Here is a 268,492-nt window from a genome sequence, read left to right on the forward strand (position 1 = left end):
GTCGACTAATCGTGGCAGCCCTATTTTCAGCACAGCAGGTTACCTGGTGTAATGTTTTTCAGTTAAAAAGAAACATGGTCTGACTCCTACCTAACTATATAAAGAGTAACTGAAAGTTAAATGCAGCTAATATGTCCTGTTTTAAGCCAGGCACTTCCACCTCTGCTCCACTGCGTCTCAGCCACCATCACTCTGGCAGCAACGGCGCTAGAGGGAGTAGGAGAGAGCCGAGCTGGAACAAACCATTTTGGGAGGGGGGGAGGGGTTATCTATACTTTTGTTGTTAAAATGTTCCATCTCAATTAAGTACTGTATGCTTTTTATACTTTTAGTAGTGTGTCCCACAAACAGCAAATATTTTCAAAAAAAGTAAGACATCTTTGGGGGTGCTTTGATTCATTTTGGGGGTGCTGAAGCACCTCCAAAACTGGGCTAAAATCGCCCCTGGTGTCAATACTTGAACTGGGTGTCCGATATATGCAACTTATTATAACATTTCTCTTTTTTTCATTCATGATCTCAATAGTCAAACATTCCAAAATTCCATCAATAGCCATAGACATAGTTGTTACAACATTATATTTTATAGAGTTATGAACATATATAGCAACCCCGCCGCCCGCCTTATTTAATCTACTCATGTATTTTAAATCATATCCATTCAAACAGAAATCTATTCCTTTATCGACATTGAACCAAGTTTCAGTGATGGCTATAACACTGAAGGGGCGAGAAAATTGTTGCAAGTAGTCCTTAATGAAATTAAAATTAGAGTACATACTTCTGCTGTTAAAGTGAATTAATGAGAGCTTCCCATCTAGGTTGATTTTTTTTTCATATTGTTCCTGTGTGAAATAATTACAATTTTTAACAAAAGAAGAAAGAAAATTACTTTCAGAATCTGAATATGACCATCTTTATTCTGGAACTCTACTTTTCAATCTCCAAAAGTTGATTCTGTTCATCTGGACGTAGCGTTTTGTGGGAGAAACGTTTCGTCACTCATCCAAGTGACTTCTTCAGTCTCAGCTGACTGCAGGTTTCCCCAATCTTATAAACAGTACATTTGCATAATGACTGAAGCCAGCCCACTGAAGGAACAATGGGCTCTGAGGTCAGTTCCTTAATCATAATTATGCAAATTCTCATGACCATTGATCAACAACCACTGACCAAAACCCACTGATCAAAGACCACTGATCAAAACTACTTTGAAACTACTTTTCAATGTTTAGAATTTCATCAGCTCATCAAGATTCCTCACACCACGGGCTGAACCATGACAGAGCCTCCACCCTGTTTTATAGATGGCTGTAGACACTCACTGTCGTACCGCTCTCCTGAGCTCCACTCACTAGAAACAAAAACCCCAAATTTGGAAGAATTACTCCATAAGACCTGTAGCAACTGATTTTTAGTCCAGGTCTTGTGTAATTTGCTATACATAAACCTTTTCTTCAGATTTCCGTAAGAATGGCATCCTGACACCTTTGATTGAGATCATTTCTGATGAGGTTTCGGTAGTGCTAGCAGTAGATGATCAACTACAATTAAGAAAAAAACAAATACAAACAACTCCCTGGTTTGGTCACATGATATATTAAAAGGGAGGCATAATAATAAAAACTCAATTTGCTACTGCAGCAATAGGTGAAGTCTTTGACATGAACAGAGGAAGAAAAAAAACGACGGGATTGGTCCATTAAAATGTGGTGGTTTGGTTAATGTGTTCAGATTTTCAGGCTTGTGATGGTTCTACATTTCTGAAAGTGAAAACACATATTTAATTTTTTAATGTTTATTGAGTTGGACATGTATTCATAAAACAGAGAAACTAAAATGTAATTTTGTGTTGAAGTCCATTTGTCAAGTGTTCTGAGTTGTTTCAGCTGATTTCAGATACGTCACAGTCTCATTACAGGAAGTCTACAGCAGTGCTCGTTTGTCCTTAGTGAATGCATCCATCACCATCTGTTATTTCTTCTGGAAAAATCCCATTATGGAAGCTTGTTTGGTTCCCTTATTTGAGTTTGCTGATGCTTTCTTTTGAGTTTTCTTCTCATCCTCTTTGCTACTTGATGGTTTTGCTTTAATGGGATCTCTTGACGCTTGTTTGGAGGGTTTAAAATCATCTTCGGATTCAGAGTAAGATTCACTCACGTAGCCTTTTTCTGTCACTGTGGATGAGAAACAACCTGGAGTTACGAATTCATACAAAACTAATCAATCTACTGTGGACAAGCGGACACTGCCAGATTCAGCCTAGATTGCTGCGTTTCTCTTGGTAAGACTGATGGAACAGCAGCAGCGAACAGGATGCTGTCAAAGAGCAAAGACACGTTGCCGTAAAAAGAGTTCAGGTGGAGTGAAGGACAAAAAGTGATCCTTGCACTTGCTCTGATCTACCACCTTCCACAAAATAAAACACAGCTCTCTGTATGCAGAAATTATACTAAACTATAATCTTAGGCTACGTTCACACTGCAGGTCTTAATGCTCAATTCCGATTTTTTGATCAAATCTGATTTTTTTGTCTGCTTTTTCACACTACAAATAAAATGCGACAGCAAACACGCTCTAGTGTGAACGCTCAAAGCGGCCCGCATGCGCAAAAGAAGATGTCACACACAACGCGCTCTGTTTAGACCCAGAGCAACAATATTGTTTGACTGATGGCCGTTAATATAAAGACTTCGGACTTTACGTTTCCCAATTTTTGCTTTAAGTTATTTTGTTATTTACATAATAATATAGATAACCTAATAATGATCCTTATTGCTCTTTTAGAGAGGAGTGGTGCTTCAAAGGATAGTTGCAGATTTCTGTCAGAATCTGCAGATTATACAGTACAAATTAAATGTTCACGTTCCTCCAATGTTGTCTTCCCAGCTGTTTCACCAGATGGCCAGGAAGCGTTCGCGATGTCTTATCGGGCGCTTCTCCGGCGCTGATAATTGGTGTCTGTCTTGTGTCAGTGACGTAAAAGACAGATTTAATGCGACTTGACCATTCACACAGCAGTCGCTTTCTAAAACATTGGATATGTATCGAATTCAGTACCACATACAAAAGTGACCCAGATCGGATTTGAAAATATCGGATTTGTGCCGTTCACACTGTCAGACCATGATCGGGTATGGGTCGCACAGGGTCAAAAAAATCGGATTTGATGCGCTTTCGCCTGCAGTGTGAACGTAGCCTTAGTTTGCTATGATTTTAAATTGCGCCGCTTGCTGCAGGTTGACAACCGTCATCTCACTTAGTGTTGAACTGAAGCCATGTATTGATGAGTTAATGTAATGGATGGGGTGCACTCAAATAGATTTACCTAAAAGATTTAGTAACTTAGCTAGCATATTTAGATTAATATTAAATATAATTAAATCATATTGAATATAATAGTTAGATTAGATTTTATTATAATAATAAAAGTCAGACCTGTAAAAATATAAAAGCAGCTATTAAATCTCTCAGAGAAAAAACATTAAGTTGAGCACTGGCTAATGCATTTTTAGAAAGTACACATTTCTCACAGAATATTCCTGCTCTTCCCTGGATGCATAGATTCCTCATAAACAAGTATGAACAAGTGAAGCGACTGTGTGCCTGAGTGTAAGCATATAAGGAACATCTCTTCTCCATAATAACAGACAGGACTAACAACAGCAGCAGAAATCTCCCAGCCCTGAGCTTTTGTCTCATATCGATTACTTGTACAGACCCTGACCTCTTTATTTAAAAACAGTCACATATACTGTAGCACTATATATAAATACATTAAACGTGTTTGATTATGATCTGCACTGGTTGGATTTTCACTGTTGTACGTTTTTCATACCCATGCATCCATCATCATCCAGAAAGGTATGAGACTTCATGACTCGTCTTCTCTTCCTTATTTTCATTTCAGAACTGCTCGGCTGTAGAATAACAAGACGCATGCTCCGAGTTAAATACATTAAAAAATACATTAAAAATGAATAAAAGACTACCAAAGTTTCCAGTTATATCAAAACTAGAGTATCAAACACTTACATGAGAATGTCTGTCGGGTTCAACCTCCTTTTTAGGACTTGGTGATGATGGTTCTCTTGTCACGACTGGCTGTGGAGAGTCTGGAATAACTGGAAGGGGGAAAACAGATTATCTTATCAATTTTGAAATGTCTTCTGAAAAGTCCTTCTTTTCCCAAAGACTGAAATGAACTGAAATAAAAGTTTTGTCCTCACAAGCTGTTTGCTAATCCAATTAATTACAATGTTTGGAATTGCTTTTAGTGTGCCTACAGCAGCAAAACTAATACAAAATATACATTTATATCTTTAATCCAATTATATCACTGTTTGTTCACTTTTAAAATTAATAGGTTTTCAAAATAGAAAATATCAGAATAAGAGAATAATATAAAATAAAAGTATAACCATCTTCATCACTGCTGTCTGGCTCGGGTTTCTTAATCCTCCTCCTCTTTTTCTTCTCCATCTTCTCCTCTTCACCGTCAGAATCTTCTAGCCGCTTAGTTTTGCTATTAAAAAAAAAAAAGGAATTAAAGAATTTAGATTAGATTAAAGCCAGAAATAAACACCCTTTATAACTTTTGAAATTACATTTCTAAGTAACAATTAGAGACAGGGAAGTGGATTCTTTTCATGATTAGAAAACGATTTCCTCATGTACTGAAAGGAATATTTAATTCAATTTGTCACATTTCCCACATGAATACCAGCACACACCTTCTGGAGTCTTTCTTTGTGTCTTTTTGTGGCTCCACTGGAGCAACAGCTTCTTGATTTTCCTCTGGTTTTGACCTTTCATGCTGCTGCGCTGCTCTGGAAGATGACTGAGGTGCTTCCTCCTCCTTCACAGGTTTCTCTGGCTTCTCTGAAGTAGTGAAAAGAACAATTATTCAGTAAACACATTCAAATCAAATAATTACTGCTCATCTTTCTGGGTTACTTTTGTATGTCGCAAAACAGCATGCACATCGATAAACGTGGAAACTTGATTTAAAATTCAAACTCAATTACTCACAACAAAACACTGAAAACATCAGATCATGGCAGCAAAAAAAGTTGGGACATGGCATCCATGTTTTCCAAATAAAATGTAACATTTTGATTTCTAACCAGAAAGGTTTTCCACTTTGCCTCGGACTATTTTAAATGAGCTTTGGCGGAGAAGATGGCAGGGTTTCTGGATCGTGTTCACAAGTGGCTTCTGCTTTACAGCCTCTACATTCAAAACCTTACACTCCATGCAAGACAAAACTGGTTTTGCCAATTACAACCTGCAGCACTTTGGTACTTTTTTAAAAACTTGTTGCCTCACTCGCTGATTATTTTTCACCATGGCGAGGAACACATTCAATTATGATGCTTTTAACTAGGTTTATGTGAAATAAGAACATGACAAAGACAACATTTATTTATATAATGATGTGATTTGTACAACTGCTCTGAAAGGCAGATTGTGTCAAAGAGCAAAATAGTACTACTACTACTACTACTAATAATAATAAAAACAAACTATGAGCACAACAGTTTCAAGGTTAAAATAGAAACCCTAAAACAAAATAACAGCAGTCTAAATGGAACATATGAATTTTAACCCCCCTTTTAATAAAGTACACCAGGCACACAATACTTTAATTATTACTCACTTGATGTTTGAGTCCCAAAGAAGTTTGCCACTGGATTGGCTTTTGCGACTGGTTTGCTTTTGGGTGCTTCGATCTAAAATACAAAAAACACACTTATAAACAAACAGAGCAAAAACTCGAGTAACTGACTGCAGCACAAGGACAAAGTCGTACATCCTCTTTCTTTTCAGGCTTCATCTCTTTGGTGTTATCCTGACTCTTAAGAGCAGATTTGTTAGCAAACATTCCCATGATGCCTTTTGGAGGCTTGGCGGATGATTTTAAAACTGGGCTGGTGTCTCCATTCATGCCAGCCTTTTTGTTTTCAGGCTCAGGCGTAGGAGCTTGCTGGACTTCCCTCGCCTGCTGCAGCTCCACAGAAGACATGGGCACTGCGCTGGCACAGCGTATCGCGCTGTACCTGAAACGCAAAAGCAAAATAACTATTAAATAATATAAATAAGATTAATTATGTTTTCATTCTAATAGTGGCTAAACTAATCTTTACACAGATGGTGTAAAAATGCTGATTACTGGTCACTGCAAATCAAAAAACACCATGATTAGCGTACCTGCTGCAGTTTTTAAGATTGTCTTTTACAGCGTCGTAGTCCACAGCGTAAAGTGGGCCGCTGTCTCTAAGCAACGCTCTCTGGACGCTGTAGACGTGCACGCTGACTACCAAGCTCATCTTGGCTTTGAAATCTGCAGAAGAAAACGGCAAACGTGACTCACTGCTGCTTCATTTACAACAAATATGTCATTAAAAAAAAAAAAATACAAAGAAAATCAAGACTCACTGACATAAAAGCGTACTATTTAGTGATGGTGATGATTATGAACTGAGGATATTACTTTCGAAATTAGAATCAAACAACGAGCCAACCTTGCTGTTACAGAGCAACACAACCGAATGATGTCATGTGAATTAATATTTACACACCTTCCAGCTGGTCCTCTCTCACAACAGACACCTTGTGACTCTGAAAAGCAAACACAGTGTAAAAAAATCATTAAAGCTGCAGCTTTGGGCATGTAGAAAAAATAAAATAAAATCACAAAAATGCTACAACAGGTCTCACCGTTTGACCATTGTCCACAAATTTCCCTGACACAAGGTAGGTGGCATGCAGCTGAGCTGAACTCTCCTTCCTCTTGTGATCCAGGTAATGGTAGAGCATTCTGAACACAAGACACAACTTAAATGTATTTCCCACACCCTGAGCCTTTACCTGGGCCACCTAGGTAAATCTGTGTTTATGGCATTTATGTATTTATCAGCCAATGACACAAAGTGTTAATGATCTTTTTCTTTTTTTTTAAAGAAAACACACAGCACCTTTTTTTGCATGCACACACATGCCAAAACATGCAAACATGTGCATGTCTTCATCTCACTACCACAACAAAAACGGTGCAACTCAAGTGCAGAAAAACTCGAGAAACATTCAACTGGACTGTTACTGTCAAATGTAGTGCTTCAGTAAACCCTAATTAATTTCAATTTGCGATTGTTGCTTGGACAAAAAAGACCATTTGAAGATGGAATTTTTTTTTTATCATACAATATTTTATTAGTTCCTGGCATGTCAAAGTAACCACTTACTGTTTTGCTGTGTTGACATGAACTCCAAGAGTGAGACTCAGCCATTTATAGGTTACCTGGTGTAGAGAAAGCACAAAGGACACTTGTATTTACACAGAGACTATATGACGGATAATAAATATTATCCAAATATTGTCTTTGTTCTTTAAGGTACCGATTATTGTTGCTTTCCATTAAGCTACATGAGCTGGGAAATATCTAATACTTATCAGATATAAATAAATATCGACTTCATGTCAGTGTTTGAAATGTCTTTACTACAGCAGTGTTTGTCACGCACTTGGCGGTTTCCAGCAGCAACTGAAATTGGTCAACTGAAAATAAGCTTTTCTTCAATTCAACTGCCATTTACTACATCATAGCAGAGCCGAATTAACACGGAGACCCCTGAACATCCCTAAAACTGACAAAAATGCCCCTGGATACACATAAATTGTCGTGAAAACCAGACAAAGATAAAACGGCAGGTTTTTTGAGCGGAGTTCAGCAGCCAATCATGTCGAAGCCAGAGCTAATTCACGCTCTAGTTCAGCCTGAAAACCTCATCGCACAAAATGAAATACCGCGAATTAAGAAGGCACTTACTATTTTATTATGGTCATTGACGTATTCGTCAATATTATCCAAATAAAGCTCATCCATTTTGTTTTATTCTCCTTGAAAGCAGACGACTTGCTGTTCCAATTTAACTGCGCGGGAAAGCAGTTTATTTACTTCCTGTTGCATGTCACGTGTCCGCCCGTTCTTCCTGTGAGGCGAAAGGCTTAATGCTGCCCTCTGCAGGCCAGACGGGGCTGTGAGTCACTCCCTGGATCAAATGAATGATAGAAGTAAAAAAACAAAACAAAAACAAACAAACAAACAAAAAAAAAAAAACAGGAGCTTCATTCATTTATTTTTTACTATATTCCACATACATTATCACTATTAATACGTTTTTTTGTACCCCAAAACCAACACGGGACAGTTAAAAATCAGTGCAAACTGTCTGAAACAGCAAAATCCACAATGTGAATGCAGTGGAGCTGAGAGAGCATCAGTTCATTATAGGCACTATAATGCACCTATGTATGTGGAAAACAATAATGATGATGGGTCTCCAGGGGCCACTTTAATGCTATCTCTTATTATAGTAGCCCAACAATGTGCTTCAGTTTTACCTCACCGTCTATGCGGGAGGCAAAGGAACAGTTTGTAGAAAATAAAGCAACCTTCTTACACCGCCATCATATCAAAGAGCAATAACTACAACAGCAGCAGCCTCAGATTGTTCAGTAGAGAAGTCCATTCTTTCCTCACGGGGAGTCTGCTTGATATTTCTAACTCAGGCAACAATAAACTCTTTTGAAAATGACAGAACAAAAATGGTTTGCCCAGCGTATCTTCAGCTTTCAGGCAACTTTCTCAGGTCACAAGAAAAAAGGTATGGTGCTCAAAACATAGGATTCTATGATGTGATAACATCATATGTTAAATGACCGGTAGGACGTTAGGAAATAAAGTAATCTTTCTTCCTTACTGTACATCACCTGTATATGGTGATGTACAGTCCAACTTACTGTTGGGCTGCACATCAGGGTATCTGTGGTTGAGGACCACTTCCATCTCAGTGCTCCTTATAGTTTTTGGTGTTGATTGGCTCCCTCTCCCACCCCTAGTGTACTCTACAATGGTTTTTGTGACATTATGATGAAGAGGTCAGAAACTGTTCCTCTATTCTCTTCGTGCTCAACTGCTGTGTCATCAAAAAGTTTCAGCAACAAAGTGTCACTGTTGTGCTGATGTCTGAAGCCTGCCATAGACATGGTACATGGTACACTCAGGACTGTGCTAGAGACACTTTTCTGCAGATGCACATATTGTGGTCGGCAGGAGAGATACTCCAAAAACACAAGACCATTGAAGGATTGTAGTAAAGGCACTGGAGGAATTAAAAAAATATGAATCTCACAAATGCATCGACCAGATATATATGTGGCCTCTGGATCGACACAGCATTGGTGTGCTTCATTTCTGTTGCATCAAATCTGAAAGAGTAGGTTCAAAAAGTTTAAAGTTATTTATTTCCTTTAATCAAAATGAAGTTTACTGACTCTCCCATGTTGATGGGGAAAAAACGAGACTTTTTGTCTCTCATGGATCAATCAAGAAAGTTAAGAAGCTGAATAAATAAATAAATAATGTACCAGAGGAACATTTTTAACCCTGAACAAATGTGCTAAACAAGTAGATAAATAAGAATGGTTTTAAACAAGTGAACCCATATTATTATCTGACCATTTCGATTTCAACTCTAGCACATGCAAACCTATTGGTCCAAAAAGCCTTGTTAATGAGATGTAGCTGTCAAATCTGAGTGACACGCTGTATATATGATTATCTGAGGTGTGTTCTCAGAGTCTATCTGATGTAATATTTAGATTGAAGTAGCTCCGAGTCAGCCTGCACGGTAACTTCTAATAGAAATGTCAAACAGAAGGGCAGCGACGTGCAGCAGAGGAGGGAAAAATATTCCCATAATGATGACAAAGTACAAGAATAATTGTCTCACCTTGAAGACAGAGAGCAACACTGAAATCCTCAGGTGGATCAGATTTGGTTTAAATGAAGAAACATTGTGATCCTCTTTGTCTTTCTTCTCATTGTGCTGCACACAAGCACATTTACCTTTTTGGCTTTTTTGTGGACTCCTTTGCTATGGTACGAGTGCAAAAACGTAAACAATATATGAAAAACTGAAATTAAAATCCCCTTAAAGATGATGGAATCTACACTCATATTTGGACAAAGACCTTTTTTGCAGTTTTGCCAATGTGCAGCACCACAGATTTTAAATCAAAGAATCAATAAGCAGTTGAAGTCCAGATTTTTAGCTTTAATTTAAGTTGAACAAAAGTATTGCAGTAGCTATTTAGGATTTTTAGCCAGTTTTATACATAGTCCTCCAGTTTCAGAGACTAATAATAGTAATTTGAAAATTGAGTCATAAAAAGTTTATGTGAGGTCTGTTCCCTTGTTAGTCCATGATAACATTAAACAGATAAAAGACCTTCTGTTTATTCCAGGTTGACATTTTCACTGGAATTCTCAGAATTCCAAAGGCAGAAGTTCAAAGGCAACTGATGTTAACGCAACAGACCAGGCTTTTTAGTTAGTGAAGACAAAGCTTAAGGCGCAAACATGCAGCAGCTGAAAATGGCTTGAGTAAAGGCCTGAGTGAAGGCAAGAAGATACAATACAGCATTTGTTAATTTCCATGAGCTTCTAGATTTCAGTCATTTATTACCGTATTTTCATTCTAGTATTATATTTTGTACAAACAAATTTCATCGTCTGAAAATTGAAGATATATATGTATATATATTTCAAAAATAGACCAAAAATAGACAAAATGTGCTTTTACATAAAAATCCTAATCTATGAAGGTATACACACTTGGATGTCAAATCATAAATCAATCCACTATATTTCAAAGAAAGATGTATTTATTTTTTTAAATAGATGTATAATACCAGTCAAGTACAATTTTACAAAATCAGGTCACTAAACCAGGTGGGGTTAAACAAGGTTTGTTGTTTTAATGAAAGGATTCAGATTCAGTCAGCAGATCTGATTCACTGTAAGCAAAATCAGTGAATTGATATCAAACCGCAGCCCTCCTCTTGTACCACCAGAATGTCACTTGAGTGTCCCAGTGCCCCCCTCTGGTTGGCTCAAGTGCCTCTCTGCTATGAACTAATGGGTCAAAAGTAAACCTCTGTAATCCAGCCCTGCACGTGAAAGAAAATATAGATCTTCTTTGGTTGCACCTCTAAAAGCCAATGCTCATCACAGCTGCTTTCAGAATCGGGGTAATGTTTGATACAGTGTTATTGCTCCTTTTGCTGAAGCGTTTACGATACTTTTTATATTGCATTTGTTTCTGTTCACTCCCCGATTACATCAACACCGTGACTGGCTGTATTTGTGTGGATCAAGAGGTTTAGTATTAGTTTTATTTTACACTTTGTTTGCAAAACAAACAATATTGGACGTGTCACTCTAGATAAGAAATTCAGTCCAAAGTTTTACATTACAGATGCAATCTCTTTGTGATGCAGTGGCTGTGCCATATTTAACTTGCTGGTTCACGTGGACAGAAAAATACGTTTATGCTTGTAACACCTGGAAATGTTGATAAGTGTCGGCAGTACCTGCAGGTGTCTGACACTCTGTGGCTGCCTCCTGTGCTGCCAAAACATCTCTGATCCATCAGGGCGTGCACGAGGTACCGCTGAGGGTGGTCTGTGATGTCTGGCACCAGGAAGTGGATGTTGGCTTTGGGTCCTGTGGTGGCGCTTCCTTAACTGAGGTTGTTCAGGCGTGTCCTGAATGCTCAGCAGGATTCACGTGTGGTAGGTTTAAAATCTGGATCAGGGCCTTTGGCCATTTTGTTAAGTTCTTTGAACAATTCATGAACATTCTGTGCCGTGTGGTGCATTGTCTTATATGGGGAAATGATTGCTATCAGGGAGTGACTTTGACGTTAGATACACTTGACCTGCAACAGTGGCATCAGTGTAGATGCTACCCTGACATGTAGTGCTCCACATCATTGCAGAAACTCATGCAGAACATTAGATGGTATCAAATCTTTCTTGTTTCTTACACCTTTCAGTGGTTTTAATGTTGTGGCTGAACAGTTTATTTGTGCGGTGTTGTGCAATCACACAAGTTTTGTTTTGTCACTGATGTGACTGTGATCTTCATAACATTCCTCTATGACATACTACAGGCTTCTATGATTTTAACTTTTTAATGATCCTCAGAACTTTTAAATATTGAAAGAAAACAGAGTAGAACTTTTGATTGCAGCAAGAAAGAAGGATGGTAAACCAGGATGATTTTCCAGACACCGGAGGAGAAATACGGTGGCCCTGAGAGGCCAAACGGACTGCAACTTCAGAAAACACTTGCAAAAAAAAAAGTGCTGCAAAAAGAAAAACGCTGCACTGCAACTTCAAGAAAAATGCTGCTCTGCAACTTCAGAAAACACCTGCAAAAAGAAAAACGCTGCAAAAAGAAAAATGCTGCAAAAACACACAAAACACAACGGAAATAGGAAAAAACACAATGGAAATGTTTCTGGGGAGACAATAACCCGACAGACCAGTGAAGTTGAGTTTGGCCTCTCAGGGCCACCGTAGAGAAAGGATAAAATATCAAACTAGCCTCACCATTACTGGGATGCTCTTTTTGGCCGTCTCCTCCCACCACTCTCACAGCATTTCAGTGTATGAAAAACCAAGCCCATCCTGACCTCCCTGCCATGCCCCCCAAAATGTAATTAAATTAATTTTTTTCTAGTTCCTGTGATATAATTTGATTTGCTGGTCCGCTTTTGTCACGAATCCGACTCCTATTGGGTCCTACCAGGTGACTGAACAGCTTTCAAAATAAAAGAATGCAAATAAAAAAATAAAAATGAGCAAATACAAAACAATAAAATGTACATCTACCAATCTACAAAGAAAGACCACACCGAATAAAAGAAAGTGAAAAACTAAAATTGCTTTCACATCATCACAGTCGTATCAGTTTATCTTAACTTTGACTGGCCTAGTGTTTATTTTGGAAAACTAAAAGTACACAGTATCTGCACGATGCGTTAACACACAGAGGTCACAGTTTCTTTTTTATGTATATATATTTATATTTATGGAACACCTGAACAAGAACCTTGAACAGGATCACACCACACATACCACATTACACATCCACAAAATCTGAACCACCAATGCAGTTCAGTGTATTTGCAGATCTGCACAAAATCAACAGAAAAGTTACTCTAAGATGAGTAATTTATTCATCCATTAATCAAACTGTGGGGCGGACTGTATGCGGATTGGGGAAAAGAGATTAAAACATAATTCACTGTAAATTTACTAAAGTTTGACTTGAATCCTTTTTCAGTGTTAATCATGGGAAAATTTTGGTGTGCAACGAGTGAAGTTTTTTTGGCTTCTGAAATGGGGCATGCCAGAAAAAGTCTGAGAACTGGATTAACCCTTTAAGACCTACCATAGAACCAAGTCCGCCAGAGCTTATATTATTTTTTTACATGTTGTAGTGCCATTTTTGGGAGCATTTCAAGTTGCTATACATCAATACAACTGTTATAATATGTATGCATTAGGTCCATAGTAACTACATTAATTGCAAAAAAAGTGCAATAAACTACAAAAAAATTGAAAATCGTTTTTGAGAACCTTCACAGACGAAAATCGTTTTTTGTTTTTTTTTTACATATATTTCTACTTGGAGAAATTTAAGAAGTTTATCCCTCAAAACTTTAAATACAAAAAAGTTGCAAAAAATAGTTTACAACAACAGGAAATTTATTTTGAGTGTCTTCATAGTTTCATTTTGGAGATATAGCAATATTTATATATACTGCAGAAAAAACGAAAAACAATCCTATAATGCAAATTTGCAAAGAAAACAGCATGTGCATCAAAATAAACTATTTAAAGCAGTGCAATTCGAGTTCTAAGCATCCCAGCAACTATTCAGAAAAGTATGAAGTCAAACATGACTTATAAAAACACCAGTATTGGCTTTTAAGGTCTACAAGTAAAAAACTAAATTTTCCGCGAAAATGACGTCATTTCCGGTTTCAGGCAGGAAATGGCGGACATGCGATAGTTCGCGTTGACGTGGTGTTCAATGTGGGAAGTGTTAGGAACAGCTGATCAGATCGGCAAAGCGTGTTTCTGGAATATTATGTTTTTGTTCCTGCAAGCGCTTTTTATGCAATTTTTGCAAAGCTATATGTGGAAGGAAACTGTGACCGAGGACAAGCTGATGGCATAAGATGTAAGTACAACTCCTCTGGTTTCATATGCAAAAAAACTATTGTGCTAGCTTACGCGGTTCCGGTTCTACAGGGATTTAAAAATAGTTACACAAAACTGAGCATGCTGCTCTGACCGGCTTTAAAGGGTTAACTATTCAAATGTGACCTGAAAACCCGCAGTCATGCCTCAACATTGTATTTTTTATTTTAATGTCCAATGGTTCTAGTTCTACTTGAAAAAACCCCATAATTAAACACATTTTGGTCTTCCCATTATCACTGTTTTTTCTTCTTTGAGTCTCTGTGAAGCAGAGAGGGAATGATCTTTCTAATAGTTTGCAGACAGATCTCTGCAGTGCTCTGCAGCGGCAACACGATCCATTAGTCTCAGCACACTCAGATACTCAAAGGGACGTGTAAAATATTTGACTTGCGTGCGTGTGCTTAAAGAGCCCATGCTTTGGTATGGTTCTTGGATCTGATCAAATCTAAAATCTAAAGACCCAGTTCAGACAAACATCAAAAGGCAGAAAATAAACACAATTTTCAAAAGGAGAATTACAACAAAAAACCAAAATCAAAACACATCGTATCAAAGCACAAAGTCCTTTTTTTATGTTTGGACAGTAAAATGGCAGCTTTAGAAATCAATCTGATGAGATCTTCTCTGTCTGGCCAAAGTTAAACCTTGATAATGGATTCTTTTATTAGCAATATCCTGGTATAAGAAGGAATCTTTTATTCAGCTCTAAGAAATATCTTACATACATTTCAAAGGATGGTAACATTTCTGATTTTTTTTCTGCTGCTGTTTTCATGCCCTCAGATAACACATTCTGACTCCTCTGTTCCTTCAGATCAACAGGGAAGATATCTGTTCTCAGAAATGCATAATGAATGTATTAGATATCTATCATGCTGCCCGCAGGCTCATTTTTGAGGCCTTTCCTCTACACGAGGTTTTAGGTTTCACTCAACACAAATCCTAGATTGGTTTTAGGATCTAAAATCGATTACTGATTGCTCAGAGGAGAAGATATCTCTGCAGATGCATAGACGCCGACGCCTCCTCAGAGTTTTTGACAGTGGTCACACACCCCATTGCAACTGTCAGGGAAGAAGATGTGTGTGAAACAACATGTAGAGATCAGACAGATTTCCACACATCAACAGCAAACAAGTGACACACTGTGCAGCCTCCTACGGGTGCCTGGTTCAAAAGCTTCGACTGCTTGTCATGTCAGGAACCCCACGCTTATGTGTTATGTTATGTTTTCCTCACAGCCACCTACAGAGAGGATTGTAGTCATTAGATAAGACGTTAAGTCTGAATTCTAATCGTCTTCGCTGCAGGTGGGGAGGTACTGTAACAGTGGGAGTGATGACATTTATCAACAAAACATGCTTTATACATTCACCCAGCATGCTGCTCAGAAACATCACAATAATAATAGTGGACTGTAGCTTGAGAAGAAACCTCTTAAGCACATGCCACTTTAGTCGTACAGTAAATGGTCCATAACAAAGGGTGGCTGCTGAATTTCATTCATTCATTCCCAGTTTACAAAACTGTAAGCTGACTTAACCAAAAGCAGGTTTAGCGAGTTTTTAGCTGCTTTTTAAAAGACACCACTGAGTCCACAGTTCTCAATCTCAGTAGGGGAGAGTCTGGGAGCCACTGCTGCAAAAGCTCTGTCGCCTTTCATTTTCAGCCTTGTATCGTGCACAGCCAGTAGCCCTTGATCACATGACCTCAGGGAACTCACTGGCGATGCTTGGATGTAAAAGTTCTGTGATATATGTTGGTGCTTGTCCATGCAAAGCTGTACAGGTCAAAACCACAATCTTCTGAAAGTGGAGTCTGAAGTTAATGGGGTGGCACTGCAACAGAATTAGCAACGGTGTGACGTGCGAGAAGCATCGCAGCAGATCAAACTGCAGGTGATCCGAAGAGGTTTTGTTTAGACAAGTGAATAATGGAGGAATGAAGGCATGAAAAATAATCTTGGAACAATGTATCAGAGATTTCACATGAACATCCAAAGTCAAAGCCGAATCAGTGATCACCTTAAGGTCCCAGATAAATAATTTAGCAAGATTTCAATTATATTAGGGACATATCTCATCAGAGGGCACAAGAGGGACCTGTTTATCGCACTGTTGAAAAAAGCTGACAGATATCTACCTTTTAATGGTCAAAACATATTCGCAAGACCCTTAACTTCTTTACTCTTTAAAGATCTAAGAGCTTTAAAGAGTAAATTTTTCTTTTTCAAATGTGCTGTAAAGAGAGCAGGTATAACAGAAAAAATAAAGACGCCAAAACAGAGCATTGTGAAGTGCAAGAAGACCTGACCTTTTTCAAGCAGACACAAAAAAGGAACATTCTTTATGTGGTTTGTCTACAGTCTTTTTGAAAAGCTTAGCAATAAACAGCAATGGAGGCCAAATTGTCTGCAGATTGCAGACCCAAATGCTGGACTCGGGAAGCAAAAAGTAAACTAAAAACCAGTCACAAGAATGTGAAAAGATCAAAATATTTGCAGAGCAGGAACTTAAAATATAGTCTTTTGGGGAACCCCACCCCACCACCGCCACACACATACACACACACAACTGTGATGGATAACATGACAAGGGACAACTCAGACAAAGTATACAGGCACACACCAGATGATGAGGGCAGAGGTGACAAGTGAAAACATAGCTGAACTAGAATTGAATTGAACACAAAATTGAACAAAGTAAATACTGACTAAACAAGATATATAGAGACCTCTGAAAGATAAAAATGTTACAAAGGAAATAACCAACAAAGGAAGAAACAGCTCCATCTTCAACCTTTGGTTAGTATATCCACAATCCCTTCTCTGCACACATCCAAACTATCTCAGCCTTGCCTCTCTAACTTTGTCTCCAAAATGCTTAACCTGAGCTTCCCTCTCATGTATTCAATTCTAATCTTGTCTTTTGTGAAGGCTTTAACATCTCCAACTCTGCCACCTCCAGCTCACCCTCCTGTCTTTTAATTAGTGCCAGAGTCTTCATAGCAGGTCTCACTACCATATTGTAAACGATTCCTCTCGCTCACGCTGCTATCCTTCTGTCAGAAATCAATAAGTAATTATTATTAATAATTTTTTCTCAGTATGAAAATATAATCCTTCCAGCCAGCGTGGGTTTTCTCCTCTGGTTTCGTCACACAGCCCAAAAATATGCGAGACGTAGGTGTGGATTTGAGCGAGAGCAGTTGCCTCCCTGTATTAGTCCTGTGGCGGACTGGCATCTAGAGTGTACCGTACCTCTTTCCCAACATCAGTTTGCTCTGAGGCTGCAAGCAAACTGAGTTAGACAAACAGTTTATAAAACCAGAAACTGGTATTTATGAGATTTTATTTAAATAAAATTAGAACTGTTTAAATGCTTCAGAATTTCTATGTGTAATACACATTAAATATATTGCACATTATCTGTGCACTACAGTGTTGGGGAGTAATGGAATACATGTACCGCCGTTACGTATTTAAAATACAAAATATGAGTAACTGTATTCCGTTACAGTTACCGTTTAAAAAGGTGGTATTTAGAATACAGTTACTTTGTTGAAATAAATGGATTACACGGCGGTACTTCCCTGTTTCATGTTGTGGCGGGTCAGGCCTGTTTGGGTTTTGTTTGACAGCTACGTTCTGTTGTTCCAGGTGGCAGCGTTACGGTTGCCATGGTTACAGGGTGACGCTCTCTCTCTGCGTGTTTTCTGGGTGAGAGAGGCCTTTTTGTTGTTGTGCTAAGCTAATAGGCAGAATGCTACCGGTATAGCTCTAAAGAATGTAGCATCATAGGCAGTGTAGTCCGTGCTGCAGGGAGAATGGACTGTCATACCCGTTATGTGTCTGTGAGCGAGGGAGGGAGAAAAAGGAAAAGTACGAGCTGTCATGAGCAAAAACAGGAGCTGGAAGCATGTAAATATAATAATAACCACTGCAGCCAAGAAGAGTGCCTGACGAGCCCAGTTGTAAGTAAGCTATTAAGACTCGACTGTACACCGTGTTCGTGTTTTCCTCCAAAAACAATAAGTTCCGTTGGAGCAGCCTTTCAACGCCTCTCTCTGTCTCTCACTAGCAAAGTTGACCCAGACAACAAAGTAAAGCTATTTTTCGGCTACAAGCCCGACACAGAACCCACCGTATTAGTCAGAGGTCCCTTTACTACGGTTCGGAGCCGCGGACCTTCAGTAACAGTAATAAATCACAGCAATAGTACATTCATGTAGTTGTAAACAGCATGATAATATATTAAGTAATCCAAAGTATTCAGAATACGTTACTCTCATTGAGTAACGTAACGGAATACGTTACAGAATACATTTTGGGGCATGTATTCTGTAATCTGTAATGGAATACATTTTAAAAGTAACCTTCCCAACACTGGTGCACTACTACTAAAGACCTTACACGGATGCCCTGATTATGTTGCATATAGCAATGAAAAGAGAGAGAAAACAAAATGAAATCGACATGAGACGTGTGGTAGTGTTAAACATAGACATGAGTTTGAAATATACATGCAGAAACAGACTTGTATTTTTTTAATCACATCTAACTGTAGCTTATAAATGTCTAATAATGTTGAGGCTCATATTCATGTGATACAGACAGTTTTGCATAATGAGCATTTTATTTCAAATTACTGCATAAACATGTTTGGGTAAACCCCCCCCAAAATAAATACAGTATCACCAATTTGAATTTTTTTCACTGGGGATATTTCATTACTACAGAATAGCTGGGATTTCAGCCAGATTTAGCACAAAAAGAAATGCTTACTGACTGCTACAAATATTATACTAAACAAGGTTCAAGGTTCTTTATTCGTCACATGCATAGTTATACAAGTATAACACACAGTGAAATGTAACCTGACACGAGAGGAAGAACATTATATATAATATATACATTAGGTGAATGTGCAGTAGTAGCATGTCTGCAGCAAGCAGGTGAATTCTGTACATTAAGTGAATTAAATAAGAATAGACAATCTGCCTATTTTACAAAATAGACAATATGAACATATTTAAAATTAAAGGAATTTGAAATGTACATTGTGCCGGTGGGTTTAGAGTTTCTAGAAGAGAGTCCTGTCTCAGTCACTTATGGATGATGTGAGAGGGTGTGTGTGTGTGTGTGTGAAGATAACAAGAAGTTGACATTATGATGACATTATTAAAACAGCAGTCCTTCACAAAAAAAGATATATGGCACTTACAGTGTCCTCATTACTGTACACAGTTCTGATGAAGGTAATTGATCATTTTGTTTCCCTTTAGTGTCTGTTTAAGTCACATGCATGACTTGACACAAAGTCCATGTCATTTTATCTGTATCAAGGTTTTGTTTCCCAGCGTTGCAAAGTCTAAAAAACGTCTTTGCAATGTTTTCTGCTTTCTGCTTTCTGTGCACAATGAAAAAAAGTAGATGAAAATGTGCTTGAAGTTCTTACAGCTGTCACTGCAGGTGCAGAAAAAAAAAACATAGCACTTTAAATCCGGCAACAAACCGTGTAGGTTAATCCAGCCTTCAACAAAGTGCCTCTTACTTAGGAGCTAAAGTCTCCTGAATTCAGCCAAATTTACACTTTTTGTACATTTTTGTGGTAAAAAAAAAAGCTGCTGTGACATGCAGAGAGTGAAAAACATGGAAGAGAAATACAAAATAATGAGAGGGTTTTAAAGGTTATAGACTCTAATGGTCTCTGTTGAAGACAAAGATCAAAAGGTCAGGACCAACAAGACAGAAACGAGGAGCTGCATTTGTGGAGGTTTAGGCCAAAAATATCATATCATACAGAGTTCAGCTGGAGAAACAGACTGGTGCATATAAAGACCTGCCAGACTCCACACCAAAACAGTTGATGACACTTGGTGACAGGAAGTTTATCACTTTTAAAAGTTAGCAAAAACTGTCATTCATATGAGAAGAACCACTATGAATGTCTTTAAGCATATATTTGGTAAGGTTGGTACATATTGTATAAAAATCAATAGTCACCATTTGTATAATGTAAAATTATGAAGTTTGAGCTATTTATAAGCACATTTGAAAACAGCAAGCACCACAACAGTAAAAGGAATACAGCAACAACATCACCATTAAAGGAGGAGTGAACCTCGGCAGGTCTGAATAGCATCAACTGTGTTTTTTGATTATTCAGGTTCAAGAAGTTTAAAGTCATCTATGATTTTATGTTAGTGAGACAGACCAGCAACATTTTCTAAGGGAGGTGTAATATGATAATTTTTGGTAATTTTTTTTAACGCTGAAAAAAAAAGCAGAGTCATGTAATAAAATCTGTAATGCTCAGAATAATCTTTCATAATGTTACCATTGACAGGGTTAGCTTTGATTATTTTCTTCATCATTCAAGATAGTCATAAATGAATATAATTACTGTGTAATTGTTACTTGCTGTCTGATTTTAATCCCTTTCTGATTCATCTCCAGACCTCTATAGAATGCTGACCCTGTGGGTTTAACCCCCTTTAAAACAGTTTCAAGAGGAAGGAGACGGTTTATTAGGGACTGAGCAGCTTTCTTTGCTTTGATGACTGACCCAGCTTTCTTGGATCAGTCCATCTTGCAAACAGTCAAACCAAGCTAATCATATAACCTCCATGGCAGGGAAAAATACGAGAAGCAACCAAAAAATGAGTTCATATATTCAAAACATGCCCAAAACACTCGGATATAGACATAAACACGGTGGAACATAATGGCACAACACTTACAGAAAACCCAGCCAGTTGGGAAGGATGTACTTGCAGAATATGCAGAGGAAGCCAAGTGGGGCCACAGCTAAGCTGACTGGGAGGACTGGCAACCTATCAGGTGGTTGTGTGCAGACAGGTGATTGGGAAGACTGGAGATATCTGGTGTTGATGGGGTGAAACGCAGGAAACAAAAGCAGGACTGGATGGTGGTGACAGGATAGTTAATTTAGCTTTGGAAGGTGCCTAACACAGTGACAGGACCCAGGAAAGGAAGGAAAATAAGAGCTGGTCAAATTCTCCAAATGTTAAAGAAATGCACTTTAAGAAATGATGTGTCATCCTTTAAATAAGGAAAGGAAATAGTGATCACACAATTCACTGTGATGTCCACAAAGGGGTGACTGGATAGTGTAAATTATTGCTTGCATGACCATACCAAACAATAACCTGCTGATATGTTTTAAACAGTTTGCTAAACCCACAGGTGAACTCTGAATGCACCTCTATTTTATTTAGTAATTTATTTATTCTATCTATTTTATCCTGTTATAATGTTGTTTTCTAGTTTGAGGGTTTAGATGTGTGGGTTGGTCAGTCAGTCAGTTTGCATTGCTTATGTCCTTATTTGGTACATTAGGTGTTATTAGTGTTTGGTCACCAGTTCCATCCTTTGGTAATAAAGGGATATTTTTCAACAGGTTGTGTATGTTGGTTCAGCCAGCATAAAACATCACAGTAATAGCAGATGGTGCAAATAATCTAGGATGAACTTTTGGTAGGTCATTTTCAGGCCAGTGTAGTTTCACTACAGTAGACCCATAGCAGCAACGTCTGATACTGTATTATTAAGGAGCCTTCTGAAAGTGATGTTTGGTTCTGTTTTCCAAAGTCCTTATGAATTCTCCTGCTCATATTTCCTTGACTTCATTGAGTTCAAGGAAAACTGATAAACCCCCCCCAAACAAATAGGAAGGACGTTTTCAGGTATTTGACGGCAACCTCAGAGAAAAACTGCACATATTTAAACTCACGTTCAATATGAAGCAGTAGAAATAATTCATGTCTGCATCTCATAGCTCCCCCATTCAATCTGATCCAGTGACCTTGTAGTTATTAATCTTGTTTTCCAAACAACCAGCTGCTTCAACTCTGAATTATAATTAACCATTCTGATGTCACAGATTTTATGTACCCGGGATTTTCTTGATGAGATTTTGCTGCTAACATTGAAATTACACAGTAGCTGTCCCTGGCGGTTCCTCCGCAGAGAGGCTGTTGTGGCTGCGCCCCAGGCCCAGTGTCAGGCTCTGTCAACGGGGACAATCATTAGCTGCCTCCCCGAGGAGCTTTGTTTCCCTTCTCAGCATCCGCTCCACTTCACCCTCAGCCCTTTGTGGTGCCTGCTGATAAGGCCAAGCTAATATCTGCTCGGCCGCTCGCTGCATAGAAAATGATAAACGCGGGCTGAGCTGCCGTCCACAACATCAGGACAATAGACAGCGGATTCTAGCCCCTAGGCTATTGTTATTCTCGCAGAGGATGGCGTATGCACAGCCAAAACCCTGGCCAGGTGGTTTACACAAAACATGAGTTGGTGAAAGGGTGACAGATAGACTCAGCACTTACAATGGCTGTGTCAAAAACAAAATGTCACGATTTCAGCCCGGTGTCCACAATCTCAACAGGGCCCTGAGAATCATAGTATAGCCACTTCATAACAGCATATGTATATTCTAAAGTGTGTTTTGGCTTGCCCAAATGTAAACAGGAGGTTTCAAAAATAAATTGATAAAATAAACCTGCATACATAAACAGGCGAACATAGCTATAGAGAATAAAACCTTCTGTAGCAGCAAGGCACTGGAGAGTCCGTGTCAAGTGGCCATTAGAGGAAAGGCAATTTCCACAGAGGGGTAGTGCTAACATGGAGTGCTTTTGCTTGTAATGAGAATGTGTTAACTCCTTTAGTATGAATCCCCAATTTGTGGCACTTCCACACTGACTTAATTTTTATTTAAGCCAAACATTGTATTTTCGTTAGTCAATATATGTCTATGTGTCTTTTAGTAGCAAGCTGAAAAATGGTCCAGCTTGGGTTTAAGTCCAGGTCATTCTGTGTGGATTTTGAATGTTTTCCCATTGCTTTTGTGGGTTATTTCTTGGCTAGGTTAAGCTGTGATTCTAAAGAGTGACTGGGTGTCTGTCTATCTTAGCCCTGTAACATACTGGTGGTTTTTACTTTGCCTCTTGCCCTGAGACAGCTGGGATAAGCTCTAAGTCCCAGTGATACTGAACTGGGTAAGTGGAAGAAAATGGATGTATGTAAATGTATGTACACTCGTATAGCTTCCTATTTTGTGGTAAATTTAACAAAGGGTAACTTTGGACAATATCAAGATCACAGTGTGTTCTGGCGTTCTTGTGTTAATTATTTTCCTTGTAACCCTTAAAATGAAGCATTCGAAGATCCACTTATCCATCCATCAGTTTTCTTACAGTCATGTAGTTCAGGGTCACTGGAGCCTATCCCAACTTCTATAGGGCAATAGTCTGGGTACATCCTGGATGGGTTGCCAGTTTGTTAAGGCTAACACAACCATTCACACTCATATTCACAACTACATGACACATGAGCAATTTAGAACCACCAGTTAACTTAGCCCACTAACTGTATGTTTTTAGATTGAGAGAGGAAGCTGGAGTATCTTTAGAGAACCCGTGTAGAAAGGCTCCAGCCAGATGGTGAATTCAAGCACAGGGACGCAGTGCTAACCACCTCACCACTGAACTTCCTGATCAGCTTGAAAACAGACTTTAAAAATATCCCCAAAATACGAGTAAATCTTTCGTCTCCTGGTATGTGTTTTAACCTCCCAACATATCTCTAAATGATGACTTCATTGCTTTTTTGAAGTGGAACACTTATATTGGTGGTTTCAGACTGTAGGAAGTAAAAAACTGATACGATCATGTGATTAGAAGACTTGCTACCGTTAAATCTCCCACATAAAGACGGCTTTATGATTTGGGGGATTTTTACCCCTTGCCCTGCCTGTGATGTCCTTTTGCTATTATCGATGCAAAAATGGCAACAAAAGGAACAATAACCATAACTCGACACAGATGACCTCAGTTTTATCTTGATAAAATCAGAGGAAAAAAATCACTTGGAAAATAATCCTACAGCTACAGGTGATCAGATATTTCTGGCTAAGAAAGGGCTTTAGGGTGAGGGGGTGCTGAGGAAGGAAGAGGCAGAATAAGATACAAGGATTTGTTGTTGTTGTTATTGCATTGTTGCATTCATCAGTGCAGGAGTTCTGAAATTGCTTTTCATATTTGTACAAACAACTCATTACCATTTTAGCAAGAATGGTGCAATTTCCAAACAAGATGGGGCATATCATTCAGAAAAATAATTTGTGTTAGCTCTGATAAGACAGTTTTGCCTCTTTGCAAAGAATTAAAAAACCTTGTGAATTATTTCCTCTCTCATTTAGCAAACACCAAAAACAAAGTCTTGTTTTGTCATTTTAATTATCTGGATGTGAATGTAAGTGATTCCTTGTCTCTCCAAATTCTTGGAACAGTGGTGGCCTACAGACATGCCTCCAACTCAATGTCTCGTCTATTATTACATATACAGCTTGATGAAGTCCTTTTACATCTAGCATAAATCTTACACAGCACTTAATTAAAAGGATATCTTACCAACAGTCAAACATGGTGGTGGTAATGTGATGGTCTGGGATGACTTGCCATAATTGATGGAACTATGAAGTCTGCTTCTGGGCCATCAGTTCACACCCTGAAACTTAGTGTTTCTAAGTCTTTCCTGTAACCGAAGTCTGGATTAAAATCCATCTGAGATGCTGTGGCATGAACTTATACAGGCTGTTCATGCTTGAATGCCCTCCAGTGTGACTGAAGTAAAACAACACTACAAAGAAGATTGACAAGAGTAAGCGAAAGAGAAGTAAGAGAAGAGTAACACAACCAATTATAAGGTTTAGAGGGCAGTGACTCTTTCACGCAGGGTCAGGTAGGTCTAGATAGCATTGTGCCTTTAATAAATGAAATCATCATTTAAAAAACTGTTATCTTTGCATAATATTCTAATTTGTTTGAAACATATAAGCATAACAAATAGAAAATTCCCAACAGGGCCAAATACTTTTTCCACATCACTGTAAAAACACAAATTGGTGGAAGATATGTAGAGTATGTATTTATGAACAGAAACAGAAATAAACAGAAATAAATCTCACATTAGTAAATAATTTACTTACTGAATCTAAAAAATAACAAACAAAACAATATTGTTATTGTAGGACTAAATCCCTTAAAATCAGTGTTACAATTAGAAGCTAATTTTTGAACTGACATGTAAGTTTCTGTTGAGTACGTTTTAAATTTTAAGGATTCCAGACACGTGTTTAAAGTTAGTGTTTGAATTTCAATGTTTGAAGAGTCTGAAGCTCACAGGAAATAATTACATTGGCCAACCTTATTATTTGGAGCACCAGCCATGTCTACAATGAGCTTTCAGCACTTTGACAGGTCAACTTTAAACTACATTTAAGGGATGAAAAACCCTGCAGTGTGAATAACACACGTTTCTTTGTCCCACTGGTTGCACTTTGAAATTAAATAAAGAAAAAATAAATTTTTGGAATCACACTTGATTAGATTTAAATATTTGTGAGAAATTAAAGAGTCCCCCAACGATTTGTTTACAGCTAAAAAGGGTCATAATTGGTAGATCTCTGGCAGATATTTTCTTCATGTCATTACCTCTGATTCCTCCAACCATGAAGGTTCAGTCTCCAGCTCCACTGACTCGCACAAAGTCATTATTAACATCTCCTCTTCTATGAATGCTAATAGTTTCTTCTAATGAAGTTGGCCGTCTGTCAGTCTGCTCAACTTTAATAGAAATATTTCCGCATTTGTTTGGTTTTCATTAAGCGGCTGAGTGCAGAAATCTTCAAACAGAGGAGCGCACATATAATTTTAATAGTGGACAGGAAACACAGACTTCTCAGGTCTGTGGATATGTTCTCACCCACTCAGGAGCTGCCCCACAGCCACACGACCTCTTCCCTGACTCTGGTTACTAGGTCTGCATGGTAATCACACACTCTTAGAGCCCAACAGGCTTCTTTGCGGATTTCTGCAGCCAGATCTGCATGACGATTATCCTCCTCAGAGTGAGCTGCATATCAACTCTCTGCATGTCGTCGTGTGGCTCACTCATCCAGAAACCACATCAAATGAAAAACTGAGAATCTGATGCTTAGATCTGTCTGCACAGGGCACAGGGTGGCTTTAACTACTTCCACTGCACTGTGGGGGGTGGGAGGAGGCTGCGCAGCATAAATCTGTCATCTGTGCTCTTTTCTGTGTTTATGGAGCTCTTTTGTGGCATTTACATCTGTGAGGTAAGCTAATGATGAATAAGATCTCAGAGTTAAACCTTCATATGTTAATGCCAGCCAGCAACTTCAAATGTCAAATTCAAATGTTTGCAGTGTATAAGTGGCAATTATAATTTTTAATTACCAACAAAGATATTCTGAACACTAAGAAAAAAACACTAAGAAAAACAAAACAAAACAGTTGAGCTAACCTCAAAAAGGCCACTGGAATTATGTATATATAATCCCAACCCTAACCCTATCTATCTATATATATATATACATATATTTATATATATATATATATAAATAAATATATATATATGTTAGTCCTGTCAGTGTTAATCTCGTTAGAATGACGTTAACGTCATAACCGCATTATTGCGGCAAATCTCCGTTTGCAAGTTATTGCAGATCGTGGGGCTGGACGGTGCTAACGTGTTAACAAGCTAACCACGTTAACACATTGACACCGTGCAGCCCCACGCACGGGGCGGTCTGTGCCAACTCGCCAACGGAGATTTGCTGCGTCATTTAAATGAGATTAACACTGACAGCACTTATATATATATATTAGGGGTGCAACGATACAAAAAATTCACGGTTCGGTTCGATACTTTGGTGTCATGGTTCGATATTTTTTCGATACAAAAAAATGTTCATGCTTTTTTAATTTGTCATTTATTAAAATTATAAATATATATATTAACTCAAAAGTACAGTCTTAAATTTAATGTTGCTGAAACAAAGTAATAAAAAAATAAATCTATCTGATCGAGAAATCACTCATCTTTGGAAAAGAGAGTTTATTACAGAGAAATGGCTCTTTCCAAAATAAAAGCTATACTATACGCTTCTTCTGGGCTATATTCTCAGCAGCATAATAAACATATCAGGTCCCCATAAGGAGAATCATGTGCTAACGGCTGTCTAAATGACTCGGGTAAAGTTTGTAGCATGCCTGCTTGTTGTTTTTGTCTGCTTCCACTTGTCTTTGCACTAGGATGATGTCGGAGTAAATGTGCAGTCATATTCGTTGTGTTCCCACTAGTGCTGTCAGCGTTAATCTCGTTGAAATGACGTTAACGCCACAACACGGCAAATCTCCGTTAACGAGCTACCGCGGATCGCCCTGTGCGTAGGGCTGGACGGCGTCAACACGTTAACAAGCTAACTGCGCTAACGCACTAGTTCCTACCCATGTAATTGAGCATTGCTGGCACATCCAACATACTGTTTTACTTTTGTCCATGACACGCTTACCTTCAGGGTCATGCTCACATGAAAACCAAAATAGTTCCAAACGCTAGATCTGAATGAGGGTGGGGGAGGTTCAATTTGCCATGTTGCAAGGAGAGCTTAACTTCTGTCTTGCTAGCTTGTGCTGCGCTCAGTGGATCTGCGCTCGACAGTGCAGCCTAGGCGGAGTAGTCGAACGCAGATCCACTGAGCGCTCAACACAGACAGCATCGTCAGAAGAAAAGTTGATAAAATAAATTAAAAATTTTGTATTGTTCGATACATATGCGTACCGAACCGAAAGCACTGTATCGAACGGTTCAATATCGATACGAGTATCGTTGCACACCCCTACTATATATATTATAGTTAAAGAACAAAGTGACCTTCCCAAAAAATGTGGATGCGGTGAGCTGACCTAGCTGCTTATAAGCCGACACAAAGTGCCAGTGTTGGGACAGCTCTTTTCTAAGTTTAAAAAGATGTTGCTAAATTTCAATAAGCTCCCTGCTGTCTGACATGTTGAGCTGATTGCTTTCAGTCCCTTCCATTTAACAACTCAATACATGGCCACAAGCTATTCAGAAATTACCTAGATTTTGTGAACTGGTGCTGTAAAAATAAAACTGAATTGAACTGACTTCTTTCTCATAAAATCTGTGCCGGGTTGAAGAAGAAGGCTCATGTCTCGATAGGGAAACTGGTGTTACTTATTAAGGCTCTGAATACCAAGCTGTGCTTAAGACCAAGCATCAGCATGGCTTTTATTTTTAAACCTTCCGGTGATTGCAGCTTATTGACAGCTCTGTGGTCCTTTTCTCCAAGAGGAAAACACTTCAGTGTAGCACACTTTTACATATAATCTTTTAGAGTTTAGGTAGGTACCTTTGCAACTCTTTTAATGCAGAGTTTACTGAAGATTATTAATTGATTGTTGCTTATACTTTATACCCTTTCTCTTGTAACAGAGTGGTAAAAGGGGAAGGCACTTTTCCCATTAACCCCTAAGGAAATTATGTGGTTACAGTTGCTCCAAGACAATATTCAATAATACAATATATTACAAAGTTACAAAATATAAGAAATAACTCTAATAGATACAAATAGCTCAATTATGAATATCCAGAATATTACAGGGGCTGAATATTTACGATTGACTCAAAATGAAAGAGAAAGTATCCGTTAATAAAATCCCAGAAATCTCTACTGACTCTCGCTCTCAGACTGATTGAGGAGAAATTTTATTTTCTTCTGCCAGTTTGTTGCTAAACTAACTGCGTAGCCATTCAGTTAAGTAATCCGAAACTGTGTTACTATTCACAGAAAGGATCACAAACTATACAAGAAGTATACATGTACTATAACCAGGGAAAGTAAACGAGGAGGATGGCTGCAAGGCTTGACTGCATTAGGTAACAAGACAATCTAGCAGGTGACAGAAAGAAACACAGGAGCCGGAATAACGCCTGGATAATTGAACACGTGCGAGACAAATTCAACACTGGTGGAACAAATGAGGGTGGGACCGAAAATGAAAAAGGAGGAAAAATTGGTGACAACAGGAAGTCAAATTCACAGTAGTGCTAAGTGACTTGAAAGTACAAAATAAACAAGAAATGATTTTAAATAGGAACTCAAAACCACGATAAACTGACTGAAAGCTGAAGGAAATGTAACCTCCTGATTGATTGTTGGGTTTCAGCTCACTCTAACTGGGTCATTGTACATGTGCGCTGGATGTTTAAGAAATAAATGTTCCTTGGAAGTCTCAGTTGACTTCCTGCCTACACATTTCACATTTTATTAGCTACGAGTCAATTTCAAAAGGAGTTGGTTGACTCCTCAACCAGTTCTGATGATTCAGGAGCATTTCACATCCAACAAAGCCTCAAATTACTCTACTTTTCATTTGTCTAACAATCTCAAAATTTACTTAAGTATCCCTTAACGTCCTGCAATGTTTATAGCTGATGACAGGTGTAGTTTTCTTACCAGAAGAGTATGATGCTTTTATGTTTTAAAGTGAGATGGGCATTTTTGGAAGTAAAGAAGATTTTGAAGAATCACAGGAATGGGTTGGCCCACTGTCTGCAGAAAATACATACAAGAAGTCTAATATGCTAAATGTTTCTCAGGGAATTTGGGCCAGGTTGACAGGTCTGCTGTGCTTCGATTATTCTCACAAAGAACTTGGTATTAGAGGTATTTAACTTAAATGCAGTTTGCCTGTTTGAATATTCATTTTCTGAAGGGATTAATGAAAACTAAATTGACCCTGACTAAAGTGACCCAGAGTGTTTGAAATTCATGGTCTCAATTCACTCGTTAATGAATGGAAATTTAATGCTCAGTGTAGCTCCGCTCTCCCATCTTTGCTAACTGAACTTACTTCACCGTGAAATCCGGTGACCTCTGATTCATTAGCGGAATTACCATTTGTGTGTGTGTGTCAATGCTCTTGGTAGTAACTTTTGTTTTCAGAAGGATTTGCTTCCAGGAATAGAGGGCTAATCACAGAAAAAAAAAAGTCAGGAAAGTCTATTAACTCCTTCACCTTAAATCTTTCCTTTTAATTCCTTTTAAAACTAAGAAACATTTTCCCTTTTGTGACATTTAACCACCTTTAGATGCATTTACACTGATTCTTTGAATTAAATTATCAGATACACAACATGACCCTTCAGTAGAGTGGCATGAATTTAACAGGATCCAGCTGTGAACTGTTATCACACAAGAGTTCTGGAAAATGTTAGGAATAGTTCTCACATGTAGCAATTGAGAGAGAGTTTTTCTCAGCAATATTCTCAATATTGGAGTAAAACCTTTACCTCCTTGAGTGTAATATAATGCAGTTTTGTAAAATGCCTTGTGCATCTCCCCGTTGCACACAAATTTCCCCTCAGGTTTGGGTTCCTTGATGCACAGTGCTGAGAGAGAGAACAATCCAATCCAAAATTGGATGTTTGTGGGGGGCAGTCAAGACTGTGCTTCTTATCCTGTATACTGTATGTAGTAGAGTCAGACACACATTTAAGGCATTTATTTAAAACAAAAGTGAAAGGTGAAAGAAGAGAGACCAGCAGGCGAATGGTAGAGAGTGGGCAGACAGGCAAGTATGGTGGGCGAAAATGGGCAAATTGGCCAGGATGTCAATCGGGGACTATTCCAGGCAGGTCTCGCACCTGAGTGGTGTACTTTGAAGCAAGATTAATGGGTTAGTGAACTACGTTGAACTTAGAGTAAGAGCTTTCATTGTGACAAGCTTGTAAAGTTAGCAGTGCAAGTATTATCACTGGAACGTGCATCTAATCTGTTCATGTGGTGATGCAGAAAATATAGAAATGTTGTTACAATTGATTACAATCTGCTGCTAAGTCTCTTTTGTAGCTACTGGACACTGAACCGACACCAGGAATACCTTTTCCATCAGTAAATGAATTGATTTCACTTCAATCTGCAGTAAACTAAAGCAATTTCCACATCTCCTTGAATAGGCTACGGAAACTACCATTTGATGTTTAAATGTATTCAATTTAAAGTTTCAGAGCTCCAATGTGCAGCTCTCACCTTAGAAATACAGCACCAAGGGTGTGTGCTCGGCATTATAATAATTAACATTAATTAAAATGTTTATTTTACAGCCTCGTGTGTTAAATTGCAAGATTAATGATTTTCTGCAGTATTAAAGCTACAGAACATAAAATATCACCTCTGTCAGTAGATTGCAGATTGGATTCAACTATATTATGTTTTTTTTCACCTCTCCCAATTCAAAGAATCCTGTGAGTGTAGCCTGCCATTTATCTCAGTTGATGTCCATCTCTATTTATTCTTGAGGAGACAGTAAACCTCTGTAAAATGAGCCTGATACCAGTGTAGGAGTAAGTGAAAACTCACTTCTGTCCAGTGATATTGATCCTGAGGGGAGTCGTAATTACAACAATAAATAAATATAAAAGCATGTTTATGCACTTTTTTGTGTTAGAGCCCTGACTTCTGTGCAGGAGATGAGGCTTAAGGTGATGATGACATAGAAAAGGGGGAAGAGAACATGCTCTGGTGGAGGAGGAGTACTAGTCGTTTTACATATGTGGCCGGTCTCTAGTCACATATATAAAATGGGACTAGGTGAAATGACGATGTCCATCTTGGCTACTATATTCAAGATGCTGGGGCAATATGGCAGTTTCCACAAACTGGAAATGTTTTTAATGAATTAATTCAACGTTTTTGAGAATGTATCAGTTTGTTGGAAAAAATAATTGGATACTAATCAGTATATATTTATTAGTATATTTGTTTATCTATTACAAAAAATACTTACTGTACCACTCGTATCACTCATCTTGTTTGCACCAACGAGGAGAAGAAAGAGGTAAGGTAGGAGGAGGAAGGCTAGATGTGACCAGCACCATGACATCTTTGTGTTTTGCTTTTTCCCCCACTTGCTTTTTACTTTTGCCTTCACTGGCATTTGATTTAAACAAACAAACAAACAAACAAACAAACAAACAAACAAACAAACAAACAAACAAACAAACAAACAAACAAACAAACAAACATCCTTTTGCATCAGTAACCCTTGCAAAAAACAAGAAGACTGGAGAGTGACAGATCCATCTCACTAACAGCGTAACCTGGCACAGATGCCAGATTGTGTGTATAAATTTGCAGCATCGCTGGCTTTGACAAAATGACAGAGAGTGATGGCCTAGTTATTAAGTTGCCTGATCTTATTTATACATTTATTTGTTTGTATTGCCTTTGTCTTTCCCTGGCTTGGTTCTGTTCAGTAATCTAATACACAGAAAATAAAGAGACATCAGTCTCAAGTTTTTACACCTGATGCTTAAATCCACAAGCACACCACCTGTTCTCTCGTTTCATGATACACACTGATACTCCTGCCTTTCATTATTCAGAATGACAGATGAATAAATCATAGAAATAAAAACAGAGTTTGTGTTTTATAATAAATAATCACCTATCATCTAACCTAGGTGTCTTATATAGATACTGCAGCTTTATATGCACCATACTGCACTTGAGGTTTTGTGGATTGATGTCCAGTTAATTTTTCACTTCAAAAAAAAAAAAAAAAAAGAACAAAAACAAGCCAAATAAAAAAAGAATAAGAAATTGCACATGACCTGCTTATCTCCAGACAGCAGACTGACAGTCAGTAATGAACTGGTAAACACAGAAAATTTGGTTATGACAAAGAAAGATATTTTGTTCGACAGACCAAAAACAGAGACAGGTTTTTAGTGATCCTGGACCTGGTTGGGGCCAACAGATTGACTAGAATTACCACTGTGTGTTTGTACAGTTCAATCAACCAGCAAAAATAGGAATACTTTACACACGTCACCCAATCAAAATCACAATCAAAAACCAAGCCAAAAAGAAAAGTAATCACAATCCCAATGTTATGCTGTTAAATAATGCTTTGCAAAACATGACTTCAATGTGACATGATGCAATAGTGTCATATAAATGTTTTAGAGCTTACTGCAAAGATTATTAAAAAAGGAAAACTTGAAGCCTAATCTGAAGTAATGTGTGCTGAACACAAAACTAAGAGTTGGTTCACAGGAGGAGCCTGAGAGCCTGAAGGCTCTGAGGTCCAATATGAGCATTAAATGCTCTTACTGGAGCCACTGTCTGAACAATATCACGTTCAGGTAGCGGCATTCCATTGAGGCAAGCAGTGCTTGTCCAGTGAAATCTAAAATTTAAGCAATTAAAACATCAGCTCAAGATTACAAAAGTTAAAGTGTTCCCTCTATTTGGATCTCAAACAGAATTCTGTAAATTAGTGCCATCTTGTGGTCGCACTTGGCTATTGTCTCTGAAAGCAGGTTTGACTCTGCTTGACTCCGATTCCATTGAAAGCTGTAGGATCTGACTTCTTTTTGTCGCTTAACAAACAGTTGCTCTGTAAAAGTCAGTGCCTGTCACTGGATAAAGGACAGATGGAAGTCACTGAGACATCCTAGGTCACCCCCTGTGTTAGAAGATGTTCACTGTTGACACTCTGTGGTATTCTGCACCTTTTGTGCAATAACTTGACATAAAAGGGAAAAAAATCAAGCTACAGTTTAAACACTGATAGAAACCCCAGAAACTATCAATGAGACCATCTCTAGTACCAAACTATTTTGTAGTTTTGGATGACAGAGCTCATAAATGTAGCGTTGAAACACAGATCAGTAATAGAAGGCACAATATCAGATCAGTGCTAGCATTTCTTCAGCTTGCCTGAGGGTGCAGCTGTCTCCATCAAGGACGAATGGAGGCAAATAACGGAGCAAAATTTGTATAAAGTGTCAGGCTGAGCTCAGGGATTTGTTGCCACACAACTCCTGCACACTCTTTGCAGTATATTTAGATATTCTGTGCATAAAATAACACAAGGAAAAACTCATCCTGAAACTTGCTTCAAGGTTGAATGTGCTGTTTTCTTTTTGTTGTTATTTTTTAAGACACTGGGAGCAGATAACCCTCCATTTGAATTTATTCGTTACTAAAACCTGTGGATTGTGGCAACATCTGTGAACACAGCATGCTTGAGCTTCCTGCTCCACAGGGACACTGTTGCACAAAAGCTGGACGAATGCCGTGTTGCGATTTTACATGCTCAGTTAGGTTTGTCCACCGTGTCAGCTTTGAGCTTTTCTGCTATGCCTGATTACTTTCAACAAGTTCCACTTCTCCAGTCATTTGATGTTGACAAGTTCCAGTGGAAAACATCACATGCTTTGATTTCTCGATTGATTTGCATAATAGCTGCCCTCTCTGTCACTTTTCTCTTTACTGTAATTTCTGAGGCCCTCAGACTTAGTGAAATGGAAGCCATTTTTTTCCGCACTATAAGACACACTTAAAATCCTTTTCAATTTTCTCAAAAATCAGCAGTGCGCCTTATGTGTGAATTCTGGTTGTGCTTACTGACCTTGAACCGATTTTCTGTGCTACACGGCGCTCAAAAATCTGTCAAAAAATGTTTTAGTACGACTTTGGTAAGCTACGAAGCTGCACCGCTTGATGGATTGTTGGAGCATTACGGCTATTGTAGTCAGGAGCCTCGCGGAGTAATCTGGGTCCAAAACTGCGTCCGTCTCAAAGTCAAACAAACACTGCGGCATCACTGAGAGTTAAAAACTGTCTAAATTCTTTCATCTTTAATAAAATGATCAGTGTTGCTGCTTTACCAGGTGCAACAATTAAGTTTAGTTTAACATCCAGGCATCCATGAAAACAGAATTTATTAAATTTAACAGAGTTAGAAGATAGCAGGAAGTTAGCTTGCTAGTTTCCACCTAAACATGATATAGCATGTTCTGACTGAGAGACTTCTGAAAAACTTAAAACGTACAGCTCTGCTATCACTTCCAACATAAATGAAGACAGAAAACTAAACTGCAGTGACTTTTGTAGAGTTACTGAAATTGGACTAGCAGGTATATAATGATGTGCTACGTGATCGCTAGCAACACAGCTATGTTAGCATAACATAAACGCAGTGAAGCTGCTAACTTTGTTCCACTGGATAAAAGTTAACCTGAGGGCTCAAATGCAATCACATGGCAGGATGCTGTAAGCGGACCAAACTTCAGTCAGGAGAACAACTAAGATAATCCACCCACAATACGAGGTTAGTCATTAATATACTACAACAAAATGGGAATAGAGCAGCTGCAAGAGAATTCAACATAAATGAATAAATGGTACGGAAGTGCAGGAAGCAAGAAGAATGAGTTAGTCAAACTTTCGCTTAATGCACCTTATGTATGAAAACAGACCCGTTCATCGACAGTGCACCTTATGGTCCGAAAAATATGATAATGAGAAATCCAGTGTGAAACCTGTTGCCTGTGAGGAGAGAGGAGGTGTGCTGGCAGGGACAGGAAATGTTTGTGTTGAGCTTCTTTGGAAGGAGAGAAAAATGTGTCTTCATGTTTGCGCCAATAATTATTGCTTGACTCAAACCTGCAACAAAAAAAAATCAAAAGACCTGGAAATCACTTCAGTGTGAGTTACCGTGATAAAAGTAACAGGAACAATAATGCAAGTTAACAGGTTTCACTGAAGCTGGGAACAGCTGCAGGATTCCAAGAGAGAAAAATAAAAAGCCGAGATGTAGAATGAGAGAGACAGGCTTTCACTCTGAGTTCTATAAATTTCCAGAAGTCCTTTCCAGTAATCGTTTCCATTGTAGATTGTGGTGTAACTGTGCTGCTGTTTACTGCTGATAAACCTTTGGAAGAGTCCAGTCTCCACTGGATTCTATCGAGGGCTGTCAGACAGAAAGTGTTGGCTGCACCAGGCAGCACAGGGCGTTTGTTTTGGGTAGCAGTCGCTTTTACTCTTTGTCTCAGCAACAGGAAAATGATGCAGCATGTAAAGAGAAAACAGAAGCAGCAGACGGAGATGAACATCGACACCTCCGTGTCATCATATGCACATGCAGCTCGCTGGACGCTCTTATCTGCTGCAGCTGGCGGTGCTGAGAGTGCACAGCCTCTCACTTTGAATGGTCCCAGTGGAAATAAAACCACTGACTGTGGAGCAGCTTCTCCACTCGATGAACTTCGCAGGACTTCTGTTTGTGTTTCTCTGCTGTCCGTAGCCACGTCAAAAACTTTTTTGACAGCTTGCCCAGCAGTCACTCATCAACACTGAGGAGATAGAAGAGGCAAAGTTGGGACAAAATTTAAATGTATTTATTATATATGAAACTATAATAACTAACAATTCATTGAAATTCTTCTCATTATTAGCTATTTCATGACAAAAACTCTAATAAACTGAAATGTGTACATATAAGCTGGATATTTCCCTCAGCAATGGCATAAAGTGACAGGTGACCATTCAAACTCACATTTACACCTTTAAATCAATTAAATTAATCCGATGTATGTCTTTGGACTACGTGCGAAAGGCAGATTACCTGGAGAGATGTGAATTCTGATGTTGCTCTATATCCGTTTGATGTCTTACAAGCATTTTCCAGAATGTTTTGCCATCAACTTTGTAAAATTTGCCAGTTTTATAAAACTTGTTGCATTGCTCCCTGTAGGAAAAAACAAAACAAATCTTATAACTTTTATGCAACATCATGCGCACATTGCTCAAGAGTTGTATGCTATATTTGATGTAATGCAACTAGTGAGTGACAATGCCAGCTCCTACTAACAACTAAGACAGAGGTTAAGATCAAAGGTCACATCACTTAGATTCATGCCAGCCATTACAAGAGGAAAAAAAAGTTGACACTGAGGGTGACAACAAAGGTGTACGACGTGCTCTGTCCTTTCAACCTACAGCTGCGTTGGAACGGAAGAGTGAGGGTGAAAAAGCACCCTCCTCCAACAACAGCGTGCCAAGCCTCGACTAAGTGACGGCAGAGTGAGGCTCTGTGTCACCCACGAGGAATCAAAGATGAAACGCAGACATCAGCCAGTCTGGTGTGTGCTTGTTTTGTCAAAATGGCCTTCATTGCCTGTTTGTGTGTATGTTAGTAGGCTGATTAATCCCCTCTGTCTGTGTGTCTTGTCCTTTTACCTCTTCTCGACCTCCGCCCTGAGTCAGACAGCCTCAGTTTTCTGCTTTTTCAGGACAATCATTACTCAGTGTTCTGTGTCCTAAACCAGCGGTCCCACCTTTTTTGCGCCACGGACCGGTTTGTGCCCGACAATATTTTCACGGACCGGCCTTTAAGGTGTCGCGGATAAATACAACAAAATAAAACTAGTACCGGTACCGAAAAAAAGAAGATTTATTCATAACACACGTGAAAAGACCCAGGAAAACCGAGTTAACGGAAAAAAAAAAAAAACGATAACAAAATAACGCTAAAAACCGATAAAAACCCTGAAAACCATACATGTCACACCCGAGTCTCACTCTCGCGTGAGTACCAAATGACTCACGGACCGGTACCGGCTTCAGTTTTGTCTGTTATTTTCCGAGCGTGGAAGCCTTTTCACTGCCCTTTCTTGAAGTTGAACTTCCAAGTTTGGTGATTTGAGAGGCATCTCCTCATCCATGCTTTGACTCTATTTTCTATCAGACAGTTTAAATAGTCCATGTCTGTCTCATTTTCCTATTCCACACAGGTAGACACAGTCCCAGTCTGGGATATCAATGTCAAGGCAGGAAGCGTCTTGTGCAGGCTGGAGGAGGTTGCTTGATGAAGCATTTTTTTCAGGGTCAGAGTAGGGTGAAGGTGAAGCTTTGTAATATTTAGCCAATACTGGCCCTGGATATAGGGCTGATGATTTTGATAGTGTTAGGCACTTTGCTCAGACCTCTGTGCTCATGCAGGCTGTTGTTCTACCTGCTTTTGACACACTGAGAAATTTGATTAGTGTCACTTTTCATCCCTTCCTGTCAACATTTTCTTTTTCTTTACACATTAATTTCTCTTATAAATACAGAAATACACACTTTTTTGGAAATATAAGTTAATTTATTCACAGATTTTAAGGCTGCTATGTTTTTCAAATAAACTGGACATTTTGACTTTTTTAGATCGTTAATTTTAAACGGCTTTCTGTTTTGGACTTGACCTCCTCATATTAGTTCCTGCTGGTAACGACGTTTAATCTCAGAGACCCAATTTCTAATATTCTCGCTGACAACCAATGTGTATTTGTGAATTCAGACTCAGTAAGTCATCACGTATGTAACCCACAATAACCTGTGTCTGCCTGTGGCGATCAGTCTAAACTAACTGTCTTAATTTGTGTCTGCCGGTGGCGATCAGCTCCAGTTAACAGTGCTGATTTGCGCCTGCCTTCTGGCTGTCAGTCCAAACCAACTGTGCTCACAGAAATTTTCTGAGAATGGTGAAAACAGAATTATTTCAAATTCCTAAAACGTGTCCCTAAAAATATACAATACAATTAGAAATTCACGTTGGTCTTAGCTGCTCTCCATTCAGGGCTCTTTATTAATCTGGATTTCAGCTGTGAATCTATCTGCTCTCAGTTGTCAGGCACTTGTCTCTTCAATAATTTGCTTGTAGGTAAGCACTCTTTCAGACTCTACCTGCAGGTTTTCCTGAATCAACATGAACGCAGAGAAGAAATAACTTGAGAAAACCCATCCTCGCCCCCACGATTGTTGTGGAAAAATAAACCAAGCATCGAAACCAAACAGATTTTCTGAGATTTATTGAAAGAAACCTTTGAAATGGGATCAATACAGCACGAAGAGCATCTGTACAAGCATTGACAAATAGCAGCTTCTTTATACCCATTATGTGGATACAACCTTTGTCCACTCAGCGGTCGGGAGTTTGGGAGAAACTCTCACCAATGAAGTTCATCTGTGAGAACTGCAGTTTTAAATCATTTTTTATATAGCAGCTGTCCACAGATTCACGAGTCCAGAGCTCCAAATAATAATATTTTATGGAAAAGTTTAATTAATTTACAAAAGTTAGAAAAACAAAAATGTCTTTGTATGTTTACTTATTGAATAATTTTCCTGTTTCAATTTAAAATGAGTATTTGCATATTGCATCATCATGTTCTGTGCATGGATGTTTTCCATCACTATCGTTACTTCTGCAATATTTTATTTAAATACAGTAGCCTTATTTCCAGTATATTTATGTAAGTAAGTATGTGTTTTTGGAATCTAAGGAGGCATGCCAATGAAAACACATTTATTTGTCTGCCAACGAACATTATTTTTTTTAAGTGTCATTAAACTCGACAATCACGCCTGAAATTTGCCAAGCGAGAGACAAAATGATGACTGCTGCTTTGTCACCGGTTATGATTTTAGTTTAAGTGGTCCCTTTTGCCCCCACGCAGTGATCATAGGTGAAGGTGAGCCTTACATCATTATGACCTAATTGGAGAATTTATCATATACAACGAAGAACAATGTGACATTTAAAGTGGACTACTGAGGCAGTTTCAGTCCATGCAGAGTCCTTAAAGTTTGGCCATCTGGTCTTCTAAAAAGTGACCTGCCATCATTGTGTTTACAAAATGTAAATGTTACAAATATATATATTTAGAAATGCTTATGAATCCTTATTTATTCTTACAGTGTCGTTCTGGAACATTTTAGATGATACGATAAATGAAATATATAAACAAAACAATAAATCCTTAAAGTTCACATGGTTGAAATCTCAGGTGGATGCAACGTTGATGATTTCTTATCCCAGTGTCAACCATGGGCAGTATGTTTATGGACTGAGACCATAACAACCATAATAATCTGCTAATAAAGCTACCTAACGTTTGGCTCCCAAATGTGTCAAAATCTGGACTAATAATTATGTTGTATAGGTTGTTTAACATTAGTAAAACATGCATGTAGTGAAAAAGTGTATTTTTAAGTTATTAAAAGGAAGTGCCAATTATACCTGCAGTGATAACAGAAGGTAAATCTTGTAATTCATGATGCAAATCTTGAGTGGAGCCAACCAAGTGGAACCAAAGTACTCTAAAGTGTTGCACCTGGACTTCTTAAGGTGAAGGACCCTGCCCTCCCCTCAGATGAAATTTGGGAAGCAACATGTGGTTCATGTCTTCTGTTTCATCTGTGTTTTCAGGTTAGTACACTATGAAACTACACAAAAACCTATCAGTGTATGCTAAACTTTTAGCACCACTATTTCAGTTTCACTTTTATGGACCTGATTGTTTATTTTAGTTTAGTTTTGGCATCATAATGGGAAACACTGTGTTATGAACGATGCATTTTTTTTCCCTAGGCTTTGAAATGTGCCAGTGCTGAGGCCCAATGTTTAACATGTGATTCAGATCTTTGTAATGTCTTAATTCAAAAACAGTCTTTTTGTGATGTGGTTAATAATCTCTGATTAGAAAAGTAATAGGTGACCAAAATATCTCCAGTTTGCGAGGGTGTGATTTATGCCTTTAAGTGAGATAAATAATTTCTAACTGGCTGAATTGCTTTGTGTGACTGAAGCCATGATACCTAAAAGTTTTGACACCTGAATTGATGTCAATGATCATTTAATTCATACAGTTTGAAACTGAAGAAAACCTGTCATTGACGTACAGCAAGTGAAAACACAGGGAATATTTGTGCATTCATTTAGTTTTTATGAGTCTTTGTAATAAGAGGAAATTTTACTGTGATACAACCAGTTTTGGGACCCGGAACATGAGCAAGTGGTAAAAAAGCAAAACAAAGTAAAAAAACACAAAGGTCTCGACAGGATAGAGACTGTGGTCTCCAAGATAACAAACCTGCAACCTCCAACCGTTTAACCACAGCCAGTGCGTCTTATGAAAGAGAAGTGCCCCATGATAACAACAGGTTGGCTATTGAAAGCATTCTGAACTGGAGAACATTGACAACCTGACCAAAACACACAATGCCATAACCAGAGTTGACTTGGAATAGCGCCCGTCGCTGGTACATGTCTTTGTCAAAGGTCTTTATAACTAAAGAATTTGGTTTCTCTGTTTAAGGGAAAATCAGAAAGCCCAGCTCCAGCTAAGTGCTTCAGGCTGCGTTCTGCCATCGTTGCTTTCACTAATGTAGAAGGTGTTTCTTTTGTTCTTGTTACATGTACATATGTAGTATATATGGAAGCAAGGCCAAATGTTCACATCGAGGGACTTGCATGCTCTAATGTGCATAATAAACCTAGCTCAAACAAATTGAAAACGTTAATGAAAGAAAGTTAATTAACCTGTATTTAATTCACACTGAACAGTGAACCACAGCATCCTCAGAGTCTCCTCTTCAGTCATTTCTTTAATCCAACATGCTTTAATCAGTGGTTTTAAAAGAAAATCCTCCTGACCAAATAAGTCCGGTTTACTCAGGCATTGTGCAGAGGACCATGTACTTTGATGACTTGGTGGCGTTAAGCCATTTCCAGATGAATACTTATAATTACTCCAAAGGACCAAAGAGATTTCAAAGGCTCCTAATTACACAATGAAATAACGTTTTCAGAAATATGATCTAAGAGGATTTGCTCACGGTATTTAAAGTTGATGCAGTTCAATGAGACAAAACAGAGAATTAGTCTATACACAAATACATGGAAAGAATGAATCACACATTAACTACCCAAAGGCAGTTTTATGTGGTCTACATAATGTATAAGCAAGCATTTAAAATACAAATTAAACTAAAAACAACATTCAGATTTAAGAAGAAGAAATGAGATCCAAAACGAGGCAGAGGTAGATGCCTAAAAGTTGCCTCAGGCTCTAAAGGAGAAGGCTCGATGTTTAATGAGATTTTCTTTTCTTTTTGCCATTTTGTGTCTTTACAGTCATAGTGTATCAATTTGATGTTTCCTCCAAAACTCTCAAGAAACTCAAAAGGCATCCATGTATAATACTAATCTGAATAAAGATATGCTCCATGTGTTGCAGAGCCACTCCTCATTTTCTGCAGGAATACATCCACAGAAACATAAATGTGCAGATTTCAGACCCCACGTGGAGAAGCTTAGAAACTTCTCAGCCGGGGAGAGTCAGTGAATCACTTCAGAGGACAGACAGAAGTTATTATCCAACACAGAGAGACTATTAGCAACCCACCCAGTTGGGTGTGAGTATAGGCTGATTGGATCAAAGCTGCCACTCCCGCAGTGTAGAGGCTAAAATAATATGAGCTCATTAAGAGTGGAATTTAGGATAATTAATGGCAACTAATAAACTCTCTCTGATCCTCAAGTAAATCAGTTTTACACTTTTTATCTCACTCTACAGTCACAGTCACTCTGGGCAATCAAAGTGAGAGCGTGCTGAACAAGCTCTGCAGGTATTTTTTGACAAATATTTGTGATTTCAGGTTCGCAGCTTTTGAGGGTTGAACCTGTAAGGATTCTTGATGGTGGCCTTTCAAAGTGGCTTCAAGAAATATGTTTTACAATACCCTATAAAATGACAGTGTAACGATGTTGTGTGAAGACACCTACAGGCGTAATTATTACCTAAATCTGCTCGTCTCCACGTTTCAGCTGTGTGGAAACGCAACAGTTTTTGCTCATGTCGTATTGCTGCCCCAGCAGGCAGCTGCTTTTAGAGTAAAAGCCCTAAAATACAACCTGCTCAGTATCAAATGTCAGACAGACACTATCAGGTGCCAACTGGCGAATAAAAGCCATTATAGAGACACATTTCTCACATGGGTAGAGACCAAACAAAGTGTTAAAAGGGAGGGTTTAAAGGTTTAGGGCTTACATATGTCAGCTGGATAGAAAGACAACAAACAAATAAAAAAGGAAGACCAGAAAGCTTTTCATTTCCCGCCAGCAGCTCTTAGAATGCTGTTTCTAACTGTATTAAGGTCAAAGGTCAACTAGAGTGCATGTATGGCTAACTCAGGAAACTTTTGGAAACATGGTAGAGCACTAACTGGAAGATTGGTGGTTCGATCCCAGGCTGTGGTATTATTAATCTGTGGGTGACATCAAATACAATGGTAATACAGTCATGTAATAGTGATATAATAAAAGTTGTGTTTTTTTTTGTAGCACAAAAAGTATGAGTCTAGGATGCAGGCAGCAATAGGTGGCAGTTATGCAAGGCAAATGGATGAAGGTGAAGCCAGGATGAAATAATTCCAAAGGCCCTGGCCATAAAGGGATGTGATAAAACATGGTGTCGAAAGGTTGTCATGGAAAGTGGTGGGTCAGAAGATGAAACTGTTGACTGACCTGAGCCAAATCGTTTTGAATAAATTGGAAAATTTAGCAGTATTAGTTTATCATCTTTTTGAGCATTTAAATATTTGTGTCCAGCACGCGGTGACTTGGGGAGCTGTATTGTACAAAGCTTTGCTTAAAGTGATGCTACATATGGGCATTGCTAATAATTAAAACTGTACAACAGTAGAGTGGACAGGATGCTAAAGCGTTTAAGATTCATGCCTATTCAACAAATAAGGGACAATGCACTGCTGGCTGTTACAAAGGCAACAGTCTGAACCCCCCCTTTCATAGTCTTTTTTTGTAAAATACCTAAACTTTACAGTATTATACCAGAAAATGGTCTTCTGTGTATGTTTTTGCATGCTTTCCTTTTTCGATTTCATTCCAAACTCTATGTAAATTCCCAGGATGAAACTGCATATAGTTTAATATAGTTTAACTCCGCCATTGTCACTTTCACATACTCTGGGGGTTGTGAGTCCAAGCAGATTTCTGAGACGCTTCAGCACCATGGACAGAGACAGAGCTGACACCATTATTAACTATCACCTGCCTCCCATTATCTGTTAAGCTGATAATGATGTCGTTAGGGAGCATGATTGGCAGCTAATGGAGCAGCTGTTTCACCCAAGTACTAAACACCACACCTGCATCTCAAAAGTTAAAGCTGAAAAAGACGGTGGATGTCGGGCTCTCTGAGGAGTCTTTGCTACACCTGAATGTTGACAGCAAGCATTAAAAAGCTTTGTTTCCAATTCTCCATGCACTGAAAGTCCAAGGTCATTTGCCACTCGGAGCAATAAGAACAACAGGGGTTGTTTTTGTCCTGAGGGAGTTAGACTTGTACTGCGACTGGAGCTTGTTGGAGCGGACGGATGTCCTTGGCTAAACTCTAGCTTCACTGTCTGAGCAAACAGGATGCACTCTGATAAAAGCCAAGCTGGCTGAATTTAAAAGTCAGTTAACGTTCATATGTGCACTAAGAAAAAAGTATTCTGAACACAAGATCACTTTAATCTTTATTCAGTGCATTTTTAGAACTTTAGTTGCAGACCAAAGTCTTTTTGCTGCAAAGTGAAACTGATTCTGCAGCCCCGGAGAACAGACGGAGGATGGTAACATATCCCAGACCTGCTGTCTGCCTAGAGGAAGCCAGAGGCATGTTTCTGTTTACTGCAGGGCAAAGTCATTATTTCATAATTACTTAATGTGTAAAAATGTGTCAACCGCTACTGTGATCTAAAATAAAGAAGGAGAAAAAAAGACTTACAGAAAAGGCTAACCGTGTGAAATTAAAAACCACAAAGTGCTGCAATTTCAGGTTTGAATTAAACATCACTTAGATTGGAGAGTGGGTGGAAAGGGTTCAGCTTTTGGGGGGAGTGCTCAAAGGAAAGATGAGGAGGTTATTGTAGGGTTGAGAGGAAGCTGCAGCAGTAGCAGTGTGCTGAGCAATGGTGAATTTAGATTATGCAGGTCTAGTTAAACTCAGAATATCTCAAAAACGTCTGAACGAGTTGTCTTAGCAGACATTTGTAGTCTCAGAGGAAGAATCCTCACTGACTTTGGTGATATTGTGACTTTTCTCTAGTGCCGTAGTTAATATAAGCAGTCATGCATGTTCAACATGTAAACAAAATGTGACAGAATACAAGCAAAACAAAGCTGCAAATAATAAAGTCAGCATATGTACAAATAATCACTATGAGCCAAAAGCTCAGGCTTCAGAGCTGCAAGTGAGAGCAATAGTTGACTTCTAATTAGTTTCTCTTTTTGTAAGCTGTATCAAGTTATAGATGAAATTTTTAAAAGTAACATTTTGATTATTATAGCCAATAAACCGTAATACCATTATCAGATGTGCTTTTTCAGACTTTTGTAATTGATTTAAAATGAACTGACTACAGAAATTTAAATGGCCTGGCCTGTATTTGTATAGTGCTTTACTCAGTCCCTAAGGACCCCAAAGCGCTTTACACTACATTCAGTCATTCACCCATTCACACACACATTCACACACTAGCAATGGCAAGCTACATTGTAGCCACAGCTGCCCTGGGGCGCACTGACAGAGGCGAGGCTGCCGGACACTGGCGCCACCAGTGTAGGCAAACATGGGGTTAGTATCTTGCCCAAGGATATTTGGTATGCAGCCAGGAGGCAGCCTGATTAGTGGCTGACCTGCTCTGCCACCTGAGCTACAGCCACCCCCCCACCCCCCCAAAACATCCACAAAAGTATTCTTCACCTTATTTTGGTGATTTGCAATTTGGCAACAATTACAACTTTGAGTCTTCTTTGATAAGTCTCTTAAAGCTTTGCATAACTGGATTCTGGCACTTTGTCCCATTTTTCCTGGCAGATCCTGTGTAGCTTCGTCAGATTACATAGGAACCATCTGTGAACTGACATCTTCTGGTCTCTCCACATTTCTTCTTGAAGGTTTAAGTCTGGACTTTGGCAGGTACACTGAAGGACAATCTGACTTTCCTTGAAGCCACTTCAGTCGAGGTCTTTCCTGTGCAACTTTCTCAGCTCGGAGTGACGCAAATAATAAAATATACTGTATTATTTTTAATACATTCGCAGCATTTGTATAAACTAATGTGAACGAAGGGGAAAATTGTGTTTTTATTGCGAAATGAACAATATTACATGTACACAAATGAAAACAGTCTGAACACTCTTTGAAGTCAGCTTACCTTGAATATGAATTACATTTCTGCTAACTTTGATTGATCTATGATAGGTTTCTGTTGAAGGAGTGACATTGTTTTTCTCTTTCTCTCTATCTGTTCAACATGTCTGCATCCCCTGAACTTATAGAAGTATATCTGCAATCTCCAGCTGCACATGTACTTGCAATCTTGACATTTTGGCCTTTAGTTTGGTTTTTTTATAACAGCATTAAGAAAAGATTTTTATTTATCCGTAAATAGAAATCTCAGAAACACAACGAGATGGTGGTGAGGTGTGTGTTGTAGGAGTGACAGATGGGTTCAAGGTGGGGGTAGGATTACATCAGGGATCAGCTCTGAACCCCTTCTTGTTTCTGATGGTGATGGATGGCTGACAGATGAGGTTAGGTGGGAGTCTCCGTGGACTATGATGTTTGCAGTAGCAGAAGTAGTGAAGGTAGAAGAGTTTAAATACCAGGGGTCAACAATCCAAGGCAATGGACAGCACACGAGAGAAATGAGGAAGAGATTGCAGGCAGGGTGAGTGGGTGGAGACACGTGTCAAGGTCTACAAAATGGTAGCGTGAATCACAGTGATGTATGGTTTGGAGACGGCGGCATTGATAAACAGACAGGAGGTGAGCTGGAGGGGGCAAAGGTGAAGACAATCAGAGGCACAGCTCATTGTTACGGATGACTCGTTGGTTGTGATCTGTTCCTGAGTTCACAGGGGTCACCCTCTGATGATAGACGCAGGACATGTGTGAAGTATAGGGGGTGTGGCCTCCTCCATACCCCTGCCTCTCTCCGTTGGCCTCACTTCTCTGCCCAGCCTTTGTGCTTGGTCTTTTTTGGTTGCATGTTTTCTTCCTTTTGTTAATAAATGACATTTATCAGAGAGTAAACAGCTCTTATATTCCTCCTTGTGTTGCGACCTTATGAACCAGCTGTAACAGGTTGACAGGTTTGAAGACAAATTTCGTGAAGCATGGCCGATATGGTTTGGACATGGAGAAGTGGGCAAATGTTGGCCAAAGGATGCTGAATATGGAGCTGGCAGGCAGGAGGAAAAAGGGAAGACCTGAGAGGAGGTTTATGAATGTAGTTAAGGAGGACTTGAAGAGGATTGGTTAGTGACATGAAAAGAAGAGGATGCTGAGAATATGGTGAGATGGAGATCCATGTGTAAGAGCCATCTATTAATCGGTTTTGAGATCCCTTCCCAGGTGCCTTAACGCCCACTCACATCTTGGGTCATTTGATCTCAGTCACATGATAGTGTGGGGCAAGTTTTCACAATGGGTAAAAATGGCTGATTGTGACCCACACACGTTTTCACACCTTGGCTCGTGTGATGAGGCAGAGGATCAATAGGGGGTTCATGACCCTCTTAGGGACACTCCCAATAATGCTTAAAATCTGCGACTCTCCATCAAATGCTCTTAGAAGTGAAGAAGCTTCTCGGTTGAGAGGTGAGACATCTTCAAGAAACTTAAAGAAGTCCAGACGCTTTTCTTTCCGAGCTCCATAGACTACGATGATCCACTGTGGAGACTGCTAAAGGGAGCAGTCAGAAGAAGAAGATATCCGAAACAATCCAGTGCCTGGACAGCTATGGCCTCTTTTTACTTCCAGTAACTCCTTTGGTCTCGGCTCAGCCTCAGCTGACTACCACTACAACTTACATCTTTTTGTTGTTGCTGCAGCTTTTCTCTCACACCTGGTCAGACCCACTTCTGACAACAAAGCCACTGGGTTAGAGTGAGTCACTCACACAGGTGTAGTTATGTTGTTGCATTGCTGCGTGCAGTGCTAGAAGGAGGTGAAGTGCTGAATGCTTAATTGTATGCTTTTAAACTGCAGTGCTGTCTCCAGTGCCTTGACTCACAGGTGTTTTAGAGTTCGTGGTGGCCTTTTCAGGCTTGCAGTTACTGTACATACATTACTGCATAAACAACTGCATTAGAGAAGGGTCATGCTAAACATTTCTTTTATTTGTTTGTAAAATGCTTTCAGCTGTTAATATTACTGAAGTATATAATGAAGTCATGCAAAATTGTACCTTACTGTAATACTGTTAAAATGTTCTGAATTACAGACCCTCACACTTTTTAATCTGTATGCTTTCTAGCATTTTCTTTAACTCTGATAAATTCATTAGTGCAGGAGAAGATGGGATTTTCAAGACTGAAAATCACATTTAGGGTCCATTAAAAGCTGCAACCAAATCAATTTACAATCATTCCAAGTTTTTGTTCAGGACAACTTTTTCTCTAAGAAACTTTGAACATCACTATGATAGGATATATAATACCTTTAATAACAAAACTCCACAAACTTAATGTCTATGACGTAAAGTTAAACAACAAAACAGCAAAACACAAAACAAAACCATGAAATCTTTTATCTGTGTTTTATCTGTTTTCTATAAAAGGAATCACTGGAGAAAACTTTCAATTCAACCACATTCTGTTTGGACCCTTACGGTCACATCACCATGTGGGAAAGGTGGCTGATCAAATTTTTTTTAACCAACGTTTGAATTTTTACATGAATAATTTGACAAGAGTGAACATGTCAATAAGAAAAAAACATTCCAAAACCCCAACTCTAGAAGAAGACAGTAAGGGAAAACTTAATAATCAAGTTATCTGAATAAACAAGTAACATAAATAATGGAATGATATTTTGTAATGATTGTGAAGGCTCATGTTTGAAATGTTTGAAATAAAAATGAACTGAATTAAATAATAACTAAAATAAATAGGACCAAATACTCTCCACTGCCAGCCTCTAAAACTTGTCAGATGATCCTTTCAAAGTTGATCTCTTTATCTCCAAGTGTACGAACTGCATTAGGTCTCTGATCCATCAGTGTAGCAAAGGCCATCTGAGACCTCGGCTCATTTTTAAGACATGAGTCATTTTCTAACATAGTCATATTTTAACGCTTGCCAATTTGTTAAATATGAGATTCTATTTACTTAACCTCCTAAGACCCAAACTCTTCCATGGCATGCATTTTTAATTTCTCTTTGATATCTGGGCATATTGGGACCTGATGAATGTAAAAACAAAGAATTACCAGATTTTTTTTTTTTTTTTTTACTTGATTTTTGTTTCTAAGAAAAATGAGAGCCACATATGAGGATATTTGTTTAAAATTTCGATAGAACAGTAGCAGTATAATGTCCTCGTAAGTGGATATCAGGCCATTGTTGAGCAAAATCTAGTATTTTGGTCTAAATAACCCAAAATGTGATGTCCACATATGTGGACGGCAGGTCCTAGGAGGTTAAAGAACAAAAGTCCCCAAAATACTGAGTAAGTGAGCACTATAAAAGGTAGACAAAGGCACTCACTGATTTTTCACTGAGTGAGCTGCTGGTGATGTTTATTTATCCTGGTTTAGCCAAGTGATAGCACTCCTGCTATATTTTTTGTCCCATGTTATTTTGGCCTGTTCAACCATCACTTCAAAAAGAGTCACAGAAAACAGCTAAATGGTCATTCACAGGAAAATGAGCGATACATGCTCTTGTCATATTAACACAGCAGTCGTGGAAAAACATTAAATGTAACTGGTTCAATATAAGTGCTGGGACCTGAATTTTGGGCCTATTTTATACCTCTCTGAAAATAAATAAATAAATAAATAAATCAGCGCTAAGCCCTCTGATGTTGACTGATAAGGACTGAATCAGCTAGCCAGACGCACAGGAAACAAACACTCAGGACGAGGAGGAAGATTAACATTGATGGTGGAGCTGCTGATGAAGAGCTAAGTGCGCTGCTGAGCTGATGTGAGTTAAATGCAGTTCTTTGTTGCCGCTTTAATCTCTAAGTAACTGAGACTTTGATTTTAGACAGTGGATAATTAAAGAGGAAAAAGATTCTGACTTTGATTGGATTAAAGCTCACCTGGGATTTTTTTAAAATACTGTGACATCTCAGAATCAGTTGAGTTTATAACGTGAGGGGTTTCTTTCAATCTGTTGAAATTACAGCATTGTGCAAAAGTCCTGAGCCGATCCTCATTCTTTATTTTTTGCTTCCAAGAAGTCAAACTTTCTTGTAACTTTTATGGTGGTCTTGAACAACAGTTCCCCAGGCTTTCTGGAGGTTTTCTGGAGGTATCACACATTTTTCTTCCCAGTCTTATACCTGAATATCTTCAGGTTTTTGTTTTTTAAGCCACTTAATGCTGACACGTGAATCTTTTCAAGCATGAAAACTGCCTGAGTCAAGGGATAAACCAGTGTCGTCTACAGAAAGTAGACAACTTGGCAAAAATCACTTTTAAACGGTATCTTTAGGCAGCCTGTCTGAAAAACACGTGATTTTTTTTTTTAGTTAACCTGGAGCTATTAGTTAACACAGGTTGACACATATAAAATAGTATTTTTGCACCAACAAGATAATTCCCAAAGAATTATAATCCATGCATACAGTACTATGAAAAAATACTTCTCATACTATAATGTCTCAATGTTTAACCATATCAGTGTAAGCATCCCTAGAGTCTAGACCAGGGATGGGCAACTCCAGGCCTCGAAAATGAATTGTTAAAGTGTTTTGTGCCTTATATACTGTATTTCCATGTATGTTTGCACGTTTCAAAAAATAATTTCAAATTTTCCCAGAAAACAGAGAAAAGAGGTGGCTCAAGACTTTTGCACAGTATTGAAACATTTCATTAAATACTAGATGTAAATGTCTCAGTTTTCCTCTAGCTTGTCTAGTACGTTAAGGTTTGAAGCTTGGAGTGATACGTCCTAACGGCTTTGCGGGTTACAAACTGAACCTTAACTTGAATGCAGTGCGTCTGGTGTGTGTACCAGCAGGCTTATATCTGCTTGTTTCACTAGTTCCCTGCTGAATATTTGGCAGTGTTACTAAACCTTCCACCTGACAGGGAGATGCTATCATTATGTGTTGGAGGTATGAACATTTCACCCCAGAAATTTCTAACTTCACTTTTCCCACTGCATTCTGTGAGGTTTTATCTTATCAAATGTTTCTTATTCTGGGATTTTGGGTGGGTCACTCTTGTCTGATTTACCATGTTCGCTGCTAAACCTCAGTTATTGGCTCGCTCTGTTTCCATGGGAACCATGAATGGACAGGAGCACGGCCAGAGGACCTTTCCTTCTTCTCCTCCTTTCTTTTGTGGTGGCAGATTATTTTTATCACGTTATGGGCTCACCAATCTCATCTCAACTAATAAATAAATCAGCGTTTATATTTTATATATATATATGTGTTGAACATTGCACTTCTTCCCTCTGTATCATCCTTTTTCTCGTGCTTTGAAGTTTAAAGCCAAGACAAGCGACCACATACTACGTGAATTAGATATGCCCCCATTTAGCCTACAGCCTGAGTTTCCACCCACATTTTCTTTAACCACGTTTTCCCACTGGGGCTGCAGATCTCTTTCATCTGCCATCAACATAAGCGGGAAGGTGACACATGTGCAGCATGCAGCAAATCACCACAGGCAATCCAAAAAAATTCATATTCAGTACTTAGTAATTTAGCATTTGAAAATAAGTTTGACCAGCCAAGTGGTAGAATCAGTGGTACAATCTTCTGTCTTTTATTTCCCCTTTGTGATGTTGAACATGACAAAAACAAGTCTTGTTTCCTTGTTTTACACATTTTAGTCCCGCATCTGCTTCACGTTTAATATGATGACTCAGCTGAGAGCCGGCAGGAAAGAGCTGAAACGCTGCCTGTGATTAAAGCAGTTTATTTCAGGTCTCACAACTATTAGACAGTTGCTTAGAGGAGTAAAACAGTTGATGTTAAATGATTATGCCCTGCACGTGAGAGGTTTTGGAGATTTGATCAGTCAGTTTTAAACATGCTGGTGAAGTATTCTTGGTGTTGGGTGTTGCAAATACCAAAGCTGTTGTTATGGATAACACTATGACCTTTTCATTGCAAACAGGAAAATTTGAAAAAAAAGAAGAAAAACTGCTGTTAAAGATGTTTCAGAAGCTTTGTAGATAAATGTTTTCTGTACATGTAGGGTCAAGCAAGAGGTATACACTTCCAGGATAAGAATTTTATTGTCACTGGAATTACTTACAGAAAAGCAGGATGCAGGGGACAGTGACTGATAAGAGCACAAATGTCTTTGGCACCTTGAGAGTTATTATTCTTCCAAAGGAGATGTAAGAGGTGAAAGAAGAAAGAAAAACAGCAACACAAAATGTACGCCAGCAAACTAGATCAAGCAGAGGGAACGTGGCCGGCAATGCGTGTGCCGCCAACACAGTCTTGTATCCAAATGTAAGAGCTACATGACTCTGAAGTTTTCTTTCGTTGCAAAAAGAAAGTGAGCAACAGATTTCACATGATGAGTAATTGAGGCAAAAAGTGTGGGACCATTATTTTTTATAATTTCTTAGATTTGGTTTTGATTTCTGCATAGCGTGTATAAAACCTTGATGTAACACCCACTGAAGTCACCCACTGGTTTTGGTCTCAGCATTTTGAACCAACCTTAGTGGTTCGGCTGCACGAGTGGTGGAGTGCTCAGCTAAAGCTATGGAGCTTGGTTAGCAAGTTACATCCATAAACTGTGTGGGACAATGCACAGAGAAACACACCGGCTAATTAACTGAAAAGCATAAACTTCTTGGATGGTCTGCACCTCAAAAACAACCGACAGTATGGCCCAGCAGGTACTAATCAGCAGACTATGTTGGAAAACCAGTAACCCGCCTTTTACATTGACTTCGTTTGTCACCTCTGCTTGGTATTCAGTAACTCTTTAGTTAGGCACAAAGATTTTACCAAGAAAAGGGAATGAATGGACCAACCTTAGTTTTCCACCCCAACTATATGCCCAGAACAAAAGCTGTGTCGCACATCTATTCAACCATTTCTGTTTCCACCATTGGCAAATAACCATTAGGCCTGAGATACACTGCTTTCCTCGTATATGAGTGACATTCAGGCCTCATGCTTTTTATTTCAGCATCCATGTGCACAATCTTTATTGAGCAGGACGATGACGCTTCACCACATGTAATTAAAATCTTTATTTTAACCTGTAGTGCCAGTAGGATATTTCATCTACCCTAACACTGGAAACAATGGTAGAAACAGACGCACAGCAGCATGTCATTATTTGTCTCACATCTCAGTGATCAAAGGGAGTTTTCATTCTCGATCCTGCAGCATAAATGACCAGGACATAGGCTAAAAATGTCCTTCACACCTTCTCATCTTAATGCTCTTCAGTTTTGTAGGTCATTAAAAAGTTTTTCGATGTGTGTAATTTCGTAATTTGTGCCCACCACTCGGTTAACACGGGCTTACAAGTGAACTATATGAAACTTTTTTTTTTTTTTTTACTTTTGCACAGAAAGGAAATGTCATGGTTTGCATATAGCTGGAGTAAATCTCATTAGGGTGCATTGAAGTGGCTTCACTACACTATTCTCATACAAAAAAAGCATTGGATACTACACAGTAACACCTTCGCTGAAGTAAGAAAGCTTTGACGATCAAAGGAATGGATTTTATTTCCATCTACAATAGCAAAGGTAGTAGTGGCTTGATAACAGGGTAGTTCTTCCAATCTCAAATCTGATCTTCTCCTACTTAAGTCATAAATTTGGCCAAAAAAGACAAAACAAAATTATCCTACTGCGAGATGAGGCGCACACTGAGGGCAGTGAACCCCAGGAAGGCCGCCGGACCAGATGGGGTAACCGCAAAGGTCCTAAAAGAGTGTGCAGACCAGCTGGCTGGGGTCTTCACTAAGATCTTCAACACTTCACTGTCCCAGTCTTGCATCCCGCCGTGCCTAAAGTCAGCCACAATTGTCCCACTGCCAAAGCGTACTAACATTAGCAGCCTCAACGACTACCGACCAGTTGCTCTAACACCTGTTATAATGAAGTGCTTTGAGAAACTGGTCCGACGTCACATCATGTCCTGGCTGCCACCCACACTCGACCCGCTCCAGTTTGCATACAGAGCTAACAGATCAACTGAAGATGCCATTGCTACAACGCTCCACACCACCATCTCTCACCTGGAAGTGCAGGGCCGTTACGCCAGGCTGCTCTTTGTTGACTTTAGCTCTGCTTTCAACACGATACTCCCGGACGGACTAATAGTTAAACTGCTGGAAATCGGACTTCCTTCTACCACCGGCCGCTGGATCGGAGACTTCCTCTCAGACCGTGTACAGAGAGTTAGAGTGGGGCCTCATCTTTCCTCAGCCCTCAGCCTCAACACCGGCTCTCCACAAGGCTGTGTACTGAGTCCCCTACTGTACACTCTGTACACACATGACTGTGTTAGTACCCACCCAGACAACACAGTCATCAAGTTTGCAGATGATACCACCGTGGTGGGGCTCATCTCAGGGGGAGATGAGACGGCGTACAGAGCTGAAGTTCAGAGGCTGTCAGATTGGTGTGTAGATAACAACCTGGACCTCAATACCACCAAGATAAAAGAACTGGTAGTTGACTTCAGAAGGAGGAAGTCCGAGCTGCAGCCTGTCAGCATCAACGGGGAGTGCGTGGAAAGGGTCTCCAGTTTCAAGTTTCTGGGTGTGCACATAGACACAGACCTCCAATGGAGCTCTAACACCTCTGCGGTCTTAAAGAAGGCCCAACAGCGTCTCCACTTTCTGAGAATCCTCAGAAAAATGGACCTGAAGAAGGAGCTGCTGACCGTCTTCTACCGCTGCTCCATTGAAAGTGTGCTGACATATTGCATCGGTGTGTGGTTCTCCAGCTGCACCACAGCACACAGAAAGGCACTCCAGAGGGTCATCAATATGGCCCAAAAAAATCATTGGACATCCTCTTCCCTCACTAAAGGACCTGTACAGCACTCGCTGTCTCAAGAGGGCACGCAGCATCCTACAGGACTGCACACGCCCAGGACACCAGGTGTTTAAGCTGCTGCCGTCCGGCAGGAGGTTCAGGCTGCTGAGGTCCCGAACAAATAGACTCAAGGACAGCTTTTACAACAGGGCAATGGCCCCGATCAATGCAAATAGCTGACCTGATTGGCTACCTCCCTGGACTTTTTTAGGGGGGAGGTAACAATGTTTAAAACAATAACAATAATAATATTTATATTTATAACAAGGTGCAATAATAATTAATGTGCAATAATAACAGTGTGCAATACAAATACACTTATTCTTCTTTTTTATTACTAAGTTATTATACTGTGTTGTGTTGTTTGTGTTGCGTTGTGATGTGTTATATGTAGTGCCGACGTAGGACAGTTTTCCAATTTCATTGTACTCCTGTACTATGTATGACTGTGCAATGACAATAAAGAGTTACCTTATCTTATGAAAAGCAGATTTTCTCTGCCAACATGTCCTGATGATTGACGTGTCAGATTTGAAATTGTGTCATTCTAGAAGAAATGGACAAACAGAGTTTCTTGTTCAATATAAACGGCTTGTTTGCAGGAAAGTGGCAGAAACAAGTTGGCATGAAGGTATCAGCAGAGGGGTGGTGCTAATTTTTAAGTTATGAAGGTGTCTCTATACACCTGCACCAGAAGGATAGTTTCATGAATAACAAAATGAGAAAAGAAAAAAGGTGGGGGGGACGGCGGAGTTAGGCTGAAAATAAAAGACCAGATAGGAGAAGAAAGAACAAAACGGCAACGACTGAGTAGGACGAGTGCACAGTGGGAGGTGATGAGGAGAGCAGAAGCAGCATGTTGACTCCAACCCTCTCATTATAAAGGTCATTAGTGGTTCCACTGCTCCGGGTGGTGATTTATAACATAATTTAGATCAAAAGGCCGCTTAACTGAAAACCTCTGAATTATAGTTTAGAGAAAATAAGGTCATCAGAGAGCAAAGCAGAGAGTTATGAGGCAGTTCTTTCCCTGCAGTGAGCATAGCTTTCTACTCTTGAATTTAAAAAAAGCTTTTATCTTCAAACAGTCAGATTTCCAAATGTCTGAAGCTACATAATTACAAAACTATGGACTGTGTTTAATCAGTTGGAGCCTTTGTAAAACCCAGACACTTAAAACGAAAAACAATTGTTTTTCACAAAAAGAAATCAGCCAACTGCTCTTAACTACACTAAACATAAAGAGAAATTTTCTTTGTGTTCTCATCTCTTTGTATCCATCACCTCTGCTGTCTGATCTGGAACCAGCCATTGATGAAGAGAAATTGAAATTCATAAAGTGTCAGGCCAATTCCCACCTCTCTTCAGTGTGATTATTTATTCAGTCCCACCTCTTGGTCATGCTTTCTGTCTAACTTCATAAACTTGGCAACACATTTGACTCTTTCCCTCATTCAGCAGTTCACCTGCCTCACTTTAAATTTTAATTTCTCCTCTTGGCAGCGTTCATTATGTGTGTAATTGTCCTGTTTCTTTATTGACTGACTTTGCCTGCAGCTCAGAGAGCAGAACGGAGCTGCAGTGGAGTTGTTAATGACAGCAGAGAAGAGCCACACGACTGAAGGTTCAGTAGGCTCGCTGATAAACTGCTGTTAGCTAGCGCACTGATGTAATCAGCCGTAATAGATCCAGATGTTTCAGCACACTTTTTCATGCTGCACTCCTCAATGCATGAACCTTTATTCCCATTATCCTCTTCTGCTTCAACCACAGCTTTTACACATTAGAGCAATTCTTTGTAGAAAAAAGAAATGTGGCATTTCTGACACAAGATTCAAGAAAACTTTCCAGGTGATAAGCAAAATATAAGCCAGCGAATTAGGGTTTTGTTTGTTTCTTTTTGCAACATAAAGTCAGTTAAACCCATTAAAAGTTTTGATATAGAATATGTAAAGATGGAAAAAAAAGAGATGAAACAAATGAAACGCAGCAGCCAAAAGGCAACGTACCGTTTGCTGATCATATGTGAGGCTTGAATTATGCAAACTGAATAATTTATATTATTCAGACAACAAGAGAAAACAATAAAAAAAATTCTGTTTTTTTTCAGTGTGATTAATAAATGCACAATATTTTACCACACTGTGTGATTTCATCTTTCGAGTTCATGACAAATCACACTATGACATGGATTTAACAACCACGAGTGGGACATCTAATCTGATGTACGTACACTGTTTGATGATAATACCCAGTGAAAACCAAGACGCACAACTGTTCTTTCTTTGCCACTTGTTTTCATGCCACTTCCTCGTGTCAGCTCGTGGACATATTGCCATGGCCCCTCCTGACCTCCAGGTGCAGCACCTACCTACCTGCTGTTTCTCTCTCCTGTCTGTGAGTGTGGGCGTGACTGGAAACTAACCAGTCTCTTTTGGTGGTTAGCGTGGTCTTGAGAAACCCTCAAGCCTGCACACTTCATCATCCACAGTCTCCTGCCAGATTGGTAATCAAACAAAGATGTTTGAATTAGTACATTCCAGAAAAAGTGAGGAAAAACAGGATTTGTTTTGGTCTTATCTATTGGTAGCAATACAGCGTAATATGTGGTTTTGTGTGTGTGTGTGTGCTTAAAACAACAGTGGAACGGGACGGGCGTGGAGGCTTGGGGGTCTGGGGATGCTCCGCCCCCAGGCTGGGGCTCTGGCTGGGCCTTGGGGCCTTGGGTCCTGGTTGTTGTGTCACCGGGGTTGTGGGCGGGTGGGTGCATGGGGGCTCAGCCTCGGTGCGGGGGACCTCTGGTGCATCGGCCCAACTGGAGGGCTCGCTAACTGGTGGGGAGGCTGTTGGGATGCGGGGCCTCCCTGCTACTGCAGATAAGGAGGCGGTCTGCTTTCCTCCACCCCAGAGAGAAGGGTTACATACTCTATATCTGGGATATAGAGTATGTTTGGGGAGTGTGAATGTGTGTACAGTGTCCATTTGTGTCTGTCTCTACGTCGGGTGAGTGCTGAGTATTTGTTTGTGTATATGGGGGTGGGAATGCACGTTTGTGTCTGCGTGCACCTGTTCGTCTGTGTCTATATGTCAGCTTGGGTCTTAGACTCCACCTCTCTGGGAACATCTCAGGCTCTCCGAGGTATAGAGGCCTATCTCACCTCACCACACTCCCTGCCAGTGGCTGATGCCCTCAGACGTTGGTGTGTTGGTGGTTTTTGGTGTCTGGAGCTGGGCGTCCTGGTACCCACCATGTATATACCGACTCATTCCTGGTGGCCGATTGGCGGGGCCTGGCGCCTGTGGCCCGGCTGGGCCCCTTCCGGGGGGTGGGGTGCCCTCAGGCCTCTGGGCCTGTTTTGCTTTACTTACCTGCTTCTTTGAATCTTCATGAGACTTGTACTTACTCCTCCTTCTTCTCAGGAAACCCACTGGATAGTCTGTCTCATGGTTACCTGCATACCTGCTTGACTGCTGAATAACTTATCTGCTCACAAACTAAAGACCCTAGGAAACAGAGGAAAACTGTAACTGCATCCAAGTTAACCCCATTACCTGGAAAATTACTTATCCACGTATCTGTGAAACCAGGCCCGGATCCCGACAATTTCTGAACTGAAGGCTAACTGTAAAGAATACTTACCTGATCTGAATCCCTGTTGTTGTGCTACCTGATAATTTTCCTTGCCAGTGTTCATCAAAGATGTGTATCAAAACTACATTAGAGTATTTCAGGCGAATCTTGACACATTTATTACAAACAAGCTTTTGGTGCCACACCTCACCTAGAGTTTTTTCTCAGAACTCCAAACGACTTGACGAGCACACCATTTTAATGTTGCATTCACAGCAGTGCCAAAGCTTTAATTTACTGAGCATGTTGCAAGACAATTACAACAACCGACTTTAATCCCCTCTCACTGTGTGATGTAGAACTGCCATGTTGATTGCCAGTTATATAGTCATATCTCATCGAAGTTAAAGCAAAACTGCTAGTGTACAGCCAACATTAGGGGGTCGAGTGGTTCAGCTTTTTTCCTTATGTTGTTCAGCATAAAAACAGTTGGGTTATAGTAAAGGACATGTCCTTTGTTTAGTTGCCAATCAGTAAGCTGTAGTGTAGTGTTCAGATTTTTCTTCTCTTTCTTGTTTCTCCTAAGTTATTTCATTTATTTATTCATTCATTTATTTTTGGAGCTGAGCATGTGTTCTTAGAGTTTGAAAGCCGTGAAAAGTTTAAAAGTGCTTAATGGGATCACAAAAAAAGCCTGACTTGATGTGGAATTGAAGAAAAAAGAGAAACAGCATGTGTTGGAGCAGGTGCAGTGAAACGCTTCATATTCAACACATCATATTAGCAGCGAGTTTGGCTCTGCTTTCACTCCTCATCTCGAATTCTCGCCTTTCCCCGCATACCGTTTAACGCCTCAACAGTTATGAAATCATTAATTAAGCCTGCATCAAATCGACTCCCACAGAGCCCAGGCTGTGTGTGAGTGCTTGTGTGTACGGACTCATGTGTTCTCATTTGTGGCTGTGTGCTCGGCCCTGCAGCTGTGAACATACAGAAAGTTCTCCATGTTGAGATCTGGTGTTCAAAGCTCATTGACACAAAGCTTGACTCCTCTGAGGGGCAAATGCAATTAAATTGTTTTATACTATGAGCTGAATTAAACATGACAAGGAGCTTTTTCTGACTAAATGACAACAAACACATAAATCACTTCTTTGTACTGACAAGCAGGAGATCAAACAGACCTTTATGATGGCAAAATATGACCTTACCTTCAAAGCTGCTTCACGTTCAGACAAATCACTAGACTCCCTGTAGATTTATGTTGGCCTTTTTTGGCTTAAACCAGACCAGGCCTCAATCCAAATAGGTCATCTGTCAGAGAAATTGGCTAACATGATACCACAAGCTAAAGAGACACTCGGAAACCCAATCTACCTCTAACAGAGTGCTGAATCTGGATCAGCGGTAGGGAGACAGTTTGTTGGACTGTGTGGGAAGTGTCTAATGAGTCAATAGCAGAAAGTTGGTGCTTTAAAAAAACAAAAACAAAAAAAAGTGCGTTGTGCTAGATCCCACAAATGGTAAAAAAACAAAAACATCAATCAAACATTTTATGATACATCAGATTATAAGTACAGCAAATTTGTGCAGATATGAATGCAGTTGTGGACAGTATTAAACCATTTATTACGTATTTTGTATAGATGTTCATTATTTTCACACCAGCCCAACTGCTTTTGGGCCAGATGATTAGCAGGTCTTAATGCTCAATTCCGATTTTTTGATCAAATCCGATTTTTTTGTCTGCTTGTTCACACTACAAATAAAATGAGACAGCAAACGCTCTCTAGTGTGAACGCTCAAAGCGCGAAAGAAGACGTCACACACAACGTGCTCTGTTTAGACCCAGAGCAAACAATATTGTTTGACTAATGGCCCTTAATATAAAGACTTCGGACTTTACGTTTCCCAATTTTTGCTTTAAGTTATTTTGTTATTTACATAATAATGTAAATAACCTAATAATTATCGTTATTGCTGTTTTAGAGGAGCGGTGCTTCAAAGGATAGTTGCAGATTTCTGTCAGAATCTGCAGATTAAACAGTACAAATAAAATGTTCACGTTTCTCCAACGTTGTCTTCCCAACAGTTTCACTGACATCTACACTGGATGGCCAGGAAGCGTTCACCATGTCTTCTCTGGCGCTAATAATTGGCGTCTGTCTTGTGTCAGTGACGTAAAAGACGGATTTAATGCGATATGACCGTTCAAACAGCAGTCGCTTTCTGAAACATCGGATATGTATCGGATTCAGTACCACATACGAAAGGGACCCAGATCGGATTTGAAAATATCGGATTTGTGCCGTTCACACTGTCATAGCATGATCGGATATGGGTCACATAGGGTCAAAAATATCGGATTTGATGCGCTTTCGCCTGCAGTGTGAACGTAGCCTCAGTGTCTAGGGGTTATCTGCCATGAAACATCCAAAACATTTGTTTTGGACTATTTATCTTAACATGATGCAGCTCTATTACCTTTGTATTTTGTATTGTGAGTTCAGCACTATGAAGCATTGAGATGTAGTCATTAACTCTGCAGATTTAAAGAAAAAATCATGGAAATTATTACAAAAAAAAACCCCACTTCCAATTGCTTTGATTAAGGTTTTGCCACCTTGTTGTTAAGTCAGTGATTCATTCAAACTTAAGGGGATTAACTGAAAAAGAACCATATTCCCCAAAACCACAAACATTCATCTGTCAGCATAATAATTAATTGGAAAGTAAAGAGCAACAGTATTCGGACCATTTCAGATTACAGCTCTGTAAGAGAGCTGTTTCAGTAGGAAATGTGTTTCTCCTCGCTGCCTCACAGATGCTACACGCAGAAAGTGTCATGCTTCAACAGACCACGCAGACATTCTGTCAACATGCTGGTAAGCAGTGCTCAAACTGAAAACATCTGTCAACACGGCAATAAACAAACTCACTGATTCACTTTTAGCCTGAATCTCTGTCATCTGACTGGATGTAGTAAGATGCTAAAGTGGAAGATAATTATGAGCTTTGGTGTAATGATGGATATATATAATCTCCAGCTGCTTATGTCCTCCATTCCTGTGCAACAACATTTATGTAATAGAGGGTATATAGAGAGGGTAAATCATATGCAGTTTTTACACCATTGTTTATTTGTGCTTGCAATTGAGCTTTTATGTGATTCTTTTCCCCCTGACTCTTACATCACAGCAGTTTAAGAGATAATCAGGAAAGTTTGGGGATAAATAGTAACCCTAACAAGCAGCTATCAGGATCAAAGAGTTAAAGAGATTAAAAAGAAAAATGTTGGCTTTAGCTATGAGCTAACAGAGGTTACACAAAAGCAAGTGCAAGTTTTGTTTTTATTAAAACCCTGAATGTGTCAGCTTGCCACAGCATGAAGATTATTTGCAGTGAGCTTGTCTCACTAGCTGTCAGTTAACTCAGTATTAAAAAAAAGGATGTTTTTACTTTAAAAAATCCTTTCCAGGCTTTTTGTTTCCTGACTTAAACAAATATCGTGCTCGGTATACGAAATTCACAGACACTAAAAGAGCTGTCATATCCTGCAGATTGCCCTCAGATTCGCCATGTTTTATTAAAATAAAGGAGGCTGAACTTATTTTTGTATGATATTGTTTTTTGTTTTCAATAAAATCCATTTAATTTTTACACTTTTTTGCAAGTAAACTCTCTTTCAGTTTAACTTAAGGACACAAGATGTCATAAAGTAAAGTGATGCCGTAGCTTGAAGTGAAAACAGCCGTGTATACTGTATAACCTGTAATATCATGTATTTTGCATGTAACAGTAAATAAAATCTATGTGTGTGGGGAAGGCTTAATGTCAAACAGGGTGGTAAAGCTGGTGCAGGTGTCAGAATTTAACACTAGAATGCAAAATTTTTATATGGTGCAGATAAATCTGTCTTCGAACCACATGCAAAATTATGGTGCTCGTTTCATTGGATAATAATAATTTGCAGAACAGTTAAATTCATATTAGATTCAAGCTATTTTTATCTTTCAAAAACTTTTAATTAAGAATTAATTTAATTAATTTAATTAATTTAATTAATTTAATTAATTTAATTAAGAATCAAACCCAAGTTGGCTTAGTTATAACTTGTTAATGTAAAATCTATCTGAACTGGTCTTGTAGTTTAATATCTGATCCCATCACGATATCCCTTTTCTCAACCATAACTATAGCGACCACATAACCACAGCTTTGCATGCACATTTATTGTAAAAGTGTAACAATGGTCGACTGTAGTGGACCTGTTCCCATTAATAATTAATGGTGTTAGTTGTGTAACAATTTAAACCGTCAGCCCAAGAGGGCAGTGAAACCCTTCTTTCAATATTACTACCATCTACATATCAAAGTGACACATTTTACTGTTGATACGCAGCAATATGATAACACTCTGCCTTAAAGAAGGAAAGCTCAAAAGATGATGCTTTGAAAGAAATAAGACCAGACTGACTAAAAGTTCCCATCAAGCTTAGGATTATGCTGATTATCTTGGCTTTCCAATAATGCAAATCAGCATCTCTGAAACTTTGCCTGGATGGTGAATACCCATGCCATTAAAATTCAATTTGCAAAGGTTTGTAGACTTTAAAATTAAACCTGAGAGAATCTTGATGACAGCATCAAGGTTATTTTTCAGGCTGAGTGGCGATCCCAATCACGGGTTAACCGAACTGCTTGTCTGTAATCGGTGGAGGGTCCTAAGAATCTAACAAGAGATGACGAAGATGATGAAAGAAAGTTTTAGCAATCAGAGAATCTAAAAATACTTAAATCTACAATAGAATCACAAGCACAACTCAGAGCAGCTTCTTTTTCAGTAGCACACACTGCAGATTTTTTTTTTTCTAAAATGTAATCAGAGCTCTTTGATTGAGCCAAACCTCTAAACTGACACAGAGCCTCTTCTGTCTCAGAGGACAGAAACTGAATGTTAAACTGCCAAACAAAAGGATGGCAGCAACCATTCAACACAAAGGGGCAAGGACAAAGAAGGGTATGATCTCAGGAACAGGTGGAAAAAGATTTTTTTGCATCTGAAAATATTTTTAAATATTTAAATAAATATTTAAATATTTTAAATGGATTAAACGAGATCCGAGAAAATCTGTTAGGACTCTGTCATCACATCCTAAAGTGAGGAAATGGACACAAATGGTCCAGTGGGAGCTTTTTGCGTAAGCTTTGGCCATTTCCCAGTGAATGAAGAGTGAAAAGTGTAGAAAGCATTTGCGTGTTTCTCCAGGTTCACCCTGAATGAAGCCATCATAAGGATTCCTAGTCAACAGGGAGCCCTTGAAAGAGGCTTTCCTGTCTAAATTCCTGTTATTGTTGGAGTGAGCCCTTCTGTGATGGTTCCCTTGAGTCTAATCCCAACAAGCTTTTACTTGGATTCTGTATTTCAATAGAGCATGCTTATTTTATTCAATTTATTTGCATTTCATTAAGGAGCAATCTTGAATTTTGAAGCTATTATGTGTCCCAGAGAAGGCATTTGATTAACACAAATAGGACTATAGAAGTTGTCAGGTATCAGACGATGTTGGTTGCGAGTTGTCACTGTCCTTGTCATTCTTACACACTGTCTGTCTCTACGTGCTAGCTCGGAGATAGCCTGCTTACCTGTCCAGAGCATCCCCTGTCTCCTGCTAAGATAGACTCCAGCCTCACCGGGACCTTTAAATGGATAAGCAATTAACAAAACTGAAAGATGGACATTGCTGCACATTTATGTAAATAAATCAGACACATCATCCGATCCTCTTTTTTAAAGCTCTTGTAGATTATTTCGTGTTAATGGTGAGTCAGATTTCACTGAAAGGCTATCTCATGTAACTGCAGTCGGTAATGTGTTTACAGTAAAAGTGTTTATAGCAGCAGACTGTCTAGACTCGGTGAGATCTCAGGTCTTTTCACTCCAACACAATCACTGCCTTGCTTCTGGGTTCATGGGGAGCTCATCAGAGGATTAGATGACTGAGATGTGACCTTGATAAACGTGAGAGAGAAAGAGAATAAATGTGTGTGTGATCTCCCCGTGGAACTCCATTCACCAGCTGAACACACAGCTCCAGTGTCCTGTCTCACTTCATTGACCTCCTGCCAACAGATGAAATCTGCTCAGTCTTTTATTTCCACACAGGCACCTTGAAGGCTGATGTGTTGCACAAAAACAACCTTTATTCCTCTCCTTCTGTCTCTTCTGCGTTTCTGTGACTCTTTCATCCTGTTCATGTTGTAATATATTAAAGGAAAGTTGGCTGAATGTTGTCCTTTTGGTGTCTATTTCTTTCTCTTATTACCTGAAATCTGTGCTTTATCCCTTTCTTTCTCTACCTTTCCTCCGGTTGGAAATCCATTATTATACCTCAAAGCAGTAGGAGTGTGATAGAGTTGTGGGGCCATGGCTGTTATAACCCACATTAGACACACATGTTAAAAAAAAACATGTGTGAATCTGCTAAAATGTCTTAAAGTATACCTCGCTAGAGTTTGGCAACAATGTTACATGTCCCACTCAAATTAGCCAATTTTCAGCAGATTTTATTTTATTTTATTTTTAATGATGAATTAACTTCTTTTGTATTCTTGAACAATGAAAAGGAAAATGACACATATATACTGCAACATGGAGTACTACATCATAATTTGACACCAGTATTAAGTTATTTAAAATTATATCACACTGCAGTGACTGAATAATATAATGACCAGAAGTGTAGGGTACAGTTGATCTTCTTTCCAGTGAAAAAACAAAGTTGTTTGATAAAATGCCAAATAAATACAGGCTCCAAAATACAGCCTCAACAAAACCCCCTAAGTACACTCATGGGACATCTGTTATTAGCTATTTGTTAACACAAAATTCTAAGCAGCTAATCAGACATATTGCAGCAGCTCGGTGCATTCATGGATGTAGACATGCTCAAGGCAACCTGCTGAAGCTGAAACCAGGAAACAGGCTGGTAAAGAAAGTTGATTTTAGCCTGGTTGTTGGTGCCACAAAGGTTGATCTGAGTATTTCATAACTGCTGATGAGCAGTTTCTCTGTTAACTCTAATCCACCTCTAGGGTTTACAGAGAACGGTCCTAAAAACAAGAAAATATCCACTGAGCAGCATTTTTGTGAGAAAGAATAAGTTGTTGATGCCAAAGATCAGAGGAATACCTTCCAGACTATCTAAAGCTGATAGGAAGATAACAATAACTCAAATAACTACTTACTCCAATGGAGGCATACAGAAGATGAACTTGGAATGCCAATCTGGACCGGTAAGAACAGGCTCACTAAAATTAAAGAATAAAACATTACCTGGTCTGATGAGTTTCAATTTGTGCTGCATTCGGAGGGCAGGTTCAGCATTTTGGTGTAAAGAACAAGGGAGCATTGATCCCTCTCACTGTATCAGCTGTTCACGCTGCTGGTGGTGCAATGCTGTGAGGGATATTTCTGACCCCGTAGGTAGGTTGTGGCATTTAAATGATGCTCAGTTGGAACTGAGTATTGTTGCTGACCATGTCCATCCTTTTGTGACCACACTGTGGTCACCTTCTGATGGCTGCTTCCAGCAGAATAACGCTCAAAGCTCAAATCACCTCAAATCATCTCAAATCATCTCAAATCAAATGGCCTCCACAGTCAGCAGATCTAAAGGCCCCTCTGTGATGTGGTGGAGCGGGAGATTCATATGATGAATGTGCAGCCGTCAAATCTGCAGCAACTGTGTAAAGAGGAATATTTCCATCACCTTGTTGAATCTATGCCAGCAGTCCCCAACCCCCGGGCCACGGACCGGTACTGGTCCGTGAGTTGTTTGGTACCGGGCCGGGGGAGTTGAGGCTGGGTTTTAGGGATTTTATCGTTAACTCTGTTTCCCTGGGTCTTTTCTCGTGTTGTAGTTGTTTGTCTTATTTTGAAAGAAATATTCACAGGTTACCACAGCAACCAGAGAGCATTAAGGGTCGGAAAGGATGTTTGTTGGCACATTTCAGGAGGACGCTGCTGATAAAGTTACACAATTACACAGTGAATTCACCTTAATGGCTGGTCCGTGAAAATGGACATGAAAAAATGTGCAAAAAATGTTGGGGACCGCTGATCTATGCGATGAAGAAGTAAGTGTAGATTTTAAAACAGCATCACTGCTTTTCTGTGATTGCTGCAGTGTGTTTGGGATCAGAGCAAGTCTTTCACATGCCAAGCATCTTCAGACTGGAAGCCTGTTCTTTCAGTATTTGGGTAAACAAACTTGTATTCACAGTACTATGTATTTATTAATGTCATCTCACCAACACCCCATTTACTCAGACAGGCTCGCATGTGCACACACTCCCGCTTCAAGATGATGCGACTGCGGTGGTCACAGCCGGGTCCGTGCCATCACTGAACCCCATTTCATGCTAGATTTTTGTTTCCTCTGTCCAAACATAGCGCTGTCAGTATTCATCAGGCTTCTTTTCATGTTTTCCAGTTCATATTGCACTTTTGTGACCAGTGTTTTTCTTCTTTGACATTATCTGCAGACCTTGTCCTTGTAGCTTGTCATTCACAATGACCAACCAATAAAACCCAAGTTTCCACTGATTGCCACAGTATTTGTGGCAACAAAGAGCACTTACAAGTTTTTTAAATCCCAAAGGTTCATAGACGGCACAATGCACAATGTTTTCAGAGTGGTAAATCTAAATTCTAATCTTGGAGATATGGCTCTTCTTGCAGAACCACTGCTGCAGCTCTGTTTTAGCTTATGTTTGAAAGCCCTGTCATTCTCAGACAGCCTGTCCCATCTATATCAAGTATCTCACTCTGGTTTAAATCTTGTTCAGGAAGTTCCTTAACATGATGAATTACGCTCCTTTAAAGGCAACATTAAGTTCTTTTATAGCCTTGCTCGTGCATTCATTCTTAATTGCAATCATCTGTTTTGACCCTGTGGTGTTGCATTTGTGGGTAAATATTTTATAGCTGTTTATCTATAGTTTCTAGCAAGATGGCGACGCGCTCGGGTGCAGCAGCTCTTAGCGCTCCAGTTTGGTGCTTGTTTTTACTTTTACTGTGTATATTTTTGAATGTTTGCAACGCCGCCATCTCTTACAGTCGCCAGAACCTAATGGACCTAGGTTTCAAATATAGTTTGTCTGTCTCTGGCGACTATCAACGAACACACAACATCCCGGGGGAGATAACGAGATCGCCAGGGTCACCGTGGATGGTCTGCCTGCCCAGCAAGCGTAGGAGGCGACGAAGGGAGAGAAAGCAAAAGAGAGGATGCCGGTCGGGCCCAGATGCTAGGCTACGTAAACAACCATACCGGCCAGCTCTTCCGAGCCTCTTCCTATCGAACGCCAGATCCATCACCCACAAATTGGACGAACTGGAGCTACAGATAGCCACCACGAGCTTTGCACGTAACTGCAGCATTATTCTTATCACGGAGTCGTGGCTTCATCCGCTGATTCCCGACGCTGCAGTTGAGTTAGCAGGCCGCACGCTACACCGGCATGACAGAAACAGCAACTCAGGTAAAAGCAGAGGAGGGGGGCTATGTGTTTACGTGCATAACGAATGGTGTTGTAACAGCAGGATCATTCACACACACTGTTCTCCTGATTTGGAGGTTCTGGCAGTCTCGTGCAGACCTTTTTATATCCCGAGGGAGTTTACAGTAGTTATTGTGATAGCTGTTTATATACCACCGGATGCTAACGTGGGCATGGCTCTCAGCCTCTTGCTCAACACCATAAATAAACAACAGCTTGCCCACCCCAATGGGGTTTTTATTGTCGCCGGCGACTTCAACAAAGCGTGCCTAAAGACTGTGCTTCCCAAATTTGTCCAGTTTGTGGACTTTGCTACGAGAGGAGAAAACACTTTGGACCATGTCTATTCAAACATCAGGCATGCCTTCAGAGCGACACCCCTCCCCCATCTGGCTGGATCTGACCACCTCTGCATGTCTCTCACCCCCACCTACACCCCCCTGCTGAGAAAAACAAAGCCCCAGACAAAGATAATAAAAACCTGGCCTGAAGGAGCCCTCTCTCAACTGCAGGACTGCTTCTCAACAGCTGTATGGGATTTATTCTCCGGCCTCAACCTCCAGGAGTACACGGACACTGTACTCTCGTACATCAGGAACTGTGTTGACAATGTCACCGTTAACAGAAGGGTCAGGGTGTTTCCAAATCAAAAACCCTGGATGAATAGCGAAGTGCAATCCCTCCTAAAAAACCGTAACACTGCCTTCAAGTCAGGGGACAGGGCTGCGTATAGGGCGGCCAGGGCAGACCTGAGTAGAGGCATCAAGAAAGCCAAGGCTGCCTATAGGAGGAGGATTGAAGATCACTTTGCTGTCGACAACGACCCCAGAAAAATGTGGCAGGGGATCAATCACATTACCAACTACAGAAGAAACAACCAGGCGATATCTAGGACTGATGCCTCGCTGGCTGAGGATCTAAACCGTTTCTTCGCCCGCTTTGAGACGACCAGGCCCTCAGCTGTTACACCACTTCCACCCGCCTCTAGCACCGGCACACTAACATTTGGAGAGCATCAAGTGAGGCGTGTTCTAAGGTCAGTGAATCCCAGGAAGGCGGCAGGTCCTGATGGAATACATGGAAAGGTTCTCAGAGCATGTGCTGACGAACTGACCGGAGTCTTCACTAAAATCTTCAACCTTTCCTTGTCATTAAACACCGTCCCACCCTGCCTCAAAACCTCAATCATCATCCCCATCGCTAAGAAGACGGCTGTGGACAGCCCAAATGACTACAGGCCTGTTGCACTTACGCCTGTAGTGATGAAGTGCTTTGAGAGACTGGTCTGTCAGCACATCAGGGCCGGTCTGCCTTCCACTCTGGACCCCCACCAATTTGCCTATAGGACAAATCGATCCACCGAGGACGTCATCACCATAGCGCTCCACACTGCGCTGAGTCACCTGGAGCACCGAGGAAACTATGTGAGAATGCTCTTCCTGGACTTCAGCTCAGCATTCAATCACATCATCCCGGAGATCCTGGTCGAGAAACTGTCTAACCTGGGACTCTCCACCTCCATCTGTCTCTGGATCAAGGACTTCCTGACAAATAGACCACAGTCTGTCAGACTCGGCCCCCACTTGTCCAGCACCATCACACTCAGTACCGGGTCTCCACAAGGATGTGTTCTGAGTCCCCTCTTGTTTACGCTCTACACATCCGACTGCTCCCCTACCCATCTCTCAAACACCATCATAAAGTTCGCGGATGACACCACAGTGGTTGGACTCATCTCAAGGGGGGATGAGTCGGACTACAGAGATGAGGTTAACAGATTGACTGAGTGGTGTTCAGCTAACAACCTCCAACTGAACACCACGAAAACTAAAGAACTTATTTTGGACTTCAGGAAGGGCAGAGCAGACCCGGCCCCACTCTACATTCACGGGAACTGTGTGGAGAGGGTACACTCCATGAGGTTTCTGGGCGTGCAGATCTCTGTTGATCTCTCCTGGACTGCAAATACCACGGCGTTGGTAAAAAAGGCCCAGCAGCGTCTCCATTTTTTGAGAGTGCTCAGGAGGAACAACCTGGAGGAGAGGCTGCTGGTGACATTCTATAGAGCCACCATAGAGAGCATCCTAACGTACGGCATAACAACGTGGTATGCAGGGTGCTCAGTTGCAGACAGGAAAGGACTGCAGAGGGTCATCAACACAGCCCAGAAGATCACTGGCTGCTCTCTGCCCAGCCTGGAGGCCATTGCGAATTCCCGATACCTCAGCAGAGCTGGCAATATCATTAAGGACTACTCTCACCCCAGTAATCAACTGTTTGAACTATTACCGTCAGGCCGACGGTACAGGTCACATAAAACCAGGACAAACAGATTCAGGGATAGCTTCTTTCCCAGAGCTATCACCATAGTAAATAAGCACAAAACAATTGAACCTGCTTAACTATACTTGCCATTGTCACTATACTATGCTGCTATTCATACTATCATTATATTATGCTGCTATCCTGTATATATTGTACTTATTTATTGCCTGAGTACTACAGTTGTTTTATTGTACTTTTTATATTTTACATTTATATTTATTTTGCATTTTGCACCAAGGGAGTGGCACTCCAATTTCGTTGTACTTTGTACAATGACAATAAAGGCTATTCTATTCTATTCTATTCTATTCTATTCTACTCTACATTTAAGATCAAACATCCCATACTTCAGCTTATAAATAATACAATTGTAAGATGATTCAATTTTGAAGATGATGTTGGTATTTTAGGGGGAAAAAATCTAGTATTGTTGTTTATGCGGTATTATGTTTTTTTTACCAAAGCAATTTACAACAACTTCCATATGTTTTTATGCCAGAACTGTTTCACTCTAGAGTTAAGTGAAGCTCCTCATCTCAGGCTTAACAAAACCAAATAATGTCATTTAAAATGTATTTCCATTTTTCTAAGTTTCTGTTATACAAATATTCAGCATGGCCCAGTGTTTCAAACAATGAGATCTTTTTATGTACTAAAAGCCTGGGATCGAAGCTGCTCTAAATGCTCTGTCTGCAGCTTGTTTGTCTACTCTGTGTGTGATGTCACTGAGAAAAGATATCTGCCATGGGCTCAGTGTCGTGTTTTGTTTTGTTCTACTTTTTTATGGCCCAAACTGCTGGACAATGCTCCAACGTTCTACACAGAAAAATGTAGTGAAATGTTGTGCAGTACTTCCAGATTTGATGGCTTCTGTTTTAAAACTTAAGTTTTGAGGGGTAGTCAGTTAGATGAAAGTTGTTTTAAGGGTGCCTGTAAAGGAAGAAGTGCTACAATCGCTCATTTAAGATGATCTGAGGGGCTACACCAACGCCTAGTGTAATGGCGTTTGCAATAGGAGTTTTTCTACTCTGGTCCAAATCAGATGATGAGTTTTTAATCTTGTTGTTTTTCCCTCTCATTTGGTTTCTTTTCACACAGAGAAAATTCAAAGAATATTCAGTTCGCTTATTGGCCGGATGAGTCTTTGGTGGGAGCAACAAAAGCCCACAAAGGGGGAAAACAAACCGGAATTCGATTTAAACGGACTAAACACTACAGGTGTGAAAACACTCTTAAGATAAATATGAAGCAGTGTATGATGCAAAGCTAATCCAGTAGAGTTCCAAAATAAATATATGGGTCCACAATAAGTCCACTTTAAGAAGCTAAATCTCAATTTGCAAGTAAAAAATCATAAACTCTTTGTTTTGCTATCAAAGAAGGGGCTGAGTTTTGTAAGAAAGTACAGAAAAAGCACCAGCATCAAATGTATATTCCCTTATCCTGTACTTATTCACAACTATTAAACTCTGCACAGGAGATAGAAAAACAAAGAAAGCCACCTTTACAATGGCTTCAATTTGATTCTCCACTCTTTGCCCGGTCTGTTTCCTGCCCCTCTTCACATGTGGAAAACTTCTCAGATTTAATCGCTTCTGCCTTCAGACAGATGGTTGGACAGAGAGACAGTGCTGTGTAGGCTGGAGCTTGGTGTATAAAGGTCATGGTTGAGATGAAGATGTAATGATTTTGTTTTGCTTCTGTACCACATTGTGCTTGTCTGGGATTTATTTTAATTCCTCACACAGTATTAGCTGTCTGTCTTTTCAGCACTGCTGCAAACTCTTCTGCGCTTTAATTGGAAAGAGACAGACATTTGTCTGGCTTAAAGTCTGTTCAATCCTGGCATAATCTCTTCTTATAATTTTAATTGTGCTTCAGTGTGTGTGTCTACATCATCTGTTTGCATTCAATTTAATTTGGCAGTTAGGTTTTTGGACTTTCTAAAATTTATTTGGTTCTTTTCCCCTTAAATTTAGTCCCTCAGCATCTGAAGTGTTGCATAATCGCTTGTTTATTCTTGTCAGCTCAGTGCTGATGTGCAAGGCAGGTGAATGTGTTTATGTCAAAACTGGGGTGTATTTATGTCCATTGGTTGGATGTGCTTACTGTATACTGAATCCTGTAGAATTTATATCAGCGCACACTTAACATCTCTCTGTGAGGCTGTTCTGAGCACAGATCAGTCTGAAACCACACAACTGACAGTGTAAACAACAATAAGCAGCCAAAGTGTCAGCAACTCTAACAGCTCTGCCAATATGGCCCGGGATGAATGTCATTTATTTTCCATAAACATTAAAGCATAATAAACAGTGTGGGCTGTGTGTGAAACAAGAAGTCTGTGTTTCCAGCCTCAAAAGTGTTTGAATTACATGACAGGAAATATAGGCCTGAGCTCCCCTAGAAAGCCCTTTTTAGTCCCTGTGTGAATGGCATAGCCACTCCTACACTTAAGACTACCATAGTGAAATGAAAATCACAACTCTTACCATCATATCCAGGATGAACAGTTTCCTTCTCTGTGTTTTCATTTATTCTGTTTCTTGTGACAGTTTTCTTGTTGGGGGTTTTGTCATGGTTCCTCCACCTCCTGGTGCTTGCCTGCAATCACTCTGTCCTCGTTTTGCTGGATCCTTGACCCAGCGTTTTGTGTACTTTTAGAATAGAATAGAATTCAACTTTATTGTCATTGCACATGTCACAGGTACAAGGCAACGAAATGCAGTTTGCATCCATCCAGAAGTGCTTTAGCCATGATATAGATATATTACAATATAAATTAGCAATAATATAGATATGTGAGTATATTACAGAAATGGGTCTATTATGGTATATTATAATGTACACAGTATGAAGTATGTTATGAATATGCTATAACTATAAGTATGTACAGGCTGTAGTGAGTACAAGCTATGTACAGGCTATGAACAGGATATAAATATGAAAAACTATACAGAATATGAGATATACAGTTATACAGAAATGTGAACTATGCAGGTTATAAACAGTTTTAGAATTAAAAATTATCGTATGTACAGAATGATTATTTACACAGAGCTATACAGTAGTGCAGTTAAGATAAGTGAGATATGTGGATAATTTCTACAGAGGTATATAAAGTGCTAGTGGTTGTGAGTGGTGGTTCAGTCCATGTTATTATTGTGTGTAGTTGTCCAGTTGTCCATTGTGTGTGTAGGTGGTTGTGGGTGTGTGTATGTTCAGTCCATGAGTTTAACGTGGGTCAGATGTCAGGAGGCAGAGTTCAGGAGTCTGACAGCTGTGGGGAAGAAGCTGTTCCGGTACCTGGTGGTCTTAGTCCGGAGGCTCTTGTAGCGCCTCCCAGAGGGCAGGTGGGTGAAGAGTCCATGTGATGGGTGACTGGGGTCTTTGATGATTTTCCCAGCCCTTCTCAGACACCGCTTCCTGTAGATGTCATTTATGGCAGGAAGTGGTGCTCCGGAGATGCGTTGGGCAGTTTTCACAACCCTGTGCAACGCCTTCCGGTCCGAGGCAAAGCAGTTCCTGTACCAGACTGTTATACAGTTGGTCAGGATGCTCTCGATGGTGCAGCGATAGAAGTTCACCAGGATGTCTGAGGACAGGTGGTTCTTCCTCAGAGTTCTCAAGAAGAAGAGGCGCTGGTGAGCCTTCTTGACCAGCTTGGAGCAGTTGGTCGTCCAGATGAGATCCTCGGAGATGTGGACTCCCAGGAACTTGAACTGGCCTCATCCCTGTGTTAGGTGTTATGTTTTTGTCTCAGTTTTTGTATTCAGTTACTTTCCTCTAATCTTGTTTGCCCAATTATTTACACTTGTGTTTCCTGCATCACCTTCTCTGAGTGTCTCTGGATGTATAGTACTCTTCGTTTGCCTCTGCTTGTTGTAGCTTCATAGAGTTTCTAGTATTTCCCCTAGTGTTTCCTTTGATTAACCATGGACTTTAAGTGCTCATCTGGAGTTTATAAATTTGGCTCACACCATCTTGACTTGCTATGTAAACTTCACCTTGCTTTGTTACCATTTCTTACCTTTGCTTGTTAGTGTGCCATAGGAAACCTACATGCCACACCAGTCTGTCTGCCTTTCTGCCTTCCGCCTTGCCCGACTTACCTTTGCTCCCTGCCGAAGAGCACACTTGCTGGAAACAAATCTGTGTAGTGATTTTGGAAATTTGCCCACCTTTGGGTCTGTGGAATCAAAATGAAGAAAAAAGAAACAAACAAGAACGTAACTGATCAATTCATTTGCTGAAAATATATTGTAAAATATTGACCTGTTGTGCTTGTCTCTTTAAACCTGTTGGAACAGGTTTTCTCTTCAGTAACAAGTTTACATTTACCACATAATAGACACTCCTATTTTTTCCAGCTAATGAATAGATGTGGGACCAGCTCAGTATCAAAAACAGGTCAGAAAATGAAGGACAATAACAACAGTATCCCTATGGTTTAAAACCTTTAGTCTAGTTCTAATTCTTTTGTTTTTAAATATTTGATAGCAAATTTACGCTAAGGTACAAAATTTAACAATCTCAGATTTTTTTCTGCATTATTGTAAACAAAATGTGATGGTCCAGCTGAAGTACCTTCAAGGCCCATGAGTTTATGAATCGTGTCCTTAGCATTTTTAGTACAAATGAATGCTAAACAAGGTGAAACAACACCTATCTCAGTGAAAGTGGATACACCTTAACCATATGTAACTTTAGCTCCTTTTTTCCATCCTCCTTTTTTGTGTTAGGCTTCAAGCATGTTAATTTCTGCAGTAAAGTTGAGTTTTTAAAACAGAATTTATTGGGATTGAGTGACTTTTGGAGCCAACCTCACGCACCCACTCTGGGAACTGTAGTTTTTGTCACTCATATAAGCTTTGGGGCCTGCTGCTTGACTTTTGATGTGGCTCTGTCTCAGTCACTGCACGACTTTATCTGCAGTCGATGATGCCTATAACATGATTGATTAGTACATGTACAGCATGTTGATGGCTTGCTGGCTGCTTTCATGGACTGTTCTCTGCAGCTATGCATAATTATTGTTCATTGATTTTGGTGTCAGCAATTTTTAAGGAGTACACCTCCCGTCTGTGCATCTGGTTCATCTTATCAGCTCCCCCAATTCCCACCTATGGCATTTTTTTCATATGTTACAAAATGAATCATGAAAGTAATTAGTTATGAAACTTGAAATATGTCCTTTCTTCTCAGGAGTAATATCTGATATTAGAGACAGGAATAACCTAATAAACTTTCTACCCTCCTGAGGCATTTAACTGATAACTGAAGTGCTGAAAGCATTAATAATACTACTAAAATTAAATTATCTCAATCATTTTAAATTTAGAAATGATGTGAATGGTTCTATACTACAGCTGTAAAACATATAATAACAAGATATGATACTTTAAGTATTGTATGAAGTATTGCGACAAGCTGCTTATTAAAAAGTTTCCAGCTTGCCTTCTGTGCCAGTGCAGCTCAGACAGCTGATAGTAGCAGCTAGTTTCACAGTTTGATGTGTGTTAGTGCAGTATTTTTTTTTAAATATCTAGTTTACAGTCATGATTAAAGGGGACATTTTCTCACTAGTACATGTCCATGCTACAGTATTGATTAGCATGTTTGTTCTGTTTGGTATTGATATACTTATTCACAATGAGAAAAGTAAAATATTACTGTTGGTAAACCTTGTTTACATTAACAAGATAGAAGATGAATATCAGAGTGCTCACCTTAAAGCACTTGTTGCAGGGCTGCTGAGTTTGCATCTTTTGCTATGAAGTCCAGCCAGACTTTGACCGCTTCGCCTTGGGCATTTTAAATCTGTAGCTCTGCTCTAAAAGAACGTACGTACCTGGGCCCGCCTACTACACTTGCAAAGGTGAAATGATTGGCTAGAATCCAAAGTGTATGACATCTCAGTAAAAAATAAAGCACCGAAATGTGCGCTGCTTTTCGTTCTGGTTACTACAGTTTATGTCAGAACCGGTGCCATGACCGATACCCATCCCTAATCATAACAGTTCAAATAAAACCTAAGCCAAACAGCTTATTCTACTCCTGACTCTTGTTTGGTGTTGTTTATTGGATTGGATGTTTGAAATAAAAAGAAACAAGACATTTAGCAGTTTATTTATTTAACAAACAGGGGCTTCGGTGGCATGTGGAAGAACCATATGCATGGCACCAAGTCCTCATGCTGGTCGCCAGCTTGGTCACACACCATTATTGAAAGGCATGCCATTCTTCAAACAGCATTTGTCATCAGTCAGCCATTGTGGTTGTGTTGGTGACTCTGGCACAAACATCACACTCAAGCTGATCCCACAAGTGTTATGTTGGGTCGAGGTCAGGAATGGATGCAGGCCATTCCATCCTCTCCATTCACGAATTATGGAGGTAGACTCTTAGTTTGGGCCCAGGCTGGAATTTAGTTTGTTGCTTTTTGTGTTTCGACCTTGTTTCACTTTCTGTCTTCTCTCTGGTTATTTTTCAGCTTTTCCTTGTGTCTGTCATCATGTGTAGTCTTCATGCATCGTATTCTGGTGTCATGTTTAGTATTTGGTCTTGTCTGTGTTTGCCATCTTTAGTTAGTTCCTATATTTACTTTGTGCACTTCAGTTCTTGATGTGGGTAGTTTTACTAACTTTGGTTGTTCTCCTTGTTTATGTCCCATCCCACCCATTTCCTCAACCGTTCATTATTTGTTTCACTCTCCCATTCTTTATTGTTTTGTTATCCCTCATAGCCATGTGTGTCCCCTGCAATCTCTGAGAGTATGTACTTCCCAGCAATTTCAGTTTTTTGATTTTCTGCTGTAATAATAACCTGTTTTATAATTCTCAGCTATTCTTACTAATCATCAGTCAGGAATGAGAAACTACTTTCTAAGCGTGATAGATAAAGTTTGTGTGAAACAGCTTTGACTGTTTGTACCACAGCAAAAACAAATCCACAGCCATGAGTCTGTAACCTAAAACTGAAGTGCCATGTGGCTCAGCTTGGCATTATCATAACGCAGCTGGTCCTGTTGGTGGGAGGCTAGTGAGGAATGATGTCCTGGGTTTTGCGAGTGTTGCAGTTATTATGTTACATAACAGTCATTACGTTGGGAGTTTTTGCAGTGATGCATGTGTCATTAACTAATGAGAAAACTTGCATATGAAATTTGTTACTGGAATCTATCATTCAGCATCTGCTTAGTCAAAGCAAATAAACCTTTGTTTTTCAGCAGGTTCCCAATACAGGTTTTTTTGTTTTGTTTTCTTTGTTAGGAGTGGTTACTCTTCATTACACAAACCACAGCACACAGCAGCATGTTGATTCTTCCACCATGCGTGTGCTTTTTTTCTGTGTTTTTTTTGATTGCCGGCCAAATGAACTTGAGACATGGCATCCTTCTAATTTTCATTCTCTGAAATAGAAGCTTCTGAGGTCCAATTAGCCAGCAGGGCCATTAGCCTGCCAGTCCGGCCTTGACGAGGCAGCGGGGGCCTTCCGCTGTTTTTCACTGCAGGGCCTAATGATGCTTGTCAGAATCAGCTGATCTTGGAAATACATTATTTCTTAAAACTACAGTCAGAGCTGACAAAGAAAAAATAAAAAAGACACGGTTTTAGACGGCGAGGGTTATTAATCTTTCTGAAAATACCAGTGATACACATTATTCTGATACGTTTTTCAACCTTTACCGCCAAAACAGCCACAGCAATTAACACGCTTCCCTTCAGCTACTTTAAAAGCAATTTGGTTTCTTTTGTCTGGTATGAGCATTTAGAAGAAGCTGAAACCAAAAGATTTCTTTTACAAGGCTGTCTTTGTGGGTTTTGGATTAGCATATTTTACGAAGGTCAAGGCTAAAGAGGATGTTTGAAAGGCCTGATTTCTACTTTGGCTTGTCAAAGGTCAGCATGTGACGACAAAGTGCTTGTAGCTGACCTCTGATATGTGGGAAACAGATTCCCGTGAGACACAACACACACAAATCATTAAGCTCTTATTAGCTGCATCACTAAAAGCTTTTCACATCAATAGCAGGTCTGGGCTTTGTGCCACACAGCCTCTCCAAACCTGCAAGACTGCCTGGTATTTAGGATTTACAGCAGGGATTCAACTCTCAAAGGAAGTAAATGACCAGCTTGAAGATGGACAGAAGCAAAGTGGCCACAAATGAGATAATTGCTGTGTGTTAGAGAAGGCTCGGTGAGGACAATGATGGGAGTCGAGGCGTTGATAATTCTTTCAGGTATAAGGCTCCGGTTCACTGTGATCTCTGTATTTTTATCTTCCTCATTCACATTCCAGACGTGATGCTCAGACTGTGTCAAATGGGTAATAATTGCACAGAGCGGAGAGAGTCCCACAGCCGATGTGATGTGACTGAGCCCTGTCCAGCACTAAGGATGGGAGGAGTAGTAGAATACCAACAGTATGCAAACCATAGCTATGTTTCATTGCAGCAACAGACTGCCATTGGGTGATTTCAAATGAAGGTGAGACTCATGTTTTGTGATATTTTCTGTGTAGCTTAACATTTATAAAAAATACACAGCCAGTCAAAAGCTACTGATTGTGGGGGGAAAAAAACAATAGCTTTTAATTACAGTATGAGCTCAGTTCTGGTCTAAAGTTCAGTATAAACTGGCTGAAATTTATTTTTGCACTACTGGTAGCAGCAAAGAAAAATATATTTCTGTAAGCAAAGCAAATGCCACAGTTAGTTATTTTGAAAAAGGTCTGTGATTTGCACATCCAGCACAGCAGTGGGATCTACTGGTAGTATTTGTTTATGATGCTTGTACTGAAACTCTTTTCCTTTTACCCAAGTGTGTGGACTCCATTAATTCCTGGGCAAAACATTTTGCTCTTTGGCTGTTAAATGCTCAGCTAACTTGTCTTCAACTGTGTCTGTCTGCCTTTTGGTACTGATGAGGTGGAGGATTTATCTGAACCTGTTTTGCTCAAAGCAGGTGCCTGGAATTGACCCTGATGAGCGAGGTCAGAGTAAACCAAAACGCTACATTTGTGAGTAGAAAAAGCAAAGTAATGAGTTCAAATATGCCAAAAGCTTACCACTGAACTTCAAAGAGCTGCTGAGTTATATTTGAGACGTGTTATTTTAGAAATACTCATAGAAAATGGGAGTTTAATGCATGATGTTCAAAAACGCAACAACTTTTTTCTAGTTCCAGCAAATATAGTGTGTTTTGCATCATTAATTTAAACATTATAAACTTTTAATTAAGGCTGGACGTACCACATCACAGCACTCCAGGTCAACAAAGCCAAAAAAGGTGAGGTAAAAAAGATGCAGAAAATTAAAGAAAATAGTTAAATAAATGGCACCCCTGTGTACTTTTAAATAAACTTCAAAATCTCCATAATGTATTTGAATTACCATACCATGAATACCATGATCTTTTCACTCAATTTACAAGTGATAACATCAGTGCAGTTTCCAATTATTATCATTCATGCAGCTGCTAGCAGTCCCTTAAATTCAACATACATCTGTACGTAGTACTATCACGCAAGGTTCTGGGATGATAAAGTCCTGGAGTGGGGCATACAAAAACACACTGCAGCACTGCAGCATAAGTCATTGCCACATCTGCAACAGGGAGAAACTTGTATATTCTCTGAGGTTAAGGCAGTAAGCTGATTTACTGTAGAAGAAAGAGCTCTGATAAAACTAGAAGTATCTATGTGGCAGTACTAGAGTTTTTGTTGCCTAAATTAGACAACAACAACATGTACGTGCCCAAGCTTTTCTGTTAACAACTTTTCAAACATTTTCAGTTAAAAAGCACTAATAAAATCTACATTAGGAGGCAGGTTGGGGATAGAAAGGTTTCTCACTTTTAACACAGAGACCGGAGTCACATTGGGAAATACTTTCAATTTTCTGCAGCTGTGTTACTAGGCAGTAGCATAAGCAGAAGGACCTTTCCCCAGCTACCTCCTCCAGCTCATTCAGGAGAACAACAAGGTGTCTCAAGGCTAGCATGGTCCCTCCAGCATCTCTTGGAGCTACCCCAGGCCTCCTCCTCGTGGACATGTTTATTAGTCTCACCCAAGAATAATGAGATCAGAGCAACTTCAAACAGCTTCTTTAGATGTAAAGGAGGGAAAAGAGGGAGGGAAAATTGTACAGCTTCACTTGCAGATTCAGCACCAATCCATCTGTCAGTCTCCTTCTCCGCTCACCCCTCACTCGTGAACAAGATTCCTAAACTCCTCCACTTTGGGCAGCAACTTCCTCAACCGGATTGAGCACTCCATCCTTTTCTGGATGAGAAATATGGCCTCAGCCTCAGAGGTGCTGAGTTACTGCTGGTTTGCACTTGACAGAAAACAACTCCAATGAAGCCACCAGAGCAATGTCCTCCACAAAAAGCAGTGATGAGATCTTGAGTTTCCTTAATTTAGCTCCACCAAGCAGTGCTGTACATTGTAAATGTATTTTAGCGTTTAAGGACTGTAGTCTGGGTGAACTGACCCTTCAATATTTCTTTAAGCTTGCTCCATAAAGCCTTGAGCTCGCAAGAGTTCATTCCAAAATCACTTAAATGAGTTCTTAATTGTTGAACACAGCAGTCATTCAATCACAATTAGATTCTGATCTGCTCAACGTCAACATAATAGTCCCAGCTTTCATTTCAATATTTATTCATTACCGAAAGAAACAGATGATGTGGTGAAGGATTTTTTTCCTCTTCAGTTGGGTCAGGGCAGCAATTAATTCTACTGTGACAAAAAGTGAATATTAAGCAGCTAATTAGTCTTTGCAGAGCATAAATGAGTGTAGCTGTGATTAAACGACTTGCTGAATCTCAGATGTTATTCAACACCTTATAGGAGACTGAAACGGAGGAAACTTAAGATAATATTTTAAAGAGAAGATGTAGACAAGATATAAGACTTTCTCATGGTTTTGTCTGTGAACTCTCTCATTTCCTTGGTCTTCAGCACATGATTTTCCTCCCTGGATCCATAGAAGAAACAATCCTTTAACACTGAACCTGTAGCTACTGAAGCACTAACAGCTTCGCTCTAATTCAATATAGTCCTTAGTGTCTCTATTAATTCAGCATTAATTAGTTCAGTTGCTGCAGACCACAATTCATATGACCCGCGGACTAAACAAGCAGGTCGGCAGTTACTGCCAAGGATCATTACAGCAAAATAATTTACTTCTTCTAAACGTTGGGCTTGGAAGGAAAGTCACAATTCAAATACAGCAGTGCAGGTAAAATATCATGATGCTGAATCAACAGAGGAACGGTGACATTTTGATGCTGTGGCCTGGGACAGACCAGAGGGCTGAAAAATGGTGCAGATTGCCCATAAAACTGCTGAATTTCTCTATGATTGTTTGACCTTTTGTGGGAAAGTGCTGATGGAAAATGAGGTGTTTAACTTATTCTCTGTCAGTCTGAACATTAGTGTCAGCATAGATTGAGTCTGACCTTTGGCGGGCCTGAGCTGCAAAATGACAGAGACCTGACAGTTTTACAGTGTTATCATTTTAAAAGCATCACATTCTTCTTCAAAGAAACTGCAGTGCAAGGTGTCATTACCCAAGGCTTCAGTAAAACCTTGGGCTTAGTGAGATCCTACGTACAACAAAGATGTAAATGTTTTAGATGAATTGGCAATGACAGCATAGAATAAGGAGGAGCAGATAATCACAACAGTTTTCAGAGTTTGAGGCCATCAGTAAAGCAACAGATATTTTTCTCACAGTCTTAATCTTATTTCTAGCAGCAAACTCGAGTCTTTTGGCTGTAGAAACATGTGTAGTTTGGCATCAAACTAGCTTTAAAGTTACTCTAATCAATATTTGATATTCAAAAAGAGTTAAGTTTCCCATGTCAATTGCGTTACTTGTTAATTTCATAGTGAAACAACACATCTATGGACTATTTTAGCATTTATCATCGCACTATTTAACTGGAAAGCAGCAAATAATACCATTACGTTCAATACACACTGATTTCTCATAGATACGCATAAGATGTGCTCCTCCGTTTACGACAACGGTGAAGTGGGTTTCTCTCACTCCTGTCTCTTTACATGTGATTCTTTTAAAATACCCCCTATAATATATATTTAATTGCACTGGGAAACTGTAATGTCTAAGTAGTTTTCCAAAACATCCAGTTTGTAGCCAAACACACGACTTACCTCAGTTTTTCAGTCTTCTGGTGTCACCAGCTCCCATGCTGTTCTTCCAGGATACCACAGCAAAGTGCATTGTGCTCACTACAGCTGACCAGCTGTGGTTCAGTCTACAGTAGGGCTGCCACAAACGATTATTTTGATAGTTGACTAGTCACCGACTATTTTTGCGATTAGTCGACTAATCAGATCATGCATCCATTGGACGTAAAACGTACAGCTTATTGCTCCAACATGCATCTGCTCTTATATAACTATCATTAGCTTACAGCTTTAAGTGTTTAAGGTATGTGCTAACTAAAAATAAAGACAAGATGATAGTTTATTAAATTTTAAGGAAATTTGCCAATTGTCTCGGTAGAGTTGAATAAACTCAGCCGTCTGCTCTTTGCTCCCGAAAATTTAACAGGACATTGGAGTAAAATCTCTGCCATCTCACATCTCTGTTTAATCAGTTTTCTATCTGACGTTTAATCAGCTGTGTAAAACTATAACTTTAATCTCAGCCAAACCGATTTACTCAGGAACAAATAAAACATTAAAAATAGCCAAACAATAACATTTTTAAGTTATCCAAGTGACTTATATATCATGTTTAACCTGAGCAGCGAAAGATCGCGGGGGGTTTGAAATACTTTTTGCTGGGAGTCCGCTGTTCTCGCCGGATCTAGTGAGCCTTGAACCCCGGCTAGCTATCGAGCTGGTGGGTAACAGACGTCTCCGAAAACGTCGGAGCTCTGCAAATATGTGATGTCTTGACACAGTCTTGACATGTCTTTACACAGCTACATTCTCGCCTGAAAATCTGTTAAAAGTTTATTTAGTGACCCAGAAAGAGTAATAAGAATAATATAAAAACTTAGTAGCGGCCGCCATTGTTGGAAACTGGAAATTGGCTGGGCTGCGCTATGAATCCTGGGATAGGTTGGGCCACGCTGGGGAAATGAAGGACGCATTTGTCGACCGCATTTGGAGGCGTCTTCAAATTTGGACAGCCTTCGTCCCGTCGCTGTAACGTAATCGGCCTACAAATGCGGCCTCCGAAGGATGCAGCCCCTGAATTTGTACACAGCTACCGGAGACAGCTGCTTCTTCTGTGGGTTTAACAGCAGCTGGCATCCTTGTACATGCAGTGCTGCCACCTTCTGTTTCAGTCCGTTATTACACTCTTAAATCCTACTGCTTATTCCTGCGTCTTTCGAGATCTTACAAAGCTTCAAACAACGTGTCGCTATTAAATTTGTCGTTGACGATTTTGATAGTCAACGTAATCGTGACTAGTCGACGAATCGTGGCAGCCCTAGTGTACAGTTTTCTTTGTTTATTTGTTTTTAAATGTAGTAATGTAGAATTATCTGCATGATGGCCAGATGGAAGAACAAAAACATCAAGTGTCCCTTTTTACTTCATGCCATCAGGAGAATCAGCTGATTTCAGTTTGTATGCAGAGATGGGAAATCTTTAGGAATTAGAGCCTGCTCATCGCTTCCCTCGCTGTTGGTTTTCATGTCCTGCATAACGCTGACAACCAGGTACTTGTACTCCACCACCACATCAACATCCTGCCCCAGGATACAACACGCACAATACTCAATCTATCCTAATATAAATGACAGACCAGCAGATGTGTCTCTGTTGCTCTAATAACTTTATTGTTTCGGTTGTTATACAGTATTTTCTAGTTATCTTGTCATCTCTTGCCTTTTCTTTTGCTGCTGCTGTGTGTGTTGCCTCTGTAGGCAATGACTAATGCTAAGAATTTTGATAATGGGAGCAGAAACCTTCTCACCTGCTGTGGAATTGAGGTCAAAGCTTTCAAGATTTCATGAGATGTGTTTTGTGGAGTACACCTGAAATCACATCAGCAGTGCATGGACACCTTTTGACATCGTACATCCCCCAGTTCACCCCAACCCCCTCCTTTCTCGGTGGTCAGTAATGGATGTTTACACGGAAGAAGGAATGGTTTGCTCAGATCATCTCTATTACTGTCAGTAGAGAAGATTGGTGAAGGTGAGACAAGTGTCTGCTGTGACAGCAAGAAGCCCGACCGAGAAAAATGACAGACAGGAAGACAGGAAAAGGAGGAGTGAGGGAAAGAAGAAAAATGAGCTGATGTGAGAGAGACAGAAAGACAGTAAAGAGACAGTGTAGATGGTGTAACAGGAGGAGAGGCACAAGAGGAAATTACATATGCAAAGCAGAAATTTAATCTGAATGGATAATGTAGCCTAAGGCAGTGCAAAATGCATTAAGAGTTAGTGAAGAGCTGGACATCATGTTAATACCAAAGAGTCTGAAGCAGGTTATTAGAATGAGTAGCTGTCAAAGTGTGTATGTGGGCAATTTCCCTTTCATAGGTTTGAGGCCTGAAACCAGTCTGCCAGTACTCCAGCTTTATAAAATAACTCCAACCACCCTGTCATGCAACACCTTCTGAACAGTTTGACTACAGGACTCTTCCAGCCAACACTTAACATTCGAAACAGCTTTTCTAATTATAATTTGTAGCATGGTTAAACTACAACAGCAGTCAAGAGCAGTTTGTGACTTCACATCATGAATGGAAAGTGCCGGGATCGGGTCTGCGAATCCACAATAATCTAAGTAAGTAACACTGCTAGGTAAGTGACAAATCAAACCAATCATATAGCCCTCTTGGCAGAGGTGGCACGCATGCCTTAGGTGAACGCTATTACGATGAACCTCTATAGAAGTCAATGATATAAAACCTTTGGGTGCCGTGCTTGTGTTTACTCCATTTTAGCTATTTTTAACACATCAGTGAGACCATTTCAATGAATCAAGCACTATTCTGTTTATCTGTAGTCTTCTTCACACGTTCAACCATATTTTAATCAAATACTATAACTCTTCACCTCACCCTTGCTGTCACTAATGGCCCAGCAGCAATATATGCAGTTACTACTAAGAATACATTGAACAATCAGCAATCCATACCTTCAGAATGAAAGTATTCCCTTCCTCTCTATTATGTTAAGTGCATGTGTTTTGTTGGTGAACAGAGGCTAAGGTTGAGACTCTACAGACCTATTGCTACACTAAATAAGCCAAGTGATATGTGGATTTTTTTCTTGCTCACTTGGCAGAGCTGGGAGAATTTCTATCAGACTACTAGAAATTAGAGGTTTGAATGCCACTTACTTAATTTGAGTGGAGCCAGCAATTTACTTTGCACAGACAAAGAACCTTAGTACAGTGGTCCAGTGTTGACATTTCAGGTGTTTTAGATAAATAGCAAGACAGGACGCGCATTATTTATTCATGTGCAGGATTAATGTTGTTAAGGCATATTTTGACCCAAACCACAAGTTTTTCCTAAGCCTAACTAAGTAGATTTTGGTGCCCTAAACTTAATGAAAGTAGTAATGTAATAAATAGCTACTTTCAGGTGCTTTTTACTATAGAAAAGGAAGAAAAAAAGGATGCAGAAGTAGGACACCATGGACACAGTAAAGGTTCAGTAAAGAGCACTATAGGAAGGTTTCAGGAAAGAGGAAAACAAAAACTACCAAGGCAAAGAGGAGACCAACGAAAGAGCAAAAAAGAACTTGTGGTCAATAACATGGAAAAGATAATTGGAAAGCCAGGGCTATTTATACATATGGGGGGTGACTGGAACCAGGTGGAAAAAATGACAGTGGGACAGACAGTTAAAAAGGTAGGAAACAAGACAAAAGGAGGGAGCAAGAACAAAGACACAAGGTTAGTAATATAAATATATTTCTAACTTAGTGCATATGTACCTTGTGTTTATGTATCAGAATAAAATAGGAAAGCAAAGGATAATAAATTCTAATTATTTCCCAAATGGAAAACTAACCATGGCCTCCTGAGAGACAACCTTGAGATTTACTCCACCAACAGACCTTCAGTCTCCAAATACAGATTTTATTGCTCTTTAAAAGATGAATGCTGTCACAATATTGCTTCAGCTGTTGCTTAAAGGCAGTTACGCACCCTTTCAACCATTCAGAAAAAAACAGTAAGGCCTGTGTTGAAGAAACCTGTGACATTAGTTGTGTCCCACAAGCAAGTTTCTTGTCCTTACCCCCATCCAGTGACAACTGAAGTTTTCTCTCTTATCAGCTTGTGGGAGCAAATCTTTTTGTAGCCATAACTTGACTTGAAAGTATTCGCTACATCAAAAACCACTGTTCCACTTCCACTTCTGTCGTTCTGTGGACACTGTCCTCTTAGCGGGTTTATAGCCTGGTCTTGACCAAATCCACCAGTCTTTTCAGGGTGCTCAATAACCTGTGGACAATCACTTTCCTAATAGCAGGTTTGGTCCACTCACCAACTTCTTGTCCTTTCACACTTTCTGGGCAGCTTCTCTCTTTTAGCAGAGTTTTGTTTCAGATGAGAGCAACCGCCAGTCACAGCTGACAGGCTGGAGATGCTCAGAGGTTGTTAGGACTCTGAAGCCTCCTGCTGCGAACCTCAGGGTCTAATATCACGCTTCACAACACTCAACAGGCGCCCCAGCTGGATACAAACCTCAAAAATCAGTCAGTCAAACAGGCAGTCACCCGCTCAGTCATTCACTCAGCCCTGCAGTGAAGCTCAGGGCTAATGTCATGCTCCACAACACTCTCAGCATCCTGCTGCCATGAAAATAGCCAGTTATTTCATTCATCAGTCAGTAAAACAATGATATTAAGTCAAGCTGGTGAACTATCATCCTAAAGCACTGAAAATAGCTTTTCCCAATTCAAAAAGCAAAATATGGACTGTAATTTACACAGGGAAAAGACCATTTATTTTCATAGAAGATAAAGATAAAATGACTTCTTTATATAGGATAGTTTATAATTGTATATATATTTCATAGATAGAGATCTTTCAACACATGAAAGAGTTTCTAAACTACACTTGTTTTCTTACCTACTGCTCCATGAATCCATCTCAGCACGAATCCATCTTAACTACTATTTTAGGTCAGGAAGACCTGCTTTAAATGTGAAATGTTTGTTAGTACCAAATAGGCTGCTCTGAATCTTTTAGAAACTGCTGATCTACTGTGGTTTTCCCACAACTTTCTCAAAAAAAAAAGAGAAAATGTCCAGTGAGCAGCAGTTCTTTGGGTGAAATTGCCTTGTTGTGAGAGGTCAGAGTTCTTTGAGCTAATAGAAAGGCAACAATAACTCTAATAACCTCTCATTACAACTAAGAAATGTGGTAGAGCCTTGTAGCAGATGGGTTACACCATCAAAAGACCATACGGATGCCAGTCTGGACAGATAAGAATGGAAAACAGAGGCTACAACTCACATAGGCTCATCAAAAAATAAGAATAAGATACAACTGAAACCATTGCCTGGTCTAAGTCTCTATTTCTGTTGTAACATTTGGATGATCTGGTCCGAATTTGGCATAAAAACATGAAAGTAGGACCCATCCTTCTTGTATTACTAGTTTTGGCTAGTGGTGGTGGTGTACTGGTGTCTTAGCACACTTCGGACCCCTTAGTCCAAACGAGCATTAGTCTACAGTCTATTAGCAACAGTCTACCAATCTTGTGATGGATAAGACACCATGTCACAAAGCTCAAATAATCTCAAACTGGTTTCTGACAATGACGATGAGTGCACTGTACTCAGATGGCCTCCACCGTTACCAGATCTGAGTTCAATAGAGCACATTCGGGGTGTGGAGGAATCAGAGATTCAGCCGATAAATCTGCAGAAACTGCAACAACGACATAAATAAGCCAGTTCTGAAGGCTAAATGGGGTCCAAGCCAGGACTATCAAGCTGTGCCTAACCAAATGGTAAATGGTAAATGGTAAATGGCCTGTATTTGTATAGCGCTTTTACTAGTCCCGCCTAGGGACCCCAAAGCGCTTTACATGTCCAGTCATCCACCCATTCACTCTCACATTCACACACTGGTGGAGGCAAGCTACAGTTGTAGCCACAGCTGCCCTGGGGCAGACTGACAGAAGCGAGGCTGCCATATCGCGCCATCGGCCCTTCTGGCCAACACCAGTAGGCGGTAGGTGAAGTGTCTTGCCCAAGGACACAACGACCGAGACTGTCCGAGCCGGGGCTCGAACCGGCAACCTTCCGATTACAAGGCGAACTCCCAACTCTTGAGCCACGATCGCCCCTCCATAGCCGCCATGGCTAGTGAGAGTATAAATTCAGAAAACGTTGGCTTCATTCCAGAGAAAAGATAAGTGGAAATACATTTGTCTGTCCTCAATACACATTTTAATTTATCTGATCTCATTGTCCCCCACAAGCTCTTTAAATAGACAGGCCTAGTTAATGGTAAATGATTGGATTTATCTAGTGCTTTTATCCAAAATGCTTTACAATTTGCTTCGTATTCACTCACACTCACACAGCTCAATATGCTTAAATGACTATTGGGTGCAGTCTGTGGTGCAGTGTCTTGCCCAAGGACACTTTGACAAGTGGATGAAAGGAACTCGCGATCGAACCTCCAACCTTGAGCTATAACAGACCATCCGCCCGCTGAATATAGATCAGTTAGTTTTTCAAGCAACAATTAGTCTTTGCAGGACTTCCTGTTTAAGATAAAATAATTTTTTAGTCCTAATAGATTCAGACTAAATCTGCATGTAAAAAAAGCACCTATATGCCCATGTGCCCCTGCTTGTAATCAATTCCTGAATGCTTAAGAAGGTAAAGAATGTGTTTAGTATTTCAAGCACACTTGCACGAACATTGGTACACAAACAAGCTTAACCTGATTTATTCATGCAGCTTAGTTATTCAAAGAGAACGCATACTGAAACTGTAAGAGCAGTGATGCACTTTTGTTTATCTCACGATACTCGTGGAAAGCATATGATAGTTTGTTCTGGTACTGTATGAAGAAGTGAAGCGTGGCAGAGAAGTATGTGAAGGTGGTGCAGGACATGTACTGTATGAGGAGAGTGAGACAGTGGTGAGGTGTGCGGTAGGAGTGAAAAATGGGTTCAAGGTGGGGGTGGGCTTAAATCCGGGATCAGCTCTGAGCCCCGTGTTTGAAGAGTTGATGGACAGGCTGACAGATAAGGTCAGGCAGGAGTCTCCGTGTATTGAAAGTGTGAGTAGGGATCAGATGGGGGAGTGCCTGGAGAGGTGGAGGTATGCTGAAATATAAGAAAAGAAAGAAAAAAAATAATGTGTGTGTGAATGAGATGAAGGTGTCAAGAAGTAGAGAGCATTCAGTCAGGGTGGAGTGGATGGAGATGGTTGTCAGGAGTGATTTGTGATGAAAAGCAGCAAGAGTGAAAGGGGAAATTTGCTGGAAGGTAGTGAGACCTGCAATAATACCTGGTTTGAAGACAATAGCGCTAACAAAACGACAGGAGGTGGAGTTGGCAGAGCTTGAGATGTTGGGAAAAGATGGAGTGAAAGGGAAAGGTAAGATGGAGGAATATGATCTACTGTGGTGCCCGTAAAGGAAGTGGCCGAAAGAAGATTTCATGCTGATCATCATGCCTCTTCTCTGCCTAGCTAGAAACAGCTTATCAGCGGTTAAATCTCTACCACTCACTCTCCCACTACCAACACACTCATGAGAAATTCTGTAAAACTATTGCAACATCTTATTTTCTCTGTGGAAAACATCAAAATGCACCTTACCAACTCCATATCCGTTTTTATCTTTTTCTGCCCTGAATGTCTCAGGCAAAAAGCATTCAGCTTAAAAGAGAGTTTAATCCAAACAGCTAAATATAAAAGTACAAGGATAATAAAAATGGAAAAAATAGATGACGCTGTTGTGGCTGCAGATACACATGTTAATGCTGACTCCTTTAAACCTCAATTCAGGATGCCAGTCCCCTTTACATCAAGAGAAATGAAAGTATTTTGCACGCCGTGAGATAAGCTTTGAATCAACATGACATTTCAGCCAAGCACCAGAAACTCTGTCACATTACCTGATCTCAGACAACAAGAAAAGTAATTGTATATCCTTCATATAGTTGAGAAAGCTTAGAGAGCTTTGCTGTCTCTTATCTTGAAAGAGCTGTTAGTGTGTCATGCAAGATAAACCAAACACTGCTTCTTACTGTAAGTCAATGCGCACCATTCTCATGTATATTTTTGCACCTCTGGACAGTGGATGATTAAATCTGATATGATTGAAGATCTGAACCACAGCTTTAACAAATAAAAGAGCATTTCCATGTCTGAAGCCTTTCAGATTAAATCAGATACGTTTGTAGACCTGCAGCCATTTTTTGACATTTCCCTGTTTAGACTGTTTGAATAAATTCAATAGATACTAATAGTCTTCAGAAAATAGTTTTTAATAGTATACAAAAGGAATGATAACTTTTTAGACAAACAGGAAAACATGTCTAGTATCGATATAACAGAGGTCATCTCAGCGGCAAAAAAATAATAATTTAGAAATACTTAAATAGTCCTTTTCACCTTCCCTGAGTCTGCTGGATTACATCCTGTTTGGGTAATAAGCTAATGAATGGTTTGCAAGCTGCATTGGTAATTCATTCAGATATTAACAGGGATGCTAATTTTAATGAGCAACAGACATACTTAAAAACTACTCTACTGAATCCTTTAAGCAGCCACAGCCTTAAAATCTAATAACTTTAAAGGGTTGAGATACAAATTAAATAACTACATGCAATGCACAATTTTCAGTCACATAGCGACTCACTACCTTGGCGGGCAAATCATTACTCCATCATGATGGCCAGTAGTGGACATTTGGTAGTACTCTTCTTCTCACTTGTGGAGCCGAGACTACTTGAATCATCTATCCGTGGAGGAAAAACAAATACATGAAGAGAAACTACAAATTTTGTGGAGTTATGCTCTACATTCTGCCACAAAAGCTTTATTTAAATCCCTTAAAGTGGTTACATCTCTCCCAGTTCAGTAGTTACTATGTATTTTCATCTTGTAGAGAATCTCTCTTCTTATACTGCATCCAAAAGGAAAGCTTTCAAAGTACAGACAGCTACATGTATTTCCTATTTGGATGGGTAAACAATGCTGCCGTGTGAGAGGTGAAGAACAACAAATTGTTCATGATTAAAGCAAAGGTAAGCGCTATACGGCTAGCTTAAGCAAACTACCACAAATAAATCTTTAAAAATTTTGTTGACTTGGGCTCATAAGAAGCAGTGTTATGTTCACTGGGGTTGTAAAAAGCAGGGATGGACTTGACTTTAACCTCTTAAGCCCCAAGCCTAACTGATCTCCTCCTGCCTTTTGCCCCCGTATCAGGGGGCGTTGGGGATTAAGAGGTTAAAGTGATTTAAGGGGGATTTATGCTGCTGTGTTAAATTTACACCATAGGTATAACTTAACCACAAATTCTTCTGAAATCTACGCCTTACCTTTCTGGGTAACCTGGTGAACTTCCCTAGAAATACTGAAATTACAATGACTGTGGCCCCTTCAGTACCTTTCTTTCCCTGTATTTCTGGTTACTTCTTCTGCAATCATTTTTCAAATTGAGTGTAACAAAAAAAAAACACAACATAACAAAATTTCAGAGCAACAAACAAACATGAATGTTGGTAACGGCCTCAGTTACCTCAAATGGGTACATCAGGCTCTACATAGATTCAGCACAGAAGTACAAATTATGCTCAGTACTCACCTTAACTGCACCTGGACCCGTAAACATGGACAAACGCTGTTTCAGCAGTGTGGTATATTGGAGACATGACTTGAAGAAGAAAGCCTCCTGTAGGAGCAACTGTGGGACAAACACGCATGAATTCCTAAGCCCATGCATGCGTACTGTGTGTCTGGTTTGCTGTGCATCTGTCTCCTATTCTGTCTGGTAACAGTATTTTTTTCCTTGCAATAATCCACTGTACATGTCGACTGATGATAAGATTGTGGCAGAAATGAATTGAATTCCTGCAGAATAATTTCATCCATTCCCGGCTCTGCTGGCTGCCCACCCATACAGCTCTCAGTCTATCTGGCTTCTTTTCAGTCCTCCTGCATGTCTGCTCCCCATGTTAACCAGCCAATATTCTGGGTAATTGAGCTATTTTGGATAAATGTTTTTTCTTCTCTGCAATATGGCATAGCTGTACTGATAGTGAGGGGGAACTGTAAAGTAGCAGCAGTGACTGTAACGAGGAACAACATCAACAGTTTAAAAAGCATCATGCAATTAAAAGTTAATCCATATTTAATGTATGCAACATTAGACACACTCACTTCTTTTCCTGCATTGAATGTTGAGACACAGAGAGGGAGATTACAGCCAACATTCAGGTGGATCTGCATGGGTAATTCCTTACCAATGTTAAGCTGTTGCTCTCAATAATGGATGATTTGTTCTCAGATTTTTAATGAAGATGGTAAATTGAAATGCTATTTTGGGGTTAGTGAAAACCTATTTCCCTCCTTTTCTCAAATGAGGTCATTAATGAATAAAAATAGCGAGACGCAGGTGGAATCAAAGTAGGCTACAACCTAATGATTTATATCTCCTGTATTAGAATATATTACATTAACTGCATGCTGCTGTGAAGGTATTATAGGAAAGGAGAAAAGTACGTATATAAGGTTATGAGAAATTGTAATATTCAATATTTATAATGATGCAGAGCTTACTGAAAAATCACAAGATGATAAAAGTTATATTTTTTATGTAATTCTCCTGAAGAGAAGCTGTGTCACTTTGTGTTCATACAGTGCATTGGCAAAGTATTCAGTCTTTCACATTTTGTCATGTCACAGCCTTATTCTAAAATAAATTAAATACATTTTCCCCCTTTAAAAATATAAACAATACCCCACAATGCCAAAGTCAAACATGTTTGCTTGAAATTCTTGCAAATGTATTAAAACATGCAATAAAATATAACATGTACATAAGTATTCTCTGCCTCTGCTCAATAATGTGTTCAGTCTTTTTGAGTACAATCTACAAGATTGGCACACTTATTTTTGAGAAGTTCCTCCCAATCTTTAAACTCCAGGTTGGGCGGAGAGTGTTGGTGTCATAGACATGTTCAAATCTCTCCAGAGAGGTTTAGTCGGGTTCAAGTCTGGGCTGTGGTTGAATCACTCGAGGAAATTTGCAGGGTGGCTTAAAAGCCACTCCTTTGTTATCCTGACTGTGTTCTCAGGGCCTGTTGTCCGGTTGGTAAATGAACCTTCACCCATTTCCAGGTCCTCTGGAGTCCTCTGGAGCACGTTATCGTCAAGGATGTCTTTGTATATTGTTGCATTCATCTTTCCCTTGACCCTGACTGAACAAAACCTTTTTTAAATTTTACTAACTTAAATTATACTTCTGTCACCATCTCTCATATTTCAGTTGAGGATTCTTCAAATGCCATGTATTTTTCCTTCAAGGTTGATGGCAACACATATTTGTAAAAATAACCTTAATTGTAAGTAATATTCAAGTACATACATATGTTTTTATATACAACATAGCAAGCCAGCTGACAATGCATACAGGGTGAGTGAGCACACCAGAGAGTTTAGTGGAGAAAGGGATGAGCAAAGACGTAAAAGTATATCAGAATTGCTTGTGGGAATGAGCTACACACAATAAAAAGCACAGGCAGGTGCTAGAATACACAGAAGAAATAGAAAATACTGAAGATGGCCTGAGAGCAATAGACAAACACTATGGGTAACATAGTCTGGCAAAAAGTGGCTGGAAAAGCTGGGGTAGAAAAGAACTGTAGGAGCAGGAAATACAAGCAAAGACACACAATGATAAAACGTTTGTGTGGGAGACAGAGAGAAAAAACACACAATATTATGACAATAAATCATACTTTTGGTCATTTAGCTCCCTTTTGTCTCTGTCAGAAACAAAGGATGACATTTTGTATTTATTTATTTATTGAAACAATAAATAAACAAACCAACTGGATTAACATTATTGTATTAACTAAGAGAAAACTATCAACAAATTATTCTATTAAATTCCAGCATCATAAAGAATTAATTCTGCTTTGCTCAGTCTTTCTGCTTTGTAATTTTGATATTTGTTTGTTTAGGATTACAAATGCATGGATTAGACTGTGACATGTTGGCTTTATTACAATGTGAGACGTTTGTACTCTGTGATGTGTAAGAGCTGTTGTCTGTTGCTGTGTAATCCATCAGTAAGCAATGTTAATTCCTGGAAGAGATGAACTGCGGTGAACCAACCAAAACCTCAACTGTCAGATGTTTCTCGGAGGTTGCTGCCAATCACATCAGCTTTGTTTCGAAAACAACAAAATCCACCTCAAACGCTCGGAAAGACAAACCAACAGGATTAGCGAAGCTGCCGTCTGCAGCTGGCTAATATCAGTGTTTCGAGGATAAAACAGAGGAATGTTATACCAAGATCACTTCTAATGCCTTTTGGATCTCCTGTCTTTTGTGGCCTGGTTTCGTAAATCCGGGCTTACAAAACACCTTCAGGCTGTTTTTAATAATATCATGTTAAAGCAATATACATATTTATAGCAGCAGCCAGGAGCAGTTGTACAAGGTGAGGGAAGGTCAGGGAAGATAGTGCAGTCATGTTTAGTGATATGGTCAGCCTCACCTCCAACAATCACAGAGCTACTTCAGTTTCATATATGAGGAAACGTTTTGTTTGTAAAATATTTATTGTTTTTTTTTTTCAGTTGAGTATTACCTTTGCTTAGGTTGTGTTTTTCCTAGTCCGCGTGTCTATTAGGTCTCCCACGTTTTTTGTCAGTTCGGTCTGTCAAGTTTGTGCCGTAGTGTCCCAGTGTTTAAGCTTCCTCTTTTATTTTGATAGTCTCTTGCCTCGTCTATTATTATCAATTTTGCTTCCCTTCTTACACATTAATTGCTCAGCTCCCCTCTTGCTCAGTTTTCCTTAGTTATTTGTTGCATCATCCTGTTTGTTTCCCTGAGTGTTTTCGCCGTGTATTACATCTTCAGCCAACTGGAGTTGCTGCCTCACTTAAATAAAAGTCGGTTTTGTTCATTAATACCTATCTTGGAGTCTGCATTTTTTGGGTCCAGATTTTCCATAACCATAACGTGCTAGTGCAATGCAAAAAGTGCAAAAGATGGGAATTTTATTCATTATTTACATATGTTTTTATCAACAATGGAGCCCCTGTCATGGTCTGGGTGTGTGGCTGTAAAATTCCATTGAAGGTTTGGACCTCCCTGGTATCCACCCATGGGCAGGGCCTACAGCCCCCCTCACCTGAAGCTGATTGAGGCAATCAGGTTGGAGATTTAAGCTGCTTGCTGACACTGCTTCCTTGCCAGTTCGTACTAGGGATGCACCGATACCACTTTTTTGGAAACGAGTACGAGTACTTGCATTTCAGTACTCGCCGATACCGAGTACTTAATAAAAACATGATTTAAATTTACAGGAACAGCTTTAGTCCTATAATTTAACAAAAAACAAACAAACAAGGGACTAGTTTGGAATTAAGAACATTTATTTAAAATGAAAAGCATGTTGTATGCAACATATTACAGAATAAATAATTATAAAAAAACAAAATTTAATTTTAAATTTGTTCGTCTGTTTCTCTGTTTAGAAGTCTCACTAGCACAGTCACAGCTGGGATGACATCAGAGGCTAGTGCGTCGTAGCTGCTCACTTTTTTAGTTAGTTCCTCAAAGGGGGCGAGGATGGCAACAGTCGTCTCCATAAGAGCCCATTGGTGAGCGGTGAGAGGTCAGGGAGTTCGTGCTCGGACACATACACTCCCAGCCCTCGCTTTTGCTCAATGAGGGACTGGAGCATGTAATACCTGCTGTTCTGTCGCGTCTGTACGTCCTGCTGCAGTCTCTTTATTGGCTGGTTGAGCTGTCCCTGAATGTCCTCGAGGCGGGAGTAGGCTAAGGGGGAATGTTTAAAATGCCCAACTATTTTCCGTCCCACTGCTTTAGCATCAGCTATGCTCCTCTGTGCTAATAAGCGTGGGTAAACTCTTTGTACTCGTTGTCGTGTTGGGATTTTAGGTGCTTGATTAAATTGCTTGTGTTAAATGCGCTACCTTTAGAGCCTCCTCTGGACAATTTAGCTGAGCACAATTTGCAGTCCGCCTTTGTTTTTGCGTCTTCGTTCACTTTGAAATAGTTCCACACAGCTGACTTGTCTCGCCTCGCCTTCTCCCCGCTCTGAGCTGCAGCCGGGGCCTGGGGGCGGGCACTCGGCGCCTGTGATTAACCCCTTACATGCTGCTCAAACATAGACAGGTCTCAGACCGTGGTATCTGTCCCCGGTATCGGGGGACTTTTAACGAGTACGAGTACTTTAAAAAATGTGGTATCGAGGCCGATACCGGTATCGGTATTGGTGCATCCCTAGTTCGTACCCTATGTTGGTAACCAGGCCTCACGCTTCATGTTCATGAATCTCAAGTGCTCTACAAACCTTGTAATCTCATGTTCTAGTTACTCCAGGAAAACTCCATCACACTGAACCACTCATCTTGGAAATCTGGTTAACCCGCCAGCTCTCGGAATCATCTCCTTGCCTCACCTGCCTGCCCTCCTGCCCTTACACCACCTCGGGACCTTTACCACTCAGGACAGCTGCCGCACACCACCTAACCCACCTGGACCGCACCACCTCTCCCTCAACGCTTCCATCTCCCACCTGCACAGTAAGACGAAGATTTTCATAGCTTCCACTCTCTCCAGAACTCCTCATTGGCTACCGCTCGAACACTGCTCTCCTCTCTTCCAGTACATACCTAATCACCAGCCAGCTGCCGTTGCTTTCTTGGACCCGTCCCCTTGCTTGTCCCTCTCCCCTGGCCAAGACCCTCACGCCCCATATATCAAGCCTTAAATCAAGTACTAACGTGAACGTCATTTTGGTGTTAGTTAATAAACCTTTGTTAAACCCTTTACTCTGCCTCCGCCTTGGGTTTCCTGCACGTGGGTTTGATCTTTGGTGCTCGGCCTCCGGCCATTTTGTGACAGCTCCAGTGATAGTAGTAGGGTTAACTGATAATAAAGTTCAATACAATTCATAGTAAAGTGTATCTGCTAAATTTCATAATAATTTGCCAAATTGTTGTTGACCTAATTCCTTTAAAATCACAAACTTTTGTCTCATGGTGGGTCTAAGAAAGAATCCATCCTGAAAACATCCATAAAATCATCCCATGGCAAGTAATTAAAGCTGTTTGGGTCTTTAGCAAAGCTTTATGTTCTTATTTATAATAAAATTCACAAAAGACATGAAAGGCACAAACTGGAACATGATTATTCTTGGGAAACCCATATTAAAGCTGTTCACTGCTGACATTTAGGTTGGATGTATTGAACTTAATCTTCTTGTTTGGTGAGCATAAATGAGTAATACCATGTGTCAGGATCCTTGTCATTATTGCTCTGCTATTTACTCTGCAAAGTAAATAAACTCAAATTTCATGCTCAGCAAGCATCTGACATTTAAAAGCAAAGTCTGGAGCAAACCGGAGCTTTGCACCATATTTTCTTTCAGAAATTGGTTGGAGACAGGGAGCCACTTTTCATCATATATTGTTGATATGCCTCTTTGTACTTTGGAATATAGTGTTAAAAGACCATCAAATCCAGATGCCCTATTTATAGGAAAATATTGTTGGTACCAAGAAAAGAAAAATGGTTTCATTGTTATGTGGGAGGTTTGGGAGAACTTAAAAGGCAAAAATAAAGTCATTATCCCTATCATAATAATAGGGATGTACATAATATCAGTACTGAAAAATGACTATGAAAGTTTATGGAGTTACAGTTACACCTCTGTTATATCCTTATAAAACACAAAACTAGGGAAGCATGTTACATCGATAAATATATTTCCTTGGCATTATAATTAAATAATAAATTTTAGATAGTTGTTAAAAATGTAAAATCTTTCATGTGAAATATTATAAATATATTTGTTATAAAGTATTGAACTCAGTGTTAAAGTCCACCACACCTTTATCATCTCTTAGTCATTATACAACATCTACCGATGCCGAAGCATGTGCTCCCGGTGCTCTCTAACTACCCCTACACCGTCACATAAAAAGATGTGAGCAGAATAGAAATACAAGATCACAGTTGTTTTGTCTGTGTCTGTAGATGAAGCATCAAGTTCCCCAGACAAACTGGAATAATGATCGCTGGCTTGTTGTTTGGGTTAGTAATACATCCCCTTAAAGGTGTTCACTCTGCAGGCTTGCAAAGATTTCACATATGACTTTCTAAAGAGATTAGATTTTCCCCAGACTCCTTCCACATTCAACCTCCCACTCAAGCTCGAGGCAGCCAGGTGCCCCAGAAGTCATAGGTGCGGTGAAATCTTTTGGTGATTGGATTAGCTGCAGATTTGCTGGGGCATTATCAACCAGTATGCCAGACTATACTAGATAAACACACAGTATGAAAAGTAAATGTTAGGCTGCCACTGCAGAAGTAACAATGCGTACACGCTTAAATAGTGTCCAAATAGCCATTGCTGTAGTGTCCACATTACATTTCTACACCAACCACTAAAAAACATTGTCCACACCAACAAATTCAATAAAATGTGGATTTTTCTGTCAGAATCTACTTTTCTTGTTTTCCTATAGGAAGGTTCATTGTGTTAGCAGTGTGCAGAGGCAAGAAACAGTTGTTCATCCTACACTGTGTGTAGCAAAATGAACAAGAGTGTTCAATCATGACGCTGAAGCTAATCACAGGTTATAAAGTGCTTTGAGGCACTACAAATCACAAGTTATCATTAAGCAGTAAGTGTTAATAAGGCCTGCCATATGTTGCCTTTCACACCATTTTTTTTAAATATATGTCTCACATGACATTTTACCCCCCTGTGCTTGAATTCTGCTTCATTAAATTGTGGGAACTTATTGAGTTCACATTAATGAGCTTGCAACCTGTACTGGGAGGTCAAGTTTCTGATCTATGAACCTGTTAAAGTAATCTACTTTAAGGTCCCCTGCTGCGTAAAATACAGTTTTACAGACAAGTGCTTTTTTATTTTAATTATTATTTTGATTTACTGCACTTTGTATATAATTCACCATTCATGGAATATATTTCTGAAAGAATCCTTAGTTTGCTTTCAATAACTAAAAGTTTTGCATAGTACTGAATTTCTAGCCAGGAAAAAAAAGACAGAAATGATTACATCAAAGTGTGTTGGCAGCCAACACTGTGACTCTTGGGCAATTGCCAGTTGGAAACTTTTTGTACTGTTCTGCCAAAGTAAAATCTGTAACATGAATAAATTAATTATCTCTTGGTAAAACTGGAACAAGGCTGCCTGAAGATTCACAAATGCACTGTAATGCTTGGAAACTGAATGACTGAGTGAAAATAATAATAATAATTAAAAGAAAAAAAAGGGGGGTGGGGGCATTTAAATCACACGTTGGACTTTTGTGAATGAAATATTCAAGTTCTTCACTAACATAAACTACACAATTTGTTGAGAACAAAATGATGAATCAGGCTTCACTTAGAACCAAATTACACACAAAATCAAGGTTGAGATGACTTTTATGTCATGTGTAGGTCATGTCTTTATCTCTTTTTAAGTCTAGGACGGTTTGGAGTTGTTTTCAGCTCTGTTTCAGGTGGAGTCTCGGTCTCCCTTTTGTCAGCTGTCACACCTGTGTGTCATTGGTCTCATCATCTGCCGATATTTAAGGAAAAGCTTCACCACCCAGTCTCTGCCAGAGACAGTACTCCACAGCAGACTGGTAATTGGGCTCTTTCATAGTTCTTGTACAATTGTGCAGCCAAAGGACAAACTACCTGCAACTCCTACTCACCTGTCCCTGCTGAGCTAATCCATACCTTCTGGAAGTCCTTGGCTAAAGACACACATCACCAGCTTACTTGCCTGTCCACCCACCAACGATTCCAGCAACCCACAGAGATTTGACCAGTGGCTCTCTGCACCACCTTCTCCTCCCTCTACCCAAGTAAGCACCATCACTAGTACTCATAAACACGAGCTGGAACCTTTTATAAGTGCCTCATCTCTAGATTCAGTGAGGACCGACACTCTTCTCTCCCGGAGTAACCCCTCTGAGTTGTTGTCTTTGTTCCTCTGGACCCTCCCTGTTGCACAATTCTTCTGTTGTGACAAAACAGTCACACCACTATACTTGTAGGGTCTAATTGTAGAAAGTAATCACAGATTTAGTTGCATGTTGTGAGCAGTTCAAACATTGGCTTTATACGGTATTTCACATGAGAGAAATAAAATTAAAGAAAAAAAAAGCCAAAAAATATATAGAATTTTTTTTTCCATGTCCTATACATTTTTATTTAGAAAAATAAATTTTTCTCATGGGCCTCGATTTGGAGTTTGTGGATTTGTTAAAAAAAAAAAAAAAATTAATATTCTTTATTTGACTCCATGTTCATTTACATCTTCATGTCCCTTAGCATTTTCTAGTTTCTAGTTCTTAGTTTCACATGGTTTGTATTGGAGTTAAGTCTATGCCAGGGGTGGCATAGAGTAAACTCGAGGGCCGGTGTCCCTGCAGGTTTTAGATGTGTCCTTGAACCAACACAGCTGATTTAAATGGCTAAATTAGCTCCTGCAGTTCTCCAGAGGCCTGGTAACGAACTAATCATGTCATTCAGGTGTGTTGACCTAAGGTGAAATCTAAAACCTGCAGGGACACCGGCCCTCGAGGCCTGGAATTGCCCACCCCTGGCCTATGCCTTTTCCCCATGTTAATTTTCCTTTTGTCTGTGAGTTTCCCTGTGAAGTTATTGTTACTTACTTCCTGCTTTACTTTGCTGCCAGTTTGTTGTCCGTGTCTTCCTCCTCTGTGATTATGTTGATTATGTGCACCTTGTTTCCTCCTTGCTGTGTCTAATCCCTATTAACCCTCTTTGAATATATATAGTATATTTAATCATATAGCTGTGAGTGTATTGCAGGTTCAAACAAAGAACTATGTTCTTACTGCAAGGAGACAGTGGGAAATAGACTAATTAAAACCTTAAAATTATAGGTTGCCTTGATGGAACTAGACAAAAAGAAAGAACCAACACAAAAGAGTGAAGCATAAATATGCACTAAATTTCCAGCATTGTGTAGCATATGCATTATTGGTGAGGCAGCAGTTCTATGACATGACCTTCGTGTGACGGAAAACTTGAAGGAAATTTTCAGCCCCTTTCCGCTAGTACCTTTTATGGCTCGGCTCAGCTCCACTCAGTTTTTACGGTTTACTTAGTAAGGACATAGTAGGGCTACATCCAGATGACCAGAATCAACTTTTTGGGACTACTTGGCCTGGGTTCAAGTGATCTGAAGAGATTGAAAAATGTGATGTGAACAGACTGCATGCTACCGATTGGCCAGTCAGTGGCCGAACACACAGAACAGCAGATATACCACAACAACTCAATGTCCTCCGTTGTTATGTTGTGTTTGTGTCAAATACAAATTACAGGGATTTCTGGACTTGCTTTAATGACCCCATGCACATGTACTCGGTTGTTTGGAAAATGACCAAACCTGTTTCACATCTGACTGCGCTTTTGTATCGCCAACAATTCAAAGTGTGTTTGGCTGTATTTGTCACTTCACTGTCATGGCTAAAACCACCTCCCAGTGCCTGACATGCATCTATCTGGTACTTTTTAAAGCAGCCTTGTATTGTTTTCCTAGGAGGTTTAACATGTCACTGCTGCCCTCACACTGCTATATGTTTGATAGCCTGCAGTTAGCATCACTTTGTACCTCCTGCATTTAGGAAATCTGTCATGAAATCGACTCTGGCAGGCCATTACGTAATTACAGGTCTAAGCTTCCAACACAAGTAGAAAAGCCTTAAAGGATGTCAGTGTACAAAGGAACACTGGTCACAATAACTGTGGCTTGAGTTGTTGTGGGTTTACGTATTCTATAACAATATGGGACATGGCGTATTTATTCATACAAGTGTTGGGATGTTAAAATGTAAATACAAACAGAATGCAGTGATTTGCATACTATAACACAAACTATCAAATATTTGAATGAGACAGCTGACTACTTTACAAAATGTGATCAAAAGATTGCAGGGATGGGATTGGCCTATGAAGATCTTCTAAAGATGATCAACAATTCAGGATCATCATCTTATGCCACTCTTAAACATTTGCATGGTTAATATTTTGAGGTCTGTAGAAGTCCCATTCTGTTCCCTTACACTTTCCTCCAATATGTCAAAACAGTGACCCATCAAATCAGAAATACATTTTCTGGTTGTGTAAAAATACTCAAATACAGCACAAGCCATTTCCACCAAATATTCTCCTTGGGAAATTTCATCAGAATCCTCCATTTACAGTCTCATCCTGGGAGATCCATTCATTTACTTAGTGACAAGACTTACTTCTAAGTGGACTTTGGAGATAAGGCAAATATCCATTCATAAAATGCAAAGGTTTACAGTAAAGACTTGAATTTTCTCTGAAGCTTGCTCCTCTTTTCTAGTGCACAGTAGCTCAATCTTAGCCTCAGTCTGAAAGAAACTCTGAGTGTCTCTTGTTGTTGTTGTTGTTCCAGCCAACTGGCCGGCCGGTCAGGCAGCAGGCCTCCAACAGGCTGCAGCTGCTGCTGTGAATATAAAGCAAAGTCAGAGTGCATTGATCACCAGCTTGTTCCATCTGGTTCTCAACATAAATACAAGTGTGGGAAGAACAATGAAGCAGGAGTTCAGCAATAACTTACATCATTCAGCAGTAAACTGACTCATGTCAGAGTGACTTTTGAGTCTAAAACCTAATAGCTTTTCTCTGAGCTTACAGTGGATTTGGACTGCCAACACTTCATTCTGGTGGCTTTCTAAGTTAGAGGTTTTAAAAGTACTTTTGCAAACCCAGTTGGAAAAATGCAAAACAGTTAAATCTATTAAAAAAATAAATACTCTTCATTGGGTGCAAATGTGATTATAAATGGTAAATGGCCTGCATTTGTATAGCGCTTTATTCAGTCCCTAAGGACCCCAAAGCACTTTACACTACATCTAGTCATTCACCCATTCACACACACATTCACACACTGGCAATGGAAAGCTACGTTGTAGCCACAGCTGCCCTGGGGCGCACTGACAGAGGCGCCCCAGGGCATTATAGATATGATTACTGACATATTTGAGATCAATCAGGATACCGTAGCAAAATTAAAACCTTATGTTTGTTATTAATAAAAATTCAGCGAATCACACGTAATTTCTAATAGCCTAATAAATTCTAAGTAAGGATTTTCTCAAGCATTTACACTTCATGAATAGTCAGCTTTCTCACTATCGATCAAAAGTATTCCCAAATCACACAGATCAAAACCATCATTATATGACTCAGTCAAACTTTGTTGCTCCCCATATTTCCATTTGGCACTCTGCTCAGTTCAGCATGTTTTGAACTCTAAGAAGTCCCAAGCTAACATGCCCCCTTGGGGTCTGCATGGGGACACTGTGGGTAGAAGCAGATAGCCCTCAGTGAGCCCATGGTGGAAAAGAAAAAAGAAGTACTTTTAGCTGCTCCCTTACTTGCAAGGGGTTACCATAGTAGGTAGCACCACCTATTTGATTTAGCTAAAAAATGTTTTACAACAGATACCCATCCTTTGTGGGTTTTCTATATAGGAGTCCCAAAGAATAAAACTGATGTGGCCCCTTTGGAGGCACATCTACTTGAGCATATATGGGATAGATTGCCCACCTCATACAGCCCCACAGTTCACCCACACCTATCTGCTGTGGGCCTGCATGGACATGTTTGCTGGGTCAGTTGCTGATTAAGTGTTAAATGAGATAAATGGTGGGAATACTTTATTTAATCTAGGAGTCTTTTACTCGTTTAGTTTGGTTCATTTGGCAAAGTGAGAGTGAAGTCGTTTTACTGCAGGGGCAGCAATTAACAGATACACCTGCAAATTCAATTTAATTTCCTCTTTTAAGAGAATTGCTGTGTAGTTTGACAAACATGAGAACTAAAGAGACAAGTAATGATATTTTACAGCTAGCAAGCTTAGATATCTCACTAGGAGTTTACCACATTTACTGGGATCTCATTGGTGTATTCGAACTGTTGGCTAAATCGCAGAGTAAATTTGTAGAGTCAGGACTAATAGACACACTGTCCTAAGCGGATATATGATTTGACAAGTCCTGCTTGGAGACATAAGCATTCGAGTCAGTCTATACTACCATTTCCAATATATCCAGGCAGCTACTGAGAGATTTCCAGATGACAGAAAGGGAGACTGTTGCAACAGCTGAAAGGATGAGGTGTTCTACAATAAACTCTGAAACTCTGGAATCACTGCCATTTCATCTATTTCATTTTCTTCATATACTAGCATTGATGCTAACACTGTCTTTTTTTTCATCTTAAACAAAGACTGCAGCATGCCTTAAGTGTTAACATTAATAGTTTTGAGGTTGTGTTGACATCACAGCTCCCACAAACAATGGCCAGAATGTCAACCAAGCAGCTTAATGTAACCATAACATTTGACACACACATGTATGTCACATAATGTTAGGATACATTCTAATTGTTTAGGATTTTTTTATTTGAGTTTTAAATTCAAAATAATTCTTATTTATTTATTCTTACTTATACTAGGTTTTGCTGCAGTCCTTCAGTTCAATCCAGTTCAGGTCTTTAAAGCCATTTTCAGCTGTACTAGTTTAATACAGATAGGTTATGCGTAATAAAACTTTATCGCAAAAGCATGAGGAAATGAACTTTAAGCAGCTAAGCTCGTAAATGAAGCAACATCATAGATTTGAGTTACAAATCAAAGTAAGCGACGGAGACTGGAACCCTGGAGCACAGATGTTGCGGTGGTGATGCAGAATAAGAAGAATGATGAAAACTAAGGATGAGCCAAATGAGATGGTGGAGGGACAATAGATGGTCTGAAAGTTCCAGTAAAGACTACAATAAATATAAAGAACAGTAAGTAATATTGTAATCAATAAGCATATGTAGACAAGAGTGGTGTTATTTTGACAGGGAGAACTGATGTGACTGAGAGAAAAAAAGAACATCAAGAACAGGTCATATAACCAACAGAAACTCTAAACTTACCCATTAAATTCACACAATTACTCATGGTGACAAGATAAATTAACATGGCAAACTTGGTAAAAATCATAGTTGTTAAACAAATGTTTTCCTTCAATTTAGTGTTGTTGTTGTTTTTAAATCATTTATTAACAGAAGAAAAGGCACCACATTGACGTGGTGCATGTCAACATGTAAACTTTTGTATTATTAACCTTAGTCACACTTTACATTTTTCACCCAGTTTTAAAACAACTGTCTTAAATGATTCTTGCTGATATGTCCTGTTAAATTCATTTATATTACAAGCATATGAGTATATATGATATAACTAGCTTATCACTTTAGCAAAGGAAAGATAATGTAATGTTATACCCACGTTTGTCACTAAAATATTTTATATTATCCAGCTGTTTCCTGACAAACATAGCTTCAACATGAAAATGTGATTTTCCTCCTTCAAGTTAAAAAAGAAGCCTCCAACGAGAGTGATTTGAGTCCTCAAAGCATTCATTTCTGCAATTTGGCTTTTAGGCTGTGCTAACAGAAAAATAACAAACTAAAACTAAATGAGCCAGAAACCATCTTGCGAGGGGATGACACCAGCTGTGAAGCCGATGAGCCTTCATTTTGATGTCAGCTACACACCTGTCACGTTTTGCAACTGCAGGTTGCAAGGATGTGACAAAATCTGTCTACACACACATAAACACCTGCCAAAATAGTCAAAACTGCCTTTGTGCTTGTTCCAATCACATTATGTGTCTCCAGGACCATATTTTGCCATGATGGCAGAAAAAATAAATGTGCATGCACTCAGATGGTGATAACAATTATATTGATGCTACTGCGATTACTTCTGCATACGGAGAGTTGCAGTAAAAGTTCAAAAGAAAGTTGGGTAGGGGCGTGAAGCATGGGGCTAATAGTCTCTTGGCCCTCTGATTTTAGTCCCATTTACTGTGTGAAGTACTAATGAGTCACATCCATCTTCAGGCATATAAAATTCTTCCAAAGCACACAAAACCACCTTTGTGGTAGTTGCTGTTCCAGTAAGTGGAAAACACATGCACACGCACGCATGTACGCGCACAAGACAGAGACAGACAGAGAGAGAGAGATAAAGAGATTCAGATGATTCTGATTTAAACACAACCAGCTGGTAATAAAGAGAAATAAAGAATCTTCACCTGGACTTGTTTGAGTCTATTTAAAGCGTTACACAAAAAGTGCATGCTGACTTTAGTAAATGATAGTTGAGTGAAAGGAATCCACAGGAACTGGAGGATGTTGGCCTCTGACCTGTGGCTGTCAGACTGGAACCATAAGCTCCAAAGACAGATGATATGTGAAAATGGGAAAGAGACATAGAATACAATGTAACTAACTACTAGTGTAACACTGGACATAACATAGCAGTTGTACTCTGAGGTAAAAATCCTGTACTATTCTCATAACATGCACTATGTTCAGTTATTGAAACCCAGACCACCAAAAAGCTATTATAGGATCCACCAACGGTGTTTCAAGTATTGTGTTCCCAAGACAAACCAACCAAAGCACACCTGCATTCATATCTGTGCAAAACAGCATATATGGAAAGGTTGTCAGCTCTTTTGAGTGTGTTGTCAGACGAAGGCACTTTTAATCATCTAGACCTAAAGTGGCAACTGCTACTTTTTTTTGGTTTTCTACAAGTTCCACAAATATACAGCATTAGATACTTCATTAGATACCTGTGAAGAAACTTACAATCTTCATTGTCATTCTGTGGCCCATTTGGCCTCATTCAGTTTTGACTGATTCTGCTAACAGTCTGAATGTGGCTGCTACAAGTCAGCCAAAGGTCTAACATACATCGTCAGTTGTGTTATGATATTTAGTCATGGCCAATCATTTGGCCAGCCCTGCAACTGAGCCATAAATTGTAAATATTCCCAGATTGGGCACAGATGGTGTCTAGGAAGATTGGCAGCTCTTCACAATAGTTTCTACTGATTTTTTTCCCCGTTCTTTAGGTTTTGGGTCATACTTGTATTTAGCTGTGGTTAACGGTTTACTAAAAACAGAGGTTCCACCACACGGATATATAGACATCCTCTTTCATAACAATCAGCGTCTATGACATGTCATGCTGCAGTAACTCTCATCATGTGGCAATAAGACAAACATCTCTTTTATAAAAGGTTTTTAAACCAATTTTCTGCAATTTGCTTCTGTTTTGTAACTGAACATCAACAAAATACAAGTGTAGGATTATTTTTATTATTTTTTCTGCAGTTGTATATATTCCAGTAATGATGTATGTGTGGCATAAAATCCTGAGGCACAAGTGAACTTGCCTCAAAGCATTTATCACATAAAATAAAAAGTAGATTTGGTGTTCGCGAGGTAACCGGCTCAATGCTTGACTTCACCAGGCTCTTACATCTTCTGGAGCCCTTATCTGTTAGGATATTCAAAACCTTAACTGGCACTTTGTAAATCACAGCACTCTCCTCAGGCTTTGCTCCCTATCGACCTTAGTGCACCAACAAGACTGACATTCTTGATCCATCTATCAAGCTTCTACTTTGTGAATAGGCTTGCAAGAAAATTAAACTCCTTAACTTACTAATCCAACCCCTTTTTTTCTGCAGAGAGTCATAGCCTCACAGTTTTGGAGTTGCAAATAAACTTCTCCTCGAATGACAAATTTCTGAGAATCCATTAACAAAGTCATTACCCGAGGCTTAATGGTGACAAAAATCCTAAAGTCTTTTGGTCCTGATGTCATTTTGCACGCGTTTCCATGAAACCACAGCTCAGGCGGCTACGATGTAAAGGACGTTTTTCTTTGAAATGAAACAAATTGCTTTTCCCACATTCCTCATTGTGGCTCAGTCGCACACAAGACAGATACGCCAACAACTAATCTTTCCCTAACAAAACAGAAACAGCTCATTCTGGGGTTTTTTTCTAAGCTAAAGATTGTGAAATGATTTTTCAACACTAAAAGACGAGAAGAAGTAAACAAAAACTGACATCGCCTTGTTCTGCTACAGACATCAGCTTCAGACAATAAAAGTGACAGAACCATTAAATAGCTTGTGGCATATCTCACATTCAAATCATTTAAAAATCTCTTATTCGCCTGATGTGAGCATTAAAAAGCCAGATGGTTTCTCCGTATGAGACGTGTCCACGGGCCAACCAGGGGTCAGACACTCATGTTGAGTGTTGTCCACATGCAAGGTGTGGTCCTCTCTCTCTCTCTGTCTCTTTCTCCCTCCCTCAGACACTGACTTCAGTGTTATTTGATTCCCCTGATGTCTTGCTGTTTTCTCTCAACAGGTTTTTTATCATCTGACTCCCCTGCTGTCTACGCTCTCAGTAGGTTTTCATTATCAGATTCCCCTGCCGACAATCTCTGCATGCCTTCCCCTCTCGTCTTTGTTTTCAGGGCTCTTTCTTATGTACAAATCCCAGTGAATGCAACCAAGAGCTCCTCTCCCGTGTAGGTTCTCAGTTACCCCTCTTGTCCACTGAAAGGGGTGTGCATCTGAGCTAACACAGAGCTGTTTTATTCAAGGTTTTCACGGCCATCTCCGTGAGCTGCATGAAAATTGGGGTGCATTTTGTCTTTTTTTTTTTTTTTTTTTTTTTTTTTACACAGGACTATCACTCCATTTGCATTATTCCTAATGCTGCTACATGCTGTGCTTATTTTGCTGGAATACATGTGCAATTCTGTGAGATGTTGGTCCAGATACATACAATTTTAACATAATTATTTTCAAAATGACATGAAGAAAATAATAGGCTCAAAGCAGTAAAGAAGAATAGTGTTTACCCCCCGGCCAGTTGTTATATTTCATAACAGAAGCCTTTAGAGTTATATACAATGTATTCTGGAGTTTGAGCTGCAACTATTTTTAAGCTTGCAGTACAATTGTGGCTATGTTGCTACCAACAATTCAACAGTCATCTCCTGCAGGCTGGATAAAGCTAGTAATTTGCAGACTACTTGCTGACTTCAGCCTTTGCAGAGAGTATCTAATCCACATTTTCTATGCTTATTGTCAACAATGTCCTCACAATAAACATAGCCTAAGTTTTCAATAGTGAGCCAAAGGCTGTGATCCATAAGCGCAGGCTTCAGATTGTTCTAAACATTTAGTTTCAATCATTTTTTTTTTTTAAATCTTTGCTGTGTATGATGTCACTGGGAGCAGCTATTGATAATTTTGTCATCTCAGGCACTCTGCTCTGGCTGTCAGCACAGCAGCACCACCCACCTGCTGTTAAAACTTTCTGTTCACAATGTGCAGCCAGGCAAAAGAACATTTTCTTAAAGGGAACTTAATGGAAGAGGAGTTCAATGATTTTGTTGCAGATTGCAGGTGAACTCTGGGGCTGGAGATGTTAATCATCCAAAGTTCTTATTGTCCAAAAACATTTTAAAAAATGAATCTGCAATGATCCATAAATTATCCTAATATGTCTGCATATTCAGCCCTCACGGTTTGGAATCAAGTGGTGTGAAAGGTTTCTGTGGTTCTTTTGTGATGACCAATCTTTAAATATACAAAACCCAACTGAATTTAAATTGAGCAAAACCACTTCACTCTTTCAGTGTTACTCAGCAGGAAGTGGTGAATAATTATGACCACAATAAGGTCTTCATTGGCATTCATTTCATTTACGTTCTTAATCTGTAAGGAATCTGATTCTTGTAGAAGAGAATATCTGCATAAAGTTGCCACTATCAGGCCGTGACAAATGATAGAGATTGACACTTGATTTCATCTGCCAGCAAAATCCAACCCTTCCCTTCATGACATATAACTGCTCGATTTATTTAGCACAGTTGGTTTTATATTGAACCCATCTTCCTTTGTTTCTGCTGTTTCTGATCAGAGAACTGGAATCTCTCACGACCTGAATATGACAATACAAATCTTCTCATTTCGATTCGAGGTTGGTTATTTCCTGAGAAGTCTGTATGATCAGCCTCCCACTCACTGTCACGCTCACTGCCTGCTATTGTCTTTCACACTGCTGTACATGCTGTACATGTCACACTCAGCCTGGGGTTATACAGTCATGTACTTCCTCTGTTATCTCTTCTGAAACACAGTCCTCAGTGTCCCTGCTGCTCCCATTGTATCTAGTTTGCACTAAATGCATCGTAGGTTATTGCTTGTGGGTATTATTCACTTTCATAAGACACCAAACTGCTACACAACTCTGTATGAATACGTGTTCTTTATATAATTTATTTTAGCTGTTTTGGGCTAACTGGTTCATATACAGCAACATTCAAAAGGGTTTAGCCATATCTCATTTCTTTATATTTTGGATTTAAGGGGCCAGATTTTCTTTAAATCTTTAAAATTGGTGCTGGGCAATAGTTCTCCAGATTTTCTAAATGTCTTCAGAAACCACAGGAGTGTGTTTTTTGTGTGTGTGGATTCAAATTGGACTCAGGATACAGAAGTTCATTGTGTTGATAAAGGATACTTAAACATGCAGACTGGAGAAGCTGACCACCAAAGATCTGATTGGTTAACAATCTGCTCTACCTCCTGAGCCATAGTCAAGAAAAATCACTCTTACAGTGGGCAGCTAAACATAAATGACAATGACTATTTTAGCATGGTGATATTAGCATATAGCTAAAAAAAAAAAAAAAAACACTCTTTAAACATGGTCCCACACGAATTCCTTGCTTATTTTTCATCTTGTAGCTACCCCTGTTAATGTTTTTATTCATTTATTTCTTTTGTAAGTCCATTATTATTCATGGTGTAACAAGAGTAAGCCTAATTTCTCCCTCTGTGGGGGCTAAAGGTTCCGAATAGCCAGGTCTGCATCTGTGACCTGTTTGTTTATAGGCTATGCCTAAAACCTGAGAACAATTATCTTTGACTGAAACATCCAGAAATATTTAAGCTCTGATAAATTGGACGGGACTGCACAACACACTTCAGCCACCTCTCTCCCTCTCTTATTTTCTCTCTGCCCCGTCCTCCTCCTCCTCGCTTGCCTCGCGCTTGAGGAGATCTCTCTTGTAGCTGGAGAGGAGAGGTCGACCGTCTCTCCTCCAGCAGCCGCCGGGCTTCTCTGCAGCCTCCTGCCGCTTCATCATGGATCTTGGGACTAAAAGAGTCGCTTGGATTATCGCTCACGTCGCCCTGCTTCTCTCCATCTCTTACGGGACAACCGGAGAAGGTGAGCCGGCTGTGTGCGTCTTACTTTTCCCGCAGGATATGCGGGGAGTGCGGGCAGCGCAGACCGCACAGAGTAGTGTTTAATTTCTTTTTGGAAAATCAAAGTTTCTTGTCTCAGTACTGTGTGCAAATGTGTTGAGTCTGTTTGGTGAACTTGTTGTGATGATGAGGAAAATGTGGTGCTGCTCTGAGAATTGGCGCGCCTCTGTTGCGCATCACTGTACCGAAGTGGTTCGCTGTAGTAAGAGGGATCAGAGCTCCTCTTGTTTACTGAAACTCTATCAGCATCAATATTACACACATAAAGTGAAGTCGACCTTATTCACAATGCAGATTTTCACCTTTCCGATATTAAATATTTAATCCTCACATTTTATTCATGGTAAAATATTTCCTCTGATGGAGCTTGGCCACGTAAACAGGGACGGTGCTGCTCTGGAGGGGTATCAACATATGTATTTTAATCTAAGCTGAAGACGGCAGTTAATTTGCTTTGTGCATGCTGTAAAATCACATTGTTACTTCATAGTTAATTTGGTGTTAAGTACACCGTGACGATCATCCTGGAACTGAGCCACGTCTGTTCGTACACACACGCACATCTGACAGGAGCCAGGTGTGGGAGAGAGAAAAATGTGGAACGTAGATCGGAGAGACAATTTGATTCCGCAACTTCTTTATCTAACTGAGCAGTTATTTTATAGCTCAGGTCATCTGTAAACGTGGAGGCAGCTCTGAGATCGTCCACATTTCGCCGGAGTTCACGAAAAAAGAGGAAAATGGAGACGAATTGATGTGAATCTTTATGTGTAATAAGACATTGCAATTTTTAACTGAAACACATGTAAAAGTTCTCTCCGTGGTTTTATTCTCCTTTTCCACACCTCCCTGATATGAGACCAGATGCTCTATTTGTTCATTCTTTTCATGTCTTCTTTTTCATTCTCTTCCTTGACTTTTCTTTGCTGAAGAACCAACACCATCGTCTTTGTCCATTTTCAGTATTTCATTCTTGCAGTCTGCATCCTTGTAGCCCTCTCTGTGACACTTTGTGACACATCTTTATGATAATGTGGCACATTACCATAAAAGTGACAAGGGAAGCAATCTGCACCGTTATTTGTGGTTCTGCTGCAGTTTGATGGAAAGATTGTCAGCTGAAAGACAGTAAAGAGAGTGAGTTGCAGACAGATTCTTTCTTTCTTCTGTAGCTGGATGGATGAGGGGGCGCAGGTGATGTCAAGTTATCAGATCCACTATACACTACAGCTTCACCAAAATAGCTTAATTTCCTCAGCTGTTCCACCGTATCATATCCTTTCTGCTCCTTTTCCTCCCGCTGCGCCTCTCTTCTCTTGCTTAAATGCACTCATGTCTCTGCTCATTTCTGTTCTCTCTCTCTCTTTGTCCTCCTGTTTGCGGTCAGCTTCGTCTCTATACAGCAGATTTCCTTTTTTCGTCTTCTCGCTCCACTTCTCTCTATAATGCCATCTCGCTGTGCTCCCCATTACCTGGGTCTTTGCTCTGCAGCTGCATCTGAATAGAACGGCTGCTTGTATCGTGTGACTTCCTTCCTCTTTTGATTTCCCCAACTGCTTATTTTGTCAGCGTCATGGCCACATCACTTTATTTTGCTCACTATTTGTACTCTTTCTCCTGACACACTCCTTTTTTGGGTCATTTCTGAAAACTCATTCCTTGCGCTTTTGTTCCTCCCACTACCATTTCTCTCATGTTGTAAAAAAAAACAGCCTTTTTACAGCATTTCTCTTATCAGTAGATAGAAATATATCAATTTTCTGTTGGTCCAGCTTTAAATTGTTTTGGCCCCACTTTCTCTTTCTCTGCCTGTCTCTCTCGGTTTGTGTCGCACAGCCTGACCCAGCAGCACACTCATCATGCATGGACCATAAACCACAGCAGCGTAATAAGTTAAGACTGCAGGGGTGGAGGGGGGGAGAGAGAACACCAGCTGCAGGTTTTAGACTTAGCCTTATATCTACATCTCCACCAGCCCCGGAGACGGTTCACTGTTCATTATGGCTGAGGTACTAAATGACAACAAAGTAGAAATACATATTTTAACAGCCACAGATGGTGCTCCAATGACTTGTTAGCCGGAGGAGTGGAGCGCTGGGTTTTGCGTGATGAGATTCAAGAAAGTGAGTGTGTGAAACAGCAGGGCCGCAAAGTCACTGCGCATTTAATCACCTTTTGATATTAACAGCGTGACAGAGTTCTGTGTGTTTTGAAAAACCTCGTTTGTGAAAGTACAGCAGTGACGGGCAGGTCGGTGCAGTCTCAGCAGAGACCAAACGTATTATTAAAAGGTTTCATTCAAACCACAAAATCTGTCTCGCATAACAACATCAGGCGCTGAAACTTCTTCATTACTTTTGATTTCGTATGATTCCAAACCAATAAATTGATTCTTGGTACCAAAATTGTTTTTAAAAATATTTTTTATATTTTCGCTATATTGGCTTCTCTTCATTCGCTTGCTGTCAAATCTAGAATTGAATTGAGAATTCTGCTCCTTACATTTAAGGTCTCGAATAATCAGGCCCCATCTTATCTTAAAGAACTCATACTGCCATATCATCCCCACAGAGCACTTCGCTCTCAGACTGCAGGGTTACCTGTGCTTCCCAGGATATTTAAAAGAAGCATGGGAGTCAGTTTTCAGGCCTCTTCTGTGGAACCAGCTCCCAGCTTGGATTTGGAAGATAGGCACCCTCTCTACTTTTAAGATTAGGCTTCAAACTTTCCTTTGTGACAAAGCTTATAGTTATGGCTGGATCAGGTGACCCTGAATCTACCCTAAGTTATGCTGCAATAGACCTAGGCTGCTGGGGGCTCCCCATGGTGCACTGAGCATTTCTCCTTTTCTGACCTCTTTTCACTCACCATGTGTTTATACATCGCTCTGCACTTAATTATGAGTAATTATTAATCTCTGGCTCTCTACCGCAGCATGTCTTTTGTCCTGTCTCCTTCCCCTCACCCCCAGCCGGTCACGGCAGATGGCCGCCGCTCTCTGAGCCCTGTTCTGTCAGAAGTTTCTTCCTGTTAAAAGAGAGTTTTTCCTTCTCACTATCGCCATAGTGAATCAAATCTCAAAGGTAAACAACTGAAACACTATTACTTTTAATCATATCTGGATGAGTCTGTGAGGTACTTAGATAAATTTGAGCTGTAGTCCCTGATTAACTGACACAGTTACTGCAAACAATTTCCACAGCTGTTTCTACAGCTGTCTTTTATTCTGTAATTTGACAGTTCTTCTTTTAGCTTCTTCCTTTAGGACTTGCCACAGCAGATCATCTGCCTCCACCTCACCCGGTCCCTTACATTTTTCTCTGTCACATCAGCCTTCTGCATATTGTTGTGGAAGTTTTCCATTTAAATAAAGCCTGCAGACGAGCGGTGAGCGGTAGCTAACATTCTTTAATCCAAACACACAAAGAACAGAAAACCAAGCTTGTGGAGAGCCTACATGACCGCGGGACAGACGGTCAGCAGAGTCTCACTGAGCCTAGCATGGCTCTCAGTTAAATACCTTCTTCAGGAACAAAAGGCAGTACACAGCTGTTTCACACCTTAAGGTTCACACTCCCTTGCTCCCTCCCAGAGTCCTCGAAGAGACAAAAGACTCTTCCTGTGGAGTGGAGATTTGTTAAAATCCAGTGGCACCAAGGCATTATACAATAAAATAATGTGATTAATACATAAGTAAAAGAAATTCCTATACAATCCCACCCTTTGATTCTTAAATCAAGAATCACATTAATACCAGAATTTCTTTCCTGACATTCTGTTTATCACATCAACATTATTGTACACTTAAAGGAGTTTCACACTGTGTATCCTCACTTCACTGTTCTCCCACCACCCTTTGTTCATCTTTAATCTTCCCCACAATCTAAGCTCTCACATGCAAATGACAACAACAATGATACAGAGGAAAGGTCTTCTCCAGAGTGTCAAAGTACTTTGCATGGCAAAGTGAAGCAGCATTAGGTGGTCATTCTCAGTCACGGTCATGGCTCCTGCTGTCTGTGCCATTTATAGAGTCATAATTCCAACGCTGATCTTCCTTGCGCTCTCACCTTTGGAGCTTGGCACACTCTCTTCATCCCACAGTTTCTGTTCCAACGCGGCTGTAGATTTAAGGCAGAGCACGTCGTACACCTTAGTTGTCTCCTCAACGTCAACATCGAAACTCTTTCATTTTATTTTAAGATTTTGCTGTTCAAAATCTCCTCGTGACAATCCTTTGGAAGCCCAGTGGTGCAGCCCACTGTCGTTTGTCAGCTGTCCTGGAGATGGTCCCTGCTTCTCACTGGTCCTCTTGAAGCCTTTCTCTCCTGGTCATGGTCTACATTTGCACCTCAGTCTCTCCTTCCATATCCCTCATGTCACAGTCTCTGCAATTTAAAAATGAAAACTTCCCCGGAAAACCCTCTTTTGCCCTCTGTCAGCTTAGCACAATTAGACATGCACAATAAAGTTGTGCACTGTCTCTTAAAAGTTCCCAGGGCTTCTCCCCTGGAGTAGTTTCACTCCAGGCCCTGTCGTAAGAAAAAAACATTAGCCAGTGGTGTGTCCTGCTGTAAATCATGTGATTAGATCCCACGATTAACCCTCTGCTGTGGAAAAAGTGATGTAGATGTTAGCGCAGCGCATCTGTATGCACACTTTCTCACAGTGACCTCTGCACTGTAAACAATACAAGGTCATGAATAACACACTGCTGATAAATTCACAAAAACACAGAAAGTGGCAATTAAAAGGTTAAGTCAGCACGGCCCAAAAGCCCATGCAACCTGCTGCTGTCATCCTTCTGTAAAAAGAAACATACATACATCCACCCTTTTGTCACTCTGGGTGGAGGTGCAATCTTGCATACTGGTGTCAAGTCAGTCAAGCTTTTGTCCGTCCAGTCAGTCCCCATTTTTTATTTGCTGACAGTAGAACCTCTTGTGACGCAATAAGTTTCTACTGCCAGCAATGACGTCATTTCAAAAAAGAAAAAAGAATTTAGACTGGATTACCTCGCTGAATCCTTTTTGACAGGGACTTGTTTTCTGATTGTCCCAAATAAGTGGCTTTCTCCTGAGCCCATTTTAATTTTGGAGAAGCTCACTTGCGATTGTTCAACATGTCTTGTAGCGCTTTCGATCCCGATCTTGCAGGCCTGCTTGAAAAAGAGAAAAAATTGGCAAACAAAAAATCTCAGTGCACTGTTAAAAATCAAAAAATATGAAGGCCTCTTTTTAGAAGTTTTCTAAGCATACTCTCTTAGAATGATAGATCAACACAACTAATTGGCAGGTTCAAAGTGGTACCAAAAGAAAATGCATCAGTAAATCCCCAAAACTTTCATCCCCCAGTCACACACCTCACGCAACAGCAATATTCTATTAGATATGATAAGACCTCCCCCACACATCAGAAACAAGAAACTCAATAATCTACTCGTCTCCACTCATCTGACCCTCCTGCATCATTCTGTTCACCCCTGCAATGATTCAATCATCCTTCCCCAAAAATAATACTAGTTCACTAGTCTATGTATCACTTCTTAACCTACTAAGTGAACCGGACAAGATGAAGGTAACAGAAATGCATGCTGAAAATACTATTTGGTCTTCATGAGCTTCATTGCATGTGTGTTTGTGTTAGTAGGATTAATGCATTTTTCTGTTCGTGTAATTTTTGTGTACCTCTCCTCTTTGCGGTGCTCCAGACACTTTTCAATTCTCCACGCAAGGCAGTCGTTTTTTTTCTTCCCAGTTTCCTAAACCCAAATTTTTACCATCTGTTATCTCCAGTGCCAGTGGCTTTTGAGAAACTCACAATACTAAAACAAATGTCATCGTGTTTTTGGAATCGTTCTCTTCAGTTTTGTTTCCATCAATGGCCAGGTGACAATTAATGCTATTTTTGGCACTTGTTTATGTCAAAGCAGTAGACAGCAGGTTTATCAGAGTGGTGAAATTGAAACAAAACAGCAAAATTGTTGTTTATTAGTCACTGTTTGAGTTTCGTCTTTCCTTGCAAATATTTTATTTATAACAAATATCGAGCCAAGCAATAATGTGAGTTTGTTATCAAGAGAGTTTCTCATTCTGTGAGTGAACTTGAACTGCAGTTGGCACAATTGCCCTTGCTCTGTTTTGCAGCCTTGTTTGGGTCAACATACTGTAGTGGCCCATGAATGAACTCCACCTCCTGCAGGTTGGAGTTAGAGTGGCCCTTGAATTTGCTGCAAACTACTGTCAGCTATTTTGACCAAAGTGGCTGAAAAATGCTGTAAAAAAGAGATTCCCAATCCCACAATTATACATGTCCTTGAAGAACATTATCAATAACAGAGTAGGTACTCTGGCACGGACCGCTCTCTTTATCTCTTTGATCTAATTGTACCTTTAGAAAGTTTTCATGTTTCACTTTGTTCAGTTTTATTTTGTGTGTCCTTAAGCACAATGCAGGAAGCATGGCACAGCCCTGAATATATTTCTAGATTAATTAGAGGCTTGTTTAATTAATTTTGATGTTTTATTGGGACATAATAACTTGCCAGTGTTTGAAAAAAAACCCTCAGATTTCTTGGACTATTGCGTTTTGTGGATAACAGTTTTTTTTTTATCAGAGCAAAGCTTTGGTACATGTCAGATATATCCAGTTTGGTTATTTAATTACATGGTGCATCTGTTACTGTTAGCAGCTGTGAACAACACAACTAAACAGTGTTGTACCCATATCCAGAGATTTATTAGCAGCTTGCCAACTGAGGAATGTATACAACTGTGGTAAACTCTGTTATTGATCCGCTGGCCTTGATTTCCCCATGGCTGTTGTGTACTAATAATGAAACACAAAAGCCTGTATTATTCAAAGCTGGGTGTGGTTTAAGCAGATGCAGTACAAGCCATCTGTAATTAGTAAATAAATTCCACCGGATACTGTTCAGTGTCTAATGTCCAGTCAACCAAAAGCAGTTATTATAAGGATCAGGTTCAAAATTCAGGCAAACTACTTAAGTAGTTTATTTTCTGATGGGATAAAATCTAAAAAAAGTTGGTTTTCAAACATCTGGTAAACATATTTCAATTTAAGCACGGATATTTAACCTTAACAAGGAGCTTGGTGGTTCTGTGTGATGTTCTTCCTGGGTACTCTGGTTTCCATCTACCCCAAAGACATGGCCGGCGTTGGATTAATTGGTTATTCTAAATTAGCTGTAGCGTGAATGTGTCTCTGACACTGTTTGACTGCATAGCACTGTAACAGAACTATAATGTAGAAACATGAAATTTGTGATATTTAACTTACCTGGAAAGTGATGTGTAAGACTAAGGGGGCTGAAGGGTGTTTTCCCTTTAGACATCTATACAACGTGACTTTTTGTCTTATACGTAATGAAGTGGCTTGTTACCTAAATCTAACAAACAGCCAAATATCTGTGAAGGTTCACAGTCATCCAGGTCATCGTAGACAAAGGAGCTTGCAAAGAAAAGCGTCTGGAATTCTTTAAGTTGCTTGAAGATGTTTCACCTCTCATTCGAGAAGCTTCTTCAGTTCTAAGGTCAAATGGTGGAGAGTCCCAGATTTAAACCTAGTGGGAGTATCCCCCCGCAGAGGGACAAAAGGACCCCCTGATGATCCTCTAATCGCCTGAGCCAAGGTGTGAAACTCCCCACCATTTGACCTTAGAACTGAAGAAACTTCTCGGATGAGAGGTGAAACGTCTTCAAGCAACTTAAAGAAGTCCAGACGCGTTTCTTTGCAAGCTCCTTTGAAAACAGCGAAATGGAAGAACTATAACCCAGTTCAATAAACATGACTCGTTATATGAAAGTTTTGATCAGTTGGCAAACTGCTTTGAGTCTACTACAACAGCTAATAAATATCCATTACAAAAGCATAATTTTAGAGTCAGAGACATTTCTACACGAACACACTCATAACAACCTTTTATCATCTAGTGCTGTGCGCTGAACAGGTTGCAGACCCAAATGGAGAGTTTGAGAAGCCAGGTGTGAACTCACATAATAGCGTTAATGCTGCAGCTTCAAAAACACATAATATAAATTAAAGGGATCACTAGGTGGAGAAACAGGTGGGGAACACAACTGGAAATTATAAACATGATGAGGCGAGGAAGTAAATGACATGAGTCACAGGAAGCACTGGTCAGCACAGTAAAGCTGGAAGACACAACTGAACAGGAAACACGAGCTAACATAGAGGAGAACAGGAAGACTAGATAGGGGAACATGGAAAGACAATGGGACAAAGATGAGACGGGGATGCAAAGGAACACATAAGGACGCAAATCAGGATTAATGAGAGAGGGGAGGCAAAACTCTCAATACCAAGCACAAGACCATCAAAATTAATCAGGAAATTACTAAACACAGAATCAAAGACAGGCGAAAACTAGACAAGGCATGGGAACACAAGGGAAGAATGGCAGGTCAAAGAAGGAATACGAAACAACCTTAACTGATTAAAAAGAACACAGATGAGAAAACAAGAACAAAGAACAAGACACTGAGGAATAACGCCTAACTCGGCACAAAGGATTACAACACAAAAACACAAACGGAGCTAGACCAGACATGGGAACAAAAGGAATTCAAGGAACACAAAATAAACTAAAACCCAGAAGTAAATTAGATGTGAAACAAACCTTTAGACTATCAATAAACAGAGAAACTAAGGCTACGTTCACACTGCAGGTCTTAATGCTCAATTCCGATTTTTTGATCAAATCCGATTTTTTTTTTGTCTGCTCGTTCACACTACAAATAAAATACGACAGCAAACGCGCTCTAGTGTGAACGCTCAAAGCGGCCCGCATGCGCAAAAGCAGACGTCACACACAACGCGCTCTGTTTAGACCCAGAGCAAACAGTATTGTTTGACTAATGGCCCTTAATATAAAGACTTCAGACTTTACGTTTCCCAATTTTTGCTTTAAGTTATTTTGTTATTTACATAATAATGTAAATAACCTAATAATGATCCTTATTGCTGATTTAGAGGAGCGGTGCTTCAAAGGATGGTTGCAGATTTCTGTCAAAATCTGCAAATTATACAGTACAAATAAAATGTTCACGTTCCTCCAATGCTGTCTTTCCAACAGTTTCACTGGATGGCCAGGAAGCGTTCGTGATGTCTTCTCCAGCGCTGATAATTAGCGTCTGTCTTGTGTCAGTGACGTAAAAGACAAATTTAATGCGACACGGCCGTTCAAACAGCAGTCGCTTTCTAAAACATCGGATATGTATCGGATTCAGTACCACATACAAAAGGGACCCAGATCGGATTTGAAAATATCGGATTTGTGCCGTTCACACTGTCATACCATGATCGGATATGGGTCGCATAGGGTCAAAAAAATCAGATTTGGTGCGCTTTCGCCTGCAGTGTGAACGTAGCCTTAGAAATGCAAAACTTAAAACTCAAAACACCCAGGTATTGTAACACTTTTGCATGTTTCCATTCTGAAAAAGAGATCAATTTATCTGTTGCACTTCCTGGAAATTCTTCTTTATCCAAACTATGACTGAAATAAAGCAACCAAGATATTCAGATGTTAATTCTTGCTTTGGCTCATTTCAGAAATTATACAACTATAGACCACATAAAGTTTACCTTCCACAGAACGGCAACCAAACTAAACATCTTGAGTAAGGTCGCTGGTGTGACCTTTAAAGACAGTTTCAATCTGCTATTTCCTGTGATGACCATGGTGTAGTCCATCTGGTTGATGAGTGTTTCAGTGAGTAGGTGCATATAATAATTTATGCATGTTTCTCTTCTCGGGGTAGGTTTAAATTAATTATATTGGCCCGAGGTGTTTTAAGCAAACATGAGGTTAAGGTTTATGTAAGCACATTAATATGAAGATGTAGCTGCCTGAAGTGAAGGAGACACTTCTGACCTTCTGCTAAATGCGCTAATGTTTCTCCTAGGATAAGAGGACACTCCCTGCCTTTGCTTCCTCGAGCTGAGGCTTAAGATTACGGTGTATTCACGGTCTAAATGCTTGCTAAATGGCTGCTTAAGTGCAGAATTAGTTAGAAAGCAGAGGATATAATAAACCTTAAAATTCCTCAATATGTATTTATACAACCGGATTAGAGGGTGAATATGTAGATACGAGCTGGGCTGTTTGGAATATTATACAACAGACTCAAACTCGTACAAAATGATTGAATGAGCAAGGTGAACAAATGAAAGAAAGCAAACAGTTTTCCAAGAAGGAAGAGAACAGCTAAAAATATAAGTAATGATTTTAAAGGCTATCTAAATCTACTGTCAAAGTTGATTCCCTGTAAATGGATTAAGAGCCACAACCAGAGGCGAAAAAAACAGCCCATGGCTTTCTCAGTCCAGTAGCCCAAGTTGTCCTTCAGCCTTTTATTCCCTAGAGATTCCCCACTATTGTTCATCATTCATCTAATAATTGTCCATGACTTCACTCCACAAGTCATTCGTTTCAGTGCCACGGGCAAGGTCTGGCTGAATCTGTTTATCACGGTAAATTGAAAGGCAATATCGTATTTACTGAGGGTTTCTGATGTTTTGTTCTTTCTTCACTATAGCTACCATCTTTCAGTTTATGCATATTTTTTTTTAAAAATAGTGTGATTATTGATAATAAACTAAATCTTAATATGTGCTTATTTACTGAGTGTTAGATAATTTATCTGGTACTATATCTTAGACTTGCTGCAGATTGGTCATTTGTAATTCAATTCAATTTTATTTACACAGCGCCAAATCACAACAACAGTCACCTCAAGGCGCTTTATATCATAAGGTAGACCCCACAATAACACAAACAGAGAAAATCCCAACAATCATATGACCCCCTATGAGCAAGCACTTTGGCAACAGTGGGAAAGAAAAACTCCTTTTTTACAGGAAGAAACCTCCGGCAGAACCAGGCTCAGGGACCCCGACCGTTGGGGTGAGAGAAGGATGGCAGGACAAAAGACATGTGGGGTAAATGTGTCACGTTTGGTCACATTGTATTAAATAAGGCTTGAAAATGGTGACTGAGGACATAACATTGTAGAAACTTTCGAAAAATGAGTTGGATGAAACAAAGTATCTACTCAGGCCAAAAAAAAAAAAAAAAAAAAGAAGGGTGCATTTCCGTGCTAAATTAATTTCTTTATAAATAGGGAACTAAAATGTAACTAACTCCAAAACATTCAACATGATACTTTTGTTAAAACACTTGAATTAAAAGGTCTTCATTTTAGTCACATTCTGGCTGTTGGATTCTACACACCACTGTGGTGGTGTGTATTAATTTGCTGTGGTGGTGTGTAGAGGCAAAATAATGAAAGTCGGGTCACTGTCCAAATACTCATGGACAAGTTGGTCCCATTTGACTGTGGGTCTTATCATTTTAGGCAGTGTAACATTATGAATGGAAACATATTGTAGCTTGTAGTCACAGCTGGGAGTTGTAAACATAATTGCACTCTTCCTCATCTCTGGACTTTCAGCTCTGGATCATGTAGGTGGTGTGGGAACAGTGGGAAGAAATATGGAGTCAGCTTTCGATCAATAGATGGGTCAGCTATGATAACACACACCCTATTATTTATTAACGTGACACTATCTTTCTTAGCCGCCTCTGAAATAGTTTTTTCTTATCTAGTCAGTCATTAATCATATTACTCATCATCCACACATGAAAGACTGATGATTGCTCTCACTTTCCCAGCTATCATCTTCAGGTATGTTCCCAGTCTTGTGCTTGCCTTCTACTTCTCAGTCTCATCAGTCTTTCTTGAGGTATTTATCTCCCCGCAGAGCTGATTTAGAGCCACTGGAGTGTGCGCTATAATCATAGCCTAATGACAGATAATCTCAAGAACACTAAATGACTTTAATCCTAGCCTAATGACAGATAATACCACCACACTCCTACTTTACGTGTGTGTGTGTGCGCGCGCTCATTTGCATTTTTCCTTGGCATTTAAGTGATGGTGACTCACTGGTTTCTCTGTGTCCTCAAGGAGAGAAGTTTTCAACCTGAAGCTGTTATTAGCTGTCAGTTTACTTTCTGCCTGCTGAGAGAAGGAAAGGTGTCCTCTCCTGTCGTAGCTTCAAAGTCAGTTTGAAAAGCTATTTGGGAGTCAGACGTTTTGTCGTGAAGCAGACTCCTGGGAAAGTGGAGGTAATGTTCATTCATATTCAATCTTTATTTTTATTTTTTTACCACCTGCTGCCATTCTGTGCATTGATCATGCTAAACTGAGGTAGACACCAAAAAAGAGTCTATTATGCTTTAGCTATCTTGGCACTAGTGTTGTTGCTAATTACATCAAATTAAAGACAGCATGGTGTGGTAATTTTTGCAGATAAGTACTCAGATATTGAATGCTGATTGGTAGATTAAATTAATGAAAGACTTTCAAAAAAAAAAGGGGGTAATTTAGGCTGTGGAGGCTCTAGGGGAATATTAGGGAGTTGTAAATGTAAAAGTATGCCGTATCTCTTTTAGTATTAATACGATAATGAAATTGCAGAGGATGGTGTAGACTCAGCAGCATATTTCAGGTGTGTCACAGTCTTGTCTCAAGGGAATTTACTGCTTCTCAATGAGCTGCTTGTTTGCACAGAGAAGAACATAAACATATGAATATTGAAAAAAGTGGCTGAGAATTGTCATGGATTCTTAATGGTCATTTATGGAAATTTGTGCAATATAGAGTCATGAATGGGGTATGATGGAGTCAAGGTTACAGAGGAAGCGAGAAACCACCAGCCATGAATCTGGATTTAATATCATAAGAACCAGTAAGTGAGGACCTGACAGAGGATTAAAGTGCAGTCATTTGACATTAGGACATGGTGGATGGGTTTATTTTTTATTCCAAGGCCACCCATAAGAAGAAACCTGGCTCCCAAAAACAATGAAACCATTTATCTTGTGAGGTAATCATCATCCCAGAGAACTTGTTGTCACTTTAATAGTCTTCTGGAAGTGCTACTTCTACTGAGGTCTGTCCTTCTGCCACGGCGGTGCAGACATTTTCCCTTCATTCTTTCGCTTTGGTTTTCGCTGTCAGGTAACTTTTCATAAAGTTCTGAAAATGTTTGCATACGTTTAAAAAAACATCTATTTATGCATGTAAAAACACAGAGACCTAAATGCAAGCATGACCAACAGTATAACCAACGTGCGTTGGTGATGCTTAGAGCAACAACAATACAACCATACTATTAAATAATAGTTTACATCTACAGTTATTTCCAAAATCTTGTGCCACTCTTCATTTTTTTTTACATTTTGCTCCCAAGGAGCCAGACTTTCTCGTCATTTTATTAAGTGGTCTTATGGAATACTTCTCCCACATTATCCGGGAATTTTTTTTTGTGCTTTTACACTAATATTTATTTTTATTTTTTATTGTTTTCAGAGGATTTGTTTTTCTTGTTAAGCCACTTAACACTGACCTATGAAACATTCAAGAATCAGAAAGGCCAGGGATGAAGCAGAGAACCACTGTATACACAAAACAGACATCTTGGCAAAGAACCAGTTTTAAATATCTTTAGGAACATTGTTACCAGGGGTCTGTTGCAAGAGCACAATATTTGTATTTTTGCACAAAAAAGGTGATTCCCAAAGAGCTTTTGCATATGTCAGCACTGTGTGCAGTGTGTCCTTGAAACATTTGGGGAAACTGGACAAGATGAGAACAAAAGAAGAAGTAGCCGGCCTACAAAACTACCTACAGCAGCTGAACCCAGCTCAGGTCCTGTGCCAGCAAAGACCGGACACAGGACCTTAGATGTACGTGGTGCTTCAGTCGATCCATCTACTATTTGCCAAAGCCTCAATAAAAATGGTCTCGGTGGAAGGTTCGCTATTAAAAAGCCAAGGAATGGAAACAGTGTGAAAAGGCTTTTAAGGCCAAATGTGACTCAGTGTGAATTAATTATTGTTATATTCCTAGAAATTAATACTTACAACTTATGAAAACTATAAATGTCCTTATGGACCCAATAATAAGAATGCATAAAATAAATTTGTCTAGTGTACTAGAGTAACAACATATACAGAAGCTTCTCTAGACATTTCAAAGTATTGTTCTATGATTAGTTATTGTCATCATTTATGTCAACCCTCCGCTACTAGCAAGCTAGAAAATGAACAACTACTCTGTGACAGTTGTGTCATTGCCTTTACCCTTACTTGAGCCCAGTAAAAAAATGATGATGAAAAACTGGCTCAACATCGAGTCGCAGAAGGAGACAGGTGGTGTCACTGAGCTCTGGAGACACAGACCGCTATGAGAATTTTTAATGTCACATTTTCATATGTCTTTCCCTTTGCAGAACAGGTTTCACCTTGAATTCCAGCGTGTTGGTCCGTTAAAATGGTACTTATGACTTCTGCATTATTCTCCACTTTTGCAAGGCTAATTAGCGAATGTGTGTTCAGCGTCATTACATATAGTAACTTCATGCCTCGCGCTCCTAATTCGCCCTCGTTCCAAAAATAGATGCTGATCACAGCTTAATGCTGCCACTGCTGTGTATTTTTTATGAAGTCAGTACTGCATGACCACAGCTCTGCAGCCTGCTCCTCTGATATTCTGCAGCGACTGCTGATGAGAAGAAGCACGGCCAGTCAGTTTGTATTAGAGAGGAGGACGGAGCTGAGTCAGTGGCCATTAAAGACAGAAGGGTGAGGCTGAATTTCAACACAATAAGACAGCGGTAAATTAGAACTAAGCACTTTGAGGTGAAACAGAAGAGGACAAAATGAAGAGATGGGCAGTGAGAAAGAGGGGGAATGAGAAGTGGGGAGAGCTTTATAAAGTGTGGAAGGATAAACTTTAGGGGTCAGAGTCTGCAGGCTGTCTGGATGGAGTATTCCCTCTGTGTTTCTCACAACTGCAGTGACATTTTCCTCTGCCTTTCCCATTTTATCCCTCACTGATTTTGCTGTATGTGTGTATGTGTCACCATCTGCTTTCTGGATGCACCCCCTCACTTCAATAAGATGAGCTGACTTGACTTCAGGAGTCGAAGGAGGAGGACAATGACAGGGAGGATAGCAGCAGTTATGACAGAAACTAAGGAAGGAGGGTCAAGATATGTAGAAAAGGGGAGAAGAGCAAGGAAAAAGAAAAAAAATAAGTATAACATCAGGTGGGAAGTAGGAGGGTCAAGAGAGGTGAAGTAAAGAACACGGAGGTGAAAAAGAAGACATTGGTAGAATGAGAGGATAGCTTTGCTCAGACCTTAGTACATTCCTGTCTCTCTGTAGTCATATTGTCAAATGTCTCTATAATTTAATCCCCTGCTGGCTTTTAGTAGAGTGTGCCTGGGTTTTCATGTTCAGCTCTGTTTTTGCAGACCCCTGCAACTTTGTGTGTGTTTGCCAAGACTGCACTGGTATAAATATTAATGCCTGGACATAAAAAAGTAGATCCAGCCATATAAGTTATCTGAAGACTGAACCGCTTTCAGACTGAGAATATTACTGTTTCTCTCTGTATCTTCTTTCTAATGAGGTCACCAAAGAATACTGCATTTCAAGTAAAGACCAGGTTGTGCTGCAGTAGAAGGTAGTTAATGGTTTCTCCCTTCACCGCCTCTTCGGGATCTAGTTAGTTTCACATTCTGGGCTAGTCTACTCAAAGTATTATAATACCCCCAAGCTTAGCGTTAGCAACCTATTCAACACATGTCAAGTAATACTTTTGGGGTGACCACCTTCAAGTGCTTCTGGACAGCTTACCTGATCTTAATAAATATAACTTTAATAGAATATAATATTTATAATACAATTTATTTCTAAATATAACCAACAGAAGAGGTGAATGATGGATGAATCCAGAGTTTCTGCAAGTGTATTACAAACCCTAGGACCACCAGGCTGCTAATGAGGGTTGTTTTCCATTAACACAGCCTTGTGAAGTAGGTCTGTAGACAACCTGAGATTTTTTTAGCTGGCAAAAGTCCATCTAGTACTTGTCACAGCTAACTGCCAGATGCAGACGATTTGTTTCTGCATCTGCCTCAGTGTGTGGAGTATACTTTACCTGTTAACCATCTGAGCCCAAATTAAAATAGCACTATATAAGAACCAGTCCATTTACCATTTACACTATTTAATAGGTAGACAGATCTATTATTTGGAAAAAATGAAATCACTTTTTTACGTAAGACATTGTGCCATTTTAATTTAAGGAGGAGAAGTCATATCCATCTCGGTTTTGGTTGAGCAGCTGCTGCAGATACTTGAGCTGGTAAAGACATGGCATGTATATGTTGTTAAGCAACTATTATACAAAACATAATAAAATATACAAATGGTAAGATTTATATTTTGTATATTTTATATCACATGAGAAATATTTCACGTAGAGGTACTAACATAATTGTATTATTCTCCACTTATTACGTTGACATGATTGGAATCTATTATCTTGCTGCAGTAATACAGTAAAAGTCGTAGTAGAAGTAGCGCGTTGTAACATTTTGAAATACTGAAATGCCCCAAATTTGCAGCATGTTAAGCCAATTTTAAAAGTAGCTTGGCCACATCGACGTCAGATATCAGCTTGGCTTCCTCGTGACTTACAAAACTGCCTATACGCTGCCTACGATTAAGCCAGACTCACTGACAGATGTTTTTTGACTATAGCCATAACATTCACAAATGTGATAGTCACACAAGAGAAAACAGTGGTTAGAGCCTGTGACATTAACAAAATTACTGTGAACAATGAAATTTCAATGAACTTGCAGTCTTGTTGCCTTTGAAATGTTTGCTTTGAAGATGGAGAATATGTCTGCTGTTGTGGTCAAAGTAACATTGGTGCATTAAGACAGCAATAAGGCTGCTAACACTTTGCATTTAAATAGGGTCAAGTTGGCTGTTAAATTGTGATAATAACTGTGGTAAATTGTCAGAAATCACTTTTTTTTTTGCTTTCAAAATACACAGATGTACCCACTAAAATAGAAACTCACATTAACTACTTACATTCAGAGTCCAGCCAGAACCTCACTTGCTTTTATATAGGAATATAACTACACTACAACTAGTTGGCAACCAGCTGAGTCAAGTCCCTTGCTGCAAAGAAGCACATCACAGATGAGTTGTACTCATTTGTGCAGACTGATTACAATGTGTTGGCAATCTGTCTGCATTTATAATTTAAATGGGAATTCTTTTCAAACCTTCGCCAATCTGTGTAAGACTGACTGCAGTTTGTTCAAGTCAGGCCATGATTGTTTGGAGGTTGCCTATTCAGTGCAATTACCATGTGACCACCAATTTTTACTGTTTGTGAAGAGTTTTCAGTCTTATTTTTACTCTAACGTGACAAAGCCATAAGTGAGCAATAAGTGATTAGACGTCATTATTTAGAGTGGACAACCATTGTGTCACTAAACCTAACAGCTACATTTTGTGCCTCAGTATTTCTGCAGGATTTTATGGTTTCCTGAAAAGAATTAGAACTTTTATACAAGCAGATTTTTGGACCGACAGTGGAGTCTGTTATTTCTCTCAGTCTTCAGGGAGTTGAGAGTAGCTGCAGGAAGTTTTCAAGTCTTGATCGCTCATATTGCAGCTGTGTGATAAATTTCATTCAGACATACCAGGAAACAAAAAATTCTGTTTCGGTGAAACGCATTATCAACACAAAGATAAAACACTTCAAGCTGGAGTGAAAGATTAAATCTAAGGCAGGCACAGAACAAATGTGCGTAGTACTGCTCTTGAGTGATGCCATCTACAGCCCTCTGCTCCGTAATTACAATCATCATCACCTGGATGAGCATTTTTCTGAGGAGGAACTCGAGTGCTTATTTGGTGTCAAATGGGTGGTTTAACATTTTATGTGTGTGCTTCTCTGAGTTTTTGATTTTTCAGCTTGCTATAGATTCAAAAAGCAATCGTGGTCTCTCAGTTATTTATTATTTCTGAGCAGTGGTGAACTTGAGTCTGTCTGCCTTTGGATCCTCTGCTGCACACACTTACATTGTCCTATAAAGTCTGAAAGCTCTGCTGCACTGGTCACAACTTTGGACCAAATCTCTTCCCTAGTCAAAGAAATCAAAGTATTCTCTTTTTCCCCAAGCTGTTGAAAAAGCTGAGTGCTCGAGAGGCAGAGGACATTTGAGAACATCAAATTATCTGCAAAGAAGTTTTTTTGAAGAGCACTTGCTGTTCTAACGACTCCCCGGGGGGGATGGCTGTAAAGTAAAACAGAAGAGATGCTGTGACTGCAGCTCTTTCTGTGTTTTAGTTGAGGTATGAAGAGGTATGAAGAGGCAGAGAAAACATAGCTGTTGTGCACCTTATATAAAACTCTGACATTAGCAATAAGTAGAACATTGTCTGAGGTCATTTTTTTTCCTTTTTTGTGTTGCACTGGCCGCTGGAGTTTTGGTCACGAAGAGATAAGAGTCTTGTTCTGACTAGTGGCAAAGTGTGCACAGAAAGGCAGGGTGGCTGTGTAGTAAATATCAAGTTTCTCAGCTTGGAGAATGCATTCTTTGCCCTGTTTGCTTTTTGATTAGATCACTTTTTCCCCACCTGAGGATTCTTCCTCTTGCTGTCAGGATCAGATATGTGTGTGTGTGTGTGTGTGTGTGTGTGTGTGTGTGTGTGTGTGTGTGAGAGAGAGAGAGAAAAAGCAAGCCTTTATTTGGGCTGATGAGAAGAGTGCAAAACAAAACATTAACAGTGGCAAGGGCTAAACTGGAAATACTAAAAATGACTATGACGACTATGAACACGATTTTGCGCAGGAGCATTGTGATGGCCAAACCTGGGGCCACACTCAGTAACTCTTCATTTCTTCATTTGAACATATTGAAAACTAAAGTGTGTTACTAAATGTATTGATTGGTTTGGATACATTTTTTCTATTTGTAAGCACGCACAATGTATTCATACCACTTCATTACTTTGATTTTTTACTAACCTTTTTCTTTTTAGTTCTTACCTGCCATCATCCTTGGGAGTTGCTGGACAAATGATGGTAGCCAGGGTTTGAAACCATTAAATGCAAAGAGGGATAATTGGACCACACCACCACTTCCTACTGAAGGGGAGAATGTGTGTTTTCTTTAATTTAAAAACAAAGTATTTGTATTTAATTAAATTGAGTTCAGGGTTTAATGGGTTTTGATGTTCTTCTTTAGTGTTTAGTTTATTAACAAACTAGATTGTGTTGCATTATTCTGTGATTTATGATTGTGTTTTGTTTAGTTACCCCTTGTGTGTCACAATGGTCTGATCAACCATTATATAAACCCTTGTATGTCATTTCATGGAGGTCAGTTATGTTTGTGCGGGCAGTCATTTGGTTTGTTAAGTTTGCAGTTCTTTGCCTGAGTTCAGTTTTGTTTCTTTGACCTCTTTTATGAGCTCAACATTTACTACTTTTGTAAATATAATTTTTGGGGGTTAAATATTAGAAGACAAGAACAGACTCACACAAGTGGACATGGGGGGACTCACAAAAATCCTAAATGATAATAGCAACATCAGAACTTAACATATTTTCAATATAATATAGGAAAACAAAAATACAAAATGCTGGATCACAGACCCAGCCCCTGACTGTGCTGCAGTGGTAAAAATAATGCACGTAACCATGTAGTGCGACTTTACAAACATTTGTGGAAAAAAACAGGTCATTCTAAAGAATTTACTGAATTCAAGCAAAGTAATGTAATAGGATAAAACTCTAAGTGATATTCCTCTCCAACAAACCACAATTTTTGTTATTACACTGTCACTTAAAATGTTTATTTTATATCACTTTTTTAAAAATGTGATGATCTAAGATGCATCGGAGTTCAGTAAAATGAAGATTAGAAAGATTTTTATTCGTGCTTAAATTTAAATAAAAAATAATAATAAAGTGCAGAAATTTGTCTTTGGTTGAAGTTTATAGGTTTAGGTTTATATAAACTAGAAGTTTATATTAAAAATGTGCATGTACATGCTACCTCAGGGCAACCGCAATCTCGTTCTTTCGGTCACTACCCACAGCTCGTGGCCATAGGTGAGGGAAGGGACGTAGATCGACCGGTAAATTGAGAGCTTCGCTTTTACACTCAGCTCTCTCTTCACCACGACGGACCGGTGCAGCATCCGCATCACTGCGGCCGCAGCACCAATCCCTCTGTCGATCTCCGGCTGCCTTCTCCCATCACTCGCGAACAAGACCCTGAGACTTGAACTCCTCCACTTGGGGCAGGAACTCATCTCCGACCCGGAGTGGGGATCATTTCTTGGGGCAATAATGCTAAAGCAGTGCTTCTAAACTCAGGTCCTTGAGACCATTTGTTTTAGACTTTTAGGTGCTTCCCTGCAAAAGGACACTTATTCAAATAATCATCTTGTTATCAAGAAGCTGGGATATTTACTACCCAGTTGATCTTTTGAATCAGGTGCATTTGAGCGGGGATCAGGATCTTCAGGACAACCTCTGTGTTTGGGGGTGGCTGTTGTGTAGGAGGTAGAGCAGGTCACCTACTAATTGCAATTGTGGTAGTTCAAGTCCTGGCTGCTCCAGTCTGTATGCCACTTATCCTAGGGGCAAGATACTAATTGCACTGGAGTGTGAATGTTAAATAGAAAGCACTAGCATGTGCAAATAACTAGGAAATGAGTATGCTAGAACATAGATAAGAAAATGAGTATGAGAATGACGCATGTTGTATAAAGTGCTTTGAGTGCTTCAGTAGAGTAGAAAAGTGGTGTGTGTGTGTGTGTGTGTGTGTGTGTGTGTGTGTGTGTGTGTGTGTGTGTATGTGTACTCTTGTACAGTTAAGGTCATCCCCTCACTGAGGACAGTGAACTTTATGGGAGTGACAGTAGGTAAGAGTGGAACCCAGAAACCGGTTCGAGGAACATAATGATGATGCATGTGTATCATTGACACACAGACAAAGTTATAAAGTTGTTGGATTAAGTGCTTATAAGAAAAATAACTTGATGTTTGCTAAAATAAAAATGAGATTGTGTAATAAATAGTTTTGTTTTCCCTTAATTTTATTCAATTCAATTCAGCTTTTATTTATATAACACCAAATCCCAATATCAGTGCTTTTAAGACACTGTACAGGTGTTGGTCCTTTTTTTTTTCCAGCGCATTTTGTTCTGCGTCCTGATCGGCTGCAGACCACTGTCAGTCAATCTCGTGCCGTGTCTCCTGTACAGTACAGGATGCGTTCAGCTTGTCATATTTACATAACTCTTTGATCGCTAGCAGTGTGGCTCTGCTAGCAGTGTGGCAGAGCGGCTCTGCTAGCAGTGTGACTGTATGTTTGTAAGTTTTCTCCCCAACAAACACAACACTGTCGACGAAACGTTTTGCACCCTCAAAGACACCTGCGGTAGCACCCAAAGGGCAAAGGAAGATGCTAACCATCGCACAAACAGTTGGACTTCTGGACATGCTTCTACCTTCTGGAAGGTAGAAGTTACCGTATTTTTCGGACCATAAGACACACCGGATTATAAGACGCATTAGGCGAAACAAAACAGTCAGATAAGTCAAACGTTACTGAACTCATTCTTCTTGCTTCCTGTACTTCCATACCATTGATTCATTAATGTTAAATTGTCTTGCATCTGCTCTATTCCCATGTTAAGGACGTGAAAACAGGGTTTGATCTTTGGTTTCATTCTATAAATCTGGGTACTTTGCAGATTTCACCTATTGTGGGTTATTTTTAAAACCCACAATAAACCGCGATAAACGAGGGACCACTGTATATACAGAAAACTGTGACATTTTGGTACCCTCATAGCATTAAAAAAATCATGCCATAGAGGGGCTTTATTGTAAAGTGGAAGCATTTAGGAACCATAGCAACTCAGCCTTGAAGTGGCATACCACCTAATAACAAAATCTGTATGCAGGAAGTTTCGTGACATTGATTCCATGGCTAAGGAGCTTCGGTACATGGCCAAGTACTTTCCAACATATACAGTAATCAACTGCCTCTACACTGAGTTTCCTGCTGAAGTGATGGACTACTTCACTGTCTTGGATTGTAGCTGAGGACTGTAATCCCCATTCTGGTCCTTATTTTGTTAAACTGCCCGTCCTATCGAAGTCCAATGCAGGAAAAGAAATGTCATCCAAGCTGCAGTCCAAGACAACGTTAGTGTGTCCAACCACAAAAGAGACCACTAAATGACCTAGAGCACAGCCACAACAACAACCTAATAGGCCTGCAGGGAGGGAAACTTGAGATGCCGAACTTTCAAAATTTGAGAGAGAAGTCTAAACTGGCAAATCGATTTTTTCTCCTCTTAGATATGTGGAAAACACTGGTGATGCAATTTGTGGAAAACTAACTGTCAGTACTTGTTGACCTGTTTAGAGAGTTTAGTTGAGTGATACAGCAGAAATACTTTTTACAATATTGAGTGAAACTACACCCTTTATGGTAAGGGTTAAAAGGGAAATTATATCTATTGTATAAAAGTGAATCCTAAAGGTCATTTACCTCAGTTCCTAGTACAGTCCAGGAGTTTGCATCCTGTCTGTCATCAGGTTGTTTTAATCTTGAGTACAGTTGGTGGATTAACTGTTTCTTAAGTATACTTGGGCTTTATGTGGTTAGAGTTTTAGCATAATGGACAACACTATAGATCAGTGGCCTGTGCTGAGTATGTTCTTTAAGCATCATTAAATCTAATGAGAAAATTGCTTTTTCATTTTTCCTTTTAAATCCAGAGTGTGTCATTCAGTTTAATGTCTCACTTTTAAAATAAGATGCCTCGGTGATACAAATATCTGGGATCCTTTTGCCTGAATGCTAGAGACAAATTAAATTTTTCTTTCTCTGAAGATGTGTTGATGTTTTCAATTAAGAGTCAAATATATTCAAATCATTTACTTACTGCAGCTGACGGATTAGTAGATTTTTTATTATACACATTTCCCCCCGGAGCCATCAGTACAAGTGATTTTGCCTGCAGCATTCCCTCTAAATCTGCATAATTCTGGCATTATGATTCACAGTGAGTGAATGCTTTGGGTTTCAGCTGCGGTTGATCTGAACCCTCGAGAAAATCCCGTTTCTCAGCAGTGTCTTTCAACTCTTCTGTGCAGTAGTTCAAGTACAATAAACCCTGCTATTTAAAGATGAATATATTTTAAATGTTGCTTTGTCATTGTGGCCGCTTCATTTGGTTGAATCCTGTATCCCGGAATCATGTCATTATTCATTGTGGCATGACTTCTTTGAAAGGCAGTGATATGTTATAATGCAGACTGCCTGTGGGCAGTTTGTGTGGGCTGTATTATGATGTTGACACGTCTGTTGACACCAAAGGAGAAGGCCATTACGGGGCTTATACTTATGATTTAAGCTGATCAGACCAGGAAAAAGATCTAAAATTAGCATAGTGTTTATTGGTTAATGAGAAGTTTAGCAGTTTTAGCCTGAATGCACCCCTTGCATGCATATGAATAAATACATTCAAAGACAAATGATCACCTCATGCCACTTTTCAGTATCTAACCACTACTTTAACAAGACTCTGGAGTGTTCACCGTGATGTTACATGGTACTTTTAAGGAAGTCCGAAGGGTGGAATTTCAACCGTATCCAAAACAAGAAAAATATTCAATATGTCAAGTTTCAATAAGGCTTCCATATGTTCTTTCAGATAGTACAGAGGGATGGCTGAAGTGGTTGTTTGTATGGAGGGCTTGTTGACTGGTGTACATGTTGTTATGCAAAGGAATGGTATGTCATCTGGGAATATGATTTGACTGAAATCAGCTACCAGCTTTATCCAGAACTGGCCAACAAAGCCTGCAAAACACCTGTAAAACTCACTCAAGAGTTGTTCGCAGGTATATTTTGTTGCTCTTGGACAGAGCTAGCCTAGCCATTTCCTTGAAGTCTTCATGCTAAGCTAAGCTAGTGCATCCTTATACTGGGTAACCTCTACTGTACGAAAGCACGTTTGACCCCCAAAGCTACCTTTTTTGACTGCTGCCATCTGGCATTTTGTTGTGAAGCACTTTGTGATCTTTGTCTTGAAAAGTGCTACATAAATAAAATGTTACTATATTTACTGCGTGCCGTAACTGTAGTGTGATGGGTAAGGGATGGGAATTGATAAGAAATAAGTGATTCCGATTCCATTATCGATACTGTCATATCGCTTATCGTTTCAATTCCTTAGTGATTCCCATTGGCTCCATTTTGAGAGTCACCACCATCTCTAAGCAGTGTATCAAAGACATTACATTCATGCAAATTAATTACATGCTGCATGGTTGAATGTTTGGAGGTATTTAACGTCTTTGTTGTGATCAGTGTTGGGGTTATTACTCAAAAAAGTAATGTAAAAAAGTTTTCACTTTTCTTAGTAGTAACGCAGTACATTACTTATTTACACCCAGAATAAAGACATTCATCCTGGGTGTAAATACTACTCATTAAGTGAATTTCATGTTACTCTGTAAAATTAATTGAAACACAATATAATAAACACAATATAAACCTGAGGTTACAACCCCACACACCAACACAAATCCCTATCATGATGACACACGTGATCTTTCTCTTAGCATTTAAGTATGAACACAAAGCCGAGAGCACAAATCAAAGATGAAAACCAGCACAAAGACACTTTAAAGCAATTGCCACAGTGATTCTACTTTTTAAAAGGTAGACTGCTGACTGCCTGAATGCTTATCAGTTTATTACCTGTTGAAGTTTAGCAGCAGCTAGCTTCTTCCACAAATGGAGGCTCACTTTATCACAGTGGTGGGCGGGGATAAGCATTCACTCAGGCTTAACATTACTCTGTGTTTTATGGCTGTTTCGGCATTAGCATGCTGTCTCTGCAGGTGCGTGCGAAGAGCCGAAGTTGTGTTAACAGTATGATTCACTTGGTTTTGTCCTGGATCAATCTCCATTTTACCATCCCGCCCTCATCCTTTTGTGCAATAAAAATAAAAGTAATGCCCATATCCATGCTGTAAACTGCGCCACTATTTCCCTACTCTGACACATGAACTGAAATCAGCTGATCATAGCGAGAGTGCAAGAACCGATAATCGGGATCGATAGGCAGGCAGACTAACGATTCCAAGGAATTGGACTACTCGATTCTCGATTCCCATCCCGAATGATTGGTAATGGTGCTTAAGCATGACTCTCCATCACTGTGTCAGTTAATAAATTAATACAGTGCATCACCATTTTCAAAAATTACCACAGTTAAGCAATAAAATACATATTACAAACTCATTCAGCTCTGCAAATAAGAGCACTTTTAAAAGGTGAACAATAGAGAGTGGAAGCACAAGAGTGAGGAGCTGAAACTCTGAGACAAACTGAAGCACACTTTGGCCCAAATCATTAAGCACAGTGTGAGAGTGGACCAGCCGAGGAGTGGGGAGGGGGTCATTCATGCTCAGGAGTAGTACAAGGCAACAGAAGCCATTGTGAGTACACCACTAATCCGCTGCCAGCCTCATATACAGTACAGAGATGTTATTGATCTTCTCTTAGCCAAAAGCAATCTTGTTTACAAGAACTGCCTCTAGATTATGCAATGCTATACGAAATGTTTTTGACCTAATAGGTTTTATTTTCGGTCATATGATACAAATACCAACTTCCTGTCATCGTTAAAATTTGTTGTCATTTATTTTTAACATTTACGTCTGTAATTCAGACTGTGGACATCGTGGGACGAACATTTTAAGTAGCTGGACAAAAATGAGAACCATACCATGAAAGAGAGCCTTGTGTTGTGAATGAGTGTGTTCAGCATTTCTACTGATTCTGCTTCATTCTTGCTGCAGAGAATAGAGTCCATTCCCCCCCCCCTCATTTCCATCTTATCGGTATTTTGTTTTATTTCTTTGTCTTTCCTGCTCCTTGCAGAATAAGTAAAAAAGACTGTGTCTGGTTCCCTTGTGGTGCAGGGCAGGTTATCAAAGTCTGCTTTCCCATCCACTGTGCTGTACTGTCATTTTTTTTTTTTTTACTATAATCTGCATAAAAATTCTGTCTTCCTGGTTCCTGGTGTGTCTGTCAGCATAAATGTAATACTGTAATTTGTAGAAGCTATGGTAGAATGCAGTACCCCAAATTATGTAAAATCCTACAGAACACTTGTGCAAACTGCACTGAATTACTTATTTTGGGCATTTGTAGCTACAGTGCGGCTGTACTGTAGGTGGCACGGTAGGTGCCATATGCTGGTCTAAAGCCTGATCAGCTTCTCTCATCTTGTGCTATTAATTATGTGTCAAAGCAATGCTAATTAAACCAGGAGAGGAGCGCTCCTGCCATGTCCTTACCTTCAGGGTATTAGTTAGCACACTACACTGCTCTGCATTTCAATTAATCAATTAACAAGTCGGGCCACAGGCAGCTTTAGAACAGATATTGGCTGCTGTTGAATAATTCAACAGTTTTAATCAGCTTGTTCTGTCGATCAAGGCCGGAATATGAATCTTACATAATGTGTAAAAAGAAAAGAACTGTTAGTGTATTTTTCGTTTACTGTTCATCTTTAGGGCATATGTAAGCTGTCACCGTTTTTTTTTTATTTTTTTAATGAAATCATTATTTTGTTTTTCTCCATTTTCCGGTCTAGTTGCTACAGTAGCCATGTCTGCCTTTCATTTATTTAAGTGAACATTATCTCTTTATTTTAAGAATACGGAATCAATTGAAACAAAAAAAATGAGATGCTCCTATTTAACATGATTAAATTTGCATTTGGAATTTTTTTTAATTGTTTTTTTTTTTTTTACAAGCAAACATAGAAGAAAACATTTTGAAGACTTATTTACCCCAGAAAACATGCACAATTCAGTTTGTTTCTTTAAACTGCCATCAGTGGATTTAGTAAAAAGATTAGACATTCATGAGATTCAAAGAAACTGAGGAGCTGTAGAGTCAAAAATATAGAGAAGTATCATTTGCCTGCTTCAAATGTCATTCTATTAGCTCATTAAAAGGCCCTTATTTGTCATGTTGGGAGGTCACTCAGCAAGGCAAACAAATGAGGGAAATGGTGCAAAAAAGCAATGCAATACACAACAAGAACTAGACTAGGAAGTAGGAATACAAGCGAGAGAAGAAACTGAGGCAGAGATAAGAAAATGAGCAACCTTAGCTAGGAAGATGAAATGGGAAATACAACTTTGAACAGCTGGAACACTTAACTGTGGAAAGTATCAAGACAGCCTGGCAAGTGACAGGGAAACAAAGTGTATACTGAGGAGACTGAGAACAGTGTGAAGAGACCTGAATTTATACATTTAAATCGGAAACTGTTTGAATCTAAACATAATTCTAAACTATCAAACGGACATTTGGGTTTTTACTTCATTTTAATTTGGATTCACTTTCATTTTACTTGGATTTTTGAGTTGTAGTTTTTATTTGTTAACATTAACAATAGGTGGACTAGAGAGACAACAATGAGGAATGTTTGTTGAGTCTCTCAGCACAGTCTCAAGAGCATGGAGGAGATTCCAAGTGGCAGGTGGTTACTCTCGAAGGGCTGGACAGGGCTGCAGAAGATCCTTAACACATCAAGAGGACCAGTGTCTGGTCCTTTGTGCAAAGACAGACAGGATGACCAATGTTGAAGTCCTACAAAATGATCTCCAGCAGGCCACTGGTGTGAATATCTCTGACCACGCAATCAGAATCAGACTTTATGAGGGTGGCCTCAGGGCCCGATGTCTACTGGGTCCTTGCTCACTGCCTGGCACCTTGGAACCTGAGTGACATTTGCCATAGAATACCAGAAGTGTCAGGTCCACCACTTTTTCACAGATGAGAGCAGGTTCACCCTGAGCCCACAGGACAGATAGGAAAAGTTCTAGAGATGCTATGGAGAATGTTTTGGTGCCTGGAACTTCAAGCAACTGTTTTGGTGGTGAGGTCAGTCATGCTATTTGGAGGCATATCCGTGGAGGAACATATAGACATCTGCAGATTAGACAATGGCACCCTGACGGCCGTTACGTATCACAATGAAGTCCTTGGACCCATTGTCAGATTCTATGCTGGTGCAGTCCTGGGTTCCTCCTGGTACAGCACAGTGCCCAGCCTCATGTGGCAAGAGTATGCAGGCAGATCCTGGAGGATTAAGGAAGTGATACTACAGACTGATCCTGACACCTCATGTTTTTCAAAACTTCCAGCTTGCACCTCAAACTGTCCAGGAGCTCAGTGATGCTCTGGTCCAGATCTGTGAAGAAATGTATAACCCCAACAAAACAATGTCCTACAGCTGTTTTGGTGAGAAAAAAAAATCATAAAAGCTCATGTGCAGCCTAACTCACAAGTGCACAGACATGAAATACATTCAGTGATGATTCCAAATACTCTGTTATTTGGAAGACATGCATATATATATTTTTTATTTCAGTGATGCAAAAAGCTGTAAAGCTAGCTGTAAAAATAAGAAACAACTTCGTGGACCCACAGGGTGAACTGGGAACTAGACAGGCAAATAGTTGAGCAAGGCTTTGTTAAAGATTGAGGAAGAAGAGCTGGAGAGGCTGGAGAAAAGGCTGGCAGGCTATGGCAGACTGGGTAAACTAAACAGAGGGAGGGATGGCATGGAGCTGGTGAGGCTGGCAGGGAAAAGCAAACAGGAGAGCAACAACAAGAGACAGACGGGAAGGGGTAAAATAGCAGAAACAATAGCAATTAGTCAAAGGTGGTGCCAGTAGTATAGTCAATGAATTTGTCAATCCATAATCAGAGGTAGTGATTTCTCAAGAAAGCAAATTTGGGGCTAATTTCTTTTACATTGAAGAAAATGGTTTGTCTTTGGGATGTTAACTGTTTATTGGGCAACGAAAGCGAATGCATGGATGTGTTCTGCTGTGTAGAATAGTGCAGCTAAACTGGAATGCAGTTTACTCTGACCCTTCTAGTAGTGTTTTTGCTCTTTTCTCAGGTCAGTTCTGTGATTTTATTGTCTCTTCTTGTTTTATTAGTTTCCCACAAAGTAGTGTTGAGTCAAAAGGAAAAAGGTAAACTTGAATACGCATCATTTTTTATTTCACCGCTACACCCAGGTTCAGCCTCTTTGGGTCGAGCTCGAGGCAGAAGTAGTGCAGATTAGTAAAATAAACATTGACGTTTTCTGCTTGAGGATGATTGTTAGCGCTCTGGAGCAAAAACAGCCATCGCTGGAGCCTCATTATCCTGCTTACTGCTACGTGCTTTGAACGGCTAAATAAGTTGGCTCCGCTCATACTGACAGGCACTGAACTTTGGGTTTGTGGGGCTTATAGAGCTCTGAAGTGCAGCACCTTCTGTTTGCTGAGGTGATGGATGGAGCTCATCGGTATTCAAGGTCCTCAGCTTTGTCACGATGTGGGCACTTTCTATTCAGTAAAACAGTAAAGAAGTGGACAATGCAGGTGAATGAGCCGTGATCTCCCTCCTTGTCTCTTCAGTGCCAAGTATTAGTGTGCCTGTCAGTCAGTGGTGATTAATTGTGCTTGGCAACGCCGAGGCCTTGGCACTCCAGAGAATTTTTTTAATCTTTTGAGACTTTTTACTGCTGTCAGATTCACAGTTTATTCACCCTGAATAATAAAACTGACGCTGTGGATGAATGGACAGGCGGAGTTTAACTCTCATACTCCTAAATCTAACTCAGGTACCAGAAATGATTAAACTTTCGGATGATGGAAGGATATTTTATTGAGATGAAACTTATTGTCCCATCACTCAAGTGTCAACATAATAGTTTTTTTTTGTCAGTGGAGTTCTGCATTACAGTGGGAGCTTTCCTCCTTTTATTATTGTCACCTCAGGCAAAAAGAGCTGCTTTTCTCATCTGTGTTAGTGAATTGTGTTATTTTCCACCTTGATATTTTCTCCTATAATTCCTATATATTTTTATAGGCTAAAAAGGCAAATATCTGCAACCTGGATCACTCTCGTTTCCCTGGTGTTGTTCGCCATAATAGGCCATCTAATGTCATAAAAATGTGTTCAGCTATTTCCTGTTGAGTGTTTTATGGCTCACACACCTTTAACTCCACACTCCTGGAAGTCTAAAATGTAAATGTCAGGGAAGGTGTGTTATTATGCGAGTCTACCCTCAATTAAATGTTGAGGCTAACACCAAGACAGGAGGTGTACTTGTTTTCAGGAAGGTGCAGCAGTTTAATATTCAGAAAGGCTCTCTGTCCAACACAGCCAGGGTCAGTGTTAAGGTTCGTTGGCTGCAGAGGCCAGCAGGTATTCAACATTTAGCTCCATTTTCCTCTGAGCTGTCTTTGTTTGTGCTCTACTGGTCACACTGTCAAGGATGTCGGCTCTTAAATGCCACAGCGCCGCTGAAGAAAACTGGCCAAGTGTTTTTAAACTCCCTCTTGAGAGTCTCCCTCTTGAGTGTTACTTCAGCGAGGCTGTGCTCTCACCACACATTATCTCCTCGGGGATCGCAGCACTCCGCGTTGTAGAGCCGTTCCTCTCATCTAACCTCTTCAGACTACTGTAATTCACCTGCTTTTCATACTGAGAGCTCTCCCAACACCCACAAGTGTGTGCCAGTGCCAGATCTGGATGAGTAAGACAAAAAGGGAAAACTTCAGAGGACAAAAGAGACATCTTCTAATGATTGTTGAATAGCTGGGTGGTATAAATATGTATGAATGTTCAATCAAATCAGATACTGTCCACAGAATTATGAAAATAACTGTGTGTAAAACAGGAAATTGCAAACTCTGAGGTCAGTACTTTGCAATTCATGTCTTATGAGCTCAAGGCTGCATGTTAAACCCAGTTGTCATTCATTTTTTTTTATTAAATCTTTGATCTGTATTTCGACAAAGAGAGGTGATGTGCTTATTCTGGTCATCTCAGGTGACATCCATCTGTGAGCTCAGCAGCCCAACAAGCTGCTCAGACCTTCTGTTTATGAGTGGCAGCCATTAAGGAAAAAGCTGGCTTTTAAAACGAGGGGATCTTTGTCAAACAGTGGATTAACCCAAGACTAACATAAAAAAACATTTTACAAAGCTGGCCTAATATAGTTCAAAGATTAAAAAAAATATATAGAATTCGAAATGAGCAGAATATAGTTTTTTCACAGCACTAATTATTACTATACTCGTTACTATGACTGACTGAGAAAGCAGCAGAAAACATTCAGAAAATGTCAGGCCAACTGGCTTCAGGCATACTTAGACTCGTTTCTACAATGAAAGCAGATCCCTGCTAATTTGGCAAAAGAGCTTGTTTGCGAAGTTTTTCCTCAAACCAAAATTTCACTGAGAAAACCAGTTCACTCAGACACCGGCTACAGGAGCAGTCAGGGTTAAATGACACATTAATTTTAAAAGCTACCCCCAGATAATTGAGTGTTGTTAAATGTACTACCAGCCATATTATGTTTCAAGCACCAAAGTCCTATATTTTGTTATTAATTTGGTCCACTTATTGTAATGGATTATTATGAAAAGAAAAAGAACCTCTTACTTTCAAAACAGCCATTCAATAAGTTAAGACATGTGCCTTTTTAAAAATTTTCTACAATATGTCATTTACTAAATCTACCTGCCAGTGTTCATTTTGACGGCAAATATTGATTTAGTTTGAGTCATAGGCTTTTATTCTAGTTTTAGTCAACTAAGTCCCAAGATTGTAGAAGACTAAATCTAAAGTTGATTCAGTTGACTAATATATGAAGTGTAGAAGTTTTATCCGTTCAACACGGTTTACAAGGTATCTTATTTTCGTCTTGATGCACGCTCAATCATCCAGGTAAGTAAATCTCCAAAAGTTGATTCTGTTCATCTGGACGTAGCGTTTTGTGGGAGAAATGTTTCGTCACTCATCCAAGTGACTTCTTCAGTCTCAGCCGAGTCCAGGTTTTCCCAATTTTATGAACACGTGAAAAGGGAAAGACCATCTCTGAATCGAGGAGGGGGCCTAAGGGTACATCTTTCGCCATCTTACAATGCTGTGATTGCAGCCATTCCCCAACTCTGTGAATGGTACTCATGGCCAATGATCAACGGGTTTTGGTCAGTGTCTGTTGATCAATGGTCACGAGACTTTGCATAATTAAGATTAAGGAACTGACCTCCCAGCCCATTGTCCCTTCAGTGGGCTGGTTTCAGTCATTATGCAAATGTACTGTTTATAAGATTGGGGAAACCTGCAGTCAGCTGAGACTGAAGAAGTCACTTGGATGTGTGATGAAACGTTTCTCCCACTGAAATTGCAGACAGAATCAACTTTTGGGGTATTTTCATTGACATCAAATGAAACACATTTCCCTTCTGTCACATTTTCCCGAGAAACAGGGAGCATGGGAGTTAGCTGCACTCCCCGTCCCACCCTGTTTGTCTGCAGCAGATCAGATGTGTGTGTCTAACCTTACTGCACAAGGAAATTACTTGTAATTAGCTACTTTCCAAACTCGTCCCACCTTTCTACATAACTAGTTCTGATTTAACCCTTTAAAACCGGTCGGAGCGGGCACGCTCTGTTTTGCGTAACTATTTTTAAATCCCGGTAGCTCTGCAACCACGTGAGCTAGCGCAATAATTTTTTTTGCATATGCATGTAGTTTTTTACCGTCCGGGCCTCAATGAGCCTATACTGGTGTTTTTAAAAGTTATGTTTGACTTTATGACTTTCTGTGTCGTTTCTGGGATGCTTAGGACTCATATTGCACTGCTGGAAATAGTTTATTTTGATGCATATGCTGCTTTTTTGCAAATTTGCATCATAATATTTATTTTCGTTTTTCCTGCAGTGTATAAAAATTGGTGTATTTCAAAAATAAAACTATGAAGGCACTCAAAATAAATTTCCTGTGGTGGGAAACTATTTTGTGCAACTTTTTTGTATTTACAGTTTTGAGGGATAAGCCTCTTAAATTTCTCTAACTAGAAATATATGTTAAAAAAACAAAAACGATTTTCAATTTTTTTGTAGTTTATTGCACTTTTTTGCAATTTATGTAATCACTATGCACTTAATTCATACATATTATTAAAATCTAGGCTGTAATGGTTGTATTGATGTATAGCAACTTGAAATGCTCCCAAAAATGGCACTACAGCATGTAAAAATATAAAGTAAGCTCTGGCGGACTTGGTTCTATGGTAGGTCTTAAAGGGTTAAACTTGCAGAATAAATTTCATTTTCCTTTTTATTTGTGACAAAAATCTCAATACATTTTGTCATAGTCTTTGTCCTTCTTTTTTAGTTTTCATTCAATTATCAACTTGTTTTCTTTAGAAAAGGCCGCTGATGAAAATTATGATAAAAATTAACTGGTTTATTAAATTGACATTGCTACCTACAAAGTGAAATATATTGTATGGACACTTGTTGTTTTGATGTTAATGCCAGAGCAGGCTTGGACCTATTCAGTTACTGAGTCGGCAGACAGCACAACTTTCTGCTGTTTAGTGGCGGTTCCTAAACACACCAGTTTGCAATAATGTCTCGTACGGTTAATCGTGGAATATCTAGGGGGGAAGAAATTTTACAGATTGACTAGTTGTAACGATGGGATCCTATCACAGTACCATGCTTGAACTCGGTGAGCTCTTTCGAATAGCCCATTCTTTCACGAATATTTGTAAACGCATACTTTACGTACCCATTTTTTTGTCCATATAGAGTCTGGTGAATATGGATATTATGAAATCTGTGTCACTCACTCATTTAAATGGTGTGGTATTTCTCATCAACAAGTTAAAAGCACTGGGCCTTGGTGAATATTGGGAGGGCGGATGAAGACCTTGTGTTGTTGAGATGAAGTGCGCTGATGTTGACAGAGTAATCGAAACTAAAGCCTTGTTGTCAGAGTTGTGGGCCCAGATTGGACTGCTGCGTGAATCATAGTAATTGGCTCTTGTCTCAGTGGTGGAGAACAACATCCATTAACAGAGAGGATTTAGAGGGAGGAGGTGTTAGTTTGGCTTTAGCTTATGTTTGCAGCTTGAGAGGAAAACGATGAATATTTATGGGGCTGAATCTGTGTGTATGTCTGTGAGATACGATTACGCCGTGCAGACCAACGACAATCTCGTAAAACTAAAATTTCATTTGTATTGTGTGTTGATTTCTTGGTTAGTAAATTGTTACTCCATATATTCAGTTTTACTGCCTTTAATCTGGGGTAGGCTCTGGGCTGTTTTCAGGCTTTAGACAGGTCCATGAAGGGAGACTTTAGCTAGCCACTGTTTTCTCCAGACCACATGAGATGACCAGCATAAAGAGTAAGAAAGTATCGGGTGTTGCAAAGAGTTAAGTAGAAGATTTTACTTGGGCCAGCAGGGTTTAAATTCAGGGTGAAACCAACATCGGGACTAGCTTAATTTTAGCACAAAGCCTCCTACTTGTTTGGCGGGAGAGGCTGAGAACAGGAGAGCTGCAGAAGATGGAAAGCTGTCTGTTTTCCAAATTCTGGCTTTTTTGTTTGTTTGTTTGTTTTGTTTTGTTTTTTCTGCTCATCTTAGCTTCAATTAACTGTCAGAATTAAGTCTGTAAAAATTCATTATCTACAAATAATGAGATGAAATAATATGTGCATAAACAAGCAAACAATCAAATGATCTTCTTCATCATTAATGATGTGATGTTTTGATTGCAGGACATCATCTGTAAACCAAGGTTTCTTTTGACAACACCGATTCATCCACATCAGTATCCAGCCTGTAATGAGTGACTCAGGATGCCATTCATCTCCACAAGGCGACATGATTGCAACATTCATTTATCTATTGAGGCAGAATTACACCATTTACTCATCCAACTGGACATTATTAGACTGTTCATTCATCTAATATGAGGCCATTACAGCTGAAAGACCTGTTTCAACCCAGGGAACATTAAACCTGCTTCTCAATGATTAGACTCCACTCTGCCACTCATGTTTTTATACTCTGAGTCGATAGGATTGATGAATAGCTGTCGTATGAAACACTCATTAGATGTTAGCCTTTCAATTTTAAGGACTGTTTGCTTCTCCAAGTGTTGTCTGAAGGCATTAAAAGCCCCTCAGCCATACCGGATAAATCAAAATGCATAGCAATCAAGTTGAGAGCAACACAGCATGTCTTTGATCCTGAAAAGGCGATCATTTGAAGCTCCTCTCCTGCTGTTTATAACAATTCAGTGGTTTTCACACATGCTAAGAGATGTAGGCTGATCCATCTCCAATTGCACCTGATACTGTGATATCCTCAGCATGGTTTCTGTTGTTTATCTCTCTTATATGAATCACTCTGACGCGTCTTTGACCCCGAAGATGAGCTTAGAGACTGTAATCCAATCTCTTTTAAGATTTTGATTGGTTCAGTGAGAGACTGGAGATGAATGTGACAGGCATGTTCTGAAGTTAAACTTACAACTGATAACACCTCCAAGCACTCTGTGGTATCTTAATGAGACAAAGAAAAAAAAAAGTTTGCTTTAGCGAATAGTTACAAAATTTGTGGAGCTCATGTCTGGGCGGCATGATGCACTGTTCAGACTAAAGGCAATCTCAAAACAAACATTCATTACACACATTGTCTTTTATTGTATAGTATGTTAGTTTATAATTCAGTGGGGGAAATGATTATTAGTTTATCTGTTTGTGAGTTTGCTCTCTTACAGAAAAATGAAGAGTCAGCAGTATATATTGTCATGCGGTGTAGTAGGACTCAGGCGCAGAGCAGAGTTCAGGAGAAAGCAACGTTTATTTACACAACCACCAGGTGCAGATATATACAGTGAGGGGAACGGGGGTCCTAGGTCCGAAAGGGAGGTCCGGGATTGGAGTCACAAACACGCTGGCTCTTCTTCTTTACAGCAGTAGAAATAACAGGTTAGTCACGGGTCTGGGGAAAACTGTGCACAGGAGAAAATAAAGCTACACGGAGATCGCAGCAAGTCTACAAAGCTTAAAGATTCGAGGCAGAGGTTCACTAACGTGTCTAGCATAATCATCCAGCGGTGAGGCTGTCGGCATCCCGGCCTTAAGAGTCCAACCTGTAATCAGAGCCTGACGAGATGCAGGTGTGTGCCAAGGGCGGGAGCCTGCAGTGAGCTCCGCCCTGGCAGGGGAGAATGTACACAAACCAGATGTGGCCTTGTGGAGCTGGCCGGGCAGACACGGGGACCATGACATTTATGGTAGTTTAATTTTAACCGAGAGAGACAAAATATCAACCAAAAATCCAGCAAAAAGTTATACATTGACTTGCATAAATAAATATTTGATCTCCTGCAACCGAGTCTGAATTCTGACTCCTACAGATGAACGTCTAAATGACTCAGAAAAGTCTTGTAAGAAAGTGATGTGCTGTGATGAAACCAAAATTGAGCCCTTTGGCATCAACTCAACCCGCTGTACTTGGAGGAAGAGAAGTGCTGAGTATGACCTAAAAATTGTTATTCTTACATGCAAGCACACCAGAAAACAGAAAGCATAATGTTTCCAAGCGTACAGAATGACTTCACTGCATTGAGGGGACAACTTGCATCGTAAAATCTTCCCGCAGCCAGATCACTTAAGATGTGTCTTTAATAGGACATCCAGCATAATCATGATCCAAAATGAATACTTCCAAGTCAATGAAGGAGTGGCTAAAGAAGACGCACATTAAGCTCATGAAGTGGCCTAGCACCTGTCTAGCTCACAATCCTATAGAAAATCTGCAGAGTGAGCTGGAGCTTCAAGTTTCCAAGCAGCAGCCAAGAACCCCAAAGGATTTAGAGTTTCTGAGAGACTGGTCAAAACCCATTCTGATGTCCAATTATCAGAAGTTAAATCAGAAAAATAATCAGTAGTTAATGTGAGATTCTCTAAGGGCAAATTTAAACCATAGGAAACCAGAAAAATCCCAAGAAGCTGAAAAGAAAAGCATAACATTAGTGTCAGTCCCAAAAAGTTGATTCTGTTCATCTGGACCTAACATTTTTAGTGGGAGAAGCATTTCATCACCCATCAGTGTATTTAGAAAAGCCGATGATACTCCGCGTTCTTCAGTTGGTCCAGAATCAGACCTGTTTACATTACCAAAACCGTGTTACAAAGATGATTACAACAGCTACACAGTATTAGATTATTTTGAGGAAACACATGTAAATGTAAAGGAATACAAACATTAATTTTAAGTTAATATTTATTTCATCTAGGACTAACAACACATATGCCAACAAAAGTGCAGTGAACTGAGAGTAATCATTCATTTGCTACATGATTTAGAAATACGATTTAAAGATACGTGATAGGTCACATATCGGTCATGATGCACACCTCTTCATAGTTTCCTTCATTTCCATTTCGTCTGTAGTGCAGAAGATTTTGAAAGCACAAACATACAACCTCTTCTGAATCTTTTTGACTACTTTGAACTTTTCACAATATTTTGTATGAAGTTCTAACCTTGCATGTTTTTTCTGCTCTTTTTTTTTTTTTATCGGTGACAGAGGTGTGTGACAGCCCACTGGTCTCCAGCCTGCCTCCATCATCCTTCAGGAGCTCTTCACAGCTTTCCACCAGCCATGCGCCAGGCTTTGCCAAACTCAACAGAAGAGACGGTGAGGTTTTACTGTTGTTGGGGAGTGGGTCATTCACAGATACCTGTTGTGTTTAATGAGTAGGACTTTGGCTGTGGATTTGAATGCAGTGTTCAAAGTGCTGTAGGTTCAAAATAATTGTGTTTCATGACCCAATTCTTGTATTTCACATGCTTTGTCAAAAACGTTTCCTTACGTATAGATAAATGGTAAATGAACCCCGATGGGTTTTTTTGCTGTCTTGAAGATATGATGGGGCCCGATTATTCAAGATTTTGTGTTGAAGGAGAGTGGTCAGATTAGAGATTAAATCTGTTAAATCTTCTATGCAGTCAGGAGATGGAGAGAGCATGAAAAATGATGAAGGGCTCATTTACATTTTGAGAAAAGCTAATTGAGTCTATTAATAAATAAAGTAAATACAATGAAGTTGTTCTTTTCAACATCTACATGCCTGTTTAAATTGCCCCCACTATAGTTAATATACCTGAACTGAGAAAGGCAGGATCGGCTGTGGAACAGCCTGGCTGTGTAGTGCAAGGCAGTGCAGGAGGCCATGGAGAAGCTCAAGAAGTTTGGTTTCTTTGTAAAGTTGGGGGACCGGCCAGTGGAGATGCAGGTTTCTTTTGGGAGCCTGGCTCAGTTGAATTTCCTGGAATGGTGCGATGGTGAGTGGAGTCCTGTTCATCCAGGATGCTGAATTTGTTGGGGCTCATTTCGACCACAACAACCAAACAGTTAAAACAGCAAAGGATTAAAGAGCAGGTAAACAGATTCACACGACAGTACGTACGCACACATGCCGGCAGGTACTGAAAGCCGACATCTCACAGATTCTAAAACTGCAGGTTTCGTTACTCTCCGACCAAAATTCACTGAACCAGCAGCATAAGAAGATCAAATCTACGCTTCACGTTTGGAAAAACATTGTCATGAATTTCCTGTTACTTTGGCTATTTTGCTTCCAACACAATAAAATCCCACTTCCTGCACAGCTCTGTGTACTTCAAGAACAGTTTCCCATCAAAAATCCCTATTCTGCATTATTTGCTTGCTTATTGTGCACCAGTCAAATGTTTGTACAGTGTTGTTGGGTGCTGGTTTTTTTTTTTTTTTTTTTTTTAATAACCTCCAACAAGAAAGCAAATTTCCTAGCCAGGAAAATCTCCTTCATATTTTTCAGTGTTTTATCCTCAGTCACACTGACACAAAGGCATCTGCTGTGACGCTTGCACCTCTGATGACGTCTCACAAGTGTCAGCTTTGTTTTTATACCAAGTTTACACTGAATATGTCATTGCAGAGAAATATTCAAATACGTTTGAATTAAATATTTTTAATATACAAGGTGTGAAGGGTTTTTTTGACACTACATATCCAAGACAAATTATCATAATTATAATATTTCTGAGTCAAAATTAAATTGAATTGAATTAAATCAGGACCTTGTGAATCAGTATTGAATCAGTTGTAGAAATGATACCCAGCTCTACTGATAACCTACTAATAATCTCACTAGAGATGAATACTGGCCAGGTTTTTCTAATCCTTATTATTTATTTTATTCAAGCATGTTTAAATATAGTGTGTACAACAATATTTTTTATATACACACAGTAGTAGAAACTTGCTTGAGAGACAGAGAGTTAAATGTGCTTTAAAAACACAACATTTCTTAAATGTAAATGCAATGATGCAAATGATCTTGTGGATCTGTTTGTTGGTGTGATGCTTCTTGAGTGGGGAATAGCATTTTAAAACAGAGGCGTTGCTCTGCAGCAGTGGAGATCAGCTGAAGAAATACTTTTGTGAAGTTCTGGCCTCAAAGCACAAAACACCAAACAGGATTTTTTTCCTTACTTGATTTACCTAGACAAACAGACAGCTCACTGGTGACTAGTTTAGAGGTAGACAGAGGATCAGAATAATTTATAAGACGAGACAAAACGGAATACGCACCAGTTGCTTTGCCTTTATTCTCTATTGATGCCATTTGTATTGGATGCTGATACTAGAAGGATTGCTGTGTGGTGTTTGTTTGTCCAGCATGAAAACCCAGCAGGGAATCTTGTGTTGGATGCTGATGTGAAGCTTTGACAAAATGAAGATTGTGGTTTGTTGTGGAGCGTTCTGCAGGGAGCAGGCTTCAGTGTTTTATCCTGACATCAAAGCTCTAAATCAGCTGGGAGGGTGAGATGGGTTTAATCTGGATCTGAATGATTTCAACCACCTGGGAAACAAAGAATCCGAGCAATGAAAAAATTGTGCTACAGCCGAGGCTGTTGCCAATTTGTTCTCCTGTCTTACAAGTCAACAACTTTGCTCTGAAATGTTGCTTAATTTTAGGTTAATGACAAATCAAGTTCTCTTTTCATTGTATTGCATAAATGATAGTTTGAAAAGTGTAGAGATTTTGGCAAGTCATAGAGAAAAGGTGACAAGAAGTTAAAATGAGGGAACAAATGCAGACACCCCGACAGTCTGGAAAATCAGCTGGAGATAGTGTTAATAAAATTTACTGGAGAACAAAGTGAAAAACTTAACGGTTTTAAAATCAAATCCAAATGGTAACACAACTCAAAAGAAGAAACATAAAGGCAACCACGGATGGTTGAGCAGGTTGACAGCAAGGCTGACAGAGAAATAAAGGATAGAAGCAATCAGGATATCACAGGTGTGAGTGGATAAAGGCATGAAGAGTCAAGAATTACTTTCAAAATAAAATTCCTAATAAAAATTAGTACGGTTAGAACTGTTGCCTCACAGCAAGAAGGTCCTAAGTTTGACACCACCACCACCACTCCTTTCTGTGTGGAGTTTGCGTGTTCTCCCTGTCTTTGCGTGGGTTCTGTCCGGGTCCACTCAGTAACTATTGGATCTAAACTGGCGATATGTGTGAATGTGAGTGTGAATGGTCTATCTCTCTGTATTAGCCCTGTGTCGGATTGGCGAAATGTCCAGGGTATACACTGCAGTGTTCAAGATCACAGGCAGAAAAAGTAAAATAGGAACTAGAAACAGTGACTCTCAAGATGAAAGACAATCTAGAATGGAAAAAAAGATCTACCACCTTATATTTTTTTATTTTCCTCAATGTGATTAAGTATATCAGTTTACCATTACCATAAAAAGACCAAATTTAAATTAGTAATGGATACCATTTACTTGCTACAGTTTGCCAAGTCTGCTATTGTGCTTTTTGGCACACTGTCACACTGCTACGACTTACTGGCATCCTTACATAGAGCATAACTTTGGTTAATGAACTGCCTGTGCTTTTCCTGTTATTGGCATGTTCTGAAAAAGACCTTTTTCCCCACTATGTTGTTCTTATTGGTGGTAGTGGAAGTGATGTCACTGACTTTTGACTGATTTGTGAAAAAAGACTGCAGGAGGTAAACAGCAATCAAAGGACTTTTTTCCGTTTTTGTGGCCGGAGCTATTTGTGAGTTTATTCTGGGATGAAACCAGGGTGTAATTTGACCGGGTCTACACGTCCCTGCTTCTTCTAAAGGATTTTTTAAGCCCGGTGGGGATAAAAATGTATCCCCCTCTGATTTTAACATCCTGAAACAGACTGCAGTACAAAGACATTGACTTTCACTTCCAGAACTTGTGATCCTGTGACTGCAAACAGGACACTGTTGGAGGGGATGATCTGTTTCCTATTCCATTCAATCTTTGATTATGTCACCATTATACCACTGCTGTTTCAATGTGAAAACTACCACTAACTAAATAAGAGAAAAACTTAAAGAATTTTGTATATCAGATTTTACAACAGACTCACAAAAAAAATCCATCCGTTCATTCGCTTCCGCTTATCCTTTTCAGGGTCGCGGGGGGCGCTAGAGCCTATCCCAGCTGTCATAGGGCGAGAGGCGGGGTACACCCTGGACAGGTCACCAGTCTATTGCAGGGCTAACACAGAGACAGACAACCAGTCACACTCACATTCACTCCCGCATTCATACCTATGGGCAATTTAGATTGTTCAATTAACCTATCCCAACAAAAAAAATCCAAAACACAAAATAAAAACTTGAATGACTAGCGAGAACCAACCACATATTTGATTATATAGACTATATCAGCTTCCCTACCGCCTTTTATTTCAACTTGTTAAATTGCAGTGCAATTTAACAGCAGTAAGGGTGCTGTTTGCAACAGCCTGCTTTTTATGAAGGACATCTCTGAAGAAGTGTTAAGGACTTGGTTTGTTGGCTTTTCAAGTGATGAAGCAGCAGCTGTAACGAGCCAATAGAGAGAAACACCCACATTTCTGTGTGGGGAATTCATCACTGCGTCATTCATAGTTAGAACCTGTGGCCCATGATGCTGTAAAACACAGAGTTGATATGATCTGTACCTTAATGTAACCAAGTAGTTTTTTTTTTGCACAAACCTAACCAAATAAGAACTCTACATAGTTCATGTCCTGTTTCATTCAATGTGGCGCCTTCTCCAGGGTCACAGCCTTGGTAATTATGCCAATAACTCCACGTCATCAATTTTAATCTATAATAGACATATATTTAATATTTACACTAACTCTTTAATGTTTAAAACTTCATTTTAGAATTTAAAGCTAAAGTACTTTCAGGACATGAGTGCGTACTCGTTCAGTGCCAAAATGCAGACAGATTAACTTAACGATTTGTTTTGAGCACGGCTTAGAATTTAGGCAAGGAAAAGCCACTCTACATGCTAATAATTTATCAGTATTGCTCCCTCAAGCGGCCAGATTCTTGATTAATTAAAAATGCTAATTAATGACAAATTCAGTGCCATGAACGTCAGGTCATACACAATATTCGCGGATCATAACTGTAAAAAATAATCAGCAAAAATCACGTCAAGCTGCAAAAACGTAGACATTAGGAGTAGGAGTGTAATGAATGGCCACTGTGCTGCTGATGGCATCATAAATCAGGTTCGGCTGTCATTCCACTACTGCATTTTTCAAATCGAGTTGTAGTGGCAGATCAGGAGAGCCGTGTGTGTCACATTTCCTTCCCAGCTGTATTAACGGTGCAAAGCCCACACGATCCCGGCTGTTTGCTGAGGAAATCGATGAATTAATGAACGCCTCCGTCTCATTTTGAGCTCCTACTGCTGCTTCTGCGGCTGCTGATGCTGCAAAAACTCTGCCTGCTGTAGCTGTTCTCAGAGGAGCAGCTTCCCTTTCAGTTCATTTACTCACTAAATGAACAGAGATTATCAAAGCCCTGAAATACCTTTTGCATATAAATGCATGTATTATTAAATTTGGACTTTAATTTCAAAGATTTTTTGTTATTAGAGATGGCTGTAGCTCAGCAGGTATAGAGCAGGTGCTCTACTGCTTGACTACATCATTGATTTGCTTGGCTTGCTTGACTCCAGCAATGACAACAGTGGTTGCTAATGCTTAACTTTAAAACCTAGCCATAAATTGTAAAACAGCTTGGAGACATTGTTGCTTGAGCATATATCCAAAATGTACTGTGTAGAGTTGTTTGTGGCCAGTGGTTTATGAAACTATTTCAGTGCACTGTTACATTTTTCTGTTTCTTCAGAGAATAAAAATCTAATGTATAACTTATTACACGAACTTTCCATTTTCAAACAATGTCAGGCCTTTGTGTTCAAACGGGCAGAAATATATGAGATATGAAATACACGGGAACACATAGGTACATTTAAAATTTCTGTCTCTGCTCATTAAAAAAAAAACAACTGAAAAAAATAGCTGATATAAATTTAAATGACGTCCCCTTTGTCTCTTTGTGAAACACGTGGTGTTCAAGCACTCTTGGCTTCTTGCACATGCTCGCTCTCTGAACAGGTTTGAGTTCATGATGAAATCAATGTGCAAATGCAGGACGAGCATATGCGTTACTGGATTCAGCCATTTTTTTGCCACTTTGTGGGACTCGGTTGAGACGTGAAGTGTGCTTGGCAGACTTGCTGAACAAATAAAAACCACGTCTGAAATGACGATGTTATTGTTTGCCACATAGTTTTATCACACAAAAAGCTCAGCTAAGCAGTGATAAATGTGTTTATATGTTGTGTATTGCTTCAGAGCGATATACACATTCTCGTTTTTATATAGATGGCAGATTCTTTTGAAAGGTGGCGCGCTCAATATTTTTTGCAGTCACTGTATTTTTACATCTGGGTGCAGAAAAGCCTAAAAAGCTCTGGCAAGAGGCTCGTTGAAGATAAATGTCTGTCTTACCAAAACCTGTGGGATGAATCACTCACTATTCTGGGCTCCCCACCTCTCTGTTTAGATCTTCCTTCATTTTGATTTCCCGTTCTTATAGTTTATCGCTCATTTCTCACATAAGCCTCTTTTTTATCCTTGTACAATTTTTCCCCCCTTTCCCATCCATCTGCTTTCCGTGTTTTAAATGAGCTTCTTAGAAGTTGTCTCCTTTTCTTTGCAGTCTGTTTTCTGGTGTAGTCATTAGTTTCACTCCGTCTGCAGCCACATTTTCATCAGTAAAAACTAATTTCGTCGGCCACATCTTCTTGCCAAATGTTAATAGCAGTGTTCGTGTTCTTTTCTCGGGCAGCGCTGACAATTATCAGTAAAGCTGCTGCAATTATGCTGGAATAGACGTTAAGACTTATTGTGCCACTGTAATCACTTTCTCAGTGAATTTGATTTAAAATGCGAATTTAACTTTAATTGGAAACCTGTTGTGTTTACGAATTGCCAACTAATCAAGTACTGATTTACGCCTGTCTCTGTGTGAGTGTGTGTGTGTGTGTGTTCATTGTTCAAAGTTCTAGTATTACACTTGAAGCTTGAGGGGAAATAGGCTGGAGTTTCCCTGCAGGAGATATCCAATGTTTCCCAGCCTGCTGCTGCTACATCGAGCCCATTAGCCCTTCTGTTCGTCTGACATGTCATCAGGCTGCTGAAATTACCATCCAGGCTTGCTATTCTCATGTAAATGATTAACCTTCATTCCAGGCCTGTCTTTCCCATTCAGCTCCCTGTCTGTCTGTAGTGTTGTCTGTTCACTGTGCTGCCTGTCTCTTAAGGTAACAGCTTGCCTCTTCCTGTCTCTCCTTTCAACTTTTGACTTTTCATTTTGCTCATGTCTATCTCCGTATGTTCCTGTCTGTCTTCTGTACCTGTCAGGTGGAATTTCGGTGCATTATTAATGATTCAGTGGTCCTTTCTTTGCTTATCCATCTATCTGCTTCTTGTAGCTGTGCTTCTGTCCGCAGTGGCTTCATGTCAAGCTTGGTCTCCCTTCAGCAGTAAAGCAGAAGGGCAACTGCGCAGCCTGAGCAGCTTTTCTCTTCACCTATTACATACACTCCTTAATGCTCTAGTAACGGGACAAATTGAGTTGGTTTCAGGTGTCAGTCCTTACAGGTTAACTGGATCACTTTAGTATCAGGGATTAAGTGAGAGGACAAACCTGTCTCACATTAGTTTGCATTAAGTCTTTGTGGAGAAGAATTTTCCAGAAAAAAACAAAGTACGACTTATACTATATATGATTATTCGGGGACTTTCTGGGGAAAATTAGGATAAAGTTTTCTGGAAACCCATTTTCAATTTAATTTGCAGCCAATTAGAGAGAATAAAGATAATGGTCAGTTAGTTCAGCTGCTTTTAATGAACCCCAATTAACTGGTAGCATAACCCAGAAAGTTTTTAGTCAGTATACATTACGCTAACAGAAAGCACAAAAGATGAGTTAATTCACCAAGCAATTAATTGGAATTGCCTGTGCAATATAATACAATCCCTTACAACAGTGCCACGAATTCTACCTATAAATGGAGCCTGTATATTTGGCTTTTTTGACATTGTCCAAAAGCTGATAATTCTGTAATCGAGTTTGCGGTGGGTGGTGGTTTGTATTTCTTTTCACTGGTATAATGCACTCTATTCAATAGGAGTCTCTCACCGTCTGAAATGGGGGCAAAAATATTCAGCTGGTGTTGTTCGTAACATGTAAATGACTTTTGACAGCTGCACAATTTAATCATCTGCCTTTCATGCAAGTCTTTCATCCTGTGGATGAGCGGAAACTGGCGATGGATGACAATATATCTCTCGCTTAGGTTCCAATGTAGGCTTGGGTAACATTCATTGTCTTCTTCCTAAGGCAGTGTTGTTGTCACAACACTATCCAGCTGTAATTGGCATTTTTGGCACAGCATCAGAAATCTCTGTCCAGAAGAGTGAAGCCTCAGCCTCAGAGGCCTCAGGTAGGGAAAGGCTGGAGTGCCCATTGGGAATGAGTTACAGCCCCATGTGGAGAATTTTACACGTCTAGGGGTATTGTTTATGAGGTGCGAAGCTAGGAGAGGGTTATTAACAAATGGACTAGTGTAGCACCTGCACTAATGTTGGTGAGCTGTAGCTGTTGATTTACCAGTTGATCTGCATTCCTATCCTAACTTATGGTGACAACCTGTGGGTAGTGACTAAAGGATGCTTGTGGAAGACTGTGCCAGACACTTGTGGTGGAATTTATTAGGAGAGCTTAGTCATTTAAGAAGAGGTCAAAATAGTGGCTACTCTTCCATGTCAAAAGGAGCGGTTTCGGTTTGGACATCATCTAGGTGAGGAGTTTTGAGTATATGCACCCAGGACAGCCTGGAAACACCTCAGTGTACACCTTGAAGACCAAAGCATGTGGCAATTAAGCAGGACAGCCACCGACACATCACTTAATAGCTGTACCTAGGGATGGGTATCGTTTAGGTTTTATCCGATACCGGTGCCAAACCGGTACTTTTGAAACGGTGCTGGTGCTTAAACGGTGCTCTAACCAGTGCTTAAAGAATGGAGAACACAAAATTGGTCCAAAAACCTCTCATGTTCAGCTGTTTTTTTGTAAAAAGATAACAATGTTAGCATTTCTGCAGCTATGGGGCATATATGGTATCACTCTTGGCTGGAAGCAGTGCTTAAACAATGGAAAAAACACCAACTTTGTCCAAAAACCTCACATGTTTAACTGTTTTCCACTTTTTATTTGGTCATTTTTGCCTTTTTGGCCAGGGTGAAGGGAGCATCTGCCATCAAACAAGAAGACAGCCGCATTTAGCTATGATGATGTTTGCTAGTTCACCTTACATACATTAATGTAATAACGTGGTTAGCCTACTCAACGTAAATTACACACGAACAACATTAAGCTACTCAAGCAGAGAAGAACGGCTGCTGCTGCATCATCATCCGTCATCATTTCTGTTACACTGGCAGGGCTAGGGGCCAGGACTCTCCTCTTCGGATTTTTGGGTGTTTTTGGATGTTGCAAACTCCGGGTCCGATAACAGGCACCACACCCGCAGTAGATGTGCTCGGTGTGAGGTATTGCAGCAAGCTATCAAATACGGCGCATTTTTCGGCTTTTAAAAAAAACGCTATGCGTCGCCAGGTGTTTCATCGGATTTGAGGTGTTACTTCCTTTGACAGTATCACAGTATCAGCTTAAAGCACTTGTTGCAGGCTGCTGAGTTTGCATATTTTGCTGTGAAATACAGCCAGACTTTGACCTCTTCGCCTTGGGCATTTTTAATCTGTAGCTCTGCTCTAAAAGAACGTACGTACCTGGACCCGCCTACTATCCTCGGAAACGTAAAATGATTGGCTAGAATTCAAAGTGTATCACAGCTCAGGAAAAAAAAGCACCGAAATAAAGCACCGAAATGTGCGCTGCTTTTCGGTCTGGTTACTACCGTTTATGTCAGAACCGGTGCCATCATGGCACCGGACACCGGTACCCATCCCTAGCTGTACCTTTTGTCTATTAAAACATAATAAAATAATAATAAAAAGTAAGAATTTTCAGTTTGAATGGGTAGTAAACTGTGGTTTTTTTTCACCTAAACTTAACCAAAGAGTTACAAAAGAACAATGTAAGCAAAAAATAAAAATCTCATATGACTGAGACTCTTGTCTTCTGATTTATAGCATCTTCTGACCATCAACTTGTGGCAGAGCTGTTGTTTTGTGGGGAAGTGCAAAGTGCAAGTTCTCTGGTGTCCATTTGATTAAATGAGTATTCCTAACAAGTACTTGTGAAGTGTATAAATGTGCAAAACGGAAAAATGTAAGATTCAATTCAATGTGTTGATTTTCTAGGACAGCAACTGTTGTGCTACAGCTGGTTTTACACTTTAGGTCAAGCTGTATCTTTGTATGATTGTTTCTTTAGGTGTTGGAACTGATTTATAATTCATGACTACATGAATACATAGAAGTGAAGAACATTCCAGTGCTTTGAATCTCTGTTGGTTTGAATCAAGTTGAAAATAAGTACATATTTAAAAACATATCCTGGTGTTGTTATGCTAGTTTTACCAATGGTTTGTGTTCTGTTTGTACAGTTTACAGTGCTCCATCTTTTATGGAGATGGGGTTGTTTTATCTGACAGGACATAGTAAATCTTTGCAGCGTCTCTTTGTCTCAGTTTTGTCTCTGATCTCTTTCTCTTTGCCTCCACAGCATTATCAACACCAGTAAAGGTCAGGAGTGTCTGCCCCTCACAGTTCTGCTGTCACTGGACATGTCTGAGTCAAGTGCTTATTAGCTTTGGCCTTTAGCTCTTTTAAAATCAGCTTCCAGCAGCCACGATACTAGTTCTTTTAGATTTCTGCTGGGCCTGGTGCCACACACATTTGGTTCTTTTTGAACATATTAAAACCAAAATGATGAATGGTGGCACTAATGTTTACAACTGCCACGTGTCTACAGTTGTACACTTGTAGGTTTCCCCCCTTGACTCTTCATTTATCATGTATTTATTTATTTTCTTACATTTAGTATATTTTTAATTTACTTTTGAATGTAATGTAAAATGGCATGGGCTTGAATCACATGTGACGTGTCTTGTGGAGATCTGGAAGTATGGTGAGTCTATAAAGCACATTTATTTAGAAATGACACTGCTCAGTGTCCTGGAAAAGCTTAGCAATGCCTGCATACTGGAAGAAAGGCTTCAGTTGACTGATGAATGCAAATTCTGTCTCAGTTCTGGGAAAATTCTTGACAATTCAGTCAAACTGTTGGGCCATGAAAGTCTGCACACCCAAGCTAACTATCCTTTGTAGACTGTCAAGATGGCTTATGACCATTTTGTTGCTGGTACTATGGGAATTTGGGCGGCCCAGACTGTAAATCCCAACTCACTGACTCTGCCTAGCAGTTCGATGGAAACAGCTTGTTTAGCTCAGTAAAGTAATGTGACAATTTGGAGTACCAAATGCATAATTGCACATAATTATCATCAGTCAGTAGAATCAAACTTTTCAATCACACAGTCGTCTTAAAAATAAAGAAGTTGTCTGTCTCTTGAGCTTAAGTAATGCAAAGTAATGAGTAACTATGGTTAAACATGTTTCCAAACATGTTTAGGGTCAATTACAATAATCTTTGTTTTGTCTGATTTTTGAAGGAGGTCATCCAGGTCTTTATGTTATTTGGACAAGACAGTTTCTCTAATTGATTTCTGCCAGCTGCCTTTGTACACAAGTGTAAGTGGGTGTAAATGTGCACCCAAATGCAGAAGGTCAGAGTTCAGAATACAAATAAAGACATTTATCAAGGATGATTAAATTCTAAGGGAAACAAAAAAAAGTACACAAAGATTACAAGGATCACTAGAAGTCCAAGGAATGCACTACAGGAACAAACAAGAAACAAATGCGCAGGCTACACAATGCAACAAAGCAAAGAATAGATGCAAACTGAGGGCTTAAATACAAAATAGGTAATCAGGAAGATGGGACACAGAAGGATAATTAGACTCCACTGAAACTAATCAAGGATGACAAAAAAGGAACCCAGGAAAAAGACACAGAAAATAACAGCTACTGTGTACCAGTAAAACAGGAAGTAACTTAACAGGACAACATCTGGCACAGAGACACAGAGAAACAGGAAAACTCAAGGAATTAAATATAAACTATAAATCTGACCATAAACAGAAATGTAATGACAAAAACTACAATTTAAAGACTAAACAGAGAATGTAATCATGAGGAAACTAGCCAGGGAATACCAGCTGCATAAAAAGAAAACAAAACTCAAAAAGAAGTCAAAACAGCAAAAAAAGAAAACAAAGTCCAAGTATTAATATAAGAACTCAAAACTCTTACACATGGCATCCAACTGTGATTACTACCTCTACACCATCAAATGTGCAGTATTTCCTCAATTTTCTTTATAGTATTAGTGGTTGTGTACATTTAAAGCATCTCGTCATGTGGGACACCTGTTTACCTGCTCACATTGTGCGGATCTTTTCTGCTTAGCTGCAGAAATTTGGTCCACACAATCAAATAAATAAATAATGAAACAATTAGATTTAAAGTGAGATACTGTTTATGGTAACTGTGATTAGTGTTACAATAATTCCATAGGAAATAAATGCGCATCATGACAAAGACCTCTGAAGTGATGAAAAGTGCGTGTGTGTGTGTGCTCAGTGGGGCTCGGGTCAGCACTCTCCACTTTCAGAATTGACCATCTGGTGTTTGAGCTCTGAGGCATCTCTTTGGCCTGACACAGCACTTTTGCACACTCGCACACAAACACAGATTCTGGCTTCTTCTTTCTCTCCTAACTGTTGTCACTGCATCACAAAACACACATTTAATTACAATAAGCTGGTGTATTGCCAATCAATAGCTTGCACCACCACCACTTACAGTGACAGTGTTTTGGAGTGAGACACAGTGCTGCTAGCCAAATGAAGAACAAAACTAAATGTATATAATGTTTGAATAAAATAACTTTTTCAAAGCTCTGCCTTTTTTTTGGTTTGCTTTTCCTTTTTCAACCTATTGATCTAGAAAACATCTAATCAATATGCTACCACACCGCTCTTTATTGGTGATGTGTAATACGGAAAAGGAACCTGCACAGCTGCTGTAAAACTAATCAATGCTTGGCACCACAACCCTTTATTGATGATATTTTATATAGCAACGGATGCAGTCTTGCAGGCAAACTTAAAAACGAATCAATAGCTCACACCACAGCTTCTTAGCACTGCAATATTTGGGGACAGGATACAAATGGTCTGGCAACTCATCAGTGTATAGAACTGCATCCTCTTATTGGCGATGCTTTTTCTGAGAAATGATAATAGAGACTTCACAGCAATGTGCGGTTGTCTGTAAAGGGCAAAATATCGTAGCAGTGAGGTTAAAAAAGACGCAAGACATTTTGAAGCTTGGATTATACCCCCTATTGCGTGTGCAGCTGCCGAGAAGACATTTAAAGACAGTGCTACACAAAGAGTAGTGGATGATAAGCCTGTTGGATTTGATTGATTTGATTCAGACAAAATATCTCAACCTCTGCATTGGTTACCACTGGATTTTGTTAAGACAAACTGCATTAACTATCACTTAAAGTGATAACGTCACTGTCACAGCCCTAGCAGGGCCTCCTCTTGATATTGGTTTTGTGTGGGTGTGGTGTTCTCTCCCTGTCTCCGCCTCTCTTGCTCCTCCCACCCCTCTGTCCCTCTTTCACTCTGCCCTCTCTCCACGACGCACCTGCTGTTCATTACCCTCGTTTGGCACCTGGACCCAGCCAGCAATCACCTCTCAGAGATTATATGGGCTGGGGATGAACTGTGTGTGGGGTGGTTTTCCCTTGTGGCTCTACACCGTCTTTCTAGGTGTTGGAAAGGTCCCACTGCATATTTGTCCTGCCCGTGGTTTTATGTTGAGTGAGTAGACGGGCCTGTGGGCCCCAGGAGTGTCTCCCCGTGGTGAGGAGTTAAGTGAGAAGTGGGAAGTGCCTCCTTTATTTGTTTGGTAGTTTTTTCCTTCGTTGCTGCGACTGCTTCCTTTGCTTCTTTGGCATTATTGGTAAAACGGCTTTGCCAGCTCTTTAGGTTAAGATTATTTGTAATAAAGCCATATGTGCTGAACACCTCTGTCTGGTTTCCTTCTCATTCCGTTCCGTTCCCATTTGTTACCAGTCCCCACACTCACACCCCTAGACCATGAATATACATACTATAGGTTCATTAACATATGACGTCTACATACAAACAAAGAGTACCTTGCCTGTGCGTTGTGTAAGTGTGTGTGTGTGTGTGTGTGTGTGTGTGTGGTCGGTCAGAGTGTGACCCCATAAATGACTTCCTTAACCCTGCTGGTCTGGAAGTCCAGCAGTTCATCTAAACAAAAGGCACTTAGACTAAAACAGATATAGCTACGTTTATCCTACCGTAAAACAATAAGACAAGGTACGTCCTCTCCCATGCTCCCAGAGTGCTCTGGAATGCACACAAAGTTTGCAGACTATTAAGGATCAAACCTCTACCAATCTAAAACTAATTATAAAACTCTAAGCATATATAAGTAGATATTTCTAAGCATAAATGACAATAAACAATACAAATCTAACAGTCACAGTCACAAAATTTTGTAGTAATAATGATAATAACTACGGTAATAGTAGCATAATTGAGTTGAGTAGCCTGCTAATGTTATTATTAGGTAATCAGCTTAAATTATTTAAGTGGTGCACTAAATTGCAAGTATTATTTGAAATTATGTTATTTGCATAATGCTTTTTGTGAATTGTTTATTGCCCAAATCTTAATGCCTTTCTTATTAAGTCAGGGTGAAGCAATGACAGCAGCTGCATTAGTCGTCATTTTCTATGTGTAAAGGTATGAGAAGTAATAATTAGTGTTACATTCACATTTGCAAAGGTTAATATAAGCTTCTAACATAGCTCCTGCAGGTTTGCGTTCATTAAAGTGTTTCTTTGTTTGTTTGGTTTAGTTTGAAGCAGCAAGTTTTCAGTTCAAGACGACACAATCACAATTTCCTCCTACGGGAGACAATAAAGTAACATAACATAACATTCTATATCTATTCAGATATCCGGTACAGTTATACTGTGTGTACGACAATAGAGTACCACATTGCACTCCATCTGTTATCGTACAATATTAGAAATGGGGAGTCGTGATTTATGGTTTACTTGCATGTGTGTGTGAGTGTGTGTACGGTAAGAAAGTAAGTGTGAAGGTAAGGATATCTGCAAAACAACTCAACCAAGGACAAACGAGAGACACAAATGAAAAACTTTAAAGTCTGAAAGTGAAAGTTTGTAACTAAAATTGTTTAGGCTTTGTTTTTACTCTTCTTTTGATTTATGAAGACCAAAGAGACTTGTGATGAAATTCCAACATGTATTGAGTTTAAATGGCTATGAGGAAACATTCTCTGTAATAAAGGAGCAGCAGTCTGAGGTCCTTGACCCATTTAAATGACATTTTCTGCAATGAAAAAGTTATCTGTTTGAGTAAAATAAGTTAAGAACAACCTAGAAACAGTGTGTTCAGCCACTGCACAGAAATTAGTTTTAAACTGCTGACAGTATTTTTTACAATGCATTTGTGCGTCTGGAACAACTAAACATGACTTAAAGGTCAAGCTATTCTTTAATCTGTCATGTTCTCACACACTGACACACAAACACAGATGTATATACACAAACACAGATGTATACACACACACACACACACACACACACACACACACACACACACACACACACACACACACACACACAGAAGAAAGTTTATTACTTTCTACACCTCAAAGGTTGAAATGTAATAAATTTCTTTCAATCTTTTGTTTTTATCATTTTTGTGTCTCTGCAGGAGCTGGAGGTTGGTCGCCTATTATTTCAGACCGATATCAGTGGCTCGAGGTTGACTTGGGTGAGCGGACCAAGATCACAGCTGTCGCCACACAGGGCCGGTATGGCAGCTCTGATTGGCTAACGTCTTACCTGCTGATGTTCAGTGACACGGGGCACAACTGGAGGCAGTACAGACAGGAGGACAGTATTGGGGTGAGTCTACAGAGCAATAGTAGTCCCAAACAACAAACTGAAGTCTATAGAAATGTTTTTAATGATTTTAATAATTTAAACAGGTATAACGAAAGCTTATATGGCAAAAATACCTTTAAAACTACACAAGTAGAAATGTACAAGCGTCATTACACTGAAAAAATAATCATATTAATTGCAGCTAATTTTCCTGGACCACTACAGTCATATTTAGAGACGATTTGGTGTTTCGTAGAGCTGATTTGCACGAATCAGTCAGTCCTGCAGAGATAATCACAGTCATCAGAAGCCCTTTGACTCTTCATTAATAATGGATGAACCAATGAAAGGGCTCTGCTGACTATGCTGACCTGTTGCCAAAACACTTAAGCTGCTGTTGACGGACACAAGTGAGACAAGGAGACTGAGGCTGTGCAATTTAATCTAAAGGCTTTCTGAATGCTAAACTGAAGAAAACTACAACTTTGTTTTAAATTCAATTCAAGGACGCCTTTATATATGCACATATTCAGTCTCACCTGTCCTTTCACTTGATGTACGGTATGGACATGAGGGTGACTTTAAAAACTTCAAAGGATGTTATAATAGTTTTGATAATGTAATTTTATTTTTTAATAACTTAACACTATGGATTGTTTTCTGTATTTGATTTTTGAATAGAAATTACATTTTTGTGATACTTGCACACTACAAACATCACACAGTTTTTAGCTTCCTTCAGTCTCCATTATAAGCTAAGTAACTCAATACTGGCTATAATTTTATACTTTACTTTTTAACTTCTTTCTACAAGGTTCAGAAGCTGCGTCTCTTGCCTGACTGCTTTGAACATTAAATAAAATACTGCAGTCTTTGGGATAAATAAATCCCAGCTATAGGAATGGTAATGCTACATAAATCACACATTGTGTCTTAGTTTAAATCTTGACTGCCAGCGAGTCAGTTGCTTCTTTAGGACTGAAGAAGCAGTGAGGCATTCCCTCATAGCACATTGCTTTGATGTTTTCCCTTTGCAAGTGTCTTGTCAGACTTGCAGTTGCACTTGAAAATATGGATCAGTATTAGAGGGATACTCAGTAGTTTTCAGTTTTTGTCATCTGTAAAAACACAGGAAAAAAATCCTGTAAGAACAGTGAGCCCATTGTAAATATGTCTCCAGTGGCTTTAATGTCAAATCCAGTAGTCTAGTACACATGCAAAATATGGTATATGCTCCACTGTGAGCATGACCATTTATCCGGGGTGAAGCCGCATTTGTTACAGTGCTGCAGAGAGAAGCTTTCGATTAGGAGTTGAGCCGTGGCAATTTCCTCCTGTGAAAAGAATTGAGTTAATCTCGGCGCTGAGGATCTTCTGTGAGAGAGAGCAGAGGACAGCTCTTCACAGCTTAAAAACATGTTGATCTGATGCTCTACATAAACTCTGCACAATCCCAGTCACATTTCAAAGTGTTTCTGAACTTTTGTGAGTTAGTCAGCCGGGCTTAGAGAGCTTGTCAGAGAAAAAGTTGATGACAACCACACCACTTTTTGGTGCTGCTTTTTCTGGCAGGGTTGTATCTTTCTTTCCACAAGAAAGGGAAACTAAGGGGAAGATATTAAAATTGTATCATTGTTCCCGGAGGCACATGGGGTAAGCACGGCAAGTAACTCTACAAAGTATGACAGTGGGTACTCAAAAAGAGAGACAAGGAAAAAAGCAGAAGAAAACCCAGAAGACAAAGAGAAGAAATTAGACTTGGACCCAAATGAGAACTAAACAGCCCATTATCATTCCCAACGCATATCATTGTCACACCCCTAGGCATCTCATAGTGATGCAAAAGGTAGATACCCTTCCTCGTCTGTTTGAAACATTCTGGGTTCTCAATTGACTCCAATATAAACCCGCTCGCGGCGGTAAGAGATGCTAAGAGCACAGGATCCAGCTGTCCATTCCAACACAAACGCATCAAAGTATTTCTGATAATTCAACAATAAAATAGCTTCGTGTTGGGGCCATCACGTAGTGTTTTCCAAACTGATTCAGGATCTGAATGTGAACAGATTAAACATACATAATGCTTTGTTAGGTTTATTATTTTCATTTCACAAGTAAAACACATTTATAGATTCATTCCAACTCGCTCTCATTCCCAACAGGTTAAATACAGTGGGGCGATCATGGCTCAAAGAGTTGGCAGTTCGTCATGTAACCGGAAGGTTGCCGGTTTGAGCCCCGGCTCAGACAGTCTCGGTCGTTGTGTCCTTGGGCAAGACACTTCACCTACCGCCAACTGGTGATGGCCAGAGGGGCCGATGGCGATATGGCAGCATCGCCTCTGTCAGTCTGCCCCAGGGCAGCTGTGGCTACAACTGTAGCTTGCCTCCACCAGTGTGTGAATGTGAGAGTGAATGAATAGTGGAATTGTACAGTGCTTTGAGGGCCCCGAAAAGCGTTATATAAATGCAATCTGTTATTATTATTATTACAGACGACTGTGGCAAATCCTCTATATTTTACCTGTTGGGATGAGAACGTGTTAGATACTCGAGAGACAATGACAATCACCTTCCTTTGGCAGCTTTCTCTCTCTTGTCTTGGCTCTTTTGTATAAATAAAATTATATGAATCAAGAGTTTTAAGCTGTCTTGAGTAAATGATAGAATGCCCATTCATATAAGTTAATAATAATAATAATTAATAATAATATATAATTGTACACCTAACAGATATTTACAGTTGCCTAACATAGGGGCAGTCTTAGTGCACCTGTCCGTGTCAAGTGAATGAACAATGCAAGAGAGAAAACTGAGTGTTTGTGTTCAAGGACTCTTCCAGGGATTTCTCTTCTCTGACTGTTAAAGTAAATGAGATGCTGCTCTATCCGCGAAGTCTGGGCTTTGCTGGGCTGAATGCTCTTCTGGTTCATCAGCTGAGATGAAGAACTGTGTTCAGCTGCTTGGTCTAAAAATAAGGCCTCCTCATAACCCAAGCATGCACGGCTCCTAGGGTCCACGGTACAGTACTGTCAGTTCACATATGCTGCTAATTTTATATACCATAATATGTTGGTGTGCTTGCTGGAATTGTGTATCTCTCTGTGTGTGTGTGTGTGTGTGTGTGTGTGTGTGTGTGTGTGTGCGTGTGGCACTGCAGCCAATTTGTTCCTTTTAGCGGAAACAACAGATGAAGCTTTTATTTTAAAAACATGAGCAGTATCCAGGCACAAACATACAGATATATACACTATTAAAGTTACACATCATTCTTCTTTTCACCACATAAGCACATCCAACTCTCCTAAGTTAATGAGTTAATTATGTGTATAAGCTTTTTTTTCAGTAGTGCGGGAGCCAGTTAACCTGCGTGTCAACTTCACAGGATGCATGTAATTATGATAGATTGCCAGATGGAATGGCTGTAAAAAAAAATAAAATAAATAGAATAAACCAAATTAAGCCATTTGTCACCCAGCCCGGAGTAAGAAGGAAACAATTTTCTGTTCACATTTTTAAAGGCAGGCTGTTTATTGTTAATCCAAAGCAACATCAGAGCAAAATACCATTAACTTTTTTTATTTGTTCATTTCCTCAGTTTTGTGTGAAAAATCCAATCATCATCTGAGTGATTGAAATTAAATTTTATACAGACAGTTGTGGTTATGAAAGTGATGAACTATTATGGAAATTTTGATGAGACAAGTGTCATCATTGCACAAAGACGATGCAAGTTCTCAGACTCAGATGTTCCAGAAACATTTATTGGGTCTTGGCACCAAAAAAACACAAAAGTTGCCTACATACAATACAATACAGTTTTTACAGGTTATATTTTCACTGCAGTTCTAAGGATCTCTTCAACACTATGCATTTTTGTACTTAAATCAGATACCCGATGCTTAATGTGGTGTGTCTTTTAGTTATATACAGCCCAGCTTTATAACCTTTATACTCGGTGAAATGCTCTGAAGTCAATGGGAGACAGGGTACAGGGAAGAGACCCTGGATTTAAATTCCCCCTAAATTCCACCAAATTTGATCTTGCCTGAGCTGTCAGGTGGACTGGAGGTTAGGATTCATACTGTGTGGGTGATTTCTGTCTTGATTTCTAACTATACCTATTAAAACTTCAGGCCAAAAACATATCTTAAAGAAATACTTGAATCTCACTTTGTTCAATGCATCTGTTGCACCTAGAAGTTTTGTCATTATGATAGATATTATGTCATTTGTCACCGTAAGCATGTTAGCATGCTGATGTTAGCCTTTTGTTCATGGTCACAATTGTGTCAGCAGAGGAGGCTGTTGACTTAGTCTTGTTAAAATGATTGATATTCACTGTATTTGCACACCTGTATTATTATATGCTAATGCTCTTTGGTGATGATGGATGCAGATATACCCAGAGGTGCACTGCAAATGTTGCATACCAGATTTAAAACAGTAAAAGTAGTCACCGGTAGGGTTTTTATCGGTTTTCAGCGTTATTTTGTTATCATTTTTATGGTTAACTCGGTTTTCCTTGGTCTTTTCACGTGTGTTATGAATAAATCTTCTTTTTTTCGGTACCGGTACTAGTTTTATTTAGTTGTATTTATCCGCGACACCTTAAAGGCATAAACTGATCTGTGGCGCAAAAAAGGTTGGGGACCGCTGGTCTATATAACAAAGTAAAGTGGGAGCTGACTCCCAATCGCACAAAGCAATTCAAAATCCAAACCATTGTAAGAGTGTTTACACAGCAGACTGATACACAGGAAGAGAGAAGAGAGTCCCTGTGGCGAACCAAGCAGCAAAGATGCAGTCTAGAATTCCATTTCATTAAAAACTATGCAATAAAAGACGTAACTCAGAGTTAGGAGTTGGGTAATATGTATATGTATAATTTTTATATATGTATATATATGTGCAGAAAGTTAATAGTTAATGCTGCAAAAATCTGCTGTGAAAATGAACAAAAAGGATAAGCCAAACTGAAGGGGATGTAAACAGAAACCACAGAGACCAATCAATCTATATGCTGAAAAGTAAATTGCAGCTTTTTCGTGTAAGGACCGTGCAGCACATGATCTTTTCTCTGTGATTTTAGTCTTTTCCAGGCAACAGTAACGCAGACAGTGTGGTCCACTACAAGCTGCAGCAGCCGGCAATCGCCCGCTTTATCCGTCTCATTCCTCTGGACTGGAATCCAAACGGTCGGATTGGACTCCGGTTGGAGACCTATGGATGTCCTTACAGTAAGTCGTATATTCTTTACTAGACAAATGAAAATCTTTACAGATTTGTAAGAGAGATGTAAAAGAGAGATCAAATCAGATTCAGATCAAATAACTTTATTCATTCATTTTAATACTTTCTTTCTTAATTGTATTAAAGAATTGAAGCTTTCTAAGACGACATAACAAAACTACACAGGTCCAAAATATTTAACTCAAATAACCAAGTAAGTGAAATGAGTAAGTGTACAAAGCAGAAATATAAAACTAATGTAATTAGAATTGTAAGAATAGGGATCATTTATAAAACACTAGCAGAGCCACTTAGCATTATTAGATTCTTGATATATTCTAAGCTATTTATTCACTGTGTGTTAAAGCTATGTTTAATCATATCCAAGGGCTATAAATTTATCACAGTTATTAAAAGAAACTGAAGTAAAAGTAACAAAGATAAATTAGTGGAATGACTGAAAAGTCTGGAGAGAAGGTTTTCAAAAGAAATGAAATGCAAAGTTTTTTCTAGCCTCTAATTAACAAGAAATATTGTGGCGTTTTTAATAATGTATCTTGAATTAAAAGAAATTCTGTGTTTACAGAAAAAAAATTATATTTGGCTTCAAAAGGTTTTTTCACCATTACTCTAAGTATGTGTTGTTCTGTATCCTCTGAATACTTCAACTTTTCTTGTTTTCCAAGTTTCACACTTCATTATGTCGCGTCGAGTTCTTGGTTTTTATTGTTTTTACAACCAAGACGTTAGCACATCAATTATCACCCTTCTTGATATTGTAACATTTTGTTGTGTGTGTGTGTTTTTTAAATACACCATGACGCCTAAAGCCTGCCAGCTATTGTTTCCCTCGCTCACGTTTTTAATTTTCACCTCTGCAATCAACCTCGACAACCATCCATTTCACGCGTTCCTCACATAAGCCAGAAAACATACTGTGATAACAATTTAGTTGGCTCTACTTTTCGTTTTGCAGATTTCACAGATTAACTGAATTAATTAAAGTGATAGCAAGCCCACATCACAAAATTTAGTTTTCAGCCATGCGTGTCAACTTTTGCAGCTTCACATTTCAAAACACAGATTTTTTTCTCTGAATAAACATCAGGTATCTCACAGTTTCTTTAGTGGATCTATCCGCTGTTTGCATTGAAAACAAAAATTACCACATGTCACTTCTGCTTTCACAGCTTAACTACTTTAGTCATGCTGACAGTTAAATGTGTAGAGTATACAAACCTTTTGGGAGAAAGGCTGTTTTATACATCTGTTTTTAAAAAAATACAAGGTGGTGAATTTTCTTGTAAGTTATCTTGCTACAAAGTAGTTGCATTCAGCCTTTTTTTTACATGTCAGCAAGCAGTGATACACTTGCATTTTTGTGTTACCCTCGTAAGATTGTGTGTAATGCGTACATTTAAAACACATCATTTCTTATTGGCTAGTAAAATGTGAGGGCTATATTCCTTAACAGTGAAAGAACAATCACAGTTTGAGCTGGTCAAGTCAGGTGCATGATTATAGTTGAGCTTATGTCTCGATCTGATTGCTCCCTTCCTTTATAGCACAGACTTCTGAATATAAAGTTCTGAGTTCTCTACTGATGTTTTCTTTCATTTTCAGCCTCTGATGTGGTTAGCTTTGATGGTGGCAGCAGCGGTCTGTTGTACTGGTTGACTTCTGGGCTTAAGCGGACATCCAGAGATGTTGTCACTCTGAAGTTTAAAGCCCTGAGGAATTCTGGGACACTGCTGCAGGCAGAGGGACAGGAAGGACTCAGCCTCAGTCTGGAGTTAGAGAGAGGAAAGCTACTACTGCTGCTGAGACAAGGTAAACACACAGATCTATTAACTGATATCAAGAACATTTACATCCGTTAATAATATACTTGGGTATGGCTGAGATTTCAGTATGAATACTTTTTTCATTAGCTGAAAAGTTGATAGAAAATAATACTGTAAAGTCTTTAAAATAAGAAGCACGTTGAGATGAGTTGTTAACCAGATCTACAGAAATATAACTGAATTGGAAGTATCAAAACCAAGAACACCTTTATTATATGAAAAGTTTACTGGCTTATATTGTTATGTCTCACGTTTAAATTTCTTTAAATTTAAAATATGTTCCAATCTGACAGCTTATTGTACTTGTTATGTCTAAACAACGATTTAATAAGATAGAAAGTATTTTTGTATTTGTAAGTCACTTGTTTGTGTTAGTGCAGAACATCTGTTTAAAGGTTGAGGACAATATAAAAACCTCTAAAATGACTAAGATTGGCTTTCGGTGGATCAGATCGATGGCATGTATGCTGGCATCTGATTGGTTTAAATCTTGGCTCCAAATTCTGCTTTTGCGTCTCTGTCTAGTTACAGCCATGATGGATGGCTCCCGTTCAGTGTAGCATGTGTTAGGGCTGGACTCTGCGAGAGTTGATGCACGGCAGGTGTGTGTGTGTGTGTGTGTGTGTGTGTGTGTAAAAATGGGGTTAAAGCAGAGTTTGTCTGGCTGCCATGCTGAATCATCACCATATGGCACATCTCTCATCGGGAAGCCCATCTGGTTGCTGAAGTACGTTATCCATCTATCAGTTTTCTGTCTCTTGCTCCATTTCACGAACCTCTGAACACCTTTCCCTTTTCCATTAGCAGCTAAATACACCTTTGTGTGCATGAGCTTATCCTTAAATATGTCAGTGCTTTTTTAACAGACAAAAGGAATAACCTTGCAGCCAATTAAATTAAAAACTAGCATAATTTCAAAACCGTGTACTCACATTTCTTGCATACACAAGTGTAATCCATAGTGATAAGACAGTAATTCTTAATCTCACCTATTGGCAATTTAGAATCATCATAACCTAACCCTACTAAGTGCATGTCTTTGGACTATGAGTTAAAAAAAAACCCCACAAGAGTACTCAGAGTGAAACCACACAAACGCAGAGAGACCCCAGCCAGGTGGATTCAAACTTGCTGTGAGGCAAGAGTTTTAACCACTGCACCACCATGCTGCCCTGGTGTTTGGAGTCCTTTAATTATCTAAGGTAATAAAGTAGACGTGTGATGGACTTTCCTCACTGCGGTGTTAATGACAGGTCCTGGGAGAACACCAAGCTATATAAAGTTATCCAGCCCCTCCACCTGGGCTCCAGTTTTGCTATGACAATGGAAGCGTTTCTCCTGTTTCCTGATATTTCTCACAATGATCACCTTGGCCTACAAGTGTTCAGCTCAAGATTGTTCTTCTTACACCAGAAAGGCAGGTGGTTGATCTCATCCCACTAGGCAGATTCATCATTACTTGAGATCAGGCCCACTACCGCTGTGCTGTCAGCATACTTGGCTGTGATATTGGACTATGAGGTAAATGGTAAATGGCCTGTATTTGTATAGAGCTTTACTAGTCCCAAAGGACCCCAAAGTGCTTTACATATTCAGTCATCCACCCATTCACACACTCACACTGGTGATGGCAAGCTACACTGTAGCCACAGCCACCCTGGGGCACACTGACAGAGGCGAGGCTTCCGGACACTGGCGCCACCGGGCCCTCTGACCACTACCAGTAGGTAACGGGTGAAGTGTCTTGCCCCAGGACACAACGACCGAGATTGTCAGAGCTTGGGCTCGAACCGGCAACCTTCCGATTACAAGACGAATGGCCAACTCTTGAGCCACGATCGCCCCACAGTGACTACACTGTCATAAGTGTTATGGGTGTATTCTGAGTAGCGCTGGGGATTCAGGTAAAACGGGTTCCACTGCGTCATGAGTGGGAGTTTCTCCCAGTAAGGAGCGCTGTAAATTGTTTTGGGAGTTCAGGTTCAAGTCTGTACGTTGGAATTTAGAGGCAGCACAAAGATCTCTCATCTCTAATCACAGACTCCAAAAGTTATTGAATACCTAAGTGGGACTTCATAGACTGTAATCAACCATTAATTGCCAGTAATCACAGATGTATGTGGGCGTCCATGGTGAAAATAAGATTTTTCACGCTATGTTATACATGCTCAAACAGCAGCTTCACTGTAACTTCAGAAGTTATATCAGCAACTGTCCTTTTCAAAAAGGAAAAAAAATACTTTTATCATAAAGAGAGATGAGAGCTGAATGAAATCAAAGCCAATTTGCTAAAATGACAGGGTTTCTTGTCTTTATTCTTTCTTTTTTCTGCTTTTGCCAGTTTCTAAATATTTTCTGTTTTCTTTTTGATTACTGTTTATCTCCCTAGATCTCCTGCTCCTTACATTTCCGACATCACAAGAGGCTATCTGCCTCTAAAAACTGTTATCTTTGTGTCTCATATATTCTGTTCCCCCCTCACAACAATACTGTGTATACAATATATAATGTTTTTGTTTTTTTTGGTTGAGTGCCCTTCATCTTTCTGTCTCATTATATCTGTCTCGCCCATCAATTTTCTGTTTTTCTTCCTTGTCCTTGCCCAGTTTAGCCCTACATATGCTTTTTGGGTTACATATTGTGTAATTTAGTTCATCTGCTGTGTGTAGTGACCCTGAGCTCACACACAGTCTGCTTTAGTATACTATGACTAACACATCCAGGTCTGATCCCCTCCTGGAGCAGAGGCAGTTTTACTTTATGAGGCAAAACTAAGTAACAGCCGACACAGGAAACAGTAACACTGTTCTGGAAAACAGAAGGGAAATTTGTGCCATAACCAGTGTTGGTCAGTTACTTGAAAATAGTAATTAGTTACTAATTACTTCTCCAAGAAAGTAATCCTGTTACTTTACTGATTACTTATTTTCAAAAGTAATTAGTTCATGACTTTGTTACTTTTTAAAAACATGATACACAACCTGAATACTTAATAAAGCAATAGATCCTTCACCCCATGCTATTTTTTCTGCATATTTCATGATTTAAAATGAATTACCGTAATTGTCGGGCTATAAGCCGCTACTTTTTGCACAAGCTTTGAACCCTGCGGCTTTTAGTCAGGTGCGGCTTTTTTGTCATATCGTAAGACGATTTGTTTTGTTTGTTCGCTGTTGTACGGCACTACGTTGCCTGGCGGAAGGGCATGTGATTAGACCCACAGTATCAGGGTTCAAGAGTGGTATGTTGGTCACATGTCCATCCGCCAGGCAACATAGTGCCGTACAAGTAGCGCGAAAAACAAACTTCAAAGTAGCGCTATGCGTTCAGCGGGAGGCGTGGATGACGAGCGGCGATAAACTTGCGAAAAGCAAGTTATGCTCAACTCCACCGGTGGAATCTGACAGCGTGGAAAAGTGTGAAAACATCCACGATCACCAACGGATTTCGAAGGGCTGGACTGCTGCATGATGGAGAGCAGGACACCGCCATGGCCCTTCAGAGGGTGTTCGACTCTGACACTGACAACGAGGATTTCTTTGGTTTTGAAAGTGACAACGAAGGAGAGAAGCTGAGAGTGGATGACGAAGCCATCCTGAGGCTGTTCGTATCCGACACTGGAGAAGAGGACTTTGGTGGTTTTAGTGCACAGGAAGAAGAGAAAGATGACTGACGTTTCTTCTTGTTAAAGCCGTGTCACTGCACCTGAGCCTAAAAGGTAGTCCGAATCTATTTTTCTGGTGTGCTGTAGGTTATTGTTATGTACTACATTTGTTACTCATTTATGAAGCACAGTACATGTTTCGTACTTGTAATTACCACTACTTGTACATATACCTAAAAAGTTATGCAAATATGTACCCATAACTTGTTTTTCAAAATATTAATAAAAGGGGTGTGTCTCCAAACAGCCATCTCTTTCCTGACAATTCCCTTTGTGCATATTCTCTTACATATGATAAGTCAACATTGAAACACCTGCGGCTTTTAGTCAGGTGCGGCTAATGTATGTACAAAACTGGATTTCCCCCTGATTTTAGCTTGTGCGGCTAATATTCAGGTGCGCTTTGTAGTCCGGGAAATACGGTAATGAATTAATGAAAAAGTCTGTCTTTAAAAAACAGACTTTTTATGTCTTAAACAGACTTAAAAACATTAAATCAAAATACTACTATTATTCTAGATATTAGGCCATGTTGACGTAAAAAATACAAAAGAAACAGATTTCCCCAGATTCTCTCCCACTTTACTCAGATCAGCTTGTTGTTGTGTTTGTGACAGTCCAAACATGTTTGCCAAATGGGAAGTACTCTCTGGCAGGCCAGCGATGCAACTGCAACACCGATAACAAGGTTGAACGGTGTTTACCTTGTCTCTTCTTCACAGTTTTAATTTTCATCTATAAATACCACACCGATATACGGAGATGTTTTCAGCCTCTAGTTATAAATTCAGTCTAGGAGTCAGTTTACAGGCATTTGAAAGATTATTTTAACATTTGTGACTGCTGTTCACGATTTATTATTACTGCTGCTTTATATTTATCTACTATAAACCTGTAAATACCATATAAAGGTGTGGCTTTGACTGAACTCGGTTCAGTCTTTGTCTCTTACCTTTGTCAGTTTAGGAAAACAAACATAGTGATTGTTCTTTTTTCAAGCTCCAGTACATGATGTAAGCCATAAGACATCTTTTTAACATGTTTGGATACTTGTTTACCCCTTTAACGCAGAAGGACAGATTCGCAGAAACTCCAAAATACTGCCAGCAGGTGACGTTAGAATATGTATGGACCATTTGCACCCTGTAATGACTGGTCAAGTCCTCTCTACTCACTTTTAAACCCCATGAGAGTTTCCTAATACCTTACCAGGCTGATAACTATTTGGTATCCCAAAGTTTGCAAAATATGTTTCGAGTCGAATACATTGACAGCTGCTCCTGAAGAAAAACATCTTCCTGCATAATAAGGTACAGTCAACAACACATCATATAGACTTAGTCTGCAGCAAGTGTTCAGCAAATGCTGTGAAAAAGAGGTAAACACATCCTGTCTGACCCTCTTTGTCATTAATAAAATATGCCATAGTCATTGTCATTTTTTTCAGTTATTTATCCAAAAATTTTCCTTGCTCTTATTCATCACCACAGCCTGATTTTCTGGGCTTCATGTTGATATGTCACACAATAAAACATAATGCGTATAGTGACGTTTACTTTTTTTTAAGACTCCATGACCTTTCTTCTTTGCCTCCATCACCCTAAACTTTGAATTTTTTATATCTGGTGACCTGGTCCTTGTTAATATTTGCTGTGTGCATTCTTGCTCCCATCAGGAAGTAACCTATTGATTTCTGATGACCCCTGCATCACAATTTAAATAAAAATGGAGCTCAAAACATTTAAGAATAGCATAGAATTTTGCAGCATGATTTTTCTTACTTTCTTCAAAAATTCAACGCATTGGTAGTCATCATCTAATTCTTTTTGCTGCTTTAGAAAAAAAAATATCTTATTTTGTTCCCCCTTATGAGCTCTGTACTGCTAAAAAGGGAGATGAGATAAGGATGGGATGGGAGTCACAGTGAAAAGAGAAGAAAAAGTAACAAATAATGGAAGAGAGGGCAAGACCGTATTTATTAATATTCCTTTATTTTCTCTTTGTTTGTCCTTTCATCTTTCATAGTGATGCCAGTTTTCTCTTGTTATTCAAGCTTCAATCAAATCATCTGTCACACTCTATCATAAGGTCCAGTTCCTCTCTTTCCTGCTGCTCACCACATAATAAGGGCTGCATTAATCAATGCCTATAAAGAGAACCTATTTGTCTTTAAGCCGTGCCATCCGTCCTCTTATATTGATTGAGCTGTCTCTTTCTATTTGTCCAGACTGTAATAAAAAGACTCATTCCAATAGTTGCATTAACAGGACAGACAAAGCATCAGAGCTTGTCTTCTTTTTTTCTGTTGGCTCAAAGACACGTTTGTCCATCATTCTCCAAACTTTGTGTTTCTCTCTCTGAAGTTGGAATTGTCTGTCTCTAAACGGTTTCTTATACATTTTTAATGACTGACCATGTTCAGCTCTTTCTAACGTTTCTCCTCTCGGCAGAAAGTTTCTCTCGCAGTTCTTTGGGGGATGCAAAAATCTAATTAAGACCTGGTGGTGCTCTTCTATGATTAATTTATTTCTCGCCATGTTTCCACTGTAGTTTTTCAGATTAGGCCATATTATGAGTTTGGCATTAGATGCTAGTATGCAGATATATTCAGTAGACATCATGGAGAATAGAGGTTCATACAGACCTTTGTATGAACCTCTCAGTGGGATCCTGAGTAAAACGGTCAAATCAGAAATAATCCTTGTCCTGCTAAGTGCTGTTTTTTTTCCTTGACCCCTTTTACAGGCAGGACTTCATCCACTGAACCCCAGCGCCTTGTTTCCCTTGGCAGCCTGTTGGATGATCAGCACTGGCATCATGTAGCAGTGGAGCGGCGTGGCTCTCACCTAAACCTCACTGTGGACAAACACACAGAGAGGGTTCAAATCCCTGCAGACCTCAGCCACTGGAGCATTGAACAGGTCTTTTCAAATACAGAAAGGGTTAAATTTAACTTCTACCTTTTGTGCAAACAAAAGTGCAGAAGATGTGTTGCAGATATTATGTTTCCTTCTTTTAAAATAATCAGTTTATTTGTGTATCATTGTTTTCATACAGCTGAGTTTGGGGGCGGTTCAGAGTGAAGTCTCTCACAAACCAGTAACCTCCAAGAAGAACTTCAACGGGTGCCTGGAAAATCTGTTGTATAATGGCCACAACCTGATAGAACTAGCTAAAAACAAAAAACAACAAGTTACTATTTCGGTAAGTAATTTTAACCTGTGTAACAGGTTAAACACAACCTGACTTTTTTAATGATTTGGGGGGCTTTTTCTCCTTCATTACAGTAGATGGTTCAGTGAAAACTGTATTTTGTTTTTAAGAAAAGGACTTTAAGAAAGGGGGAAAACTGAAAACATGCATGTTGGCTTCTCCCCATAAAAGCAAGGAATAGGTTTTTACAGTAAAAACATTTGAAGAGCCCATGGTAGAGTGTGCATTGTGTAGTAAATCAAAAAAGGTGCTCACCTGCAGAAAAACTGTAAGAAAACTGAAAGAAAAGGAAATGTAAAAAATGTTGTCCCCCAAAAAACATTTCGGTCTGTTGTTTTTCACCAATTTCATACAGGCACACTGCAGACTGGGGCCTGCAAAATTTGCATGTATGTTAAATGATCCTTTAAGGCGTTTGTTTTTATACATGTGGTGAACACCAGGTTTCTGTTTTTGGGGCCATTTTAATGGCTTTATTCAACTGTAGAGACAAATATCAAAGATAAAAGTAAGGACATTACATCAACCGTTCTACCAACTCTAAAGTCTTCAAACTGAAGACTTTAGAGCATTTGCATCAGTCTGCACCATAACCAGCTGACGTTAGTCCAAGTCTTTAACAGTGAGCTATGCATAGAACTATGGACCCTGCATGACAGCTCCCTTCCCAGCAGCTGTGGCTTTCACATAGGTTCAGCCCACTAGTGTTGCTTCTGCCAGCCAAGTAAGAATCAGAGCACACCTGAAAAAAGCTACCCTTGACCTAATTTTGTCTTTCTTTAAACTATGAATAATTTAAACCTGCTGAAATGTTTAAAGAAATAGAATCGTTTTATTATCTTTTTAATACATTGATATAATCATATTTCATTGAAACTAAGGTGAAAAGTGTCAGTTATCATGTCATTATGACCATCCAAATACCATTTTACTGTTTATTTTCAAACTATACCTCAAAGTGAAGTGTGTTCAGCAGATTCATTTCTGCTGTTAAAATGATGAAAGGCTTTATACACAGCTCTCTTAAGCTCGCACCACAACATTTTAGTCAGGTTGAGGTCATTGTGTTCTCAGGTTCATTTTCTTGGTGCATGACCAGAAAGCAGAGTTCATGGTTGACTTTATGATCCAACAAGCCCAAATCATCACCTTCCACCACCATGCTTGACAGGTGGTATGAAGTGTTTGTGCTGATATGCTTTGTTGTGTCTTTGCAAAATGTGCATTATGGCCACACATCTCCCCTTTGGTCCCCTTTGATGATGATTAATTAATTCATTAATTTGATTAGGACCTGGCTGCAATCTATGGTTATGGAACTTCTAACGACATATTCCTGCATTTTGAATTTTTGTTAAATAAATACTGACATGTTGCAATATGCGGGACACTGTTCATCTGAGGTTGTCTTCACGTGATTTTGAGACTTTTGAGATTTTTAAAATATGTCCTGATATGTAAACCTTTAGAATTAAAAAGGGTTTATTTTCTTTTTTTCCATAACTGTAAATATAGGTTATCTTTAAATTTTCAAGCTTTGTAAGCTGTGCTGGTTGAACTACTGAGCTGGTTAATGAAGACTCACTTATGCCTCGTCATTGTGGGAGTTATGGCCTTTAGAGTTTTTTGCATTTGCAATGAGTGGATCAAGCTCATCTGGGAGCTGTGAAGCGCTTGTGATGAAGTAATATGTGCTCTGTCATTACAGTATAGGGCCAAACAGCAGAAAGAAACATGAATTCTTGGTAAACAGGTTCAAAGATTTACACGCATGGCTGAAGATTTGAGTGGTCCTAGAGCTGGGCGATATATCGAGTTTTTAAAAAATATCGATATATTTTTATACGAGATATAAGATGTGACAATATCCTTTATATCGATATAGTCTATGTTACGTTATAACTATACTTGTGGAGCCGCAAGTTTGCCTCTCTTTCGTCCACTTTTGTCTTTACGCAACATTACTCGGCCTCACCCCTCCTTCACTGAACACAACTCCCCCTCCTCCCCCATCGCTTCACCTGCAGGAAGCGACAAGATGGACACGGCAAATCTCCGTTAACGAGTTACTGCGCATCGCCCCGTGCGTGGGGCTGGACGCCGTCAACGTGTTAGCTAGCTAACCACGCTAACAAGCTAACCACGCTAACGCCATGCAGCCCAGAGGCGCTGCACAGCCTAAAATCCTTTCATTTTCTCAAAAGTTGACAGCGCGCCTTATGTATGAATTCTGGTTGTGCTTGATGGCCGCGAAGCGATTTTATGTGGTACACAGCGCTCAGCAATCTGTCAAAAAATGTTTTAGTACGACTTTGGTAAGCTACGGTGCTGCACCGGTTGATGGATTGTCAGAGCATTACGGCTACCGAGGAGCCTCGCGGAGTGATACGTACTGTGCTTCAACATAATATTACCCTACTGTGTATAAGGACCATAAATGGCACCTGTTAAGAGACGTGGTTACGAAGAGGATTTCAAACTCAATGCTGTCAGTCACACAGTAGAAGTTGGGAACAGAGCAGCTGTGAAATCTGTCTTTGTTACTATGCTCTGCATCTTTTAGTTTACATTTTGACTGCACAATTGTGAGCTTTTTGTTGTGCACAAAAACAACATTGTTTTCTTTTATTTATGGAGCATTATTATTTGCATTATTAAATGCTCATAATTTATTTTTGAGTAAATTTTATGTACATCTATGCTCTATGTTAATAAAAGTGCCCGTGTGACATCTGGGACACAGCTTTGACTAAGAACTCTCTTTTTGTTCTTACTTTATGGCTTAAAAAAATATCGAGATATATATCTTATATCGCCGTCCAGGTAAAATATATCGAGATATGAATTTTGGGTCATATCGCCCAGCCCTAAGTGGTCCTGCAGCTCTTAAGGTACTAACTGCAAAGCTGTGGTCTAATCTGCTATAGGCACTAAATGGGTCTTCTTACAGCTCTTTGAGGAGACAATAATAAGAAGAAAATAAGAGTGCAAATGGAGGAAGAATGGTGTGCCGATGCTGAAGGCTTTTGAGGGTTTTTAAGGTAACTTTACTTTGTGTTGTGCAGCAGCAAAGCCCACTCCAACATGAATAATTGTACATCACTTTAACTGCACCACAAAGGGCTTTTAGATGTCATCTGTGTTTCCAGAGCATTGTAAAGATAGCAGACTGAAATTCCCAGCAGAGAGTCAGGACTATAATAAATTACTGCCGCAGCTTGAGCGGTGAACCCCGCGTCATTACCACTACTCAAAACAATGGACTGTAACAGAGATATCAGATATTGCAGTACTGGCCATGCTCTATGCTCTCTTCATTTTATTTCCATTTTTTTTTATCTCTTTTACCTCCACACTAGGTGACTTTGGCATTTTAGAGTTTGCTTTTCTAATCTTATCCTAAGCTCTGCTGTTATCATTATGGTAATACCAATGTCCTCTTTAAGGAGACTTGCTGATGAGATCACGGAGACATGAGGTCAGATCAGCACGCCCTCTGTAGCTGATTAATATTCATGTTTTATGTTGTTTTATCTCTATAGTATCTTTTTTTCTGTCACACCTCCTCTTTCTCTCCATTCTGCATGTTTTCCTCTCAGGGCAATGTCACCTTTTCGTGTGCTGAGCCAGTTTCTGTTGCGGTGACGTTCACTGGGCCTGAGAGCTTCCTTCAGTTACCGGGGACTACAATGTCTTCATCAGGGGGCATATCTATAGGCTTTCAGTTCAGGACTTGGAATAAGAAGGGGCTTCTGCTTAGTTTTGAACTCCCTGAACAAGGAGGCGTGGCCTGGTTGTACCTGAGTGAGGCCAGACTCCATCTACAGATCCATAAAAGCGGCAGGGCGCTGCTGGAGCTCAGTGCAGGTCAGTCTAAAGCAAATCCCAAGCACCTTCAGATCCACAGATCAACAGTAAAGTTACTAGAACTGCTCACACGAATGTCAAATCATTATTTTTCCACACTCACTGCACTTTGAAGAACAGCGAGCTATGACTTCTGTCCATCTAATTTCAAGTATTTACACTTAAACTTCATATCACTAAAAAGACATGAAATGACCAGATACCTTGAGGAATAATAATAATCCCTACCCAGTTCTAGCACAATAAATTTAACAATCATTGTTTTTCACACTGATTTATTTATTTATTTTTGTTATATCCTGTAGTAATGGTAGGTAATTGTGATCAGTGGGCGATGCATGGCTGGCATGTAGTTTCTAGGGTGACAAATGTGCAGTGTGATCAACACAAGGACACAACTGTAGCAGAATGTCTCCAGACACTACTTAGCTGTATTTATCTTGTTCATTACTAGTCACACAAAACAAGTTACCGGGAAAAAGGAAACAATGTGAACAGAAGGTGAGTCGCATTGATCAGACGTCAGTGTCGATATACAAATATTTGCTGTTTTAATTTAAGTTTTGGAAAAGCAACTAAGACAGACAAAATCCTTCAGCAGCCTGACCTATTAATGGCACATGGAGAAAAAAGATCATCTCAGTTCATGTAGAAACATAAGCCAATCTTTTTCTGACAAATATTTTTGCATTTCATGCTTTGAAATGTTTAGATGTAATATTTATGCTCTGCATTGTCCTAATTTTTAAACCTCTGGTCACTCAGCAATGTTACAAACAGCAAATGGCTTTGTAGGATGATTAGGATGTCTTCTTGAGCAAAGAAGTGCAAGTAAGGAAAACAGTGGAGATAATGAGATATTGATTTATTCCCTTAACTCCTAATAACATACAGATCCACAGGGCTGGCACAGTGCCGCCTGTACTTGATACAAGTCAATCACTCAAAGGATGTAGGAAGTGGGAAGCTCACTTGCTGCAATCAATGTGTTAGATGTGGCCCTTCCCCTCTGTGGCACATGTGAAGTGATGAGCTGGTATCTTCAAGGAAACAATCAGTTTATAACATTATCTTTTATAAAAAGAAATGATTTACAAGCTGTTTCCAAGAAGAAAAGTGGTATATATGTAAATTAGGTGTATTTGTGTAGTAGACAGTGTATGATAGGATATATAATTTGGTCTTTGCTACCCACGCTTGGTTTCCATGTGGGGAAAAAAAGTGTTCCCAACATCTGTCTCAGGTTTTAATGGCTCGATGTGCAACCATGGCACACGGGAAAGATTTTATTTTTAGCGGTGTGTTAATGGATGTTTGCTTTCCAGGTGCTTCTCTGAATGACGGTCAGTGGCATTCAGTGGAGCTGAATTCCAGACGAGGTCGTCTAACCATCACAGTGGATAAAGAGGAAAGAGACAGCTCTCAAGCCAGCCCATCGTTTCCTGTCACTATAGAAAGTCACCTCTTCTTCGGCGGTAAGACACAGTTCAGCTGTGTCATTCCATGCAATTATACCCACTCAAGCATCAGTGAGCATAAAATGTAGAAACTTTGTAATAAACCAAAAAAATATATAGAATTATCTTTCCACAGTGCATTAGTTAGTCAGTTACAGTCACAGTCTGCATCACAATACATCAATGTTTTAGGGGGGTTTTCCACATACAATACACATCTCAGTTCATCTCTACAAATCTGTTGTATTTGTTTTTTAGTGCACTTTTATTTTATTAACTCTTGCCATCTGCTGTGATTCTCTTCTGTTCAGGTTGTCCTGTTGAAGATGGCAGTCAGAAGTGCAGAGACCTGTTTGATGTCTTCCAGGGCTGCATGCGTTTGTTTACTGTGGACAATCAAAACCTGGATCTGATTAAGGTGCAGGAAAAGCAACTTGGAAACTACAGCAACCTGCAGATTGACATTTGTGGAATCATTGACAGGTCAGTTTTCAAAAACTCTGCTGTTTGTTAAGGCACATTAGTGTTTTCTCTTAGCTCTGACGCAGCCCTCTGGTATTTATTAGAGATATGAAAAATGATAATCTGGAAATATTTCTGTCAGAATGCAGTCTGTTACAAGTACAGCAGTTATTCATAGAATAAATCACAGTGAAGCTTTGGTGTACAAATTGCAGTGCTGACTGTGACATTTTCTGGTAGGAATAGGGACCAAAATGTTTTATTTCAAAATAATTCTGTCTGATTTTACCCCACAAAGATTGTTGTTCATTGCATCTTAACTGTGTTGCCTTCATAACCACTTTCCTGGCAAGAATATCAGGTAAAAGCCAACCATGGAAAGTTTTAGTAGTTTGGTAAAAATGTATTTTAAAACCATAATACTGTCTCTTTTTTTACAACCACTGTGGCATGACACATTGTTCTTTTAAATTCCACTTCAAGGGTATTATGTACTTACATACTTGCATGATTAGAAGAAAAAATACCAAGACTGCACGTTTGACTCAAACCTTTTCCTTAGCAGTTTGTTTAGCTGAGATAGGCTCAAAGAATTGGAATCTGTATTACTATAATATGGGTACCACTGGCCTATTTAAATCTTAGGAACACGTTATGTTTTCTATACCACATATAAGTATAACTGGATGAGATTTTGTACTTATACCAGAGGTGTGATTTGAACCCTCAAGGTCTTATGTCATTTGCTTCTTGAGTCAGTTAAGTCTGTGAGGATTAAGTGATTAGACCTTAGTGATTAGACTTTAGGTGGAGATGGGACTGGGCCAGTGTTTGGTTGGAATTTAGGAGCAACTGAGCAACACTGAGATTAAATATGCCAAGACAGATTGCACAAAGAATTGTGTGTTTTGTTAATGCATGATGTGTTCACTTCACTAAGAAGAAGAGTGGACAGTTATAAGCCTGATTTAATCTAAAACATGAATCAGAAACATGACTGTTGTAGGAGGGCATCCTAATCACTTGAAAAGCTCTTTCAATAGCATCTGATTTGTCTGAGAAGTGCTATGTAAACAAGGGCTAATTGATTACATGTTGATTTGATTTATATCTGCCCCCAAAAATCATCTATACCAATATAGCATTTAAACCCATGAGGACTATGCATCACACGGTACATTTGATAATGAGAACACACAGAAGTGGGGTTCGAACCCACGAGGCTATTGCGCCTTAATCACTCAGGTCTCTCATTTTAAATGCCAAACTTAATGAGGGTACCACACTTGTCTTATCAGAACTGACATTATATGAAGATTAATATATGAAAAAAGATCGTTCATTCTTTCATTTATTCCCACCACTTGTTTTTACTCTAACCACTTTTTGTTCTGAGTCAGAACAAGAATTACTTGTTTTCCATTATTGAATTAAAATATGCGCAATTACTAGCGTCAACTATGTAAGTATCTATTAGATTGGCCAAAGAGACTTGCTTACCAGAAGTTGTGTGTGAACCCACGAGGGTTGGTGCCTATTGGATCTTAAGTCTAAGACCTTAACCACTCGGGTATCCTCGTAGCTTTTAGGGCATATCTTTATGAGAATTTAAGAATTAAATCCGCTAATCATTAAATCCGCCTGTCTTAACAACACTTGAATTTCAATTAAGTCAAGAAAGTCAAACCAGACTGTTTAGAGACTGCATTTACAGTCTATAGTGTCTTTTGTTTGTTACTGACCAGACAAAGTACAGTACATCGCACAAGGCACATCAACATAGACACTGCTGTTTTGCAGATTATGTGATTATGTCCCAGATTATTTCTCCATTCTTCTTCTTGTAGACCTTTTCATGTTTGCAATTGGTAAAAAACAGCATGGTGGTAGAATGGATAGCACTGTTGTCTCACAGTAAGGTCCTGGGTTTGAATCCACTGTATGGCCAGGCCCCTAAAGTCTATATGTTCTCTCTGGGTATTGGGGCTACCTCCATGACAGCTGGGACAGACTCCAGTGGCCCTGAATTAGATAAGAAACATAGGTAAAATGTCGTCAAATGTGCAAACTGGGGTGCCTTGCATGCATATATATATATATACAGTGGGGCAAAAAAGTATTTAGTCAGCCACCGATTGTGCAAGTTCCCCCACTTAAAATGATGACAGAGGTCAGTAATTTGCACCAGAGGTACACTTCAACTGTGAGAGACAGAATGTGAAAAAAAAATCTATGAATTCACATGGTAGGATTTGTAAAGAATTTATTCGTAAATCAGGGTGGAAAATAAGTATTTGGTCACCTCAAACAAGGAAAATCCCTGGCTCTCACAGACCTGTAACATCTTCTGTAAGAAGCTTTTCTGTCCCCCACTCGTTACCTGTATGAATGGCACCTGTTTGACCTCATCATCTGTATAAAAGACACCTGTCCACAGCCTCAACCAGTCAGACTCCAAACTCCGCCATGGCCAAGACCAAAGAGCTTTCGAAGGACACCAGGAAAAGAATTGTAGACCTGCACCAGACTGGGAAGAGTGAATCTACAATAGGCAAGCAGCTTGGTGTGAAAAAATCAACTGTGGGAGCAATCATCAGAAAATGGAAGACATACAAGACCACTGATAATCTCCCTCGATCTGGGGCTCCACGCAAGATCTCATCCCGTGGGGTCAAAATGATCATGAGAACGGTGAGCAAAGATCCCAGAACCACACGGGGGGACCTGGTGAATGACCTGCAGAGAGCTGGGACCAAAGTAACAAAGGTCACCATCAGTAACACACTACAACGGCAGGGAATCAAATCCCGCAGTGCCAGACGTGTTCTGCTGCTGAAGCCAGTGCATGTCCAGGCCCGTCTGAAGTTTGCCAGAGAGCACATGGATGATACAGCAGAGGATTGGGAGAATGTCATGTGGTCAGATGAAACCAAAGTAGAACTTTTTGGTATAAACTCAACTCGTCGTGTTTGGAGGAAGAAGAATACTGAGTTGCATCCCAAGAACACCATACCTACTGTGAAGCATGGGGGTGGAAACATCATGCTATGGGGCTGTTTTTCTGCCAAGGGGACAGGACGACTGATCCGTGTTAAGGACAGAATGAATGGGGCCAAGTATCGTGAGATTTTGAGCCAAAACCTCCTTCCATCAGTGAGAACTTTGAAGATGAAACGAGGCTGGGTCTTCCAACATGACAATGATCCAAAACACACCGCCCGGGCAACAAAGGAGTGGCTCCGTAAGAAGCATTTGAAAGTCCTGGAGTGGCCTAGCCAGTCTCCAGACCTCAACCCCATAGAAAATCTGTGGCGGGAGTTGAAAGTCCGTGTTGCTCGGCGACAGCCCCAAAACATCACTGCTCTTGAGAAGATCTGCATGGAGGAATGGGCCAAAATACCAGCTACTGTGTGTGCAAACCTGGTAAAGACCTATAGTAAACGTTTGACCTCTGTTATTGCCAACAAAGGTTATGTTACAAAGTATTGAGTTGTATTTTTGTTATTGACCAAATACTTATTTTCCACCCTGATTTACGAATAAATTCTTTACAAATCCTACCATGTGAATTCATGGATTTTTTTTTCACATTCTGTCTCTCACAGTTGAAGTGTACCTCTGGTGCAAATTACTGACCTCTGTCATCATTTTAAGTGGGGGAACTTGCACAATCGGTGGCTGACTAAATACTTTTTTGCCCCACTGTATATATATATATATATATATATATATATATATATATATATACATACACACACACACACACACACACACACACACACACACACATACATACATACATACACACATACATAGATGATCAGCTATGTCATTCGTTTATTTGCTACAAAGTAAAAAATCTAAATGAACATCTTCCACATGTGGTGATTCTGTAATTTTGCCAGAGGTTGTAAGACCACTTGTTTCATCTCTTTATAATTTAATTGAAAAAAATCCCCCGCTGAACTTCATACATGCTTTGTCAAGCAGAACTCTCTATTACAGTAACGTGACAGGACCATTTATCAAGTGGAACTTTAGTTTATGGCCTTTACTGTACCAGGCGTGAGACCGAGAGCCACAAGAAGAAGCACTCATAACAGTGCGATACCTAAATCACTTGGCCATCCTAGTGACAACAGGTGTTATCTGCTGAAAAAGCAAACAGTTATAATAATTTAGTGCAAGTAATGCAATATATAAAAGGCAATTTAAGGCATTTACCTCATACAGCATAATAAGAATGTGATGGCATTTAGCAGGGTTGCAGCTGTTGTCAAGAAATATAATAAGCAATTTCTTATTTAAAAAAGGGGGCTTGCTAAAATCATATATTTATATTATAATTATATATTTATATAGATTAAGTAGACAGAAAGCTAAAAAAAAAAAGGCTTCCAGTCATGTTGTGTCAAATAAGAAACACAATGGTGTGGAAGACTGTTTTTTTAGATATATTTTTAATACTTTTATTGTTTTTTTATTGCTTAGAAGGAGACATTTCTCCATTCAGGAGTCATACAAGCAATGCCAAGCAAGCACTCACACTCACACAGTTATTAAGAGGAAATGATCGGTGGAAACCAGTGATGTAAAATAGGTGCTGTGACATTTTTTTTCCTTGCCAATATAGTTTTTTTCTTGAGCTTTAAACTAATTTAGGCAGTGGACCAATCAAATTCAATATATGACCAACAGCTTGCTGATAGCACATCCAGTACACATCCATTATTAGATCCATCTAACCAGTCAATTACAACAGCCCAGTGATAATATCTACTTTACAGAAACTCCTCGTGTGAAAATGTTCTTTTTTAATCAAGGTCACTCCTAAAGGTGTTTTTTTAGTGAACTATATTACATATAAAACTGTTTAGAGATTAAAATTCAGTAGTGTACCTATAAGTGACTTTTTACATTTGAAGTTAGCATGCTGTTAACGCCATCAGTTATGGAATGCATTATTGTTCTTCTGTCCAGAATAGGTTGTTTCTGGCTTTCTTCCCACTTTTAGTTTTTTGATCCTTGCTTGAGCCATGCAATTAATGCAGTGCGGGTAAAAATGTTGAGTTACATGAACTACATGTCATTTGCATCATCTCAGGGAAGATGTGAAAGCTTCTCCCACTGACACTGACTCCAAGCAAATGGCCCCAAAATTGAAATTAGCAAATAATTTGCATGTTAACATTACCAGTCAACCAGTTTCACATGCTATCTAGGATATCTTATTGCGGGTACACCACAATAAGATATCCTTTGATTTCCTAAGATATTAAGTTGAAATTTTCTTTTGAGTTCAATATGAGTGGGAGCAATAAAAACAGATAATTTCCATTCAGTTTAAGCTGCTTGTAATTAAAACAATGCTGATGAGAACACTGAGAATGAACTAACATTAAGGAAGAATAATGAGCTAAAAGATGCCATAAATTTCTGCAGCGCTGAGATGAACTACCAGAATCAGAATATTTATTACCTATTACGAGGCTAATGCAACTTTGAGTTAAACTGAAAAGAACTGAACCGAGAGCTATTTTGCACCTCATGATACATATTTTCAATAATTGATGGAAAGATGATACAATTACGTGCAAGCATGTGCTTTATGTCATCAGTGACAGTTTAGATTCAGAGTTGGGGCCTCGGAGGAGGAGAGACACAGATGAGGGAGGGAAGGAGGGAAAGCAGAACCACTCATTTATTGTTTTGTTGGCACACCAAATAGCAGTACAATTAATGAGGCAATTACAACAATTATAAAAGCCTCTAGGGAACAGGAACAAACACACACACGGTCACACACACAGTAGCACAAACACTCCTCCTGCAAATACAATGAACTGAAAGTAAAGCATACCCACAAATATTGTACAAACCACACACCCTTGCCAGATAAGGAGCGTCTGCTTGGATGATTTTAATTAAATGTTGTGCTGTTCCTGTATTATTGTTATTATTATTATCATTATTATTCAGTAGAATACAGTTCTTCCGCAGATCTGACTGCTCACTGGAACAAAACTATAAACAAAATCTGTTTTCCAATAAAGACAGGAAAAAATAATCAACCATATGTTCCCTCACTGTAATCCTGCTGATTGAATTTTGGCCTCGTGGGATATATCGTACTGTAAAGTCAGGTGGAAAATGGACTCGGCAACACGGCTTTAATGTGGTGGTCATACTTCAGAGCAGGTTATTACTGTATACTCTATGTGTTATTGTATGTGTGTGCGTTTTGGTGTCAAAAGCAAACAGCTCTGCCAGCAGCAAAGCTGTTTGCTGTGGCTAATAATACTATTTTAAGGAAGGTGTGAGGAAATGCTTTATTAATAGTACAAAGGAACGAAAGCCCATAAAGAGCTCAACATCAACTGAAGACCTTTTTTAAACCAGAGCTGCCAGCTAATTTCAGCTTAACACATAAGAAAGGAGATATGGTGTGCTTCTTCAGGGCACTTGTGTGTTTCATTATCATAGTGATGATAGTTATAGTGAAACCAGGGCGTGTTAGCACTGCAATGAAATGATCAATATACTGTAAACTTCTCTAAGTATTTTTAATATTGTGGAAAATATTGTATATTAGAGCGATTTGCTGTGTATACATTAATCGTTTTCTTACATGGTCATGGGGGCAGCAGCCTGAACAGAGAAGCCCAAACCTCCCTCTCCTGCTCATCCGGGAGAACACAAAAGCGTTCTCAGGCCAGCCTGAAGAAGTAATCTCTGCCATGTGTCCTGGGTCTACCCTGGGGCCTCCTCCCGGTGGGACATGCCTGGAGCACCTCACCCAGGAGGCGTCCAGGAGGCATTCTAGCCAGGTGCCAGAATCAGCTGAGCTGGCTCCGTTTGAATGTGGAGGAGTAGTGGCTTTACTCCAAGTCCCTCATGTGTGACTGAACTTCTCACCCAATCTCTAAGGGAGAGGCCTTTAGAGAAAGCTAATTTCTTGTTTCCACAGTCTTATTTTTTCAGTCACTACACAGACGTCATGACCAGGTGAGGTGAGGGTAAGGACATAGATGGACTGGTAAAATGACAGCTTTGCTTTTATGCTCAGCTTTCTGTTCACCACAGCAGACCAGTACAGCATTGGCATCACTGGACACGCAGCCCAATCTGTCTGTAAATGTCCTGCTCCCAATATCGTTCTTCAATGAGGGCAACTCATCCCTGTCCCAGAGTGGGCACTCCACCCTTTTCTAGCTGAGAACCAAGGCCTCAGACTCAGAGATACTTGGAGATACCTCTCATACCTGCCGCTTCACACTCAGCTGTGAACTGCTTTAGTGCATACTAGAGGTCACCAACTGATGAAGCCAACAGAATCACATCATCCACAAAAAGCAGAGATGAGATTCTGAGGCCACAAAAGACAAAGGGTTTTCAGTAAATTCTTCTTTTTCTCATTATAATTGAAAATACTTGGATTGAGTGAAAAATAATCCCTGTCTTTAGTAAATAGGCATTTTACTGAGTACTGGCAAAACATATTTCGGGCCAGACTAAAAACAAGAATTGGTTGAAACACATTTTAAAGTTTTTATTGACCGCCAATAAAAACACAGTCTGAGAAAAGATGGGAATCTCTGTGGAGTTTTGTTTTGGTATGTTAAAATGGTCATGTGGCTCACGAGGCTCTGTGAGGCAGTGGGCTTCTGGACCCTGGTTTACTGAGTAAACCAATCCCTGAATGCCTTAGGGCTAAGTATGAATGCAGAGGATGGAAGTGTTTTATATGAGGTTGTTTGCAGTCTGTAGACAACTTTGTTGGTCATCTATCTACAATTATCTGTCTGTGACAGTGCATTTCTCCAGTAGAAAGTGTTTGCCAGAGGCTGTTATGTCATAATATATGTGCAGGGCAGGCTTGTGCCTGTGTGTGCAGTGGGGGAGTAGTGGATGTTTTGTGTCTGCATTCTTTTTCTGTTCTTTGAAGAGTGCCAAATGATGCTGGGGATATTTCAGTTAGGAAGAGTCGAAGTTAAATTGTGCTTTCTTTCTTCCTGTACTTTTTCCATTTCATCTAAGTCTTCATCTCTGTCACCACCTTCATGATCATCATGTTTAATCCCATATAAACTTAAAAAAATAAACTTCATTAACAAAAATTTCCAAGACAAAATGGCAGCATGCAGCAATCTGCATCTACATGTCTTTAGTTATATGAAAAATCCCCTTGTTCCAACATTTCTGTCATTCTATCTATATTGTTGCATACATGGACCCCTGACCCCTGAGAGCTTATTTGTTCTACCCAAAGTTGTGCACGTGATTGCTTTATTTATTATCCCAGTCAGAGTGGAGCTGAGTGTTTATTAGAAAAAAAAAGAAAAAACTAACACAATTGAGAGAATCTTTCCTTTTGAGTGAAATGATTTGTGCAATTATTATAATTGTGCAAATCCACATACCATACCATCTTTATTTATAAAGCACTTAAACATAAAACCAGAGTTCACAAAGTGCTATACATATGCAAATAGCATAAGCAAAGTAAAAATAAAAATAAGATAACATAAAATAAATAACTAAATAACTAAAATAAAATAAAACATGTTAAAACAAAATTGAGTCAACCCCTTAAACAAAGGCTTCAGCGAATAAATATGTTTTAAGAAGAGTTTTAAACTCAGAAAGAGAAGCGGCCTGTCTAACGTGCAAGCGCAGATCATTCCACAACTTTGGAGCAGCTACAGCAAAAGCACGATAAAGCAAAACATTAAAGACCTGACCAGGCCTGGTTATTTATCTTTCTTTTAAAGGCTGAACACCTAATTTTTTCTTTTTCATTTTGTTGTTTTTATACTTAATTTTTTTTAAACAAAATTTGTTAGCATTTCTCACACCCACCTTTCTCACACCCACACAGGTATATTGACTGCCACCCATATATATGTATTTTTAAACTTACTCTCATTTGAAAGTTCAGTTGCTAATAACCAGCTCGGTCTGGCCCTTGTCATCTGGTGTTTCCCTATGGGGGCATATACAGTGGCATGAAAAAGTGTTTTCCACCTTCTTGATTTATCATTTTTTGTATTTATCATACTTAAATGTTTCAGATAATCAGAAACATAAATATTAGACAAAGATAACACAAGTAAACACAATATGCAGTTTCTAAATGAAGGTGCTTGTTATTAAGGGGGAAAAAAATCCAAACCTAGATGGTTCTGTGTGAAAAAGTGACTGCCCCCTTGACCTAATAACTGGTTGGGCCATCCTTAGCAGCAAGAACTGCAATCCAGTGTTTGTGATAACTGGCAATGAGTCTTTTACAGCGCTTTGCAGAAATGTTGTAATTCAGCCACATCGGAGGGTTTTCGAGTGTGAACGGCCTTTTTAAGTTCGTGCCACAGCATCTCAATAGGATTCAGGTGAGGTCTTTGACTAGGTCCTCATTTTGTTTTTCTTAAGCCTTCCGAGGTGGACTTGCTGGTGTGTTTTGGATCATTGTTCTGCAGCAGAACCCAAGTGTGCTTCAGCTTGAGGTCACGAACGGCCGGACATTCTCCTTCAGGATGTTTTGGTAGACAGCACAATTCATAGTTTCATTTACTACAGCAAGTCTTTCTGGTCCTGAGGCAGCAAAGCAGCCCCAGACCATTACACTGCCACCACCATATTTTACTCCTATAATCCTGTACGATATTCCTTGTCTGAAATGTTTTCCCAGCCTACTTTTACATCTGATGTAATGGGAAACGCACCTTCCAAAAAGTTTAACTTTTGTATCGTCAGTCAGTAGCCACGAGCCTCCACAAGCCTTTTTGGTCAGCAGTGGTTTTCTCCCTGAACTCTCCTGTGGATGCCATTTTTCCCAGTCTCTTTCTTCTTGCTGAGTCGTGAACTCTGACCTCAACTGACACATGTGAAGCCTGTGGTTCTTGAATGTTGTTCTAGAGTCTTTTGTGACGTCCTTGATGAGTTGGCGATGTACTCTTGGAACAGTGATAAACCTTCCCAGGAGTGATTGGCCTACCAAAATTAAATTGTGGATAATGGCTCTCATCCTGGTTCACTGGAGTCCCAAAACCTTAGAAATGGCTCTGTAACCCTTTCCAGACTGATAGATGTCAGTGACTTTGTTTCCCAATAGCTCCTTCAGATCGATTCAACAGGTCTGCCAATAATCAGGCCTGAGTGTGTTAAGTGAAACTAAACTCAGCTTTCCAAAAAATGTGGTTATTCACATACAGTATAATCCATGATTTCACAACAGGGACAATTACTTTCTCCTTTAATCAATGAAATATTCCTTTAAAAATAGGATTGTTTATTTACTTGGGTTATCGTTGTCTAAAATTAAAATTTCTTTGATGATCTGAAATATGTAAGTGTGACAAATATGCTGCTGTGGCAGTTCTTCGTGTTTTTCAGCTATTTCAAATCTTAAATTCATTGTCTTGAACTGCAGCTGGCGACAGTAATGCTTGCTCTGCTCTGTAGATCTGCTGCAACCTTGAGGGCCCCTCCAACCACAAGCTGCCTCAGATGGTGCTGAGCTCACATATGCACATTAACAGCTGCAGTTCAAGATGGTGGAGTTGAATCCCTTGGGACAATTGAGATTTTATGTAGTTACAATATTTATTTTGGGGTTTCTTTTATTATTTGTATGCACACACTTGTACAATCACCCTCTGTCCAAAGTCATTTCTGTGGGCAGCACTCACCTCTCTCCAGCTATCACCTACATTTCCTCCAGAAGAACACTAAGGTGTTTCTCAAGCCAGCTGTGAAACTCTTCATCAAAGATGCATCCAAAAGGGATTCTATTAAATGCTCAAACCACCTCATTTGTCTCCATTTAATGTAATGCAGCATGTATTCGGATTCTAAGGATCAGACTACATGAACCCCTGACACTGTGAGCTTATTTGTTCCACCCAAAGTTGTGGCCATACTGTAGGTAAGGGAAGGAATGTGTATGGACCAGCTATGTCTTAATGATTACCTCTTTACCACAGTATAGTGTCTGCATCGCTGGACTTACTATAGTCTTGTCAACACATGTTTAGTAACCAAATCACAAAAATCTGTCTGAAAGAAAAGTATCTGCTTTTCGACTTTTTGGGAGGAAATGTTTTCCCAGCCTTGAATTATTTTTGCAAAATTAAGGATGCAGATTGAATTAAAGGATTTTTGGCAGTTATGGCTTAAGAGATAGAGCTTGTTTTCTTCTAATTGGAAGGTCAGAGAGTTGACTCCTGGCTCATCCATCCTGCATGCATACTACCCTCAGTCAAAACACGGAACCCCAAATTGCACTGATGCATACAAGGGTGTGTTAACTGGTGAATATAGCTTGAAGGGTAAAGTGCTTTGAATGTTATATGTTACTAGAAAAGGTCTATATAACTGTCAGTTCATATAAAACCAGTTGTAACCTATGGAAAGAAATATTAAACTCGGTTGCGCATGCTTTCTCTCAGAAGGAAAGTATGTGAAAAGCAAAGAAATGATATTTTGTCTTTTATAGGGATGGGTATCGTTTAGGTTTTATCCGATACCGGTGCCAAACCGGTACTTTTGAAACGGTGCCGGTGCTTAAACGGTGCTCAAACCGGTGCTTAAAGAATGGAAAACACAAAATTGGTCCAAAAACCTCTCATGTTCAGCTGTTTTTTTGTAAAAAGATAACAATGTTAGCCTTTTCTGCAGCTATGGGGCATATATGGTATCACTCTGGGCTGGAAGCAGTGCTTAAACAATGGAAAAAACACAAACTTTGTCCAAAAACCTCTCATGTTTAGCTGTTTTCCACTTTTTCCTTGGTCATTTTAGCCTTTTTGTCCAGGGTGAAGGGAGTATCTGACATCAAACAAGAAGACAGCCGCATGTAGCTATGATGGTGTTTGCTAGTTCACCTTACATGCATTAATGTAATAACGTGGTTAGCCTACTCAACGTAAATTACACACAAACAACATTAAGCTACTCACGCAGAGAAGAACGGCTGCTGCTGCCATCATCATTTCTGCTACACTGGCAGGGCTAGGTTCATCGGATTTAAAGTGTGACCTCCTTTGACAGTATCAGCTTAAAGCACTTGTTGCAGCTGATGAGTTTGCATCTTTTGCTGTAAAGTGCAGCCAGACTTTTGACCGCTTTGCCTTGGGCATTTTTAATCTGTAGCTCTGCTCTGAAAGAACGTACGTACCTGGACCCGCCTACTATCCTCGAAACGTAAAATGATTGGCTAGAATCTAAAGTGTATCATTCCATACCAGTTGGTGGCGGTAATGCACCTTTCAGTTGTTTGCCAACCGCCAATAGAAATGTAAGGAAGAAGAAAGTGTATCACAGCTCAGGAAAAAAAAGCACCGAAATAAAGCACCGAAATGTGCGCTGCTTTTCGGTCTGGTTACTACCGTTTATGTCAGAACCGGTGCCATGATGGCACCGGATACCGGTACCCATCCCTAGTCTTTTACTAAATGAGCTTTCAGCTGAATTGTTTTGCAATGTTACAAAAGATGTTGTATTAATTTCCCCCCCCCCCCCCCCACTTCATCAGCCTCCCACAATAAGTTAAATAGAAGGAAAATAGAACCTCCTGCAAATATTCGAAGTGAAATATTTTCTGCATTTTTTTCCTGACCCTCCTACACACATTTGACCATGAAGTGAGTGACATGCTAGAGTAAACATTTGAAATGCTTTCTGTCCATTTAACAAAAGAGCTTTATATAACAGAGTCATTGTGAAAACAATTTCAAGTGCTTTGAGAGTACACTGAGTATACTGAGAGTTTGAAAGCATTTTGGCCAATCATAATTATTTAGTATCATCTGCACCATTAAGTAATTCCAAAAGGTCAAAGAGTTGATCCTGGCAGTCGGTTTTCCCGTCAAAGTGTTCATAAATAGCTCGAGTCTGCTCGCTCATTGTACGATAAGTGACTCGGCTAAAACATAAAAGATGCTTCAGCAGCTGTTTCAAACAAAACAAAGTTGGATGCTCTTGACAATAACAGATGAAAGGTATGTTTTGGCATCAACTGCTTTTGTCCCGTTTGAAAGGTTTTTAGCAGTTAAAATTGGTTCCTAGTGTTCAAGCTGCCAAAAAAACAAATGGATGTTTTCAAATCTGCTGTCACAGTATGTATGTTTATATAACAATGTATACATTTTTTTTTTTTTTTTGCTTTGTGACCTTAGAGACGTTTAGCTGTCTCCCACACAAACATCCAGCAAGGTGCCATTTCATAATCTTCTCGACTTTTCTCTCCCTCGGTGTGTTTCAGGTGCTCTCCCAGTCCTTGTGAACACGGCGGTCCCTGCAGTCAGTCCTGGACTGTCTTTCACTGCAACTGCTCTGACAGTGGCTACAGTGGAGCGACCTGCCACAGCTGTGAGTCACCTTTCAAGCAGGAAGAACCCCTTAGATCCAAGCAGATTTAAGTCATAATAGCCACAAATAGAATTTGTAAAATTTAAAAGAATAGCTTCATAAATCTTTATTTTACAGCATTCATTTTTGATTCAAAACTGTATCTCGATATACAGTTTATACAGTATATATGATACAAAGGTCTCACTTATAGCTCGTCCTGAAAACCATACTCCAGTATGCCATCCATGTATACATGGATAGGGAAAACCCATCCAGGATCCTGTCCCAGCAACAGGCTGCTAGTCTGTTGCATGAAAAATACATAAAAATGCATACATTCATGCCTGCAGTCAACTTAGAATCACCAGTTAACCTAATGTGCATGTTTTGTATGCTGTGGAAGGAATACAATCAGAGAACTCACAGGCACAAGGAGAACATGGACACACAAGAAAAAGGACACGTGGGACCTTTGACAATAGTAACCACTCTACTCGGTGCCATCCAGTACTCCCCTGCTGAGGAATTTAACTAGCTTCCCTGCTTTCTTTGTGTTTAATTCACCTCAACAGATAATAACCGTAAGAAACCAATAAACCTATTAAAAGTAAACATGGCTTCAGGATTTAGTCATCATATTTATGCTTCCCTACTGTACATATCATTTTAGTTTTTAATCGCACTGTGAACTTCTGACTTGATGCATAGTTTTCACCTTCTAAAATGAGTGTTTTGCTTTTCTAAATAAAGTTATTCAAAAATACATGTTACTCATCAGAAGACGTGAGTGTGTGCATCCTTGAGGCTAAACAAATGTGATTAATGCTTTTATCCATCATAACCACTAGGGGTGGGTTTTTATAATCGATTTATCGATTAAAATCGATTCTGGCTTGGATTACGTAAAATCGATTCATTAAAATCCTGAATCGATTTTTTAATATAAATTTATTTTGCCCGAAATGCCAGAATCTCTGGTGAAATCTCACAAAATTTCAACAACCACCAAACAGCTAAAACAGTAAATGAGAGCAGGAACACGGATTCTGCACAAAGACTTAAACACAAAGCGCAACCCGCGGATCAGAATCAGTTAGATGTCACCTTTCTCACAGTCGGGGCTGAAAGCCGACAGCTCGCTGATTCTGATCTGTCGGCGGGTCCGCGCTTTGTGTTCACGCGCTTTATGCGCTGATTCTAAAGCTGTTAGTTTGATGTCTCTCCAAACAATATTGACCGAACCAGCAGCAAAAGAAGATCCAAACTACGCTTCACAAAAACATCGTCATGTATTCACTCTGACTTTTACTGTTTTGCTTCGACCACGATGCACAGCTCTCTCTCTCTCTCTCTCTCTCTCTCTCTCCCCCTCTCTCTCTCTGTACGGTTTTCTGCATTATTCGCTTGCTTGTTACGCACAAGACTACCGTTGTTTACAGCGCTATCGGCCGACTTTTTTTCTTTCCGTTTTATATACTTCCGAAAAGAAAACCTAATGTCTGCCGTTCAATGCTGAACAAATTTAAACTTTTTAAAATTATGCAAAATGCAAAATGCTTAGCCTGTCTCTAATAAAACCGCTGTAACTTCAGAGGTAATGTTCATATGTTGATTAATGGTTTTCTTTCGTTTTTGATGTACTGCAGAATATTTTTATAAAATCCCAGGCCAGGAAAAATCACCTTCATGTGTTTCTGTGTTTTATCTTCAGCTACTTTGACACAAAGGCATCTGCTGTGATGCTCACACCTTTGATAAAGTCTTGCGTGTGTCAGCTTCCTTTTTATAGATACAAAAATATGTAAATGTACTAATCTGAATTATAATATTTCTGACTGTCAAAATTTCCCAGATTCAAATCGAAGTGAATTGAATCGAATCGAATTAAATCGAATCGTGGATCGAATCGATTCTGGACCTTGTGAATCGGAATTGAATCGATTCTAAAAATCAGTGACGATACCCAGCCCTAATAACCACTTTTTTTTTTTTTTACCTGTTCCTAATCCGACACTGTTTTAGTTTCCTTTCATCTTGTTGCATTACCTATACCTTATCATGTAATACAATTTGTGGGAGTCTTGGCCAAAGGTGAAAAACAAGGTCCAAACTTTCAGTCTGAGACGTGAAGCACATCCTTTTAGCCTAGTGTTAAACTACTTATTAAGCAAAATGTCCTAATGTTTTGGACTCTTTGATTGTGTAAAATATGGCAGGTGATTTATTATTATATATTTACATGTTTGAAATAAAAGAAAAAAACAACAAACAGAAGACAAAGTAAAAAAAAATCAAGTTGTCACAAATCACAAATGTGACAACCCTGTTAATGTCGCCTTGACGTGGCATAATTAGTCTCCCATTTCGTCAAAACCAAAAGCATTTTTCATATTAATGAAAAGACAATGTGATAGTTTTGACAGATGAAACTTTGCTTTAATTAAATTAAACTTGAAGAAAAATTGTAAGAGAAAAAGAACATTTAATTCCGATAATTAATTGCCTTGTACATAATGTAACGGGATGACTTACAGTATAATAACTGAAAACTTACAGACAGTTCATTTTTCTTCCCTTTTTATTGTTTTATGACATTATTATTTATTAAAAGACAGATCACCCTTAATCGTGTGTTGTGCTGCTTTCATCTACATAATAGTCTCATCTTGCTCCCCATCGTTCACGTGAGGAGTTTTAAAGCAGTGTCAAATGACCTGTCGAGCTGGTAGCTCCAGCTCCAGTGTTTACAAAACTCGTGATTCTGAGGCTGCTACAATTACAGTGACATGGATTTTTCCCTTTGTTGGTGGTGGTGATGCAAATTAGTACTTGTGACAGAACAAAGAGTTTTTCTTTGGACAACTAAGCAGCGTTTTAGATTTAAGAGCTTCCTGGGATGCCTGTCTAGGAAACTTCTCACTTTTTGATGGTGCATGATTAAAAGGAAAGAGGGCGCTCCCTGCTTCTAGTTCTGTGCCAGTTATCTCAAGTTAGATCCTCAAGAGATTTTTGTGTAAGCCTTTTTTAATCCTGATAAATAAAAGTATTTTCTTTGAGTTGAGGAAAAGAGATAAACAGGTGAAGTGTTTAGATATGGGTGTTGCTTTATGAGCTCAAGCATAAAACGAAGGAGATGGAGCAGAAGTTTATTTATTCACTGTGTATTCCCACTAGTCATTACCATTGTCTCCGGCTGGATATAACTTTAGTTCATGAGAACGTCTGATTATTTTCTTCACTCTGATCATATGACATTGATTCAGTGGCGATACGTACGTACGAAGCAGAACCCCTAATCCTCCATAGTATTGATCTCCATCCCCTGGCAGCTCCCATGGGCCAGCATGTTGACGTTGTTGATCTCATTATTTTCCTTCCAGCTGTGTACGAACAGTCCTGTGAGGCATACAAACACAATGGCAACACATCGGGACATTTTTATATCGACGTGGACGGCAGCGGACCAATCAAACCGCAGCTGGTCTACTGCAACATGACAGGTGACACAACCACACTTACAGCCCCTTTACTACCATCATCAGTCAACATTTGCTTGTATTAACATTTACATAATTGCACATAAATAATGACACTCAACTGTTTTTAATGCACCTTACACACCCCCTTGCCTTTTTTCTGATGTTTGTATTATTTCTGTTATGATACTACAGAACTTGTTTTTCTTGTTCATTATTATATAGATATTCCAGTCAGTCTCTATCAGCACTTTTTCTGTCTAGACTCCTAGTCTCTATCCATCTATTGATATGGTTTAAATAACTTTTTCAATTCCATGCTTTTTGTTTAACTACAGAAAAACTTATTTAGTGATTTTTAGTGTAGAAGAAGGTGGAAACTGAACATTACAAACATATACGGCAAACAGCCAAGCTAGAATAGATGTTCACATTCATCTATACTAGCATTTGAGAAGTCAGACTCAAGTGCCGTGAGTGGGGCTTTGGCTTTCAGTGGGGCTGGGATTCCTCGTAACAGACACTGACTGCAGTTTGTAGTGTGAGATATATATATATATATATATATATATATATATATATGTGTGGTGAAGAGAGAGCTGAGTGTAAAAGTGAAGCTCTTAATTTACCGGTCAATCTACATCCCTACCCTCACCTATGGCCACGAGCTGTGGGTAGTGACCGAAAGAGCGAGATTGCAGATACAAGCGGCGGAAATGAGCTTCCTCCAAATGGTGGCTGGCCTCTAGAGATGGGGTGAGAAGTTTAGCCGTCCGGGAGGGGCTCAGAGTAGAGCCGCTGCTCCTCCACATCAAAAGGAGCCAGCTGAGGTGGTTCGGACATCTGACAAGGATGCCTCCTGGGTGCCTATTGGGTGAGGTGTTCCGGGCATGTCCCACCGGGAGGAGGCCCCGGGGCAGACCCAGGACACGCTGGAGAGATTATATCTCTTGGCTGGCCTGGGAACACCTTGGTGTTTCCCCGGAGAAGCTGGAGGAGGTGGCTGGGGAGAGGGAGGTCTGGGCTTCTCTGCTTAGGCTGCTGCCCCCGCGACCCGGCCCCGGATAAAGCGGATGAAGGATGGTTTTGGTTTTTGTACTGTTTCTAGACTTTTGTTACTTTCCTTGTGAGAAAGTTTCTTTGTTTTTAGTCTAGTGCCTTTTTTCATCTCGTCTCTGTGATTCTCCATTTAGTTACTTCCTTATTTTTTCTTAGTCTCCTGTTTCTGGTGCCTTGCTGCTAGTTTTACATTATTTGTTTTTAACTTAATTATTTTAAGCTACGCCTGGTTAACCTGGTGTTTCCACTGTGCCCGACCTCAGCTTGTTCTTTTTTGATTCATACTGTGTCCCTGTTGTTTATGTCTTTTGGATTACCTTGGTTAAATAAAGCTTGTTTTAAAAAAGCCACTCTTTGAACCTAAAAGAGGAGAAGAAATGGAGGAAAAAGTTTCCTTTATTTTCATTCTCTTTCACCTTGTGGTGTAATTGGCATCAGTCATGCCTGTATATCTCTGTCTGCAGAGGAGAACACATGGATGGTGATCCAGCACAACAACACAGAACTGACCAGACTCCGACCATTTACAGGCGTAAACCAGTATTCAATCCACTTTGACTACTCGCCTGAGGAAGAGCAGCTGTTGGCCGTTATTAAGCAGTCGGAGCACTGTGAACAGGAACTGTCTTATCACTGCAAAAAGTCCCGTCTCCTCAACACCCCAGGTGAGACCCCTGTTTTAAAAACAAAACAAAAGCAATGCAACTGCTCAGCTGATGAAACAAGAAGAAGTAGAAAAATGTGAACGTGCTGACTTTGCCTTTTTAGATTTGTTTACCACCAAGAGCAAAAAATGATTTACTCACAGAAAATGACAGCAAAGCAAATAATCATCTTTAGGATAGTAAAATATTCAAGCAGTGACTCACTGAATCAAATTTCTTAAGAGTTATAAGAGGCATATATCATTTTGTACAAAAACAAAGCTCTCAAGAAAGCAATCAAACACCCCGCGGCTCCACACGTCTTCCCCGCTCCACTAGAGAAAACAAAATGATTGCTATGCTCATTGCTGCAAACTTAATCAGCATCAGGATTTTCTTCCTGTTTACCAGTGAGTCAGACTAATGGATTGTGTTTACATGTCTCCTTCTTTTACATTCGAGAATTAAGCCCAATTATTTTGACTGCGTTTTTCTTTTCAATGTTTTTTCACGGTCCTGCAACTCTTTAATTGACCCAAACACAGCCAGTTAGACTGAGCTAAACTACAAAGAACAGCCTTTATATCTAACTGGAAACCATTCATGTTTGTCAGCCAACATTTATCTTTAATCCTTTTGGTAACCAAGCAGCATACAGAGAAAAAGTGCAGCGGAGCACTGCGTGCTTAGTATTAGCTCCTTTGGTACTCATTATGCATTTATAATCCTCTGTCCATCGCCTGTCTGGGGGCAGGGAAGACATCTAGCTAGAAAACACTGTTCAGGGAAAACGGGGCATGAAATGAGGAAAGAGAACTGCAAGAATTAAGTGAGTGGCGGTGTTGTGTTATGTCCCTCTGGCATTTAGTTAAAAGTTTTGTTGTAAGTGACTTACAATAGAAAGGTCACTCTCTACATCAGCATCGCAAGATAAGAGCAGTACGTGAAGTGAGAGCGACAGTGAGCAAGCTTATCTAGGTAGTATTTATGCACACGGTATAGTGGAGAGAAGTCTTAATAAGATGTATTTTTTAAAAAGAAATGAATACAATTTGTTTGTATTACACGCATATTAGACAATTTTAATGACCTTAAGCACACAGAAAACACACAATTTAGATTAGGTGGTTTCACTTTTGCTGTATTTTTTGCTCATTTTAGACTTTACTTGGCAGGTTTCTACTACTAATGTATAGGTTACTGCATGTCTGACTGTAATTTAGGTTGCACACATTTAGGAAATTTAAATATTTGCAGCTTCAGCTTTTCATAGCACAATATCCTCTCAAGATAAAACTCGGATTTATGAAGCTGACTTATCAGAAGTTGTTCACGTTGGTTTTGGTGTACATTTGTGTTTCAGAGGGCTCTCCGCTCAGCTGGTGGTTCGGTGGACCCGGTACAGGTCGAGTTCAGACTTATTGGGGTGGAGCTCAACCGGGCAGCCAGCAGTGTGCCTGCGGTCTGCAGGGCGACTGTGTCGATCTACAACACTACTGCAACTGTGATGCTGACCGCATGGAGTGGTACTGACCTTGATGAATACACACATTTTTCTCTACATATGTATCAACTATGAGCTGTCATTTTTAGCTAATGTGAAGTGAATATCAGTGATGCCAGGCCTTATTCCACGGTCCAGTAAGCACTGTGTAATAATTACACAGGAAAAATGGAAAACACAAATAAATCCAGGAGAATAACAAAAGACCATGATACTGTATATGCATTTGTTTACAAAAAATACAGAGGTCACCCTCTTCCTTTAGAGTCAAATAATAGCTCATATCAGTCTACTTCCCTCTTAATGGGTAAAGCAGTTGAGTGTGCTTAGATCTGTCAAATGCAACAAAAATTGTTCATTTATTTTAAATGACAGTAAAAGTTTTACAGAAATTATTTTATTAAAAAATAGAAAACTGATTTAAAAAATAACAACTCTTTATTCGCCGAAAAGAAACATCTGTTTCTGCTCCTGGTGAGCATATGTGGTTAAAAATTATTGGAGGAAAAAAAAAGGTCCATTGACAACTGAAAAGCAGCCAGAAAGCATTCTGTCTGCAACAAGATGAGTGGTGAAAATGAAAAAAGTCAAAGACAGCTTGGCTGAAGTAAGTAATTACAGGAAATACACACACAGTGCATCTCTCCAACTTTAACCTCTTATTCAGGATATGAAACATGATTGACTTGCCCCGCCTGACTTGTAACTTTGGTGGTTTAGCAAACACTAAATCAACTGGGATAAATGGAGCAGAGGAAGAAACAAAAACAGCTCTAACCTGTCCTCCTGTTGTAACCAATCCTGCCATGCTTCACTTCCTTCCATCATTTCCCAGTCCAAGCTGTTTGTGCAAATCTAACTCTATTTTTACCGACCGGAGCTGTTACTTCTGCCCCTCAATATTTCATCAGATTCCCAAAGTGCTTTGCTCTTCACTCTGAGTCCCAGATGTATTTCTTTACTCAAATTTCTAGAGGAAGCTTGATAACCAGCAGATTATCCAAAGTGCAGGAAGCAAAATGTGAGCATAAATGGACAGGGGATTTCTTCATTTGGGGCTACCTGTTAGAATAACTGCCAAGGATAAAGTTTTGACTGGTAGGAGGGCTATAAATTGGTTTTGAAATAAATAGGTCCCCAAGAGATTGCACCTACACTCTGCAATGTTTGCGTCAGACCGTCACATCATGTAATATTATTGCAAGAGAGATGTAACATTAAAACACACAAACCAATAAATCTATAAATAAATACTAAGTGAATTTAGATTACGGTTTGTCATCCTGTATTTGTTTATTGTCTTCACACCTTTTCTATTACATTAATCCTGATTTTTCTACTTTGCCCCTCATGTTTTGTTCATATGCATTTTTTTCCTCCAGGACTGAAGACTCAGGCCTGCTCACCCATAAGGAGAGCCTACCTGTCAGGTCTCTGGTGTTGGGTGACATACAGAGGCCAGGATCAGAGGCTGTGTACAGGGTGGGACCACTGCAGTGTCACGGCGATCGTAAGACCCCCTATGGGTTTCGGTTACCCATTTACCTCCATTTAATTTATGAAAACTCGTATTACTTTGTCTTTATTCTCTCATTTTATCATCAATCATTTCGATTGAAGAGATTGTTTAATTTAGGGCAGCTGTGCCATAAACCTTATCAGGTGATCTGATAAATGTGTTAAGCACCGCTTACTTGGCGGATACTTAAATTAAACATGGCCGACATTTCAAAAGATAAGGTCTGTTTATGAAGGCCAGCCAGTCTGAAGAAAGATGGCTTAAAGGTAGGGAGCTAATCAGCTTGTTTCGGGTAAATAAGGAGGATGTACTGGGGGGCTGCATACTACAGAGCTTATTTTTAATCATGAATCATGCAAAGCTAGTCTAGATGGGCGATACTGTCCATGGTTTAGGATTAAGCTGGAGCATGTTACAGAAAAGCTTAGTGATAATTGTATTAACTCACATTCTTTTACCTTTATATGATGTCAAACTCAATTTAAGTATTGTTTCAATAACAGTGCAGTGAAATTGAACCTGATTCTCTCTTTGCACTATTAAAATGTTCTCTGGTGTTCTTAAATTACATGTTCTAGTTCAAATGTGAGATTTACAATTAGCTTAAGATAGTTTAACAGGTTGGCTTGTTTCTTTTGATGTGACTTCTAAATGCTGAAGGTGACTTTTGTTTATTTATATATTGTTTTAGGGAATTTTTGGAATGCTGCATTTTTTGACAAGGAGACATCGTACCTCCACTTTCCTACTTTCCACGGAGAGCTGAGCGCAGATATCTCCTTCCTGTTTAAAACCATGGCCTCCTCCGGTGTATTTCTGGAAAACCTGGGCATCAAAGACTTCATCCGGATTGAACTGAGCTGTGAGTAAGAGCTGGAGGCTAAACACAGATAAAAGGAGTGGCTTTTTTTTCTTTTACAGTATGAAAGCACAAGTTTTTATTTTTATGTATCAAAATATTTGCGTGCCATAGTTCTAAATCCTTTATTTCTATTTGTGGATCTTACCAAATGCTCGTGTCCTCGTTATTTTTCTCTGTTAGGAGTAAAGTGTTTGAAATAGTCTGTGGGTCCTACAGAAGAGGGTGACAACATTGAACTCTTCATTCTCGTTTAGTTTTTTCATCAAAAGACTGATTTCTTTAGCATTTTCTTTCAGTGCTGCTTTTGTGTTTCCAGTATTTTATTATGCTTTAAGCTGCATTATTTGTTATTTTATGATCACATTTTCTTCCCCCACAGGCCGCAGTTGAATGCATTTCACAGTCGTACACCTACACTGATGATGAATGCCGACCCACGGCGCTGCATTCACCACACAACATAAATGTGAATAAGACTCAACCCATAAAAGGGAACTCATAATTACCCCTGCGATTCTTTTTTGTTTTTTTGTGCACCATTGCTTTTAATTTTACAGTTGTTTTATGAACTCTTGGGGGCATTTTCACCCTCACCCTCCATTAATTCTTGTCTCTTATGCAATGCACACATTTATGGTCACTATTGTTGGCCATTTATATTATGACAGTAATAACCAGCACAGTATGATTTAGTTTATGGGTGCCATGGAATTGTTCCTTAGTGTTGGATGTATGCTTACCACCTACCACAGATTGTGCAGTTTAGAATAGCTGTATTACTCAACAAGGTCTCCTTTTCTTTATACGATTATGGCAGTCAATGCGTGTGTCATTTGGACAGGCTTGAATCAGGTGTTAGACTAATCTGTAGGTACTTTTGGGGTTTCTTTAACCTCACGTGTAGAGCTTGTTGCCGACCTCATGTTGTGTATGCATTTTAAAGGAAGTTGTAAATGGTAAATGGTAAATGGACTGATTCTTATATAGCGCTTTTCTACTCTCCCGGAGTACTCAAAGCGCTCTATACAACATGCCACATTCACCCAGTCACACCCATTCTCACAAGCACTTTCTCTATACTTGGTGCTTTTTCTAGCTACATTCACACACATTCATACTCCGATGGATGCATCGGAGAGCAACTTGGGGTTAGTATCTTGCCCAAGGATACTTGGCATGCAGACTGGAGGAGCCTGGGATCGAACCTCCAACCTTCCGATCAGTAGGTGACCTGCTCTACCTCCTGAGCTACAGCCACCCCGTTGTATACCAAGTTGTATAAGAAATGGGATTTAAGAGACACACGTAGAAATCTAATACGGGGTAGCTAACCAACAGCATCTCTCCTCGGGGAAATCATAGTCAGCGTGGTTGTTCCAGCTCTGAATACTGCTGCTCTGTTTCCAGCTGCCTCAGATCGCCTGGTTACACTGTAGCTGGAGATAGAGAACAATTTCTAAATGAGGTTACTGCAGGATGCTGGGACACTGCTTCATCTTGCTCTTGTGCTCCCATAGTGATACATCCTCACCTTCCACCAGTAAAACATGAAGAATGGTAGCTTGCTTCGTCTGTGGTCTCCTAAATCATTACCCTTTGTTAGAGAGGACAAAGAGAACAGAGCAGAGCATCTGCAGAATTGTATTCAGCCAGTTGAGCACAGAGTCGCTGTCTGTGGTGCTGAAGAAGGGCTGCACCTCATGGTGTTGGCGCTGGTGCTGGCTCTGATCCTGAGTCATGACTCCGGATCGCTGAGGAAAACTCAGATCCTCATTAAAAGCAGCAGTATCACAAAAAAACACCTGCAAAATGCTACAACGTTTGCACTTGAAGGTTTCATTTTTCTACATTTAATTCTGGTATAAAATGAACAATATCTCTCTGCATACTGTAAGTGCTGTGCTATGTTTGGGATTTTGTAATTCACAGTAGAATGCAATGAATCTGATTTACTGATTTACTGGACTTATTTTATAGAAGGGTGTCAATGGAAAATTGCACTTAGTAGTCAGTATAGTCTTTTAATGATATAAGTTTGCATATGGTAGAATACTGCATGTAATCATTTGTGTTTAGAAGTATATAGTTGGTGGCATATTGAAAGAATGTCTCATCCTAGGAGGTCTGTAACATTCCAGGGTGTTCTGGCGTTCACCCCCACATCCTAGGAGCATGGGAACGGTCGTACCTTGTCTTATTGTTTTACGGTAGGATAAACGTAGCTATGTCAGTTTTAGTCTACGTGCCTTTTTTACATATAGATGAACTGTTGGACTTTCCAGACCAGCAGGTTAAGGGAAGTCGTTTATGGGGTCACACTCTGACACACACACACACACACACACACAAGCACCCACTGAAGTATAAATAAAGATCGGGGCAGTCTCTCATTTGCGAATCTTGGAGCCTCACTCTGTGTGTGTGAGCTCTGGAGGCTGCCCTTGCTAGCAAGAAAATCTGTGTGTTTCTCCTCTCTGATTCTCTGCTGAAGAAGTGTTTTAGAATATATCTCTTAACAAAGGGTTTTGTTTTTTTTTTTACTTTGGTAATTTGCAATAATCATGGAGGTCTTAACACCTTAAACTGCTTCATTCATTATTCATGGCAGCTCCTAAATCCCAAAGTGAATATTGTTGTTGTCTTGCTGTACAGCTCAAGTTTCTTGCAGCGTGCCTCAGGTTTCTGCCCCACAAAATGTCCTTTGCTTCAGTGCTTTTGCTGTAACAAGCACTCCAGAGTGTGCTGCAGCAAGACACCCACCTCTGGTCAGTCCTAAAACAAAACAAAAAAGCAGTAACACATAATGAGGAGCCTGAAGTGGAAAATACAGCAGGACTATAAATCGTAATACATAAAAGACGTTTTAAAGCTTACTTACATAATCAACCACAAACCACTGACAGGTGAAGTGAATTACTTCTGATCAGCGTGATTAATACGGCATCCAGCTGGGACACCATGTCCTGGTATTTGACACCTGTTCAGATCATTATTTAAAAGTATCACTGGCTGAACTTAAGTCTAAGAAGCACAGCAGGGAATCTGAAAAAGCCTGACTTGCCCTAACAATCCTGTAGTTTAACTCTGTTTGTTTCTTTTCATGGTGCTCTCAACAATCAGATGGTGGTCTATTTCTTCCAGGTATTCAGTACACAACCTGAATTAGCTTTCTCTTGTTTGTTATCCTGTGAGAACTGTTCCCAGTTTGCTTCTTTAGAAGCTTTGTTGGCTTTGGTGTTTGTTGTTTTTGTTGTGGGGGAGTAATTAAACTTCATTCCGTAGAGCTCTGCATCCCTGATGTCTTCTTGTTTTGTCTCCAGACACTCGAGTCAAACCTGCTTGTTAAAACTCCCATCTCTATTCCCACTCTTGCCATTGGCAGGTTTTAGACTGACTGTTGGAGCTCTGTGGAAACATGTAAGGATTGATTATAGCTGCACTTGGCAAGGGAACACCTGTGTTGTCAAAGTAAATAGAGGTTTCAACAGAGATGTAGATTTCCCATTAATTGAGTCGCAGTGAATGTTCATTGTTTGCATAAATTAAATGCTGACGTTGGGTCTGCCACGTTGTGTCTTTACAAGAAGCGATGACTGAAATCTTCAGTCTTTTCTCGACAGCAGCAACAGCAATGAAGAGATATTGCCTCAAACAAAAGTTGAGCTCATTATTTTCAGACTTTTGTTGTTGTTGTTTTTTAAGATTATAAACTAGAAATGGGTTATTTTAAGCATAAGAAATTGCTTCACTGCTACAGCTAAGAAACTGCATGATCTTAATGATTACTTTGGTCATGATTATTATCATTTTATTGACAGTGCTTCGCCAGAGAGCAGAATAACTTAATATGATGTCTAATTAAACCATTTCCTATTAAACAATAACATTTTTATACTACCCCTTTGCCTCACATGCTATCCATTCTCCTTTGTCAAGCCTCCACTCAGGTGGTTTTCTCCTTTGATGTTGGCAACGGCCCGTTGGAGGTTCGTGTTGAGTCGAGCTTCCCACTGAATGACAACCGGTGGCATCGAGTCCGAGCCGAGCGGAACGTCAAGGAAGCGTCGCTTCGACTGGATGAACTTCCTGTCGCCACACAGGAGGCGCCAGCTGATGGACACTTCCACCTGCAGCTCAACAGCCAGCTGTTCATAGGTGAGTAGAGATCCAATATTCAGATCCTCAAGAAGTAAGAATATTTCATGTAACTTATAGATTTATGTTTGAAGTATAAACATGACTCTTTCTTTGTGTAAATTTTCACCTCATTAGTCTTATTTCTGGATGATTCAAGGCCATTTCTTTCAGGATCTCAGTAACTGTCAGCTTCATAATTATAGAAATTTTAGTCAAATTAGTCTTTTTTGTGCCTTTCAGGGGTTAAAGAAAAAGGTTCCCATTAGACAGGATTCTATGAAACATTGACAAGTTCAGTGCTTGTTTATTGAGGCTTTTGGAACTGAACAGTTAATAAATTCAGGAGCCATCTGGATTCAGTCATTTGGGAGTTGACTGCTATCAGATGTCTCAGGTCATGTTTATTTACCACAGATGAGTCAATGAATAGAAAAGAAAAAGAAAATTAATCAAAGAGCACCCTAATTAAAAGGTAAAATCTGCTACGTTTGCAGTGATTTCTCACTCAAATGCACAGAAAACCCTGAATATGTTGAATGAAATTACAAAAAGTGTTACATTTTTGTGTAAACCTGAAGTCAGCATTGTTTCCTTTTATACTTCACTGCCATAGCACATTACTGCAAAAGTCTTTATTAAAGACGCATAATGCTTGGGCTGGATCCATCCTTAAAAAAAAGCTTCATATTGCTACTGATCAGAAACTGGGAGATGGGTAAACAAAAAAAAAAGGGAGCAGAGCAACCAATATTAAACAAAATCAATATGCCGGACAGTAAGCTTTAAATATTATTTGTCTACTGTGGGAAGGAAATTGTTCAGCAACACCAACAAAAATCTGAGTATGAAAGAGAAGTCATGTGTCTTAATAGAAGTCGGGAAACGTGAGTAGTGTTAGATTTGACACTGATAATCTTGCTGGAAAGATTGGAGTCATACTGCTGTATTGTCTCAGAATAAAAAATAAACAAAAACAACATTTCCTCAGCAATCAATCCAGGTGCTTATTCTCAGCATCTGCAGACACAATGCATGAGTCTGATTTGTGTGTAGATGTTATAGATGGTATAAAGGAGTTTTCTTAAAGTGGTTTTATGTAGGATGTCAAACATTGTGCAGCAGTAACTTAATCTGCTGCTGCTGCTGAACCCTGTGTTTGTTCAGCTGTATTGGATATAAAAGGTGCAGCATCTGCACATTTATTCTTTGGGTCTTCTACTACATCGTCACTCACAGAGCTACAGCATAAACCAGTGACATCTAAAAGACAATACAATTAGGAGGTCCTGTCTCCTGAAACGTGCTGGAAAAGGAAGAGAAATATCCTATAGCTATGCAAGTGCTAAACTGTTATTGACTAAATGCCAGCTCTACCGAGTATCAGTCTGCTGAGGCGATGGTTTTGACCACTGAATATGCATTCATCAGGGAGCAGTGGCATGATAAAGAGTGTGGTGCACAAATTCTTAATAAACAAATGAATCTGAAGTTATTTGTGAGAAGTTCGTGCAAATCAACAACCAGATCACTAAAATTCTTTAACTTCAAACTCGTTATCTCAACTTCATCGCTTCGTTCCATTGAAATTATTTGTTTGACCTCAGAGTCTGTTTGTAGCTCTGCAGGGACAAAACAATCCAACAAAAAACTGAAAATCCATTGTGTATTATCGGGTTTTATCATTGTGTAAATATTATGCATGTCACTTCATATCAGTAAACGCGCACTGGAAGGAAAACAAACTACCAAACACTGATGAGATTGGATGAAGGCGGCAGCTGCAGCAGCAGGGAGATTGAGGTGAATATTGATTTGCTCAGTGTGCTTAGCCGATAATCCACTCTGAATAGCCAGCAGGTCGCCACTGGCAGCCTAAAGCTGTGTATGTTTACCTCCAAATTATCAGGAAAGTACACTGCACTATAGTATGAAGGAGTGTTTGAATGAAAACGTGTTGGTGTCATTTCACAAGGTGACTTTATTTATTTATTAATTTATTTATTTTTTAGATTTGATGAACAGGCATGAGGAATTTCCACCCATATTCTTCAAAATCTGTAAACAACTGTATAATAACTATTTGTATCAGCTCAGAAATTATGTAAGCATTAGCCACAACAATGCTGTACTCACTTTTTAATAAATCATAATCCTGCCAGGTCCCTATAGTTTTGATTTATAATGCTTTTGTGCCTTTTGAATAAATCAAGTCTCACCAGGTGCACCGCACAGATGTATTAGCCCATCTACTTAGCTATGATTTAATAAGACACAGAGTTGTCTTCTTTAAATTCATAACCCATAATTCCACGAACAGTGTATTTATGAGCCTTAATTATTCCTTGCACTGCTTTATAAGGCAGCAAATTACATTGTTTCGATTAATAGCCCATGTTATTGCCTCCTGTCAGCCATAGCATTGCTTTTCCATTTTTCTTTATTGCCGTTTGTTGGTGTAAAATAGTTGCGCACAGCAGTTTCAAGTGAAAGATTTTTCCATTCATTCCAAGGGACATTTCACATCACTTGTTGTATTGCCTGCTTTGAATAGATAAGCTATAGTTTATTGGTGCGCTGTGTCCGTAAATTTGTGTTTTGCTTGCTGCGAGTGGTGCCGTGACCAGGATCTGTATATCTGTTTTGCTTAATAGAAAATTTAGTGTATCTCAGTTTGATTTGCTGAAATATTACCCCACAATTAAATCGTCTTTATATTTGTTAACCCGACAGTATGAATTTGGGACCTTCCTGCCCTTAAACACAAATTTGTGCAGAAGCAAAAACAGTGGAAAAGCAACACGTGTATGCAAGTTGAAGCAGCTTCAATAAGATGCTTCATACAGTATGAGATTTGCCAGTACAATATGAAAAATCGTATCAGCTGATATGGGTTTGAATAAAGATCCATCAAGTACTTTATTCCACTAACGTGATGCTCAATTTATGAATTGTTAAAGTTATTGCAGTCATGCATTCTATATGGATCCAGTTGATATGATGCAAAAATGAAAGCTCTGTTAAGGGTTTGAACTGCGTAGAAGACTGACATTCATTTAGCATCACTGCTAATGTGATATGAAGCCAAAGTCCAATGATTAAGTCCAAAAAAAGTGCACTGTAATAAATATTTAGAGCCTTGCAAATGTGTGGCGTGTGTCGCTAGCCTGTCTGTATTGCATCAGTGTATTTATTTTATAAGCCTGACATCATTCACATAGAGCTTACTGTGCTACAGCGTTTGAATTCATCCTCACCACATTTCCTGAGCCAGCAGCTTGAGGGATCTTTGTATTTTGAGCCACCTACACAACCTTTGATGATTGCTTTGATCCCACTAATTCTTTCCCACTTACTCCCCAGTGGTCACATACTGTTTGCTTCAGCTGCAGCATGTACTCGCCACTATGATCTTGTGAAAAGAGCACCATTGTTATTTTATATTCTTACTGATGATGCTTGCGTTGATCTCCATCTGTCTTTTTTAGCTCCACAAGTCATTCACTAATCATTCATTGAGGAATGATCTCACCAAGCATCGCCTTCAGTTTCTGTTAGGGTCCAAATTCTGATGGTTTTGCTTTTCAGACACGCGTTTTCATTGTCATGTGTAGTTTCTTGTTACCTTTGAGTTACCCAAAACATGCTTGAAACAACATTCATCATTTTAATTACATGCTCTTACATTTCTCATTAAAAAAATGTTTCTCATTCTGTAAAATCTTCTCTCCAAATCATTGCTTTATCTCTGATGTTCGCCAGGAAATATATCCAGCCCTTTATACTAGTATCAGTATAATGTCTCACTGTCAACAAAGACATTAAGTATTTTAGTAAATCATTTAGAGTAACTGTTATTTTGAAAATCTTTTAGGGAATATTTACCTCTGCACTCGTGTTGCTTTGGCTAAACTGCCTGTTTCAACCATATACAGTTTGTTGGCTTACATCAGAGGAGAGAGAGGAGTCTAGCAGAGCTCTGATTTATTAGTGTGAAAAGCTCCTGCTGCTAAACAATAGGAAGCTGTCAGCTTTGAACACGCAGAGCAAAGCTTTGCCTCGTCTGTGCTCTGAGGACAGTAACGATCGAGCCCCGAGCTTTGCAGAAGTGGGAGTTTGTCGGGTTTGAACTCTGGCTGTGCCATCACATTTGAAAGGAAGGGATGCGTGTTTGCAAAAGTGGACATGCATTTTTGATTTTTCTCCACTGTTTGTGTGCAAGTAAGGTAAGTGTGGAAAGAATGAGCAACGCAAAGTCTAGTAATCTGCCTTCCTGCTCCCCCCCTACAAATTCAGACATACAACCAGACACTGGTTCAGACAGTAATTCATCAAGGCTGCCAAACACACAGTCAGCAGCTGGAAGGATGTTATATAGACAGACTGATGAAAGTTATACCTTTAAATCAGCCTTCCAGCTACAGCTTGTTGCCTCATTGTGTTTTCATCATTGTGTCATTTCATAGAAATAGTGTTGACAGTTTGAAGCCTCTGGGGAAGCAGAGGCGACATGTGGATCTGCTACAGATGACAGGAGGAGGAGAAATAAAAACATACAGGCTTGTCAGCACACTTAGAATAAAACAAAGCCTGAGCCTGAAAGAAGACAGACACAGAAATCGATGTTGCATCATTGTTCTCGGGGAGCACGCTTTGGCCTTGATTGCTTGTGATATCAGCAATATAACCATTTCAACCCCTCGGGAAGATCTCTACACAGAAGGGTGGAAAGTAAAGATAATGGCGCTTAACTTTTGTGATTTCAGGAGGCACAGCATCCAGGCAGAAGGGCTTCCGCGGCTGTATCCGCTCTCTGCAGCTCAACGGCGTCACTCTGGACCTGGAGGAGAGGGCGAAGATAACACCAGGCGTTCAACCCGGCTGCCCGGGTCACTGCAGCAGCTACGGCTCGCTCTGCCAGAACCATGGCCGCTGTGTGGAGAGAGCTAATGGCTTCCACTGTGACTGTAACCTGTCAGCGTACACCGGAGTCTTCTGCCAAACAGGTACACACACAGTGTAGCGAGAGTCATACTTTAAAAATGTCTGGATGCTGTAAAGATGTCGTTTAGCTGACGGAGCTCATCGTCACAGGCGCTAACAAATATCCTCAAATTATTTCACTTGCAACGTTATCAAATACCTATAAAGAAGTGCGTGGTAGAAATCCTTGAAGTTCTTAGTGAAGTGGAGTGGAAGAGAGCGACTATGCCTCACAGATGATGCAAAAATACAAAAGAAGCAGTACTGTAGGGAGATCTGCCAACGGCTGGTTGCTGAGTTACATGGTGTAAACTAGAAAACTGGCACATCTTGGAAGTTTTTACAGAGGTTCTGTTAAAAAGTTCATCTTCTCAGCAAAACTCAACAGGGAAGTTTTCAAAATAAATAAATAAATAAAAGTAACATTAACAAGTCCGACAACGGGAAGTGACAGGAAGCGTTTACATTCTCTTGACACAATTCTCACAAAGTGTTTCAGTCTTTGAAAAGCTGAAGCCATTAAAAGGTCGTGTTTTCTTCTGAACTGAGCAACATTAATGGTTCCACCTGCCTTGACGTCTCTATAGGAGACCTGTTATAAACACACATGCTGCACAGAGCCACTTAATGTGTCTGTCTGTGAAGGTTCTCAGTCATCCAGGTCATCGTAGTCAAAGGAGCTTGCAAAGAAAAGCGTCTGGACTTCTTTAAGTTACTTGATTAAGTTACTAATGTGTCTGACATCTTTCCTCGGCTTTACATTTAATTTCATAAGCTCTTATATCCCACAAGCCAAGGTTAAAGCTGTGGTTATGTGTCAGCTTGTGGTTGCTGCTAGAGGAGTCCTCGAGCCCGAGAATCAACTCTGTTTTTACATCCCTGTGAAGTCAGGTAGAACATACAGACAAAGTTTTCTATTTTTGTAAAGTGAACTATAATAGGACAAATTATCATAATAATGAAACTCAAAATAAATGGATATGGTAATAAAAATAAATACAAATATTGAGAGTGGATGTTAAGGTTAAGGTATTCATCTATATTGTTTCACAGAATTGTTTTTCTGCAGTTGACACTCGTTAAAAAGTACTCAAAGTATTTTGGTTTGATGTAAATTCATTGCATTAATGATGCATCTTCACATTGAACTCTCTGTCTGGGTACAAGCGGGTACAAGTTCAGCGGGTTAAGAGGACTCTCCACCCCTCTTTCATTCCCGCTGCTGGCACCTTCTCTCTTCAGCCTGCTGACGTACCACAAGTGTGTTTAATTGCTTTGATTCATTAGTTGAATAGAGAACAGATACAACTGTATTTATTTAACGTTGAAGCCAACCTTTAGTATTTGTTTTTCTTCCTGCTCCAGTATTTTTTCAGAACATTCTTGTGGTGTTAAAAACTATTTAGGCTATGTGAAATTGTTAACTTAAAGAGTTTGAATAACCAGTAGCAACTGAATATTGAAACTGAGAGGCAACCTTAGTTATGTGAATTGTACATTTTGTCATTTCTATCAGAGGAAAAACAACACAGGATCTATTTAATCCAATGATCTGCTCATGTAAATGCAAATGTGTGCAAACGTCTTGAGCCATCCCTCACTTCTCGCTTGCAATGAGCCAGACATTTTTGTAGTTTTTTTAAGTGGTCATGATCAGAGGTTCTCCAGACTTTCTAAAAATCTTTCAAAGTTCTTCTTTGGACATTGGCTGCTTTTTAACTTTCTTTTAGTCCAGTCCTTGTACCCACCATTTTCAAAATAATTTTTTTTGTTTTGTTTGTTTCTTTAGGTACTTCACACTAACCTACGAATCATACAGGCATAAATAAAAGTAGGCTAGCTCAAGAGCTTAATCAGTGCTGTGTCTAAACATAGCAGCTTAGCAGAGAACCTATTTTAAATTGTATCTTGTATAATTTGTTCCCACTTTTTTAGTTGAATCTATGAAAAATGTCAGCGATAACATGGCTAAAAAAAAAAAGATAATGACAATAGAGGTAGGTAGGTGCTATAACCTTTCTGTGGCCGCTTTCTTCCAGAGGTGTCAGCCAGCTTCAAGTCAGGAACATCTGTCAGCTACACCTTCAAGGAGCCCTATGAGATGAGCAGGAACAGCAGCGCTCTGCCGTCCTCCATCTACTCTGACATGACGCTCAGAGGAGAAAACATCTCCCTGAGCTTCAGGACGAACCAGAGTCCAGCTCTGCTGCTCTACGTCAGCTCCTACTACAGAGAATACCTGGCTGTGCTCATCAATAAACATGGTGAGGAGAACACCTGTCTTACAGTAAGACATACCTGATGACAAATTTAAGAGGGCTTCTGTTTGCATTTCTTCTTCTCCATGTTCAGTTTGGTCTCTCTCCTCTTCGTCCTTCAGACTTGAGGCTGAATGTCTTCTGTTATTTATGAACCAATTGTTTCACCCTCTAAATATCTTTCTGTAATTCTTTCCTGTTAATGATCCATCTTTTCCTTCATTATGGATGTGTTGCGTTTAAAAGAAGTGACATTTTCAAACCTAAACCAAAATATTTTGTGGGGGAAAGTAAAAAAACAGAGACTTTCACCCTGTTTTTTATATATATATATATATATATATATATATATATATATATTTCACCCTGTTATATATATATATATTTCACCCTGTTATATATATATATATATATATATATATATATATATATATATATATATATATATATATATATATATATATATATATATATATATAACAGGGTGAAATATATATATATATATATATATATATATATATATATATATATATAAATAAATAACAGGGTGAAATATATATATATATATATATATATATATATATATATATATTTCACCCTGTTATATATATATATATTTCACCCTGTTATATATATATATATATATATATATATATATATATATATATATATATAACAGGGTGAAATATATATATATATAACAGGGTGAAATATATATATATATATATATATATATATATATATATTTCACCCTGTTATATATATATATATATATATATATATATATATATATATATATATATATATATTTCACCCTGTTATATATATATATATATATATATATATATATATATATATATATATATATATATATATATATATATATATATATATATATATATATATATATAACAGGGTGAAATATATATATATATATATATATATATATATATATATATATTTCACCCTGTTATTTATATATATATATATATATATATAAATAAATAACAGGGTGAAATATATATATATATATATATATATAAAATCAAAGTTCTCCTCACCTCTGTCTTTCCCCTTTCCCGTCATCTTTTCCACATATCAGGCTCTGCCCTCTCCTATATATATATATATATATATATATGAAATATATATATATATATATATGAAATATATATATATTTTCTCTCCTCACCTATATATATATATATATAAAATCAAAGTTCTCCTCACCTCTCAGTCTTTCCCCTTTCCCGTCATCTTTTCCACATATCAGGCTCTGCCCTCTCCTGCTTCTCTCAGTCTTCTCCTCCTCTTCTACTTAGCAGCTTCAGAAGATCTATAAGAATCTGTCAGATCTATCCTCTCTCTGGATCCCTGTCTACTCTACTGCCTTTTAACGCGTCCAGCTGTTTTGTCTTTGAAAAAGTGCTGCAGGAATAAGAGTTTGGGTGATGAATGGCATTTTCAGCATCCAGCAATAAAATTGGCACTATGCTGCTTAATGCCCTGTTGTCTGTCGGCTTTCTCTGAGTTATTAAGGCTTCATGTTGACCGGGGAGTTGACAGGTAAATGTGCTTAAACGTGTCCAGTGAAATCCTTAAGAGCTCTCTCTTGTTCTGCTTATTTCCTTTGCTGCACTTAAACATTCTTCAGCCAAAATGATAGATATCTATTGTTAATCACTTAAGTCTTGCTTTCAAGAACTTATGCATAAACCACATTATCAGAGACAGCAGCTACGGGAATGAGCTTTAATACATCAAGTAATTATTCCTTTTTGGTAAATACACCTAATTAAAAGATGAACACTGTGAATCATGATTATGAAGTGTTTCTTATGGGATTATTTATAATTGAAAAATATTATCCTGATAACATGGATGTGTTTGAAGGACAATGTATAATTTCATATCCTTGGTTTTAATCTTAAAAGCCCCAAAGAAATAACGTTGCTTTATATAAATCCGCTCCTAATGCTCTGTATATTAGGAAAATTAATTAGATTTAGAGTTTTGTTATTGATAGGGAATTACCTCTTAATCCTCTTAAAATGGAAAGCTTTATTAACTCAGTGATGAATCCGAAAGATGCGAATCTAAGGTTATTTTTCTTAAGGATGTTTTTTTGGTAAAGGTTATAGAACACACGGATGTTTTCGTCAAGAGAAAGAAAGAAGTTTAACGTGGAAAAACTTTGTGTGTTTGTGCGATTAAGATAAGCTGGAGGTGAGATACAAGCTGGACAGCAGCAGAGACACCGAAGTGCTGAGGAGCAAAGTGAGGAGCCTCGCCAACGGACAGCTGCACACCGTCTCCATCAGGAGGCTGACAGACTCTGTGTCTGTGCAGGTGAGGAAAAGAACACAAATACTGTATAACCGCATTTATGGTTTTGCTTAGGTTGTGTGAAATATACACTATACAATCCATGCATACAGTATATGACAAGGTGATATGTGCTTCCTTAAATCTTCAAGAGACTACAAAAGCTGGGACTGCACGAGTGAGTAGAAAATAGTGAGGAGCATCTCACCTTACACATAAAATAACACCACTGTTCAATTTTAACAGCTTTGAAGTGACATTTCAACTTTTTTTAAGACTTCCACTTTAAAATAAAAGGTTACAATGTTTTTTTCACCACCAGATGGGGACAAAAAGCACTGCGCTCTGATCAATCAAATTATTTTAAAGCATGATTGAATGTTTTGCAGTTCCTGCTTGAGCATTTATTCCCAGATATGCCACTGTGCTCTCACTGTTTTAAAACAAACTCCATTAGCCCAGTGTGAATAGGTCCTATTACAGCTTACCCGTCCGTATCGGGCAACCCTGACTTACTTTTGCTTTTATTAACCTGAGTCTATTAACCCCGACATTTATACACTAAAGAGCATTGGATGTTGTTTCGTTTATGGTCCATAGACTTCCACAGAAAAATTAATGTGCTCCCTTTTCCAGCCCGTGTAATTAAGTCGTTTCCATTCAGTTTCAAGATAAAGACCCCAAAAATAAAAAAATATAAATACGTAAATGTCATCTTCTGTATTTAATATTTTCTATCTGTATATTATTGTTCAAACATGCCACGCACACAGGCTCCTTCTTTACTTCCTTCACCATCAGTCATAACATGGAAAATAAACCACTGACATAAAATGTATAGCACAGATGTTTCCCACAAACATGTGGCAGATTTAGCAGTTTAAAATGATTTGTCTGAAACGAGTTGCCATTTGTTAAAAAGCTTTTTACTTTTTAACCGAAATTATTTTCCATTTGATCCGGTCGCATCACGTCGCTTCAGGAAGGCTCAATAATCCCTGTGTTAATTTAGTTCAAGGAAGCTCCAGTTATTACTGCAGAGCTATGGAAGGATAGCAGGGATAAACTACACATTAAAACAGCTCTGGGTGAAATATGGATCAACCTCAAAATATCTAAATCTCATGAACAGCGTTAACATCTTGTTAACAACAGCCTCAGATGATATATGAGGTCAACTTAATCTAACTGGGAGCCAGCAGCCTGGACGTCTCTATAATTATCAACACCCTGAGATGAAATATAAGGTGACCTCGTCTTGATGCAGTTTGTCAAGAGTCCAGTGAAATATGAGTTACATCTCATCTTACCGGTTTCCATCACCTTGAGTCATTATATTGTTACAACATGCTTCGGGTACATCAGGTGACCTTCATCGATTGTCACCCAGCTGCATCTTGATGGCCAGCAGCATAGACTCTCTAAAGTGGTCTCACAATTGGACACCGTCATATCCTCTCGCCCTGAGCGAATGAAAAATGAAAAACTAAATCACCCTGGGCTGCTAATACATCATGCCCTCTCTTTCTGCGCTCTTATCAGATGGCCCAGTGTTTAGTTTCCTTTAGGTTTACTGACACACTCCATTAGATCCTTAAAATAGTACATCAAAGTTTGTCAGAGACAGCAAGATAAAGTTCTTTGTGTAAACACAAGGGACCTGACTGCAAAAGGTACTTCCTGTTCAACAGAACCAATCTAGGTTATAATATGTGGAAACCTACTGTAATTACAGTGATATCATATCAGCTTAAGGCTATAAAAAGGTACCTAGAGCTTATTTCATATCAGTAGAACTGCAAACTGCAAACCCAATTTGGGGCGCTTTTTTAACCAGTAATTCTTTTATCAGCCTCTCCCGGCATAGGTATCCAAAGCAGGTAGTTAAAGTGGACAAACTCCCTGACTTCCTGCTTGTCTTTGAGTTTTCATTATTTAATTCTAAGCATGTTTAATAGCAACTTCAGTTATTTTTTTCACTTGCCTCCACAATTTAATGTCAGCAATTATTGCAAGCAATTTTCAGGTTGGGTTGGAGAGACGGTGTTTGAGTCGGTGTAAAGTTTATTTGTGTCTATTTTTCACTAAAATGTGACTACAGGGACGTAGTATGTTTCTTTATTCTGTGTGAATGTCTATCTACTGAATTAAAAATATGGTTTGAGGGAACTGCACATCTGTTGTATTTTAGACCTTGTAAATTATCCTCATATCAAGGTTAAATGCAGTTTTTATCTTTCTAGTTAATGTATTAATGGCAATTTTGGATTCCTAGTACACTCACTTTCATTCACACCAACTTATTTTTTTATACAATATGTGTAATGGATTGGTAAAAACTTCTATGTACACTTTAACATAAGTACCCAATTACAGTTTCACCTACAGCTCATCATATTTCCACACACCTTTAAAAAACACCTTGGAGGGTTGCATTAGGAAGGGCATTGAGTGTAAAAGCAAATAAATAAATAATATCTTGCTGTGGTGACTTCTTACAGATAAGAGAGCAGCAGAAAGAAGCAAGCAGAATGGTGTAAATGCATAAGATATGTGATTCATTGCAATAAATCACCCCTCTTCTTTAGCCTTGTATGTGCCCTAATTTCAATATAAAAATGTGAAAGGCCAGAGCTAGTATTTTATTTGTTTTCGGTCTGTTCAGCGCTCTATTTTCAGTCGCTTATCCACGTCTGCATCTGGGTCGTCTGCAGTTTAAGCAAAGATGCCCTGTCGTCCCATTCTCTGGGGGAACATCTGGGTAGGTGTCTTGGGTCTGTCCTCGAGCCTCCTCCCAGTAAGAAATCCCTGGTCCACCTCAGCTGGCTCCTTTGTCGATGTGCAGGAGTAGCAGCTCTAATCTAAGCCCTTTCTTAATAACTGAGCTCTTTAGCTCATCTCTAAGGAAGAACCTTGTCACCCATGAGAAAAAGCTCATTTCCACCACTTGTATCCATGACCTCATTCTTTTGGTGACAACTTGTGGCCGTGGTCTGGGAAGCAACATAGATCAACCGGTAAATCTTACAGATTTGCGTCACGTTCACCTCTCCTCACCATAATAACATCCATCTGTTAATCCTCCCCTCTCCCCTCACTCATGAAGCTGTTCTAGGCCTGAACCAAAGATCATTATGAATGCTTTTTCCATTTCTCCTAATAGGTCTTGTAAATACATCATTCTGGAGCTTTAAGATAAAGAGAAGTGTAACTATGACCTCAAGTAAATGTTACTTCAAACAGTAGATGTCGTGTTGAAGTAATCAGCATTTATAATGACTTACAAAAGATTTTCTTTTTTTCCCCTTTGATGGAAACTTCAGTTATGATTTTGACTAGGTTTTCTTCTTCTTGGCCACATGGTGAGATATTCTCTGTGGAGCTGCTCTAATTAAAATAATCTCCAGTGGTGAATTTCATTCTGGATGGCTGAATGTTTTTAACTGCAAGTTTGGACTCTGTTGTTCATTCCTCCCTTTGAGCTGTTGCGATAAAGGGAAAGCTGAACATTTAAAAAAAAAAAAAAAAAAAAGTCACATTTAAAAAGGATGGAGCCAGATTCACGTCACCGCTGACAGAAAAGTAATGACTGCCATTACGAAAGTAAAACTCACTGCGTCTAATAACTAGAATAGCTCACAGAACAATGTAATACTTTGCTCGTTTTTATGCCTAGGGCATTTTAAAATTTTAATTTGATCTTATTCCACTTCCAGCTGTTCATGTCCTAGTTGATGCACTTTCAACTTTCAGTTTTCATTTTTCTTAATTGTTTTTCTTTCCTTTTGTTTTTTTAATCATCAATTTGTATTCAGATCTTTTAATTTTCTGTGCTTTTATTTGCCTTAAATTATCCTGTGTTGTATTCTACTTTACAAATTAAAGGTTGAACAAAAGCCTATTTATTTATTTATTTCAGATTGACCAAAATGCCAGAGAAGACTTCAACCTGACATCTGACGGGGAATTTAATGCAATCAAGTCGCTGGTGTTGGGCAGAGTGCACGGTGAGTGAGGACACGGTAAAAGAAGAGAGAAGGTCTTTGTAGTTAGGGAGCACTCAGACTCACATTCATTTGATAATAGCTCTGAGAAGTTTGGTGCCTGACTCTCAGCGTGAGCTTTCTTAGAAAAACTGACTGTAATAAATGGAACCAGAGCTGTTAGCTGGACAAAGGGATATTTTCATCTTAGTACTGAGTGCTCAGAAATGTCGAGTCAAGAAGTAAACAAAAGATATTTTAAGTAGTTTCTGGGTTTTGGGGAGGCACGCTACAATCTTGGACCTTAGCAACAACTTTTTTCTGATATTTGGACGGAGTTGCAGATTACTCTAGAGCAGGGGTGTTAAACTCATTCTAGGCCACAGGCCACATATAGCCCACTTTGATCTTAAGCAGGCCAGTGAAGCTCCCCTTTCTGTCGGTGTAAAAAGGTTACATATTTAACTGTTTGTGTGCATGATAAAGAAAACGCTGCTGTGGCAAAGAAAGAAACTTGTTAGCATGACTCTTTGGACTTAAATTGAAAAAAAAAAAGTGTAAAATGGCAAAAAAATGTTCTGGTAACTCATTGTCTGGATTATCCAGGTTTTGTTTGTTTGTTTGTTTGTTTGCTGGGGGGGGGATCTGTTTACCTGCCTTTTAATCATTTGCTATTTTAGCTGTTTGGTGGTCGCTCAAATGATTTTGTGAGTGTTGTGGAAGTTTTTCCATTTAAATAAAGCCTGCAGATGAGCGGTGAGCGGTAGCTAACATTCTTTAATCCAAACACACAAAGAACAGAAAACCAAGCTTGTGGAGAGCCTACATGACCGCGGGGCAGACGGTCAGCAGAGTCTCACTGAGCCTAGCATGGCTCTCAGTTAAATACCTTCTTCAGGAACAAAAGGCAGTACACAGCTGTTTCACACCTTAAGGTTCACACTCCCTTGCTCCCTCCCAGAGTCCTCGAAGAGACAAAAGACTCTTCCTGTGGAGTGGTCTGCTTCCCCCAACTTCCTTACTACACCCCCACCATTTGTCTTAATGTATGAGTGTGGAACATGTTTAAATCCAGTGGCACCAAGGCATTATACAATAAAATAATGTGATTAATACATAAGTAAAAGAAATTCCTATACATGAGCTTTTAGCTGAGATTCTGATGTTTCTGTGGATCCCACACATGTCTATATTTAAATAACAGATCTGGCGGTACATCCCATTAAACCAGATGTTCTCCCTCTTGTCCCCCAATACCGTGAGCATTGGGTTTCAACAAGTTAACTGTTTATTGCTTAATTACTTTGTGTAGTATGAAAAAGGGAGGTTTTTTATCACTGGGAAAAACTGTAAAACTTAAAACTGAAAATATAGTTAAACGTCCAAAATTTATTTTTTGTTGTGTTTCTTTGTGGTGAGCAGCACATCAAACAAGCACACATTCAGGCCTGTGACACTCATTTAGACACTCAGATACTCAATATCATTGAAATGCAGCCAGATGCTTCTTATTTTAAGTTTCCGCTCGTTTCTTCACTTTTTCCCAACATGCTCGTGTTTAAATCCGACCTGTACACTGGCTGTCTTTGGAACGTCTGCCCCCTTTCCTTTTCCCCCATGCTATGGTTCCAGTCTATCTTTGCGTTTGAGTGGCTGCATGGTGTGCCCATCAAAATAAAGCCCCACCCCTGCCTGTGTGGATTCTCAGCCAGGTTGAAGATTCGGCTCCCACATACTGACGAGCCATTAATAATCGAAATACGAAATTGGCCGTACGTTTGACACCCCACCTGTAGAACCTTTAAAGTTAATTTTTAACAGGAAGAAAGAAACCTATCTGCAAATATACTGCTGTGTATACAAAAAACAAGCTTGGCACAATACATTTCAAGTTTCAAAGTTGTATTATACACAGTACATGTTTCCCTGCAAGAAACGTTTGCCTGTGCAATGAAAATCTTTCTTTGCTGTCCACAACAGTAAAGGCAAGTTTATCGTGCCATCACCACGTACTCAACTCAGCTGCTCAACCCATAATTGCATTTTCAGTTCAGATCAATCATTGAGCTGGATTGATCTGAACTGTATCATAAATGGAACTGGCACATTTCTGCCTTAATTTAAGATTTAAGTTCCTAGTGTCCGTCCGTCCGTCCGTCCGTCCGTCCGTCCGTCCGTCCGTCCGTCCATCCATCCATCCATCCATCCATCCATCCATCGCAGGGATAGCTCAGTAGGTAGAGTGGTTGCCCCATGATCGGAAGGTCGGGGGTTTGACTCCACTGAACAGCTGCCCTGAGGTACCCCTGAGCAAGGTACCGTCCCTACACACTGCTCCCCGGGCGCTAAATTGTTGGCTGCCCACTGCTTGAATGGGTTAAATGCAGAGGAGTAATTTCCCTACGGGGACTAACACATACACACATTATCCGTTTTCTGCTGTTTATCTGGGGCTATGTTGCAGCAGCCTTTTTTTGCAAATTTCTTTACACAAACTCACGTTTTCAAACAGATGCAACATCTTCCTCTGTGTGTCTTTATGTCTATTACATATACGCATCACGCGACACAAGCGATGCAGTGAGCATAAAAATGACCTACGTAAGTGTTCCCAGGCTGAGAGAAGTTATCTCTCTGGCATGTCCTCCTCCTCCTTCCTGTAGGACATACCTGGAACACCTCACCCCCAAGAGGACTCCTAATCAAATGTCTGAACCACCACAGCTGGCCTCTTTCAATGTGGAGGAGTAGCAGCTCTACTCTGAGTCCCTCCCAAATGAGCCAGCTGTCTTTTCTAGATAAACTAAAAAATAAAATAGTTTTTATTATATAATATAATAATTATATCATCTCTATCTAGTGCTGATCTTGTGTCCCTTTGGACTGCTCCAGCACTGCTCATCCCTGGAGGTCTCATTCTGACTACTTGAATGTGCTTCTTCCACACAAGTTTTAAACTTTTAAATGGGAATCAGCTGTTTCTGTAGTGTATTGCTTTTTTCCACTTCCACTTGAAACAGTGTTGGTGTGATTACAGTTTTTAAATTGTTTTTAAAATCCAGTCATTTTTTCCCTCGGTGCCTCCATGAAAGATGGACTAAGATATAAACTGTGAATAAGAGTCTGGGAGACCACAGGCTGCAGTCACAGCTCTTTAATAAAAAGAACAACTAACAGTGGAACAAAAATAGAAAAATACACATTTTCCTTCCATGTATCAGAGATTTGCATAAGTACTCTTAAGATATATCATGAAAGAAAATGAATTTTAAAAATATAAATAAACTGGTTTTCAAAGGAACCACTTTAGGATGTAAGTAGTGAGTGTGATCTTAATTTCTTCATTTATCTAGCTTATGTTGGTGTATAGGAAAATCTCGGTCAATTACAGCAACTACATTTAAGAACAAAAGAGGTAAAGCACCAGTACTGTATATTGTAATAGACCTTAGTACAGCACACCATGTTTTCATACTGTCATGTCAGCATGTTACCCTGCAGTCGAAATAGAGGAGGCAGAGAGTCAGATCAGGAAAACATCAGGAAAGTAGATTCTCTGTCACTCGCCTTCAACCCTGTCATCCATCAGCCTAACTAATGGACCTGGAAGTGGGGGGGGGGGGGGGGGGGGGGGGGGGAGAGATCAGCTGAGAGGAGCTTACAGGCTGCGGCAGTGTCTCCTGCTGCTCTCATCAGCATGCAGATGTATGCTGATAAAAACCACAGTCACCTCTCAGTCATCTGAACCGATAGTGATGCAGCTGCTTCCAGCTTTAATGTGGGCTTCCACAGCTGCTGTTTACACTGCTGTGAGGGAGCAGAGGTGAATGATGGAGGGATTTAAGTCAATAAAATCAAGAGATAATGCTGGAGAGTCTCTCATAATGTGATGGTTGCAGACTGAAAGCAGAATAACTGACTGTCTGCTATAACAGAGGTGACTGAGTGTATGCTGATGATCATATGATTGTATATGAAAGATGGACATGCCACCTATTGATTTGTTGCAATCAGTTTTGGTGCTTTAACTTCAGATTCACAGCATCATAAACTGCAGTTTGTGTACATCGTACACAACAAAAAAGCAGGCTTTTAATACTGATGATCCACAAATTACAAGTCCCAAATAAATATCCAATCAAACAATTCAATTCAATTTCTTTATTGTCCCACAGGGGGAAATTAGTTTAGCAGCAGGATATAAATAAACAGAACAATACTATAAAATAATAATGACAATAATAGTGATAGAAAGTCCTAGGACAGTTATTTGCCATTGAGGAGACAAGATGCAGTAGGGATAAAAGAAACCTGGAGTCTTTTAGTCTTCCTCACAGATACTCTAAAACGGCGGCCAGAAGCCAACAACTCAAACTCACTGTGAAGTGGATGGTTCAAACAATTAATAATAGAATGAGCCTTTCTAAGCACATTTCTATTGTAAATGGCCAAAAGTCCATCTTGCCAGCGGCCTGAAATTTTGCTAGCAGTTTTTACCAGAAGTCCCAACCGATTCTTATTCTTCACCATCAGGTTACCAAACCAGGCAGCGATACAAAAAGACATCACAGATTCGATAAAACTTCTATAAAACAAAGACAACATCTCAGATGAGACATTAAAAGATCTAATTTTCCTTAAAAAAACAGGACAAGATGGAAGGGATAGCAAAGCATTAAGCCATAATGATTAGACAGGACTGTAACAGAGAAAGTTACACTAAGCAGAATGGCCCAATAAATACAAGGACAAAGACAGAATTAATCACAGGAAACTGACTAAGGATTTGATACAGGAGAGTAAAGAGCAACAGGTGAAGACAGTCAAGACAGCGAGTCAGAGGAGATAGTGAAACACAAAACAAGATGCAAGAAAATTATCCAAATAAGACAGGAAATGACAAAAGAACACACATTAACACCGACAAGGAAACTCACTAGAAACTTGATACAAAAGGGAACACAAGAAGAAGACACTAACACAAAAATCTAAACCATAAAAACTTGAATAACGGAAAGTAAGAATTCCGACCTAAGAACATGATCAATCCAATGGATCATGTCACACTATCCCCATCTTTGTCAGAGCCACAACAGACTGGGAGAGGTTGAAGTTACAAATAGGCCATAACTAAGCTAACCACATTGCAAAGCATATTATTCATCAGATACTTGCATTAAAAAATGCTCTAAAGGCTTTTTTTTTTTTCTTTTTTTTTTTTAAGTCCAGTTTTGTGACCTGAATAAGTGGAAGTGATGCAGGAGGCAACCACGTAAAAGTGCTAGTGTTGGTCAACAAAAAGATCCATCCTATGGTTTGACTAAGGGAGCAACTAGCTGTAACAACCAAAATTGTTGTTGTAGACGTGGCTTTTAAATAGATATCAATGTAAATATGAGCATTTTTACAAGGCGGTCACTATAACATGAAAGGAACTTTATGTTGAGCCCTGGAAATTGGGACTTTCAGGATTGAGCAGCAATTTGTGTCTTGCTGGTGCCATCACCCAAGTGAGCATACAATTCACCAACAGATAATCAGTAATGCAATCAACAAAACTGATTCGCTTAACAGAGTTCACGTTAACATATTGCTAAAATGAACCAGGGAGAAAAGTGCAATCTGCCCGTCTGTCTGCATGCTGCCAATATATAAATGGAAGATTTCTGTACTTTTAAAATGGTGTGTGCATGATAATCAGATGATCGTAGCAACACACTAGCAACCTGTCCAGGTTGTACGCCGCCTGTCACCTTGTGATTGCCGAGACTGGAAAAGCCAAGCCTGGACGTATAATCAGATCCCATTGCAACCGCACTTCTGCATGCTGAAATTCTTCAGTGTGTGGCAGTTTCCATAGACACGGATTTAACTAATAAATGTGTCCCTGTTAACCATCAGAAAACTGGCTTCACTATTACTAATGAACAATGGTACATGCATTCATAATATTTAATTGGAAGATTATACAGCAAATAATGTACTTCATAATAAAATCTGCATCCTGAATGTTACTTTGTCTTTATAAATATAATTATTGCTAATGGCCCACTCAGCTACTGTAGTTTGTGCATGAATGTTGGTGTTCGTTTTGATATATGCAGTGTTTTGTTGTACATAATGTTTTGTTTGCCTTCGATAAGTTGTATTGTTTCTTCCTTATTTCCTTCTCTTCATTTTTATTGTGTCTCAGTTTCTTCCGGTTTTTCTTCTTTTGTTTTACATCTGAACTCTTCACCCCTCCCTTTCTTCTCCTCTTGTGTCTTGTCAGTAATTTATTATGTTTATGTTTTATTTACATCCTGTTTCTCCCGTGCAAGTCATTAGTCTGTTTTCATACCCATCTACAAACCTCAGTTCAGTCACTGTGTATATTGACAGTGTTTCTTCCTTCACAAATAGGGCGTTATTTACTACTTTTGTTATTTGCTCTTTGAGGTCAACTCCTGTACCCTGCCTTTGGATCCTCACTGCTCACCACACATTTTCTGTCTTGCTCATTTTCTCTCTCCAGAGTCTGATGACCTGGATGCCGACCTATCCAGGTTGGCTTCCCTCGGTTTTACAGGCTGCCTGTCAGTTGTCCACTTTAACACCATGAGTCCTCTGAAAGAAGCTCTGCTCCGCCCCAACTCCAGCCCCGTCATCATCACTGGACCTTTAGCTCAGTCCAACTGCGGCTCCGCAGCTTCTGCCAATTCCTATTCAGCTGAGAACACACACCACCTGTCAGGTGAGAAAAGGAGGAGACGTCTGACTTGTTATTATGTTATAATCTTTGAAAATATAAATATGTGACATTTATTAAAGGTTTTGGCTGAACATCTACATGTTTTCTTGCAAAAAATTAAATAAAAATGTCACATCTTAGTTTCAAAACTGTGTGGAAAATCACTGGAATAACAGTAGCACCTTGTACTTTATTCCATTTTTTTTACAGTTCTCCACCCTTTCTCCTGATGTGCATTTTTATATTTATTTTAATATTTTATCAATAGATACAGTTTTAGAAGAAGGGATTTGTTCCAGTTTGCATCTTAAGTAGACATCTAAACTGAGCCGGCCAGTTTGGCAGAATATAAGCTGCACCCAGTACAGCTGATAGCAGTGACTGTGCAGTGTCGTAACTGAGACACTTTCATGCATCTCTGAGTTAGCGTGTCAAATATAAAGTCTTTAAATGAAAACGTACCATCTTTTTTGCTTATGCTAGCACTTCAACTCCACAGGAGCTACGTCAACAATGCATTTCATCATCATAATATCAAAATATTTATTTCTCAGGACAAACGTTGAAGGCCAGTGTAATTGATTGCACTACAACAGTCCACAGGCAAATTTATTACAAAAACTATGATGCCAAATAATGCAAAAACCAATCTGGCCAATGGGATTTGGAGTTGATTCTGTGATTAGGGTGGCATATATTTCCTGCTGTCTTTCATTTTTGCACTGAAACTGAATGAAAGCTGCTCTTCCAGCTCAGAAACGGCTTGTTAATTACGTGAAGTATGCTCCTTGTTTTGGGAGTATGACTGATGATTTAATGAGTTTGAGACACAGGAGATTCGTTTGGGATTTCCATCCTTTGGGTTCTTTCTAATCCAGTTTGCAATGCTTTACAGCAGTCACTTGTAGAGCTGAAGTAATCTTCCCTGATCTGATGGGTTGTTTTTTTTTGAGTCTCTGCTTTTCATTTTTGACTCTGATTTGATCTCATTTCTTTCTTTATTCTAATTTTGCCTCTTTTTGTGCTTATTTCTTCTGGTGTGAATGATTTTGGCTGTTCTTCCTTGTTTTTATTCTTGGAGTCCTTTCACATTCTTGTCCTTAGCTTTCTCCACCTTTTTCTTTTCCTCTCTCTCTCTCCTGTAGACCAGTCTGGTTCAGTGGGTTCAGGTGTACCCTTAGTCAATTCCATCAGGATTGACTCGGCCCTAATTGGAGGTACTAAACTGCTTTACCTTTGTATCTTCTTCACTGGACTTTACTTATAGCCATTTTCCACCCGTGCAGTGCTGGTGTGCAGGCAGTTACACCTCGTTACCTACATTTCAAGAGATTTGTGCAACATTTTCAGCAGAGGTTTGGTTATTTTTGTGTGAGGAGAATGACAGCAAACAGAAACTGGCCTGCATCTGTGATTTGTTGGTGATTTTTTTTAAGCAACAACAAAATTGCTTTGCTTAAAGATAGAACTGCTGACATCAGTGTCCGTGTTATTTGTAGTGGAAAATTGGACACCAGCACTGCTTCAGTGGAAAATAGTTGTTTTATTATGTCAATCGTATTGCCCTTGACTAAAAATAATGAAATTTCATGTGCTTTTCTGGTGCCTTTTTATTTTAAAAAAAAGTGATGAGTTCAAGCGAATCAAGTTGTGGAGAGAGGTTGAACTCCAAGAAAGAGTAAAGTGGTCTGCCAGGCAGGAGTCCATTTAAAACTCATTTAAAACTTTGCTGCTCTGCCAGCACGGATTGATTCAAAGTGAAGACTGAAAAGGTTCAATCTATAATTGTGCAGATAGAAAAGGTGAGACTCAGAGAAAAGTCATTTAAAACTGTCCATTAAACCATCCAGTACACAAAGGGCAGCCCATCTAATTAAACCAATGTAGGGATGATTTGCTGATGGGAAAACTTTTTCTGCTCTTATCTTAAAACCTCTGGTCACTTTATAATGTAATGTAGTATGAAATTGATTTCAGATGGATTCTGGAATGCCAATTAAATGGAGCCTGCTCTCGTATTCCCAAATGTGCTCAACAGAGCAGAAGAGCGCGATGGCTTCCAAAGATTTAAACTGGTGTTTAATGTTCTCTAAAGTGCGATTAGCAAGATAATCAAAAAATTTAGAGATGATACTACGAGGGGAAGAGTTTGCTTCCAATGTATACATCAGCTACAATAACGTCAGAACATTCAACCACATTGAAATCTGAAAGTTGATATCTGATATGCTACCAAATCCTTTTACCTTACAGGTGTCATTGCAGTAGTCATCTTTGTGATTGTGACTGCACTGGCGATAACGGCCAGATTCCTCTACCGGAGGAAGGATACATATCGTAGCAAGGAAGTGAAGGGAGTCAAACAGGAGGACAGCCAAGACTTTCCTTTTAACAACCAGGCTGACTCCCAGAATCTCTCCACTGAAAACCCAAAGGAGTATTTCATTTAACTGGAGGCCCGATGACCCGATGCACTGCTGGGCTTTTGGACCCGAAGCTGCAGACAGACGCATCTTGACACGCCTTGGGACTTTGCAGTGCACTCGAGAGCCACTCAGACGCTTCTCTGACAGAAGTGGCTCTGCAGCATGTGAAAAGCAAAGAAGAACAATTTTCACAGTGTTGTCTTTCTGTTGCTTAATGTAAAATGTGAATACACTGATGCAACAGCGTTGGACTTTAAGGGTGTTGATATACTTGTTCAAGCAACTGTAAATATTCAGCAATGTGAAACACTGAATAATGTCTTTGTAACAATCTGGCTAATGTTGAAATGTTGGAAATAATGGAGGTAACAGTATTTTTATTGTGCATGGGCAGGGAGAGTGTGAAGCTGTCTTCTGTTTGGATTTCACCTGGAGAAAGATGGGGATAAACTCCAAACTGCCTGCGAGACATTTGCCTGCATTTTAAATGATCCAACAAAAGCCATCCATGGATATTTTATATTTACCTTTTTCATGTTTCCAGCTATTCTTCCCAGTAACTGGCTGTTTTTAACCCCTTCTCGAGTTTTCATTAACGTTTGTGAGGTCAGTGGTCTAAATATACAGTATATGCGAATTACATCCGTAGAAATTATTCCTCATCACACAAACACATTCCAAAGTTATGAGTTTGATCACTGTTGACGGAAAATGTGTATCCTGAGAATAAGAAAGCAATGTTACCACAAATGTTGTTATTGTCTTAGTGATTCAGGTGATGGTCCGTTGTAGGTTTTTTCACTCACTCATTAGGCCCAAAGCTTTGTGTTCACGCTCACCACTCAAAGCATCATCTTTGGTGTCAGTAGGCAGCTGTATTCACAAAAAAGGCCCACTGTGGTACCGGTGTTCTGACAAAACATCCTACTTTGTCAAGACATCCTACTGTAACGTAAATTATAGTCATGTCTATCAGTCTGTGCTACCTTATCAGAATATGCCATCTTACGTGGTTTATACCTCCATCGTACATAGGACGGTAGGACGTTCTGATGGCCAAATCACACTGCTTTTATTTATTTAGGTAGGACAAGGTTTAAGCCAAGGGTCCTCAATCCCAGTCCATGAGGGCCGGTGTCCCTGCAGGTTTTAGATGTGTCCTTGATCCATCACAGCTGACTTAAATGGATAAATTATCTTCTCAACATGTCTTGAAGTTCTCCAGAGGCCTGGTAATGACCTAATCATGTGATTCAGGTGTGCTGACCCAGGGTGAGATCTAAAACCTGCAGGGACACCGGCCCTCATAGACTGGGATTGGGGACCCCTGGTTTAAGCTGTACGCCAGTTTACAGAAGTTTAGAAGTACTAAATCAAGACTTGCAATATGACTTTAATTGAGACTCCAAATTGGAGTATTTTTTCCCAAAAAAAACAAAACGCATGTTAGCTTGAAAAGTTAACAAATTGACAACAGCTTAAGGAAAACTAGTATCCACTGTAATAAAGAAGTAAAATATATAATACTAACCTTTTTTCGAATGCACGAGATCAGGGTAGGATCAAAGAATAGGCGTGTAGTATTAACACCTAAAATATGGCCGTTTTGAGTTGTGCGCATGCACAGTAACAACAAGTAGGACAGCTTGATAGGTAGGGTGTTTTGCCAGAACACCGGCTCAAACATCAGGCTCAGTGTGTAATGTAATGGAACATTGAGCAGCAAAAGAGCCAAATATCTTTTTATGAGACCAAACCAGAACTAAAAAGATTTCCCAACTTGTTACACCGTCAGTACAGGTTGTGCACTATAGACATGCCTGGTCACCAATTTTTCAATTATCATTTAAGCAAGAGATAAAAATTGACTAGTTTGCTAATCTAAAGATTTATTTAATTACATTGTGACACTGACTATTTGCTATGTTATACATGGCAGTGTGTCTGATTAGTTTGCTGAGTTTTTCCAACTGTACGATCAGTAGCTTTGATTTTTTTCCACTCCAGTATCCACATCTTGGTACAGAATATGGTTCTAATTAATTCTGAGAAATATGAAGGTCCAAAACACAGCCACTCTTTTTATTTTATTGTATTTTTTTACAATCTTTTGTTCAGCAAAACAGTCATGGTTTGTATGGCTGTCATCTATTGGCTGTCTCGTTTATTTATAACGTCAGTTCACCGAAAGAGAGAGACAGATAGGGGAGCAGCCGTTTGTCAGGGCTGCAGTCCTGGGATGTGGTTGGTTATATAACCAGAGCTGGAATGACGAACTCTCAATACAGTAGCTAAAGTACAGTAGTACATTTTTCTCTGGGAAATGTGTTTGTTTTTTTTCAAGTCTTAATATTATGACCCTAAAAATACATTCTTTAATTGATATGTAAGTTCATATCATGTGAACAGTTATCAAAGTCAGATGATTTTTTTTATATAATTTCAGTCTGACACTTTAATTCAGAAATTTTAAAACGGATGTGCTGAGTCAGCTAACCTTCTACGACGGGATGGAAATCAGTTCTTTTGTTCAGTGTAGCTCAAGAAATTCCTCATGAAAAAAAGAAAAATCCTTAATAGACGCCTTACTAACTTCACTGGATACTTCATAATACTGTGACTTCATCCCTGTAAATTTCTGGATTGATTTATACAAACCTTTATATATGTTTGTATCTGTTATAGTAAAGGTGTGACAGATGTAAGCCACAATTAGACTTTCAGCTTATTCTTTAAAGAACATCTTTTTAGGCTTATAGTTATTTTCACATATATGATCATATACATGGTGTTATTTTGATGGATTCTCACATTAAACACGGCTGCCAAAGACTGAAACATCTGTCTCTGAGAGACAAAAACTCACAGTTAAGACTTCTGCAAAGAGTCGGTTTGAGGCAGTTTCCTACTCTGTGCTCTGTGTAACAACAAAGATGGGGGAAATCCCTTATATGGTCATCACATACAGTAGTGATGAGCATAGATGCCCTGCTGTTCAAATTTTCTGTTTATGAGCAACAGGAATCCAAAAGTGTGGGCAGCATGGTGGTGTAGTGGTTAGCACTGTGTCCTCACAAGCCCTGGGTTTGAGTCCCGACTGGGGCTTTTCTGTGTGCAGGTTTTATATTCTTTTCAGGTACTCTGACTTCCTCCCACAGTCATGAGGTGAGGTCACTATGGCAGCTGAAATAGGCTCTGGGATCTTGAATTGGGGGAGTAGTATAAGATGGATTGAGGAAATCAAAAGAAAGTCAGTTTAAAGTAGTTAAAACACCTGATTTCAGACAGGATGTCTTTATAAAGATAAATTATTTCAAACTGTTAATCACGCAAAGCTTTAGTAAGTCCAAGAATTTTAAAAAAGGAGCTGCAAATTTGTATAATAGGACCCCTTTAATCATACAAAGACAGCACTAAGAGGAAACACAAATAAAAACCTTGATCGTTGCTAGACTGCTATCACATGTGCAGTTTACTTAAAAAGTCTTTGCATCCTCCTCACTTTGCTGCCTCCACTTAAAAGTTTTCCCCTCCCTGCTGCATACTGCCTGCTGGGAGCTTCCTCACTCAGCTCCCTTAATGTCTTTGAACAGTGAAGCTTTTAACACCGACAGCGACACCGACTCTCTAACTGTCTGTCACCTCGCTCCGTACACGCAGAGGCAGTTAATGTGTTTTGGAAATGCTAATCTGCCTTGAGCTGACAGGTGGATTGTGATTCGATATAAAGCAGAGGGAGATGAGGAGAATCAGACAAAGATAATCTGGGAGACACTGCCAAGCACCCATGGTTATAATGAAAACTCATTCTGATATTAACACTTGAAAATGAAGCCAATCCTTCCATGTGTTAATCCAGCTCATGTGGAAAGAGGACTGCTGATAGAAGGATGAGAAACGGAGGGAAGCTCAACAGCAGCTGCTTCCCAAATACACGCCACAGTCTCTGTGAGATCCAAAACCTCAGATGAGATTTTAATGACAGAAGTTGCTCAAACTTTAAACTCACTCTCCTTGTGTATTTTGTCTTAAAATGTACTTTTGTCAACACTAATGACAGACACCGCGTTCTCCTGTATTGCAGTCTTCTCACTATGAACTTTATGCTGGAGTCGATAAGTGGTCCCCATGCTGCAGATCATTTCTGCTGCACTCACTTTTAACACATAGGAGTACAAGTGAGATGTGTTCAGGCCAACAAAGTCTAGTAAAGTGGTTAGACTCCGATAGCCCACCCCAGCAGTAATTGGGGTGTCCTGCACAAATCCTTGAGTCTCGACGCTGATGGTGGAGAAAGAATGACAGATATGCAGTAAGATCTAAAGTCAGAGGAGCGAAGGCTGGTTGGCCAGAAGAGGGCCGGCAGAAGATAATTGGACTACACCAGTGATGTCACAATAAGCTTGACAGCGTGGGAAAGTGGAAGTGATGTCAAGCTTAGATTATCCCCCAAAACCTGGAAGGCAGACAGATGTGTGACTCCTAAGCTTCATTTTAATGCAGATGCAACTTAAATGACCATTTCCAATCAACTGGTGTGTAAGCTGATAAAAGTAAACCAAATGTTTACACAAGTAAACACACAGCAAAAACCGAACACTTTGGGTTGATGGAACGCATCGAAGAGACCATTGTGTTTACCTCCAGTTTGAAAAACTATAGGGAGTGGAGACCACAGGCCTGCACTGAGGCCTGCGTCCTCCTGACACAGAGAAGGCCTCCACAGCAGCAACAGCGTCTTAGATCCACGATACCAGCTCCTCACTCGACACACATGTGCTCTCTCACAAATGTTAATGGAACTCTTTTTTTTCCCCTTTTAACTGGAAAACCGTGCTTCCTGGCAGCATGGAGTTTTTCCTTGCCGTCCTTTTTCCTCTGCACCACACCTTCACATGCACCGAGCTGCAGGTGATGCCTCCAGGCCAAGCCCGGAAATTAAACTACCAGACGACAAACTACAATGCATTCAAAGAAACTTGTCTTTCTGAGTGCTGTAAATTTTATCAGGGTTACACAGGAGATGTATCAATATCACTTTGGAAAGGTTGCCAATCTGTTGCAGAGCCAACACTGGGAGACATACAACAATTCACACTCACATTCACACCTATGGGCAATTTAGAAACATCAATTAACCTAACTGCACCAATTGCATGTCTTTAAATTCTGGGAGGAAGTTGGAATTTCCGCAGATAACCTACGAAGAACGGGCAGAACATGCAAACTGCACACAGAAAGGAAAATGTAATATTATGAGAATTAAATTTTTTATTTTTTTATTATTTTTCAAAGTCTAAAAGAAAAATTCACCGAATAAAAGAAGGACTTTGGTTCAATGAAAACAAAATATTGGCCAAAAAGATATCGTATGGTTAACACTTCCTCTGAGTTTAAACTGTTTTTTCTTGCACTTTTTTGGACAATAGGTATGATTACTATTGTCATTAATTATACGTAAAGTTGCACAAGGTGTTACAATGTTAATTTAAGATTTATTGAATTCGGTGTAACAAGGAAATACATTTATGTGCTGTAGTTCATGGTAAATTGTGGCGTACTGGAGTGTGGCCTCAGGATCACATCTCTGCTTTTTGCAGATAATGTGTCCTGCAGTGCCCTCCAAGGACTTAGGCAGTTTACAGAGTGTGAAGAGGCTTCAATGAGAATGCAAAAGTCAGAAGACTGAGACCATGATGGAGTGCTCACTACAGGTCAGTGACGAGTTGTTGCTCCAAGTGGAGAAGGTTAAATCTCAGTGCACAAGTGAGGTGAGCAGAAGATTGGTTTAGAGTCCACACTCACTGTAAACATGGCTCCACCAAAGTTTGTTGTAGTAAAGGTGTTAGTGTGCAACCCATAAACAAAGTTTACCTGTTATTTTCCTAGGATGTAGCATGTAAATTAGAATTACAAATTTATTTTGCATGCATTTCCCAAAATTATATTAGGCAATATATGGAATATGGTAAATACAAAGTAGGTCCCCATCCATCCATTCGCTTCCGCTTATCCTTTTCAGGGTCGCGGGAGCCTATCCCAGCTGTCATAGGGCGAGAGGCGGGGTACACGCTGGACAGGTCGCCAGTCTGTCGCAGGGCCAACACACAGGGACAGACAACCATTCGCACTCACTTTCACTCGCACATTTACACCAAGTGGCAATTTGGATTACCCAATTAACCTATCCCCACAAGCTGCATGTCTTTTGACAGTGGGAGGAAGCCGGAGTACCCGGAGGGAACCCACGCAAACACGGGGAGAACATGCAAACTCCACACAGAAAGACCTGATGGTGGAATTGAACTCAGGACCTTGTTGCTGTGCGGCAACAGTGCTAACCACCGTGCCACAAAGTAAGGCCTGAAAACCAAACCTTATTTTATGTAGTATTGCAGGAGTGTGATATTAGAATTTATTTAACATATATTTAATAAGGTTAATTAAAAATTACATTGTAAACAGTCCTTGACGGTTTCCAGAGTTTATTTTATTCGTTAGCACTGAATACATTTAAACTGCACTTAACCTTTAACCGTTGGCTAGCTTTCAGTAGTTTGAGAATCCCTCTGATGGCTGATTCCTGATGCTGATGGCTGTGAAGCATTGAGGAGCAGAGCATGCCAAAGTGATTCTCTGTGAGGAGCCATATCTTCTTTCTGCCTGTTTAAAGGTCTCAGACATCTGGAGTTACATGATGATTCTGCTACCTCAGATCATTTACCATCAATGGTTGTAATAAGAGACCAGATGTGAAGCTAATACCTGAAATATTTCGCACTAGTTTTGACATCAAAGATATAGTGAAGGAAAATAAAATTCAACAGGTATATATATAAAAAAAAAACCCTAATTGGAATTTAAATGATAAATATTCTCTCATCTTTAGTGGTGCAGTATATATAATGGCCACATTTTGACACAGGTTGAGTTGTAGTCTGTGTCTTGAAAAGGTATCAAAGTAGGACTGGCTCTGCAACAGCAATAGATCACTGGAAAACAGGTATTGAACGTCAGGTAAATACACTTATTTTCTGAATTCTGAACCTTTAAGGAAAGCTAAACCTAAAATCACAACTGAACAAGATACAGATGCAGAACACAAGAAACCAGGAATGTTGCAAACACAAGGACCTTAAACAAAAGTCAGATAACTTTCTACAAGCGCCAGCTGATATACAAGCCTCTAAATCACCGTGCAAGACTAGGATCCAGTGGGCTGAGTTCTTCTTCTTCTTGTAAGTATTATTGGCGGTTGGCAAGTGGGCTGAGTTGACAAGTAGCTGGGGAGTTACCAATGGTGGAAACGGGGGGAAATGAACCTAAACCAGACACCAAAAGAATATCTGATGAAATGAATAGTAAAGACATTTACTAGACTATAACTGAACATGGCCCGGAGCAGGATTTTTTCAGGAGCAGGAGTCTGCCACAAGGAAACTGAAAATAATCATTTTATACTTCACACAAATGTATTCAAACGCTAGAAGGCAACTGTAAGGCTGAGGTGGATTTAGATGATTGTGACAAGTTTCATATGCTGAAATCCACACCTGTGATAATGGCTCAGAAATGCACGCTGAGGAACAGAACCTCATTGCTAGGTTGAAAGGGGAGTTGAGACAGCAGGCCAGATAACTCTTCGTAATATTGTTTTAACTATCAAATGTCTTGCAGGTCTTACAGTTACATTTTTCCCATTTCCATAAGATGAATTTAAATTGTTAGTCATGACTACACAGAACATCTGGCTACAGCTTAAACATTTTATTAAAAAACAAAAAAACAAAAAAAAACAAAACCCTCTTAGTCTGAATATGAACTGAAAATGGTTGTCTATGTCATTTGCTTATATAAATATTATTTAGTGTAAAATGATCCATATTCTGACAACAATATAGTACAAATGGAAATCTAAACCCTGCAAGATTAAGGACTCAGATATTACCATTATTTTTCATATTTTTTTCCATCTGCAATTTGCATTTTGATGAATTTCACTTTGTAGGATGTAGCTGCTGTCTAGCAGGAGAGATTTCAGGTGTGAGGAGCTGCTAAGACAATGGAATGAGGGTAGGGTTGCCAACTCCCTGAGAAATAAATAAGGGACACCTCGTGGCCAGGGCCGGGCGACCCAGTTGTCTTCACCCTTCCCAGTGTGGTGAATTTTTTAGCTCTTTTTTTGTGTGTGAAATTATTTTTTTTAACCATTTGACTTGAATTTGATTTAAGTAGATGCGTATTCTTTGTGATATCAACACATGGGAAACAAAAATCAGTTAGCCATTTATTTTTAGCTCAAAATGACAACATTAACACAATAAAACAGGTCTCTTTCTTAAACAGAAGCCTGTCATGCTTAACTTTTGATAATAAAAGTAAATCTTTCTTTAAAAGAACTCTGTCCTGCTTAACTTAAAATTATATAAATTAATAGAAAACAATAGAAAGAAAAATATTCTTGTAACAGTGCACATTTAGTGCATTTAGTGCAATTGGCTTCAGCAGAGGCATTATTTCAGCTTTTGCTCCCGTTTGTAAACCCACTTGTTCCCATGATTACGCGTCATAACTCATCATCATTATTCATCTATGTATTACTTTTATGTATTACTCATCTATTTGTTGTAATCATCTATCCTTGCAGTTGTTTATTACACAAAATAAATTATATTATCACACTTCTAGCCACATAGCGCTGATATTCACTGCACATGCCCATTTTAACCTTAACCAGAGGGTTTAAAAACAAACAAACCAGTGTTTACCATATCTGGTTCTGCCGTGGCCTGGTAGACAAAAATTGGTTAAGGGTTCCCCGAGCTTTCACGCCCCTCATGTTCTTCATGTGCCCACCATTAGAAGCACGCCTATGGAAAAAGTGCGCCGGCACACAGTGCAGTGCGCTTTATAGGTGTTATCGTGCACTTTTCCAGCCAGGTGTTTTCCTTTTCCCATTCTTCCCTGCACTTTTGCAGCCTTTTTTTCTTTCTCTGAGAGGAACAAACATTGCTGGTCTAATGCTGGGCTTACACTGTGCGATTTTTGGCCCATTTTGAGCCGATTTTTGAGTCGTGCGACCAATTTGGTGATCGGCCCGATTTTGGCCTTCATCGTGCATCGTGTAGTATACGTGGGGTAACGAGAAGCGATTAACACCTCATGACCAGCTCCCGATCATCAATCGCTCGTGAGGGTGTCACCGCAGCCGCTCACACTGCTCACGCGCAAACACGTAAACGTCGGTGAAAAAGACGGAGCAGCACGGCTGTGCAGCGTGTGATCTGGACTCAAGCGATGGAGGCACAACTTGTAGAACTTTGGAAAGCTCATCCGAGCCTTTTCGATGTGGCATCACCAAATTATCACGACCACAACAACCGTGAAAATAGTTGGATTTACATTGCTGCTCAATCACAGCTGCCTGATCATGTTTGTCATTAGTAATTTAGCAAAGTTGATGGTGGTGTGTGTCTGTGTGAGTGAAAGACAAAGAGGGAGAGCGAGCGACAGATTTTCTGTTATAACCTTCATTTTATGGAGGCACAGTGTGACTCAGGTCGCATCAGAGCATCGGGCGGTATAGTGTGAGACCTGCATCGTGACCTACGAACTTATAACCCATGCGAGCCAATCGTGCAGTTTGAAAATCGCAGTGTTTGCCCAGCTTCAGGTGTACTGTCGTCTGAGACTTGCACCGCAGTGTCGGCGTTTGTTTCCCTGTTGGCCATGCTTTTTGTTGTGGTCATCTGTTGTCTTCCGGTATTGTCTCCGCAAGCGACCTTTCCTCAACCAATGAGATGAGCGGTAATCTGAATTGTCATACTCGAATTGTCATAAGTGTGCTGTCAGCTCATTGGTCACAAAGCAGGGGCGGGGCTGGGAATTATGTTTTCAAACAAAGCGTTAATTACATTAAAATTTATAGACTACTTTTGATTCTCACTGTATTACGGGACAAAGTGCGTCCCTTATTAGCTCAATACGGGACGTGTACTTTTGTTTCTAAATACGGGACGATTCCGTTTTTTAAGGGACGGTTGGCAACCCTAAATGAGGGGTGCAACATGAGTTTTTTCAGGAACTGCTGAAAATGCATAAGAAACAACAGTGAGACAGTTTATAAAAACCATCACCTTCCATGGTCTGGTAGGAAACTGACCTGGCAAAGGCAGATCCAGACCGATTGTTTAAAATGTTTAAAAATTTGGCCACAAAGACCTGGTAAAAAAGAAGCTGAGAGAAACAGACTTTAATGCCAACTACCAGTTTCCCAATGAAATCTTAGAGATGCTAGATCCTGATCCTGATCTGCAAAACTGTCTCAAAAGGAGCCTCCTGAGCTGTAACCCCGGTCAGTAAGCTTTACATCAACACAATATGGCTGTCCCAAGTCAGGTGATCTGTATCCACACTAGTACCTTTTTTCCTGATTTTCTCATGGATGAATTAGTCCTGTTTAAATAGTATAGTGTGGTTTTTTTCCCTCTTCTTGTTTTATTTTAGGTCACTCTGGAATGGTTCCTAGGTTTCATTTCATTTGTCATCTCTTTTCACCTTTCAGCACTCAGCGTTATGTTTGCTTTGCCTTCAGTGCTGTGATTTACAGACACATACGCAGCTACACAAGACACACACACACCCCTTTAGTGAACATTCACACTCAAGTTAATTTAGGAAAACTGAACGCATTGACGTTTGCCACACGGAATGTACGAGGGGCCGGTTCCAAGAAAATAGGCTAACACTTGTTAATGGGTTAAATGAATTACAGGCACATTTTCTTTCTGCAGGAAACTTAGTTTGTCCAAAACATTTGCACGCACACTCAACTCCCCACACGTCCCTCTTACTCAGCCTGCTACAACTCAAAACAAAACAGGTGCAACCACATTCACAGAAATATAAACTTTACTGTAGCAACAATGTAACAGATACAGAAGATATATTTATGATACTTAGATTCATATTTTGAATAGATAAATTATATATTGCTTGTATATATAAATGACCCTCCCTCCTTTCATGCTTTCACTACCTCATTTTGGGATCACTCTAACACTCTAACAGGTGACTTTAACCTGGTATTTAATCCAGAAATTGACAGGCTCAGTACAGCAGTACTGGGTAGAGGGTAGGGGTTGGTGAAGTGGCCTCATACACCCCTTTACAGCCTCAATTTTATGTCCACATATGTAATGTAATGTAATGTAATGTCCCCCTGTGTCACTACCAGGTGTACTCCGAGAAGTTTTGCACTGCTGACGATCTCGACGGCAGAACAGTTGATATGGAGTAAAGTAGGGTGGCAGAGTTCCTCCTGAAGTTCATCATTTTCATCGCCTTAAGGATGTGAACAATGGGTCGAGCACACAGCCCTGGGCAGGTGCCAGTGTTGTTGAGACAGGACATAGTTGGTTTCTTGGACACTGGGGTGATCTTGAGGCAAACACGAACCGTTGTGCTCAGGGATGTTTTGAAAATGTCAAAACATGTGCCAGTTAACATTTGAGCACCTAACCAGGCATGTTGTCTGGTCTAGCTGTTTTCTTAAGCTAACTTCAAAATGTTCTTAATATCACCGCTGTCAGTTGCAGAAGCTGGTTAGCACATCTTCTAATGAGGCATCACTGCTGCAGTCTTGGAGTACTGGTTTGTACTCTGTAATGCATTGCATTTCTTACCATGTGCTTTAGGTTTCAGTCTGTGGAGTTTCTTTGCACACTTAGTCCTTTTCATGGCCTGGGACAGTTTAGTTCTTTGTGTTCAGACAGAAAGATAGAGGTTCCAATGATGAGCCACTTAGCTGATTTTTACAGTCTTCTCAGAGCAAACTATAGTCACACATGAAAGCTATAAGAGCCACTTAAACTCTATAAAAAGATAGTATGTGGACCTCTAGTTAGTTATTTGGTTAAATGTTTCCCCTAGAAACTTCAGGACCATTACCTTAGAGGAGGCTGTCTCATTAAACAGTAGTCAGGAGTAGTAGAGCCCCTAGTGTTTTGTCATAATGCTCTGCTGGAGGAAAAGGAGCTCCTCACTACAGTTAATTATCCAGCCCACCTACAGTTTATAATCTGAGACTCTGTGTGAAAGTTCCTCACTCTGGAGTTTGAATTCAATCAGGTGAGCAATTAGATGGCAGAGTTTGTCCTTCTCATTATCAGCCCACCCAGAGCATGAAGCAGCATCACTCTGATTTCTCATACCCAACAAATAAGGGAAACTTTATTTCATTCAAACACCTCCTTGTTAGCATCTGTAAAATTTGGACCCTCGTGTGAATAGCTCTATATCATTTAGACAATTTAGTGTATGTGCATTTAAATGAGTACTTTATTTCCTGGGTCCTAGTCGAAAAAAAAAGCAGCTTTGGGATACCCAGTTTCAATGTTTATATTCTACTGAGTGGACATATCAGTTGTTAGTTCCAGGCAGGCTCAGAAGGCTGATTGTTGTATTCTGTGGTACTCAGATCCCCACATTATTTGTTACATTTCACCCCTGGAAATTTTACATTCACTTCACACAACCATTAGAGGTCCAATGGTAAGCTGTAGGTAGCATGTGTATTATAATAAAAGAATGACAGTTTACAAAGTGAGGTGTAAGACATAATTTGATACTAGTACCTACCCAAAAAAGAGAAATAAAATTCTGGCAAACGGCAGGAGTGGGTCAAACAGGAAGGACAGAGTGGTTCAAAGAAATGGGCGCCATTTATTTGAAGCATTCTCTGGCCACGCCCTCCCCGGAGAGCAGCAGGGAGGGCGTGGCCTCAAGTCTGTGTCCCAATTGTTAGAAACCCTGATAGAATGAGTATTTTATGATTTCAAGCATCTTTCTGTTACTTTCCTAATTGGCGGAAAGCTCACTTTGAACTTTGAGGGATGTTTTGAAAGCAAAGCTTTTTTTCTTCCTGTTTGTCGATTAGCTAGCTAGTTAATCATCTATGCTAACTCAGTGCTCTGAATGTATTTGCACTTGTCTGTTAAAAATTTTATCGCAAGAGCAAAACAAAGCTAGCATGTGACCATGTGGCCAAATAGCTAGTGTTATTACTGATTCAACTTTTTTTTTTCTTTTTTTAAACATGTTGCTCATGTATTTAAGCTCTGGACAAATTTTCATTGAACAATCCCTTTCGACGTGTAAGACATATTTGTCCATCCCTGTCATGGATCCCCCAGTCTGAAACTTTCAATAGTATCAAAGAGGCTATTTGTAGTTTAAAGTAAATATGTGTGCTGACAGTAGGGTTGCCAACTCCCTGAGAAATAAATAAGGGACACCTCGTGGCCAGGGCCGGGCGACCCAGTTGTCTTCACCCTTCCCAGTGTGGTGAATTTTTTAGCTCTTTTTTTGTGTGTGAAATTATTTTTTTTAACCATTTGACTTGAATTTGATTTAAGTAGATGCGTATTCTTTGTGATATCAACACATGGGAAACAAAAATCAGTTAGCCATTTATTTTTAGCTCAAAATGACAACATTAACACAATAAAACAGGTCTCTTTCTTAAACAGAAGCCTGTCATGCTTAACTTTTGATAATAAAAGTAAATCTTTCTTTAAAAGAACTCTGTCCTGCTTAACTTAAAATTATATAAATTAATAGAAAACAATAGAAAGAAAAATATTCTTGTAACAGTGCACATTTAGTGCATTTAGTGCAATTGGCTTCAGCAGAGGCATTATTTCAGCTTTTGCTCCCGTTTGTAAACCCACTTGTTCCCATGATTACGCGTCATAACTCATCATCATTATTCATCTATGTATTACTTTTATGTATTACTCATCTATTTGTTGTAATCATCTATCCTTGCAGTTGTTTATTACACAAAATAAATTATATTATCACACTTCTAGCCACATAGCGCTGATATTCACTGCACATGCCCATTTTAACCTTAACCAGAGGGTTTAAAAACAAACAAACCAGTGTTTACCATATCTGGTTCTGCCGTGGCCTGGTAGACAAAAATTGGTTAAGGGTTCCCCGAGCTTTCACGCCCCTCATGTTCTTCATGTGCCCACCATTAGAAGCACGCCTATGGAAAAAGTGCGCCGGCACACAGTGCAGTGCGCTTTATAGGTGTTATCGTGCACTTTTCCAGCCAGGTGTTTTCCTTTTCCCATTCTTCCCTGCACTTTTGCAGCCTTTTTTTCTTTCTCTGAGAGGAACAAACATTGCTGGTCTAATGCTGGGCTCACACTGTGCGATTTTTGGCCCATTTTGAGCCGATTTTTGAGTCGTGCGACCAATTTGGTGATCGGCCCGATTTTGGCCTTCATCGTGCATCGTGTAGTATACGTGGGGTAACGAGAAGCGATTAACACCTCATGACCAGCTCCCGATCATCAATCGCTCGTGAGGGTGTCACCGCAGCCGCTCACACTGCTCACGCGCAAACACGTAAACGTCGGTGAAAAAGACGGAGCAGCACGGCTGTGCAGCGTGTGATCTGGACTCAAGCGATGGAGGCACAACTTGTAGAACTTTGGAAAGCTCATCCGAGCCTTTTCGATGTGGCATCACCAAATTATCACGACCACAACAACCGTGAAAATAGTTGGATTTACATTGCTGCTCAATCACAGCTGCCTGATCATGTTTGTCATTAGTAATTTAGCAAAGTTGATGGTGGTGTGTGTCTGTGTGAGTGAAAGACAAAGAGGGAGAGCGAGCGACAGATTTTCTGTTATAACCTTCATTTTATGGAGGCACAGTGTGACTCAGGTCGCATCAGAGCATCGGGCGGTATAGTGTGAGACCTGCATCGTGACCTACGAACTTATAACCCATGCGAGCCAATCGTGCAGTTTGAAAATCGCAGTGTTTGCCCAGCTTCAGGTGTACTGTCGTCTGAGACTTGCACCGCAGTGTCGGCGTTTGTTTCCCTGTTGGCCATGCTTTTTGTTGTGGTCATCTGTTGTCTTCCGGTATTGTCTCCGCAAGCGACCTTTCCTCAACCAATGAGATGAGCGGTAATCTGAATTGTCATACTCGAATTGTCATAAGTGTGCTGTCAGCTCATTGGTCACAAAGCAGGGGCGGGGCTGGGAATTATGTTTTCAAACAAAGCGTTAATTACATTAAAATTTATAGACTACTTTTGATTCTCACTGTATTACGGGACAAAGTGCGTCCCTTATTAGCTCAATACGGGACGTGTACTTTTGTTTCTAAATACGGGACGATTCCGTTTTTTAAGGGACGGTTGGCAACCCTAGCTGACAGGCTGTAGAGAATTAACATTATTAGCGTTCACCCTAGCTTCCCATGATCAGCCATGGAGCCAGCTCTCAGAGTTCCCATGGGCCACAATTTTTAACCCCATCACACCTGCAAAATACCTTGTTCGTAATCTACGTTTCGAACATTAAAATGAGGGCTTGTTGCTTTTACCATTTTTTTAGCTAGCTGAGTCACATCATTTGCATTAGTGACATTTGTCTCCCTTTAAATGATCCACTGTGAATCACTTCCTCTTACCTGGAGACAAGACGACCCCCCCCCCCCCCCCCAAAAAAAAAAACAAACCGAAAACACAACAACATCTGATGCTCCAACAACTTAGAATACACAATGAAAACTGTTTTAGGAGTGGTCAAATACACAGTTTATTACATTTTACTGCATTTTTTTTTTAGACACAAAGTATTGGGACCAATGTCAGAAGTTGGATGTTTACACCTACATCCTGACATCCTATTTTGTTGTTACCTCACAATGAGAAGGCCATTTACAGCTTAGCAGGCTCCCTCCCATTCCCTCTGCTTTTCCATCAGCAATTTACGCCTTCTGGCAGCATCCCATTTACAAATTTCTAGTTGTTCTTAATCACTTCCAATAAGCTGGATACTGATCTTGACACCTCACCTATTTGGTTGAAGTGATAGTATTCCCATGCCAGTTCATGAGTGTTACAGCACCAATTTGTTGGCAGATAGACATCGTTAAGAAGCTCTGCCAGTTTGGAGACTTCAGTAATCCGTTTAGAACAAGTAACATTTTTAATTATAAAATTCAGTCATCTTAAAATTTTATAAGAGCAACCATACTGGCCATCAGAAATTGAATGGGGGGGAAAAAAAGTGCGCTGTGGGTGATGTAAGCTGCTCATTACTGTGAATGCCTTTTCACCTGTCAAACAGTTTTGCCACAAACTGACATTTGCAATTTTCCCCTGTTTGGTAAACCCTCGGGGAATATTCTCTGCTAAAGTGAGGGTGATTTTATTGCTTGAGGAATCATTAGTGCCATTCAGGGCTTGTAGTGTGAGGAGACAACTGCCTCTAAGAAATATCACAACATATCCCAGAATTTGTTCACCAAGTTTAAGGCAAGTGGGGGAAAAAGTCTCAATATAATGAATTAAAAATAGCGACAGGTAAAATATATTAGTGTTTGCTGGATGAACATGAATAATGTATTTGCAAACCGAACCATTTAAACTGAAGGCTCCCCTCCCTGCTCATTTGTGTGCTCACATAGGAAGCCACATAGGTAAGAATGAGCTGACGGCTACAGTTTAATTTCCCCACTGGGAACTGTTGAAATTAGTTTTTAGAAAACACACCCATATCTGCAGGATAGTATTGCATGCATTAAAATGTTGAGCTAAGTGAATGACATGTCAGATCAGGGGTCTTGCATTCCCCCCCCCAAAAAAAAAAAAAAAGATTTTAGCATAGATTCTTTGTGCAATGCCTCCATGGTAAACAAGTGCAGAAGCAATAAGCAGCAGGGTGAAGGCTTTTGAAGAGTATTTACAATGCTGTCATGGACTGACAGACTATTGGAGTATTACTAGGTTACCGGAAAATAAAAGCTCTGTTAGCCATAATGGTTTTGATAATTACTTTGCATCATTACCACTGATATTTGGATTTGCACACCCCTGCAGACATGTGATACAATTAGATGAGGTCAGCGGTTGTAAAACAGTGCACACACTTTGTAAATGGTAAATGGCCTGTATTTGTATAGCGCTTTTACTACTCCCCTCTAGGGACCCCAAAGCGCTTTACACACCCAGTCATCCACCCATTCACACACACATTCACACACTGGTGGAGGCAAGCTACAGTTGTAGCCACAGCTGCCCTGGGGCACACTTATATGCTCCTCTTTGCATTATTTACTTACATTAAAATGTTCACTGCCTGTATCTGTTGTGCTTTAATAGCAAATGTTTGATACGTTCACAGAAACAACTTGTTGCACAAGCCTTTTTGTTTACAGGCAGCTAAACAGTCTGAACACGGTGATTTGTCACAACCTACTCATTACATGAGTTTGCCAACCCGCACTAAAGCTTCAACTACCTTTGGAAGTGCACATAAATGACACACTTTGTAGACCAGAGCACCAACTACAGGTGTGGGTTCCAATTAGCAATCAATAAATGAGGCACCGCTTGTTCCTTCCATATATGCCTAATACAGATACAGATTGTAGCTGCAATGCTTTTAAAGCATTTTTTGCAGTTTGCAGTGATTTAACACAAGTTTTAGAACACATGACTGTATGAAAGTGGTGGTTACAAGAATATTAAGTTCAATTAAGCAAACATATTTAGAAAAGCTTGAGAACATGGAAACATCTTTGTTACCTTTATAATTTCTGAACTGAGTTCTAAGATTTAATCATTGTTATGAAACAAATTTTACACATTTAAGGGAATTTGTATCTGTATTAGCCATATATGGAAGGAACAAGCGGTGCCTCATTTATTGATTGCTAATTGGAAGCCACACCTGTAGTTGGTGCTCTGGTCTACAAAGTGTGTCATTTATGTGCCCTTCCAAAGTTAGTTGAAGCTTTAGTGCGGGTTGGCAAACTCATGTAATGACATGTTGGGGAGCTACAGTACTTCACTATTATTGTCTTTTAGTGCTTCACTAAGAAGTCTAAGGATTTTTAAATAAAATTCTACAGTTACAACATTTTTCATTTAAGACAAATAACAAATGACCATGTATCTATCCTTCAACGGTGTCTGAGCCTCGATACATGCTTCGTAAAAGACTGGATTTCTGGACACACGCTTCGAAGGCTCGATATAGTACGTCCTATCATTTTAACAAAAACAAGCTTTTTGATGACTTCCTATCTGAAGCACTAAAGTGTCTTTTTTAGACTTTTGACCTTTCTTTTATAACTTCCTTTTTCATTTTAACACTCTACTCCTGTTGTACCTCTCTGCCCACAACTACAGTCACTGGTAAAATGGGAAATTAGACCACCAGGGAAAGAAAATCTTTATTTTTGTAGTAGGCTGAATTGGTAAGAGCTAACATGAACACTACCCTGCACAGTGAAGTTACTCATTACATCGACCCTCTGTCTACTGTGATTTCACTGACCACAGTATACTGCTAAAACTCCCTTTCTCTGTCACAGACTGCTGCTTTAGTCTGCAACGGTCTGTATTCCTTGCTAATGAGCTAGTATTTGTTCCATTGTGTCGCTTGTAAAATCAGTGCTGACCCATGTTTGACTGGTCAGATTCTACCATTGCCCCCTCTTTCATGTGGCTGCGGGTTTGGTGAAACCCTGATTTACCAAGTAACCACGTTTAACTAGCTTCATGTGACCACTTACCCTAACTGCCATGTTAGAGTAACTGAATTTAAAAAACAAAAATACCTCAGTCTCCAGCATTACAAAAACGCACATCAAATGCAGATACAGTTATCATTAAAGGATCCTGGGAATAAGTAAACATGTGACTCAGTCTTTTGCTTTTGGTTAATGGCTAATTTTGGAGTATCAGTACTTTAATTCTTTGGAAGATGATTTTTGTGTTTAAAACAAATATTAAAACACTTTTTTATTCTTAAATATTACTGCATGCACACTTTGCTGCTCGATCAGCCGGTGTGCTGCTGACGGTGTATGGCCAGACCCTTACATGCTCCACTGAATGTTACTTGTAAGTTTGCTCCCATCACTGTGCTTTTTGTGTCACCCAACATATGGCCAAATGTGTTTGCTCTGTCAAGCAATGAAGTCATTTAGACTGTAACACCACTGGCACTTCTGTTTTTCCACTTCTTTTTTCCCATCTTCTCCACCTTTGCCAATGAAGCACAATCAGTCTGTATAGCAGCAGTTTGTTTTCAGGTGATAATTTGCTCATTTCCCAGGAACCTTACATCAAGTTTGCTGTTTGTTGGTATATTTGTGTTCCAAATCCCAGACCTTCTCATTAGTCTGCAGCCCCAATATCAAAACATGGATCAACACATGATTTTGTACCTCTTATTTATATAGTTCTGTTTTTCTATTGTATAACAGTCTTTGATTCATCAGAATCCAGAAGGCAGCATGAGAAATAGAGAACCATTTCCTGATTACTGGTGTTTTTAGTGCAGCTATTAGTCACGACTTTAAATGTTCAAGCAATGGGTTTCGCATTCAGCTGTTAGGTCATCGCTGCCTCTTCTCAGAAAACCATTGACTTGCAGCTTGTTACCGTGTCCACTCAGTGACCACCCACAGCTGTCTGCGTGCCTTGGCCTGGCTCCAGGAGCTCATAAATAATTTGTCACTCAGTATTCAAGTAAACATCCATTCACTTCATGGTCAAGGGGGACAGGAGTCCATCCCAGGTATAAACCCTGAACCAGTCTAAAACATGTTCCTTAATCTATCGTTGGATACAACCTTGTTCCCAAATTACTTCCACTGAGACTTAATGAACTTTAAATTGGAGGCAGTGATAACTGGTAAATGAATGTTTTCACTCCTAAAGTAAATGTGTTTTTCTGTGTGAACTGCATATCGATAGATGCTGCAGCCTGCAGTCCATCATTGTGCGGGCCATTATCAAAGTTACAAGTATAATTCTGACACAAGTAGCCCACACAATCAAATGAAGTGGCAAAGAATGACGTTTTAGCTTGAGGCCTCCACTCCAAATTGCATGGTGAGGCCACGGTGACATCAGTTGCCAGGCTCTATATTGATGGTCTCACTATCACTTCAGTTTGAACAGCTCTCCTCTCTCCCCTTAAAGTGATTTATTGAGATTTGATGCTTTTAGCCACAAACTAAATACAGATTACATGTAATTTCTAGTGTCGTCAGTCTTGATCACAGGTTTTTGAGTTTTGTGTTGTAGTTTTGAATATTCTTAGCAATTTTTTTTACTAGTTATAGAAAATCTAATTAATAGAATTACCACAAATAAAAATGGTGAAAACCTCAGTTGATCTGTAGGTTGTTTTTTTTTTCACAAACATATGCTCAACAAGCTCTGAACACCACTTAATGGCCTATAAAGCTCACAAGGAGTTGTTGTGCAAGATGCAATTTTAGACCAACCATAAATTTCATGAGCATCAAAAACTAGCCCTTTTAATCACATACTAGCATGACCTCCATTATTCATAGTTATCAAAAATGAGACTGTGTGTGTGTGTGTGTGTGTGTGTGTGTGTGTGTAAAAACCACACAGTATATAAGTGAATTAAAAATGGTGTAAGGCAGACCATGTTACTACAGCTTGTCCAGGTGCCACTCAGCAGCAGCTTCCACTTTCTCAACCAATCCTGTTTTTCACCATAAGATTCTCATCGTTAACTTTAAGCCTCTGAACCTCGTTTAGTTGAGCTTTTTGCCCCCTTAGTTGACATGTTTTCAGCAACCTTGCGGCTAACAAAATCTCTGTTGCTGTCAATCTCCTTCACCTGGTCTTGCAATTGAGCCAATTCACAAAGTAGAGCAGCATTTCTGAGTGACGGGGATTCAGGGCTTTCATTTTGCCCAACTCTCTTGCCATGCTCCCACGCGGTACTCTGCCTCAAGATGTGGTTGGCACGCTGCTCATTTGCATGGCTCCTGCGGGCACGTTGGCATTAGGTTTTAGAATTTTCTCCTCTTTCTCAGCATACGGGCCCAACCATGTGGTAGCGTTGTTATCTGCAGAGAGGTGCATGAAATATTGAACTGCTGGATCCCAAGCATCTCCCCATACCATCAGTGTTCCTGGGGCACCCTCATGAGCCAGCTGTTATCTTCAGAACAATCAGAGTTGTGCTGACTGGGCATTATGGGTCTGGGATAAACAGGGGCTTGTGGTCCGGGAAGGCCTGATTCTGGAGTGGGATACACGGTTATACTGTCATGGTGAACTCATTTGTAACCTCCAGTAGATATGTTGCTATCTTCCCCTCTAGTGACATAGATCAAGCCATCTGTAGCATAATAGAACACCATCCTGACGCTAATCTAGATCGCTTAATAATTTGAGATGGTCATATGCAGTAAATGCAGCTATGAACGCACTGTCAGTGATCAAGCCGCTCTCATTCAGAGGTGCTCTGCATACCACATCCAAATCTGATAAGGATAAATATTTGACTTTATATTTCTCTGAAAACATTAACTTGCAAATTTCATCAGGCTCACAGACTAGTTTGCTTTGTGTTTATTTCTCTGATCAAACCTCCCCAAAAAACTATTTAAACAAAGCTTGGCAACTTTGTAATTTAATCTTTTGAGGGTCTAATCAAATCACTTGGTAGTCTTGTAGTCTCTGATATGTAACTGGTAGCCTGAGGCCTGTTGGTTGTCTTTCAAGAATTTGCGCATGTATAAAGCAAATCCTAATTCAATTAATTTATATAACACATTTCAAAAACAAACAAATATGATGTCATTCTGTCAAAGAACCACATGACCTCAGCCATCTTGAGCCCTTTTTCTTGAGCCAAATCAAATTTCCTTCCCTTCCTGGAAATTAAGGTGAAGCATGCTCTATAAAGAGTAAGCACTAATATTCCTGCTTTGGTTCTGTATGGTGAAACCAGAAAATAAAGCTCTGTAGTGGTGTAGCCCACTCCCCTGATGAAGCCAAAGTAAGAGCAGCTACTGTTAACATACATATAAGACGTCTGTGAAGGTTCTCAGTCATCCAAGTCATCGTAGTCAAAAGAGCTTGCAAAGAAAAGCATCTGAACTTCTTGAAGTTGCTTGAAGACGTTTCACCTCTCATCCGAGAAGCTGACCCACACCCAGTTTCACACCTTGGCTCAGGCGATTAGAGGATCATCAGGGGGTCCTTTTGTCCCTCTGCGGGGGGATACTCCCACTAGGTTTATATCTGAGACTCTCCACCATTTGACCTTAGATCTGAAGAAGCTTCTCGGATGGGAGGTGAAACTTCTTCAAGCAACTTAAAGAAGTCCAGACGCTTTTCTTTTCAAGCTCCTTTGAATACAAATAAGACAACATAATTAACAGTGCAGCAGCGTCCCTAAGCTGGGATATCCTCCCATCAAACAACGCGCCACATGACTTTGCATTATGTGCTTAAAAAAAAACAATCCCTACCATGTCACTGGTATGTGAAGAGGCTGGTTCACGATTGTTAGACAAAGTGTCTTTGCTACTGGAGGGGGAGGGGGTCTACACCCTGTTTTGGTTTCCCAATATCAACTCATTTATAACACATGTCAATATAAAGTTTCACACTGTCCAGACTGCAGCGTACACAATAAAGATAACAGCTATTACAGATATTAAAAATTGATATTCAAACATGAAAAATGATTAATGGGATGCTATTTTCATGTCAACCTTTCACAGATGCTGTAAAACAATGAAAGTCAAAAGGGAGGAAAAAAGAAATAAAACACTTCAAACTTTTTTAAGATAGAAGGAAGATGGATGGTAAGATGGGGAGATGGACGAGGCAGTCATGGGAAATTCAAAAAGGAAATTTTGGGGTTTGTATGCTTAGCATGCTCCTGTGGATGGAGGTAGGCCCACCCTGAAAACATGCCATACTTTATCCTCCTTATTTAATCTACTGCAGACTAATCTTTCAGCAGGGCTGTGCAGTGATTGTTACAAATAGGCAAGTGCAGGCAGTCCCTCCAAGAAGAAAGATCAGATTAAAACACAGTTGTGTTTTTTATGGGACAACAAGCCTACATCTTTTTTTATTATTATTAAAACAAAGCTTATGTGTAAGTTCAGTAACCAAGATCCTTCCTAAACCTTCCTTAGATTAATTTATTGTCAGGGCCCTGGGTGTTTAGGTTTTAGAATGTGTTTTCGGTTTAGAGGATATTCAAAGTCAATTAGATTCTTGGGATTTTCTGGCGTTGATTGTTTGGTGTTGTCTGCTCCTGGTCCCTCGTTTCCCTGTGTACAGGTTGTACATGTTGGTATGTGTGTGGGCGGGGAGGCTGCTACACCAGGCCTGGAGATTTTCCCACCTTGGAGCCAGCCACACCTGGAGTAATCACAGTCACCTGATGCTAATCAGCCTCATCAAGTGAGCCTCATCAAACGAGCACTACTTAAGAGAGTAGCTGAGCGGTTGTTGGTGTGGGATCATTGTACGATGAACACACTCTGTTCTCCTGCTCCTGAAGTGAAAGTGTTTCTGTCGGCCGATTGTCTTAGGAATGTACTTACTGTAGTGTCTCTTGTTTCCAGGAGTATTGTGGAGAGAGCTGGGCAGAAATGTACATAGGCACCAAAGAGGGAACTATGGGTTATTGTCATCTTTGTTGTTATTCTTGCTGTAAATAAATGCACTGTCTTGATCCATAAAGTCCTGCATTTGTGTCCTGCTTGTGCCAAACCTTGACATTTTTAAAGCCATTATGTTTTTACAATAAAAGTAATTAGCCTGACAAAGATGGTGTGAATAAATACATGAGATCAACGAGTATTTATTTTAACCCTGAAAAGCATAGACAATAGGGATGGGTATCGAAAACCGGTTCTTGTTGAGAACCGGTTCCCACTGTTTCAATTCCTTGGAATCGTTTGCCATTTTTGCAAACGATTCCCTTATCGATTCCAGTCGCCCCGAATGACGTCACCACGTTGCGGAGCGTCATTTACCTGGCAGGAAACATGGCGGCCTAAACGCTAAAAAGTTTGGTTATACTTTACGAGAACGGATGACAACAGGGCAACTTGCAATACTTGCAAAGTAGATATTTCATTTAAGGGAGGAAACACTACGAATATGCAAAAGCATTTGCTCACAAAACACGCGATGACCTTAAATGAATGTCGTGTTTTTAATTCCGCTCCGGACTCGTGAATCTCAACCCAGCAGCAGCGGTAACGTTTGCACGTCCTCTCCTGTTAATGCGGCAGGTAAATAATCAACTAACAGTGCATATTATGTTAGCGCGATCTGCCTTATTACAAACCTGCCATTACTGTGCATTTAGATGACCATGATGAGAGAGACAGACAGAGTCTGGCTCAGATGCTGGCAGTTCTTGCTACAGTCTACCGGTAGCGTCTCCTTTCAGGCCAGGATAGACGAATGTCACCGAGCAGTGACTAAGTTTGTGGTAAAAGGCTTGCACCCATTTGCCACAGCAGATGATTTTCGGTAAATGAATATGTTTAATTGTAGACAGGGACATTACTGGATATTCTTGTGTAATTGCTACAGAAGAATATTTATTTTATTATTTTACATTCACAATTTTTTTTCCTGGGGACCCTGTGACACCCCATTGAAGAGCCGTAGGTTGGATCTGTTAAGATCTCACTGTTGGGTTTGTAAGGCCATGTTACTCTTAAATTTCTATCTTGTTCAAAGAGAAGATATAAAACAAAGATCTAAGCTAATTGACCTTAGTGTTCTCCTTTTTTTAAAAAAAAAATAATCGATAAGAGAATCGATAAAGAATCGAATCGTTAAACAGAATCGAAAATGGAATCGGAATCGTGAAAATCTTATCAATACCCATCCCTAATAGACAATATATTAATTTACTGTCGTCTAATAAATATGCTTTGTCAAAAGTGTGCTCCAAATGGCAGTGTTACAGTGAAGAATTTGAAACGCTGTCATTTTGTAAGCAATGGAGACAATAAATCAAGAATCAATCTCATCCATTTAATGGCACTTCTACAGCGACAAAAGTAAAGTGAAAACATGGGTGAAAAATTTCTGGATGTTGAGATGAGGAGAAGAAAGCATTATGTGCTGAGAAAGCCTTTGAAAGGCACTCAAGGTGAAATAATCTTGATTCTTTTTCTCTCCAGCTATTTCTCTTCTTTAATTTTTCTCCAATTGGCAAACTTTTGTTTTATACCCCAGGATCTCTTCAGAAGTTTGTGTCTGCATTTATCTTTTTGTTCTGCTATCTTTTTCATCTGGCGGCCACTTCTTTTTTTTGTTCTCTTGTTGTCATGATCCTGGGCCATGTTGGCCCAGCATTCTTCGTTTTCATGTATTTTTGCATTTTGTTCTTTATTTAGGCCATGGTTCCTGGGTTGCTCTGTTAAGTTGTTCCTTATTTGATTTCCCCTTGTGACTTTTACCCCCTGTGTGCCCCTCTGTGTATCTGTGAGCCCTCTGCTGTATCCCAATTCAGGGTCTGCAGCCTTAAACGTCGCATTTTAAGGCCGATTACGTCACAGTGACGCGACGAAGGCTGTCCCAATTCGAAGGCTGCTCGAAATGCGGCCCTCAAATGCGTCCTTCATTTCCCTGAATTTTAAGGATGTGGCGGTGTAGACTTCGTGGCCCAACATATCCCAGAATGCATAGCGCGGCGGTGGGTGTGGATAATTTTGCCAGAAAAAAAAAAACGGCAGATGAGGGGCGCCCAAAGAGTAAACTGAATATCATGTCACTTATTTATGTGCAAATGTTTAATAACGAAGAACATTAAAACATTATTGTTGGCCACATGTCGGCAAAGTTTAGTGACATTAGTGACATTTGTACTAACTTGGTTTTAAAGCCTTTACTTTAAAATATACACCGTTCAATAGCTGAGCTTAATCTTACAGAGAATGATCAAAGCTCATGTAGAAACAAACAAATGAACAAAAGATTTTCTCCTTCATTTCTGTCAAACAAAGCTGTATGAAACGTTTCCAGCTGTTAGTATCATGGTTGCTAGGCAACCTGGGCAGCGCGACGGAGCAGTGTTGCCAACTTAGCGACTTTGTCGCTATATTTAGCGAGTTTTCAGACCCCCTAGCGACTTTTTCTAAAAAAAGTCGCTAAAAAAAGACGTGAAAGCGCATATCGCTTTTACTCTCAACAAGCAGCGGGTGCTGTAACGCAGTCAGTTCTTCTTTTACTCTTTATGCTGTTTTGTGGATCAGGTTTAAAACTACTTATAAACACACACACACACACACACAAAGTAACTCCACCAGAGTGCCTATTTCGGGTCACTTTTGCCGGTCCAAGCCCGGGTAAAGGAGCAGGGTTACAAAAAACAATAATTGCTAAAAGAAATTGAATTTGTAGTTCTAAATAAATTCTAAATGCATTTAGGAAATTTTTTGCTCACTTTATGTCTCGTTCACAATGTTATTTCTCTCTCCAGCAGCGTAGGTTACAATTACATTAGCATGACCAATTATGTAAATTAGGTGATGACGTCACTTAGCGACTTTTTGGACAACCAATAGCGATTTTCCTTACTGAGGCGTTGGCAACACTGCGACGGAGGCTAGACCGTCCCATTTCACAAGCCTCGCCCAGACCCTGAGGCTGCAGACCCTGAATTGGGATACAGCCCTCGTCTCCCCTCCTTGTGTTTCATTCAACGTTTTCCCCAGACCGTTATGTCTGTTCTCTCTCTCTCTCTCTCTCTCTCTCTCTCTCTCTCTCTCTCTCTCTCTCTCTCTCTCTCTCTCTCTCTCTCTCTCTCTCTCTCTCCTCCCGTCTGAACCTCTGTGTACTTCCTGTTTTACTTTGACAGTCTCTCGTCAGTATGCGTCATGTTGTGTTTACTCCTGCCCTGTCTCGTTACGATTAGCTGTGTTCCCCGTGTGCTCCCACTTCCCTCGTTAACCCTCTGTGTATTTATGTCCGCGTCTCCCTCAGTTCTGTGTCACGTTCTCCCTCATGTGTGCCCCTCCGTGTGTTTCCTCGTGAGTCAGTTCCTTCTTCCCAGTTTAGTTTCATGTTATTTTGTATCACCTTTATCTTCTGTCAGCAATAAAGCTGTATTTTGAGTTCAGTCCTGTTTTCCCGTGAGTTTGCGTTTGGGTCCTCATCCTGCCTGCACACAGCCTAATCATGACACTTCTCCTTTCATTCAGTGATGTTACAATGTAACGATAGCACCTACAGCAGAAATGCAAAAATCTCTCAGGTAGTTTAAAGTTAGGTAAGTTGCTGATCTCAAAAACGTTGCTGTGTGTTAAACGGTAAACGTATAAAAGCTTCATGCTCCATTAACCATCCGCTGTTTCGAATGCTGGATATCCTTTGAGGGCTCTTGGAATTTTGTAATTGGAAAGATTTTATTATTTGTTTTTGTTTGACAATAAGCGCTGATGAAATGATTCAAAGGCAGTGGCTGCCATACTTGAGTTTTCTGATCTGCGTGTTTGCACTGCTTTGCCAGTTTAAAAAAACAAAAACAAATCACACTAGGTACCTGTATTTGCCAAATGGAATCAAAAGTGGAAACGTGTGCTTTCTAAATGCTACAGAGCTAAATACCTCATCAGAGAACAATACAACTGATTTCATAGTCAAATAGCAGACACATGCTGCTAAAGGAAATTAACAGTTTCACAAGAGTCATGTGTGTCTGGTCTCTCTGCCGGTCATTCTGCTGTGATTTTTACATTCTCTCTGGGACTCTCTGTTTGAAAATTGCCAGTAAAACCTAAAAAAAAAATCATGCTTTAAGCACTGAGATAAACCAGCAAACAACACTTCTGGAAACACAATCAAGGCGGTGCACGTTCTGATTTGTAGAGCCTGGAGAGAAATTAATCTCAACAACTGTGTGGTGTCTTGTAAATATTCCTCTCAGTCTGACCTGAGCTGACATGGGTCAGTGGGTGAGATTCTATTTTTCTTAACATGATCGCAAAACAAAGAGTTTTGAAACTTGAGGCATAGCTCTGCGCCCAACTGTCACACTAATTGGTTTTGTTCCCTGAGATGAGCTTTATCCACACTTGCAGATGAAGCTGACTGACAGTTTTACAGGGTAAGAGATGGTGATGAGACTGAAGCAGGATCCTGGTTGGTTTGATGACCAGGATCACTGCATTCCCATCAGAAAACGATGGTTGTGAACTCTTTATTAGCTGTGAGTATGAGGAGTATTGGTGGACCTAGATGACAAATTTTTAATATGGGCTGTTGTAAAGTTGTATTTTAAATGTAATTGGCAACATAGAAAACAATTTTGTGGGCCCAACAGCACAATTTTCCCTACCAAAGTTATTTTCATTTTTCTTTCTGGTTATTTCTTTTTTTTTTTTTTTTTTTTTTAAATCACAGTAAATGGTCTGGTGAAAACAGATATGTGCAGCCTAAAGCAGCAACAAACCTCAGTCTCCCATTTTTCATGCCTATATTGCAAAGAAAATATTGTCTCTGTCACAGGCTCTCATAAATCACACACAAGAGCTCTTAGAGAAAGAAGAGAAGTCTCTGAAAAGAGACGGCCACGTCATGTTCATAATTTGAGATATTTTGAATATCCTAAAACTTCAAGGTCATTTTCCACTACAGATTTTTCTGTCCCACTGAGAGCTGCTTCTGAAGTTGGGATGATGACATTCAGTGAAGAGGGACTGGACAGAGAATCTAGCCTGGAGCTGGGCAGAAAGGTCAGAAGACAAATATAGCCCAAGGTTGAGAGATGTTTGATAGAGCCTTAAGAAACACTCTCCACTTGATGGGACTCTCAACAAGATATTAGAATGACTTTCAGCTGGTATGAGAACTTTACCTTTTCCAGCATGTTTAGCCTGCGTAAGGACTTTGTCATCTTCCTGTTTAAAATGTAGAGGAGTCTGCAGTGCTGTCGGCTCTGCGGGCACTTCATGCTTCAGCAGCTTCGCTCATTTCTTCTCACTGGTTTAAGGATTTATGCATCTCAGAAAGGCAGCATGGTGGATTCAGACACGCTGATAACATGTACAGAGGGGGTCAGACACACAAGCCCCATTACTTTACATGAGAAGTGGCTTATTAGCAGCTGCGACAAAGAAGCTTTATTTTCATCCTGTGTGTGTGTGTGTGTGTGTAGATGTCTGTGGATTAGAGATCAATGTTTGGATTCGATAACACCCTGATATGAACCCAAAGAGGTTCGCTGGACCTCGAGGAATATGAATCGAACCTCGGTCCAATACATTCAGTTCTGTTGTGCTGTGTTTACTTTGCCATGCGACAGCAGCAGCCGACAGCAGACCTAGGTAGCACGGAGGAAGCTAGCCTAAGCAAAGCAGCGATAGTTTAGAGATATTTCATGTCTGCTATAACATCAGCTTCTGTGTAGAGTTTTGCGAAAGTTTTTTTTCAATTTTTTTTTAACTTAACTAAGGACAGAGTGAACTGACAGAACTGAAAAGACGCCTTCTCCCTCACTCAACACAGAGGTGTTACATAAGGCAGAAGTTAGAGGAATGTTGGGAAGATTTTATTATACTTTTAGTAACACAATTACAAACACTCTGTTGGACCTCCAAACATGATGTGTGTGAGGAAGAAAAATTGTAAAGCAATAAAACTAAAGTAACTCTGTTTATTACTTTTAACTAAAATGAGACTAGTGCAAATAAATTACATAAATGACTCAGATTTTTATTAGATTTATCATGGATCTAAAAGCTGTTTAAAGTTAGCCTGATGTTTTTTTGCACAGAAAATAATTACAATTTTCTTCTTCTTAGTGAGGATTAAAGCTTATTAATTTAAAGCTGGTATCAGCATTATCAGCACAAACCCACAGTCAAGATATTGGTAGTAGACTGAATGGGAAATTAGTGCTGTGGTCCACTCCTCTGAAGACTGTAGTGTTTCAGTGAGATTAATAAATCAGTATAAAAGATGGACGTAGCTTCTCTTGGTTGGAAAAATGAAATAATGCGAAGGTGCTTTACTCCTTTAAAAATAAGCGTATCGTATTTCGCACATGTATTTTGTGAGTTTTTGAGACTTCTACATCATCAGCGTGACTTTTTTTACCCTTCAAAAAATGATATAAATTGCATGACACATTTTTAATGATTCAAACGCATATATGCAGATTAAAATTTGATATATTTTTAAATTTTTGTCTAAAGGTTCCACAAACACTGAATTATCAAAATATTAAAGATTTCTGCCAGTTATTTCATGGTTCAAGTTTTAAAGGATTAAACCTGCATTCTATCAGAAGGTTGTATGATGACAATCACTGTGGCTGCAAAAAGGTTCTGTAAAAGTCTACAGGAAGAAGGCTTTCATGATTTTATGTTGACATTCACTCATTCTGGGTCCTACAGAAAAAAAAGTAAAAGATGAGTCTATTTTGTAAATTTCTGTCATACTTTTCTGCTTCTCTTATCCATTTTTTATCCAATCCATAAGTAGCTCACTGTGCAAAGGGTGCTGGAAACATTAAGTATACTTATTAATACAGTTTGTAATTCTGCTTAGGAGAAAAATCTAAACCAAATCTGTGCTAAACAATGGATAAAACTGCTCAAAAACAATTATCACACAAGGTTAAATTTATTTAATGACTTTCAGACGTAAGCATTTATTCACTTAAATGCATTTCACTTCATTACTAGTCTATGGATTGATTTCAGTTTAATTTTAAACTTTTCCCGAGTGACAGCATTTCTCTCAACTTTCACAACTGAAATTTATTACTTCCTGTCCTGACCTTAACTCCATTTACAGGACAGATTGAGACACAAAACACTTAACTCCACCTTCCTCCAAGGACTGGACTTTCCCTCTGAGTATAAGATGAACTGTGACAGTGAGCACTGGCAGCAGAGATTATACTGTGATGCCCAGTCGCTTTCCACTATGACTACCTGACTACCTGACGACTACAGACGTGGAAGAAAATTTGAATATGACACTGGACTGGAAGTCAACAAAAAGCAAACAAGAGATCAGAGGATGCAGGTTAAAGCAAAGAGTTGGTGGTAAAATTAAAATATTAAAGGAAAGAACTGAAGGAGAAAAGTGAGGACTAATGAGGTGGCGCGTCAGCAGGGAAAGACCTGTATATTCTACTCTAATGACTTAAAGACTAAAATGTTTTAGAGACTACAACTTCCAAAAAGGTTTCCATTAAGGACTCTCACACATACTAATGATTGTGTGAAAGAACTGCAAAGTGCTGTTTAGCTCTGATATATACACTCATTGGACACTTTTAGATAAAACTTGCTAGTACCAGGTTGACTCCCCGTCCTCAGAACTTTATTTGTGGCATAGATTCAAAGATTTTTCAGAGATTTTGTTCCTTATTCGTATGATAGTCTCACACAGCTTCTGCAGATTTGTCATCCGCACATCCATGATTGCAATCCCACATTCCACCACGTTCCAAAGGTGCTCTACTGGACTGAGATCTGATGACGGTGCAGGCCATTTGAGAACAGTGAACTCACTGTCATGTTCAAGAAACCACTTTGAGACAGACATTTAAGATCCAATAAGGCTCCTTGGGCAGAGAGCTCTAAATTTAGGTTATTGTGCTTTGGCCCCCAAAATCTTAGAAATATGGTATCTAACCAGATGCTTACTCTGGATGACATCACCTTGGACTGCAATAACACAGTGAGGAATCTTGAAGTCATTTAAGGCCTTGAGTGCACATAATAATAAAATATTTCTTTCTTGTATTTGTGCAACATATTTAAAATTATAAACATCATGTGTCAGAGTGATGCTGCAAAAACTAGTTCATGCCTTTATTACTTCTAGGTTGGGCTTTTGTAATTCATTATTATCAGGATGTCCTAAAAACTCCCTGAAAAGCCTTCAATTGACCCAAAGTCCTGCCACAAGAGTACTGACAGGGACTAAAAAGAGAGCATATTTCTCCTGTACTGGCTTCTCTTTAGTGGCACCCTTTTAAATTCAGAATCACATTAAAAATTCTTCTCCTCAAAAGGTGTTGCATAATAAGGACCCATGTTATCTTGAAGACCTCATTGTATCATATCATCCCAACAAAGCATTTTACTGCAGGCATACTTGTGCTTCCCATATTTAAAAGTAGAATGAGAGGGAGACCAATTAGGTTACCTTACAATATAAAGTGCCTTGAGGGAACTGTTGGTGTGATCTGGCACTATATACATAAAACTGAACTGGAGGGTGAATGTGAGGGACCAAGCAGCAAAGGCATAGAGGACACAGGAAAAATGTCTTCAAAAATTAGCTTTTTTATTTTAATCCCCTAAAAAGTTCAAAAGGACAAAGTTAAAAATATATTTTAATTGTTCTCGCTAGCGGGACAATAAAAGAGGTCAACTAAATATAACTCTACTCAAACAGTAACTTCCAGAAACTTAACCAAACAAAGCAGACACAACTGACCTAAAAACAAAGACATAGGAGGGTAACCTTTTATAGTGGTTTGGCCAAACCATTTACACACAATAGGGGGGAACAAAAACAAACACCAATACTAACTAAGCACAACATAACATAAGTAAACATAAAACATACTTGGTTGGTCCTGCTGAGCTGGCGTTGTGTTTGCAAAGTCCTCAGCTCTTGGCCACTCCTCCCAAAACCAGGTAAGTCAAAGAAAAAGAAACATAAATAGTATAACAGAAAAAAATTATTTGAAAACCACACAATGCTACTATGTGTGTGCTTCATAATATCACTGTTAGGTTTAAGTAAAGACGTTAATGAATTACATTACTGAAATAACTGCAAACCAAACCAATGAAGTGAATAAATAGACTGATTTTACTCATGTGTGGCTGATTCCATCACAGTTGACAAGAAAGTAAATTTAACAGAAGAAATGCAGACCAGCTTGGAGACAACAAGGTTTCCACAGGGAGGGACCAACAGCTTCAGATAACCTAGACTGGCTCTGCAACCAGTGATGACAATCTAGTGTAGAGAAATGGCTCGAGCTGCTCCTGAAACACTGTCAGACCGACATGCAATTGAGTAACAGATGAATGGACTGAAGCGCAGGAAATGGACTAATGTGTGGGGCCCAACAGGACCTGCCCATCACTTCAGGAATCGACAGGTCAGTAGAAAAGAACTAAACAGTAAAAACCTGACCCGTCCAGGACTATGACAAAAGGTAAGATGGATCCATGTTTTCGTGTTGTTTACACCAAATTCTGACCCGACCATCTAAATGTCACAGCAGACTCATCAGAGCAGGCAAGGCTTTTCCAACCTTTTATTGCCCAATTATATGAATTTTAGCCTCAGTTACTGTTGCCTCATATCAGCTTGAAGCATTTTGGTCATTCTCCTATGCCCTCTGGCATCAACAAAGCATTTTCACTGGATATTTTCTCTCTTTTGGACCATTCTCTGTAAACCGGAAATGGTTGTGTGGGAAAGCCCAAGTTGATCAGCAATTTCTGAAATACTCAGACCAGCCTGGCACCAGCAACCATGCAATGTTCAAAATCACTCAAATCACCTTTCCTCATTCTGACGCTCAGTTTGAACTTCAGCATTTGCTGCCATGTGGTCAGCTCATTAGATATCCGAGCAACTGAAAATATAAACCTAGGGAAGTGGTTGGTGAATAGATTTTTAAAAACACTGTTTTCATTAGCAATTAAAATTAAAATCTCTTTAATTACTGGGGTTACTAAACACAAAACCGGACACCTCTTTTTTGTTTCCAGAGCAGTAATGTTTGAATGAACCAGGCAGTTAATGTTCACAAGGATCAGCTTCAGCATGAACAAATTTAAAAAAAATAAATAAAGATGCAAAACACGGTTTCTGACTGTTTCACCGCAGTTACTTGCAGAAATGACAAACATTCCTCCAGAATCTTAAAGATTGTTGCCACATCACTGGATTTTGTGCAAATGGAGATATTGTTTACTGTGTGTGTTTGTTTGAGGTAGAGAGATCTGCAGCTGTTCATACATTCAACACACAGAGCAGAGAAAAGAGATGAAGACAATAAAGCAGTCTGGCAGATAGGTTTTCATGGAGCCCTGCCCTCACACCCTGCATGTTGTTATTGGCTGTGAAGCTGCATGGGGCTGCACAGTGTCATAACTGATGATAGAGGTATTACTTTGCTTTGAACATGAACATGCATATGCTGCATATTAAAAATTAAATTTCAGAAGTGTCTGATTAAGGCTATGTCCACACGTACCCGGGTATTTTTGAAAACGCAGATTTTTCTATAAGTTTGCACCTTTCGTCCACACGTAAACGGCGTTTTCGGTCACTGAAAACGGAGATTTCTAAACTCCGGCCAGGGTGGATATTTTCTAAAACTCCGTTTTTGCATTTACGTGTGGACGAGAAAACGCAGCGTCAAAGGTGTGCGCCTTTTTTGACGTCACACTGTGCGCCACGTTATTGTTTCGGTGAAATGAATTTCTACAATACTATTACTGTTAATTGTACTCTCTGCAGTGCTTAAATGCTTACATATACACACACAGTTACTGTCCCTCCACACATATGACTCGGTTCTGCTTCTATGCAGTGTTGCCAACTCCTCAGTAAGGAAAATCGCTATTGGTTGTCCTAAAAGTCGCTAAATGACGTCATCACCTAATTTGCATA

The 268,492-nt window shown here is 39.5% G+C and overlaps 2 protein-coding genes across 4 annotated transcripts; one reads left to right on the forward strand and one right to left on the reverse strand.

Annotated features, from left to right (window-relative positions):
• Positions 1 to 408: 408 nt before the first annotated feature.
• On the reverse strand, positions 409 to 7,985 carry pold3 (polymerase (DNA-directed), delta 3, accessory subunit). Of its 2 annotated transcripts, none has more exons than XM_085141760.1 (12): positions 7,830 to 7,985; positions 7,245 to 7,300; positions 6,721 to 6,820; positions 6,582 to 6,621; positions 6,211 to 6,343; positions 5,813 to 6,059; positions 5,660 to 5,732; positions 4,734 to 4,881; positions 4,422 to 4,525; positions 4,036 to 4,124; positions 3,839 to 3,920; positions 409 to 2,177 (listed from the first exon to the last, which is right to left on the reverse strand). In XM_085141760.1, exons 1-12 carry the CDS (start codon positions 7,884 to 7,886, stop codon positions 1,975 to 1,977), a joined length of 1,332 nt encoding a protein of 443 aa, XP_084997886.1. In that variant the 5' UTR covers positions 7,887 to 7,985; the 3' UTR covers positions 409 to 1,974. The 2 variants fall into 2 exon arrangements, with proteins under 2 accessions (XP_084997886.1, XP_084997887.1); XM_085141761.1 differs by lacking the exon at positions 7,830 to 7,985 and adding an exon at positions 7,399 to 7,768.
• Positions 7,986 to 111,299: 103,314 nt separating this feature from the next.
• On the forward strand, positions 111,300 to 240,541 carry LOC146497287 (contactin-associated protein-like 4). 2 transcript variants are annotated; one of them, XM_085139811.1, is made up of 24 exons: positions 111,303 to 111,563; positions 149,057 to 149,167; positions 164,810 to 165,003; positions 170,074 to 170,221; positions 171,837 to 172,043; positions 178,467 to 178,642; positions 178,779 to 178,925; positions 182,534 to 182,801; positions 184,127 to 184,276; positions 184,570 to 184,741; positions 197,979 to 198,085; positions 201,448 to 201,567; positions 203,067 to 203,267; positions 204,610 to 204,772; positions 206,133 to 206,260; positions 206,961 to 207,131; positions 211,068 to 211,286; positions 216,032 to 216,271; positions 218,288 to 218,512; positions 220,722 to 220,855; positions 224,751 to 224,838; positions 231,329 to 231,547; positions 232,690 to 232,761; positions 233,798 to 240,540. In XM_085139811.1, the coding sequence occupies exons 1-24, from the start codon at positions 111,479 to 111,481 to the stop codon at positions 233,992 to 233,994; spliced, it is 3,942 nt and encodes a 1,313-aa protein (XP_084995937.1). In that variant the 5' UTR covers positions 111,303 to 111,478; the 3' UTR covers positions 233,995 to 240,540. The 2 variants fall into 2 exon arrangements, with proteins under 2 accessions (XP_084995938.1, XP_084995937.1); XM_085139812.1 differs by lacking the exon at positions 232,690 to 232,761 and having other exon boundaries at positions 111,300 to 111,563; positions 233,798 to 240,541.
• The last annotated feature ends 27,951 nt before the right edge of the window (positions 240,542 to 268,492 follow it).

This window comes from Neolamprologus multifasciatus, chromosome 18 (assembly GCF_963576455.1).
Source record: "Neolamprologus multifasciatus chromosome 18, fNeoMul1.2, whole genome shotgun sequence".
Lineage (NCBI taxonomy): Eukaryota > Metazoa > Chordata > Actinopteri > Cichliformes > Cichlidae > Neolamprologus > Neolamprologus multifasciatus.

Excerpts from the sequence above, each read along its gene's own strand:
- pold3 (XM_085141760.1), bottom strand. The coding sequence starts at position 7,886 with ATGGATGAGCTTTATTTGGATAATATTGACGAATACGTCAATGACCAT. Across the intron at positions 6,622-6,720 it reads TTGTGGACAATGGTCAAACG|AGTCACAAGGTGTCTGTTGT; the intron begins GTGAGACCTGTT and ends TTTGCTTTTCAG. Across the intron at positions 4,882-5,659 it reads CTTTGGGACTCAAACATCAA|AGAAGCCAGAGAAACCTGTG; the intron begins GTGAGTAATAAT and ends TCACTACTTCAG.
- LOC146497287 (XM_085139811.1), top strand. The coding sequence starts at position 111,479 with ATGGATCTTGGGACTAAAAGAGTCGCTTGGATTATCGCTCACGTCGCC. Across the intron at positions 111,564-149,056 it reads TTACGGGACAACCGGAGAAG|AGGTGTGTGACAGCCCACTG; the intron begins GTGAGCCGGCTG and ends TATCGGTGACAG. Across the intron at positions 204,773-206,132 it reads GATGCTGACCGCATGGAGTG|GACTGAAGACTCAGGCCTGC; the intron begins GTACTGACCTTG and ends TTTTTCCTCCAG.